Source organism: Salmo trutta, chromosome 5 (genome assembly GCF_901001165.1).
Source record: "Salmo trutta chromosome 5, fSalTru1.1, whole genome shotgun sequence".
In the NCBI taxonomy this organism is placed as follows: Eukaryota; Metazoa; Chordata; class Actinopteri; order Salmoniformes; family Salmonidae; genus Salmo; species Salmo trutta.
This window is the reverse complement of record NC_042961.1, coordinates 51,414,860-51,684,817: the sequence shown is the minus strand read 5'-3', so window position 1 is coordinate 51,684,817 and position 269,958 is coordinate 51,414,860. Positions and strand designations below refer to the sequence as shown.

At 42.7% G+C, this 269,958-nt stretch overlaps 8 protein-coding genes and 22 non-coding genes across 46 annotated transcripts; 23 read left to right on the top strand and 7 right to left on the bottom strand.

Annotated features, from left to right (window-relative positions):
- Positions 1 to 11,741: 11,741 nt before the first annotated feature.
- LOC115194435 (ventral anterior homeobox 2-like) lies at positions 11,742 to 42,970 on the bottom strand. Its single transcript, XM_029754130.1, has 3 exons — positions 42,287 to 42,970; positions 37,866 to 38,053; positions 11,742 to 13,510 (listed from the first exon to the last, which is right to left on the bottom strand). Exons 1-3 carry the CDS (start codon positions 42,540 to 42,542, stop codon positions 13,013 to 13,015), a joined length of 942 nt encoding a protein of 313 aa, XP_029609990.1. The 5' UTR covers positions 42,543 to 42,970; the 3' UTR covers positions 11,742 to 13,012.
- A 9,604-nt stretch (positions 42,971 to 52,574) lies between these two features.
- LOC115194434 (UPF0687 protein C20orf27 homolog) lies at positions 52,575 to 73,347 on the bottom strand. Of its 2 annotated transcripts, none has more exons than XM_029754129.1 (6): positions 73,063 to 73,347; positions 66,009 to 66,106; positions 61,466 to 61,614; positions 59,402 to 59,540; positions 57,616 to 57,741; positions 52,575 to 55,290 (listed from the first exon to the last, which is right to left on the bottom strand). In XM_029754129.1, exons 2-6 carry the CDS (start codon positions 66,025 to 66,027, stop codon positions 55,190 to 55,192), a joined length of 534 nt encoding a protein of 177 aa, XP_029609989.1. In that variant the 5' UTR covers positions 66,028 to 66,106; positions 73,063 to 73,347; the 3' UTR covers positions 52,575 to 55,189. The 2 variants fall into 2 exon arrangements, with proteins under 2 accessions (XP_029609989.1, XP_029609988.1); XM_029754128.1 differs by having other exon boundaries at positions 73,077 to 73,344.
- Positions 73,348 to 75,439: 2,092 nt separating this feature from the next.
- Positions 75,440 to 75,512, top strand: trnav-uac (transfer RNA valine (anticodon UAC)). Its single transcript has one exon. It is a non-coding gene; the product is annotated as a tRNA-Val (tRNA).
- Positions 75,513 to 83,630: 8,118 nt separating this feature from the next.
- trnav-uac (transfer RNA valine (anticodon UAC)) lies at positions 83,631 to 83,703 on the top strand. Its single transcript has one exon. It is a non-coding gene; the product is annotated as a tRNA-Val (tRNA).
- An 11,653-nt stretch (positions 83,704 to 95,356) lies between these two features.
- trnav-uac (transfer RNA valine (anticodon UAC)) lies at positions 95,357 to 95,429 on the top strand. The gene has a single exon. It is a non-coding gene; the product is annotated as a tRNA-Val (tRNA).
- Positions 95,430 to 97,431: 2,002 nt separating this feature from the next.
- Positions 97,432 to 97,504, top strand: trnak-cuu (transfer RNA lysine (anticodon CUU)). Its single transcript has one exon. It is a non-coding gene; the product is annotated as a tRNA-Lys (tRNA).
- A 334-nt stretch (positions 97,505 to 97,838) lies between these two features.
- Positions 97,839 to 97,911, bottom strand: trnak-cuu (transfer RNA lysine (anticodon CUU)). The gene has a single exon. It is a non-coding gene; the product is annotated as a tRNA-Lys (tRNA).
- Positions 97,912 to 98,625: 714 nt separating this feature from the next.
- Positions 98,626 to 98,699, top strand: trnan-guu (transfer RNA asparagine (anticodon GUU)). The gene has a single exon. It is a non-coding gene; the product is annotated as a tRNA-Asn (tRNA).
- Positions 98,700 to 100,968: 2,269 nt separating this feature from the next.
- On the top strand, positions 100,969 to 101,040 carry trnad-guc (transfer RNA aspartic acid (anticodon GUC)). The gene has a single exon. It is a non-coding gene; the product is annotated as a tRNA-Asp (tRNA).
- A 277-nt stretch (positions 101,041 to 101,317) lies between these two features.
- Positions 101,318 to 101,391, top strand: trnan-guu (transfer RNA asparagine (anticodon GUU)). The gene has a single exon. It is a non-coding gene; the product is annotated as a tRNA-Asn (tRNA).
- Positions 101,392 to 103,659: 2,268 nt separating this feature from the next.
- trnad-guc (transfer RNA aspartic acid (anticodon GUC)) lies at positions 103,660 to 103,731 on the top strand. Its single transcript has one exon. It is a non-coding gene; the product is annotated as a tRNA-Asp (tRNA).
- A 278-nt stretch (positions 103,732 to 104,009) lies between these two features.
- Positions 104,010 to 104,083, top strand: trnan-guu (transfer RNA asparagine (anticodon GUU)). The gene has a single exon. It is a non-coding gene; the product is annotated as a tRNA-Asn (tRNA).
- A 2,268-nt stretch (positions 104,084 to 106,351) lies between these two features.
- trnad-guc (transfer RNA aspartic acid (anticodon GUC)) lies at positions 106,352 to 106,423 on the top strand. The gene has a single exon. It is a non-coding gene; the product is annotated as a tRNA-Asp (tRNA).
- A 277-nt stretch (positions 106,424 to 106,700) lies between these two features.
- Positions 106,701 to 106,774, top strand: trnan-guu (transfer RNA asparagine (anticodon GUU)). The gene has a single exon. It is a non-coding gene; the product is annotated as a tRNA-Asn (tRNA).
- Positions 106,775 to 109,040: 2,266 nt separating this feature from the next.
- Positions 109,041 to 109,112, top strand: trnad-guc (transfer RNA aspartic acid (anticodon GUC)). The gene has a single exon. It is a non-coding gene; the product is annotated as a tRNA-Asp (tRNA).
- A 278-nt stretch (positions 109,113 to 109,390) lies between these two features.
- trnan-guu (transfer RNA asparagine (anticodon GUU)) lies at positions 109,391 to 109,464 on the top strand. The gene has a single exon. It is a non-coding gene; the product is annotated as a tRNA-Asn (tRNA).
- A 2,269-nt stretch (positions 109,465 to 111,733) lies between these two features.
- Positions 111,734 to 111,805, top strand: trnad-guc (transfer RNA aspartic acid (anticodon GUC)). The gene has a single exon. It is a non-coding gene; the product is annotated as a tRNA-Asp (tRNA).
- A 278-nt stretch (positions 111,806 to 112,083) lies between these two features.
- On the top strand, positions 112,084 to 112,157 carry trnan-guu (transfer RNA asparagine (anticodon GUU)). The gene has a single exon. It is a non-coding gene; the product is annotated as a tRNA-Asn (tRNA).
- A 2,269-nt stretch (positions 112,158 to 114,426) lies between these two features.
- Positions 114,427 to 114,498, top strand: trnad-guc (transfer RNA aspartic acid (anticodon GUC)). The gene has a single exon. It is a non-coding gene; the product is annotated as a tRNA-Asp (tRNA).
- Positions 114,499 to 114,776: 278 nt separating this feature from the next.
- Positions 114,777 to 114,850, top strand: trnan-guu (transfer RNA asparagine (anticodon GUU)). The gene has a single exon. It is a non-coding gene; the product is annotated as a tRNA-Asn (tRNA).
- Positions 114,851 to 117,119: 2,269 nt separating this feature from the next.
- trnad-guc (transfer RNA aspartic acid (anticodon GUC)) lies at positions 117,120 to 117,191 on the top strand. Its single transcript has one exon. It is a non-coding gene; the product is annotated as a tRNA-Asp (tRNA).
- Positions 117,192 to 117,469: 278 nt separating this feature from the next.
- trnan-guu (transfer RNA asparagine (anticodon GUU)) lies at positions 117,470 to 117,543 on the top strand. Its single transcript has one exon. It is a non-coding gene; the product is annotated as a tRNA-Asn (tRNA).
- Positions 117,544 to 119,812: 2,269 nt separating this feature from the next.
- Positions 119,813 to 119,884, top strand: trnad-guc (transfer RNA aspartic acid (anticodon GUC)). The gene has a single exon. It is a non-coding gene; the product is annotated as a tRNA-Asp (tRNA).
- A 278-nt stretch (positions 119,885 to 120,162) lies between these two features.
- On the top strand, positions 120,163 to 120,236 carry trnan-guu (transfer RNA asparagine (anticodon GUU)). The gene has a single exon. It is a non-coding gene; the product is annotated as a tRNA-Asn (tRNA).
- A 4,174-nt stretch (positions 120,237 to 124,410) lies between these two features.
- On the bottom strand, positions 124,411 to 173,547 carry gba2 (glucosidase, beta (bile acid) 2). 9 transcript variants are annotated; one of them, XM_029754114.1, is made up of 18 exons: positions 172,476 to 173,547; positions 172,031 to 172,342; positions 159,268 to 159,359; positions 159,024 to 159,139; positions 158,399 to 158,617; positions 157,287 to 157,526; positions 156,994 to 157,096; positions 156,411 to 156,564; positions 147,101 to 147,226; positions 143,961 to 144,145; positions 140,703 to 140,807; positions 140,470 to 140,577; positions 131,845 to 131,996; positions 131,289 to 131,395; positions 130,801 to 130,943; positions 130,158 to 130,273; positions 129,740 to 129,931; positions 124,411 to 125,649 (listed from the first exon to the last, which is right to left on the bottom strand). In XM_029754114.1, exons 2-18 carry the CDS (start codon positions 172,219 to 172,221, stop codon positions 125,341 to 125,343), a joined length of 2,658 nt encoding a protein of 885 aa, XP_029609974.1. In that variant the 5' UTR covers positions 172,222 to 172,342; positions 172,476 to 173,547; the 3' UTR covers positions 124,411 to 125,340. The 9 variants fall into 9 exon arrangements, with proteins under 9 accessions (XP_029609974.1, XP_029609975.1, XP_029609976.1 ...); XM_029754115.1 differs by having other exon boundaries at positions 172,031 to 172,330; XM_029754116.1 differs by having other exon boundaries at positions 172,031 to 172,320.
- A 40-nt stretch (positions 173,548 to 173,587) lies between these two features.
- Positions 173,588 to 190,786, top strand: LOC115194428 (GP1 homolog, RAB6A GEF complex partner 1). 3 transcript variants are annotated; one of them, XM_029754125.1, is made up of 10 exons: positions 173,607 to 173,701; positions 173,921 to 173,988; positions 174,443 to 174,558; positions 174,709 to 174,842; positions 179,276 to 179,359; positions 179,644 to 179,793; positions 188,724 to 188,867; positions 189,205 to 189,332; positions 189,422 to 189,599; positions 190,199 to 190,786. In XM_029754125.1, exons 3-10 carry the CDS (start codon positions 174,443 to 174,445, stop codon positions 190,420 to 190,422), a joined length of 1,158 nt encoding a protein of 385 aa, XP_029609985.1. In that variant the 5' UTR covers positions 173,607 to 173,701; positions 173,921 to 173,988; the 3' UTR covers positions 190,423 to 190,786. The 3 variants fall into 3 exon arrangements, with proteins under 3 accessions (XP_029609986.1, XP_029609985.1, XP_029609984.1); XM_029754126.1 differs by lacking the exon at positions 173,921 to 173,988 and having other exon boundaries at positions 173,588 to 173,701; XM_029754124.1 differs by lacking the exon at positions 173,607 to 173,701 and having other exon boundaries at positions 173,821 to 173,988.
- A 47-nt stretch (positions 190,787 to 190,833) lies between these two features.
- LOC115194432 (prostate-associated microseminoprotein-like) lies at positions 190,834 to 192,349 on the bottom strand. Its single transcript, XM_029754127.1, has 3 exons — positions 192,205 to 192,349; positions 191,801 to 191,909; positions 190,834 to 191,420 (listed from the first exon to the last, which is right to left on the bottom strand). The coding sequence occupies exons 1-3, from the start codon at positions 192,317 to 192,319 to the stop codon at positions 191,243 to 191,245; spliced, it is 402 nt and encodes a 133-aa protein (XP_029609987.1). The 5' UTR covers positions 192,320 to 192,349; the 3' UTR covers positions 190,834 to 191,242.
- Positions 192,350 to 196,557: 4,208 nt separating this feature from the next.
- On the top strand, positions 196,558 to 217,677 carry LOC115194425 (phosphatidylinositol 3-kinase catalytic subunit type 3). 4 transcript variants are annotated; one of them, XM_029754111.1, is made up of 26 exons: positions 196,562 to 196,934; positions 197,984 to 198,172; positions 198,400 to 198,543; positions 203,290 to 203,419; positions 203,553 to 203,579; positions 205,730 to 205,816; positions 206,019 to 206,117; positions 206,316 to 206,387; positions 206,494 to 206,598; positions 207,153 to 207,245; positions 207,854 to 208,039; positions 208,189 to 208,328; positions 208,565 to 208,643; positions 209,621 to 209,688; positions 211,381 to 211,486; positions 211,682 to 211,798; positions 212,085 to 212,216; positions 212,495 to 212,623; positions 212,834 to 212,903; positions 212,993 to 213,057; positions 213,652 to 213,736; positions 214,376 to 214,450; positions 214,651 to 214,819; positions 215,467 to 215,557; positions 215,715 to 215,840; positions 216,762 to 217,677. In XM_029754111.1, the coding sequence occupies exons 1-26, from the start codon at positions 196,870 to 196,872 to the stop codon at positions 216,774 to 216,776; spliced, it is 2,664 nt and encodes an 887-aa protein (XP_029609971.1). In that variant the 5' UTR covers positions 196,562 to 196,869; the 3' UTR covers positions 216,777 to 217,677. The 4 variants fall into 4 exon arrangements, 3 of the variants coding, with proteins under 3 accessions (XP_029609971.1, XP_029609972.1, XP_029609973.1); XM_029754112.1 differs by lacking the exon at positions 203,553 to 203,579 and having other exon boundaries at positions 196,563 to 196,934; XR_003878360.1 differs by lacking the exons at positions 214,651 to 214,819; positions 215,467 to 215,557; positions 215,715 to 215,840; positions 216,762 to 217,677 and having other exon boundaries at positions 196,558 to 196,934; positions 212,782 to 212,903; positions 214,376 to 214,419.
- Positions 217,678 to 221,731: 4,054 nt separating this feature from the next.
- On the bottom strand, positions 221,732 to 225,813 carry LOC115194424 (uncharacterized). Its single transcript, XM_029754110.1, has 6 exons — positions 225,306 to 225,813; positions 224,312 to 224,481; positions 223,924 to 224,105; positions 223,482 to 223,653; positions 223,089 to 223,210; positions 221,732 to 222,876 (listed from the first exon to the last, which is right to left on the bottom strand). The coding sequence occupies exons 2-6, from the start codon at positions 224,388 to 224,390 to the stop codon at positions 222,388 to 222,390; spliced, it is 1,044 nt and encodes a 347-aa protein (XP_029609970.1). The 5' UTR covers positions 224,391 to 224,481; positions 225,306 to 225,813; the 3' UTR covers positions 221,732 to 222,387.
- Positions 225,814 to 228,789: 2,976 nt separating this feature from the next.
- Positions 228,790 to 246,415, bottom strand: LOC115194423 (dual specificity testis-specific protein kinase 2). 3 transcript variants are annotated; one of them, XM_029754107.1, is made up of 10 exons: positions 246,221 to 246,415; positions 244,293 to 245,023; positions 235,302 to 235,423; positions 235,079 to 235,127; positions 234,600 to 234,746; positions 234,207 to 234,289; positions 232,425 to 232,599; positions 232,038 to 232,124; positions 231,744 to 231,879; positions 228,790 to 230,772 (listed from the first exon to the last, which is right to left on the bottom strand). In XM_029754107.1, exons 2-10 carry the CDS (start codon positions 244,476 to 244,478, stop codon positions 229,676 to 229,678), a joined length of 2,082 nt encoding a protein of 693 aa, XP_029609967.1. In that variant the 5' UTR covers positions 244,479 to 245,023; positions 246,221 to 246,415; the 3' UTR covers positions 228,790 to 229,675. The 3 variants fall into 3 exon arrangements, with proteins under 3 accessions (XP_029609967.1, XP_029609968.1, XP_029609969.1); XM_029754108.1 differs by having other exon boundaries at positions 231,783 to 231,879; XM_029754109.1 differs by lacking the exon at positions 244,293 to 245,023.
- Positions 246,416 to 269,958: the final 23,543 nt, after the last annotated feature.

Genomic DNA, 269,958 nt, shown 5'->3' with positions numbered 1-269,958 from the left:
GATGAGCTGTATGAACAGTGGTTTAGGAGAAAATAAACATTTCCTTGTCGTGATTAACCTTGTTTATCGGCGGGAGAGGGGACAATGTTCAGATGTGACATGCGCTGTGTAGATGTGACATTCTCTCGGTATACTACTGTACCACACTGTTCAAAAGGGAAGAGTCAAGGGGTCAAACCATTTGATTCTTGTGATGGACAAAAGCAAAAGGCACTAAACCTCCCAGAGTTAGGTGGAGAGCATGGAGTCGAGGCCAACTCACACAGAGAGAGAAGAGAGAGGCGAGAGGGGTCATTTTTTAAGGTAGAAAAGAGAGAGGTGAAAGAGAAGGTTTGTTTTACAGTGTTTTCAATGTTCTTGTCATGTCGCCTACCAATCCATTAGTGTGTGACATTGCAGTCTGTCCCAAAGAAAAATAACAAATTAATTGTCAAGCAATGAAGGAAAAGAAGAGCTGATACTGACATACAGTATATACAGGCCTTTACAAAACATACTGTACAAACCTAAAATGAGAGTTGTCAAATTGTCCTTGGTTTGGGGGAATTAGTCTGTGAGGTGAACATTTGCTTCACTGGGTCCAAGGAGAGTTAAATGTTTTTATTATTTTTATTGCAATGCTATTTATGGCAATGCTATTTTTCCATCAAAATGTTTTGCCTTGATCACATTGATGCCAGCACAGGAAGAAGAACAATATGTAATCTTAATTTTTAGTCCTTGCTTCACAATCCCTTTTATACTAGGAATCTATAATTTGGGTGGCAGAGTGTTGGACTAGTAACCAAAAGGTTGCTGGATCAAATCCCTGAGCTGACAAGGTAGAAGTCTGTTGTTCTGCCCCTGAATAAGGCAGTGTTCCCTGGTAGGCTTTCATTGTAATTAAGAAATTGTTCTTAAGTGACTTTTGCATAGTTAAATAAAGGTTAAGTTAAAATACTGACTGAGACTTGTTTTGAAAGGATTTTGAGATTGAAAATAGTGGGGGAGGAAGAGGGGAGTCACTGTGGACACTGGTACACTTCAATGATTTCTCTGTACACTTTTGATTGATAAGCAAAGACGAAGTCACAAAAAGCGTTGGAGTGACACAACATCTACGCTGTACTTATCGGAATAATTACAGAGAAATAACAACACCACAATGTAAAGCGTGGCCCAACACCATGAACATTTTGTAATGTATATATAAGGACTCTAGGAGAGACGGAGACCCGAAAACCGTCGATAAAGCGAACAAATCCACCACTGAGGCTTGAATTCAAAAACAGACTGGATTTATTGGGGCATCATGATGCACAAAAAGTGCATTGTGCAGAAAAGTGAATAAATCAAAAAGGTGAAAAAAACAAAAGACAATGTTTATACAGAAACGTGACACAGAGAAGACACAATTAGCTACCATATATACATTGTAAGTCTACATATCATTATGTATCATATGTTATATATCCCATGATGCCTCTGGATGGGTTGCCCCGACAGTTCTAAATAAGATATCTAACAGATTGTGCGTTGGGTCAGGGTTAGATGAAACACATCAAATGTACATCACCGAGCAAAGAGGCACGAGCCTGCACGACATGTGAGTCAGCTAAGTGGACTGGGTTAACCAACGAGCAGACCAAATGTGATAACTGATAAAACTATACATGTGAAAACATGATCTCATGTGAAATAAATGTGACATGGGGATGCAACATTTCAACATCTGATCCCATGAAGCTACACGTGACAACATTTGAACATTTTTAACATGTCAAAGGGAACATTTGATTTTCACATGCAAAAGTGTTTCAGATGTGAAAATGCAATTCCAACTGTGAGAGTTCGAATTAGATATTATTCTCCTCACATGAGTTTAGGTGGTGTTAACATGTAAACTCTATATTGAATACATGTGAAAAACGGACATCACGTCTCTTTTGTTTTCACATGTGAACATTTCAGCTCAACATGTGAAAACAACAGTTATTTCACATGATTTTTGTTGTTGTAATGGAAGTAATGAAATGATATGGGGTTTTAAGGTAAGTGGTACAATGTTCAGCTAAAATAGTGTCAAAATTCAACATCTACATTTTACATGATCACTGACTTTTCAATATATCTGGGAATTGAACTCACAACCTCGGGATTTGAGATACCCTGACTGATCTTTCTGCTGTGCCACAAATGCTATAGTGTGCTCATACACATTCAATACCTATAATACATCTCTGCATGTAGCAAAAATAATGCCATCTGCACTGCTGTTTTAGTCATCAGTTAATCTGACTATTCTCTCATTGATTTCATTTACTGGATTCAGTAATTTGAGGGTTCTCTGTATAATTGTCTAATGTTGGTGGGGCATATTATTCTGTTTTCATGTTACTCCTGAATATAATATTTTTTCTTGAGTGTATACAAAGTGTACTTTGAAGTCCAAAGTGTAGGAATACAGATGAGATCAGTTATTGACACAGACACGGTGGCATAGCAGGATGTTTGGTATGCTGTGAACCAAGAAGTTGTGAGTTCAAATCCCAGGAGAGGATGTGTTGAATAATGACTGTGCAAATCCTGTGTCAAATATCTAAGATGAAAACATTGCGGGTACTTTGTAATGTTCCGGGGACATCCTAACAACTCATTTTTGTTTGCAGGACATTAATGTGAAAATTTGAATCCACAATTAACTTCATGTGAAACATCATCTCATATGAAGTGTTCCAAAACCACATGCTTTGACATGATTTATATGAGAAAGGTTATGTGAAAATCCACGTGACGATACTTCACATGAAGTGTTCCAAAACCACATTGTTTCACATGAGAAATGAAATGTGCAAAATGTGACAATTTCACTTGAAATCATGTGTTTTTTATCATAAGGAAACCGTGAACACTCCGTTTTAGACTGGAGCGGTGAGTATGGAAGGTAGACAAAAAACTATTTTCCAAATCTATTGTGGGATTATTGCAACCTCTGTCAATAAGTACGATTTCAACAATCTGATTTATAGTGTGAAACACATTGACATAAATAAATGCTATGCAACCATGGAGGGCGGTCAGTGTTGTATATCAAAACATTTTGTTATTCTTCCTTCTAACTGTTTCCATAACAACTGAAATTGAATTCAACTGTTCTGAATGACATACTAATGCCCACTGACCACTTCGCCCCATCAAACCGTTATCAAGCACGATGATGTCGTCTTTTCTCGCCCTTTGACCATGTCCCTCTATTGCTTCCCTATGCACTTCCTTGTTTACGCATCATCAAAAAGCGCCGAAGAATGACAAGGGGCAAAGACTGTGCACTGCACACCAATGGGGACAAAAACTAAACCTACACGCCTTTCACACTGTTCCTTCCAACCCTTTTGTAGCAGTGTTAGCTTGTTTGAACAGGAAGAATAGAACACAGGGTGGGAGGTGTGTGTGTGTGCGAGAGAGAGAGAGAGAATCACTAATGGTCCCCCCATCCCCTCCCGCCCCGTCCTGCCTGCCTGTTGAGGACCCTGGTCGGTCGACTGGTCTCAGGAATGCAGCCGGGCTCTTTCTTTCCGAGGGCTAAGTCAGTCAGCCTCTTGTGTGAAGCATGTCAAAACAAGCAGCCATCATTCCACCCTGGGCTGAGAAAAGCAGGCAGGCTAAGGAAGAGGTGAGGAGGGGTGAGGAGAGGTGAGGGCCCTCCAGTCTACTAAGGTCACCCAGCAATTAACCCCAAGAGGTGCCCCACCCCACCCAATGTCTCTCTCTCTCTCTCTCCTTACACACACACACACACACACACACACACACACACTCATATCCCCAAGTCTCTCTCTCTAATCCAGAGGACCTCCACAGCTGATCGCCTCTCTCCCCCTCATCTGACCTCTGACCTTGCGCACCTCTTTGAATTTCACATGACTGTGCAGGTGTGGAGAAGTCCCTGGCACTGGATGGGCCCCAATTAGTGACCCTAATTAGTGCAGGGGCCCCCTGATGGGTTAAGGGAGGGGTGAGAGAAGGGGAGCAGGCAGGACAGTGATGCGTGGCTAAAGGCCTGGGAGGCCAGGGTTCTACACACACACTAATTCTACACACACTAATTCTACACACACTAATTCCACACACACTAATTCCACACACACTAATTCCACACACACTAATTCCACACACACTAATTCCACACACATTAATTCCACACACACTAATTCCACACACACTAATTCCACACACATTAATTCCACACACACTAATTCTACACACACTAATTCTAAACACACGTAGCACTAAGATGTGGCACAGGAGTAGGTGATGGCTCCGGAGGGGATGGCTACCATCTTATCAGATCTTAACCAACCATACTGTTTTTTTTTTTTCACGTTGTTCGTAACTTCTTTTGTACATAATGTTGCTGCTATCGTCCCTTATGACCAAAAAGAGCTTCTGGACATCAGAGCAGAGTTTTTCTTCAATGAGTCGGGTGGGAGGGATATACTACAGACACCCAACCAGGCCCAGATCCCCGTCATTCGCTGGAGAAGGAAACCAAAACTTTGTGGAAAAAGATCAGGGTGCCTTGTGAGGATCCGGCGACGAGTGTCTAATCTGCCTTTAGCTTGCTGGACGGAAGGCACAGTTAAATTGCAGGAAATTAAATGGGACGAACTGAAAGCACGTATATCGTACAAACAGGACATTAAAAACTGTAATATCTTATGTTTCACCGAGTCGTGGCTGAACGATGTCATTAAGAACATACAGCTGGCGGGTTATACACTATCGGCAGGACAGCACAGCAGCCTCTGGTAAGACACGGGGCGGGGGCCTATGCATATATGTAAACAACAGCTGGTGCATGCATGATATCTAAGGAAGTCTCGAGGTTTTGCTCGCCTGAGGTAGAGTATCTCATGATAAGCTGTAGACCACACTATCTACCTAGAGAGTTTTCATCTGTATATTTCGTAGCTGTCTACATACCACCACAGACCGATGCTGACACTAAAACCACACTCAATAAGCTGTATACCGCCACAAGCAAACAGGAAAATGTTCATCCAGAGGCATCGCTCCTAGTGGCCGGGGACTTTAATGCAGGGAAACTTAAATCAGTTTTACCTAATTTCTATCACCATGTTAAATGTGCAACCTGAGGGAAAGAAATTCAAGACCACCTTTACTCCACACACAGAGACGCTTACAAAGCTCTCCCTCGCCCGCCATTTGGCAAATCTGACCATAATTCTATCCTCCTGACTCCTGCTTACAAGCAAAAATTAAAGCAGGAAGCACCAGTGACTCGGTCTATAAGAAAGTGGTCAGATGAAGCAGATGCTAAACTACAAAACTGTTTTGCTAGCACAGACTGGAATATGTTCTGGGATTCTTCTGATGGCATTGAGGAGTATACCACATCAGTCACTAGCTTTATCAATAAGTGCATCGAGGACATCGTCACCACAGTGACTGTACGTACATACCCCAACCAGAAGCCAAGTATTACAGGCAACATATGCACTGAGCTAAAGGGTAGAGCTGCCGCTAACCCGGAAGCTTATAAGAAATCCCGCTATGCCCTCTGACGAACCATCAAACAGGCAAAGCGTCAAAACAGGACTAAGATTGAATCGTACTACACCGGATCCGACGCTCATCAGATGTGGCAGGGCTTGCAAACTATTAAAGACTACAAAGTGAAGCACAGCCGAGAGCTGCCCAGTGACACGAGCCTACCAGAAGAGCTAAATAACTTCTATGCTCGCTTCGAGGCAAGTAACACTGAAACATGCATGAGAGCATCAGCTGTTCCGGAAGACCGTGATCACGCTCTCTACAGCCGATGTGAGTAAGACCTTTAAACAGGTCAACATTCACAAGGACGCAGGGCCAGACGGATTACCAGGACGTGTACTCAAAGCATGCGTGGACCAACTGGCAAGTGTCTTCACTGACATTTTCAACCTTTCCCTGACCGAGTCTGTAATACCTACATGTTTCAAACAGATCACCATAGTCTCTGTGCCCAAGAAAGCAAAGGTAACCTGCCTAAATGATTACCACCCTGTAGCACTCACGTCAGTAGGTTTGAAGTGCTTTTAAAGGCTGGTCATGGCTAACATCAACACAGTCATCCCGGGAAACCCTAGACTCACTTCAATTTGCATACCGCCCCAACAGATCCACAGAAGACGTAATCTCAATCGCACCCCACCTGGACAAAAGGAACACCTATGTGAGAATGCTGTTCATTGACTACAGCTCAGCGTTCAACACCATAACGCCCATAAAGCTCATCACTAAGCTAAGGACCCTGGGACTAAACACCTCCCTCTGCAACTGGATCCTGGACTTTCAGACTGGTCCGGCAACAACACATCTGCCATGCTGATGCTCAACACTGGGGCTCCTCAGGGGTGAGTGCTTAGAGGAAGGCCCAAAAAATTGTCAAAGACTCCAGTCACCCAAGTCATAGACTGTTCTCTCTGCTACCAGAACGCCAAGTCTAGGACCAAAAGGCTCCTTAACAGCTTCTACCCCCAAGCTCCTGAACAATTAATCAAATGGCCACCCAGACTATTTCCGTTGATACACACACACAACACTAAACTGACACACACACATAACAATAAACTGACATGCACAGACAACACTAAACTGACACACACATAGCACTAAATTGACTATGCACACACAGCACTAAACTAACACACACACACACACACACACACACACACACACACACACACACAGAGCACTAAACATTCACACACACAGGTGCGCATACACACATACACACACAACACTACTGATTAAAACAAAGAAAAGGACATACAAGCAAATGTTTTATTTTCTGATCATTCTGATTACAAAAAAACTAAAACGAAATGCACACTTTCTGGGTTTGGCGTCACTGGAGCTCAGGTGAAACGACAACTTTAACCCCATGCACTCCTGTTGCACTGGCCCTACAAATCATCAGGGTTTACCTTCTCTGCTTCTGTCCACTGGCCCTACAAATCATCAGGGTTTACCTTCTCTGCTTCTGTCCACTGGCCCTACAACTCATCAGGGTTTACCTTCTCTGCTTCTGTCCACTGGCCCTACAACTCATCAGGGTTTACCTTCTCTACTTCTGTCCACTGGCCCTACAACTCATCAGGGTTTACCTTCTCTACTTCTGTCCACTGGCCCTACAACTCATCAGGGTTTACCTTCTCTACTTCTGTCCACTGGCCCTACAACTCATCAGGGTTTACCTTCTCTAATTCTGTCCACTGGCCCTACAACTCATCAGGGTTCCTCTCTACTTCTGTCCACTGGCCCTACAACTCATCAGGGTTTACCTTCTCTACTTCTGTCCACTGGCCCTACAACTCATCAGGGTTTACCTTCTCTACTTCTGTCCACTGGCCCTACAACTCATCAGGGTTTACCTTCTCTACTTCTGTCCACTGGCCCTACAACTCATCAGGGTTTACCTTCTCTACTTCTGTCCACTGGCCCTACAACTCATCAGGGTTTACCTTCTCTACTTCTGTCCACTGGCCCTACAACTCATCAGGGTTTACCTTCTCTGCTTCTGTCCACTGGCCCTACAACTCATCGGGGTTTACCTTCTCTGCTTCTGTCCACCGCTACAGGGAGTGCTACCCGGCTCCCCACCTCCATCCCTCCCCGCCTCCCTTTCTACCTTTCCTTCTTCCTTTCATCCCCTACTAAAGGGGGGGGCTCCCTTCCTTCCTACCTACCCACCTTCCCTGCCTCCCTTTCTATCTTCCGTCCTTCCTTCTTTCCATCCATCCTTCCTTCCGTCATTGTGAAACGGGCCACCCATCTGGTCTCCTTTCTCCTGGCCCTCTCGCCCTCTCAAATAAAGGCGCCAATCATTTTAATTGGCACCCTGGAGTCAATTGTCCCTGTGTTGCTGGAAAAGGAGGAGAGGAGAGGTATATAATTGTTTGTCATCCAGAGAGGGTATAGTTAGTAGCCAACTTGTGAATCAGCAAAAGATTAAATATATTTCCCCTAGATCAAATGCTACAGTTCACACGCAGCCATTGTTGGATAATAGTCTTGGTTTTGAACAGGATGTTGTCCATAAGAATGAATTAAAGTCAGTTGCGTGAAGTGTTGTGGTGAATAGAAGAGACAGACAGACCAAGTTACATAGACATATATTTATATGCATAAAAATACATATTATACAATATTTTGTCCTTTCAAGCCAGAGAGCCTGAAAACCACTTTTTCAAACCAGAACACAAAGAAAATCTCTTTAAATAAGTGCAATTTGTTAATGAGACAAAGAATTGTAAAGCATATATCACGTTTTTTATTTTTTGCGTCTTTTTTTGTTGTTGCTGTTTTTTGTTGTTGCTGTTTTTTGTTGTTGCTGTTTCTTGTTGTTGTAAACATCACATGGTACTGAGATGGAGATACTTGTGCTAATACCCATATATTTACATTGTAGTTTGTTCTTCACTGTGAGTAGTAGAACGGTGCCGATTAACTTGACATGGTCAAACACAACTTTTACTTAGCCTGATCACAGATCAGTTTGTACTTTTATCCAACAGCATGACAAATTATAGTTGGCTAAGCACATACAGATTAGGAATTAGGCTTTAACTTTACTGCCAAAAGGAAATAATGTACTGTATGGCATTATATACTGTACCCTCACATAACCCGACCTGTGCATAAGAACAAAACACTCCCTCTGTACTTTATTTTCTTATTTTTTTTAAATAAACAAACAAACATTGCCACACAATCGCATAAAACCATCAAAATCATGATACAGTAGCACCACGTACATGGAGAGAGAGAGAGAGAGACACGAACCGGGCCCATATTTACAAAGTGTTTCAGATACTTTGGGAATATGGGCCCTGGGGAGCCTGAAGCAGGAGAGTGTTCTCCAGGTTTGGGGTCAATTCAATTTCAATTCCATTCAATTCATAAAGTAAACCAGATTCCAATTCCAATACCAAATGTTCCTTATTAAAAAGCATTGAAGAGAATCAGAATTGAAATGGTATTGACCCCAACCCTGGTATGTTGTAACCCCGGTCACATCTCTCTGACATGGGTTTGTTCGTATATGAAGGTGAATTTTCAGTGTTGCACAGTGTCAGGAGATAACGCGTAACAAAAGTCAGCGAGAGCAGAGAGAGAAAGAGAGAAACTGTTTGATGCTGAGCTATTGGCTAGGAAAGCACTATCATCTTCTACCCAGGAAGGGCAAAGGTTAGATTTCCTTCTGTGGTGCCTTTTGAATGTTATTTTTGGAACATGAGAACGGCCTCTCCTTAAACGAAACACACGTAATAGATTTTTAGCGCTGCTTTTCCAACAACGTGCACAAGAACAGCATCGGCTGAACATACAACACAAACACAGGACTGTACAGCTGCAGGAAAAGGAGTTGTTATTGAAAGAGATGGTCAGACGAGCGAGCGAGGGATCATGCGACCGTTACTTCTCTACTCGTTTAGTTGTTTACTGGGGAAGTCTTGAAGGGATTGAAGCTGGGTGAATATCTGAGTTTGACACAGATACTGAGAACTGACAAAAAAAATACCACTGACTTTACAGGAGGAAATAATTGTTTCGTTAAAAATAAAAAAATAAATACAGTGTGAGGAGAGAATGCCTTTGACAAAGCGGTAGGGGAGAAGCAAAGAGTTCTGGACCCAAAAAAAGAAAGATGAAATAAGACAAAAAAGGAAGTGAAGTAGAAGTGGGAAGCTAGGTAAGTTGCTTCCTGCCTACCTGCTTTTCTGGCTGCCTGTCTATCTCCCTCCCTCAGTGCCTCTCTGCCTCCCTCCCTGTCTATCTCCCTACCTCCCTGCCTCTCTGCCTCTCAGGTCTGCCTCTCCCTTCAATATTTGATGGAGGATGGTGTGAATTATGGATGCTGCTTATTGAAAATAACATGATGTTCAACAACAGCCCAGGTAGAACCACAGCAACAGCACACAAAACAGAGAGGTTTCCATGACTACAAGACCCACAGCGGCGCTTCACTACGACAACGTGAAGGTGAGACTGGCAGAGAAAGGTCAGAAGGTCAGAGAGACACCATAGTAGAGCAAATCTGTTGTTTTACTCTCGGAATCTTTTTCCAAACACTTTTTTCACAGAAGGGGATTTTTTCAGGCTTTGGATCAATTTAGGTAGATGACCTTGGTGATTTTTTGTGAAGGTTGGCGATTTTTTATTGATGTCATCACGTAGCAAACGTACCTTCACGAGAACAAGAAATAGGGGGCTCAAAATGTGATCCATATACACTGAGTGTACAAATCATTAGGAACACCTGCTCTTTCCATGACATATACTGACCTGTTGAATCCAGGTGAAAGCTATAAACCCTTATTAATGTCACTTGTTAAATCCACTTCAATCAGTGTAGATGAAGGGGAGGTGACAAATTAAAGAAGGATTTTTAAGCCTTGAGACAATTGAGACATGGATTGTGTATGTGTGCCATTCAGAGGGTGAATGGCCAAGACAAAACATATGACTGCCCTTTGTGCGGGGTATAGTAGTAGGTGCCAGGTGCACCGGTTTGTGTCAAGAACTGCAGTGCTGCTGGGTTTTTCATGCTCAACAGTTTCCCATGTGTATCAAGAATGGTCTACAACCCAAAGGACATCCAGCCAACTTAACACAACTGTGGGAAGCATTGGAGTCAACATGGGCCAGAATTCCTGTGGAACGCTTTCGACACCTTGTAGAGTTAATGTCCCGATGAATAGGAAAACCACCAAGCTAGAGGTGAGAAATAGAAAGTTGTCAAAAGACCCAGGGGAGATAACTCTAGTTAACATTGACAAACTGAGGTCGAATTACAGTGACCAGGGCTTGGAGCTTCGAGTCTCTTTGAGAAAATAATTTGAAACGTGTCTGAACTGAATCCAGAATCTCTGACTGACCCTTAACCTGTCTTCTTAACAGATAGTCTGCATACACTGTGTTTAGAACTGTACCTACAGGCGATACAACCTGTGAATATCTGATACCTCAAGATCTCAAATAACTTTCACGGTCTACCACATGACAACAAACTATATTAAAAAAGAGGGAGATGGGAGATCATATAAAAATCTTCAAGGAACATAAAGTGCTTTAGATCAAAGTAAATGGGTGAGTCTTGAGCGCGGGAGAGGGTCTAGGAAGGAATAACCAAATATAATTGTTAAATAATAAAAAGGAAAGGTAAAATAGAAGCCATTGAAAGTACCAATCTGAGAAAACATATACATAAAAAAAAAAGCTTATTATGACTTGAGAGAAGAAACCAGTTGAAAAGAGATGCCTACTGCACCCTACAGTATCTGTTGACCCATCAGAACATCACACACAGACTTCCATGAGATAAGGAGAAGGATTGATATGAACCGGTTAGAAATTCTGTGTTTGTGTGTGTTTGTGTGTGTTTTGTGTATGTGTGTTTGTATGTGTGTGTGTGTGTGTGTGTTTTGTGTGTGTGTTTTGTGTGTGTGTGTGTGTTTTGTGTATGTGTGTTTGTGTATGTGTGTTTGTGTGTTTTGTGTGTTTTGTGTGTGTTTTGTGTATGTGTGTTTGTGTGTGTGTGTATGTGTGTGTGTGTGTGTGTGTGTGTGTGTGTGTGTGTGTGTGTGTGTGTGTGTGTGTGTTTTGTGTATGTGTGTGTGTGTGTGTGTATGTGTGTGTGTGTGTGTGTTTTGTGTGTGTGTGTGTGTTTTGTGTATGTGTTTTGTGTATGTGTTTTGTGTATGTGTGTGCACCAAACCTACGTGAACAACATTCAAACACAAGATTTGGGATAAGGAGTGTTTGGCCAGACCAAGCAAAGGGGGCTGTGGTGGGATATGTACGGGACAGATGGGTCGCTTTTTATGTACAGTTAAACAAATTCACCCCCCACCCCGCCCCCCAACGATGATGAGCCCTTTTTGTTTGCAAACATTCAAAGATTATCTAAACCGGGGGGTCGTTGTGGCAACCTGCGGGTGGGTGGCTTTTAACCAGAGAGTAGTCTCTGTAGCCAATGGTAAAGCATATGGAGTGATACTGTCACCCGTGAATTACACATCAAGAGTTAATCTCATGGGAGAGGATAAAAGGTCAGGGGGTTAGAGGTCAAAGGTCAAACTCCTCAGGTTGACCTAGATTTACTCCAGTTGATTGGACGACACGACAACGTGAGGATGTAGCGCAGAGCAGAGGCCAAGCTAACGGCGCTGTCGCTAACCCGTTACTTTGGCAAGGACATACTGTAACCCCCAGTACCTTTTCTCAGCCGCTTTTTCTTCTTCATAGCATGGATTTGACCTAGGACTAGCTTTAGTTCACACATTACTTGTCTACATTTTTTTAAATACACACACAACCAACCAAATACAGAATTTACAGGAATCAGTGTTGGACACTATACAGTGCAAATTAACATTAGAAACTGCTAACGCGTATGATTATTTTACTTGGAACGCTCTGGCAGAAAACTGCCACATGATGGGAAACCTGGTCATTTTGCTGGAATGTATGTAATATGTTAAAGGGGTAACTGGTTGCACTCCTTTGTATTGTAATGTAATCTATAGACGACATCACGCTTATTCACTTACACTGACTCAGTCAGGGCCTTTTCTACAATGTCAGGCTTTTAAAAAACATTATGGAACAGAAAGAAAGAAAGATAGAAAGAAAGAAAGAAGAGAACGATCACACAAACGCACTGACTGGACAAAGTGAACTGAGGAGGAGAAGCGTTAAGAAAAAAATATCTGTTCTCCGTATGAATCACACACACATTTCATTTCTCCCAAATAATTCACAAGCAAAGTTTTTGTGTGTGACGGGCATCATCATCACCCCTGTCTGTCACCCCACGTGGTCCTGTTCCGTAACACCACACCCCCCCCGTGGCAGGCAGTAGCTGAACAATGATGTTGATGAGCCAACCAATGATGGACAGCAATGTTGGTGGGTGGATAGGTGGGAGACCGGGGGGGAGTCATCCCAACCCCTTAATGGCCGCTTTTTAGGAAACTCTCTTCTTCCCACTTAGATCTCCATCCTTGGAGATCCTGTCCAGCCGCATGTATGGCTCGAACGCCGAGGACCCGCACCCGTACCCAGACGCCAGTTCATGATGAGCACCCCCTAGCAGCGGCATTGAGAAGCAGAGTGAGTGCGGCGGCGGCATGCCCAGACGTGGCGAAGGGGAAGTCCCTCCCAGGGAGGGCAGTGACAGCCCGAAAGTTCCACCCATGCCAAGAACGCCATTTCCTGGTGGCGTGCTTCTACTCACCCCTGGCGAGCAGGAGCCCCCTCCGGAGCTGACCAATAGGGAGCCATTTCCTGGGTGGTGGCCCAATGGGGGATTGGGGGGCGGGGCGGAGAGGAGGCGGCCCTGTTCGAGGAGACGCAAAATGTTACAGGTGGCCAGTGACTCAGAGGTGGAGGAGGAGCGCTTGTCAGAGTCCTTGGTCGTGTCCTTCTTCTGCTTGGTGCGACGGTTCTGGAACCACACTTTAACCTATAAAGACAGAAGAAGTGAGACAGACTAAAGAGTTAAAACATGGTTTTATTCATTGAACGGTTCACTAAATCAGCAGACAATAGGATAAATATTAACTCTTACTTATGTCTAGTTCAAACTACACAAACACAGATTCTGTCTCAACAATCATCTTAGCCATCATTGGATTCCGGTTAATACTGTTGCATGAAACTTTTATGAAAATGAAACCGTTATTTAATTCAGCAAGTCATTGTCAAGAAGGCACCTCCAAGTTGAGAGTTACGATACATAACTACAGTGAGGGAAAAAAGTATTTGATCCCCTGCTGATTTTGTACGTTTGCCCACTGACAAAGAAATGATCAGTCTATAATTTTAATGGTAGGTTTATTTGAACAGTGAGAGACAGAATAACAACAAAAAAATCCAGAAAAACGCATGTCAAAAATGTTATAAATTGATTTGCATTTTATTGAGGGAAATAAGTATTTGACCCCCTCTCAATCAGAAAGATTTCTGGCTCCCAGGTGTCTTTTATACAGGTAACGAGCTGAGATTAGGAGCACACTCTTAAAGGGAGTGCTCCTAATCTCAGTTTGTTACCTGTATAAAAGACACCTGTCCAGAGAAGCAATCAATCAATCAATCAGATTCCAAACTCTCCACCATGGCCAAGACCAAAGAGCTCTCCAAGGATGTCAGGGACAAGATTGTAGACCTACACAAGGCTGGAATGGGCTACAAGACCATCGCCAAGCAGCTTGGTGAGAAGGTGACAACAGTTGGTGCGATTATTCGCAAATGGAAGAAACACAAAAGAACTGTCAATCTCCCTCGGCCTGGGGCTCCATGCAAGATCTCACCTCGTGGAGTTGCAATGATCATGAGAACGGTGAGGAATCAGCCCAGAAAAAAACGGGAGGATCTTGTCAATGATCTCAAGGCAGCTGGGACCATAGTCACCAAGAAAACAATTGGGAACACACTACGCCGTGAAGGACTGAAATCCTGCAGCGCCCGCAAGGTCCCCCTGCTCAGGAAAGCACATATACATGCCCATCTGAAGTTTGCCAATGAACATCTGAATGATTCAGAGGACACCTGGGTGAAAGTGTTGTGGTCAGATGAGACCAAAATGGAGCTCTTTGGCATCAACTCAACTCGCCGTGTTTGGAGGAGGAGGAATGCTGCCTATGACCCCAAGAACACCATCCACACCGTCAAACATGGAGGTGGAAACATTATGCTTTGGGGGTGTTTTTCTGCTAAGGGGACAGGAGAACTTCACCGCATCAAAGGGATGATGGACAGGGCCACGTACCATCAAATCTTGGGTGAGAACCTCCTTCCCTCAGCCAGGGCATTGAAAATGGGTCGTGGATGGGTATTCCAGCATGACAATGACCCAAAACACACGGCCAAGGCAACAAAGGAGTGGCTCAAGAAGAAGCACATTAAGGTCCTGGAGTGGCCTAGCCAGTCTCCAGACCTTAATCCCATAGAAAATCTGTGGAGGGAGCTGAAGGTTCGAGTTGCCAAACGTCAGCCTCGAAACCTTAATGACTTGGAGAAGATCTGCAAAGAGGAGTGGGACAAAATCCCTCCTGAAATGTGTGCAAACCTGGTGGCCATCTACAAGAAACGTCTGACCTCTGTGATTGCCAACAAGGGTTTTGCCACCAAGTACTAAGTCATGTTTTGCAGAGGGGTCAAATACTTATTTCCCTCATTAAAATGGAAATCAATTTATAACATTTTTGACATGCATTTTTCTGGATTTTTTGTTGGTGTTATTCTGTCTCTCACTGTTCAAATAAATCTACCATTAAAATTACAGACTGATAATTTCTTTGTCAGTGGGCAAACGTACAAAATCAGCAGGGGATCAAATACTTTTTTCCCCTCACTGTATATTCTTTCAGTGGAGGCTACAGTAAAGTATATGATAGTATATGCTATTTCCACAAGTTGGTGACACGTGATACCTAGCTAAGTGTCTGGCCATCCATGCACGCACAGACACAAGCAGTATACATACAGAGACAACCCCCAGTACACGTCATTGGATCAACACTGTTGTATTTCCCGCTGGGTTCAACCATGATTGATCGGTTTTACTCTCATCTCTCTCCACTCTAATCAAATCAACGTTTAGCAGATGTTAAAGCAGGTGCAGCAAAATGCTTGTGTTTCCAGCTCTAGCAGTGCAGTAAATGTCTAACAGTACAATACTAATGCAGAAATATTCCCTGGAGATAAAATACTTCGGAAAAAAAAGAAATGAAAAAATATCAGAACGAGTAATGTCAGAGTACAGAATATAAATATGTGGTGCGCACAGACAGTATGGACAATATAAGTAGGAAAAAAGCATGTACGGCAGTAGTTATATAAGATGAGCTATGTGGAGAATACAGTATGTACAGCAGTAGTTTAATAGGATGAGCTATGTGGAGAATACAGTATGTACAGCAGTAATTATATAGGATGAGCTATGTGGAGAATACAGTATGTACAGCAGTAGTTATATAGGATGGGCTGTGGAGAATACAGTATGTACAGCAGTAGTTATATAGGATGAGCTATGTGGAGAATACAATATGTACAGCAGTAGTTATATAGGATGGGCTATGTGGAGAATACAGTATGCACAGCAGTAGTTATAAAGCATAAGCTTTGTGGAGAATACAGTATGTACAGCAGTAGTTATATAGGATGAGCTATGTGGAGAATACAGTATGTACAGCAGTAGTTATATAGGATGAGCTATGGGGAGAATATAGTATGTACAGCAGTAGTTATAAAGCATTAGCTATGTGGAGAAAACAGTATGTACAGCAGTAGTTATAAAGCATAAGCTATGTGGAGAAAACAGTATGTACAGCAGTAGTTATATAGGATGGGCTATGTGGAGAATACAGTATGTACAGCAGTAGTTATATAGGATGAGCTATGTGGAGAATACAGTATGTACAGCAGTAGTTAAATAGGATGAGCTATGTGGAGAATACAGTATGTACAGCAGTAGTTATATAGGATGAGCTATGTGGAGAATACAGTATGTACAACAATAGTTATATAGGATGAGCTATGTGGAGAATACAGTATGTACGGAAGTAGTTATATAGGATGGGCTATGTGGAGAATACAGTATGTACAGCAGTAGTTATATAGGATGGGCTATGGGGAGAATATAGTATGTACAGCAGTAGTTATAAAGCATAAGCTATGTGGAGAATACAGTATGTACAGCAGTAGTTATATAGGATGGGCTATGTGGAGAATACAGTATGTACATGTAAAGTGAATAATAAATTAGCTTAACTTCTCAGAGATTAAATTATATTTGATTGCACCGGTAGGTTGATGCAGACAAGGGGGAGGGATTAGAGTAAAATGGGAGTTTGAATGGGGACCTTGTCAGTCAGTGGGTGTGAGAGTGGAATCAATTCTGGTGCCACCAATGACAACAGAGACTAAAGTATCTAACACGCTGGCCCAAGTAAGTCAAAGCTATAACCACAGGGATAGGTTTCAATGGTATCTAGGATGCTGGTGTTGCCTAACCCGGTTTCAACTGAGAGACAAAGAAAGTGCAAAGCAAAGATCTCATCTCTCACTGCACTGTTCTGCACTGTACTGCACAGTACTGTACTGCAGTGTACTGCACTGCACGGCACTGCACTGTTCTGCTGTCACTGTACTTCACTGTACTTCACTGTACTGCACTGGACAGTACTTTACTGCACTGGACTGTACTTTACTGCACTGCATGGTATTCCACTGTACTGCACTTCACTGCTCTGTACTGTAGTGTACTGTACTGTTCTGCACTTTACTGCACTGTTCTGCACTGTACTGCACTGCACTGTAGTGTACTGCACTGTAGTGTACTGCACTGTACTTTACTGCACTGTACTGCAGTGTACTGTAGTGTACTGCACTGTACTGCACTGCTCTGCGCTGTACTGTAGTGTACTGTACTGTACTGCAGTGTACTGTACTGTACTGCACTGCACTGTACTGTACTGTAGTGTACTGTAGTGGAGTGTACTGCACTGTTCTGCACTGTAGTGTAGTGTATTGTAGTGTACTGAACTGTACTGAACTGTTCCGACTGTGCTTGTTTCTGGATGTTTAATTGATGCGCAGGTGCTTTAATGTATAGCGTGTGGGTTGGGGGGGGCTACGCACACACACAGGATGATGGGGGTCAGGGGAGATCAGATGTGTTTGCTCACACACACACACAGGGTAATGGGGGTCAGGGGAGATCAGATGTGTTTGATCACACACACACACACAGGGTAATGGGGGTCAGGGGAGATCAGATGTGTTTGATCACACACACACACACACACACACACACACACACACACACACACACACACACACACACACACACACACACACACACACACACACACACACACACACACACACACACACACACACACACACACACACACACAGGGTAATGGGGGTCAGGGGAGATCCGATGTGTTTGCTCACACACACAGGGTAATGGGGGTCAGGGGAGATCAGATGTGTTTGATCACACACACACACAGGGTAATGGGGGTCAGGGGAGATCAGATGTGTTTGATCACACACACACACAGGGTAATGGGGGTCAGGGGAGATCAGATGTGTTTGATCACACACACACACAGGGTAATGGGGGTCAGGAGAGATCAGATGTGTTTGCTCACACACACACACACACAGGGTAATGGGGGTCAGGGGAGATCAGATGTGTTTGATCACACACACACAGGGTAATGGGGTCAGGGGAGATCAGATTGTTTCCTCACACACACACACAGAGTAATGGGGGTCAGGGGAGATCAGATGCGTTTGCACACACAGAGAAATCATACTCATGAAAAATGTATACAATCTTCACTGACTTACTGCTCTTTTCCTCACCCCTCGGGTGTGAGTGTGCATGCGTGCGTTTTTGTGTGTGAAATGGCATTCGACCGGGGCAAGGCGATCACCACACATTGAAGTGAGCTGACTGGAAGAATGCGATCGCTGCGTTTTCATATCGAGAATAAACCCTCTGTCACATTCTCCTTCATATTCTCTCTCCGCCACTCTATACATTCACCATGAGATGAACACATCTCTTGGCACAGATCATGTAGTATAGTGTTCACTCTAACATGCAGCCTGTACACATACAGGACACGCTACCAGCGTCAACTCATCCCCTCTTTATCTGGAGAACACTGCCATCTAATTCAGCTAAAGAGGGGATTGGTACAGCGAAGCGGAGTGAGTTCCAGTTACAATGGCGGCCTACACCGGCCAAACCCAGACGACGCTGGGCCAACTGTCCACCAGCCAAACCCAGACGACGCTGGGCCAACTGTACACCAGCCAAACCCAGACGACGCTGGGCCAACTGTACACCGGCCAAACCCAGACGACGCTGGGCCAACTGTTCACCAGCCAAACCCAGACGACGCTGGGCCAACTGTCCACCGGACAAACCCAGACGACGCTGGGCCAACTGTCCACCGGCCAAACCCAGACGACGCTGGGCCAACTGTCCACCAGCCAAACCCAGACGACGCTGGGCCAACTGTCTACCAGCCAAACCCAGACAATGCTGGGCCAACTGTCCACCAGCCAAACCCAGACGACACTGGGCCAACTGTCCACCAGCGAAACCCAGACGACGCTGGGCTAACTGTCCACCAGCCAAACCCAGACGACACTGGGCCAACAGTCCACCGGCCAAACCCAGACGACACTGGGCCAATTGTCCACCACCCTATGGGACTCCCAATCACAGCAGGTGATACAGCCTGAATTTGAACCAGGGTGTCTGTAGTGACGCCTCTAGCACTGAGATGCAGTGCCTTAGACCACTGCGCCACTCGGGAGCCCAGGGTAGGGCTGGGCAGGGCAGAACATGGCTGGGCAGAGCATGGCTGGGCAGAGCATGGCTGGGCAGAGCATGGCTGGGCAGGGCAGGGTACTCTCGACCCAAGCCCATGCACTATAGAGTGAATATTGTGCCATTTGAAACGCATCCACGATGAGTAGGACCTAGCTAACCTATATGACTAGCAGCAGTATGGCAAGGACAGGGCACACAACGCGGCCGTGAGCTGTTGCATTGACATCACACACAGCAGTCATAGAGAGCTCATATGTCTGTAAAGCACGAGACCGCCGCTCAACCACAGAACAGAAACCAATGCTTTTCAATGTAGAACATTTGGAATTGGAATTTGGTTTACATTCTAAATTGACTGAAATTGAAAGGGAATTGTCCCCAACCCTGGATAGAACTGTCGGTTAGTTGAGTCCCTTTCAGGTCACCATGGTCTCAGCAGACCATTAGTATGTGTATAATGAGATTGGGGAGGGATCCTTCCCAGCTGAGAAGGATACTGACGCCACATCTTAGACTTAGAGTAGTAAAGACCTGGGCCCCTATCCACAGTCTCAGTCTTGTCTTAATCCTCTTTATGTATACAGTATACTATACGTGCCTAAGTTAAAAATACCACATACCAAATCAGGGTTTTCAAGCAAAGCCTCTGACTGATTCCTGTGTGTTCCTAATTCCTCCCAATTGGGTGATAACCCACAAACTTTCAGACAATCACCTCTCTGCGCCTCCTCGATGGGGCACGGCTTAGCCAGAGGCTGAGGTGAGAGGTAGCTGGAGAAGGTTGGGCCGTTCATTTCACGGTCGTCCGCTTGAGGAAAAACCCTAAGGTTTACAGGGGACTTTACTATTGGGGAAATTATGAAAAGAGAAAGAAAGCAAATCTCTTCCCTCTCCATACATCTACACTATTGGAAATAAATCCGTCCTAATGGGATCCAGGGTTCAGAGATGGGGCAGAGATTACTGAGAGAGAGGGGGGAGAGAAAGAGAGAGAGCTGGGCTGGCATGACCAGGATTTGCCCTCACAAGCCCTCACCCTCCCCACCGCTTCTACTAGGGCATGGCCGGGTCAGAGCTGGGCTGGGCAGGGCATGGCCGGGTCAGAGCTGGGCTGGGCAGGGCATGGCCGGGTCAGAGCTGGGCTGGGCAGGGCATGGCCGGGTCAGAGCTGGGCTGGGCATGGCCGGGTCAGAGCTGGGCTGGGCAGGGCATGGCCGGGTCAGAGCTGGGCTGGGCAGGGCATGGCCGGGTCAGAGCTGGGCTGGGCAGGGCATGGCCGGGTCAGAGCTGGGCTGGGCAGGGCATGGCCGGGTCAGAGCTGGGCTGGGCAGGGCATGGTCGGGTCAGAGCTGGGCTGGGCAGGGCATGGCGGGTCAGAGCTGGGTAGGGCAGGGCAGAGTAGTGGTATTTTGTTATTTTATTAGGATCCCCATTAGCTGTTGCAAAAGCAGCAGCTACTCTTCCTGGGGTCCACACAAAACATGAAACGTAATACAGAATGACATAATACAGAACATCATTAGACAAGAACAGCTCAAGGACAGAACTACATACATTTTTAAAAAGGCGCACGTAGCCTACATATCAATGCATACACACAGACTATCTAGGTCAAATAGGGGAGAGGCATGTGTCGCGAGGCATCCTGTCATGTGCCTTTCACTGAGGAGTGGCTTCCGTCTGGCCACTCTACCATAAAGGCCTGATTGGTGGAGTGCTGCAGAGATGGTATTCCTCCCATCTCGACAGAGGAACTCTAGAGCTCTGTCAGAGTGACCATCGGGTTCTCGGTCACCTCCCTGAGCAAGACCCCTCTCCCCCGATTGCTCAGTTTGGCGGGGCGACAAGCTCTAGGAAGAGTTTTGGTGGTTCCAAAATTCTTCCATTTAAGAATAATGGCCACAGTGTTCTTGGCGATCTTCAATGCTGCAGAATTCTTTTGGTACCCTTGCCCAGATCTGTGCCTGGACACAATCCTGTCTCGGAGCTCTGCGGACAATTCCTTTGATCTCATGGCTTGGTTTATGCTCTGACATGCACTGTCAATTGTGGGACCTTATATAGACAGGTGTGTGCCTTTCCAAATCATGTCCAATCAATTGAATTTACCACAGGTGGACACCAATCAAGTTGTAGAAACATCTCAAGGATGATCAATGGAAACAGGATGCACCTGACCTCAATTTTGAGTCTCATAGCAAAGGGTCTGAATACTTATGTAAATAAGGTATAAAAATAAAAAAAAACTGTTGCCACTTTGTCATTATGGTATATTTTGTGTAGATTGATGAGGAATCATTTTTATTGAATCCATTTTAGAATAAAGCTGTAACGTAAAACAAAATGTGGAAAAAGGTGAAGGGGTCTGAATACTTCCTGAAGGTACTGTATGTGTCTACTGTATGTGTCTACTGTATGTGTCTACTGTATGTGTCTACTGTAGGTGTCTACTGTATGTGTCTACTGTATGTGTCTACTGTATGTGTCTACTGAACTGAAGCAGCTCAGCTGATCGATGTTGCACTATTTCACAGCCAACACTTGCAATGTATGTCGACCGATGAGTCAATGACATGTCTGTTTCTTTGTCATGATAGATGACGGCATACGATTTATATGGAGGTTCAGAATGATTCCTAAGAAAATCTAATGCTATATAAAAAGGATTAGGTGAGCCAAAATGTGGTAGCATTTATATCAGCCTTTACATTGTTTAATTGTTATTAAGCCTCTATGTATAGTGCTTATGATGGCTTTTGAATGCGCTATAAAGCCTTATGAATGCCGTATAAAGCCTTATGAATGCCCTATAAAGCCTTATGAATGCCCTATAAGGCCTTGTGAATGACCTTTATAAGCTGTAGTTGTACTAGTGAGAGCTAGTTAATCTCTCTAAGAGAGGCTATGTGGGAGAAAAGCTCCATTACGCAGGGCACCTGCTGACAATCTTTCTAACACTTTCTGTGACCCTGTGAAAGGCTCAGTGGTCCCCTCCGCGACTTCCCCCGTGACTCCTCCCGTGACCCCACTGATCCTACACGTGATGAACATCAGATTGCCTCACTTCGGTCTAAGAGAACAATGAATTCCTTTTCTAAAGGGAAACTGTATGGTAACAATGAATTCCTTTTCTAAAGGGAAACTGTATGGTAACAATGAATTCCTTTTCTAAAGGGAAACTGTATGGTAACAATGAATTACTTTTCTATAGGGAAACTGTATGGTAACAATGAATTACTTTTCTAAAGGGAAACTGTATGGTAACAATGAATTACTTTTCTAAAGGGAAACTGTATGGTAACAATGACTTAGTTTTCTGTATGGAAACTGTATGGTAACAATGACTTAGTTTTCTGTATGGAAATTGTATGGTAACAATGACTTGGTTTTCTAAAGGGAAACTGTATGGTAACAATGACTTAGTTTTCTGTAAGGAAACTGTACGGTAACAATGACTTAGTTTTCTGTATGGAAACTGTATGGTAACATTGTACATGGATGAATATGACTACTTTTCTATATGGCGAGTGTATGTACAGAGCTCCACTCTGTCCTTTTCCTCCACAGCCTTTCTCTCTCTCTCCAATACCCACATGCTGTATTAACACCAGGCACCTCTGACAGTCCCCATCCGAATTCCTACCTCCTAGCTCCTACCACTTCCTGCCTCCTAGACCTCTTACATCCTGCCTTTCTCCTATATCTGTTAGGATACCTCTTGCCCTCGTGCCCAAGCTCATCCCTCCTTCCCTCTCTCCCACCATCCCTCCCTTGCATTACTGAAACATGTCCAAGCAGGTTCAGCCAAGGGTCAACCCAGTCTTAGCGAATCGCTGATAGATGTGGCTCCCTAATCCTTCTTAGTGCAAAAGCACTTGGGACTATTATTAGGCCCTCTGCTTCGCACTCCGTCACCCTCCCTGTCCCGCCCTCTGACCCGCCCCGAGGTGGACCAGGCCCTTCTTCCTATGGTTCTATGACGTCGAGGTTTAGATTTTCCTAAGAAAATGTAATGCTATATAAAACGGTCTGGTGAGCCAAAATGTGGTAGCATTTATATCAGCCTTTACGTTGGTTGACTTTGTTAGTAAATTACTTGTTATTAAGCCTATATGTATAGTGCTTATGATGGCTTTTGAATGCCCTATAAAGCCTTATGAATGCCCTATAAGGCCTTATGAATGCCCTATAAAGCCTTATGAATGCCCTATAAAGCCTTATGAATGCCCTATAAGGCCTTGTGAATGACCTTTATAAGCTGTAGTTGTACTAGTGAGAGCTAGTTAATCTCTCTAAGAGAGGCTATGTGGGAGAAAAGCTCCATTACGCAGGGCACCTGCTGACAATCTTTCTAACACTTTCTGTGACCCTGTGAAAGGCTCAGTGGTCCCCTCCGCGACTTCCCCCGTGACTCCTCCCGTGACCCCACTGATCCTACACGTGATGAACATCAGATTGCCTCACTTCGGTCTAAGAGAACAATGAATTACTTTTCTAAAGGGAAACTGTATGGTAACAATGACTTGGTTTTCTAAAGGGAAACTGTATGGTAACAATGACTTGGTTTTCTAAAGGGAAACTGTATGGTAACAATGACTTGGTTTTCTAAAGGGAAACTGTATGGTAACAATGACTTGGTTTTCTGTACGGAAACTGTACGGTAACAATGACTTAGTTTTCTGTATGGAAACTGTATGGTAACATTGTACATGGATGAATATGACTACTTTTCTATATGGCGAGTGTATGTACAGAGCTCCACTCTGTCCTTTTCCTCCACAGCCTTTCTCTCTCTCTCCAATACCCACATGCTGTATTAACACCAGGCACCTCTGACAGTCCCCATCCGAATTCCTACCTCCTAGCTCCTACCACTTCCTGCCTCCTAGACCTCTTACATCCTGCCTTTCTCCTATATCTGTTAGGATACCTCTTGCCCTCGTGCCCAAGCTCATCCCTCCTTCCCTCTCTCCCACCATCCCTCCCTTGCATTACTGAAACACATGTCCAAGCAGGTTCAGCCAAGGGTCAACCCAGTCTTTGCGAATCGCTGATAGATGTGGCTCCCTAATCCTTCTTAGTGCAAAAGCACTTGGGACTATTATTAGGCCCTCTGCTTCGCACTCCGTCACCCTCCCTGTCCCGCCCTCTGACCCGCCCCGAGGTAGACCAGGCCCTTCTTCCTATGGTTCTATGACGTCGAGGTTTAGATAAGGGAATTAGGCTCACAGTGTGTGTGTGTGTGTGTGTGTGTGTGTGTGTGTGTGTGTGTGTGTGTGTGTGTGTGTGTGTAATTAGTCTTTTGACCAATCAGATCAGCTCTGAAAAAGATCTGGTGTTATTGGTCAAAAGACCAATTAGTGGGGAAAAAAAGATCAGATTTGGGCTGCCTGTGTAAACACAGCCTAAGAGGATACCCCTAACTTCTTCACCACTCCCTTGTTCCTTCCTACCGCGCCACAGCACTCTGTGTGGTGAAGTCCAAGCACTGCAGCCTGACATAGTTCATCTACAGAGCCACTGTGGCTATAGATGGTGGAATATGCCACACATCTCAATGTGCTACAGACAACTACTCAATAAAAAGGACTCTTGAACAGGGCTTAACACTAGGGATATGCAGTTCATGAGACATCCCTCGGTAATTACCACTCGGCTACAAATGTGTGTGGGAGTGTCAGACGCATTTGCGTGTGTTATCTGGACACGAGGGCAGGGATTCCAGGCAGTGTTGTAAGGACTACTCTATCCATATGGATGTTGCAGGTTTCTGTTCTTGCTAATCCAATGAGATAATAGCATTACGGCATTGCCCGGCGAATAACAGGAAGGCCTTGCACGCATGCACACACACCCTTCAGCGTGTCATCGCTGGGTCCAATAATGTATCCTTATCAATCCTTAGCGTCCTTAGCAATGGACTGTCATGCACCTGTATGTATTGACAAGTGCCCTAATTTACTTCATTGCCTTATCAATTCCCCTACCAAATCCCTCTCAGATCAATAAAGAAATATTATTTTATTGATTCATATGGGCAGACAGATTAATAGAATTTGATTGATTAGCTAAGCTGATGAAGAGCAGTGAGCTCCTCCTGAGCCAGTGTCTTAACTCTACTGTTTACACTGGCGTACTACACTAGCGTACTACACTGGCGTACTACAGTAGCGTACTACACTGGCGTACTACAGTAGCGTACTACACTGGCGTACTACACACCCCCGCAGCCCCTGCAAGGACCTGGAGGTCGCCCCCATAGAATTAGGAAATATAATACTAGAATGGACATGAACCTTCTTATGATGGTCCAAAGGTCAGCCATTTTGGTCAGGGAGTTGGTCAACCATTGTTTGCCAGTGCCGTGACAAGATATTGTGTAAAATAATGAATTTGAAGAATGTATCTGTACTCAGTGTTTGTTAGCTAGCTAGCCCATATTAGAGTAATGATTCCATAATTTTTTCAAATTAACTGTCAATATGCCAACATTCCATTCAAACAACAAAGTCAATCCACACACTGGCTGAAATCAGTAGCTGACAGGTCAAGTTGTGAGAGGGCATTTTCTGTTAAACCTTACTAATGCTTGTGTACTCAAATATCCTTCTTTAAGCCTCGGCATTGGGCTAGATAAATCATATAAGATAGAAACGTGTGTGTGTGTGTGTGTGTGTGTGTGTGTGTGTGTGTGTGTGTGTGTGTGTGTGTGTGTGTGTTAGCATAGGCCTGTTCTAACTGTTCTGTGTGTAGAATGACCCCATGATGTCTGGGCGCTCAGCCAAGACCTGACAGAAACTAACTGGTTCTTCAGAGCAAAGTGTTATATCCTGAACACCAGGGATAAGGCTGTGGTTCTGATTGGAGCCTGTTTCTGGGTGAAAGGTTCCTGTATGTGTGTAGGGGTAGGACCATACATCATCTGGGCCGACAGTCAAAAGGCGCTTGCTTGCCCATCTTGGGGGAACCGTCGAGCTACTGTTAGAGGAAGTATGTCTGGAGTGACTTCCTGTCCCTTTGGCACATATTGTCCTCATTCAGTTGCGACAGACTGAGACAACCTTTTCATTATAGCCTGTACCCCGTAACCCAGTTTCGTCTCTCTCCACACACACATACATAAGATCACGTGTTTTGCAGATGCTTGCATAAGATAGCGTGACTATATAAAGGCTTCTGTACTCTTTGTGCGGGGGGCTCTCACTTCGTTCACTGTGTGTGTGTGTGGAGTGACCAGCTCCCTTACTGCAATAAGTGTATTAATAAAAGTAGTACCTTGATTGATTATTGACTTTGCCTCTCCTCATTATTAGTTATTAAAGGTAGAATTTCCACCACAGTAGTAAATGCGACAAGTACTGATGTTGTATCATATAATAGCACTCTCAGCTTTCCACGAAAACAACAATTAAGACATTTATGGTCTGTTCACATATATTTTGGAGGCTGTTTATACAGAAAAATTGGTTTAAAAAAACATATAAATTCTATTTATGATTATATTACAAAACTTTAGGTTGACAATAATTATAATACACAATTTCTGATACATCACATGCCTTAGTTTTATTTTCCTGCATAAGTAAAATCGGTATTATGCCTCTACTGCCATTCATTCCAATTAGACTGGTTTGGATTTCTTCCTGACCAATATGTAGCCATTCTGGATCTTTGAGGGTTTATGACATAGCCCATCTTGGAATTTAATAGGATCTCTATGGTCGCCCTCTCCACTGTTCCCCAGATAGGATATGAACATGTCATGAAATTTGCATTACAGGAAGTGAGCTGTAAAACTGCAACATTTCCTCTCTGACCCATGGCAATGTGTAGAATTGCAGGAAATTTGCTTTAAAAAGGCTAAATGCTAAATGTGAAGAATTGTATGAAGTTAGTTGCTTCCCTCCCTACACTTTCAGCTTTTACATGATCTCTGTCTCGGTTTCTCTCTCTCTCTCTGTCTGTCTGTCTGTCTCTGTTTCTCTCTCTCAGACATCTGTGGGACTATGTCATGCTCCAGACGACGGGCCAGACACTGTATGTCTACAAGTTACTGAGAACAATGCACAGCGAAGTACATTCACACACACAGAAACAGAGAGAGAAAGACACACACACACACACACACACACACACACTCTGACCCCTGCTATCTGCAACCTTGGTGAAAGACATTAACAAAGACCAAGACAACAAATGAAATTGTAGGTTGCAGTCAGTGCAAGACCCCACAGCAAAGCAATTACTGAGTGACAACAGATAAGTAGATGGGAGATTCTCAGGTGTTAAATCACCTGGGAGGAACACAAGAGAACAGCATCCAAACACATTCAGATACAGTATGAGGAAAACGTAGTATTAATTATGGCAGGCCGAGCAACGGTCTACACCAGCAATCTGCTAGGAAACCAGCTGGGAAGTTGTACAATAGCTCCTCTGACTGAAGTTTCTTGTGAGGAAACATAAAGCTATATTATTTTTATTTTATTATATTCTATTCTAGTGCTGTTTTGAACAGTGTGGTTTTTCCTGGTCCGGTCATTAAATGTGGCCAGGGCAAACTCCTGGCCCGTACATACAAATTCCGTGGAGCACTAAGACCGTTAATGTCAGTCTAGAGAGAGGAGTTCCCCAGAAGGAGAGGGATAGAGGGATGTCACACACACACAGAGGGATGTCACACACACACAGAGGGATAGAGGGATGTCACACACACACACAGAGGGATAGAGGGATGTCACACACACACAGAGGGATAGAGGGATGTCACACACACACACAGAGGGATAGAGGGATGTCACACACACACACAGAGGGATAGAGGGATGTCACACACACACAGAGGGACAGAGGGATGTCACACACACACAGAGGGACAGAGGGATGTCACACACACACAGAGGGACAGAGGGATGTCACACACACACAGAGGGATAGAGGGATGTCACACACACAGAGGGATAGAGGGATGTCACACACACAGAGGGATAGAGGGATGTCACACACACAGAGGGATAGAGGGATGTCACACACACAGAGGGATAGAGGGATGTCACACACACAGAGGGACAGAGGGATGTCACACACACAGAGGGACAGAGGGATGTCACACACACAGAGGGACAGAGGGATGTCACACACACAGAGGGACAGAGGGATGTCACACACACAGAGGGACAGAGGGATGTCACACACACACACACAGAGGGATAGAGGGATATCACACACAGAAGGTATTAGTAGAGCTGTGTGTGTAAAGGATTCTGACAAGTTGATGTTTGAAAACAGAGGAGTTATGCATCTCATTAATACATCCTCAGTGCTCCTCCCTCCTCCCAGGGTTTAACTAAGATAAGGATCAGATCCCCTCTCTAAGTCTCTGCTCTCTCTCTCTGTCATCTGTCTGTCTGCCGGTCGGTCTGTCTCTTTCTCTCTCATCTGTCTTTCTATCTGTCTGTCTGTCTCTTTCTCTGTTTCTCTCTCTCTCTCGTGCAAATCCATGGTCAGTACAGCACAGATTAGAATAGATTACCTCATGTTTCTGTTAGTATTTAACCAGGTATTTATCTTGCATTAAGTTCTGCAAAAACACTGTGTTGGAAGGTTAGACACAGGCATGGCAGACCTGCATGTCACTACAGCCATTATCAGCACAACACACATGCACACATTTACTGTCCTTCACTTACTGGCCTTCACTTATTGTATTTAACTTACTGTACTTCACTTACTGTCCTTCACTTACTGTACTTCACTTACTGTACTTCACTTACTGTCCTTCACTTACTGTGTTTTACTTACTGTCCTTCACTTACTGGCCTTCACTTACTGGCCTTCACTTACTGTTCTTCACTTATTGTATTTTACTTACTGTCCTTCACTTACTGTCCTTCACTTACTGTCCTTCACTTACTGGGATTTACTTACTGTCCTTCACTTACTGTCCTTCACTTACTGTCCTTCACTTACTGTCCTTCACTTACTGTCTTTCACTTATTGTCCTTCACTTATTGTCCTTCACTTACTGTCCTTCACTTACTGTCCTTCACTTACTGTCCTTCACTTACTGTCCTTCACTTACTGTCCTTCACTTATTGTATTTTACTTACTGGCCTTCACTTATTGTATTTTACTTACTGTCCTTCACTTACTGTCCTTCACTTATTGTATTTTACTTACTGTCCTTCACTTATTGTATTTTACTTACTGTCCTTCACTTATTGTATTTTACTTACTGTCCTTCACTTACTGTCCTTCACTTATTGTATTTTACTTACTGTCCTTCACTTACTGTCCTTCACTTACTGTCCTTCACTTATTGTCCTTCACTTATTGTATTTTACTTACTGTCCTTCACTTACTGTACTTCACTTACTGTCCTTCACTTACTGTGCCCTTCACTTATTGTATTTCACTTACTGTACTTCACTTACTGTCCTTCACTTACTGTCCTTCACTTACTGCCCTTCACTTACTGCCCTTCACTTACTGCCCTTCACTTACTGCCCTTCACTTACTGCCCTTCACTTACTGTCCTTCACTTACTGTCCTTCACTTACTGTCCTTCACTTACTGTCCTTCACTTACTGTCCTTCACTTACTGTCCTTCACTTACTGTCCTTCACTTATTGTATTTTACTTACTGTCCTTCACTTATTATATTTACCTTACTGTATTTCACACACAAGTCTCTAAAACAAACATGGTTGTGGATGTTTTCCAGCAGCTCATCAGCCCATCTAACTGTGCATGTTTAACAAGCGTTGCTGCCTTGAAAGATCAAAATATATCCAAATATTTGGTCCCTCACAGCTGCTAGCTCTGACCAGCTTGTGTCCAAATCTCCACATGAACTAGTGGGATCCCACTCATTCTGTAATTTAGGCCTCTACCATTTGTCCCAGGGCAGGATTAAACCAGTTTTAAGCAGCCCCTTCCGCCATTAAATCATGTCTTTCCCTGGATGGGCATTAGAGAACAATAGAGTGATACAATGCAATATGTCAATAAAATAAGGCCTGGTCATGGTGGACCCATGGTTGGTACCAGGTGGGATGGGAACAGTGTTGTGAAGGTATAGAGAGGTCTGGGATTCTATATGCAAACGTGTATCACTGGCCAAAATTCGACCCATTTTCATCGTTGCTATAACGTAAAAATACCAACGTTGCAGAAACATGGAAACTACGTTGACTCAACATCTTTATGCCAAGGCCTCAGAGTCAGGTGACAGATTAAGATACCTTGTCATTATTTACATAAGTGAAAAGATAAACCCTTATTAACTTAAGTATTTGGGGGAAAATTTTTGTATTTTTTGGTCTAAATTATCATTTCAGTCAGAGTCAAAGATAATTTCAGTCAACCATTTCAGTAAAAGGAATTTCTGTAAAAGTAATTTCCGTAAAAGTCCATTCCGTAAAAGTATTTTCAGTAAAGGTTGTTTCAGTAAAGGTCATTTCAGTAAAAGTATTTTCACTAAACGTGGTTTCAGTAAAGGTCATTTCAGTTCTGGTGATTAAAGCATTGTACTCCAGGGCAGCCCTCACCTAGAAGACATTCCTTTCTCACATTGTGGAATGTAGCTTATCTACAATCAAATTCAAATGATAAGGTAACAGAATGAAAGGCGCTAACATTTCTCCATGTGAAAGACAGTCATTAGAGCCCGCTTGAGGTGCATCTGAAATGGCACCCTATTCCCAATATAGTGCCATGTTTTAAACCAGAGCCCTGTGCATGAGTAGAGAATATACACAGTGTACAAAACATTAGGAACACCTGCTCTTTCCTGACTAGGTGAACCCAGGTGAAAGATATGATTCCTTATTGATGTGACCTGTTAAATCCACTCCAATCAGTGTAGACGAAGGTGAGGAGACAGGTTGGAGAAGGATTTGTAGACCTTGAGACAATTGGATAAGAGCGTCTGCTAAATGACTTAAATGTAAATGTAAATGAAACATGGATTGTGTGTGTGTGCCAATCAGAGTGTGAATGAGCAAGAGTGCCTTTGAACCGGGTATGGTAGTAGGTGCCAGGCGCACCGGTTTGAGTGTGTCAAGAACTGCAAAGCTTCTGGGTTTTTCATGCTCAACAGTTTCCTTTGTGTATCAACAATAACCCACCACCCAAAGGACATCCAGTCAACTTGACACAACTGTGGTAAACACTGGAGTCAACATGGGCCAGCATCCCTGTGAAATGCTTTTCGACACCTTGTAGAGTCCATGCCGCAACGAAATGAGGCTGTTGAGGGCAAAACGGATGTGCAACTCAATATTAGGAAGGTGTTCCTAATGTTTTGTACACTCAGCGTAGGGTGCCATTTCTGCGCATTCCCAGACTATTGCGTTTCTCAAGCAAGCTGAAAATGTAGCCTACACTGTGGACTGATAGACAGAATAACGGAATTGAAAATGTATTAATATTGTAAGAGATTACAACTGCACGGGATGAAAGTGCTCCAAATTGTATGGAGGTATTAACCGAGGGCCAATCCAAAATGTACTTTTAAGCTTTTATGTAAAACAAGGAGTCCGAGAAAACAATAGGAGAAAACACACGCAAGAACAATTGGGGTGCACAGTCAGAAAACCATCCCGAAATGCAATTTAAGTGTTTCATCTATAGCTGAGTAAATCATTTTAGCAGTGAACAGAAAGAGAAGTTAGCGACAGAGACAATAGTAATACAATGACGCTGCCTTTAGGAATGTATTTCCTGATATAATATGAACATTATCCCTCCTTGAAGCAGCAGCGTTAAGCCTGCTAGAACAGGCATCCCCACGAAAACTCCATAGCGTGCCAAGGGTGCGAGGCTCCCCACCGCGTTACATGGGATGGGGGAGCCACCTGCTGGGCTCTGGGGAGAGGCGAGATGTTGCCTAAATGACAGAGGAGTTTGACTTTACAGGATATTCACCCGACTCAAATAGTTTGTAGGTTCGCGTTTTTCGTCATGAATCGTGTTCTGAAGGCAGCTCTGCAGTGGTCACAAGCTGACACAGCCACAACGTAATATCATCTGATTTTAAACCTAACCCTAACCACACTGCTAAGCCTAATGCCTAACCCTAACCTTAAATTAAAACAAACCAAAAAACGTTTTTGTTTTTAAGAATTTTAACAATATAGACAATTTTGACTTTACAGCTGGCCTATCTAGCAGAAATCGCTCACTTCTGCCTCAAGGACAAGACTTCTCCCAATAAACGTCAACCTGCAAATAGTTTGCTTTCATGTAGCTCTTGGTGAACTCAAGGCTTTCACGCACAAGTGGCCTGGAAACTTTGTTTTAACTGGGAAACGGTTTAGGTAGCCCGAAGCATATTCAGACACCTCATTGAATAATTTCTCTTAGTACAAGTTGAACAGCAAAACACGCACACTATTTTATATATTTTCTGTCTTTTTTGAGTAAATTAAACTGTTAAAAAGGTATTTCCCGTATGTATTTTGTTGAGCAAATGTAGCCTATGCCTCATTTCCTGGGCAATTTTGATACGTGACCAAACTAATTCGAGTTACACCTGGGTCAACGACCATATCCCCAAACACACGGCGCGTAGGAATCCGCTCAAACGTCATAACGAACTTCGGAGAAATAAACTATTTACGTGACTGGCGTCATATTATATGAGTGCAATATCACAAGTTAGGCTATATCTGTTTATGTACATACGCTGCCCCCCCCATACCCCTTTAATAAACTTAATAAACTTATTGTAAAATATATATATTTTTAGGCCCAATATTGTCGCGACTTCGAGATTTCGTGTAAGTCAACTATAATAGGCTAGTGAATATAAATGAGCTTACAATGTCAAAATTGAGCTATATGTTACAGCATGGAAGCGTTGTGGCCTAAATGACGTGTTATTAGGTGTTATTATGACGTTATTTGATGCACTAAGGTTTAAGCTACGAGCCTATTCCATGGGTTGGATTTAATTCGTATTAGGCTTGATATCTTTTAATGAACAAATTAAGTATAGCATTCGATGAATTCAATCACTTATTTTTGAATCGAAAGAAATCAGCAAGAGATGTCATAGCATGGAATGGGCATTTCAGAATATCAGTAAGTGATGAACATGTGGATGTAAACATTCTTCAGTGGCCAAACCATCCGTGGCCTAGTCCCACCTCTTCTTTTGTTTTGGCCCAACTGCAAAAAATATGATTTGTGATGCCCTTGGTTTGAAGTTTACTGCTATATTGTGATCAAATTAGATATAAGATTGCCATAGTTGTCTTTTTAATTAACTTGATGTGTCTTTTCGTCGCATGATTGTCTGTGTGGCTATAGCAGATTGGACATGGTCGACAATGGTGGTAGGTGAACCTTCTTCCCTTCAATATGAGGCTGCATGGAGAGAGACTATAAATCAAAATGCTGTAGATAGAATGTAGGCCTCTGGATATTTCATATTGTAAAATAAACTTGACTTTGAATGGAAATATTTGAACGAGGGCATCACTGGATGAATACGAATGAGGTTGGCTAAACGCACTCAGAAATCAGAGTACATTTTTTCCCAAACGTGCATTTCGGTTATCACCGCCTCCTTGAAATTGAAAATGCTAATTAAACCGTGTTTCTGACCATCGAAGTAACATTTTGCCTTGAGTTAAGATGAGTTAGCATTGTATTCATAAAAGCTATTATTTCCACGATAAATTCTGCATTTCACGAACGCTCTTTCACAACGAAGAAGCAATGGGGATGCTTTCAAACCACACATATAGGCCACTGTACGTTGCGTAAGTGGACCTGGAAATCAAATAACCATATGGCTCCTTTGAAAGCCTTGATGCAGAAACTCAGAAAGATACTACTAATAATAATAATATGTTAAACTTCTATAGGGCTGTTCATAGAATCTCAAAAGCACTTCAAGAGCAGAGGTCAACCAATAGAGGCCAAGTCTTTGAATGATACAGCTAATAGCTGTGGCTGCATCTCAAAAGTATTAGCTTGCTTTCCTCGTTTCGTCTCCTATCCCTCATTGTCATTTATCTAACTGTTTAAGGGCAGTACAAATGCGCTGGAGAATTGTTCATCTATCAGCTATGTGTAATAGTACAACTACGTGTAGGCTAATTGTTCTGTTGTTGCTGTATCTATATAGTGTAGGCCTCCATACTGTATGTGGATCATGTATATTCTGTCTGTATGTTCTGCTTACTGTGGTCAGCACTATTTCACCAGGTCAAGTTCCTGGTAGCATACATGTAAATGTACATGGTGAATAAAGTTAATTCTGATTCTCATTGATCCTAAATCGAGGGAAATGCCGTTGAACTAGAAACTACTTGGTCTAGAACGGGCCTTTCGACCAAATAGGCTGTGGCCTTTAGCATCTATAACAAGTGTTTTCATTCACACCAACCATTTGACGATAATCAACCCCGTCACTCTCTCATTTTCAGGAGTTAACGTACAGGCTACACATAGGTCTAGCCTACTGAATGTGTTGCGGAATTTATAACTAGACATGTAACTAGTTTAGTTCTTTCTATAGGCATAACTCATATAATTACACCAGAGGCATAGTAATGCATTAGTTGACAGAAAACATATAAGGTTCTGGATCCTCCATGTTATCTATCATATTTGAGTTGCCAATCGTTGTTTTCTGTCACACCATGTTGTGGTTCTAAATGGAGGGAGACGCAGTCTTGGACAGCCCTTTGTCAAGTGGGGCCTATAGCATCTCTTGCAAGTGTTTTCATTCACACCAACCATTTGACGATAATGAACCCTGTCACTCTCATTATCAGGAATGAACGTATAGGCTACACATTACGTTAGGTCCACTAAATATATTGCGGAAATGATAACTTAACGTGTAAATAGTTCAGTTCCTATAGGCACAACGCGCTTCAGAGACACAGTAAGGCATCAGTTGACAAAGAACAATTGAGGCCATGGATCCTCCATGTTTTCTATCATATTTTAGTTGCCATTTCTTTCTATTCTTTCACACCGTGTTTTGTGTCATTCGCTATCATTGCTCTATCCTTCATGTGGAGAACACAGGCTATAGTATAACCTACATCCATCCATTATTACCTTGTTACTATTGTCTAAAGAACTTTGTTTTATACAACACACTGTATCGTTGCAAAAAAGTTGAAGTAATATAAATATATGATCATTATCGTTATTATTATTATAGAATACTTACTGTAAAGCGCCGAGGAAGTCATGGTGTTTGGTTTACTTACAAGAGATGCCTGGCTGATGGGGCTACTGGGAATTTCCGCAAAGAAACGTCAGCACTGATAATAGGTTATGAACTCGTAGATAAGCCCCAAGAATGGAGCCATTACGCAAATGCTAGACTATATGAGGATGATGATTGCATGGAGTTTCCGAATAAGACATTGGTTGTGTCTTAGATGTAAAAGGTGTGCATCCCGTGCTTCTCCACAGTAGATACATCTAGTCTACATGACAAAAGTTAGGAATAAAATCATTCAGAGACATTATACAATAGAATCCCACTGAGCACACCACGTCATTCCAACTTGGATAATAGCGCAATATTTGTTTGAGAAGTTGATCAATGAGATTACCACCTATATTCACCCACTCAAGGTAACAGCCAAACGTTAGGAAATTCTACTATGTGCTATCACTAAAAGCAAATTCTACCATCTAAATTCTAAAAGCCCAACCAAATTCCAGTGGAAAAAAAACAAATGTCTTAATTTGTCGTTGTCAAATGTCTATGCGCTTTCAACCATTTAAAGGCACAGCAAAGTTCAAATGGGAGTACCATGTCAGATATTTTATTTATACAACAGATGCATGTGTTATCACTCTGCTTCATCTAATAACAGCGCCAAAATGACCTGGATTGCAGTTGAGATTACATTAAAAGTACGTGGTGCAAGTGATCAATGCCGTTCGAGATTCGCCTCAGATTATTACAGCAATTTTGAAGATCTCCACAGACCTGCGATGACCTATGCATGCTATCTTGAACATGCACGCTTTATATGATTACATAATAAGACATTTATAGTTACAGTAACCTCAATGTGGCCATGGATGTGTTTCTCATGTTAAGGTTGAATGTTACATTAGTTTGTTAAATAACTTTCATTTTGGGCTATTTACTCTATTGCAAAAGTAATATTGAATAGTTTTTGGTTGACAACGCAACCAAATATCAACATTTGCCATTGATTTAGTTTGGCTTTAATTCCAGTTTAATTCCAGTTTAATTCCAGTCTACAAATTAATAATTGATATGCTACCAAAAAACAAAGTAGAACTAAATCAAATCAAACTTTAAATATCTCCTTCAAATGTTGATATTTTGTTGCGTTGAAAACCGAAAAATTCAATATTATTTTATTTAACTAGGCAAGTCAGTTAAGAACAAAATATTATTTACAATGATGGCCTAGGAACATTGAAGTTAACTGCCTTGTTCAGAACGACAGAGTTTTACCTTGTCATCTCAGGGATTCAATGCAGCAACCTTTCGGTTACTGGCCCAACACTCTAACCACTAGGCTACCTGCCGCACCAATATCACTAAAGATCATTACATTTTAAATCAACCAGGCCTATTGTATTGTCTATTCTTAGTTGAATTATGGGTTGATTTAAAGTATGATACAGTATGGTCACATTTCATTTGCTCTGTTAAACCTACCCTTTGGAATAACTTCAGTAGAAACCGTGAATCTATTTCGTTTTTAGGTGGAGATCTTTTAACAATCATTCTCATGACAGCACATTGGTAATAGTCAGTGACAAATATCATAGTGGGGCTTGGTTAAACACCCTGGATGGGACACCAAAGGGTAGCTGTAGATAGATCAATTCTCCAGTAGGAGGTGCTGCCCAGCCTATTGTTTTTCTTCCTTCGGATACGCCAAGATATGACATTGGTTTACAAGTACAAATTCAAACATATGTTATACAAGGTTGTATGTTACAATTTGGTTACCATGATGACAAAATCCTGTGGTTGAAATTGTACCCTAAAAAACTGTTTGTTGATTACTTATTTCAACTCCAATGCATTTTCCACGAAGATTCCACTTCACAAAATGTTGACAAGTTACATTAAAACAACGTTGATTCAACATGGTTGTGTTCAGTGGGATGTGACTGCACTGCACAGCGATTGATTATAAAGTATGATATAACCTCGGCCTAATAAGTTACCTTTATCAAAACAATAAGCACACCAGCACAGGGATAACAAAAAAACATGTTCTTTAAACTGGTAAAGAAACAATTTAAACATGAAACTCAAACTGTCTTTGGGTAAAATAAATGTAATCTATTATTTGAATATTTAGGCCTCTACAAATTGGGACTGCTGAAAGTACTTACTATTTGTCTTCATTGGCACAACAGGATATGAATCTATTATCCATAACTCACCACGACTGAGGAAATACTCTGTCAAATGATGTCTGTTTCTTACCTGTGTCTCAGACAGGTTCAGCTGCCTCGCCAGCTCAGTGCGCTCTCGGCCGACTACATACTGGCAGCGCTGGAACTCGAGCTCGAGCCGGTAGAGCTGCTCTGCAGTGAAGGAGGTCCGCGTGCGTTTTGGCCTGTCGAGGTCGAGACCCTTTGGCAACACGATCTCCCGGATGGTACCCTTAGCATCTGTGGATATCGCAGCCGGACAGTGTGAAATGTCACAATTACAAAGAATAGTCTTGGGCTACTTTGCTTAACATTACAATTGCATATACTGTAGTACCAATGTCATAATTTTTTGGACAGACCAGGAATATATAGTTAAACACTGTGCTCCTTTATGGCACAAATGTGCGCTTTCATATAGGTAGGGCCCACGCTATTTTAGAATAACCTTGAAGTGATCATTATTTTCAGTATGCATGCTTGGGAATTATAGTGTAGGCTAGTCAAGTTACTAGGGAAAGAAATACAGAAGTAAAATAGTATATATTGTAAGAATGGCAATATCCGTTAATACAACTCAATGCACCAGATAATAGGTCTACCCGTTATGTTAAGGTTCTGATGTCTTAGAATAGTTTTCCCATACTTCCAACTGAGCGTAGGCTATCTCATGGCACTGGAAAGACGAAACTTTATTCTCTCTCTGGAAGTAAGGTCAAATAATTAAAAAAATTAAAATCGGAATACCTTTGTTGCATTGTAATATGTTTGGGGAATATTCCCAATAAGTAATAGCCAGACGGCCGGAAAATGAGAGCTGAAAGAAACATCCCTATCACGTTACTAAATTATACCTAATTTTACTAAATATTACGTGCAATGTCTGCCTCGGCGAGAGCGAATGTTTGTAGACCATGTTTCCAGAGTTCTATTTCAATTGTACTTCTGCATGTGCCATGCGTCCTAGAACCCTGGAGAATGTAGCCTAGCGTAACATAGGCTAGTTGATGTATCAATACACGTTTAATATAGCAATTTACGGGACAATAATAAATTGTTTGGTTCAATACATACAACATCAGGAAATGCGTGTTTTTATATCAAATTAGGTAATATGCCAAGTCTTGCTATGGGGAATATGCTATTAATCCAATACCAAATAACTGTTGAGTGCAAAACTAAATTGTGCAACGTTATCTTGACAAGTTTAAAGTTGCTATAAGTCCAAACTGACTGTTAATGTAGAAGGAATAGAAAAATATATATTTTTAAACAAAAATGTAAACACGTCCTACGTAGCCACAATGGGCCCATGCATAGCCTACAACCCGCCCTAAACAAGAGATGTCTTTAATACTAATCAGTCAGCCAATACTAGACATGGTTAAAACAACGAAACGCTCCTCAAGTAGGCTAGAAAGAGGGACGTGTTTTGACTGAAAACAATGAAATAATGTAGGTCCACTGTCCCAAAAATTTGACTAATCAAACAAAATATATGAGAATAAAATATATCAACCAAATGTTTTCTAAATCCCTCACCGAAATCGGATGTTAAACAATTTCCAGTATTTTGAAATAATATAGTCTTTACAATAGATAGGTCCGCCAATAAGTGATATATACATCTGAAACATATACATATAGCCTAACCCAGCTGGTTCCCACAATAAAATACAACTGTCAAATGAGGTATAGCCCTATAGCATTTCTGTCGTATAATGTTGCGCCTAAATCCATATCACTTCCCCAGCAAAACGCCCATCAAATTCGAGAAGCTTCATAATTCTGAGTTCCTTGACAGAATGGAACATAGGCCTATAATCTAAATCCATGGCTCTGGACCTACTGCTTCGTGCGTAACCACCATTAGGCCTCTGTTTCCTTTGTCATTGCAGTCACGTGAGTGGTATATATATTTTGAGGCTACTTATATGGTTGCACCATTGACTACAGCCTATAGATTGCACATTTAATAGATATGTATATTTATGTATGACGTAGACTACCATCAGTGACTCCATATGTGCTGCCTAGACTGGAAATAGCATCTAGGCCTGTATGCAGCATAGTCTCGGGCATCATAGCCCATCTGCTATGGCATGCAAGCATGGTGTTAACCAGAGCGACATGCAGAGATTCATTCTAACATTTCGAATATTTATGATTTCCAACTAACACATCATCCATCCATTCATAACACGCTAGATTAAAATCATCTCAATGTTAAACGTTACAGCAGGGCCGCTCTAACAGTTTGCAAGCGCATCCGGACGTCGCAGGTCAGACATGCTGACCTTACGCTGACCCCGGGTTCTCACGAGGTATCCAGCGCATTCAATCGTCAGCTTTAAAAACATATAGTGACACCGGGGACTGCGGATTTAGCTTGGATTCAGCGCTCAGCTCGCCCTCACCACATCTAATCAAGCTCGGTCTGCCGCGGAGGTCTTTCCCTGCTACAATTACCGTCTTTCTTTTCAGATTCAGCACCCACCAAGACACCGTTTCAAGGCCTGGGCATGAGCATTTAACTAAATGATGTAGAACTTTCCAGTAGGCAATGTGTATGATCATCATTGTTCAAATGAAAGGGCCAGTTGCACATTTGGTGAAAATCAAATTGTGCACACAAAGGGGGGGAAAGTTTAACTTTATTTTGTAAAGAGTGATATTGCTATTGTCAGTGCCGACATGTCATGTTAGCCTGATATGCATCCCACATTGGTGTGAAAACTATCCGGGTAAGGGATATGGATATTATATTTTTGCAATTAGTGGTCAACCTGAAAATTATGAATAGCATAAGCTTAAATAAAATCTGTCTGCTGTTCACTATGACTATTATTTAAAAAAAATAAAAATAAAAAAAAACATTTTAAAACTGTTGATAAGAATAGTCTTCCCAAACATGTTTTTTTGCTACCTGTATTATTTGGGGTTTGTTGACATCATAGCATTTTACAGCCCTGCAAAGCAGTGCAAAGACATATAATCTATAAGCACTAAACAAAACGAGTGAGATGCATATTCAATTCTAAGTTAGTAAGTCACATAGCCTAATTACTATCGACTATAAGACATGTAAGTATAGCATTTTATATCATTTTGGTCACACTTTTAACAATGTGACATGTTTTAACAATGCCCACTCCTGAAACTATTTTATAACGTTTAAAACAAACATTAGGAAGGTAACTGGTATACACCAAATATGAAAAACCAATACTTTCCTTATAGATTAGCATTTAATATATATTTTTTAATTCTGAAAGATGCATGGCTGTGTGTTTGTTGTGCTTTGAGATGGGAATGTTGCTGAGGAGGATGATTATTGTCATAATTTACTACAAACTATTGAAACAGTATTGCCATCATGGCTGCATCCAATTATAAGACCTGTCGATGTGCCATTGAGCAAGGCACTTAACCCTAATTGCTCCTGTAAGTTGCTTTGGATAAGAGAGTCTATTTAATGACTAAAATGTAAAATATTTTGTTTCCCTGTCAACACGTTTTAAAATAGGTTGTAGGCCTTAAGATCCACAGAAATACATTTGATTCATTCTTAAAAATAACTATTTAATTTGTAGTATTTTATTAGGATCCCCATTAGCTATTGCTGAAGCAGCAGAAACACTTCCTGGGGTTCATTTTTTTCCTGGGGTCTATTTAGTGACTCTTCATATTTTGGAGAATTCCATGCAGAGGTGGCAGTAGACCTAGAAAGGTGGCTCCCTTTCTTTTATCCAAGAGGGCGTGGACAATTTAGATGATTTCTTATCCCGATTTTGATAACAATACCTTAACTCAAACAAAGGCACCAACATGACCACGAGTAAACACACACACTAAGACATACACATGATGGTCTGTGTTTTAAAAGTATTTTGTTCGCCAATGATTACTGAATCATTTGTTGGCTCATATAGTACAAAGCAAGTACTGCTATTACTATGTGATCATGTATATTATGATACTGATTATTATTATTTAAATTGGGATTGATAATAGTATTGATGTAAACACGTGAGGAAGTTTGAATAGTTGAACAGTTCAAAACAAATTCAAACCTGTTGTCAGAATATATGGCTATATTTTTATGTTGAATTATATTGGACATATATAGTATTATATCTTCATCTGAATATGAGAATACCTTTAGATTTTATTTACAATAAATCACTTCAAATATTGGTTTATTTGTAAGCGTAAAAGTAGTATAGTAGTAGTAGGTATCGAAGTAGGATAATATTAGTTAATTGCAATAGTGGGTATAGATGTAAATGTATCCTTATTAAAAATAATAGCCTAGTAATAAGTTAATTTAATGAAAATTCTCAAATCTTAAGAATTGTGAACCTCTGGTTTTGTGCAGTAACTTTTGCAGACAATCTGTGCTCTCTTTCTGCAATTCACCTTTCTAGATGTACATTTTCTCAACAACAACAAAAAAGAGAATATGTTACTAACCTCGAACTAAAATCCTCTGGCAGTAGTCTGGGTCCACTGGGTCTAATTTATCATGTCCGTCTTCACTGGAGGAGGTGGGGGTAGACGCCGATGTACCCGCGGTATCGGTTGTACTCTGCACCGGTGACCTGCTCCCAAGTTCGGTATGGCATTTGTCCATCCGGTCACGGTACAGAGAGTTGGATCCACGGTGGAGGTGGTGGAGGTTGCGGTCCTCGGCGATCCCATCGCCCATAGTCGTAGCTTGATCGAACATCGATTCCAATATTGGTGTATAGATCTCCTGTATTCTTCACCTCGTTATTGAGCAGTTATTGTTATTCTTTAACTTGTTTTCCTCCTTTGCAATAGTTCTATTCAGATATGGTGGGGGAGACCACACCACAAAGTAGATCCAGCTAGGCTACAAACCAGAACCAGCCTCGCGGACCTGCGACCGACACGAGCTGCCCTGCAAGTGTCTCGGCATGTTTCAGCACTCTCCTGCGGCCCGAAGTAAAGAAGAGAGATGGTGGATGTGGTGAGAAGGAGGGGGCCCTGTGGACAAGCCAGATAGGGAGCCTCCTCAGCTATAGGACCGCGCTAAACCCAAAATGCATGTCGTACGTATACAATGAGTGTAGCCTACAAGAGGAGACCAGATCTATGACCAAAGAAACTGGGAGGTGCTATACTTGTTCACCCACGTCAAAATGAACTGAAAGACAATCGTGTAACCAGCAGCATGGTCTATCTTAGTCTCTGCAAAGCCAGCCAGTTCACTCTGCCTCCAAGGAAACTTTTCCTCCAACCATGCACCCCAGAGCACGGGCTTGAAATCAGTTACTTTACCCCCGTTTGACTTGCTAGTTTCGGCGGCGCCGTGGTGGCATGGTCACGGCTGTTGGATTGTTGGTGGTCTGCTCGCGGTCTTCTGCATTTGGAGATCGCAATAATGTCTGTGTAGAAAACGTTGAGGAGGGGGTGTTCAAATGGGGGAAAGGGTCACATAAGGTAAAACGTATATAAGGCATGGCCATGCCATTCTGGTGTATAACTATTGTATGGTTTTTTAGATCATCTTGGTGTGTTTTTTTGTCTTGCCGGTTTGACAGTCGTATATGGACAATATTGTAATGACAGGGTGCACTATAGTGGCTGTCACTCGTAACGTAATATCCGGTTTGCTCAGGTTAGTCTTTGATTGGTGAACAGACTCAGATCGGATCACGTTCTAAGTATATGGTCCAAAAAAACCTTGTTTTTTATTCCAATTTCTAAGTTTAAGTCACTATAGATTTTTCCCCCCCAAGTAGTTTAAACTGAATAATAGGCATGTGCATATAGTATGCATATCTATAGGATATTATAAATTATTTAAACGCTATCGAAAAGAAACTGGCTACTCGAAGCCTGGAATAGTCAATGGATGCAATAAGCTCAGTAACCACAGTAGGCTATTTTGCCATGATTTTTTTTTAGAGGGAAGTCATGAAATTCCCTTGTACACAGCCGTAATACCATCTCACGAAACCATTAAAGAAAAGAGAGGATGTTTAGAGTTGAGAGAAGTTTAGAGAACGTTTAAAGACCACATTTGCGTAAAATGCACGTAGTCTAAATCAAATCAAATTGTATTTGTCACATGCGCCGAATACAACAGGTGTAGACCTTACCGTGAAACGCTTACTTACAAGCCCTTAACCAGCAATGCAGTTCAAGAAATAGAGTTAAGAAACTATTTGCTAAATAAACTATTGTAAAAAATAAAATAAAAAGTAACAATATAAGATTACATAACAATAAAGAGGCTATATACAGGGGTCTGTACCGAGTCAATGTGCGGGGGTACAGTTTAGTCGAGGTAATTTGTACATGTAGGTAAGGGTGAAGTGAATATGCATCGATAATAAACAGCGAGTAGCAGAAGTGTAAAAAAAAAATTGCCCCCCAAAAATTGCCTATAGCTAAAACTTCAATGATAAACCCGAAGTGCACTGCAACCACTCATTAGCCTAGGTTACATTTTGGAGTTCACTATAGATCTTGGCCTATTGACAATTTCTGCAACAACAAAAAATACGGTTATTATAGTTGATAGTACAATGCATTTTGCACAACTCATGCACAAGACCTTTGGTGGTAAATAGGCTTTTTTCAACTAGAGATGCAATAGTTTTTCCTCGAGCGTGTCTAGTTTTATATATTTGTAACATAGTCTTACTTGGAAAATTTGAAATTCAGTCAAAGTTTATATGCCTATTTTTTTCTCAAATGTACATATTCACAGTTCTTAAGAAACGCATGAACTTTGCTAAATGATTTACCCTTGTTCCATCGGTCCATTAGGCCTAATATTGACGAAAATATGAACAACACTTGGGATGCTTTGCCCAAATTCACATTTAATAACAATGGGTTCTATTGTTGTATGTTCTCAACTAAAGCTTTCACTTACTTTGAGTTCATTACATGCCTACTGTTGTTAATTGTGGCTGTTGCGAATTGGAACTGCGAACAACCGCAGGTGGTTGTCTGTTGTAGGCCTATACCCATTTACAAGGCACAACACATCCACATTGGGAATGAATGGGATTACATAATTACAGTTTCGCAATGTAGGAAGGTAATAATTATTAAATAGCTGATTATTCGTTTCAGATGTTGTAATCTGGGAACGCGTTGAATGTACCTGTCAATCAAATCCCACACTCAGCAGTAAGATAAGAGAGGACTGATTGCCACAACAGCTCTGTGTGTGTGTGAGGGTGCCCACACCCACCCACCCACCAACCCACACACACTTAAAATGTTTTGCAGTTTGAATAGGCCTACACTTCCCCACAACCGCAGTCCCTCATCCCATATAGGCCTAACGTCATTCATGGCATCATCACACTGGTTGAACTGTTCAACTATTCAGACTTCCTCACGTGTTTACATCAATACAATTATCGATCAACATTGAAATAGTAATCAGTATCATAATATACACTATGCCAATCATATAGCTTCTCTCACTTCAATGCAAATATCTTTTGACAACTAAACATCCAATATACAGTACATCACACTGACAGACACCATCGACTACTCATTGGGCCATAATTGTTTCAGTAACATAATGATTGATGTCCGTTGTATACTGTATTTTATGTGGAATATGGTGTTGATTTGATACTGTAAACTGACTCGCCTTTCTTAGTTGCCCCTGAGGTGATAAATACATTCGTATTGAATTCAAATAAAATGGAACTGAATGCTTCAGTCTCTTGCCAGTCATCTAAACATCCATGTCAATATGTCGTTTCCTCCATATGTCGTTTCCTCCATATGGTTACACATTTCACACATTTGTTGACGTTTCTACTTATAGCTCAGAGAAAATCCCTCTTCACACACCATCGGTATAACTATAGAAAGAAAAGCTGTAGGCCTAAAGCAATACGTTTCCCTCATCATGTTTTTCTGCCACATAGCATTTAAGGTCCCAATCTTATTTGTCAGACAACACCATCAAATTGTATTTTTCTTTCACCAATGACACATATTTGGATAGATATTGAATTCATATTGTATGACTACAGAATAGGCTACTGTTTACAAAGTTTAGGCCTACAGTGGATAGGCGTTTACCCCCAAAATGTCAGACTGCATACAAAAACGTTACAGGTAATGATACACAAGCGTCCATTTGAAATCTATATTTAACCGTTACATAAATGTAATCTTACAGCCAAATGTGTCTCCGAATTGCAACGTAGTCTGTGTGTCTGATTCAACTCCTAGTGGATATGGATTTTATAGATCACTCCAGATTACTGTAATCCAACGGGTCAACGTTGGGGTACCAGGCCACGCAGAAACCACAGTCAACAGGCTTTTTACGCAACCAAATCTAGTAAAGAAGTTGTGTGGTTGCGTAATGAGCTACCTGAGCCCTCCGCCTGGCCTGGGTCCTGTATGTAACGGGTTAGCCTGGAGCAGTTTAAACCAGAGGTAGACGCACATTAAATATAGCTGCTTCCGTTGCATTCTCAGATACTGGTCCCCTGCCCTGCCTTGGGTTAAGTGTTTTTCAAACAAAAACATTGTTAAATATTACTTGTTATCTTGGTATTTAAAGTAGTTTTATGATTATCATTATTGTTATCAGTATATCTGTCAATATATTTGTAAATTACTATCGAAATGAGTTCCTCTAGCATGCATTGTAGGTCATGACATTTGTTTTAGTCTACATTTTTGGGGGGTTAAACGATGGCAGCTAATTTTTAGTTTTCATACATCTTAATTGTCTTTAGTAAAATAAAACATTTCTTAGGAAAAAATTAAGTTAGTAATTATCATGTACAGTGCCTTCAGAAAGTATTCATACCCCTTGACTTATTCCACATTTTGTTGTGTTACCGCCTGAATTCAAAATGGATTAAATATATATATATATATATATATATATATATATATTTTCTCACCCATCTACACACAATACCCTATAATGACAAAGTGAAAACATGTTTAGACATTTTTTGAAAATGTATTGAAAATGAAATAGAGAAATATCTCATTTACATAAGTATTCGAACCCCTAAGTCAATACATGCTAGTCTTGGGTAAATCCAAAAGCTTTGCACACCTGGATTGTACAATATATATTTTTAAATTCTTTAAGCTGTCAAGTTGGTTGTTGATCATTGCTAGACAGTCATTTTCAAGTCTTGCCATTGATTTTCAAGCCGATTTAAGTTAAAACTAACTAGGCCACTAAGGAACATTCAATGTTGTCTTGGTAAGCACCTCCAGGGTATATTTGGCCTTGTATTTTGGGTTATTGTCCTGCTGAAAGGTGAATTGAACCAAACTGAACCAGGTTTTCCTCTAGGATTTTGCCTGTGCTTAGCTCTATTCTGTTTATTTTATCCTAAAAACCCTCCCTAGTCCTTGTCGATGACATCATGCAGCCACCACCATGCTTGAAAATATGAAGTTGAATATCCCTTTGAGCATGGTGAAGTTATGACACTTAGGATGGTTTCAATACACCCGGTCACTTCAAGGACTGTTTTTTTTATTTTACCTTTATTTAACTAGGCAAGTCAGTTAAGAACAAATTCTTATTTTCAATGACAGCCTAGTCTTGTTCAGGGGCAGAACAACAGATTTGCACCTTGTCAGCTCAGGGATTCAATCTTGCAACCTTTCAGTTAGTAGTCCAACGCTCTAACCACTAGGCTACGCTGCCTCCCCAATACAGGCGTCCTTCCTGTATCCTTGAAGTGTTGTGTTGGATTTGCCCCAAACATAACTCTTTGTATTCAGGACAAAGTTAATTTCTTTGCCAAATGTTTTGCAGTTTTACTTTAATGCCTTGTTGCAAACAGGATGCATGTTTTTGGAATATTTGTATTTTGTACAGGCATCCTTATTTTTCACTCTGTCAAGGTTAGTATTGTGGAGTAACTACAATGTTGTGGATCCATCCTCAGTTTTCTCCTATCACAGCCATCAAACTCTGTAACTGTTTTAATGTCACTATAGGCCTCATGGCGAAATAGTGAGCGGTTTCCTTCCTCTCCAGCAACTGAGTTAGGAAGGACGCCTGTATCCTTGAAGTGACTGGGTGTATTGAAAGCATCCTAAGTGTTATTAATAACTTCGCCATGCTCAAAGGGATATTCAATTTCTGTTTTTTCTCAACCGTCTACCAATAGGTTCCATTCTTTGCGAGGCATTGGAAAACCTCCCTGGTCTTTGTGGTTGAATCTCTGTTTGAAATTCAATGCTCACCTGAGGAACTTTACAGACAATTGTATGTGTGGGGTACAGAGATGAGGTAGTCATTCAAAAATAATGTTAAACACTGTCATTGCACACAGAGGGAGTCCATGCAACTTATGTGACTTGTTAAGCACATGTATACTCCTGGACGTATTTAGGCTTGCCATAACAAAGGAGTTGAATACTTATTGACTGAAAATATTTCATTTTTTCATAATTGATTCATTTGTAAAAAAACAAAAAAAAAGGAAAAAAAAGTAAAACAAAATTCCATTTTGACATTATGGGGTATTGTGTGTATGCCACACAATCTCAAGGTAATCAATGTTAAATTCAGACTAACACAATAAGAACGTGAAAAAAGTAACGGGGTGTAAATACTTCATAAGGCACTGTATGTGTATGCCTATTCTTCAACAAAACTTTGATGATCCTTGATTGGCGTACCATTGATTGTCTCTGCAATTCTTGTAACGTGTTTGAAACTAAAATGGGTATTTGAACAGAGGCGTTCTGAAGGGGGGGGGGGGGGGGGGGGGTGCACGGCAATTAGTAACAACAGGTGTTCATCGTATAGGCAGAGCCATATATACAGTACATGGCGCTGGGTATTGGCCTATGCACCAAGTCCCGCAACCAGTTCATTAACATATACATACATACATACATATATATATATACACACACACATATACATACACACACACACACACACACACACACACACACACACACATATATACATACACACACACACACACACACACACACACACACATATATATATATTCTTGAGAATAACTGTTATACTGCACATGGCAGATCAAACCTTTTTTTTGTAGCCAACCTCAGCGTGACCGTTTCACCATTTTTTTTTAACAGATTCAACGCACCAGATTAGAGACGAAAGATTCCGAGAGAGAGAGAGTGTGTGTAAAAACACCCTAGATACAACCATACCGAAATACTAGGCCTTTCTCTCCCGGTGCAGTGGGACAATGCTCACGGGGCATACTTCTATTCACTTCAGCAATATTAAAATTAATGAGAGAGAGACACAAAGGGTGACAGATGAACATAAAACATATCACCCCATGCTGTCAGGTGTCAAACTATTGGTTTGGGTGATTAGGCTTTAATACCGGCTGCAGTAGTCCTATTTCTGGGGGCAGTCTAGTCTGGTGTTCCAACTGCATGAACACCAACAGCGTCTGAATAGTGAAAATAATTGAGCCCAGCTATACCTTATTTAACCAACTGTTGAATTGTATACGCTATGAAAGTTTGCCCCATAGAACGGTAAGAACAATCATTTTGAAATGTTAATGAGAAGTGAACTGAATATAGATATTTTTGTATTAGATAACGGAATTCATTTTGTTTTTTCCTAAATTATGCTTGTAAAATGTCTGTGGTGGCATATGTAGAAAATGGCCCTATTTGTTTTTACCTAGGCAACTTTATTTTCATCTCAATTAGGCCTATAGGCCTACACCTGCATGTCAAAACTTTAATAAAGTAGAATTTTAAGTTTGGTCTCGACTAAAAAACGGTGAGATTTTGGAGCGGTTTCGTAATGAAAGGGGAAATATCTGGAAAATGTTGAATACATTTTGTAGCCTATTTGATTTCGGAAGATGTATAGGCTAGGCCTACATAAGACTAAGGTAAGCCTATATTTATTTTTTATATCTGGTTCTGGTCACACATCTCTTAATATTATATATAACTTTTAATTTGTAGCACAAGTCGCAACTTATAAGTGAAATAGGCCTACGAATAAATATTTTAATATGCGTAAAATAGCCACTATAGACGTACCCAACTGTTGAAGTCTTGAAACATTTAGCTAATTTGAGGCCGGATTTTGTGTCTAAATAATTTCACCAACAACTGTCCACAAAACGAATGCGATATTTTTTGTTGTTGAGAGATCAACACCCGTTGGCTTCTGCGGGTGAACGCGGTGGTTTCAAGGCTCAGAATTTCGTTCAGGGCTATCATGTATAGAACTGGCGGTAGTCTTGTCTTGTGCATTACAGGCGTATCCCAATAAAGATTACGGACAGAGTAACGGGAGCCAAAAACAATGCACAACAAAATGTAGTTATAAACTAGGCTGCATAGGTGCACATAGTAATGCTACCCCAAAAAAACTGAAATAATATTTAGATTCCAAAATGTAGATGGATTCTTAGTTCTATCTCAAATAGGCCCCTCTTTAAATGACTTTTAAAGACTTTGATATAGAAACATGTTTTAATAGATAAATGATTCACGTAGGGTCCACTCATCCAAAGCAGTAGCCTAATCGTGTTGTGAACGGGGGTTTATGTGGTGCTCAGGAGATGTTTAGGCTGTTTATGGCACCTCTCCTGAAAAGAATATTTCAACGTTGCTTCAAATGTTAAAATGTCAACGATGAATGAAAACATTGTATGTGCTCAATATTTAATCAAAGCAATTGGCTACATATGTGGGTTTGCAGTCCTCGCAGCCTTGAATATCAGTGGTTGCACTTATAGGTTAGACCAGCGGATGCGTTAGAGAGAGATTGATCGTAGCCTACATCTCTCTAAATCAAAAATCAAATCAAACTGTATTTGTCACGAGCCAAATACAACAGGTGTAGACTACTGTGAAATGCTTAGTTACTTAGAGCCCTTTCCCAACAATGCAGAGTTAAAAAGAAAGAACATGAGCTTATACAAATAGAAAGTCACACAAATAACAATAAGGCTATACAGGCCTATTGAATAGTAATGATAGCCTAATCAGATGTAAAGAATGCAAAGGAGGATTGGTTTACTGTTGAACAATCAGAAGTCTAATAAAAATGTCATATGCTTGTGATAATCCCGATAACATTTCTACATGGCAACCTTAATACTTTCATTTATTTTAAATGACAAATGCTTTGTTTCTAGGTCCTTCATTTGATTTTCATATGTTATCATGAGAGTCCAGAGGTGGGTCATTTTTACCTTTATTTAACCAGGTAGGCCAGTTGAGAACAAGTTCTCATTTACAACTGCGACCTGGCCAAGATAAAGCAAAGCGGTGCGACAAAAACTACAAGAGTTACACATAAACAAACGTACAGTCAATAATTCACCATGCAGCATATTGAGGGGTGGGGAAAACCTGAGGCCTATACCTTCGTTCAGCGATGTACTGCTGTTGAAGCAGTGACTCACATGGTTTTTGAAGCATCCTGTCTTTTATGATCAGTAACAATGTGATATATCCCTAGAGAGAAGGGGGAATGGTTTCTAACCTACTATTTCTAATACTATCATGTCTGTTGAGTGGCTCATTAGTACATTGTCAATAATTTTGGCCAATTTATCATTTTTCTAAAAGCACTCTTTAATGTTGAGAGCTAATGAATTGCTCAGTGCCCACTGACAACTAGTGCACACAACAGTGCTAGGGAGAGAAAGGCTACATCCCGATTCTCCACCCTCCTCCCAAAGTGTACACTTGCACACTAACCCTTGTGGATTTAAACACTTTTAATTGGTGTAGGAATTGTTGAGGTAGTTTCCACCATTGTTAACTTACATCCATGATGGGAGTGTGCAAGTGCGCACTTTGGGAGAAGGTTGGAGAATCAGGACAAAGCCTCTAGAGATCTTTTGCTTCCACCACCCACAATGCACAGCGAGTACCGTCCTGGTTTCCTATCACACTGGCCTCGTCTGTTCCACGGCGGCTGGGTGGGGAGACGGAACCGGAACCGTAATAAAAAAACAAACAGCCATGGGGACACAAACAATGGGCTCTCTGTGGCCATGTCAACTAAGGGGACTGACTGAACTGTGTGTGTGTGTGTGCACGCTAAGGGAACAGTAGCCCCATGTCACCTGAAGGTACATAGATCATGTTTACAATCCCTTGTCCCATATGCTGGATTGAGAAGTAATGCATTTAAAACATGTTCGAGTAGTTACCTACCTCTGTCATTGGTAGTCAAGTTGGTCATTCAACAATAACATGAAAGGAGACTCATCTCCAGGGGATGGAATCAGTCGTGTCTCAGTTCCAGCTGCTAGTTACGGTCGAGTCGGAACCAGAACACAAGCAGCCATGAACCACTGGCCAGGCTTTTATAGTAGAGGAACAAAGAGCGCTCTCTCTCTCTCACACACACACACACACACACACACACACACACACACACACACACACCCCCGTTTGCAGGCTTTTCATCTGTGGTTTACAGCAGCAGTGCAGGTTGTGATTAGGACTTAGCCAGGGACACAAGAACAAGCAGAGTAAGGGAGAAATGGAGGTGAAAAAGAGATGAAGGGTCTAAGAGAAAGGGTCAGTCGGAATCAACTTCACACCTAATATGTTTCTGTTACAATATTACACACTATAGCATACCCACTGCAGCCCATGTGAAACACCATACATCTCAGAGCATTGTGTCCTGTAGTTCCATTCCATCCAACAGAACAGCAATGTAACAGCAAGGACTGGCCTCTAGCAGAAAATCACTTGAGGTACGCAATGGTAAAACAAAAAGCACAATTAAATACAAACTTTATTAATCCAGGTGGGCGTTCACACTTCAGCAGACAAAGGAGAGGGTGCTCAACAACAATAACAAAAATCATGAGAAGCGCTTAAACTTCCAAAATGACTAATTTGAGGTACAATGAAGTTGGAGCACTCAACCAAAAAAATGTTTAAAAAATCTGACATTGATTTGTCAGCTTGACATCCACCTGTTCACATCCCATACAGTGGATTAAAGTGAGCTAAAATAAATACATCCCTGCTTTTTGTTGAGTGCGCCAACTTCTTTCTACCTCAAATCAGTCCTTCTGGAAGTTTTTCTTGATAAGCACTTAAACTTTGTTTTATGGCATACGAAAAGAACAAAGACCATAGTAGTAAACAGCTATGAGGGAACATGTATTGTACAGTGTATCGTCTGACAAAATGCCACACCCCCCTAGTACAGTAACCCCTCAGTACAATGACCTAACAACCAGAGCTGGGGTCAACTCCATTTTAATTTCAGTCAATTCAGAAAGTACACTGAAATTTCAATTCTCTTCAATGCTTTTCAATTAGGACAATTTGGATTTTGGTTTACTTTCTGAATTGACTGGAATTTAAATGGAATTGACCCCAAACCTGCTATGATGCCCATCACAATATGGGCTGAGGATATTATTTTGATAAGTCTGACTGCATGAACAATAGTGCACCCTCTTTTCTACTCAAAAGGACAAGATCGCCTTGTATCCAAACTGAATCCACACTCTGTCTCACTAACCTTTGAAGCATGGCAGGGTTCCGGACATTTCCATTCCAGTCAACTCAGAAAGTAAACGGAATTCCAATTCCACGTTTTCCTAATTGAAAAAAGAACTGGAATTTCAAATGTACTTCCTGAATTGAAATGGAATTGACCCCTACCCTGGAACATGGATTTAGTATGGACACAATAACAACAAGGGATAACTTTAAGACATTAGAGCCTATTATACAAACAAACACAAACGATATACAGGTTCTCCTCAATTAAGGCCGAACACAGTTAACACAAAAAAAACAGGGCTTTGTCCGTTTAGCTATGTGAAATACGGATATGTTTCATGCTAGATACTTGACATTCTTATTTGATCGGAATATACATTTAGATTTACAATGACTAGCTATTGACAGTAAACAGTGACTAGCTATACTACTAAAATATTAGGTTGCAATGAGAATATGAGTGATCAGAGAGGATGGTGAGGGCTTTGGGGGTAGATAAAGGGTAAGAGTTACTAGTTATTGGCAGATTCATGGTGGGCTAACAACCAAAATGTTAGTCTTTTTTTCCCTTGTTGCCTCAAATACGTTAAAGAGCATGAAATAACTGACAATCTCATTTGAGTGTGGATTTACTACCAATGGTACTGATGGCAGCTATCTTTAATATTTTCTAAATGCACTGAATATACACTTGAAATGTTTTGTAGATATAAAAACGATATTGGAAGGCTGATCTATCGTTGATCCACCAAAGTCCATACTCTTTTAACTCCTGAAGGGGAGATACTTGATAGATAGAAGGACAATACGGGACAGAAGGCAGTTGTTGATGGTAAAAGCTGTACAGCAACGTAGGCACTTGCGACTGATTAATAGCGTATAATTCTTTAATTTAAAAAACATTACTTAAAGTAAGTCATTTTGAATCCCTCCACACCTTTGGATTCAGATGAGAGGGATAATTTTAGTGGTCTTTGTCACCCCCTATTGGTACAGTTGAGGTCAGGCTGGGTGAAATGGGCTGGATTGATTACATGAACTTTGCTGCCCCCTACAGGTTTACTCAGAAAACACATTCTAAACAACATGGGGGCATGGCAGGCAGTGGAATGGCATGGGCAGTTGGATAACATGTCATCGCAGTACTAACAACAGTACTTCGTACAGATGCATTTCAGATATGTTAACTATACTGAACAAAAATATAAAACCCAACATATAAAATTGGTCGCATGGTTCATGAGCTGAAATAAAAGATCACAGAAATTTTCCAGACGCACAAAAAGCTTATTTCGCTTACATTTTGTGCACAAATGTGTTTACATCCCTAGTGAGCATTTTCTCCTTTGCCAAAATAATCCATCCACCTACAGGTGTGGCATATCAAGAAGCTGATTAAACAAGATATCTGTGACCAGACGCATATCTGTATTTCTAGTCATGTGAAATCCATAGATTAGGGCCTAATGAATTTATTTCAATTGACTGATTTCCTGATGAACTGTAACTGAAATTGTTAAATGTTACGTTTATATTTTGTTCAGTATAGTTGAGGGAAGCTCAATAGTGATCGGATCACATTTGACTTGCTTGTTTCTTTTACCTTTCAAGCAAGGTAAGATTTTTTTGGTTTACTTGTATGCGTTGTGTGCTGCAATTCAGGTTTGAGCGGCCAAGTATGACCTGAATGTAAAATTAAAAACCCAGACTACTACTTAAAATAACTTCTTTCCATTTCATAATTGAATCCTCCTTTAAGACCATAACATCTTGAAATGGTCAGGTACCGTTTGAAGTACAGTGGATGTTGTATTTGAATATGTGTGGCATGGTCTTTGTGTGTGTGTGTGTGTGTGTGTCACATTGTCTGGTCTAGTCAAATCCTTGCCAGTCACTCTGTTCAGAGTCGTACTCCAGCTCCACTCCAACACAACGCACTCCTTCCAACAACATGGGTGTACCATGGTGACGGTCTGGAAAACAGGGAGAGAGAAAGAAAGGAGGGAGAGATAGCAACAGAAAATGAAAGAGACGGAGCGAGAAAAAAAAAATACATTAGGCTGTCTCTCAGAAATGGTTTAGTCCACAACGTCCAACCAGTGCCAGTGCGCTCTATTACAGTGTGGTAAAGTAGAGAGTGAGTGAGAGACTGTAAAGCCTTAGAGATTAAGCTGTGGGTTGATCTGTTTCCCGGCCTCTCCACGAACCCTTTCATTCAACTATAGCCCCTCCCGTCCTCTGCCTGCCTACAGATGTTCAAGTTCGGATCACCACTGTGGTTTTTGTCCCTAGTTGACACAAATAGCCTGTCAATCAGTCCTTTTTTTTTTTTGCACTATTCTAATTTAAAATACATAAATGACTGAAATCAGATAGATAAATATATAAATATACAATCATTTCCTGTTGAAAGGAAATTAATTACAGGGTTTGTGTTAGGTTCCAAAGTGAATCATCATGACACAATTTATTCAGAGCTTCCAGACAGTGAAAGCAGTCGGAGTCCAAGTACAGCCACAGTGTGTTGCAGACAGAAAATGGCTCCAACTCAAGAGCCAGGAAGAAAGAACGAGACGCAGGGATTATAAATCAGTCAGTCATGTTCAATACAGTAAAATAATTTTACCAAATCATAAGCTCTCCACTTATGCGGGACTCATTTCGTTTTACTGAGGTGATCAAGTCGTCGCAGTGATCAGTGATGCTCTTCATGTAAACCATGCTGTTCACACTCACCAGCAGGTGGCAGCTGCACACTACGACATCTATTCTCACAACATGTCTCCTAGGCGCTAGACTGTTTGTTACTCAAGTGAACAACACTACAGCATTGCCTTGTTGTGCTTTGGGAAGACAATGACAAGATGGCTACAACAGAACTAAACTAATACTTCTAGAAATTCTATTAGAAGAGGCGGTTGGTTTTCAGTACTGTTGTGTATTAATAATGAAGGAACTACAGGTAACTGCCAAAATAATGTTAACACGAGTAAATGAGGGACACAAAGTGTATTGAAAGCAAGTGCTTCCACACAGGTGTGGTTCCTGAGTTAACTAAGCAATTAACATCCCATCATGCTTAGGACCATGTATAAAATGCTGGGCAGACGATTATTTTGTCCATAACGACAATACCCCCATCGGACGACAATGCCCCCATTCACAGGGCACTAGTGGTCACTGAATGGTTTGTTGAGCATGAAAACGATGTAAATCATATGTCATGGCCGTCTCAGTCGCCAACTGAAAACTTATGGGAGATTCTGGAGCGGTGCCTGAGACAGTGTTTTCTACCACCAACAAAACACCAAATTCTGGAATTTCTCGTGGAATAATGATGTCGCATCCCTCCAATAGAGTTCCAAACACTTATAGAATCTATGCCAAGGCGCATTGAAGCTGTTCTGGCTCGTGGGGGCCCAACACCCTATTAAGACACTATGTTTCTGTTTCCTTTATTTTGGCAGTTACCTGTACCTCTACAGAGCATATACTGCATGATACCACAACACAATCTGTTTTGATCAGAAAATATCAGTTTTAGGAACAGTACACTGCATCACACTGGAAAGGAAGTTAAGTGATGCAATGGTTTCATATTGATCAATCTAATTTATTACACTGTTTACTCCCAATTTTCTGGTATCCAATTGGTAGTTGCAGTCTTGTCTCGTCTCATCGCTGCAACTCCTGTACGGACTCGGGAGAGGCGAAGGTCAAGCCGTGCGTCCTCCGAAACACGACCCAACCAAGCCGCACTGCTTCTTGACACAATACCCACTTAAACCGGAAGCCAGCCGCACCAATGTGTCGGAGGAAACACTGTACACCTGGCGACTGGTGTCAGCGTGCACTGTGCCCGGCCAGCCACAGGAGTCGCTAGTGCGCAATGGGACAAGGACACCCCTGCCGGCCAAACCCACCCCTAACCCGGACGACGCTGGGCCAATTGTGCGCCGCCCCATGGGTCTCCCAGTTGCAGCGACAGAGCCTGGACTCGAACCCAGAATCTCCATATTGATCAACCTATACTTCTCCAAGCATTGGGAGATCTGGGGTGTATTCACTAGGAACCAAACGGGGGGGGGGGGGGGGCTACCCGAATTTGTCCAATAAAGACTTGTTTTTGTTGGACTAATGATTACAAGACGACCTGGAATGCCCCCACTGGTTTTGTTATGGGTGTAAGACTAGATCTACCCTAGGGCACCCAGAAAACAGTAGATCCCATTTAAAAATCAATAGGAGCGCATCATGCTCTTCCAGCGTTATGATGTAGCTGGCCTCTGTGGTCTTACCCATGACGCGGGCGTGCACCTTGACCCCCACGCAGACATCCTCCTGGCTCTCACTGACTAGCATCACCTCCTCACACAGCACCCCCTCCTGGTGGGCCATGTACTCACATGTCACTCTCAGACCACCTGAGGAGGTGGAGGGGGGGGTAAGAACGGCAAAAAGGCAGAAGGATAGGGAACACATATACAGAGAATACACACACACACACACACACACACACACACACACACACACACGGGAGCAAAATGTCAACCAGAGTGGAAAAACTCTGGGGTCAAACACATTAACACAACTGGCAAACACTACAAATAACACACACACAGTCCAAGTGGTCACAGAAAGGTCACAGGGATAAAAGTAAAAGGTCACGGTTTTCTAGCAGATGGTGTAATGGAATGGAGCAACTCACTCAGCTCAACGCTAGAACAAACTACTGAAGCGTTGAAGTGAGTGGTAATAACCCTCATTACGAAATCCAGAAACTCCCTGAGGGATGTTAGCAAAACGGTTAAACATTTCAACATTTCCTGATTCGGGTTCTGTCATGGACCGACACACTTTCAGTCTTTCCTGTACATTTGAGATGTACAGCTACTATAAAACATGACTGAAATGAAGGTCTGGTCAACCGGAGACTGGACAAAAATCAGTGGAACTTAAAAAGGGTTAGGATTAGACTACCGTTCAAATGTTTGGGGTCACTTAGAAATGTCCTTATTTTTGAAAAAAGCACATTTTTTGTCTAGTAAAATAACATAAAATGATCAGAAATACAGTGTAGATATTGTTAAATGTTGTAAATTACTATTGTAGTTGGAAACGGCTGATTTTTTAATGGAATATCTACATAGGCCCATTATCAGCAACCATCACTCCGTGTTCCAATGGCATGTTGTGTTAGCTAATCCAAGTTTATCATTTTAAAAGACTAATTGATCATTAGAAAAACCTTTTGCAATTATGTTAGCACAGCTGAAAACTGTTTCCCTGATTAAAGAAGCAATAAAACTGGCCTTCTGACTAGTTGAGTATCTGGAGCATCAGCATTTGTGGGTTCGATTACAGGCTCAAAATGGCTAGAAACAAATAAACTTTCTTGTGAAACTCATCAGTCTATTCTTGATCTGAGAAATTAAGGCTATTCCATGCGAGAGTTGCCAAGAAACTGAAGATCTCGTACAACGCTGTGTACTACTCCCTTCACAGAACAGCGCAAACTGGCTCTAACCAGAATAGCTCCTAGTGGGAGGCCCTGGTGCACAACTGAGCAAGAGGACAATTACATTAGAGTGTCTAGTTTGAGAAAACAGACGCCTCACAAGTCCTCAACTGGCAGCTTCATTAAATAGTACCCGCAAAACACCAGTCTCAACATCAACAGTGAAGAGGCGACTCCGGGATGCAGGCCTTCTAGGCAGAGTTGCAAAGAAAAAGCCATATCTTAGACTGGCCAATAAAAAGAAAAGATTAAGATGGGCAAAAGAACAGACACTGGACAGAGGAACTCTGCCTAGAAGGCCAGCATCCCACAGTCGTTATTTTAAAATGGACAAAACATTTGCTTTTCTTTCAAAAACAAGGACATTTCTAAGTGACCCCAAACATTTGAATGGTAGCGTAGGTCTCGGTATAGGGCAAAGGCTGTATCCGATGACCTGGAACTGGGGCTGATGGCTATGGCAAGGCTGAAGCATGGGCTGGGGTGAGGTAGCTGGGACTGGGGTTAGGTCGAAGGAGAGGACAGAGAATAGGGCTGAGGCGGAGTTGAGCAAGACTCAGACATACCCTCTGGTACAGGAGTGATATCGGTGATGCGGATATGGGGGTTGGGTACTGGAGCTGGAGACGCGTCCTTCCCCAGTGATCGAACCTCTGGGAGGGTAAAGACAATCTCATACTTGTGCTGGGTCTTCAGGAAACCAACCTGACAGATATATAAATAAAAGTGTGAAGATGGAAAAAGGGCATGATGGGGGGGAGATAGAGAGCAAGCAAAAAAGCTGCAAGAGAAGAGATAGAGGGAGAGAGAGAGAGCGAGTGCAAGAAAAATATTTAGAGAGAAAACGAGAGCAAAAGAAAGGGAGAGCGAGCGAGCGAAATGAAGGGGCTAAAGGATAACCCTCTGGCCGTGTCAAACTAGCCTCACATGACCCTCTGGCCGTGTCAAACAAGCCTCACATGACCCTCTGGCCGTGTCAAACAAGCCTCACATGACCCTCTGGCCGTGTCAAACAAGCCTCACATGACCCTCTGGCCGTGTCAAACAAGCCTCACATGACCCTCTGGCCGTGTCAAACAACAAACAAAAACAACGAGGGAGAAAACCGCGAAAGAAACACAAAAACCCAGTGCTTTGATTGAATAGCTCTGCAGCATACCGTCTGTCTCCAGCCATCCCACACACTGACTACATCCCACCACATCTGATTTAAACAAGCCCGTTGCCAGGAGCGGCTCTGGCTACGGTTAGGTTACCCCCACCCGGCACCTGTTTCCATGGCAACCCAGTGGTTCCAAGGAGGCAGCAGAGAACTTCAGACACACGACACATTCACCGCTGTCGTCTGTCTGGTGGACCTCACTTCCCCCACCGGGGCAGCAGAATCAAAGGGCCGTCAGAACCGCAGCACAGTCACACTACACGCCCACGACTACAGTGCTATGCTGCAAAGAGTACAGGGGGTTCTCTGATCCACAGTCATCCTCTGGTAAACAGGAGGGGAGAGGACTGGCATAGTTGTAACTGAATCTTCAGAACAGATACAGGAGATTAGCAGAGATGAGAGAGAAACTCGCCTCCTCCCCTTAGTTGTCATACAGGTTTAGGGATGCAAAATTCAGGAACTTATAATAAATTCCCTGGTTACCCCAAAATCCTGGTTGGAGGATTCAAGGAATAAGGAGAGAATAAGCAGGAAATCCAGAATCCTCCAACAAAGACTTCTAGTAAACCAGGGAATTTATTGAAAGTTGCTGGAATTTTGCAACCCTATAAAAAAGGTTCACCTCATAGTTCAAAATGGCAACACTGACTGTACTGACTTCTTCAAGAAAAGGACGGCTGGGAGACCACTGGAGATTAAGGGGAAAAGTTTAGGAGAATCCTAGCTCTCTGGGTGTGCCGTTTTGATAACTCTTACATGGAACCCAAACTGGCTGCGCGCGTGCGCCATCGCGCATAAATATATTTTGTCCCCCCCACACCAAACACGATCACGACACGCAGGTTAAAATATCAAAAACTCTGAACCAATTACATTAATTTAGGGACAGGTCGAAAAGCATTAAACATTTATTGCAATTTAGCTAGCTTGCTGTTGCTAGCTAATTTGTCCTGGGATATAAACATCGAGTGGTTATTTTACCTGAAATGCACAAGGTCCACTACTCCGACAATTAATCCACACATAAAACAGTAAACCGAATCGTTTCTAGTCATCTCTCTTCCTTCCAGGCTTTTTCTTCTCTTGACTTTATATTGCGATTGGCAACTTTCATAAATTAGGTGCATTACCGCCACTGACCTTGTTCGTCTTTCATTCACCCACATGGGTATAACCAATGAGGAGATGGCACGTGGGTACCTGCTTCTATAAACCAATGAGGAGATGGGAGAGGTGGGACTTGCACCGCATTCAGCGTCACAAATAGAACTGACTTTATTTTAGCCCTTGGCAACGCAGACACTCGTTGACGCGCGCGAGCAGTGTGGGTGCAATAATTGAATAATATAGATTTCAACATTTATTTTGCAATGCTCGCACACGCGACATGAGTGGTGTAGTCAGGGTATTATGATCATTTTTACGTCAGACATGTTAAATTATTTAATCCAAAACCCAAACCCACCTTGACCATAAAGTTCCCGTCAGGCTGAGGGATCACCATGACGACAGAGTCGTGGAGCTTCTCATCAAAGTGGACATGGGACGGAGTGCCAGTGGCAGCGGTGGCTGGCTCTTCTGAGAAACCAACACCTCCCGCCTTCGCTGCGGAGCCTGAAGAGGGAGAGAGCAACTAACTTAATTGTTACACACACACAAATGGTAAGGGACTCTGGTACAACAGTTTCCAATGGGAACAACATTCTTATGCCAGTGACACTCAGCAATGAGTGGTTAGTGGCTATAACAAAAAAAATCTAAGAAAATCACAAAAAATAAGCTGGAAAGAAATCAAATGGAGAAGAACATGGCATCTTGCACTTTGAGTGTAAATCGACTTAATTTCAGCCACTTGAATGCCTCATCAAAATGTCTGATCACTCTTAAAAGCAATAGTAACAAAATATATTTGTAATCATGGAAGGAAAACACATTTTTCAGAAGATTGAAAATTTGATATGAGGTAAAGAGTAATAAAGAAAAGGCCCTTATCTAATACTGTAGAATGCCCTACAGTCATAAGAAACAACTTTATTGTCCATTAAACGTTCATAAAATGGACATTTAAAAGGAAACCACCTGTCACAACATTTGAAGAAGGAACAGACAAAATGGTATTATAGAAGATACTGATATAATAGATCTCTACCACTGTCTCTCATGGCTTTGGTGAAAACTAGTGCACTATATAAGTTACAGGGTGCCATTTGGGACACAGTCCAGGTTTGTTTGAATGCCTTGTGGAACACATTAGATCACTGATCTTTTGAAATGCTGTACCTTGACTCTCCCTCTGGGATACATTGTCACAGTATCATCATATTCATCAACATTTTTATCTTAGTTGATTTCCCTTTAAAAAGAGTGATGTGCATCTACAGCATTTATTTCCATTGCCTTGCTTGGGTTAATCCTATCTGGGTCAAGAAGATAAGAGTTTAGGAGTCACAGGCACTGTGATTGTATTTATTTAATAACATTGTGAGTCAGAATTTCATTAGGCAGCGGATGGCTGTTTAGATTAAAATTATATAAAAAAGATAAAGATGAGGAGGAAATATAAACCTTGAACTTAATCAACTTTACAGGTGCATACCAGTGCCTTCAGAAAGTATTCACACCCCTTTTTCCTTACATTTTGTTGTGTTAAAGTGGGATTTAAATGGATTTAATTGCAATTCTGTGCAATTCTACACAAGATACTAATGTCAAAGTGGAAGAAAAATGTGAACTTTTTTAAAATGGAAATGAAAAGACTAATAGATCTTGATTAGATAAGTATTCAAACCCCTCAATACATGCTAGAATCACTATTCGCAGCGATTACAGCTGTGAGTCTTTCTGGGTAAGTCTAAGAGCTCTGCAAACCGGGAGTGTACAATATTTGCCCATTACTCTTAAAAAAAATTGAAGCTTTTTCAAGTTGGTTGTTTATCATAGCTAGACAGCCATTTTCAAGACTTGCCATAGATTTAGGCCAGAATTTCTAGAATGCGAAGACATCACCGGGGAGGGAGGAAAATCCAGACTCATCGTGGAGAAGAAAAGTCAGTCGGCCTGAGCGATGTGGATGGCTAGTCAGGCAATATTCTCAGTTTACTCCAACAACTAATGTACAGTATATAAAATAAATTAATTTTGCCGACCCCATCGACACCGACTTTGAATACCAAAAGATCTGACCCATATCGCGTCGGTAATATGGGTCAGATCCGTTTTCATTGCAATGGTGCAACCATGACGCTAACAAATCTGCACTCGCTTGTTTCTCTAGGGCACTCGGAAACAACAGTCTGGGAGATTTTTTTTTTTTTCATAGCCGCACAGCGCTGCCGCAATCTGATCACACTTTAGAGCCCTGATGTGAGCCGGAGTATATCTGTGTCCACTCCAGTCTGAAGACTACCTACTATGCTACACTAGTTGAGAGGATTTGTGGATTCAGACAATGCTGAGAGAGATCCACAGCCTTTCAAACAAGACCGTTCGTTAATCCACATTCTCTGGACACTAGCCCAGACAGTGAACTGGACACTGTGCTGGCTCGATACCAGGCTTGGGTTCAAATAGTATTGGTATTCTTTCAAATACTTGGAAGCATTAGATTGAGCCTATTTTTTAGAGTCAGGTGGGCAGCCCTTTGTACTTTTGAGACTATTCCATTGATTCCATAGTGCCAGGCAAACTCAGTCAAGTGCGGCTGAAATGTTTTGAAAAAAACAAAAACATATACAGACTATTTGAACCCAGGTCTCTTAGCTGCTGAACATCCAAGGCCTGTTACATATACTACAGTGCAGTCCATAGTACAGGAGCTGGCTTCTGTCTGGTAGTCATAATCTTGCTATCTTTTTCCACACTCTCTCACTCTACATCTGTCGGTCTGGATCATCGTTTCTCTCCTAGCCTCTGTTGTATATTAGATGACTGTCTACCTCGCTCTCTCCCTCTCTAACCTGTCCTTTCACTATCCCCTCCATCTTTGTCTCGTGTCTATTGTCTGCGTCTCTTTCTCTGCATGTCCTGTCCCCCCAGGCGGGTCAGTGCTCGGCACTGCACAACACTTTAAACAAAGATCTATCACTAACTTGTCTGATAACCATGGTAACAGACTCAATTAGGCTTGTATCTCCAAGTTCTGTTCCCTCTTCCACCCCTTGCTCTCTTTCTTTCTCCCCAAGGACCAAATTAAACACACACACACACACACACACACACCCCACGCTTTCGCTCTCTCGCTCCCTGTGAAAGCGGCTACATCCCAGACACATGAAAAATACATTGAAGTGAAAACAAGATGTAAATCTACACTCTCATTCAGCAGCCTAATTAAAGTGAGAACAAAGACCCAGGGAGAGGAGTGCTTTGTGTGCAGAAACAAAGCCTCCAATCTCCACTGGGGGGGAAAAAGAGACGTATTAATGACAGTGGGAAAAAAAAAGAGTTGAGTCACTTTTAGTCAGTCTCCCAGGTGCTGTTCTCTTGCTGTGTTTCTATGAGGCTCCCTGAACACTTCCTGCTTATCTGTCATGTGCAACATATTCGCTCACACTGAGTCACACACACTTCAGACTCAATTCAAACAAGTCCACATTGTGTTTTTGCCCATGTTTCCCCTAAAAATGCATTCTTCCAAAGACTGTAAATTGATGCTTCTAGTTCAGGAGAATAAGCTGTAGTATGTGTGCATTGTAAACAAAGACATTGTATACATAAACATTGCCATGTCGGTGTTGGATTGCCAGGTCTTATTCTCATCTTGCAATGGGGTTTCCTGTACCCTTCCCACCCATCTCTTCTTTAAATTACACACACTTACTAAGTAAGCATTTGTATACTGTAGTGATGTTATAACATAGTGAGGAGGGGGAGAGGGGCGAGGGAGAGAGAGAGAGAGAAAGGAAGAGAGGAAAGCCTGATTTTTGGAGGCTCCCTGTTTGACAGCAAACTTGAGAGAAGTGATACACGTGTGAATTGGAAATGAGATTTCTAGCATATGCCACTCTCCCTGAAACACCCTCAGAGAGTGGGGTCCCAGCCCAGGGTCTGCCATCATCAACAGCAACCCTGGAGGAATTAGGGTCAAGTGCCTTGGACTAGGGCAGACAAGATTTGACACCTTCCGGTTACTGGACCAACGCTCTAACCGCTAGGCTACCTGCCGCCACTGGCTTTGAGAGGTGTGAAAGTAGGAGGGAGAGGCTGGAGAGTTCTATGAAGACTGATGGAAACTGATGTCTGCCAACCCCTGGGAGGCTATAGGTTAGGGATCATCAACTAGATTCAGCTGTGGAACGATTTTTTCTTGAGCGGATGGTCAGGGGGCCGGAACATAATTACAAATAATTTGTAGAATGCAAATTGCCCGCAAGAAGCCCAAACAGATATAATATTTGACTAAAACAGAATCATTTCAAACCTTGCTTACATTTGTATACAATCACTTGTCTCTCTATGCGTGGGAATAAAATCATTTGGAGCTGATTTCCTGGTGTTAAAATACTGTTATGTCCAACAAGAAAATGTAAAAACCATCCACGGACCAAATTCGGGCAGCAGGCTGCCAGTTTGGGACCCTGCTATAGGAGTGGTTTCTGGACAGGGTTCATGTGGAGGAAGAAGAAGCTTAGGTAATAAAGCATGATATACTACAGTACCCATAATGCTCTGTAACCATATGCATTTTTTTTATCCAGCTAAAGACGTTGGCAAGAGTAGGCAACTAGATTCAGCAGCGGGCCAATTTTTGGTCGGCGCGGATGGTCAGGGGGCCAGAACATAATTATAAGAATCTGTCAACTGAAAAATTGCCCACAACTATGCCCAAAAAGATATTGCATTTGAAAATAACTAATTTCATACCTTGAACACATTGAGACATATGAGAGCTGCACTGTGTTTTGAATTGAAAGACATTTTAGAAATATCCATTATTGCATTTAAAACCACATAACAGGGGAGAAGGGACAAGAGTCTATACAACAATATAATAGAAAAAGGGTACTTACTCTTCCTAGCAGTAGCCATGCCAGGGTTGGTCCACAGACAGAGAGAGAACCCACCCGTCACAGCCTGGTCATCTCTATGGCCCAGCCACAAAACGACCCTGAGACATGAGAGGGAGAGAAACAAGAGAGAGAATAAAGAAGAGGTTTCAATGATAAAGGATTAACAAAACGAGGGGAGGGCAACTAGGAAAGAGCTTAAAGCTAAATAAAGGAGAAAGTCACAACCGTAATGAAATCAGGAAATAAATACTATTGAAAGACAAGCTGGTATTTGTCTTTAATAAATCCTAGCCCCAGGTTACTAAATCTGTTCAAACAACGGCACCCAGCTGTGTGTGCCAGACTATCGCCAAGGCAGAGCGCAGGCTCCCGACTGACTTAAATGAAAGAAAAACAAACATTCAAAAGAGGATTAAATTAAAACCAAGGTGTCAGATGTTTATTTTTTTTAAAAACAGGGAAACTCACAGGTTTCTGTAAAAGAAAGGATGAAATATAACCTTAACAAAAATCAAGGGAGGCATCTTAAAAAGGTTGTTGAAAGATGCAGCACTCCTAGTGATTCCAATAACGTCAGGTGAGGGTCATACTAAGAAAAATGACAAGTTCCTCTGACTGACTGAAACCACTGGCCTGAAAAGACTGGATAGGTGACCAATGACAAGTTGCAAGTTGGGTGTTTCATCATATTGCTTTTGCCTGTTCAGTCCAGTCAGTAGCTATTGTACCTTGGACGTGGCCACAATTGGAAGACTACCAAAAGATGTGCTTATTTACAATTCACCTTCAAAAAAAAAGAAACGAAATTGTGCCGGGGCCTCCCGAGTGGCGCATCGGTCTAAGGTACTGACTTGCAGTGCTAGAGGCGTCACTACAGACCCCGGTCCGGTCCCAGGCTGTATCACAACTGGCCGTGATCGGGAGTCCCATAGGGCGGCGCACAATTGGCCCTGCGTCGTCCGGGTTAAGGGAGGGTTTGACTGGGGGGGGGGTGGCTTTACTTGGCTCATCGCACTCCAGCGACCTTGTGGTGGGCTGGGGGCCTGCAGGCTGTCCTCGGTCGTTAGGTGAACGGTGTTTCCTCCGACACATTGTTGCGGCTGGCTTCCGGGTTAAGCGGGCGGGTGTTAAGAAGCGCGGTTTGGCGGGTCATGCATCGGAGGATGCATGACTCGACCTTCGCTTCCCGAGCTTATTGGGGAGTTGCAGCGATGAGACAAGATCCAAAGATCCAAAAAAATACATTGATCTTTTACAGTGAGGGAAACAAGTATTTGATCCCCTGCTGATTTCGTATGTTTGCCCACTGACAAAGAAATGATCGGTCTATAATTTTAATTGTAGATTTATTTGAACAGTGAGAGAGAATAACAAAAAATCCAGAAAAACGCATGTCAAAAATGTTATAAATTGATTAGCATTTTAATGAGGGAAATAGTATTTGACCCCTCTGCAAAACATGACTTAGTACTTGGTGGCAAAACCCTTCAGAGGTCAGACGTTTCTTGTAGATGGCCACCAGGTTTGCACACATCTCAGGAGGGATTTTGTCCCACTCCTCTTTGCAGATCTTCTCCAAGTCATTAAGGTTTCGAGGCTCACGTTTGGCAACTCGAACCTTCAGCTCCCTCCACAGATTTTCTATGGGATTAAGGTCTGGAGACTGGCTAGGCCACTCCAGGACCTTAATGTGCTTCTTCTTGAGCCACTCCTTTGTTGCCTTGGCCGTGTGTTTTGGGTCATTGTCATGCTGGAATACCCATCCACGACCCATTTTCAAAATGTCCTGCCTGAGGGAAGGAGGTTCTCACCCAAGATTTGACGGTACATGGCTCTGTCCATCGTCCCTTTGATGCGGTGAAGTTGTCCTGTCCCCTTAGCCGAAAAACACCTCCAAAGCATAATGTTTCCATCTCCATGTTTGACGGTGGGGATGGTGTTTTTGGGGTCATAGGCAGCATTCCTCCTTCTCCAAACATGGCGAGTTGATGCCAAATAGCTCCATTTCGGTCTCATCTGACCATAACACTTTCACCCAGTTGTCCTCTGAATCATTCAGATGTTCATTGGCAAACTTCAGTCCTTCACGGCGTAGTGTGTTAACAATTGTTTTCTTGGTGACTATGGTCCCAGCTGCCTTGAGATCATTAACAAGATCCTCCCATGTAGTCTGGGCTGATTCCTCACCGTTCTCATGATCATTGCAACTCCACGAGGTGAGATCTTACATGGAGCCCCAGGCCGAGGGAGATTGATAGTTCTTTTGTGTTTCTTCCATTTGCAGAATAATCGCACCAACTGTTGTCACCTTCTCACCAAGCTGCTTGGTGATGGTCTTGTAGCCCATTCCATCCTTGTGTAGGTCTACAATCTTGTCCCTGACATCCTTGGAGAGCTCTTTGGTCTTGGCCATGGTGGAGAGTTTGGAATCTGATTGATTGATTGCTTCTGTGGACAGGTGTCTTTTATACAGGTAACAAACAGATTAGGAGCACTCCCTTTAAGAGTGTGCTCATAATCTCAGCTCGTTACCTGTATAAAAGACACCTGGGAGCCAGAAATCTTTCTGATTGAGAGGGGGGTCAAATACTTATTTCCCTCATTAAAATGCAAATCAATTTATAACATTTTTGACATGCGTTTTTCTGGATTTTTTTGTTGTTATTCTGTCTCTCACTGTTCAAATAAACCTACCATTAAAATTATAGACTGATCATTTCTTTGTCAGTGGGCAAACGTACAAAAATCAGCAGGGCATCAAATACTTTTTCCCCTCACTGTATACCATGCCTTCGGAAAGTATTCAGACCCTTTGCCTTTTTCCACACTTTGTAAGGTTCTAAAATTGATTCAACTGCCCCCCCCCCCCTTTAAACCCAATACCCCATAATGACAAAGCAAAAACAGATTTAGAAATGTTTGCTAATTTAAACATAAACTGAAATATCACATTTACATAATTATTCAGACCCTTTACTCAGTACTTTGTTGAGCACCTTTGGCAACGATTACAGCCTCGAGTCTTCTTGGGTATGATGTTATAAGCTTGGCACACCTGTATTTGGGGAGTTTCTCCCATTCTTCTCGGCAGAACCTCTCAAGCTCTGTCAGGTTGGATGGGGAGCTTTGCTGCACAGCTATTTTCAGGTCTCTCCAGAAATGTTAGATCGGGTTCAAGTCCGGGCTGTGGCTGGGACACTCAAGAACATTCAGAAACTTGTCCCGAAGCCACTCCTGCCTTGTCTTGGCTGTGTGCTTCGTTGTCGTTGTCCTGTTGGAAGGTGAACCTTTGCCCCAGTCTGAGGTCCTGAGAGCTCTGGAGCAGGTTTTCATCAAGGATCTCTGTACTTTGCTCCGTTCATCTTTCCCTCGATCCTGACTAGTCTCCCAGTCCCTGCCGCTGAAAAACATCCCCACAGCGTGATGCTGGCACCACCATGCTTCACCGTAGGGATGGTGCTCTGACCAGTCGGGACTTTGGTCACCTCCCTGACCAAGGCCCTTCTCCTCTGATTGCTCAGTTTGGCCAGGCGGCCAGCTCTAGGAAAAGTCTTAGTGGTTCCAAACTTCTACCATTTAAAAATGGAGGCCACTGTGTTTTAGGGGACCTTCAACGCTGCCAAAATGTTTTGGTACCCTTCCCCAGATCTGTGCCTCAACACAATACTGTCTCGGATCTCTACGGACAATTCTTCAACCATATGGCTTGGTTTTTGCTCTGAAATGCACTGTCAACTGTGGGACCTCATATACCACAGGTTGACTCCAGATTGTAGAAACATCAAGGATAATCAATGGAAACAGGATGCACCTGAGCTTAATTGAGTCTCATAGCAAAGGGTATGAATACTTACGTAAATAAGTATTATCAACATTTTCTAAAAACCTGTTTTTGCTTTGTCATTATGGGGTATTGTGTTTAGATTGCTGAGGACATGTTTTTTTTAATCCATTTTAGAATGCCATATTGTAACAAAATGTGGAAAAAGTCAAAGGGTATGAATAATTTCTGAAGGCACTGTAAAGAAGAATTGAATAATGGATTATGTAAGTGATCTACTACAGCGAACATTTTGTTTGCTATAGACAGACAGGGTTTTACCATGTCTTGTAGCCAAGTTATTTTACCACAGCAACAGAGGCCTGATACATTCCAAGAGGACTTCTACTCCCTGACACATTTAAACATTTGGAACAGTGAGTAAGAACAACTCCCTCGCAGGAGATCAAGGACCCCTAGAACCGCTTTAGGTTTGAACCCAGTTGTCTATAGGTTCAAAAAGCCTGGGAAAGACACACTACCTCCTTTTCTACTGCAAAGAAGGAAGAAGCATCCTAGAGGGAGGTGATTAAAAATATGATGTCCATTGACAGAAACGCTTGCACAGATAGATTGCCTTGTTTCTTAACTCATGCCTGATTTGCACTATAGGGCTGAACCAAGCTATACTGGGCTGGCTACACCTCCAAAGCTGCTGTAAACGTGCAATGTGAAAGGAAAACAGAGCCATCATGGTGTGGTTCTGGTCAGCTAAATAACATTTTTTTTAAATTATAAAGCCAACATGCAACAAAGATTTTACAGTTCATAAAAGGAAATCAGTCAATTGAAATGTATTCATTAGACCCTAATCAATGGATTTCACAACTGGGTATACAGATATGTATCGGTTGGTCACAGATACCTTAAAACAAAACAAAAAGTAGGGGCGTGGATCAGAAAACCAGTCAGTATGTGGTGTGACCAGCATTTTCCTCATGCAGCGCGACACATCTTCGCATAGACTTGATCAGGCTGTTGACTAGGGCCTGTGGAATGTTGTACCACTCCTCTTCAATGGCTGTGTGAAGTTGCTGGATATTGGCGGGAACTGGATCACGCAGTCGTACATGTCAATCCAGAGCATCCCAAACAAGCTCAATGGGTGACATGTCTGGTGAGTATGCAGGCCATGGAAAAAAAAAAAAAAAAAATTTTAAAAAGGGGAAATTTTCAGTTTCCAGGAATTGTGTACAGATCCTTGTGACATGGGGCCATACATTATCATGCTGAAACATGAGGTGATGGCGACAGGTGAATGGCACGACAATGGTCCTCAGGATCTCATCTCGGTATCTCTGTGCATTCAAATTGCCATCGATAAAATACAATTGTTCTCGCTGTTCATAGCTTATGCCCGCCCATACCCTAACCCCACCATGGGGCACTATTCACAACGTTGACATCAGCAAACTGCTCGTCGACAGGCTGTCTGCCATCTGCCCGGTTCAGTTGAAACCGGGATTCATCAGTGAAGCATATACTTCTCCAACATGCCAGTGGCCATTGAAGGTGAGAATTTGCCCACTGAAGTCAGTTACGACGTCGAACCGCAGTGCTGTAGACGTCTCATCATCATCAGTGGTCAAGCCTACCACGTCATGTCGTCTGCAAACTTAAGTGTTGGAAACGTGCGAGGCCATGCAGTCGTGGGTGAACAGGGAGTACAGGAGGGAACTAAGCACGCACCCCTGAGGGGCCCCCGTGTTGAGGGTCAGCAAGGAGGATGTGTGGTTGCCTTCCGTCACCACCTGGGGACGGCCTGTCAGGAAGTCCAGGATCTAGTTGCCAAGGGAGGTGTTCAGTCCCAGGCTCCTTAGCTAAGTGATGAGCTTGGAGGGCACCACGGCGTTGAACGCTGAGCTGTAGTCAATGAACAACATTCTCACATAGGTGTTCCGTTTGTCCAGGTGGGCAGTGCATCATCTATGATGTGTTGGGGCTGTATGTGAATTGGAATGGGTCCAGATTGTCCAGGATAATGGTGTTGATGTGAGCCATGACCAGCCTTTCAAAGCATTTCATGGCTACAGATGTGCGTGCTACGGGGCGATGGTAACCGTTCTAAATGACTTTGGCATTCTTGGGCACAGGGACTATGGTGGTCTGCTTGAAACATGTAGGTATTAGAGACTGGGTCAGGCTACAGATAGAGTCATCACAGTCATCCGGAACAGTTGGTGATCTCATACATGGTTCAATGTTGCTTGACTCGAAGCGAGCATAGTAGGTATTTAGCTCGTTTGATCGGCTTGCGTCACTAGACAGCTCGTGACTGGGTTTCCCCTTTGTAATCCGTGAAAGTTTGCAAGCCCTACCATGTCTGATGATCCTCCGAGCCAGTGTAGTAGGATTCGATCTTGATCCTGTATTGACGCTTTGTCTGTTTGATGGTTCGTCTGAGGGCTTAGCAGGATTTCTTATAAGCGTCCGGATTAGTACCTGCAGTACTCCAGGAACAGGGATGCCTACCTACCCCTGGGCTTGGCTGATGTAAAGGTTTTGAGGAAAAAAACAACACTTACATATGGTAGCCTATTCATTTATGTAAAAATGTGAATGCGTTCATAGGATGAACTACTAATACTGTATTCTATTCAAACCAATATCAGAATGAGAGAGATACAGTGCAAGCTGCTCTCAATATCACATTCTGCAGTGGACATAACATGTCACTAAGCATGCCATATGCCAACTGAGACAGCTTACTGTAGACCCCCTAGGTTCAAGTAGATTTTTTGCTCTAGTACTACACAGCTGATTCAAATAACCAACTCATAATCACGTTGATTATTTGAATCAGCTGTGTAGTGCAAAGGCAAAACATGCACTTGGAGGGTCCCAGAACCGAGTTTGGGGAATCCTGCTCTGGGCTATAGTAAACTGTCTCAGTTGGGGGCAGGAACAAATCACTCATGCTACCAGTGACTCTACTGTGGATTCTATTAAAACTGTCTCTCACTTGAAATTAGCTCAGTCTAACGTTACTAGTTACCTGATCCATTTGGTAGATTTACGTTGCTAAATTACGTTAAATGTAAATTGAGTTAAGTGCAACAGTAAAAACCTCGCATTTCTGCAAAGTTTAGTCTATAGTCTAATATTTTGAGAATATACGGCTACGTCCTGTAACGAGTTTGAACCTGCTTGTCTCGACACTTACTGCCTCGTTGCCCTCGCAGTACAATAACACAAAGTTAAAACTGCAGCAAACAGCATGGAAATATTTCTCACCTTATTTCACTCACCTTTCTTGCAATTGAGGCTAAATGCACACGCTCCAACCAGGTTGTCGGTTGTATCCAAATCAAGGATAGGCAAAGGCATATGGGTCCTCAGAAAAGGAATAAACAGCAGAATGAACACCCACCGTAGGTACGCACCCACTCCCCCTTGGTCACCACTAGTTAGCACAGCCACAAAGTCCTTACTCGCCTATTTCTACAATTTATCTTCTTAAAATCGGATTTTGAATATAACCTTAACCCTAATTGTATGTATAACTTTAAAATAAGACCAGAAATCTAATTTTTGTAACCAATTTTGAGTTTGTGGCTGAGGAATTTCACTTTGCGGCTGGGTTATTTAGTGGAAACCACTCCCCCTTTCGTTGGATTAATTTCTACCGCCAACTTCCGCCTTGGTTACGTGATTTACTATCCAATTCTGGAGATATCCGGATCTAAATTACAGCGTTTGGCAATGTTGTTTATGTTCGTGTAAACAATCAAATGTTCAACTCACATAAGGCATATCTACAGTAAGAAATGTCACAGACGTTTGGGTCGATAACTGAGTACGTTTCAGGGGTTTTTCTCCTTTCACTCACCACTAGGATACATTCATGTTATGATGTCGCCACTTTGTGGCCACTTTACGTGTAGCTGAAGTGAGGATGAGAATCAGCTACTTTTGGAGGACAGCAGGAGTTAATAATAATAATAATAATTATTATTATATATTGTTTAACAACGCATCTCTGCTCTTGGCCTTTAACAGATGTCAGAGATAGAAAAAAGGTTGAGGCTTTTATATATTTCATAATGACATCCTATGGGCTCAGGGACCAATCACAATGAATAGCCTACAAAACAAAACACGATGTGAATGGTTAAATCAGTTGCAGAAATCTGACCAATTGTATTTGACATCGGCGGATCAGATTTAGGATTACGTGTGGTGTTAACTAATGGGATATGTAAACACAAGCTGTAGCTGCACTTACCTGACAGCCAGGTGTCATTTGGCTAAATAAATGTAACAGAACTTTCAATCATCATGAGAGAAAGCGCATTTATTTTCAAGTAATAATAGGCTACATTTAGTCGAAAAGGGACAATTGTAATTTTAGGTGAGATAGGTTAAATAATAGTTTTATTGCGGATATTTTCATGTAATGAATAGGACTTAATAGCCTAATCAAAATGCTACAATTTCCCACAAACTCATCTTGTAAAGGCTTTATTAGTGATAATTACAGTACTACAAGAGCTACCTTATATCATAGAAACTGTGTAAATTAACTATTAGTGGTGTAAAGTACTTAAGTAAATCTACTTTAAAGTTCCACCTAAGTGTTTTTTGGGGTATCTGTATTTAACTTTACTACTTATATTTTTCACAACTTTTAATATTACTTTACTACATTCCTAAAGAAAATGTTGTACTTTTTACTCCATACATTTTCCGTGACACGTAATTACTCCATACATTTTCCATGACACCCAGGACAGGAAAATTGTCCAATTAACGCACTTATCAAGATAACATCCCTGGTCATCCCTACTGCCTCTGATCTGGTGGACTCACTAAACACAATGCTTCGGTTGTCTGATTGTTGGAATGTGGCACTGATTAACGGTAAATAAAAAATATTTAAAACATTGTGATCTTGTTTGCTTAATATAAGGAATTTGAAATTATTTATATTTTGAATACTTAAGTATATTTTAGCAATTACATTTACTTTTGATACTTAAGTATATTTAAAACCAAATACTTTTAGACTTTTACTCAAGTAATATTTTACTGAGTGACTCTCACTTTTACTTGAGCCATGTTCTATTTAAGGTATCTTTACTTTTACTCAAGTATGACGACTGGGTACTTTTTCCACCACCGATTATGATAAAAGCGCTTTTCACCACACAACACTGATACCCTGCAGAGGGCACTCAAAGACTACCTCATAGGCTCTACCTGTACGACCTACTCCTTTACTAACGTGTAACATACAACTGAGTTAATAACAGCAGTAGTTCAGTGATGCCACTATATAATATAGATGGTGTCGTGTATCTTCTATTACTTAGTGTTAACACAAAGGTAAATATGTATAGCATATACAGTAACAATAGGTAATGTGTTGACTTATTCGACATGTCAACCTGCACGAATGAGGTTGACGGAATTTCCTCTTCGTAGTTTGTAGTGTTTCACTGTTTTGCTCTTATTCAGAATTTCCCCTGCGAACAAGACATCACCAAGTCAACATCAGCATCACACCAAACAACAACAAAATCCATATCACATATAGATAATTGGCGTACTGCTTTGAAGCATAAAGGATGTGTAAAATGATTCCATACTGTGCGTGGTGGTTTATCTACGTGGTTCCATAGTGTAGTGGTTATCACGTCTGCTTTACACGCAGAAGGTCCTGGGTTCGAGCCCCAGTAGAACCATGCTTTTGACGGCAGGTAGCCTAGCGGTTAGAGCGGTGAGCCAGCAACTAGACGGTTGCCAGGTCATATCTCTCGTGTCTGACAGGAAAAATCTGTCTAGAAGTGAGCTGGCAACGGGAGTGTTGCTGCACTGTGAACATTTTTGTCTTTCTGTAAATCTCATAATAATAATATTGTACAAAACATAACAGAACTGAATAGCATATTATAACGTTACTGTAAGATAAAAAACCGCAGTGCATTTTCTCTTATGTAGCCAAAAGCCAAATATACATAGGCTTTGCTGCAGTTTCATACCATCTGCTCTAAAAATCATTCACTGTTAGGGATGTAAAGATTCACCGATCATATCAGTCCCTGGTTCAAATGTTTAAGATGTGAGTGCATCTTGTGGCAGGAGACCAAACCAATCCAATAGCTTGCATCAGTCAGAAAATGTATTCAAATGTTCCGAATTGCCGGGTTCACAATTTTGTTGTTGCTCATATTACTTTCTTGTTACCTTATGAAAATACCTCATATTTTGTCGAACTAAACATGTAACTATGACAGTCATTGATCAACAAGCCATTTTTCATGCCAAACAACCCAGGCAATGTCAGTAGCCTAGTCAAACTGCACAATGGACTGCTTTGCACGCCTGTCCAATAGCAGGTAGGCTGCGCGTCACCTTCAGCATTGAAATGTTTGCAAAATAGCTTGTTCAATATCAGGCTTTATTAGTTAGGTTGTTAGGTTATTGTTATCAATCAATTGTTATCAAATGTTATCACTGTTGTAAATAGAGGTCGACCGATTAATCGGAATGGCCGATTAATTAGGGCCGATTTCAAGTTTTCATAACAATCGGTAATCGCCATTTTTGGACACCGATTATGGCCGATTACATTGCACTCCACGAGGAGACTGCATGGCAGTCTGACTACCTGTTACATGAGTGCAGCAAGGAACCAAGGTAAGTTGCTAGCTAGCATTAAACTTATCTTATAAAAAACAATCTTAACATAATCACTAGTTAACTACACATGGTTGATGATATTACTAGTTTATCTAGCTTGTCCTGCATTGCATATAATCGATGCGGTGCCTGTTAATTTATCATTGAATCACAGCCTACTTCACCAAACGGGTGATGATTTAACAAGGGCATTCGCGAAAAAAGCACTGTCGTTGCAACAATGTACCTAACCATAAACATCAATGCCTTTCTTAAAATCAATACACAAGTAAATATTTCAAAACCTGCATATTTAGTTAATATTGTCTGCTAACATGAATTTCTTTTAACTAGGGAAATTGTGTCACTTCTCTTGCGTTCTGTGCAAACAGAGTCAGGGTATACAGTATGCAGCAGTTTGGGTCACCTGGCTCGTTGCGAACTGTGTGAAGGCCATTTCTATCTAACAAAGACCGTAAATTAATTTGCCAGAATTGTACATAATTAAGACATAACATTGAATGTTGTGCAATGTAACAGCAATATTTAGACTTAAGGATGCCACCCGTTAGATAAAATACGGAACGGTTCCATATTTCACTGAAAGAATAAACGTTTTGTTTTCGAAATGATAAGTTTCCGGATTTGACCATATTAATGACATAAGGCTCGTATTTCTGTGTGTTATTATATTATAATTAAGTCTATGATTTGATAGAGCATTCTGACTGAGCGGTGGTAGGCAGCAGCAGGCTCGTAAGCATTCATTCAAACAGCACTTTACTGCATTTGCCAGCAGCTCTTCGCTGTGCTTCAAGCATTGCGCTGTTTATGACTTCAAGCCTATCAACTCCCGAGATTAAGCTGGCAATACTAAAGTACCTATTAGAACATCCAATAGTCAAAGGTATATGAAATGCAAATGGTATAGAGAGAAATAGTCCTATAATAACTACAACCTAAAACTTCTTACCTGGGAATATTGAAGACTCATGTTCAAAGGAACCACCAGCTTTCATATGTTCTGAGCAAGGAACTTAAATGTTAGTTTTTTTACATGGCACATATTGCACTTTTACTCTCCAACACTGTTTTTGCATTATTTAAACCAAATTAAACATGTTTCATTACATATTTGAGACTAAATTGATTTTATTGATGTATTATATTAAGTTAAAGTAAGTGTTCATTCAGTATTGTTGTAATTGTCATTATTACAAATATATATATATATATATAAAACGTCCGATTAATCAGTATCGGCTTTTTTGGTCCTCCAATAATCGGTATTGGCGTTGAAAAATCATAATCGGTTGACCTCTAGTTGTAAATCGTTTCACCAGTATAAAGTAGCCTAAGCAACCGCCTGAGACACAACTCTCACGCTTTTGCCTGCCACTCCTCTCTCTCCCTCTGCTGGCCTGCCTGCTCTGTCTCTTTGCTAATGATTCAAGAGTGTGTTCAGTCTTCGGTCTCTTCAATCAATCAAGTTGATTTATAAAGCCCTTTTTACATCAGCCCATGTCACAAAGTGCTGTACAGAAACCCAGCCTAAATCCCCAAACAGCAAGCAATGCAGATGTGGAAGCACGGTGGCTAGGAAAAACTCCCTAGAAAGGACTAACATCGATCACTAGGCGACCAGAATTGGCAATTAAATAATCTTGAGTTGCTGCTCTGCGTAGCCTGCCTGCCTGCCTGCCTGTTGCCTGCGCGCATACCAATCTCTTAAAGTACTTTAAAGTTTGTTAAAAACCATTACTTACCAAGACATTTAGTAGAAATAAAAAGCATCTAGCTACCATACCATAAAAAACAGCATACAAATTAACACAGCAGCACATCAATCAGTGACGTTTTTTGTTGTCAGGGAAAAAGCATGTCTATAAAGGCTTGCGTAAGATATAATTTAATTGCCCGGCCCTAGCAGTCATAATAGGACCATTATTCTGCATTGTGAATTGATGTGGAATGGTTCGATTTTTTTCTTATCGTATTAACGAAAAAACTATACAAAACATGTCTGTTTTTTATCCATTTTTCACATCCCCATTCCCTACTATATAGCCCACCTGCTGATCGTTTATATCGATTGTTCAGATTCCCCAGTAGCAATAATTTAGGTACTTCGCTTTAAACAATCGGTGTATATGCATATTTTTTTATATAGTCAAAGCGGGAAGAAAAGAAAAGTTCACTCTAAAAACTTCCAAACTGTCTAAAAAACCTTTCGATTTTGAAAAAGGGTTGAAATCCAAAGTTGTGCTATATATTCATTGGCTATGTCATAACACATGTTTAAAGATAAATATTACTCGCTCAAACACTTTGAATTGCCTAAATTACTTAGTGGGTGATGGTGATTTCCGATCAAAAGTGTGGAGACAAAAAGCAAACGTTGCCCCCCTTATCTGATAGTGGGGTGGTAGATGCCCAGTTTCCCTTATGGCTCAGCTCAGGTGCCTACATACACCATAGACATATACACTGAGTATACCAAACATTAGGAACACCTAATATTTAGTTGCAATATTGAGTTGCTAAATTTCTATGTTCCTAAGAATAACATTTAAAAAAATGTGCAGGTCAGTTAGGAACAAATTCTTATTTACAATGACTGCCAAGGAGCAGTGGGTTAACTGCCTTGTTCAGGGGCAGAATGACAGATTTTTACCTTGTCAGCTCAGGAATTCAATCAAGCAACCTTTCAGTTACTGGCCCAACGCTGTAACCACTAGGCTACCTGCCGCCCCAATGTTCAAGTAACTTCAGTCGTTATAGTTCCGAATATTTAATGCAATGTGGGGTCAAAAATGTCATAAAACACAAAACCGTTAAAGCTGCAATATGTACCTTTTTGGGCGACTTGACCAAATTCACTTAGGAATGGGATTTATAAATCTGTCATTCTCATTGAAAGCAAGTCTAAGAAGCTGTAGATCTGTTTGTGCGCTATTCTATGCTTCCGTTCTTAAGTTTCTGCGTCTTTTACTTTCGGTTTTGTACACCACCTTAAAACAGCTGAAAATACAATATTTTTTGTCATTGATAACATATTTCACATCGGTTTAGATGGTACAATGATTCTCTACACTCTGAGTGCTTGTTTTGTCACAAACTGAAATTAGGCAAATTATTAGACTTTTAGCAAACAGGAAATGGAGTAGCGATTTCTGCATATTGGACCTTTAAGTAACACCGAACAAAAATATAAACGGTACATGTTTCATGAGCTGAAATGAAATATCCCAGAAATGTTCCAGATGCACAAAAAGCTTATTTTGCTCAAATTTTGTGCACATCTGTTTAGTGAGCATTTCCCCTTTGCCAAGATAATCCTTCCACCTGACAGGTGTGGCTTATCAAGAAGCTGATGAAAACAGCATGGTCATTGCATAGGTGCACGTTGTGCTGGAGACAATAAAAGGCCACTCTAAAATGTGATGTCACAGATGTCTCAAGTTTTGAGGGAGTGTGCAATTGGCATGCTGACTGCAGGAATGCCCACCAGAGCTGTTGCCAGATAATTTAATGTTAATTTCTCTACCATAAGTGGCCTCCAATGTCGTTTTAGAGAATTTGGCAGTACGTCCAACCGGCCTCATGATCCTGGTTTCAACTGTACCAGGCACCTGGCAGACAGCATGTATGGCGTCGTGTAGGCGAGCGGTTTGCTGATGTCAACGTTGTGAACAGAGTGCCCCGTGGTGGTGGTGGGGTTATGGTATGGGCAGGCATAAACTGCGGACAATGAACACGATTGCATTTTATCGATGGCAATTTGAATGCACAGAGATACCGTGACGAGATCCTGAGGCCAATTGTCGTGCCATTCATCCACCTCCATCACCTCATGTTTCAGCATAATGCACAACCTCATGTTACAAGGATCTGTACACATGTCACCCATTGAGATTGTATGGAATGCTCTGGATCAACCTGTACGACAGCGTGTTCCAGCTCCTGCCAATATCCAGCAACTTCGCACAACCATTGAAAAGGAGTCTGACATCATTCCACAGGCCACAATCAACAGCCTGATCAACTCCATGCAAAGGAGATGTGTCACGCTGCATGAGGCAAATGGTGGTCACACCAGATACTGATTGGTTTTCTGATCCACGCCCCTACATTTTTTAAAAGGTATCTGTGAACAACAGATGCATATCTGTATTCCCAGGCGTGAAATCAATAGATTTGTCACGCCCTGACCTGAGAGAGACGTTTTTCTCTGTTTGGTTAGGTCAGGGTGTGACATGGGGTGGGCATTCTATGTTTTCTATTTCTTTGTGTTTAGCCGAGTATGGTTCCTAATCAGAGACAGCTGTCTATCGTTGTCTCTTATTGGGAATCATACTTAGGCAGCCCTTTTTCCCACCTTCTGTTGTGGGATCTTGTTTTTGTACAGCTCAGTAAAGCCTGCAGAACGTGAAGTTTGTTTTCCTTTGTTTGTTGTTTTGATTTAGTGTTCTGAGTTATAATAAACATTAATCATGAGCGCTTACCACGCTGCACCTTGGTCTCCTCCTTACGACGATCGTCACAAGATTAGGGCCTAATAAATCAATTTCAATTCATTCACTGATTTCCTTATATGAACTGTAACTAAGTAAAATTGTTGAAATTGTTGCATGTTGTGTTTTATTTTTGTTCAGTATATTTACAACATAAAACTTGCATAGGTAAATACCTTTTTTTTCTTTCTGATAACCATATGGGTGGTGATGTCACTTCATTACTGTAAGTATTGAACACAGCAATACTTTGTGTTAGGTTAATTTAATGGGTCTAGGCAACGGGTTTCCACAGAAAATGTGAGTTATGGTGTGGTATCAAATCCTAGATTCCATTGCCTGCTTTCTGCCCTTGAGCAATGCACTTTAACCCCCCCAACAACTGCTCCACTGGTACCCAGTGTGGCAGTCCCCTGCTTCAACCTCTCCAGCCTGTGTATTTATGTGTCTTTCAGAGGGGTTGGATTAATGCGGAAGTCAGATTTCAGTTGGCCCTTGTCTGTATTTGACGAATAAAGTAATCTTAATCTTAAAAGATAAATACCATTGTAAACAAGCTGCATTGTTAAGGGGTTCTTCCCTGCCTTTTGACATCCATTTTCCAGCAGAACTGCGATTTTCTCCAGAGGGAACACCTCTATATCCAGGGTCTTTCCTGCACATTTCACATAGACGTTGAACTTGTCCACAAGCTCAATGTTATCATTAACCTTATTGAAAAGGGCATACATAAATATTTAATACAATTATGTGGCATTATTTTATATTTTATAGTATGAATAATACAATAAAATATAAATATTTTCTCCAAACGATTTCAGGGCGCATATGTGGCTATTCTGTGTTGAGCAGTTAACAAGTAAATAGTTTCTCCTATATACTTAATTTAGAGTTATTAATGTAACTTTAGTTGTTTTACAAATGTTGGGCTAGATGTTTAGATTTTTAATACATTGTAAGGCTGCTTGATGCGACTAAAGACAATTTTTAAAAAGTAACTAGAAAGGCATGAGATCTTCTTTGTTATTTGCGCAGGCTGTACACACTCCAATAGTCTCTCATTCACAATTTGACAAGCACTTGATAATGCCTTGAATTCCATGGCGGCATCCCCTTTGTGGCTGTATTGCACCCTAAAAAGATCCTTGCCTTTTGCGGCCCCAGAATGCTGTGTTGTGCCCTTCTTCCTGATTGTGCTGCGCAATCCAAAGCGCCTCTCACTCACATGGCTCTCTGTAACATTATCGGGTCTTTCCACAAGCCACAAGTCAGACACATCAGGGACGCAACTACGCTTGTCCTTATCCAATTCCGAGGTGCATATTGAAGATATTGGAAGAACTCTCCAAAATTACTTTTCATCAGCCAACAAGATGAGTAGGCCTAACGAACAGCAAAAGCACTAGCCTATGTCAATCTACTATCCCCATAGTAGATTGTGAGGTAAGAAATATAATTTGCCCTAGGTCATAGATTTTAGCTGGTTAATTATGAAGTAAGTTTCACAGTTTCGCTGCACAGGTTTTAGTGGACATTGGAAGTCTGGTCTAGGCCTACAGCTAGGGAACCATTGTAGGCCCATAAGCCCAACATTTGACTTTAGCCTAGTTTGCAGTTATAATCTTAATGATTTTTTTGCATTTATTTACCTTCCAGCTTTATACGAGTTAGACTAATGATAATCTTGTAGAATAAGCACCCAACAATTTTCCCAAGTCAGCATATATACCCGTTTTATTTTTAAAAGCAAATTGACATGCATAGAATGGCACAACATATTACATGAAAAGTTATTTGTGTGTTTGTTACAACTCTGTGGTAATGGCGTGTAGTGTGTAATGTTTTTTTTCAGTACCGAGCAATTTTCAGGTCTGCTGAGCGCAAACTTGAATGCTGTGAAAGTTCTGTGCAACTTCCGGCGTGCATTTACTGTGAACACTAAGGCTGTACCTACTTTACGTTGGTTTTAACAGTGGCTATTTGACCTATAATGTAGGCCTACCGGAGTGACCTACCATCAAAAACAATGGAGAAAATACATCCCATAACATTTTAACATGGAAAATAGCTGTTCTATCTTTCAGCCTACCGTAGCAGCCAATGTGTGGTGTTCAATGTAGGCCTACGTTCCATGCAGGGCTTGACATTAACCTGTTTATCCATTTGTCCTTCAGACAAGGAGACGGCTGAAAATGTTGTTTAATGCAAAACCAGTTTACCCCTGGTTGGGACCCACTATTATACATCATTGGTTATGATCAAGTAGACGCTTATATACTGGTTGGTCAGTGATGCCGCAATAAAATAATGATGGGGTCGTGTATCTTATCTCATTTAGTGTTAACATAAGGATAAATATGAATGTTATATATTCTGCTTTCTTCAGCCATGATAGCATATACAGTAACAATAAATAACACGTTGACCTATTCTTCACAGGCACGACGAATGAGGTTGACGGAATTTCCTCTTCGTAGTTTGTAGTGTTTCACTGTTTTGCTCTTATTCAGAATTTCCCCTGCGAACAAGACATCACCAAGTCAACATCAGCATCACACCAAACAACAACAAAATCCATATCACATATAGATAATTGGCGTACTGCTTTGAAGCATAAAGGATGTGTAATATGATTCGATTCTGAGTGTGGTGTCAGTGTATCTATGTGGTTCCATAGTGTAGTGGTTATCACGTCTGCTTTACACGCAGAAGGTCCTGGGTTCGAGCCCCAGTAGAACCATACTTTTGGCGAAAGGCAGCTAGCGGTTATAGAGGTGAGCCAGCAACCGAAAGGGTTGCCAGTTTGTATCTTTGGTCTGACAGGAAATATCTGTCTAACACCATGCCCAATCCGGATGTGCGTGTGCACGAATAGATTTTGTTCTCCCACACTAAACGCGATCACGACACGCAGGTTGAAATATCAAAATGTGTTTAGTTAGGATTAGTGCGGGATTGTTCTATGTTACGTGTGATAGGGGTTGTAATTATTTAACGTAGTTGCTTTTGCTACGTATCGTTTAGGCATTAGGGTTGCCGGGCTGTGCCCCGTCTGTCTTTTAGAGTGGAGCTTCCCTCTCGTCATTTGACTTTTGTGCACCCTGCCTTATATGTGGATTTTGCCCCTTGGCAGTATCAAATTACGTTTGTTCAAACGGACCTCAGTCTCCTGCGCCTGACTCATCCTCCAAGTGTTCTATCTGCCTGTGACAGAATCCCGCACCAAAATATGGAGTCAGCAGGAGCCGAAGCACCTTCAATGGAAGAACAAGTCTCCCAACATGCCAGCCTCCTCCACCGACTGGGCACGGCCATGGACCAGGTGCTGGCCCGTTTGGAGAGCTGGGAGAGAGTCGCTCCCTCACCCCCACCAGTGCCAAGTCATCACCCTGCGCCCCTACCGGCACCCACCGAACCCAGTACAAGCGGGATCCGGATCATGGCTCCCAGGGAGTTTGATGGGACGGCCACCGGGTGCAAGGGGTTTTTGCTGCAGTTGGACCTGTACCTGGCGACCGTCCGGCCCTCTCCCTCCGTTGAAGAGAGGGTGAGCGTCCTCGTCTCGTGCCTCACGGGTAGAGCCCTGGAATGGGCCAACGCCGTCTGGGAGGGCCCAGACTCAGCTAAAGACGACTACCCAGAGTTCACCCGCCGCTTCCGGGCGGTATTCGATCATCCCCCGGAGGGCAAGGCGGCGGGGGAGCGATTATTTCACCTGAGGCAGGAGACGAGGAGCGCTCAGGACTTTGCCCTGGAGGTCCGGACTCTAGCCGCCGGATCAGGGTGGAATGAGTGGGCCCTGATTGACCACTACAGGTGTAGTCCACGTGAGGACGTCCGCCGCGAGCTGGCTTGCCGGGACCATACAACCACCCTGGACCAGTTGATTGATTTGTCCATCAGGCTGGACAACCTGCTGGCTGCCCGGGGACGTTCCAGTCAGGGCCTGTTCGTTCCACCTCCCAGCCCTCCTACTCTAACGCCCATGGAGATAGGAGGGGCTGCTGCTAGGAGGACCGGAGGGGGGCCTCTCCTGCACCCACAGGGGTCGTAGAGGACACACTGCGGACCGGTGCTGGAGAGGTCCTCCCGGGAATTCAGATGGCAGGCAGAGCACCACATCGACCCCCCAGGTGAGTCAGCACCAGCCACACCCAGAGCCCCCTGTCGACCACATGTACTCCTCTGTTTGTTTTCCTGAGTTTTCCCCTCACTCCCAGTATAAGGCACTAGTCAATTCAGGCACAGCTGGGAGCTTTATGGACCGTAGGGTCGCTGATAAGTTAGGGATTCTCCTGGTTAAACTGGACCAACCCTTCCCCGTGCAAGCTCTAGATAGTCGACCACTAGGGTCTGGCCAAGTGAGGGAGGTAACAGTGCCACTGGTCATGGTGACGCGGGGGGGTCATGAGGAACGTATCAGCCTGTTCCTTATTGATTCCCCGGCGTTTCCGGTGGTACTGGGAATTCCCTGGCTAGCCACTCACAACCCGAAAATTTTGTGGAGACAAAGGGCTCTTAAGGGGTGGTCGAGGGAGTGTTCAGGCAGGTGTATAGGAGTTTCCATCGGTGCGACCACGGTGGAAAGTCCAGATCCAGTCTCCACCGTGCACATTCCCTCTGAATATGCCGATTTGGCTATCGCCTTCAGTAAAACGAAGGTGACTCAATTACTCCCTCATCGACGAGGGGATTGTGTGATAAACCTCCAGGCTGACGCGGCCCTTCCTAAAAGCCACGTGTATCCTCTGTCTCAGGAGGAGACAGCGGCTATGGAGACATATGTCGCTGAATCCTTGAGACAGGGATACATTCGGCCGTCCAAGTCACCAGTCTCCTCGAGCTTCTTTTTTGTGAAGAAGAAGGAGGGAGGTTTGCGCCCTTGCATTGATTATAGAGGTCTAAATTCCATCACGGTGGGTTTCAGTTACCCGCTACCTCTCATCGCTACGGCAGTGGAGTCTTTTCACGGGGCGCGCTTCTTCACTAAACTAGATCTCAGGAGCGCGTATAACCTGGTGCGTATCCGAGATGGAGACGAGTGGAAAACAGCATTTAGTACCACATATGGCCATTATGAGTACCTCGTCATGCCGTACGGGTTAAAGAATGCTCCCGCCGTTTTCCAATCCTTTGTAGACGAGGTTCTCAGAGACCTGCTCGGTCAGGGTGTGGTGGTCTACATCGATGACATTCTGATCTACTCCGCCACACGCGCCAAGCATGTGTCTCTGGAGCGCAACGTGCTTGGGCGGCTGCTGGAGCATGACCTGTACGTCAAGGCTGAGAAATGTGAGTTTTCCAAACGATTCGTCTCTTTTCTGCGATATCGTATTTCCACCAACGGGGTGGTGATGGAATGTGATCGCGTTACAGCCGTGCGTAATTGGCCGACTCCAGGAACGGTGAAGGAGGTGCAGCGGTTCTTGGGGTTTGCTAATTACTACCGGAGGTTTATCCGGGGCTTTGGTCAGGTGGCAGCTCCCATTACCTCACTGATGAAGGGGGGCCCGGTGTGGCTGCGGTGGTTGGCCGAGGCGGACAGGGCCTTTAGTCGTCTGAAGGCTCTGTTTACCGACGCGCTGGTGCTGGCGCATCCGGACCCCTCTTTGACATTCATAGTGGAGGTGGACGCGTCCGAGGCTGGAGTAGGAGCGGTGCTGTCACAGCGCTCGGGCGCACCGCCGAAGCTTCGCCCATGTGCTTTTTTTTCTAAGAAGCTGAGTCTGGTGGAGCGCAACTATGATGTGGGGGACCGGGAGCTGTTGGCCGTGGTCAAGGCTCTGAAAGTGTGGAGACATTGGCTTGAGGGGGCACGACACCCTTTCCTCATCTGGACCGATCATCGTAACCTGGAGTACATTCGGGCAGCGAGGAGACTTAATCAACGGCAGGCCAGGTGGGCCATATTCTTTACAAGGTTTTGTTTCACCTTGTCGTACATTCCAGGTTCCCGGAACCTGAAGGCCGACGCACTGTCGCGTCTCCACGACACCGAGGAGCGGACCATCGATCCTACTCCCATTCTCCCTGCGTCCTGTCTGGTTGCACCAGTGGTTTGGGAGGTGGATGCGGACATCGAGCGGGCGGGGCAGTCAGAACCCACTCCACCTCAGTGTCCTGCGAGCCGGAAGTACGTTCCGCTCGAGGTTCGTGATCGTCTGATCCGGTGGTCGCACACTCTACCCTCCTCGGGCCATCCTGAGGTGGAACGGACAGTGCAGGCCTTGAGAGGGAAGTACTGGTGGCCCACTTTGGTTAAGGATGTCAGGCGCTATGTCTCTTCCTGTTCGGTGTGCGCCCAGTGTAAGGGGAGGGGTACTGTCACAACGTCCACAGAAGGTGGCGCCTCTCCTCGGTCGGGCGGTGCTCGGCGGTCGTCGTCACCGGCCTACTAGCTGCCACCGATCTATGTTTCAGTGTCTGTTAGTTATGTCTGTTTTTGGTTGCACCTGTTTCGTGTTTGTCATTAGTGGGGGGGTATTTAGTTTGTCTGTGTTTAGTTAGGATTCGTGCGGGATTGTTCTATGTTACGTGTGGTAGGGGTTGTAATTATTTAACGTAGTTGCTTTTGCTACGTATCGTTTAGGCATTAGGGTTGCCGGGCTGTGCCCCGTCTCTCTTTTAGAGTGGAGCTTCCCTCTCGTCATTTGACTTTTGTGCACCCTGCCTTATATGTGGATTTTTCCCCTTGGCAGTATCAAATTACGTTTGTTCAAACGGACCTCAGTCTCCTGCGCCTGACTCATCCTCCAAGTGCTCTATCTGCCCGTGACATCAAATGGTTGGTATGCAGATGCTGGATGGGTGTTTCACCGGTAAAACTTGAATTATCATTCACGATTGAATGCAATGCTCTTTTTGTCGTAGAGTAAGGTTATACTATGCTATTATACTGAACAAAAATATAAACATGCAACAATTTCCAAGATTTTACTGAGTTACAGGAAATGTAAATAAATACATTAGGCCATAGTCAAATCAAATGTTATTGTTCACATGCGCCAAATACAGCAGGTGTAGACGTTACAGTGAAATGCTTACTTACAAGCCCTTAACCAACAATGCAGTTTTAAGGAAAATAAGTGTTAAGGTATTTACTAAAATAAAAAAATGAAAAATGGATACCTATTAAAAAAAAGGGCCTCAAAATGGGCCTCAGGATCTCGTCACAGTATTTCTGTGCATTCAAATTGCCATCGATAAAATACAATTGCGTCCATACTATAACCCCACCACCACTATGGGGCAATCTGTTCACATTGACATCAGCAAACCCATCGTCCACACGACGCCATACACGTGGTCTGCGGTTGCGAGGCCTGTTGGACGTACTGCCAAATTCTCTAAATCGACGTTGGAGGCCATTTAAGTTAGAGAAATGAAGTCAATTATCTGGCAACAGCTCTGGTGGGCATTCCTGGAGTCAGTCAGCATGCCAATTGTGTGCTCCCTCAAAACTTGAGACATCTGTGACATTGTGTTGTGTGACAAAACTGCACATTTTAGAGTGGCCTTTTATTGTCTCCAGCACAAAGTGCACCTATGTAATGATCATCCTGTTTTCATCAGCTTCTTGATAAGCCACACCTGTCAGGTGGAAGGATTATCTTGGCAAAGGAGAAATGCTCACTTAAAGGGATGTGCACAAAATTTGAGAGAAATAAGCTTTTTGTGCATATGGAACATTTCTGGGATCTTTTATTTCAACTCATGAAACATGGGACCAACACTACATGTTGCGTTTATATTTTTGTTCAGTGTATATTCTGTTATTTAATGTAGAATACTATCATGATGTGATTTTGCAGACATTGATTTAGCTTTGATGAACGTCATTAAACGAGCACCATTGGCCTGACTAGTGTGGTGGATGAATCAGAATTAGTTGGGTAACATAGATAATTAAGATGTTTTATTTGCATAATATGCTTATGTGAGATACTTGTCATATGTGAATGTATTGTTAAACCATGTGAAGGGATGGCGTGATTAATGGGGAACCAATTATTTGTCTCCACAATGTATGTGCGCAAGTCACTCCCCTCAGTGAGCTTGTCCAGGAGTGGAGTCAAGAGGGGGTTTACTCGAGATGGGAGTATCTAGAGTTGTCAATTGATTTATGCTATTGGATGAGCTAATGGTTCTGTTCTATACCGTACCAGTGAAAGACGGTTCCAGTTTGGGGTAGGAGGACCAGATACTGGTCTACACAATGAACACTGTTGATACAGCAGTTGCTGTCTGCTATGTTTTATAAATATCTTTCATGCAAAACTTAACCTTAGTGAACTGTTCCTAAGATCTGTTGTTCGTCATGTACGTTGAGAGGGGTGGGTCTTGGGTATAAAAGATCTTTGTACTTTTGTGTAATCACTTTTCAATGGTTCATTGAAGGTCAAGTGCTTTTGCAAAAGCATCTTAATTATTAAAGATGTAGTTTAAGTATAACTCTGACTTGTGTGTGAAGTTGGTAACTCTCCTCATTTGGTAATGCAGAAATTAGCCACCACATTAGTCTGTTCTCTACGCGTAAAGTGGAGAATATACACATGCACAGAACGTGATCCGTACATGCGCAGAAGCTTCGGGATCTTTATTCCAGCAAAATAAAGATACCGGAAAAGTAAAACAATGTTAATTCATGTTCAAGTAATTTCAATCGTTATAGTTCAGAATACATAATGCGATTTAGTTTCAAGTTCATAAAACACAAAACAGTTAAGTATTTACAACTTAAAAAGATAACCATATGGGTGGTGATGTCACCTCATTACTGTAAGTATTGGACACAGCAATTATTTTGTGTTAGGTTAATTTAATGGGTCTAGGCAACGGGTTTCCACAAAAGAAAATTGAGTTAGTGTGGTATCAAGTCCTAGATACCATTGCCTGCGTTCCACCCTTGAGCATTGCACTTTACCCCCCACAACAACTGCTCCACTGGTACCCAGTGTGGCAGCCCCCTGCTTCAACCTCTCCAGCCTGTGTATTTATGTGTCTTTCAGAGGGGTTGGATTAATGCGGAAGTCAGATTTCAGTTGGCCCTTGTGTGAAATTGACGAATGAAGTCTACCAACTGGTCCCGTGTGGCTCAGTTGGTAGAGCATGTTGTTTGCAACGCCAGGGTTGTGGGTTTGATTCCCACGGGGGACCAGTACAGAGAAAAAATGTATGAAATGTATTCACTCACTACTGTAAGTCGCTGTGGATAAGAGCGCCTGGTAAAAGATAAATACCATTGTAAACAAGCTGCATTGTTGAGGGGTTCTTCCCTGCCTTTTGACATCCATTTTCCAGCAGAACTGCGATTTTCTCCAGAGGGAACACCTCTATATCCAGGGTCTTTCCTGCACATTTCACATAGACGTTGAACTTGTCCACATCCTCAATGTTATCATCAGCCTAAATGAAAAGGGCATACGTAAATATTTAATAACCAGAAAAAAATTGTCGGACTGAATCATTTTTAAAAGGTAAAAGGTTAATATTATTTGGGGATAGCCACCCACTATTTAGTAATATAAAAATATTTTTTGTACAAATATTTATCCAACCAGCTGCTTTGATCAGGGGGGAAAACCCCACTCCCATCAATACCATTTCCATGAGTTGGTCTTTGTTTCAGTCAAGTAAAAGTTAGAGGTACTTACACCAAAGGCACTTGGGGATCCCGCCAGGATATTCCCTGTGTTAGTCTTATCACCTCGTTGCCCTGGTGACCTGGGTGGACAGAAACCAATGTTCACTTGTCAAAGTGAAAGTGAAAGAGAGTCTATAAGGCTTAAACTAGAGTATTTCAGTCACATGCAGGTCAAATCTAATTTTATTGGTCACATACACATGGTTAGCAGATGTTAATGCAAGTGTAGCGTAATGCTTGTGCTTCTTGTTCCGACTATGCAGTAATATCTGACAAGTAATCTAACAAATTCAAAACAACTACTTAATACACACAAATGTAAAGGGATGAATAAGAATATATATATATATATATATATCCATATATATATATATATATATATATGGATGAGCGATGGTGTGCGGCATAGGCAAGATGCAGTAGATGGTATAGAATACAGTATATACATATGAGATGAGTAATGTAGGATATGTAAACATTATTAAAGTGGCGTTATTTAAAGTGACAACCGTAAATTCCGGACTTATAAGCCGCAACTTTTTTCCCACGCTTTGAACCTCGCGGCTTAAACAATAATGCGGCTAATATGGATTTTTCACTCTTTCAATTTTTATTTTTTTTTAAAAACACTTTCTGTGACGTGCTCAGTTTTTTGGCAGCATGAAGCTTTCATTAGACCAATGAAATTGCCGAACGTGTTAAGGTCAAACAAGTTTTTTGTTTACTGTTTAGAATAAATCGAGCGCTCTCAAACTTCCCATCATTCTGATTACGGTAGTCATTTTGTCACCCTCATCATGGCAAAGACACGGAGAAATGCATATGATGCAGCTTTCAAGTTGAAGGCGATTGATCTGGCTGTTGGAAAAGGAAATAGAGCTGCTGCACGGGAGCTTGGTCTTAATGAGTCGATGATAAGACGTTGGAAACAGCAGCGTGAGGAATTGACTCAGTGCAAAAAGACAACTAAAGCTTACTGCTAATTTTTTATTTTTTGTTACAAGCCGTGTTTCGTTAAAGCCTGTGTAAAGTTAATTTGTTTCCATGTACCGGTAGGCACCTGCGGCTTATAGACATGTGCGGCTTATTTATGTTCAAAATAAAAAAAAATCAGTGGGTGCGGCTTATATTCAGGTGCGCTTAATAGTCCGGAAATTACGGTTGTGATACCTTTATTAAATCCATTTATTTTAGTGGCCAGACATTGAGTGTATGTTGGCAGCAGCCTGTCCATGTTAGTGATTGCTGTTTAACAGTCTGATGGCCTTGAGATAGAAGCTGTTTTTCAGTCTCGGATATTAATGATTACCCTCACCTGTTTGTAACCTGTGTTGTAGACTTTGTGTTTTCATTGGATTGTCCCGCCTCTCTGTCTGAACTCTCGGATTGAGGTTCAACATCGAAATCACCTGTCTTTGCCTTATCACATTGTTGCCCTGGTGACCTGGGTGGAGATAAGGGAAGTTTAATTTTTGTGACAATCAAAGCTAGACAGACAGAGAAGGACGCTTATACTTTGGGGTTTAGGCTGGGTAACAGTATGTACTGTAGAGTCATTTGATTGACTAGAAAGAGAGTGAGGGAGAGTAGGCTCACCTGTCCGTAACCAATGTGTCCTGAGTGGTCTCACTTTGAGGGACAACTGTGGTTTCCTCTGAATACTGTGACAAAACAGACAATAGTTACTTCACTAATTGGTGACAAGTTAGTCATATTTCCTCATGTATCTCTTTATGAAAAGCAACAAATCATTAATTTCAATGTAAATCTTTATGCATTTCCAGATTCAATTCTACAGCCTAGTTGCCTCCAGAAATGATCTAAGAGCAGAATAAACAAGGTAAGAATAGTGAAATGTAAGTTACTTACCTCTGGGTAGAAATAACTGTAGATTGCTCCCATCTTGTAAATGTAAGTTTGTCTGTCTATAGCTTCTTCTGAGTTGAGTGTCGTGTGCTGCCTCTACCTATTAAATAGTTGAGCCCTTCCCCCTTTTCAGTTGACAGTATAGTTTACTTTCACTTTGTATCTGGAGATTAAACAAGTGAACTCAGTCGGGGTCTCAACTAGGGCTGTGGCGGTCACAAATTCATCATCCGGTGATTGTCAAGCAAATGACTTTCAGTTTCACAGTAATTGACCGTTAATTAACAAACACATTTAGCATCTCCTGGCTCCCACACATAGCCAACAAGCCATTTTAAAAAGTCGAATAAATAAATCCATGTAATATATCCTACACCTTAACAATAAATCCATTATTTATTTTAGACGGGTCTAAAGAAGCATGAAGTAAAGAAAATGTACCCTTTCAGAAGAAAAGGATAGCATGCTTTTAGGATAGCATACTTTTAATTGTCCTGATGTGACTATACCAGTGGCTTTGGGCCACACTAGTTCATTTAGCTGACAACATTTTCTTATAATTCTGTGGCATTATTTTATATTTTATAGTATGAAGAATACATTAGAACAAAGCTGAATAAAATGTAAATATTTTCTCCAAACGATTTGAGTGCGCACATGTGGCTTTTCTGTGTTGAGCAGTTAACAAATAAATAGTTACTCCTATATACTTAATTTAGAGTTATTAATGTAACTAGTTGTTTTGCAAATGTTCGGCTAGATGTTAGAGTTTTAATACATTGTAAGGCAGCTTAATGTGACGAATGATAATTTGAAAAAAGTAACTAGAAAGGCATGAGATCTTCTTTGTTATTTGCGCAGGCTGTACACACTCCAATAGTCTCTCATTCACAATTTGACAAGCATTTGATAATGCCTTGAATTCCATGGCGGCATCCCCTTTGTGGCTGTATTGCACCCTAAAAAGATCCTTGCCTTTTGCGGCCCCAGAATGCTGTGTTGTGCCCTTCTTCCTGATTGTGCTGCGCAATCCAAAGCGCCTCTCACTCACATGGCTCTCTGTAACATGATCGGGTCTTTCCACGGGCTACAAATCAGACACATCAGGGACGCATCTACGCTTGTCCTTATCCAATTCCGAGGTGCATATTGAAGATATTGGAAGAACTGTCCACAATTACTTTTCGTCAGCCAACAAGATGAGTAGGCCTAACGAACAGCAAAAGCACTACAATATGTCAATCTACTATCCCCCATAGTACAAATGTCGATCTATTCTGTGCGAGAAATAAATATTCCAAACATAGTCTGGGACAGTTGTGGGATGTGATTAATACAACCACTAGCATCAGAACGTTTAGCTTAAAATGTTGATAAACTATTAGGCTATTTCTTCACATAAATGCAGCACTGCGCACATGGTAGTAGGCTATAAGCTTGAATGTTCCCTTAGTGGAAAACACCATTATCAAAAGTGACCGCAAATGCAATTATGCATGTAATGCGCTTATTATAAAGGGGCATTTTATGGTGAAAAGTATCTTCCCCAAACTTGAAACTCACGCTCTGCGTATGTATGCCAGTTAGGCTCTACACCCCTTGTAAAGCGGATTCATGTGCTTAATTTTAAGAATTATTTGGCCACTGTAGTTGTGATACAAACCTTATAAAACATATAGGCATATGGGCTGGGCTACATAAGGTGTGAGACTATGACAACGAAAAAGTTTTTGGGGAAAATAAGCATTGTTTCTTATGCTGGGTATCATTAACAAGTGATAATATATAATTCACAAGTAATAGGCTAATATTGTTACCCATCAAACTATTCTTGATTTAATCTTGTCTTTACATTTACTAAATATATGTATGACATTCTATTTTATTTAGAATGGACCCTGATCATGCACCTGTATTGAAACGGTCAGCGGAAAAAAATACATGTAATCTATGCACATAAATAGGGAATTGTATAAAATAACTAAATAGCAGACTCATTTTGAAATTGAAACAATAAAACAATTGTATAGCCTAATTGCATTCATGTTTTAATGTGCTTCTGGTCATAGAGAATCACGTTTTTAAGTTTATGACTCACTAGAAATTGCCTAGGCAGCACGCCTTTTTTTCGCTCACCATTTCGGGTCTCGGTAAGCGTGCCATATTCACCATGTGGATGTTCATACAACGTTTGGAATTTATGAGGTAAGAAATATAATTTGCCCTAGATCATAGATTTTAGCTGGTTAATTATGAAGTAAGTTTCACAGTTTCGCTGCACAGGTTTTAGTGGACATTGGAAGTCTGGTCTAGGCTGTTAGATTCGGGGTAAACTTTGAACGTTGAGATATTAAAGACATGATAGATCAGACACACACAAGTTGGTGGTTGAAGATATCCCTCTAGAGGTGTGGGGGCTGTGCTTTGGCAAAGTGGGTGGGGTTATATCCTGCCTGTTTGGCCCTGTCCGGGGGTATCTCGGATGGGGCCACAGTGTCTCCTGACCCCTCCTGTCTCAGCCTCCAGTATTTATGCTGCAGTAGTTTGTGTCGGGGGGGCTAGGGTCAGTCTGTTATATCTGGAGTATTTCTCCTGTCTTATCCAGTGTCCTGTGTGAATTTAAGTATGCTCTCTCTAATTCTCTCTCTCTTTCTTTCTTTCTTTCTTTCTTTCTTTCTTTCTTTCTTTCTTTCTTTCTTTCTTTCTTTCTTTCTTTCTTTCTTTCTTTCTTTCTTTCTTTCTTTCTCGGAGGACCTGAGCCCTAGGACCATGCCTCAGGACTACCTGACATGATGACTCCTTGCTGTCCCCAGTCCCAGTGCTTTGAAGCATAAAGGATGTGTATTATGATTCCGTTCTGAGTGTGGTGTCAGCATATCTATGTGGTTCCATAGTGTAGTGGTTATCACGTCTGCTTTACACGCAGAAGGTCCTGGGTTCGAGCCCCAGTAGAACCATGCTTTTGGCGGCAGGCAGCTAGCGGTTAGAGAGGTGAGCCAGCAACCGGAGCGTTGCCAGTTTGTATCTTTGGTCTGACAGGAAATATCTGTCCAACACCATGCCCAAACCGGACAAACGTGTACGCGAATAGATTTTGTCCCCCCACACCAAACACGATCCTTACACACAGTTTGAAATATCAAAACAAACTGAACCAATTATATTAATTTGGGGACCGGTTGAAAAGCATTAAACATGTATGGCAATTTAGCTAGCTAGTTTGCAGTTGCTAGCTTATTTTCCCTATTTAGCTAGGCTGCTTGTTGTTGCTAGCTAATTTGTCCTGGGATATAAACTTTTAGTTGTTATTTTTACCTGAAATGCACAAGGTCCTCTACTCCGACAATTAATCCACACAAAACGGTCAACCGAATCTATTCTAGTCATCTCTCCTCCTTCCAGGCTTTTTCTTCTTTAGACTTTATATGGTGATTGGCATCTAACTTTCATAATAAGGTGTATTACCACAACAAACCGACCTCAATTCATCTTTCAATCACCCACGTGTGTATAACCAATGAGGAGCTGGCACGTGGGTATATGCTTCTAAAAGCCAATGAGAAGATGGGAGAGGCAGGACTTGCAGCGCATTCTGCACCACACATAGAAGCAACTTCTATTTTAGCGCTTGGCAACGCAGACGCTCATTGGCGTGCGCAGTGTGGGTGCAATGATTGAATAACATGTATGTGTACATGTATTTTGCGACGCGAGCGTTGTGGTCAGCATGTAGGTGAGCTGGCAACACTTTTTTTGTAAAAAATCTGTCTGCAAGATCAGATAATGATAGTATTCTATGTAACATAAGTGAATATAATGGCATAGTATAACGTTACTGTAAGACAAAAAACACCGCATTTTTCTCTTGTGTGGTCATAACTCAACAGTGTGCACTGCTGGGAAAATACACAAGAGGCCATGCTGCAGTTTAACACCATTTGCTAAAAAAAATGTAAACAACACTGTAGACAACTTCTAAACAACACTGTAGACAACTTCTAAACAACACTGTAGTCTACTTCTCAACAACACTGTAGGCTAATTCTCAACAACACTGTAGTCTACTTCTCAACAACACAGTAGGCTACTTCTCAACAACACTGTAGTCTACTTCTCAACAACACTGTAGTCTACTTCTCAACAACACTGTAGGCTACTTCTAAACAACACTGTAGGCTACTTCTCAACAACACTGTAGGCTACTTCTCAACAACACTGTAGTCTACTTCTCAACAACACTGTAGTCTACTTCTCAACTACACTGTAGGCGACTTCTAAACAACAAGCAATGCTCACAGAAAAACAAAACAAGGTAAGTCAAACCAAATTTTGCTAGGTTTAGTCTCACAGGCCATCCTGTCAAACTCATCATGTTTTACGCTGAGTGGTTATGGAAATGAAGAAAGCTGGAAAGATTTTTCAAATAGATTGAGGAACTATTGTAATTATCAATGGATGGACTTTGTTGACTTGCGGTTTAAGGTGGAGAAAACAATACTTTGAGATGCTCCACAGATTAGTGGTGGTTTGTAGGCACATTGATATGCCTACATTTGCACGCAGGCCAGGTAGCCTATAGGCCTACGTCTATACTTGCGCGTCCTTATTCAACATTGACAGGAGCGCTCCAAACAAATGACAATGGCAAAAATTACAAAACTCGTAAATGGAATGAAATAAACCAAAACTTGTTTCTCACAAGTGTAGCATAGGTTGTGCACTCTGCAAGCAATGTTTCCACTCCGACAATGACAACGGAAATACTGGAATAATAATATTGAATGCATTAAAATAATTTTGCCGTGGGCCTGAGAGAAAATTGTACACATTTTGCCATTGTTTATGCCTTGTTCTTATGCTATGCTGAGTGACTGAAGCATTATTATAACAATAACATTTTGGAAATTTTAGATGTTCTTCTTGGCATCTTATAAGGCTCTTTCTTTCTCTTTAGGAGTTGCCCGGCTAGCTCAGTCGGTAGAGCATGAGACTCTTAATCTCAGGGTCGTGGGTTCGAGCCCCACGTTGGGCGCACTTTCTTTTCGGCGCTTCTAACCTCGCTGTGCTCACAGACGTAAAAACAAATTGTAGCACAGGGTTCAGTATTTTTTTTAAAATGTTTATAATTGAATTATTTATTTCAAAATTATCTTGGAACTTTTGAAGTCGGAGTAAGGCTAAATATGATTAAAGAAATACTATTCAAATATAATTATTATTGATTTTGTAATAGTATTATATGTATAATTGTATTTTTTTACCTTGATTATTTAGTGAACAAATTAATAGGTATTCAATTCCATGGCTGCAAAATGTTGAGATTATTGCTTGGGAGGTTGCGAAACCGCTTTCTAATCAAAATGATGCGCCCAACGTGGGGCTCGAACCCACGACCCTGAGATTAAGAGTCTCATGCTCTACCGACTGAGCTAGCAGGGCACTGTAAACTCATTTTAAGCCCCTCCCTTTGTAAGCCTGCTACATCCCCAACACCCTCACTTCCTCGTGAAGCGTGAGCGCTTTCTCAGAGACAAAATACTTTATTTTAGCTACTGCAATCAACTCTGTCTCTGGCGCAATCGGCTAGCCAATTTAACTGTTAGGTTGGTGTTTCGAGGCCACCCAGGGACGCGACCTCTCCATTTTTGCAGTAAGTATTTATAAAACAGTTGTTTTGAAGTCAGGAAATGATCCTCAGAAATACTCATTAAAATAACAATGAATCTGTGCTGAGATTGTGGCAATATTCCTCTCTGTTGTAGGATTAATTGTGAATTCATTGCAAAAAATCACACATTTTTAACGGTATTCGATGTTTGAAGGTCTATATAGCGTTTTCAAAACGGGTTAGATTGTTCAATTCCCCGACGGGGAGGTGAACGTTTTATTGTCATTTTACTTCAACGGGAGACGGGTTGGGAGGGACATGAACAATATTTAGAAAACGTCTGTCTATGAGATAAACCACGTAGTATATACGTCTGTTCAGATCTGGATGTTATCCCTCTGTTTTGCCACACAATTCTGACTGAAAGCTGAATATGTCTCTGTCTGGATAAGATAATAGCATTTTTGCAACCACGTAATGGCGGAGTGATTTCCATGAAATGAACGTGGTCCTTGTTCCACGTGGGTCCAACTCCTAACAGTTTAGTCTCTGTGGCGCAATTGGTTAGCGCGTTAGACTGTTAATCTAAAGGTTGGTGGTTCAAGCCCACCCAGGGACGAGGGTTTTCTAATTGTTGAGCTCTGTGATGTAAGAACACTTTCCTGGAGTGTAAATTTGATGACGTGTATTCTGTTTTTAGACGTGATTGGTGAGTTGTTGAATGTAAAAGAGGAGGAGTATGATATTTTACATCCTAGTAAAATGGGTGTCAGTGGCCTGTGATCATCAGTTGCTGAATAGCTTCACCATGTATCTAAACTCCATATAGAATGAGATCGCAGACAGCCAGGGGTCAAAGGTCAGCTTTCTACCAACTCCATGTCTGTGGCTCAATTGCTTTGAGCCTTAGACTGTTAATCTAAAGATTTGATTTATGTGTTTGAACATACAACATGAGAACAGTCGCATTGAAACCACTGGTAAAATGGGAGGCGGTGGCCTGATTGCATATATAGCTACAGAGGGTAGTGCGTACGGCCCAGTACATCACTGGGGCACAGCTGCCTGCCATCCAGGACCTCTACACCAGGTGGTGTCAGAGGAAGGCCCTAAAAATTGTCAAAGAGTCCAGCCACCCCAGTCATAGACTGTTCTCTCTACTACCGCATGGCAAGCGGTACCGGAGTGCCAAGTCTAGGACAAAAAGGCTTCTACACAGTTTGTACCCGCAAGCCATAAGACTCCTGAACAGGTAATCAAATGGCTACCCAAACTATTTGCATTGTGTCCCGCCAACCCCTCTTTTACGCTTCTGCTACTCTCTGTTCATCATATAAACATAGTCACTTTAACCATATCTACATGTACATACTACTTCAACCAGCCTGACTAACCGGTGTCTGTATGTAGCCTCGCTACTGTATATAGCCTGTCTTTTTACTGTTGTTTTATTTCTTTACTTACCTATTGTTCACCTAATACCTTTTTTGCACTATTGGTTAAGAGCCTGTAAGTAAGCAGTTCACTGTAAGGTCTACAACTGTTGTATTCGGCGCACGTGACAAATAAACTTGGATTTGATTTGAAAGCAAAGGCCTGTGGTTTTATTACTGTATATCTCCACCGTTTTGTTTGGAAAATATAAATCTGGCTCAAAGGACCATATTATTGTATATAGATAAGCATCCTTCTCGAAGGACCATATATATCATCAATATATTTTCACAGTGGTGGAAAAAGTACCCAATTGTCATACTTGAGTAAAAGTATAGATACCAGTGGTGGAAAAAGTACCCAATTTTCATACTTGAGTAAAAGTAAAGATGCTTTAAAAGAAAATGACTCAAGTAAAAGTGAAGTAACCCAGTAAAATACTACTGGAGTAAAAGTCTAAACGTTTTTGGTTTTAAATGTACTTGAGTATCAAAAGTAAAAGTGTAAATCATTTAAAATGTCTTATATTAAGCAAACCAGACAACACGATTATCTTATTTTTTAATTTACAGATAGCCATGGGCACGGTTCAACACTCAGCCACAATTTACAAACAAATCATTTGTGTTTAGTGAGTCTGCCAGATAAGAGGCAGTAGGGATGACCCGGGATGTTCTCTTGATAAGTGCGTGAATTGCACGATTTTCCTGTCCTGCTAAGCATTCAAAATGTAACGACTTCTTATGGGTGTCAGGGAAAATGTATGGAGTAAAAAGTACATTATTCTCTTTAGAAATGTAGTGAAGTAAAAGTAGTCCAAAATATGATTAGTTAAATCAAATCAAATCAAATTTATTTATATAGCCCTTCGTATATCAGCTGAAATCTCAAAGTGCTGTACAGAAACCCAGCCTAAAACCCCAAACAGCAAGCAATGCATGTGAAAGAAGCACGGTGGCTAGGAAAAACTCCCTAGGAAAAACTCCCTAGAAAGGCCAAAAACCTAGGAAGAACCCTAGAGAGGAACCAGGCTATGAGGGGGGGCCAGTCCTCTTCTGGCTGTGCCGGGTGGATATTATAACAGAACATGGTCAAGATGTTAAAATGTTCATAAATGACCAGCATGGTCAAATAATAACAATCATTGTAGTTGTCGAGGGTGCAACAAGCACGTCCGGTGAACAGGTCAGGGTTCCGTAGCCGCAGGCAGAACAGTTGAAACTGGAGCAGCAGCATGGCCAGGTGGACTGGGGACAAAAAAAGTAAACAATAATGAACAGGCACACAAGTAATGAAATACTGATGTCCGTTTGGATATTTGAATATTCAAACAACCGTGGTCGTCTGCTGTGTGTGTATGCGTTTCTAAATGTGGACTTATATTGACAAAGAAGGGGATGCTGTTGCTTTAACTGAAAGTGACCTGCATAGGTAGAATTCCAGCACACACTCAGTCCTCGTTAGTATAGTGGTCAGTATCCCCGCCTGTCACGCGGGAGACCGGGGTTCAATTCCCCGACGGGGAGGTGAACGTTTTATTGTCATTTTACCTCAACGGGAGACGGATTGGGAGGGACATGAACAACATTTAGAAAACGTCTACTTTGAGATAAACCACGTAGTATATACGTCTGTTCAGATCTGGATGTTACCCCTCTGTTTTGCCACACAATTATGACTGAAAGCTGAATATGTCTCTATCTGGATAAGATCATAGCATTTTTGCAACCACGTAACGGGCGGAGTGATTTCCATTAAATTAACTGGTCCTTGTTCCACGTGGATACAACTCTTAACAGTTTAGTCTCTGTGGCGCAATTGGTTAGCGCGTTAGACTGTTAATCTAAAGGTTGGTGGTTCAAGCCCACCCAGGGACGAGTGTTTTCTAATTGTTGAGCTCTGTGATGTAAGAACACTTTCCTGGAGTGTAAATTTGATGACGTGTATTCTGTTTTTAGACGTGATTGGTGAGTTGTTGAATGTAAAAGAGGAGGAGTATGATATTTTACATCCTAGTAAAATGGGTGTCAGTGGCCTGTGATCATCAGTTGCTGAATAGCTTCACCATGTATCTAAACTCCATATAGAATGAGATCGCAGACAGCCAGGGGTCAAAGGTCAGCTTTCTACCAACTCCATGTCTGTGGCTCAATTGCTTTGAGCCTTAGACTGTTAATCTAAAGATTTGATTTATGTGTTTGAACATACAACATGAGAACAGTCGCATTGAAACCACTGGTAAAATGGGAGGCGGTGGCCTGATTGCATATATAGCTACAGAGGGTAGTGCGTACGGCCCAGTACATCACTGGGGCACAGCTGCCTGCCATCCAGGACCTCTACACCAGGTGGTGTCAGAGGAAGGCCCTAAAAATTGTCAAAGAGTCCAGCCACCCCAGTCATAGACTGTTCTCTCTACTACCGCATGGCAAGCGGTACCGGAGTGCCAAGTCTAGGACAAAAAGGCTTCTACACAGTTTGTACCCGCAAGCCATAAGACTCCTGAACAGGTAATCAAATGGCTACCCAAACTATTTGCATTGTGTCCCGCCAACCCCTCTTTTACGCTTCTGCTACTCTCTGTTCATCATATAAACATAGTCACTTTAACCATATCTACATGTACATACTACTTCAACCAGCCTGACTAACCGGTGTCTGTATGTAGCCTCGCTACTGTATATAGCCTGTCTTTTTACTGTTGTTTTATTTCTTTACTTACCTATTGTTCACCTAATACCTTTTTTGCACTATTGGTTAAGAGCCTGTAAGTAAGCAGTTCACTGTAAGGTCTACAACTGTTGTATTCGGCGCACGTGACAAATAAACTTGGATTTGATTTGAAAGCAAAGGCCTGTGGTTTTATTACTGTATATCTCCACCGTTTTGTTTGGAAAATATAAATCTGGCTCAAAGGACCATATTATTGTATATAGATAAGCATCCTTCTCGAAGGACCATATATATCATCAATATATTTTCACAGTGGTGGAAAAAGTACCCAATTGTCATACTTGAGTAAAAGTATAGATACCAGTGGTGGAAAAAGTACCCAATTTTCATACTTGAGTAAAAGTAAAGATGCTTTAAAAGAAAATGACTCAAGTAAAAGTGAAGTAACCCAGTAAAATACTACTGGAGTAAAAGTCTAAACGTTTTTGGTTTTAAATGTACTTGAGTATCAAAAGTAAAAGTGTAAATCATTTAAAATGTCTTATATTAAGCAAACCAGACAACACGATTATCTTATTTTTTAATTTACAGATAGCCATGGGCACGGTTCAACACTCAGCCACAATTTACAAACAAATCATTTGTGTTTAGTGAGTCTGCCAGATAAGAGGCAGTAGGGATGACCCGGGATGTTCTCTTGATAAGTGCATGAATTGCACGATTTTCCTGTCCTGCTAAGCATTCAAAATGTAACGACTTCTTATGGGTGTCAGGGAAAATGTATGGAGTAAAAAGTACATTATTCTCTTTAGAAATGTAGTGAAGTAAAAGTAGTCCAAAATATGATTAGTTAAATCAAATCAAATCAAATTTATTTATATAGCCCTTCGTATATCAGCTGAAATCTCAAAGTGCTGTACAGAAACCCAGCCTAAAACCCCAAACAGCAAGCAATGCATGTGAAAGAAGCACGGTGGCTAGGAAAAACTCCATAGGAAAAACTCCCTAGAAAGGCCAAAAACCTAGGAAGAACCCTAGAGAGGAACCAGGCTATGAGGGGGGGCCAGTCCTCTTCTGGCTGTGCCGGGTGGATATTATAACAGAACATGGTCAAGATGTTAAAATGTTCATAAATGACCAGCATGGTCAAATAATAACAATCATTGTAGTTGTCGAGGGTGCAACAAGCACGTCCGGTGAACAGGTCAGGGTTCCGTAGCCGCAGGCAGAACAGTTGAAACTGAGCAGCAGCATGGCCAGGTGGACTGGGGACAAAAAAAGTAAACAATAATGAACAGGCACACAAGTAATGAAATACTGATGTCCGTTTGGATATTTGAATATTCAAACAACCGTGGTCGTCTGCTGTGTGTGTATGCGTTTCTAAATGTGGACTTATATTGACAAAGAAGGGGATGCTGTTGCTTTAACTGAAAGTGACCTGCATAGGTAGAATTCCAGCACACACTCAGTCCTCGTTAGTATAGTGGTCAGTATCCCCGCCTGTCACGCGGGAGACCGGGGTTCAATTCCCCGACGGGGAGGTGAACGTTTTATTGTCATTTTACCTCAACGGGAGACGGATTGGGAGGGACATGAACAACATTTAGAAAACGTCTACTTTGAGATAAACCACGTAGTATATACGTCTGTTCAGATCTGGATGTTACCCCTCTGTTTTGCCACACAATTATGACTGAAAGCTGAATATGTCTCTATCTGGATAAGATCATAGCATTTTTGCAACCACGTAACGGGCGGAGTGATTTCCATTAAATGAACGTGGTCCTTGTTCCACGTGGGTCCAAATCTTAACAGTTTAGTCTCTGTGGCGCAATTGGTTAGCGCGTTAGACTGTTAATCTAAAGGTTGGTGGTTCAAGCCCACCCAGGGACGAGTGTTTTCTAATTGTTGAGCTCTGTGATGTAAGAACACTTTCCTGGAGTGTAAATTTGATGACGTGTATTCTGTTTTTAGACGTGATTGGTGAGTTGTTGAATGTAAAAGAGGAGGAGTATGATATTTTACATCCTAGTAAAATGGGTGTCAGTGGCCTGTGATCATCAGTTGCTGAATAGCTTCACCATGTATCTAAACTCCATATAGAATGAGATCGCAGACAGCCAGGGGTCAAAGGTCAGCTTTCTACCAACTCCATGTCTGTGGCTCAATTGCTTTGAGCCTTAGACTGTTAATCTAAAGATTTGATTTATGTGTTTGAACATACAACATGAGAACAGTCGCATTGAAACCACTGGTAAAATGGGAGGCGGTGGCCTGATTGCATATATAGCTACAGAGGGTAGTGCGTACGGCCCAGTACATCACTGGGGCACAGCTGCCTGCCATCCAGGACCTCTACACCAGGTGGTGTCAGAGGAAGGCCCTAAAAATTGTCAAAGAGTCCAGCCACCCCAGTCATAGACTGTTCTCTCTACTACCGCATGGCAAGCGGTACCGGAGTGCCAAGTCTAGGACAAAAGGCTTCTACACAGTTTGTACCCGCAAGCCATAAGACTCCTGAACAGGTAATCAAATGGCTACCCAAACTATTTGCATTGTGTCCCGCCAACCCCTCTTTTACGCTTCTGCTACTCTCTGTTCATCATATAAACATAGTCACTTTAACCATATCTACATGTACATACTACTTCAACCAGCCTGACTAACCGGTGTCTGTATGTAGCCTCGCTACTGTATATAGCCTGTCTTTTTACTGTTGTTTTATTTCTTTACTTACCTATTGTTCACCTAATACCTTTTTTGCACTATTGGTTAAGAGCCTGTAAGTAAGCAGTTCACTGTAAGGTCTACAACTGTTGTATTCGGCGCACGTGACAAATAAACTTGGATTTGATTTGAAAGCAAAGGCCTGTGGTTTTATTACTGTATATCTCCACCGTTTTGTTTGGAAAATATAAATCTGGCTCAAAGGACCATATTATTGTATATAGATAAGCATCCTTCTCGAAGGACCATATATATCATCAATATATTTTCACAGTGGTGGAAAAAGTACCCAATTGTCATACTTGAGTAAAAGTATAGATACCAGTGGTGGAAAAAGTACCCAATTTTCATACTTGAGTAAAAGTAAAGATGCTTTAAAAGAAAATGACTCAAGTAAAAGTGAAGTAACCCAGTAAAATACTACTGGAGTAAAAGTCTAAACGTTTTTGGTTTTAAATGTACTTGAGTATCAAAAGTAAAAGTGTAAATCATTTAAAATGTCTTATATTAAGCAAACCAGACAACACGATTATCTTATTTTTTAATTTACAGATAGCCATGGGCACGGTTCAACACTCAGCCACAATTTACAAACAAATCATTTGTGTTTAGTGAGTCTGCCAGATAAGAGGCAGTAGGGATGACCCGGGATGTTCTCTTGATAAGTGCATGAATTGCACGATTTTCCTGTCCTGCTAAGCATTCAAAATGTAACGACTTCTTATGGGTGTCAGGGAAAATGTATGGAGTAAAAAGTACATTATTCTCTTTAGAAATGTAGTGAAGTAAAAGTAGTCCAAAATATGATTAGTTAAATCAAATCAAATCAAATTTATTTATATAGCCCTTCGTATATCAGCTGAAATCTCAAAGTGCTGTACAGAAACCCAGCCTAAAACCCCAAACAGCAAGCAATGCATGTGAAAGAAGCACGGTGGCTAGGAAAAACTCCATAGGAAAAACTCCCTAGAAAGGCCAAAAACCTAGGAAGAACCCTAGAGAGGAACCAGGCTATGAGGGGGGGCCAGTCCTCTTCTGGCTGTGCCGGGTGGATATTATAACAGAACATGGTCAAGATGTTAAAATGTTCATAAATGACCAGCATGGTCAAATAATAACAATCATTGTAGTTGTCGAGGGTGCAACAAGCACGTCCGGTGAACAGGTCAGGGTTCCGTAGCCGCAGGCAGAACAGTTGAAACTGGAGCAGCAGCATGGCCAGGTGGACTGGGGACAAAAAAAGTAAACAATAATGAACAGGCACACAAGTAATGAAATACTGATGTCCGTTTGGATATTTGAATATTCAAACAACCGTGGTCGTCTGCTGTGTGTGTATGCGTTTCTAAATGTGGACTTATATTGACAAAGAAGGGGATGCTGTTGCTTTAACTGAAAGTGACCTGCATAGGTAGAATTCCAGCACACACTCAGTCCTCGTTAGTATAGTGGTCAGTATCCCCGCCTGTCACGCGGGAGACCGGGGTTCAATTCCCCGACGGGGAGGTGAACGTTTTATTGTCATTTTACCTCAACGGGAGACGGATTGGGAGGGACATGAACAACATTTAGAAAACGTCTACTTTGAGATAAACCACGTAGTATATACGTCTGTTCAGATCTGGATGTTACCCCTCTGTTTTGCCACACAATTATGACTGAAAGCTGAATATGTCTCTATCTGGATAAGATCATAGCATTTTTGCAACCACGTAACGGGCGGAGTGATTTCCATTAAATTAACTGGTCCTTGTTCCACGTGGATACAACTCTTAACAGTTTAGTCTCTGTGGCGCAATTGGTTAGCGCGTTAGACTGTTAATCTAAAGGTTGGTGGTTCAAGCCCACCCAGGGACGAGTGTTTTCTAATTGTTGAGCTCTGTGATGTAAGAACACTTTCCTGGAGTGTAAATTTGATGACGTGTATTCTGTTTTTAGACGTGATTGGTGAGTTGTTGAATGTAAAAGAGGAGGAGTATGATATTTTACATCCTAGTAAAATGGGTGTCAGTGGCCTGTGATCATCAGTTGCTGAATAGCTTCACCATGTATCTAAACTCCATATAGAATGAGATCGCAGACAGCCAGGGGTCAAAGGTCAGCTTTCTACCAACTCCATGTCTGTGGCTCAATTGCTTTGAGCCTTAGACTGTTAATCTAAAGATTTGATTTATGTGTTTGAACATACAACATGAGAACAGTCGCATTGAAACCACTGGTAAAATGGGAGGCGGTGGCCTGATTGCATATATAGCTACAGAGGGTAGTGCGTACGGCCCAGTACATCACTGGGGCACAGCTGCCTGCCATCCAGGACCTCTACACCAGGTGGTGTCAGAGGAAGGCCCTAAAAATTGTCAAAGAGTCCAGCCACCCCAGTCATAGACTGTTCTCTCTACTACCGCATGGCAAGCGGTACCGGAGTGCCAAGTCTAGGACAAAAAGGCTTCTACACAGTTTGTACCCGCAAGCCATAAGACTCCTGAACAGGTAATCAAATGGCTACCCAAACTATTTGCATTGTGTCCCGCCAACCCCTCTTTTACGCTTCTGCTACTCTCTGTTCATCATATAAACATAGTCACTTTAACCATATCTACATGTACATACTACTTCAACCAGCCTGACTAACCGGTGTCTGTATGTAGCCTCGCTACTGTATATAGCCTGTCTTTTTACTGTTGTTTTATTTCTTTACTTACCTATTGTTCACCTAATACCTTTTTTGCACTATTGGTTAAGAGCCTGTAAGTAAGCAGTTCACTGTAAGGTCTACAACTGTTGTATTCGGCGCACGTGACAAATAAACTTGGATTTGATTTGAAAGCAAAGGCCTGTGGTTTTATTACTGTATATCTCCACCGTTTTGTTTGGAAAATATAAATCTGGCTCAAAGGACCATATTATTGTATATAGATAAGCATCCTTCTCGAAGGACCATATATATCATCAATATATTTTCACAGTGGTGGAAAAAGTACCCAATTGTCATACTTGAGTAAAAGTATAGATACCAGTGGTGGAAAAAGTACCCAATTTTCATACTTGAGTAAAAGTAAAGATGCTTTAAAAGAAAATGACTCAAGTAAAAGTGAAGTAACCCAGTAAAATACTACTGGAGTAAAAGTCTAAACGTTTTTGGTTTTAAATGTACTTGAGTATCAAAAGTAAAAGTGTAAATCATTTAAAATGTCTTATATTAAGCAAACCAGACAACACGATTATCTTATTTTTTAATTTACAGATAGCCATGGGCACGGTTCAACACTCAGCCACAATTTACAAACAAATCATTTGTGTTTAGTGAGTCTGCCAGATAAGAGGCAGTAGGGATGACCCGGGATGTTCTCTTGATAAGTGCATGAATTGCACGATTTTCCTGTCCTGCTAAGCATTCAAAATGTAACGACTTCTTATGGGTGTCAGGGAAAATGTATGGAGTAAAAAGTACATTATTCTCTTTAGAAATGTAGTGAAGTAAAAGTAGTCCAAAATATGATTAGTTAAATCAAATCAAATCAAATTTATTTATATAGCCCTTCGTATATCAGCTGAAATCTCAAAGTGCTGTACAGAAACCCAGCCTAAAACCCCAAACAGCAAGCAATGCATGTGAAAGAAGCACGGTGGCTAGGAAAAACTCCCTAGGAAAAACTCCCTAGAAAGGCCAAAAACCTAGGAAGAACCCTAGAGAGGAACCAGGCTATGAGGGGGGGCCAGTCCTCTTCTGGCTGTGCCGGGTGGATATTATAACAGAACATGGTCAAGATGTTAAAATGTTCATAAATGACCAGCATGGTCAAATAATAACAATCATTGTAGTTGTCGAGGGTGCAACAAGCACGTCCGGTGAACAGGTCAGGGTTCCGTAGCCGCAGGCAGAACAGTTGAAACAGCAGCAGCATGGCCAGGTGGACTGGGGACAAAAAAAGTAAACAATAATGAACAGGCACACAAGTAATGAAATACTGATGTCCGTTTGGATATTTGAATATTCAAACAACCGTGGTCGTCTGCTGTGTGTGTATGCGTTTCTAAATGTGGACTTATATTGACAAAGAAGGGGATGCTGTTGCTTTAACTGAAAGTGACCTGCATAGGTAGAATTCCAGCACACACTCAGTCCTCGTTAGTATAGTGGTCAGTATCCCCGCCTGTCACGCGGGAGACCGGGGTTCAATTCCCCGACGGGGAGGTGAACGTTTTATTGTCATTTTACCTCAACGGGAGACGGATTGGGAGGGACATGAACAACATTTAGAAAACGTCTACTTTGAGATAAACCACGTAGTATATACGTCTGTTCAGATCTGGATGTTACCCCTCTGTTTTGCCACACAATTATGACTGAAAGCTGAATATGTCTCTATCTGGATAAGATCATAGCATTTTTGCAACCACGTAACGGGCGGAGTGATTTCCATTAAATGAACGTGATCCTTGTTCCACGTGGGTCCAAATCTTAACAGTTTAGTCTCTGTGGCGCAATTGGTTAGCGCGTTAGACTGTTAATCTAAAGGTTGGTGGTTCAAGCCCACCCAGGGACGAGTGTTATCTAATTGTTGAGCTCTGTGATGTAAGAACACTTTCCTGGAGTGTAAATTTGATGACGTGTATTCTGTTTTTAGACGTGATTGGTGAGTTGTTGAATGTAAAAGAGGAGGAGTATGATATTTTACATCCTAGTAAAATGGGTGTCAGTGGCCTGTGATCATCAGTTGCTGAATAGCTTCACCATGTATCTAAACTCCATATAGAATGAGATCGCAGACAGCCAGGGGTCAAAGGTCAGCTTTCTACCAACTCCATGTCTGTGGCTCAATTGCTTTGAGCCTTAGACTGTTAATCTAAAGATTTGATTTATGTGTTTGAACATACAACATGAGAACAGTCGCATTGAAACCACTGGTAAAATGGGAGGCGGTGGCCTGATTGCATATATAGCTACAGAGGGTAGTGCGTACGGCCCAGTACATCACTGGGGCACAGCTGCCTGCCATCCAGGACCTCTACACCAGGTGGTGTCAGAGGAAGGCCCTAAAAATTGTCAAAGAGTCCAGCCACCCCAGTCATAGACTGTTCTCTCTACTACCGCATGGCAAGCGGTACCGGAGTGCCAAGTCTAGGACAAAAAGGCTTCTACACAGTTTGTACCCGCAAGCCATAAGACTCCTGAACAGGTAATCAAATGGCTACCCAAACTATTTGCATTGTGTCCCGCCAACCCCTCTTTTACGCTTCTGCTACTCTCTGTTCATCATATAAACATAGTCACTTTAACCATATCTACATGTACATACTACTTCAACCAGCCTGACTAACCGGTGTCTGTATGTAGCCTCGCTACTGTATATAGCCTGTCTTTTTACTGTTGTTTTATTTCTTTACTTACCTATTGTTCACCTAATACCTTTTTTGCACTATTGGTTAAGAGCCTGTAAGTAAGCAGTTCACTGTAAGGTCTACAACTGTTGTATTCGGCGCACGTGACAAATAAACTTGGATTTGATTTGAAAACAAAGGCCTGTGGTTTTATTACTGTATATCTCCACCGTTTTGTTTGGAAAATATAAATCTGGCTCAAAGGACCATATTATTGTATATAGATAAGCATCCTTCTCGAAGGACCATATATATCATCAATATATTTTCACAGTGGTGGAAAAAGTACCCAATTGTCATACTTGAGTAAAAGTATAGATACCAGTGGTGGAAAAAGTACCCAATTTTCATACTTGAGTAAAAGTAAAGATGCTTTAAAAGAAAATGACTCAAGTAAAAGTGAAGTAACCCAGTAAAATACTACTGGAGTAAAAGTCTAAACGTTTTTGGTTTTAAATGTACTTGAGTATCAAAAGTAAAAGTGTAAATCATTTAAAATGTCTTATATTAAGCAAACCAGACAACACGATTATCTTATTTTTTAATTTACAGATAGCCATGGGCACGGTTCAACACTCAGCCACAATTTACAAACAAATCATTTGTGTTTAGTGAGTCTGCCAGATAAGAGGCAGTAGGGATGACCCGGGATGTTCTCTTGATAAGTGCGTGAATTGCACGATTTTCCTGTCCTGCTAAGCATTCAAAATGTAACGACTTCTTATGGGTGTCAGGGAAAATGTATGGAGTAAAAAGTACATTATTCTCTTTAGAAATGTAGTGAAGTAAAAGTAGTCCAAAATATGATTAGTTAAATCAAATCAAATCAAATTTATTTATATAGCCCTTCGTATATCAGCTGAAATCTCAAAGTGCTGTACAGAAACCCAGCCTAAAACCCCAAACAGCAAGCAATGCATGTGAAAGAAGCACGGTGGCTAGGAAAAACTCCCTAGGAAAAACTCCCTAGAAAGGCCAAAAACCTAGGAAGAACCCTAGAGAGGAACCAGGCTATGAGGGGGGGCCAGTCCTCTTCTGGCTGTGCCGGGTGGATATTATAACAGAACATGGTCAAGATGTTAAAATGTTCATAAATGACCAGCATGGTCAAATAATAACAATCATTGTAGTTGTCGAGGGTGCAACAAGCACGTCCGGTGAACAGGTCAGGGTTCCGTAGCCGCAGGCAGAACAGTTGAAACTGGAGCAGCAGCATGGCCAGGTGGACTGGGGACAAAAAAAGTAAACAATAATGAACAGGCACACAAGTAATGAAATACTGATGTCCGTTTGGATATTTGAATATTCAAACAACCGTGGTCGTCTGCTGTGTGTGTATGCGTTTCTAAATGTGGACTTATATTAACAAAGAAGGGGATGCTGTTGCTTTAACTGAAAGTGACCTGCATAGGTAGAATTCCAGCACACACTCAGTCCTCGTTAGTATAGTGGTCAGTATCCCCGCCTGTCACGCGGGAGACCGGGGTTCAATTCCCCGACGGGGAGGTGAACGTTTTATTGTCATTTTACCTCAACGGGAGACGGATTGGGAGGGACATGAACAACATTTAGAAAACGTCTACTTTGAGATAAACCACGTAGTATATACGTCTGTTCAGATCTGGATGTTACCCCTCTGTTTTGCCACACAATTATGACTGAAAGCTGAATATGTCTCTATCTGGATAAGATCATAGCATTTTTGCAACCACGTAACGGGCGGAGTGATTTCCATTAAATGAACGTGGTCCTTGTTCCACGTGGGTCCAACTCTTAACAGTTTAGTCTCTGTGGCGCAATTGGTTAGCGCGTTAGACTGTTAATCTAAAGGTTGGTGGTTCAAGCCCACCCAGGGACGAGTGTTTTCTAATTGTTGAGCTCTGTGATGTAAGAACACTTTCCTGGAGTGTAAATTTGATGACGTGTATTCTGTTTTTAGACGTGATTGGTGAGTTGTTGAATGTAAAAGAGGAGGAGTATGATATTTTACATCCTAGTAAAATGGGTGTCAGTGGCCTGTGATCATCAGTTGCTGAATAGCTTCACCATGTATCTAAACTCCATATAGAATGAGATCGCAGACAGCCAGGGGTCAAAGGTCAGCTTTCTACCAACTCCATGTCTGTGGCTCAATTGCTTTGAGCCTTAGACTGTTAATCTAAAGATTTGATTTATGTGTTTGAACATACAACATGAGAACAGTCGCAATGAAACCACTGGTAAAATGGGAGGCGGTGGCCTGATTGCATATATAGCTACAGAGGGTAGTGCGTACGGCCCAGTACATCACTGGGGCACAGCTGCCTGCCATCCAGGACCTCTACACCAGGTGGTGTCAGAGGAAGGCCCTAAAAATTGTCAAAGAGTCCAGCCACCCCAGTCATAGACTGTTCTCTCTACTACCGCATGGCAAGCGGTACCGGAGTGCCAAGTCTAGGACAAAAAGGCTTCTACACAGTTTGTACCCGCAAGCCATAAGACTCCTGAACAGGTAATCAAATGGCTACCCAAACTATTTGCATTGTGTCCCGCCAACCCCTCTTTTACGCTTCTGCTACTCTCTGTTCATCATATAAACATAGTCACTTTAACCATATCTACATGTACATACTACTTCAACCAGCCTGACTAACCGGTGTCTGTATGTAGCCTCGCTACTGTATATAGCCTGTCTTTTTACTGTTGTTTTATTTCTTTACTTACCTATTGTTCACCTAATACCTTTTTTGCACTATTGGTTAAGAGCCTGTAAGTAAGCAGTTCACTGTAAGGTCTACAACTGTTGTATTCGGCGCACGTGACAAATAAACTTGGATTTGATTTGAAAACAAAGGCCTGTGGTTTTATTACTGTATATCTCCACCGTTTTGTTTGGAAAATATAAATCTGGCTCAAAGGACCATATTATTGTATATAGATAAGCATCCTTCTCGAAGGACCATATATATCATCAATATATTTTCACAGTGGTGGAAAAAGTACCCAATTGTCATACTTGAGTAAAAGTATAGATACCAGTGGTGGAAAAAGTACCCAATTTTCATACTTGAGTAAAAGTAAAGATGCTTTAAAAGAAAATGACTCAAGTAAAAGTGAAGTAACCCAGTAAAATACTACTGGAGTAAAAGTCTAAACGTTTTTGGTTTTAAATGTACTTGAGTATCAAAAGTAAAAGTGTAAATCATTTAAAATGTCTTATATTAAGCAAACCAGACAACACGATTATCTTATTTTTTAATTTACAGATAGCCATGGGCACGGTTCAACACTCAGCCACAATTTACAAACAAATCATTTGTGTTTAGTGAGTCTGCCAGATAAGAGGCAGTAGGGATGACCCGGGATGTTCTCTTGATAAGTGCGTGAATTGCACGATTTTCCTGTCCTGCTAAGCATTCAAAATGTAACGACTTCTTATGGGTGTCAGGGAAAATGTATGGAGTAAAAAGTACATTATTCTCTTTAGAAATGTAGTGAAGTAAAAGTAGTCCAAAATATGATTAGTTAAATCAAATCAAATCAAATTTATTTATATAGCCCTTCGTATATCAGCTGAAATCTCAAAGTGCTGTACAGAAACCCAGCCTAAAACCCCAAACAGCAAGCAATGCATGTGAAAGAAGCACGGTGGCTAGGAAAAACTCCCTAGGAAAAACTCCCTAGAAAGGCCAAAAACCTAGGAAGAACCCTAGAGAGGAACCAGGCTATGAGGGGGGGCCAGTCCTCTTCTGGCTGTGCCGGGTGGATATTATAACAGAACATGGTCAAGATGTTAAAATGTTCATAAATGACCAGCATGGTCAAATAATAACAATCATTGTAGTTGTCGAGGGTGCAACAAGCACGTCCGGTGAACAGGTCAGGGTTCCGTAGCCGCAGGCAGAACAGTTGAAACTGGAGCAGCAGCATGGCCAGGTGGACTGGGGACAAAAAAAGTAAACAATAATGAACAGGCACACAAGTAATGAAATACTGATGTCCGTTTGGATATTTGAATATTCAAACAACCGTGGTCGTCTGCTGTGTGTGTATGCGTTTCTAAATGTGGACTTATATTGACAAAGAAGGGGATGCTGTTGCTTTAACTGAAAGTGACCTGCATAGGTAGAATTCCAGCACACACTCAGTCCTCGTTAGTATAGTGGTCAGTATCCCCGCCTGTCACGCGGGAGACCGGGGTTCAATTCCCCGACGGGGAGGTGAACGTTTTATTGTCATTTTACCTCAACGGGAGACGGATTGGGAGGGACATGAACAACATTTAGAAAACGTCTACTTTGAGATAAACCACGTAGTATATACGTCTGTTCAGATCTGGATGTTACCCCTCTGTTTTGCCACACAATTATGACTGAAAGCTGAATATGTCTCTATCTGGATAAGATCATAGCATTTTTGCAACCACGTAACGGGCGGAGTGATTTCCATTAAATGAACGTGGTCCTTGTTCCACGTGGGTCCAACTCTTAACACTTTAGTCTCTGTGGCGCAATTGGTTAGCGCGTTAGACTGTTAATCTAAAGGTTGGTGGTTCAAGCCCACCCAGGGACGAGTGTTTTCTAATTGTTGAGCTCTGTGATGTAAGAACACTTTCCTGGAGTGTAAATTTGATGACGTGTATTCTGTTTTTAGACGTGATTGGTGAGTTGTTGAATGTAAAAGAGGAGGAGTATGATATTTTACATCCTAGTAAAATGGGTGTCAGTGGCCTGTGATCATCAGTTGCTGAATAGCTTCACCATGTATCTAAACTCCATATAGAATGAGATCGCAGACAGCCAGGGGTCAAAGGTCAGCTTTCTACCAACTCCATGTCTGTGGCTCAATTGCTTTGAGCCTTAGACTGTTAATCTAAAGATTTGATTTACGTGTTTGAACATACAACATGAGAACAGTCGCATTGAAACCACTGGTAAAATGGGAGGCGGTGGCCTGATTGCATATATAGCTACAGAGGGTAGTGCGTACGGCCCAGTACATCACTGGGGCACAGCTGCCTGCCATCCAGGACCTCTACACCAGGTGGTGTCAGAGGAAGGCCCTAAAAATTGTCAAAGAGTCCAGCCACCCCAGTCATAGACTGTTCTCTCTACTACCGCATGGCAAGCGGTACCGGAGTGCCAAGTCTAGGACAAAAAGGCTTCTACACAGTTTGTACCCGCAAGCCATAAGACTCCTGAACAGGTAATCAAATGGCTACCCAAACTATTTGCATTGTGTCCCGCCAACCCCTCTTTTACGCTTCTGCTACTCTCTGTTCATCATATAAACATAGTCACTTTAACCATATCTACATGTACATACTACTTCAACCAGCCTGACTAACCGGTGTCTGTATGTAGCCTCGCTACTGTATATAGCCTGTCTTTTTACTGTTGTTTTATTTCTTTACTTACCTATTGTTCACCTAATACCTTTTTTGCACTATTGGTTAAGAGCCTGTAAGTAAGCAGTTCACTGTAAGGTCTACAACTGTTGTATTCGGCGCACGTGACAAATAAACTTGGATTTGATTTGAAAACAAAGGCCTGTGGTTTTATTACTGTATATCTCCACCGTTTTGTTTGGAAAATATAAATCTGGCTCAAAGGACCATATTATTGTATATAGATAAGCATCCTTCTCGAAGGACCATATATATCATCAATATATTTTCACAGTGGTGGAAAAAGTACCCAATTGTCATACTTGAGTAAAAGTATAGATACCAGTGGTGGAAAAAGTACCCAATTTTCATACTTGAGTAAAAGTAAAGATGCTTTAAAAGAAAATGACTCAAGTAAAAGTGAAGTAACCCAGTAAAATACTACTGGAGTAAAAGTCTAAACGTTTTTGGTTTTAAATGTACTTGAGTATCAAAAGTAAAAGTGTAAATCATTTAAAATGTCTTATATTAAGCAAACCAGACAACACGATTATCTTATTTTTTAATTTACAGATAGCCATGGGCACGGTTCAACACTCAGCCACAATTTACAAACAAATCATTTGTGTTTAGTGAGTCTGCCAGATAAGAGGCAGTAGGGATGACCCGGGATGTTCTCTTGATAAGTGCGTGAATTGCACGATTTTCCTGTCCTGCTAAGCATTCAAAATGTAACGACTTCTTATGGGTGTCAGGGAAAATGTATGGAGTAAAAAGTACATTATTCTCTTTAGAAATGTAGTGAAGTAAAAGTAGTCCAAAATATGATTAGTTAAATCAAATCAAATCAAATTTATTTATATAGCCCTTCGTATATCAGCTGAAATCTCAAAGTGCTGTACAGAAACCCAGCCTAAAACCCCAAACAGCAAGCAATGCATGTGAAAGAAGCACGGTGGCTAGGAAAAACTCCCTAGGAAAAACTCCCTAGAAAGGCCAAAAACCTAGGAAGAACCCTAGAGAGGAACCAGGCTATGAGGGGGGGCCAGTCCTCTTCTGGCTGTGCCGGGTGGATATTATAACAGAACATGGTCAAGATGTTAAAATGTTCATAAATGACCAGCATGGTCAAATAATAACAATCATTGTAGTTGTCGAGGGTGCAACAAGCACGTCCGGTGAACAGGTCAGGGTTCCGTAGCCGCAGGCAGAACAGTTGAAACTGGAGCAGCAGCATGGCCAGGTGGACTGGGGACAAAAAAAGTAAACAATAATGAACAGGCACACAAGTAATGAAATACTGATGTCCGTTTGGATATTTGAATATTCAAACAACCGTGGTCGTCTGCTGTGTGTGTATGCGTTTCTAAATGTGGACTTATATTGACAAAGAAGGGGATGCTGTTGCTTTAACTGAAAGTGACCTGCATAGGTAGAATTCCAGCACAAACTCAGTCCTCGTTAGTATAGTGGTCAGTATCCCCGCCTGTCACGCGGGAGACCGGGGTTCAATTCCCCGACGGGGAGGTGAACGTTTTATTGTCATTTTACCTCAACGGGAGACGGATTGGGAGGGACATGAACAACATTTAGAAAACGTCTACTTTGAGATAAACCACGTAGTATATACGTCTGTTCAGATCTGGATGTTACCCCTCTGTTTTGCCACACAATTATGACTGAAAGCTGAATATGTCTCTATCTGGATAAGATCATAGCATTTTTGCAACCACGTAACGGGCGGAGTGATTTCCATTAAATGAACGTGGTCCTTGTTCCACGTGGGTCCAACTCTTAACAGTTTAGTCTCTGTGGCGCAATTGGTTAGCGCGTTAGACTGTTAATCTAAAGGTTGGTGGTTCAAGCCCACCCAGGGACGAGTGTTTTCTAATTGTTGAGCTCTGTGATGTAAGAACACTTTCCTGGAGTGTAAATTAGATGACGTGTATTCTGTTTTTAGACGTGATTGGTGAGTTGTTGAATGTAAAAGAGGAGGAGTATGATATTTTACATCCTAGTAAAATGGGTGTCAGTGGCCTGTGATCATCAGTTGCTGAATAGCTTCACCATGTATCTAAACTCCATATAGAATGAGATCGCAGACAGCCAGGGGTCAAAGGTCAGCTTTCTACCAACTCCATGTCTGTGGCTCAATTGCTTTGAGCCTTAGACTGTTAATCTAAAGATTTGATTTATGTGTTTGAACATACAACATGAGAACAGTCGCAATGAAACCACTGGTAAAATGGGAGGCGGTGGCCTGATTGCATATATAGCTACAGAGGGTAGTGCGTACGGCCCAGTACATCACTGGGGCACAGCTGCCTGCCATCCAGGACCTCTACACCAGGTGGTGTCAGAGGAAGGCCCTAAAAATTGTCAAAGAGTCCAGCCACCCCAGTCATAGACTGTTCTCTCTACTACCGCATGGCAAGCGGTACCGGAGTGCCAAGTCTAGGACAAAAAGGCTTCTACACAGTTTGTACCCGCAAGCCATAAGACTCCTGAACAGGTAATCAAATGGCTACCCAAACTATTTGCATTGTGTCCCGCCAACCCCTCTTTTACGCTTCTGCTACTCTCTGTTCATCATATAAACATAGTCACTTTAACCATATCTACATGTACATACTACTTCAACCAGCCTGACTAACCGGTGTCTGTATGTAGCCTCGCTACTGTATATAGCCTGTCTTTTTACTGTTGTTTTATTTCTTTACTTACCTATTGTTCACCTAATACCTTTTTTGCACTATTGGTTAAGAGCCTGTAAGTAAGCAGTTCACTGTAAGGTCTACAACTGTTGTATTCGGCGCACGTGACAAATAAACTTGGATTTGATTTGAAAGCAAAGGCCTGTGGTTTTATTACTGTATATCTCCACCGTTTTGTTTGGAAAATATAAATCTGGCTCAAAGGACCATATTATTGTATATAGATAAGCATCCTTCTCGAAGGACCATATATATCATCAATATATTTTCACAGTGGTGGAAAAAGTACCCAATTGTCATACTTGAGTAAAAGTATAGATACCAGTGGTGGAAAAAGTACCCAATTTTCATACTTGAGTAAAAGTAAAGATGCTTTAAAAGAAAATGACTCAAGTAAAAGTGAAGTAACCCAGTAAAATACTACTGGAGTAAAAGTCTAAACGTTTTTGGTTTTAAATGTACTTGAGTATCAAAAGTAAAAGTGTAAATCATTTAAAATGTCTTATATTAAGCAAACCAGACAACACGATTATCTTCTTTTTTAATTTACAGATAGCCATGGGCACGGTTCAACACTCAGCCACAATTTACAAACAAATCATTTGTGTTTAGTGAGTCCGCCAGATAAGAGGCAGTAGGGATGACCCGGGATGTTCTCTTGATAAGTGCGTGAATTGCACGATTTTCCTGTCCTGCTAAGCATTCAAAATGTAACGACTTCTTATGGGTGTCAGGGAAAATGTATGGAGTAAAAAGTACATTATTCTCTTTAGAAATGTAGTGAAGTAAAAGTAGTCCAAAATATGATTAGTTAAATCAAATCAAATCAAATTTATTTATATAGCCCTTCGTATATCAGCTGAAATCTCAAAGTGCTGTACAGAAACCCAGCCTAAAACCCCAAACAGCAAGCAATGCATGTGAAAGAAGCACGGTGGCTAGGAAAAACTCCCTAGGAAAAACTCCCTAGAAAGGCCAAAAACCTAGGAAGAACCCTAGAGAGGAACCAGGCTATGAGGGGGGGCCAGTCCTCTTCTGGCTGTGCCGGGTGGATATTATAACAGAACATGGTCAAGATGTTAAAATGTTCATAAATGACCAGCATGGTCAAATAATAACAATCATTGTAGTTGTCGAGGGTGCAACAAGCACGTCCGGTGAACAGGTCAGGGTTCCGTAGCCGCAGGCAGAACAGTTGAAACTGGAGCAGCAGCATGGCCAGGTGGACTGGGGGCAAAAAAAGTAAACAATAATGAACAGGCACACAAGTAATGAAATACTGATGTCCGTTTGGATATTTGAATATTCAAACAACCGTGGTCGTCTGCTGTGTGTGTATGCGTTTCTAAATGTGGACTTATATTGACAAAGAAGGGGATGCTGTTGCTTTAACTGAAAGTGACCTGCATAGGTAGAATTCCAGCACACACTCAGTCCTCGTTAGTATAGTGGTCAGTATCCCCGCCTGTCACGCGGGAGACCGGGGTTCAATTCCCCGACGGGGAGGTGAACGTTTTATTGTCATTTTACCTCAACGGGAGACGGATTGGGAGGGACATGAACAACATTTAGAAAACGTCTACTTTGAGATAAACCACGTAGTATATACGTCTGTTCAGATCTGGATGTTACCCCTCTGTTTTGCCACACAATTATGACTGAAAGCTGAATATGTCTCTATCTGGATAAGATCATAGCATTTTTGCAACCACGTAACGGGCGGAGTGATTTCCATTAAATGAACGTGGTCCTTGTTCCACGTGGGTCCAACTCTTAACAGTTTAGTCTCTGTGGCGCAATTGGTTAGCGCGTTAGACTGTTAATCTAAAGGTTGGTGGTTCAAGCCCACCCAGGGACGAGTGTTTTCTAATTGTTGAGCTCTGTGATGTAAGAACACTTTCCTGGAGTGTAAATTAGATGACGTGTATTCTGTTTTTAGACGTGATTGGTGAGTTGTTGAATGTAAAAGAGGAGGAGTATGATATTTTACATCCTAGTAAAATGGGTGTCAGTGGCCTGTGATCATCAGTTGCTGAATAGCTTCACCATGTATCTAAACTCCATATAGAATGAGATCGCAGACAGCCAGGGGTCAAAGGTCAGCTTTCTACCAACTCCATGTCTGTGGCTCAATTGCTTTGAGCCTTAGACTGTTAATCTAAAGATTTGATTTATGTGTTTGAACATACAACATGAGAACAGTCGCATTGAAACCACTGGTAAAATGGGAGGCGGTGGCCTGATTGCATATATAGCTACAGAGGGTAGTGCGTACGGCCCAGTACATCACTGGGGCACAGCTGCCTGCCATCCAGGACCTCTACACCAGGTGGTGTCAGAGGAAGGCCCTAAAAATTGTCAAAGAGTCCAGCCACCCCAGTCATAGACTGTTCTCTCTACTACCGCATGGCAAGCGGTACCGGAGTGCCAAGTCTAGGACAAAAAGGCTTCTACACAGTTTGTACCCGCAAGCCATAAGACTCCTGAACAGGTAATCAAATGGCTACCCAAACTATTTGCATTGTGTCCCGCCAACCCCTCTTTTACGCTTCTGCTACTCTCTGTTCATCATATAAACATAGTCACTTTAACCATATCTACATGTACATACTACTTCAACCAGCCTGACTAACCGGTGTCTGTATGTAGCCTCGCTACTGTATATAGCCTGTCTTTTTACTGTTGTTTTATTTCTTTACTTACCTATTGTTCACCTAATACCTTTTTTGCACTATTGGTTAAGAGCCTGTAAGTAAGCAGTTCACTGTAAGGTCTACAACTGTTGTATTCGGCGCACGTGACAAATAAACTTGGATTTGATTTGAAAATACCAGTGGTGGAAAAAGTACCCAATTTTCATACTTGAGTAAAAGTAAAGATGCTGGTAAAATGGGTGGCATTGACCTGATTTGTAAAGGTCTGTGGTGTTATTACTGTATATCTTGACCATTCTGTTTGGGAAAATATAAATCTGTCTCAAAGGACCTTATCATTGTATCTAGATAAGCATCCTGCTCGAAGGACCATGTATAATCTATGAGTCCGGCTCGAAGGACCATGTCAGTATGTATCAAATCAAATTGTATTGGTCACATACACGTGTTTAGCAGATGTTATTGCGGGTGTACCGAAATGCTTGTGCTTCTAGTTCCTACAGTGTATTAATATCTAACAAGTAATATCTAACACTTTCACAACATATACCCTATACACACCAATCTAAGTAAAGGAATGGAATTAAGAATATATAAATATAGGAAGAGCAATGTCAGAGCGACATAGACTAAGATACAGTAGAATAGTATAGAATACAGTATATACATATGAGATGAGTAATGCAAGATATTTAAACATTATTAAAGTGACTAGTGTTCCATTTATTAAAGTGGATATGATTTCTAGTCTATGCCTGTAGGCAGCAGCCTCTAATGTGCTAGTGATGGCTGTTTTAACAGTGATGGCCTTGAGATAGAATCTGTTTTTCAGTCTCTCTAGTGTCCTGGAGGGCAGGGAGTTTGCCCCCGGTGATGCGTTGTGCAGACCTCACTACCCTCTGGAGAGCCCTGAGGTTGTGGTTGGTGCAGTTGCCGTACCATGCGGTGATACAGCCCGACAGGATGCTCTCAATTGTGCATCTGTAAACGTTTGTGAGGGTTTTTAGTGACAAGCCAAATTTCTTCAGCGCTGTTGCGCCTTATTCACCACACTGTGCAGACCTCACTACCCTCTGGAGAGCCCTGAGGTTGTGGTTGGTGCAGTTGCCGTACCATGCGGTGATACAGCCCGACAGGATGCTCTCAATTGTGCATCTGTAAACGTTTGTGAGGGTTTTTAGTGACAAGCCAAATTTCTTCAGCGCTGTTGCGCCTTATTCACCACACAATGTGGGTGTACCATTTCAGTTTGTCAGTGATGTGTTACGCCAAGGAACTTAAAGCTTTCACCTTCTCCACTGTGGTACCGTCGATGTGGATAGGGGGATGCTCCCTCTGCTGTTTCCTGAAGTCTACGATCATCTCCTTTGTTTTGGGCCTCGAGCTTAGTGATGAGCTTGGAGGGTACTATGGTGTTGAATGCTGAGCTGCAGTCAATGAACAGCATTCTTACATAGGTATTCCTCTTGTCCAGATGGGATAGGACAGTGTGCAGTGCGATGGCGATTGCATCATCTGTGGATCTATTGGGGAGGTAAGCAAATCGAAGTGGGTCCAGGGTGACTGGTAAGGTGATATGATCCTTGACTTGTCTCTCAAAGCACTTCATGATGACAGAAGTGAGTGCTACAGGGCGATAGGCATTTAGTTCAGTTACCTTTGCTTTTTTGGATACAGGAACAATGGTGGCTTTGAAGCATGTGGGACCGCGGACTGGGATAGGGAGAGATTGAATATGTACGTAAACACTCCAGCCAGCTGGTCTGCGCATGGTCTGAGGACGCGGCTAGGTATGCCGTCTGGGCCGTCAGCCTTGTGAGGGTTAACACGCTTAAATGTCTTACGTCGGCCACGGAGAAGGAGAGCCCACAGTCCTTGGTAGCGGGCCACGTCAGTGGCACTCTGTTATCCTCAAAGTGGGTGAAGAAGCTGTTTAGTTTGACCGGAAGCAAGACACCAGTGTCCGCCACGTGACTGGCTTTCTTTCTGTAGTCCGTGATTGTCTGTATACCCTGCCACATACGTCTCGTGTCTGAGCCGTTGAATTGCGACTCCACTCTGTCTCTATACTGACATTTTGCTTGTTTGATTGCCTTGCGGAGGGAATAACTACACTGTTTGCATTCGGCCATATTCCCAGTCACCTTTCCATGGTTAAATGCTGTGGTTCGCGCTTTGTTTGCGCAAATGCCGTCATCTATCCACGGTTTCTGGTTAGGGTTGGTTTTAATAGTCACAGTGGGTACAACATCTCCTCTGCATTTCCTTATAATCTCACTCACCGAATCAGCATATACGTCGATATTATTCTCTGAGGCTACCCGGATCATGTCCTAGTCCGCGTGATCAAAACAATCTTGAAGTGTGGATTCCGATTGGTCAGACCAGCGTTGAATAGTTCTTAACACGGGTGCATCCTGTTTAAGTTTCTGCCTATAGGAAGGGAGGAGCAAAATGGAGTGGTGGTCAGATTTGTCAAAAGGAGGATGGGGGAGGGCCTTGTATGCATCACGGAAGTTAGAGTAGCGGTGATCCAGAGTTTTGCCAGCATGAGTACTACAGTCAATATGCTGATAGCAAATTTTAGAACAAGGCTACCTAAATTCTATGTAAAAATCCCCAGCTGCAATAAATGCAGCCTCAGGATATGTGGTTTCCAGTTTGCTTAAAGTCCAGTGAAGCTCTTTGAGGGTGGTCGTATATGAATCCATCTCGAAGGACCATATCATCAATATGTAATAATCTGGCTTGACGGACTATATCATATATATATATATATACAGTATATATAAATTTGCTTTGTGGAACAATACATTCATAATCTATTATCTACTCTTTTGTTAGACTGCTAGATCGTTTACAGCAACCACATTACGATAAATCACTGTATGTCACCAACTTTGAGAAAATTCACATGAATGTATTTGTCTCATTGGATGTGTTTAAAGTGCGCTGGACTTGTTTATGGGAAAATGTTGGTATTGTGTGTGTTCGGGATGGGCATTTTTAATGATTTAACGATTCGGATTATGACTTTTTCCTGGTATCCAGATAGTCGACGTTCAAAAAACGTAAATAATAAAAATCATAACTAAATTCAAACGTTTGTTTTATTAAATAAGTTAAATTGTCATGGTATATCCCTGTATGTAATGTCTCAATGATAATGTAATTTAGAAAAAAACTTGAATAAACTCAAATAACCATGACAGTCCCTAGTGTGTACTTATATGGACAACCAGTGGAACAGGAAGCTGTTGTGTGATTAATTCCAGCACACACTCAGTCCTCATTAGTAGTGGGCAGTAACCCCTCCTTGAACTGTAAGGATTTTTCCCCCATCACTACAAAACTCAGTAAAAAAAGATTCAGACAACATGTTTTGTTTTTTCAACACTTTATACAGCATTCAAACATACAGAGAAATAAAGAATAATCTTCAAATACCGATTTTTATCAAGTCTTTATTAGACTTCTGGACTCAGTCTACCATTGGTTAAACCTGCCAGTAGAAGTCTGAAATAATAAACATATTCTCATTCAAATTAAGACTAATTTGATTATAGCTGCTACAGTGATATACAGAGTCATTGTCACACTTTGCATATGAGCTTGTTTTGTTCTGTATATGCAAGCTTGAATATTTATGGTTGTGTCTTCAGGATGTGTGTGTGTGTGTGTCTACAGAGACAACCAGCGGAACAGGATGTAGCGTTGTAAACTCCATGTAGAATGAGATGACAGACAGCCAGAGGGCAAGGTTCAGTCATTAGATTCTGGAACTTGAAATCTTTAGAGAATCAAATGTTGTAGTTCTTCAGTTCGACTGCCTCAGTTCTGGGACAACCCCTTTTTTTCGGTCTCTCCTCATCCACACCAGTCTGGTCCAGGGACGTGTTCAGCAGGGCACAACGTTGTGGCATTTTCTGATATAAATATGTTACGTAGAACTAACACCCCTCTCCAACATAGAATAATTACTCTCCGGTCAATTCATAGCAGTTCTATATGCATCTTTCAACAACATTTAGGCTTCTGAACATGGCCCTGGTCCTGACTCTCCTCTCATTGGGAAGATCTCAATTGTATACTCATGTCCTCTCTCATCCCCTCCTTCTCAAAACCCATTGGGAGAAGGTCAGAGGGAAGGGACCTCTGGCTTTCCGATCCAATGGGTTTTGAGAAAGAGACAATTGTATACTCCTCATGTCCTCTCTCGCCTTGAGATCTTCCTCTGGTATCCCCTCTGTCCCTGTCCCAGCAACTCAGTCTCTGTGGTGCAATCAGCTACTTTCGATAACGTTTAGACTACTGAATGTGACCCTGGTCCCGACTCTCCTTCTGTCCTGGTTCTCCCTCAGTCTCAGTTGGTTTCGTGGTGGTGGTCTGGGGGGCCTGGTCAGTAGGTGTGGTGGTGGTCTGGGGGGACTGGTCTCGTGGTGGTGAGGTATCCAGGGCCAGCTGCATGGCCCAGATGCTGAGAGGCCTCATGTAGGCCAGGGAGCGGTAGATGCCCTTCTCACAGTAGGCCTCCGGGGTCTGAAAGGCCATGCCCAGACGCTCCCACACCGTCCGGTAGCAGCCCTCTGCTGTGCGTAGACCCTCCTCCAACATACCCTGACACAGAGAAAGAGAGAGGGGTTAAGAGGTGAGATATTGGTTTTCCATGATTGGTAAATCGATTGGATTGACATAGTACATAGAGGTAGGTTTAGAGGTAAGATATTTTGGGTTGAAATGTGTTAGATGGGAGAGGATTGGATGTCATATCTGAAAATGTTACATTTTGTATTATTTGTTGAATTTACTGAAATGAACTAACTCACTTTTGTACATCGCGCTGGTCCGTAGAATTGACCTTATTTTAGCGCCCAAAAAAACCTAATACTTCCAGATCAACTGTAATATCAATACCATTGTAAAAGCACAATTTCTCCCATTTCCAACAAAATCAATGATAGAGGTCGACAGATTAATCGGAATGGCCGATTTCAAGTTTACATAACAATCGGTAATTGGGATTTTTTCATCACCGATTATGGCTGATTACATCACACTCCACGAGGAGACTGCGTGGCAGGCTGACCACCTGTTATGCGAGTGCAGCAAGGAGCCAAGGTAAGGTGCTAGCTAGCATTAAACTTATCTTATAAAAAAAGCTATCAAACATAATCACTAGTTAAACTAGTAATATCGTCAACCATGTGTAGTTATCTAGCTTGTTCTGTGTTGCATATAATCGATGCGGTGCCTGTTAATTTATCATTGAATCACAGCCTACTTCGCCAAACGGGTGATGATTTAACAAGCGCATTCGCGGAAAAAAGCACTGTCGTTGCACCAATGTACCTAACCATAAACATCAACGCCTTTCTTAAAATCAATATACAATAATATATTTCAAAACCTGTATATTTAGTTAATATTGCCTGCTAACTTGAATTTCTTTTAACTAGGGAAATTGTGTCACTTCTCCTGCGTTCTGTGCAAGCAGAGTCAGGGTATATGCAGCAGTTCGGGCCGCCTGGCTCGTTGCGAACTGTGTGAAGACCATTTCTTCCTAACAAAGACCGTAATTCATTTGCCAGAATTGTACATAATTATGACATAACATTGAAGGCTGTGCAATATAACAGCAATATTTAGACCTAGGGATGCCACCCGTTAGATAAAATACGGAACGGTTCCGTATTTCACTGAAAGAATAAACGTTTTGTTTTCGAAATTATAGTTTCTGGATTTGACCATATTAATGACCTATGGCTCGTATTTCTAGGTGTTATTATATTATAATTAAGTCTATGATTTGATAGAGCAGTCTGACTGAGTGGTGGTAGGCAGCAGCACGCTCGTAAGCATTCATTCAAACAGCACTTTACTGCATTTGCCAGCAGCTCTTCGCTGTACTTCAAGCATTGCGCTGTTTATGACTTCAAGCCTATCAACTCCCAAGATTAGGCTGGCAATACTGAAGTACCTATTAGAACATCCAATAGGCAAAGGTATATGAAATACAAATGGTATAGAGAGAAATAGTCCTATAATAACTACAACCTAAAACATCTTACATGGGAATATTGAAGACTCATGTTAAAAGGAACCACCAGCTTTCATATGTTCTGAGCAAGGAACTTAAATGTTAGTTTTTTTACATGGCACATATTGCACTTTTACTCTCCAACACTGTTTTTGCATTATTTAAACCAAATTAAACATGTTTCATTATTTATTTGAGACCAAATTGATTTTATTGATTATATTAAGTTAAAAGTGTTAATTCAATATTGTTGTAATTGTCATTATTACACACACACACACACACACACACACACACACACACACACACACACACACACACACACACACACACACACACACACAGTGGGGGGAAAAAAGTATTTGATCCCCTGCTGATTTTGTACGTTTGCCCACTGACAAAGAAAGGATCAGTCTATAATTTTAATGGTAGGTTTATTTGAACAGTGAGAGACAGAATAACAACAAAAATACCCAGAAAAACATATCAAAAATGTTAAATTGATTTGCATTTTATTGAGGGAAATAAGTATTTGACCCCCTCTTAAAGGGAGTGCTCCTAACCGCAGCTTGTTACCTGTAAAAAAGACACCTGTCCACAGAAGCAATCAATCAGATTCCAAACTCTCCACCATGGCCAAGACCAAAGAGCTCTCCAAGGATGTCAGGGACAAGATTGTAGACCTACACAAGGCTGGAATGGGCTACAAGACCATCGCCAAACAGCTTGGTGAGAAGGTGACAACATTTGGTGCGATTATAAGCAAATGGAAGAAACACAAAAGAACTGTCAATATCCCTCGGCCTGGGGCTCCATGCAAGATCTCACCTCGTGGGGTTGCAATGATCATGAGAATGGTGAGGAATCAGCCCAGAACTACACGGGAGGATCTTGTCAATGATCTCAAGGCAGCTGGGACCATAGTCACCAAGAAAACAATTGGTAATACACTACGCCGTGAAGGACTGAAATTCTGCAGCGCCCGCAAGGTCCCCCTGCTCAAGAATACATATACATGCCCGTCTGAAGTTTGCCAATGAACATCTGAATGATTCAGAGGACAACCGGTGAAAATGTTGTGGTCAGATGAGACCAAAATGGAGCTCTTTGGCATCAACTCAACTCGCCGTGTTTGGAGGAGGAGGAATGCTGCCTATGACCCCAAGAACACCATCTCCACCGTCAAACATGGAGGTGGAAACATTATGCTTTGGGGGTGTTTTTCTGCTAAGGGGACAGGACAACTTCACTGCATCAAAGGGACGATAGACGGGGCCATGCACCGTCAAATCTTGGGTGAGAACCTCCTTCCCTCAGCCAGGGCGTTGAAAATGGGTCGTGGATGGGTATTCCAGCATGACAATGACCCAAAACACACAGCCAAGGCAACAAAGGAGTGGTTCAAGAAGAAGCACATTAAGGTCCTGGAGTGGCCTAGCCTGTCTCCAGACCTTAATCTCATAGAAAATCTGTGGAGGGAGTTGAAGGTTCGAGTTGTCAAACGTCAGCCTCGAAACCTTAATGACTTGGAGAAGATCTGCAAAGAGGAGTGGGACAAAATCCCTCCTGAGATGTGTGCAAACCTGGTGGCCAACTACAAGAAACGTCTGACCTCTGATTGCCAACAAGGGTTTGGCCACCAAGTACTAAGTCATGTTTTGCAGAGGGGGTCAAATACTTATTTCCCTCATTAAAATGCAAATCATTTTATAACATTTTTGACATGCGTTTTTCTGGATTTTTTGTTGTTGTTAGTCTGTCTCTCACTGTTCAAATAAACCTACCATTAAAAATATACACTGATCATTTCTTTGTCAGTGGGTAAACGTACAAAATCAGTAGGGGATCAAATACTTTTCCCCCCACTGTATATATAAAATTCGGCATCAGCTTTTTTTGGTCCTCCAATAAATCGGTATTGGCGGTGAAAAATCATAATCGGTCAACCTCTACTCCATGATGCCCATCTCTGCATGATTCAAGAAGGCAATGAGCTCCGTCAGGTCTTTTTAAAAATGGCGGGTGGGGAAGCGAAACCTACTGCGTGATAGTGAGAAGGAGATGTTGTGTGGGGAAACGGCTTTTTTCACTCGATCTGTCCAACTTATCGCCTCAAATGTAAATACAACATTATAAAGAGTTTATAGAATGTGTCATTACATACCTATTTGAAGGTTTGTCTCGAATTTGAATTGGGTTTTTCGGGCGGTGCTAAAGTGATCTTCAAAAGTAAACAGCGGCTTTTGAGAGTCATGATAGCGTGCAATGATGATGCAAAAAATGACTAGGTATCCCCCCTTTACCCTGTCCCCTTCTTGTTTTTAAACGGTGAGAGAAGTGCTACACCTGGTGGAGAGAGGCTGTAAGACAGAATTTGTTGCTTTATGCGTGCTGTACGTTACGCCATGACTCGTGGTCCATTTTTTCAACTTTTCTCCAATACTATAGAGCTATTTCCATGTCAATCAACGCTTGAATAGTTCACACACCAGATTTTGATGTCTACAAAGTCGCTACATTCCCATTAGTTTTCATTGCAGCCTCGTTTGAATGTCGCGGTTGCCACATTTGTACGGAATGGGGTTAGTCACCGTTACTTGAAAAAGGTTTGTTCAAAAGGTCAGGAGGCTTCCCTCCCCTCTCCCCCTGCTGACTTTCTCACTCACTCACCTCATGGATCATAATAGCAGCCAGTCCGTACACCACCCCGATCCACACCTCGTCTGACTGGACACTGGAGTGGTCAGGTACCCCCTCCGGCCTCATACCGTTGACCGCACCCATCTGACCCCCAGCGAAACTCATCACGTTCAGGTCAAACACAGACTTCAGTGCACTGCAAATCTTCTCCTTAGGAAAGGCCTGGGGAGGGGTAGTGCTTTGTTTTGTTTGTGTAGTTAGATTCAAATCAGTGTGGTCAGAATGCTATGTTGAGTCAGGATGTCATCAACAGTAATCATTTTACAAGTTATTTTAAGCACTTTAAGGCACTGTCACTTTACATAGTCAGCAAGATAAAAAAGGGTTTTATTAGGGTTTTAGTAGTCAACAATAGTATTACTATTTATGTCTTGGCTTTGTGTCTGACCTGAAACTGGCCATCTCCCAATCCAGATGCCCGTAGGAACCACTGGCCGGCACACTGGTCTGACATCACACTGTTGGAGAGATCCTGCCCACTACTGTCGTAGTTGTAGTACTGGCCTGAAGAGACAGCGATATAGTCAGCTTTTAGTCTTAATTATACAGCTAAATTAGAGCCAGGCTGTGAATGGTGTTTTTACTATGAGGCTCATCTCTGATCTCAAATTCCCAACCCGTCAGAGAATTGGAGCCCGGTCTCCCTGGCTCCCGCATGACAGGCGGGGATACTGACCACTATACTAAACCAGGACTGAAGTTATTTATTAAGAATACCAACTATAACATATCTGACACAGACCCCACACCATCACTAGTATATGACACTCTGGTATAATGACCATAAATAAATGTATGCTTGTCTATGATTCATGTACAATAGAATTAGTATTCCAGAAGTTTAGTTGCTAGTTGTTTACTACAGAATTGTGGCTTAAATTCAAACTCTATAAAACACATATCACAATAACACATTTCTTAGCAAACGTGTGACATTGCTGAAGAATGTGTAACACAAAACAATCATTTCAGCATTACTCCCTATTCATTATTGAACGTGCGCCCACTACAGGCAGAAATAAGGTACTGACCATTCCACAGCAGCTTGTCGAAGGCGGCGCTCCCCCGGTCTAGTATGTCTCGGAAGCGCTGGAAGGCAGCCTCATTGTTCACCAGTCTGGCCATTTTACACATCACACACACAGAGGCCAGCCAAAGACCCCCACAGTACGCACTGGGAGAGGGAGAAAGCAGAATATAATTCCTATAAACTAACACTACAAAAGTAACACGTGGAAATCTTTAAATTACAACTGGAACTCAGGTGTGACCTCGCCTCATACATTAAAACATGAATGCAGTATAATTCCTGGTCGACAGGAAGTTGAATTCTTTGATGTGACCTTAGAACACAGTCTCACCTCCCTGGGGTGGGTCAGGGAAGCAGCTAAAAATACAACTCCGTCAACGGACTTCGTCTTTTCCTGTTGGCCATCAGCGGGAACCTCTACTACAATGAGTATTGTTACAAGTTATGTCAGGACATTTACCAGCTCCCTCCCTTTTCCTCAGCTCTCACCTAGGTCCTGTTGCGGTCCATCCGTCGTAGGTCTGGTCGGCGTAGCCCGAGTTCTCTATCAGACCGTCTCCGTCCGTATCAAACTTCATCTCTGACTCCATCACGGCCTGAAGGGGATATAATAACATTTATTAAATAATACAATCCTTATTATTGTAAGTGTTAATTATAATTATTAAATACATTCGCCAAAAAGTTACGTTTTGTCTTGTGGGTACATAAATAAAACCATTTAAATTACTACACCAGAGAGCACAATTTAGCCACAGAGGATCAATAGCTATTGTTTTAATGTTGTGGATAGAGTGTTCCATTTCATAAATACCAACTGCTCTACTGCATAACTTGAGTGCTTTAGATTCTGTTTATGAAAACAGTTAATGGCATGTGTTGCTCAGAGGGAAAAAAACTGTTTTCTGCCCGTCTCGAACCGGGGACCTATCGCGTGTTAGGCAAACGTGATAACCACTACACTACGGAAACTGACTGCAGATCTAAATGACCTTATTATTAAAACTGATCCTATCAGCACTCATCCTCTGAGACTCCTTCCTACCTGGCAGATGGGCCACATGTCCTGGAGGTACTGTGTGTCCTGGGTCAGGTGGAAGTCTCTGTAGACCTGCAGGACAAACTTCAGGTTCAGGTCCTTCCAGTCGGCCGTGTCGTGGATCAGGTAGGCGTTGACACGCTGCCACGGCTCGTCATCTAGATCAAATCAAACTTTATTTAAATGGCACATTTCTGACAAAATAATTGTTTGAATAACCTTATTTACTATTCCGTATTGATTTTTATACTCTATGCGATGCGCACTACAGAGAACACCGGAAGAAAAATGATCAGTGAATGATTGTAATGTTTGTTTATTGTGTCAATTAATCCCATAAGGGATGGGTTGCCAACTGGAGATTACACACAAATTCATTCATGGGGTTCAAAGTTCTTCACATGCATATAAAATAAGTGAGAAAGAAAAACAAGGTTAGATAAATAGACAAGATACATAAATCTCCCTAGAGAACACAACTGATGCGCTCATTCTTATCTGATGGCTACCTCTGTACAGAAGGCAGACATGTTATTTAACGTAAGACAATGCAGATTCACTAAGACACAAATCACAAAAGCCGAAAGGGTCCAATTCTTATAGAACATGAAATCTGAACTCATTACTCACTGTGGTCGTAACTGAATGTATGTCTCAAAATCCAAGTTACATGCACATATCTGAATTCAGTGCCAGTATTAAACCCAATGTCTAATTGAACAAACAAATTCAACATGTAAAGTGTTGGTCCCATGTTTCATGAGCTGAAATAAAAGATCCCAGAAACGTCCATACGCTCAAAAAGCTTATTTCTCTCAAGTTTTGCAAACAAATTTCGTTACATCCCTGTTAGTGAGCTCCTTTGCCAAGATAATCCATCTACTTGACAGGTGTGGCATATCAATAAGCTGATTAAACAGCATGATCATTACACAGGTGCACCTTGTGATGGTGAAAATAAAAGGCCACTCTAAAATGTGTAGTTTTGTCACACAACACAAAGCCACAGATGTCTCATGTTTTGAGGGGGCGTGCAATTGGCTTGCTGACTGCAGGAATGTCCAAGAGCTGTTGCCAGAGAATTTATTGTTAATTTCTCTACCATAAGCTGCCTCCAACGTTGTTTTAAAAAATTTGGTACTATGTCCAACCGGCCTCACAACCGCAGACCACGTGTATTGCGTTGAGTGGGCGAGCGCTTTGATGATGTCAACATTGTGAACAGAGTGCCCCATGGTGGTGGTGGGGTTATGGTATGGGCAGGCAGGCATAAGCTATGGACAGCAAACACAATTGCATTTTATCGATGGCAATTGAATGCACAGATATACCGTGACGAGATCCTGAGGCCCATTGTCGTGCCATTCATCCTCCGCCATCATGTTTCAGCATGATGATGCATGGCCCCATGTCGCAAGGATCTCTACCCAATTCCTGAAAGCTGAAAATGTCCCAGTGCTTCCATGGCCTGCAAACTCAGACATATCACCCATTGAGCATGTGTGGGATGCCCTGGATCGACGTGTACGACAGCGTGTTCCAGTTCCCGCCAATATCCAGCAACTTCGCAGTCATTGAAGAGGGACAACATTCCATAATCATCAGCCTGATCAACTCTGAAGGAGACGTGAAGCACTGCATGAGGCAAATGGTGGTCACACCAGATACTTTAAGGTTCTGATCTACGCAACTACATTTTTTAAAAGGTATCTGTGACCAACAGATGCATATCTGTATTCCCAGTCATGTGAAATCCATAGAGTAGGGCCTGAAGAATTTAGTTAAAATTGACTTATTTCCTTATATGAACTGTAACTCCGTAAAAACATTGAAATTGTTGCATTTATGTTTTGGATCAGCACACACACGCCCTTTAAAAAGTTGCAACGTACTGCAGCACAGTTTGTGTGATGCCTCAGAATTCTATGGCATGTTATTTAAGTGCCAACTGCTGGTACTAATAATGCTAGTTTGACCACCAGAGGGCATCTTTGAGAAGCATTTTATAGCCTTCAATAGTGGCTGTACCAGAGAATTTAAAACCTTTTTTTGTAAGAACATAATGGGACTGATTAACTTCACTAGGGTAGGGGGCACTATTTTCACCTCCGGATGAAAAGCGTGCCCAAAGTAAACTGCCTGCTACTCAGGCCCAGAAGCTAGGATATGCATATAATTGGTCGATTTGGATAGAAAACACACGTTTTTTAAAAATAATGTCTGAGTATAACAGAACTGATATGGCAGGCGAAAACCTGAGAAGAATCCATCCAGGAAGTTGGATTTTTTTATGTTTGTAGTTTTCTATTGAATGCCATTACAGTATGCATTGACTTAGGACTCAAATTGCACTTCCTATGGCTTCCACTAGATGTCAACAGTCTTTAGAAATTGTTTCAGGCTAGTATTGTGAAAAATGAGGGAGCAAGACCACTTTGAATGAGTGGACCATTCAGTTTCCCAGAGGTTTTTCATGCGCACGACCGAGAGCACGCCTTTCTTGTTTTCCTTTTATATTGACAAAGCTTTTGTCCGGTTGAAATGTTATTGATTATTATGACTAAAAACAACCTGAGGATTGATTATAAACATTGTTTGACATGTTTCTACGAACTTTACTGATACTTTTCGGATTTTTCGTCTGTCTGTTGTGATTACGGATTACTGAACAAAATGCTCGAACAAAACTGAGGTTTTTGGATATAAAGAGGGACTTTATTGAACAAAACAAACATTTGAGTAAATGGGAGTCTTGTGAGTGCAACTATATGAAGATCATCTAAGGTAAGTAATTAATTTTATCACTATTTCTGACTTGTGTAACTCCTCTACTTGGCTGGTAACTGTTTGTAATGATTTGTCTGCTGGGCGCTGTTCTCAGATAATCGCATGGTATGCTTTTGCCGTAAAGCCTTATTGAAATCTGACACCATGGTTGGATTAACATGAAGTTCATCTTTAAACCGATGTATAACACTTGTATGTTTTATGAATTTTTATAATGAGTATTTCTGTTTTTGAATTTAGTGCTCTGCAATTTCACTGGATGTTGGCCAGGTGGGACGGTTGCATCCCACACCCCCTACAGAGGTTAAGACATTTTACTTAGTTAATTTGATTAATATTATGGTGTTTCTATTCCAAGAAAAACAAAAAAAAAAAACTCTGGGTTTCCATTAGGATGGAACGGAAAATATGTCGCTGTACAACGTGACGGTCGGGAGTAAGCTACAGTGCTGGGCTATTTAGCAAAAGAATCCCCGTGTCATGCGGGCACGTGGGAGACCGGGGTTAAATTCCCCGACTAGGAGGAAGGAGTAGGCTGTCCTTGTAAATAAGAATTTGTTCTTAACTGATTCCATATGTGTTATTCCATAGTTGTGATGTAGTCACTATTATTCTACAATGTAGAAAATACTAAAAAATAAAGAAAAACCCTGGAATGAGTAGGTGTGTCCAAACTTTTGAGGACATCAAGAAATTTTGGCTAAAGAAATTGACAATACTACAATGCAACAAATACATTGATCACCTCAGCAAGGTTCTACCCGTGGTTGTGGAGCAGGGTGGAAGTGCAACTAAAATGTAGTTTAAATAACCATCTGCATTTTGAATGTCTTTTGTTGTTATTTTATTAACAAAATCATAAAGAAATACTATACCACTGTTTTGAGTTAGAAATGTAACACTTCAGAGTGCTTAAGCATCGAATACATTGTAGGTAGGGGGATGTTCACACCTACAGTAGCTGGGCTATAAAGAGTTGATTGTTCTGAAAAATCAGGCTACAAGTGTTTGAAAACTTGTTTTCAAAATGCCTCCAGCTGTCTGTCATTACTGTAAATAACACAGCATCTTGTTTACATTCTTTATTGTAACAACAATGTCACAAATGTGTATCTACCTTTCCAATTACTTTTAGAGAGTTTGGGATAAATTTGATTAATATTATGGTGTTTATATTCCAAGAAAAACGAAAAACCCTCTGGGTTTCTGTTAGGATGGAACGGAAAATATGGCGCTGTACAACGTGACGGTCGGGAGTAGGTAACACAGTACTGGGCTATTTACAGTGGGGGAAAAAAAGTATTTGATCCCCTGCTGATTTTGTACGTTTGCCCACTTACAAAGAAATGATCAGGCTATAATTTTAATAGTAGGTTAATTTGAACAGTGAGAGACAGAATAACAAAAAAATCCAGAAAACGCATGTCAAAAATGTTAATTATTTGCATTTTAATGAGGGAAATAAGTATTTGACCCCTCTGCAAAACATTACTTAGTACTTGGTGGCAAAACCCGTGTTGGCAATCACAGAGGTCAGACGTTTCTTGTAGTTGGCCACCAGGTTTGCACACATCTCAGGAGGGATTTTGTCCCACTCCTCTTTGCAGATCTTCTCCAAGTCATTAAGGTATCAAGGCTGACGTTTGGCAACTCGAACCTTCAGCTCCCTCCACAGATTTTCTATGGGATTAAGGTCTGGAGACTGGCTAGGCCACTCCAGGACCTTAATGTGCTTCTTCTTGAGCCACTCCTTTGTTGCCTTGGCTGTGTGTTTTGGGTCATTGTCATGCTGGAATACCCATCCACGACCCATTTCCAATGCCCTGGCTGAGGGAAGGCAGTTCTCACCCAAGATTTGACGGTACATGGCCCCGTCCATCGTCCCTTTGATGCGGTGAAGTTGTCCTGTCCCCTTAGCAGAAAAACACCCCCAAAGCATAATGTTTCCACCTCCATGTTTGACGGTGGAGATGGTGTTCTTGGGGTCATAGGCAGCATTCCTCCTCCTCCAAAAACGGCGAGTTGAATTGATGTAAAAGAGCTCCATTTTGGTCTCATCTGACCACAACACTTTCACCAGTTGTCCTCGGAGTCATTCAGATGTTCATTGGCAAACTTCAGACAGGCATGTACATGTATTCTTGAGCATGGGGACCTTGCGGGCACTGAAGGATTTCAGTCCTTCACGGCGTAGTGTGTTACCAATTGTTTTCTTGGTGACTATGGTCCCAGCTGCCTTGAGATCATTGACAAGATCCTCCCGTGTAGTTCTGGGCTGATTCCTCACCGTTCTCATGATCATTGCAACTCCACGAGGTGAGATCTTGCATGGAGCCCCAGGCCGAGGGATATTGACAGTTCTTTTGTGTTTCTTCCATTTGCTTATAATCACACCAAATGTTGTCACCTTCTCACCAAGCTCCTTGGCGATGGTCTTGTAGCCCATTCCAGCCTTGTGTAGGTCTACAATCTTGTCCCTGACATCCTTGGAGAGCTCTTTGGTCTTGGCCATGGTGGAGAGTTTGGAATCTGATTGATTGCTTCTGTGGACAGGTGTCTTTTATACAGGTAACAAACTGATTAGGAGCACTCCCTTTAAGAGTGTGCTCCTAATCTAAGCTCGTTACCTGTATAAAAGACACCTGGGAGCCAGAAATCTTTCTGATTGAGAGGGGGTCAAATACTTATTTCCCTCATTAAAATGCAAATCAATTTATAACATTTCTGACATGCGTTTTTCTGGATATTTTTGTTGTTATTCTGTCTCTCACTGTTCAAATAAACCTACCATTAAAATTATAGACTGATCCTTTCTTTGTCAGTGGGCAAACGTACAAAATCAGCAGGGGATCAAATACTTTTTCACCCCACTGTAGCTAAAGAATCCCTGTGTCTTGCGCAGACACGCAGGAGACCCGAGGTTCAATTCCTCTACTGGGAGGAAGGAGTTGGCTATGCTTGTAAATAAGAATTAGTTCTTAACTGACTTGCCTAGTTAAATAAAAGGTTACACTAGGAGGATAACATTTCTACACCATTTTACACAAACAGAGACTGAGTCAAAATAAAAATCTCATTGATTTATCAAGACCAGTCCCCATGCTTGTCTCAGAGCAGTGTGAAACGGTGCTCAAATAGTTGTAGGCTAATGCTTCAAATCCTATTGCTTCTAACTTCAATATGCTCTTTAAATAAGACCTAGACCACATTACTCAACACCTAGTGAGACTCATACTGTAGGCGACATATCTAAAAATATGACGTGACTCTCCGCCAATAATTACATATAGAGGATTCTAAATTAAAACCAAAAGCTGCCTCATGGGTCTCCCGGTGGAGGCCGGCACGGGTATCTGTAGAAACGCATTTTGCATTGGGATGCAGTGACTTAGACAGCTGCGCCACTGGGGAGGCCCCATCCACAAAGTATCAAAATACAGAGAGGTGTTGGTAAAGGTATATTGTCCTGCTAACAGCCCATAATGGGCTATTATATACTGTACATGGATAACCAAAACATTTCTTTATTAACCTGTTGAGGATCTTATCCCGATCTTATCCCGGTATTGGGATTCATTGTCATGTGACCATGGCGGGGAATTCAAAACTGCAAGAGTAATCATTTCAAAAAATCAAATAATCAACTATTTTCCTCCATTTGAAAGATATATCTCCTAAATCTAACCACGCTGTCCGATTTTCAGAGGCATTACGGAGAATGCATAAAGTTAGGTTATGTGAGGAGAGTACATTGACAATAGCTGCGTGTAATGTTTAGCCAATTCAAAGAAGGGCATCAACAGACAGAAAACTAGCTAGAATTATGCACTTACCTTTGACAATCTGCATCAGATGACACTCATAGGACATTATGTTATACAATACATGCATTTTTAGTTCCATCAAGTTCATATTTATATCCAAAAACAGCATTTACAGTCGCGGTGAAATTCAGAATTTTTTTCGGCTCGAATGCACCCAGTGAATCCAGCATTTCAAATCACGGAATTACTATTCGAAAACATTGGTAAATTATAATATTGTCATTCAAAGAATAATATATTATCATCTCGTAATTGCTACCGAATGGCCAGATCTCAAAATAACTTTACTGGGAAATCACATTTTGCATAAACTGGGTACTATGCTAACAACAATAAGCTATATGCTAAGCTAAGCTAAGCTATACCGTTAGCATTAGCATCATCTAATATCGATAATAACATTCTAAATATCCCCTTACCTTTGATTATCTCCATCAGAAGGCGCTGCCAGAGATCCCAGGTCCAGAACAAATGTGGTTTCTTTTGACAAAGTTCATAATTTATGTCCAAATAGTTAGCGTTCAGTAGGCTCCCACAAAATGAGGTGGGCAGTGTAAAGTCACGTCAAAAAGCTAAAGAAAACCTAGTAAATAATCTATTTACGTTTGTTTAAACATGTCAAACGTTGTTCATCATTAATCTTTTGGTCCATTTTTAACGTGAAACATCAGTAAACATCAGTAATATTTTCACACAACCTATCAAGTGTCTAGAATAAACGATAATGACAAAGGCACTCTTCTCAGATTCATGCGCAGGCGCAAAAAATGAAGTGATGACGTGTCAACTTGTAAGCTTTCTTATTCGGTCTGTATTCATCACAGATGCTTCCAACAACTTTCTAAAGATCGTTGACATCTAGTGGAAGCAGTAGGAGTTGCGAACTGAATCCTTTCTCACTGTGGTATCTTTAAAACAATGACACTAAATAGTACAGTCACAAAATTCTCATTTTTTTTAATCTATTTTTCACAGGTTTTTGCCTGCAATATGAGTTTTGTTATACTTACAGACACCATTCAAACTGTTTTAGAAAATTCAGAGTGTTTTCTATCCGAATGTGTTAATAATATGCATATCCTAGCTTCTGAGTTGGTGTAGGAGGCAGTTAAAAATTGCCACATATTTTTTTCAAAATTCTCAATACTGCCCCCGTGGCCCGTAGAGGTTAAAGACTATCAGAAAGAATGTTGGTACTTATTTATTTTGATGAATGAATGAGTGAGTCACTCAGCTTTTTGTAGGTGCCAGCTATATGACTGTGCCATCAACTTGATAATACATATAACAATATTTTGGAGGTTAAACTAAAAGCGATTGTAATCTGATTAAAGGCCAAAATAATATTTGTAAAGGCCAAAACTTTTATTTCTGTTTTTAGAGGGAGAGAGGTACCTGCTAGAACAGCAGGAAGGTTTCCCTAGTCAGCGCCATTATTAGTGCAATGCCCCTTAAAGCGTTGCTCTGTGCTACCCAGTGTGACTGGGTGGGGGTCCACCCTGTCACACTGAACCAGCATCTGTAGCAACACAGCTTGCACTGCAATGCAGTGTCTTAGACCGGTGCGCCACTCAGGCGCTGTACAACATGACCGGGAGTGGGCTACAGTACTACAGTAAGAGCAAAATAAAATAACAAAAACCTTAGTGTAACAACAGTTTTAGTAAGTAATACTGAAGTTGTGCACAATTATCAGTTTCTATTTAAGTTTATGTCCCCCATTCATTGTCAGTTAGAGATACAGTAGGACCCAAAAGCATAATCAGTGCTTTAACTCCCCCTTGCGCTGGTCTGGAGCAATGAAGTGGTGACACGGTACCGTACTACACCACAAATGACCTCTAAGTACCGCAGCATAATCGCAAAACATTTAGTGGAGCAATCACTGTATGGGATAATATAATTTATATGAATCTGTCTCAAAGGATCACAATTTATAAATATGAAGCCGGCTCGAAGGACCATATCTTTACGAATTGTTGGGAGATATTGGTACAGTATGTGTGTGTTTCCCCTATACCTGGGTCTCCTATGTCGTGAGGGACTACATTCTTAACCTTCACAGGAGAATTTCTGCCACTCATCAGATGGAGTCTTTCAGTCGGGTCACACGAAACAACACTGCCAGCTGAAAAAGAATACATAAATAGTGAACACGCACACAAACACATATGCTCCAGGGCAGGAGAGAGCTACCACACACACACACACACACACACACACACAATAACATTCAGACCCTGCTTTACTCACCAATGTCATATTGCAGGCTGAGGGCTAGTTTGGGCCATAGCATGATAAGTGCAAAGGAAGCGTAGAAGTGCACGTCGTATGTGTTATACATTCTGTACTCCTGACCTATGAGGAGAAGAAAAGAGAACATTCAAAATGATTGAACTCACACACTTCAGAGACGAGTAAAGACAAGTGTACTTTACAATGAGCCTTCTAACAGACAAGTGTTTCCTCCCAGTCGGGGAATTGAACCCCGGTCTCCTAGCCCCCGTGTCATAGGCGGGGGATACTGACCACTATACTAAACGAGGACAGTGTCATTTTGGAGTCTACCTATTTTTAAAAGACCCCCCTCCAGACTACCTCGTTGATTACATGATTTGCCTAACAAAAAAAAGGTACAATTCAATAGGCGGTGCAGTTGTCTACATTACATGGCACAAGTGTGTGTGTTTGTTGGGCTGTTCTCTATAGTCTACCACAGTATGAGTCATAATACCCATAAAACCTAGTGGTCAAACACAGAAATGATTCCAGTAGGTTTTTCACCATTCATTTGATCCATTGTGGATTTTAAAAACACTTCAAATAAGAGCTGTGTTGCGTGTGGGCTTACCCTGATGTGACCTTTTGATAACCGTATAAAAATGTCTCTCGGACAAGGTGACAATTCAATATGTTCGGCTGTATTTATCCCCCAAAAATGAAATGCTAATTAGCAATAATACAGAACTACAAATGCCTGTCTCTTAAGCTTTACGTCACTCACCAGGGCCATGATTATCTGGATGAGACTGCTTAAAAATTGAGGCAATGGTAAGAATATCTGGATGAACTATATTGACTAATTAATAAATTGGCTAAAGTTATTTAAATGAACAATTCAGTGAACTGTCTTGGGAATGTTTAATTGAAAATGCCTGTTATCTAGCAACATTAGCCTGAATAGATGGTTACATTAGCCATTTAAATACTTGAGAAAATCCTAAAAACTAGTTTAGCTTTCTTTGGCTTTAATAAACCAACAGTCTAGCTTGCTAGGTAACTAGCTAGCTAACTTATATGATGAAGCCAGGGCTAGGCGTTCTTGATAGTTTGTTTACGTCTGTGGGTTAGGTGTGGGTAGCCTACTTCAAGTACTACCTAACCTGTAGCTACCCTAGCGAACTGGATTATTTTAGTCTGGCTTTTTGAGAGGTCTCAGATGGACTGATTAGCATCCTCGAGTCAACGCTGTACTTACTTTATATACTGATACTATACTGTATAAACGCATGCTCCACTCAAGTTGGAGTTGTTGACTGATGCCATGGCGGTGGCTGCTAAGGAGGGAGTAGCTGCGAACTAAGACTGCAGCCAAGGCAGCACTGGTCCACACCTGCCCGTCGGGTGAGTATTATTGGTTGGTACTGTATGTGCCTTTAGGTTCCTCTCCGTGTGTAGTGTTATTCTGGGGTTCAAACTGAATGCAGTAGTAAATGTGCTGCTCACAATTGACAGCAGCAACATGGACCAGAAGGGTGTTGATATAGCTGTGTTTAGACATGGCTTCATTGTTTAGGGTCTGTTTATCATTCTGCTCACCTAGTATTTTTAGATAAAACCTACCTTACACAACCAGTTTTTCCCATTTGTAACTCACCCACCAAAATTACAATATGCTGTTTTATTTCTGCTGGTCTAATTCCTAAAGTGGAAAAGCAGAAAATCTGTGCGCTCTCTGATAATAATAGTGAATGTGGTGCTCAATGTCCCAGATTTGTGGCATTGATTAATAAATCATTTAAATATTTACTTCATGTTATGTATAAAAGGTATATGTATGCATCGTTACCTATTTTGACTCTATAACAATGAAATTATTGGAGTTCAGGTGTTTGACATGATTGATGGGTGACTAGGTGCATTCTTGTCAAATAAATATGCTTAGTCATTCATGATAGATACATTCTGCAATGAATTAATCTGGTCTTTGAATCTGCAACAGAACATGTCAACAAGTTAGTTCTGAATTTATTTAATACAGCAGTGCATTCGGACATTATGTATTGAAATAGATTTCACCTTGTTCATATATACACTGAACAAAAATATAAAACGCAACATGTAGTGTTGGTCCCATGTTTCATGAGTTGAAATAAAAGATCCCAGAAAATGTTCCATATGCAAAAAGCCTATTTCTCAAAAATGTGCAAAAAACTTTTTTTTTTTAGGTATCTGTGACCAACAAATGCACATATGTATGCCCAGTCATGTGAAATCCATAGTTTAGTGTCGAATGAATTTATTTCAATTGACCGATTTCCTTATATGAACTATAACCCAGTAAAATCTTTGAAATTGTTGCATGTATATTTTTGTTCAGTGTAGTTGGCAGAAATAAGGGATTAAATTGACTTCTACCAGTTGATGGAGAACATGAGCTGCTAAAATAAGTATATGTTGCTAATATCATCTAGGTAGCTACCTAGCTATATGACTTCTTTGCAAAATACTAGCCTAGTATTCATGGCACATTATAAATATCTGACTGCTAATAAGATAGTATTCTGTACATGACAAGACCAAACACATAAATAATAACAAATATTAGTTTAATAAAATATGGAACAGTAAATATTATTTTTCTTCAATATATCTTTCGTTTTGGATCAAGGTAGCTAGTAGCTGACGGCAAAAGTGTCAGCTAGAGATGTGCAGGAACTTGCAGGGATTTGTAGTCTTTCAATCGGTCTACTTTTATGTTAATTAGGATTTTTAGAATTAGAGTAAATAGAACTGAATATTTTGATAAGTCTCCTTGTCCAAGAGAGATTTACACGGTTATCAAAATGTCACGCCAGGGTAAGCCTACAGGAAACACAGCCCCTATTTGAAGTGTTGCGAAAAATCCACAATTGATCAAATGAATGATGAAAAAAAACTATTTGAACCATTTCCATGTTTGACCTCTAGGTTTTATGGGTATTATGACACGTCCACTGTGGGGCTCAATTATTCTCACAAACATGCAGGGGGATGCAGAGTGCCAACTGCTTGAACTTCACAGTTGTCTAAAAAAACACTTTCGCTCAAACGCCTTAAGAGTGTGTGTGTGTGTGTGTGTACACTATACTGTATTTATTCCTTTGTATATAATTTCTCAACAGGAAAAGTTAACAAAATAGCTGGAAGGGGACTTTAAATTGGCCCAAAACCCACAACTTCACCAGCAGTAACACACACACACACACACACACACACACTATTACTGTCAGTTAAAGTATGACCCCTTACCCTCTAAGTAGGCAAAGCGACCGTACTCCTTGATGATGGCAGGCTGGGCGGGTAGCCCCCCGTCCTCACTCCGCAGCCCCCCACTGACATCGCTGTCCTCGGGCAGCTCCGTCCACACAGTCCCCCCGTCCACCACGAAGTATAGCTCGTTGAACAGAGCTGATTTGTACCAGGACGGGAGAGAGCTACCACACAGACAGAAAGTTGACTACCATTGTGGATGTTGCGACTTTTCAAATGTAAAAACACACATTCATTGTTCAAGTTGAACATGTGAAGAAAGCCATATGTTTGTTATTGAACATGTATTACAAGGTCTTCAGAAAATGTACAGTTCCTTCAGAAAGTATTCATACACCCTTGACTTATTCCACATTTTGTTGAGTTACAGCCTGAATTCAAATTGGATTAAAAAATAAATAAATAAATTGTAAAAAAAAAAAATATATATATATATTTAATAAATAAATAAATAAATTAAAAAAATCACCATATATACAATGACAGTGAAAACATGAAATATTTGCTAATTTACTGCAAATGAAATACAAAAATCTCTCATTTACATATGTTTTCACACCCCTAGTCAAAACATGTTAGAATCACATTTGGCAGCGATTAAAGCAGTGAGTCTTTCTGGGTAAGTCTCTAAGTGCTTTGCACACCTGGATTATACAATATTGCACATTTTTATTTTTAAATTCTTCAAGCTCTATCAAGTTGGTTCTTAATCATTGCTAGACAGCCATTTTCAAGACGATTTAAGTCCAAACTGTAACTAGGCCACTTGAACAGTCAATGTCGTCTTGGTAAGCAACTCCAATTTATAGTTGGCTTTGTGTTTTAGGTTATTGTCCTGCTGAAAAAGGTGAATTTGTCTCCCAGTGAAAGCAGACAACCAGGTTTTCCTCTAGGATTTTGCCTGTGCTTAGCTCCATGTGTCCCCCAAAAACTCCATTGTCCTTGCCGATGACAAGCATAACATGATGCAGCCACCACAATGCTTGAAAATATGAAGAGTGGTACTCAGGGATGTGTTGGATTTGCCACAAACATTATGCATTGTGTTCAGGACAAAGTTAATTTCTTTGCCAAATGTTTTGCTGTTTTAATTTAGTGCCTTAGTGCAAACTGAATGCATGTTTTGGAATATTTGTATTCTGTACAGGCTTCCTTCTTTTCACTTGTCATTTAGGTTAGTATTGTGGAGTAACTACAATGTTTCTGATCCATCCTCAGTTTTCTCCTATCACAGCCATTAACCTGTTTGGTATAGGGGGCAGTATTGAGAATTTTGGAAAAAATATGTTCCCATTTTTAACGGCCTCCTACACCAACTCAGAAGCTAGAATATGCATATTATTGTTCAGGTTTGGATAGAAAACACTCTGAATTTTCTAAAACTGTTTGAATGGTGTCTGTGAGTATAACAGAACTCCTATGGCAGGCAAAAACCTGACAAGGCTTCAAGCAGGAAGTACCCTGTCTGACAAGGAGTCGTGCGTCTTACCTCTTTTTATTGAAAAGTAAGGATCTTAGCTGTAACGTGACAATTCCCAGGGCTCCAATAGGCTCTCAGAGCCCGCGAAATAACTGAAGGTTTACGAGGGAACCTCAGGTTGAAATATATTATCGCCTTTTGTAAGTGGATGCTCGGAGGACCTTTCAATGATGCGCGTGCATGAGTCGCTTCTGAGGAGAAATTTTATTCGGCTGTTTAGGCTCAATGCATACTCCCGGTCGGAATATTAACACTTCTCTATGACATAAATGGCATAAAAATTGGTTTTAAACAGCGGTTGACATGCTTCGAAGTACGGTAATGGAATATTTAGACATTTTTGACACGCCAATGCGCCATGCGCGACACCGCGAAAAAGCATTCTAGAACTCACGAACAAAACGTCGCTGTTGGAACATAACGATGGATTATTTGGGACCAAACCAACATTTGTTATTGAAGTAGAAGTCCTGGCAGTGTATTCTGATGAAGAACAAGCAAGGTAAGAACATCTTTCTTATAGGAAATGTGATTTTGGTGGATGCTGACCTGGGTGGGTATCTAAATAGCTAGCCCTGTAATGCCGGGCTATGTACTTAGATTATTGCAAAATGTGCTTCATCCGAAAAGCTATTTTAAAATCGGACATATCGAGTGCATAGAGGGGTAATGTATCTATAATTCTTAAAATAATTGTTATGCTTTTTGTGAACGTTTATCGTGAGTAATTTAGCAAACTGTTAGTAAATTCACCGGAAGTTTGCGGTGGTTATGCTTTTTCTGAACGTCACATGCTAATGTAAAAAGCTGGTTTTTGATATAAATATGAACTTGATTGAACAGACATGCATGTATTGTATAACACAATGTCCTAGGTGTGTCATCTGATGAAGATTATAAAAGGTTAGTGCTGCATTTAGCTGTGGTTTGGGTTTATGTGACATGATATGCTAGCTTGAAAAATGGCTGTGTGATTATTTCTGGCTGGGTACTCTGCTGACATAATCTAATGTTTTGCTTTTGTTGTAAAGCCTTTTTGAAATCGGACAGTGGGGTTAGATTAACGAGATTCTTGTCTTTAAATAGCTGTGAAATAGTCATATGTTTGAGAAATTGAAGTTATAGCATTTCTAACGATTCAAAAATCGCGCCACTGGATTTCAGTGGCTGTTACGTAGGTGGGACGAGTTCGTCCCACATGTACTAGAGAGGTTAAACTCTAACTGTTTTAAAGTCACCATTGGCCGGCCTCATGTTCAAATCCCTGAGCGGGTTCCTTCCTCTCCAGCAACTGAGTTTGGAAGGACGCCTGTAACTTTGAAGTCACTGGGTGTATTAATACACCATCCAAAGTGTAATTAATAACTTCATCATGCTCAGAGATATTCAATGTCTGCTTTTTTTTTTAACCCATCTACCAATAGGTGCCCTTCTTTGCAAGGCACTGGAAATCCTCTCTGGTCTTTCTGTTTGAATCTGTTTGAAATTCACTACTCAAAAACATAATTACACTTTGACATTATGGGGTATTGTATGTAGGCAGGTGACACAACCTCAATTTAATACATTTTAAATTCAGGCTGTAACAACAAAATGTGGAAACAGTCAAGAGGTGTGAATATGTTCTGAAGGTAGGTACCTGTCCTGCAGTATGGGTCTCTGCCACTCCTCGATACTCCTCTCCCACAGTCTGTAGTGTGTCAGCGCGTAGTGGCTGAGAGAGGGAGCAGCGTCCGCCTTGGTACCAAAGAAACGCGTGTACCTCCTAGAAAACATACACAAAAGGCATTGGCTGCGTGCAAAATGGTACCCTATTCTCTCTATGATACTGCACTACTTTTGACCAGGACCCATGGGCAGCCATCAAATATATTACATTACATTTCTTATCCAGAGCAGACTTAAAATAACTGCATTCAAATAAGGAATGTGAGACAACATTCCATGATCACTCATTCAAAAATAGCTGTTACCAAGTAGCAGGCAAATACAGTAGTCTACAAGGCCCATGGTAACACAGTGATGACGCATTGTCAACAAACTGGTTCATGATTAAGTGCACACAGAAGTAGTCTTCGTAGGGAGTAAAAGTAAGAGGTAGTGAACATAAGATATGCATGTATCCTCATGATGTTCTCTTATTGCTTAAAGACCCCAGGTTCAAGTGTACCTAGACTGACGTACACAAGACAAAATATATACAGTTGAAGTCGGAAGATTACATACACTTAGGTTGGAGTCATAAAAACTCGTTTTTCAACCACTCCACAAATTTCTTGTTAACAAACTATAGTTTTGGCAAGGTGGTTGGGATATCTACTTTGTGCATGACAATTAACTTTTCCAACAATTGTTTACAGAGATTATTTCACTGTATCAATTCCAGTGGGTCAGAAGTTTACATACACTAAGTTGACTGTGCCTTCAAACAGCATGGAACATTCCAGAAAATGATGTCATGGCTTTAGAAGCTTCTGATAAATTATGTCAATTATAGTGAGTCAATTGGAGGTGTACCTGTGGATGTATTTCAAGGCCTACCTTCAAACTCAGTGCCTCTTTGCTTGACATCATGGGAAAATCAAAAGAAAATCAGCCAAGACCTCCACGAGTCTGGTTCATCCTTGGGAGCAATTGCCAAACACCTGAAGGTACCACATTCAGCTGTACAAACAATAATACGCAAGTATAAACACCATGGGACCACGCAGCCATCATACCGCTCAGGAAGGAGATGCTTTCTGTATCCTAGAGATGAACGTACTTTGGTGCGAAAAGTGCTAGTCAATCCCAGAACAGCAAAGGACCTTGTTTCGTCCAGCATCTTCACAGGTACGAAAGTATCTTTATCCACAGTAAAACGAGTCCTATATCGACATAACCTAAAAGGCCGCTCAGCAACGAAGAAGCCACTGCTCCAAAACTGCCCAAAAAAAGCCAGACTACGGTTTGCAACTGCACATGGGGACAAAGATGGTAATTTTTGGAGAAATATCCTCTGCTCCGATGAAACAAAAATAGAACTGTTTGGCCATAATGACCATCGTTATGTTTGGAGGAAAAAGGGGGGAGGCTTGCAAGCCGAAGAATACCATCCCAACCGTGAAGCACGGGGGTGGCAGCATCATGTTGTGGGGGTGCTGCAGGAGGGACTGGTGCACTTCACAAAATAGATGGCATCATGAGGGAGGAAAATTATGTGGATATATTAAAACAACATCTCAAGACATCAGTCAGGAAGTTAAAGCTTTGTAGTAAATGGGTCTTCCAAATGGACAATGACCCCAAGCAAACTTCCAAAGTTGTGGCAAAATGGCTTAAGGACAACAAAGTCGAGGTATTGGAGTGGCCATCACAAAGCCCTGACCCCAATCCTACAGAAAAGTTGTGGGCAGAACTGAAAAGGTGTGTGCGAGCAAGGAGGCCTACAAACCTGACTCAGTTACACCAGCTCTGTCAGGAGGAATGGGCCAAAATTCACCCAATTTATTGTGGGAAACTTGTGAAAGGCTATCCGAAACATTTGAACATTGAAGTTAAACAATTTAAAGGCAATGATACCAAATACTAATTGAGTGTATATAAACTTCTGACCCACTGGAAATATGATAAAAAATAAAAGCTGAAATAAATTCCCTCTACTATTATTCTGACATTTCACGTTCTTAAAATAAAGTGGTGATCCTAACTGACCTAAAACAGGGAATATTTACTAGGATTAAATGTCAGGAATTGTGAAAAACTGAGTTTAAATTCATTTGGCAAAGGTGTATGTAAACTTCTGACTTAACTGTAATTCTACCCCACAGCAAGAGCTGAAGAGCAGGTAGAACAACTTCCAGTGGACCTGTTCATCCATTAAATATCTTGGTGTAAATCTACTGAAAGACACACCCAAACTTTATAACATGAATTACGTTCCCATCAAAATATGATGACCTGGACAGGTGGAATTAATTTCCTTTGGCTCTTAGTAGTAGAATTGAAACAATCAAAATGTATATGTTGCAGAGGTGGGGGGGGGGGGGGGGGGGGGGGGTGTATGGCCTTACCAAGCCTAAAATATTATTTTGTGTCAGCCCAATTGAGACCTTTGGTGTGTTGGTGCAATTCAGACTACGAAATCAAGTGGAAAGCCAACGAGACTTTGACAGAGATGCCTATACAGTCAGTTTTGGGTAATAGAAATATACAATATACAAAGTCAGTGGATACATTTATCTTTTAAGAAATGGTTTAGGATAGTAAAGCAACTTCATTTGGACAGAGGTCAAACTGCTGAGTTGGTTTGCATACAACCCCAGCTTCATCCCTGCAACTGAGGATAACAGATTTAAACAGTAGACGCAGAGAGGGATCACATCATTTAGGACAATTATAAGGAATGGGGATCTAGAGCTTCCATGACCTAAGTAAAAACAATTATATATAATCAGTGGGCAAACGTACAAAATTTGTACATTTGCCCACTGACAAAGAAATGATCAGTCTATAATTTTAATGGTAGGTTTATTTGAACAGTGAGAGACAGAATAACAACAAAAAAATCCTGAAAAACGCATATCAAAAATGTTATAAATTGATTTGCATTTTAATGAGGGAAATAAGTATTTGACCCCCTCTCAATCAGAAAGATTTCTGGCTCCCAGGTGTCTTTTATACAGGTAACGAGCTTAGATTAGGAGCACACTCTTAAAGGGAGTGCTACTAATCTCAGCTTGTTACCTATATAAAAGACACCTGTCCACAGAAGCAATCAATCAGATTCCAAACTCTCCACCATGGCCAAGACCAAAGAGCTCTCCAAGGATGTCAGGGACAAGATTGTAGACCTACACAAGGCTGGAATGGGCTACAAGACCATCACCAAGCAGCTTGGTGAGAAGGTGACAAGAGTTGGTGCGATTATTCGCAAATGGAAGAAACACAAAAGAACTGTCAATCTCCCTCGGCCTGGGGCTCCATGTAAGATCTCACCTCGTGGAGTTGCAATGATCATGAGAACGGTGAGGAATCAGCCCAGAACTACACGGGAGGATCTTGTCAATGATCTCAAGGCAGCTGGGACCATAGTCACCAAGAAAACAATTGGTAACACACTATGCCGTGAAGGACTGAAATCCTGCAGCGCCCACAAGGTCCCCCTGCTCAAGAAAGCACATATACATGCCCGTCTGAAGTTTGCCAATGAACATCTGAATGATTCAGAGGACAACTGGGTGAAAATATTGTGGTCAGATGAGACCAAAATGGAGCTCTTTGGCATCAACTCAACTCGCCGTGTTTGGAGGAGGAGGAATGACCCCAAGAACGCCATCCCCACCATCAAACATGGAGGTGGAAACATTATGCTTTGGGGGTGTTTTTCTGCTAAGGGGACAGGAGAACTTCACCGCATCAAAGGGACGATGGACAGGGCCACGTACCATCAAGTCTTGGGTGAGAACCTCCTTCCCTCAGCCAGGGAATTGAAAATGGGTCGTGGATGGGTATTCCAGCATGACAATGACCCAAAACACACGGCCAAGGCAACAAAGGACTGGCTCAAGAAGAAGCACCTTAAGGTCCTGGAGTGGCCTAGCCAGTCTCCAGACCTTAATCCCATAGACAATCGTTGGAGGGACCTGAAGGTTTGAGTTGCCAAATGTCAGCCTCGAAACATTAATGACTTGGAGAAGCTCTGCAAAGAGGAGTGGGACAAAATCCCTCCTGAGATTTGTGCAAACCTGGTTGCCAACTACAAGAAACGTCTGACCTCTGATTGCCAACAAGGGTTTTGCCACCAAGTACTAAGTCATGTTTTGCAGAGGGGTCAAGTACTTATTTCCCTCATTAAAATGCAAATAATTTTTGACATGCGTTTTTCTGGATTTTTTTGTTGTTATTCTGTCTCTCACTGTTCATATAAACCTACCATTACAATTATAGACTGATAATTTCTTTGTCAGTGGGCAAACATACAAAATGAGCAGGGGATCAAATACTTTTTTCCCTCACTGTATGGCTTGGATAAACTAGATTTTTTTTTTACAGGTACCGGCAAGTTCAAGACTTTAGCTTTTTTTTCCTCCCCAATTTCATGATATCCAATTATAATCTTGTCTCATCGCTGCAACTCCGACGGGCTCGGGAGAGGTGACGGTCGAGTCATGCGTCCTCTTAACACCCGCTCGTTTAACCTGGAAGCCATCCGCACCAATGTGTTAGAGGAAACACCGTTCACCTGACGACGGAAGTCAGCTTGCAGGCGCTAGAGAGCGATGAGCCACTCGGGAGGCACCTTCAACTACTTTTTTAAATTAATAAAAGTGATTGACACTTGGGCACCTCAGAAATGTATCCAAGTATTCACTAACAACTTGGGGAGTATAAATTATATACTCCCCGCAATTGAAACTTACTATAATAATGGGTTTTGACATTCATTTCTTTGTATTGTATTTGTATTTCTTTGTATTAAGTTAAGGTCCTACTGGCAGCCAGTAAAAAGGTCCTACTGGCAGCCAGTAAAAAGGTCCTACTGGCAGCCAGTAAAAAGGTCCTACTGGCAGCCAGTAAAAAGGTCCTACTGGCAGCCCCCCCATGACACAATGGGTAGACATTGATAAAGAAATACACTATCTGGAGCATATGCCCTTTACTTTAAGAACACATGAGGAGAGAGGCCAGGAATACTTGGGAAAATGGGTTTCGTACTCAAAGATAATCTAATTCAAAGATGTTACTGTAACTAATCTGAAGTACGCTGTACCTGCCAGACCGTTTTTTGGTTTGTGTGATATATATATATATATATATAGTCTACCATCTCCCGACTTAAACTCTAAAGATATACAGTTCTCTTACATCAATAAGTCCCTTATTAATCATTAGTCTGGCTTTCTGGCACCTTTTGATCCTCACCAATGACATGTGCAACACACAATCACAGGCTCCAGTTACACTGCCCCAGGTGTACACACACTCCTGTCTGTTACTGTAAACCTTGTAACTGCTACTCACTGGAGCACAGTATCTTCAGTGACATGTAACCACAGGGCAGCCTGGGTAAATCAAGACTTCTTTTTATTGTATGTATGTATGTATGTATGTATGTATGTATGTATGTATGTATGTATGTATGTATGTATGTATGTATGTATGTATGTGGTTACATGTCACTGAAGATGCTGTGCTCCATCCTCTTTTGAAAACCACTGGAAACCAGGACAACATGAGAGGACATGTTTAAAGTACTGGACAGCTTTGTGACATCAAAGGACTTGTGGTCAAGATGTGTTGGCACAAAAGCCATGACAGGGAGACATAGTGGAGTGGTAATGCGCTTGCAAGCAGTTGCTCCCGACGCCACTTGGGTACACTGCAGCATCCACCGAGAGGCTCTTGCTGTCAAGGGAATGCCTGACAGCTTGAAAAGACATTGGAGACTAACAAAGTTAACCATTTTCACTGTAAAGCAAGTCCCCTGAACTCTCGTGTATTTTCTGCACTGTGCAATGATATGGGCAGCGACCATGTAACGCTTTTACAACATACAGAAGTGCGCTGGTTATCAAGGGGCAAAGAAAGTATTGACACTTTTTTTATTATTGAGAGACGGGCTTAAAGTTCTCTTTACTGACCATAATATTTCACTTGTCTAACTGCTTGCATGATGACGAGTTTCTTACACAACTGGCCTATCTGGGTGATGTTTTTTCCTCACCTGAATGATCTGAATCTAGGATTACAGTGACTCTCCGCAACTATATTCAACGTGCGGAACAAAAATTGAGGCGATGATTAAGAAGTTGGAGCTCTTCTCTGTCGGCATTAACAAGGACAACACAGGTCTTTCATCATTGTATGATTTTTTTGTGTGCAAATGAACTCAAGCTTACGGACAATGTCAAATGTGATATAGTGAAGCACCTGAGTGAGTTGGCTGAAATGGATGACCAACAACTGGATTCGATATCCCTTTCATGCCCTGCCTCCAATCCACTTACTGATATCTAAACAAGAGAGCCTCATCGAAATTGCAACAAGCAGTTCTGTGAAAATTGAATTTCAAATCAGAAGCAACTGCCAGATATCTGGATTGGGCTGCGCTCAGAGTATCCTGCCTTGGAAAATCGTGCCGTTAAGACACTGATGCCCTTTGCAACCACGTACCTATGTGAGAGTGGATTATCGGCCCTCACTAGCAAGAAAATGATTTAAGACAGACTCTCTCCAATACAACCCAACATTGCAGTTATGTGCATCCTTTCAAGCACATCCTTCTCCTTAACCTGTGGTGAGTTATTCACAATTTTCAATGAACAAATAAAGTTTTATATGTAAGATAGCTAAATAAAGAGCAAAATGATTGGTTAATATTAGTGCCCTGGTCCTATAAGAGCTCTTTGGCACTTCCCGCGAGCCGGGTTGTGACAAAAACTCACTCATTCTTATGTTTAATAAATGTATCATATAGTGCGTGTGGCAGGCTTACAATGATGGCAAAAAACATTTGAGAGTCCGCTGACCCTTGTGCTAGAGGGGGTACGCAGCTGGAGGTTTGAAGGGGTACGGGACTATAAAAAGTTTGGGCACCACTGGTCAAGGATAAAGCATATTTTAGCGTCAAGTATGCAGAGTGTACAGCAACCTTTCCTCACGTCAGACCTAACTGACAAGAGCCTTTCCCGTGTGGCACAGTGGTCTAAGGCACTGCATCGCAGTGCTAGCTGTGCCACTAGAGATTCTGGGTTTGAGTCCAGGCTGTAACAGCCGGCCACGACCGGGAGAGTCATGGGGCGGCGCACAATTGGCCCAGCGTCGTCCAGGTTAGGGGAGGGTTTGGCCGGCAGGTATGTCCTTGTCCCATCGCACACTAGCGACTCCGTGGCGGGCCGGGTGCAGTGCACGCTGACACTGACGCCAGGTGTACTGTGTTTCCTCCGACACATTGGTGCGGCTGGCTTCTGGGTTAAGTGGGCATTGTGCTAACTAACGTAATTAAAAAAAGACCTGACTAACTTGAGGTGTAGCATGCAGTGTACGTTGTTGAAAACTGAGCTGAGACACTGGGGCGGCAGGGTAGCCTAGTGGTTAGAGCGTTGGACTAGAAACCGAAAGGTTACAAGTTCAAATCCCCGAGCTGACAAGGTACAGATCTGTCGTTCTGCCCCTGAACAGGCAGTTTAGGCCGTCATTGAAAATAAGAATTTGTTCTTAACCTCTACTCAACAGCCAGTGTAATCCCATGGCGCGATATTCAAATACCTTAGAAATGCTATTACTTCAATTTCTCAAACATATGACTATTTTACAACATTTTAAAGACAAGACTCTCGTTAATCTAACCACACTGTCCGATTTCAAAAAGGCTTTACAACGAAAGCAAAACATTAGATTATGTCAGAGTACCCAGCCAGAAATAATCAGACACCTATTTTTCAAGCTAGTATATGTCACAAAAACCAAAACCACAGCTAAATGCAGCACTAACCTTTGATGATCTTCATCAGATGACACTCCTAGGACATTATGTTTACAATACATGCATGTTTTGTTCAATCAAGTTCATATTTATATCAAAAAACAGCTTTTTACATTAGCATGTGACTAGCATGTGACTAGCATTCCCACCGAACACTTCCGGTGAATTTACTAAATTACTCACGATAAACGTTCACAAAAAACATAACAATTATTTTAAGAATTATAGATACAGAACTCCTTTATGCAATCGCAATGTCCGATTTTAAAATAGCTTTTCGGTGAAAGCACATTTTGCAATATTCTGAGTAGATAGCCCGGCCATCACAGGCTAGCTATTTTGACACCCACCAAGTGTGGTACTCACCAAACTCAGAATTACTATTAGAAAAATTGGATTACCTTTGCTGTTCTTCGTCAGAATGCACTCCCAGGACTTCTACTTCAATAACAAATGTTGGTTTGGTTCCAAATAATCCAGTTATATCCAAATAGCGGCGTTTTGTTCGTGCGTTCAAGACACTATCCGAAGGGTAAAGAAGGGTGACGCGTTTCGTGACAAAAAAATTCAAAATATTCCATTACCGTACTTCGAAGCATGTCAAACGCTGTTTAAAATCAATTTTTATGCGATTTTTCTCGTAAAAAAGCGATAATATTCCGACCGGGAAACCCTGTTTTTGTTCAAAGGTGTCGGCTCGTGCACGCGCCCCAGTCTCATTGTTCTCAGATCGACCAATATCCAAATGCGCTACTGTTTTTCAGCCATGGCCTGCAAAGTCACCATTCATCGTTCTGGCGCCTTCTGAGAGCCTATGGGAGCGTTAGAAAATGTCACGTTATGCCAGAGATCCCCTGTTTTGGTTAGAGATTATCAAGAAGGCCAAGAAATAGTCAGAGAGAGCGCTTCCTGTTTGGAATCTTCTCAGGTTTTGGCCTGCCAAATGAGTTATGTTATACTCACAGACACCATTCAAACAGTTTTAGAAACTTTAGGGTGTTTTCTATCCAAATCAAACAATTATATGCATATTCTAGTTACTGGGCAGGAGTAGTAACCAGATTAAATCGGGTACGTTTTTTTATCCGGCCGTGCAAATACTGCCCCCTATCCCCAACAGGTTAACTGACTTGCCTAGTTAAATAAAGGTAAAATAAAAGAACAGATTGAGAGGAATGGGGGAAAGCAACAGATGAGGAAATAAATTCAGTCCATTAGTCCAATTTACAATAAGGCTTATCTCAGACACGTAATAATAAAAAAAGTTGTTCCTCCCCGTCGGTGAATTGAAACCTGGTCTCTGTCGTGACAGCTTTTAGTCATATTGCATAGAATAAGAGCAGTAAATTCAAGGCCATTTAATATGAAGCTTATTGAGAAAATTCAAAAAATGAAGTTGTTCCTCCCAGTCTGGAGATACTGACTACTATCCTAAACGAGGATGGATTGTCAATTGGACTTCTACCCATTTTTTAAATGTTACCTGACGTGTTCCCTCTCCCTGGAGCCAAATGTGATGTTAGGCATGTCCCACGCCAAGCTAAACTCCAGATCGTTGTGGCCCTGAGCCGGCACTGAACAGCCCACTGCCAGGGCTGCTGCCACCTTCTCTCCCTTCTGGGTGGGAGGATTGGAACCTGTGGGGACGAGGCGGAGGGGTGGGGAAGAAGGAGGAGAGTGAATGTCAAGGAAAATCCTTTACTCTTTCGCCAAGTACTAATTATATGGCGTTCATAAAAGACTTGACTATGACCTGGAAAAGGAATCATGTGGGTGCTGTCATTCAAACCCCACGACCCTTACAGAGGGTTGTCCAACAATTACTAATATATCCCTTCCTTTCCTGTACCCAAGGATGTTACATTATATGACAATCTATAACAATATTTGAACTGCATACATTTAGTAAAAAGTGCCTAATTTCTAGATTTCGCTGACTACAGATCGTTGGTTCAACGCTCAGTCGGCTCCAGCTAGCCGTTTTAACAACAGAGCTGGGGGGGAATAATATTAAAAAAAAAATTAAATAGTGATGTAATCAGTGATCGCCGGTTGATACCACTGACCAGTGGGGGAGTCCAGCCGTCCATCAGTGATGAGGTCACTCCACAGCGCCCCACAGGTTCCCTTTGGACTGAACGCTGTCTGGTGACTGATCTCCCTGTCAGACTACACACACACACACACACACACACACACACACACACAGACAGATAATGGTTATGCCATCTTCAAATGGCCAGTGTTTTTTTTAATTGAAAGGAAAGTGTCAAGAGCAATGAAAACAAATGATAAATCGTAAACAGAAACATTACCAGTGCACAACTGTAAAACCATATTGTGAATTTATGACGTCTACCTGTTCTCGCGCTGCCATGCACAGAGTGTAGGGGTTCACTGTGGTGCAGTGATGAAGCAAAACTCCAGACACTGACTCCCCCTCCTTCTCCAGGTGGAATGGTTCATTCCAGTGGCCCCCGCTCTTGTCGTCCTTGTGGCCTGACCCATTGACCATGGTGAGCATGATTGAGACTTCCAGCGGGTAGTCATTCTTGTTCTCTATGTCCCACACAAACACCGCCACTGGGAGACTGGAATCCTGGGGGATGGAGGGATGGCAGAGAGAGAGGGAGGAGAGTCAGAGACCAAGACACATAAAACTCTTAGGTTATCAAATCAAATTGTATTAGTCACATGCGCCGAATACAACAGACCTTACGGTGAAATGCTTACTTACGAGCCCCTAACCAACAACGCAGTTCCAAAAAATACAGATAAGAGTAAGAGATAGGTTAGGGTTAAAAAGGTAGGTTTATGACAAGGCTGGATGACTGTCTGGCATAGGCAACATTCTCCCTATATAGTGCACTACTTTTGGCCAGAGCCCTAGTCAAAAGTAGTGCACTACATTGGGAATAGGGTGCCATTTGGGGGGGACACCACCCTCTGCTTCAGCCACATTGGCTGAAGTGGAAACAATATGACTGAAACCCAATGCTAAGTCATGGCCTTAAGGGGACATTTAGTGGAAACAATATGACTGAAACCCAATGCCAAGTCATGGCCTTAAGGGGACATTTAGTGGAAACAATATGACTGAAACCCAATGCTAAGTCATGGCCTTAGGGGACATTTGGTGGAAACAATATGACTGAAACCCAATGCTAAGTCATGGCCTTAGGGGACATTTAGTGAAAACAATATGACTGAAACCCAATGCCAAGTCATGGCCTTAGGGGACATTTAGTGGAAACAATATGACTGAAACCCAATGCTAAGTCATGGCCTTAGGGGACATTTAGTGAAAACAATATGACTGAAACCCAATGCCAAGTCATGGCCTTAGGGGACATTTAGTGAAAACAATATGACTGAAACCCAATGCTAAGTCATGGCCTTAGGGGACATTTGGTGGAAACAATGACTGAAACCCAATGCTAAGTCATGTCATTGGGGGACATTCCCAGTTACCTGGTAGTCGTGGGGGATGACGGGTGACACCTGTCTACAGGTGAGGGTGACGTTCTGCCCAGGGAGGGGGTAGACTGTCCAGGCCCGGGGGTACAAGGCGTGGTAGAAGGCGTACTCTCCGCAGTAGCCCCAGTTCCAGCCCTGCAGCGTGGGGGGGCGCTCCACTGACAACACCTGCTGGTACACCGTCTGACCGCCCCGACGCAGGCACACCGTGAACTAGGAGACAGAGAGGAGGGATATGGGAAGACAAAAGGACTGGAAGAGATCTGAATATATAGTATAATACATGTGCCACAAAGTGAACTTCATATACACCATACTCCGACTAGACTAAATAGAGTGGACTTTAAATATGAACTAGGAGCAGTAGAGGTGGAGACCTCAACAGGTCCTGTCGATGCAGTGGATTGTGAAGGAGTTCTGTTATTGACCAACAGTTAAGAACTGGAGCTAAGAGGCTTTAAGCCTATTTGAAAATATTATTTGTTAAAGGCATAACCCCCATTTAGAAAACGAAGATAATTAGTAGTGCATGTGTACAGGACTTAAATTGGACTTTTCTCACAGTTAACTTATACCATAACGTGTTACTAGATGCTAGGCAGTCTTTTCCCAAGCCTACCTGGTTAGCGATTACAGTTTTGTAGTGGTACATCCCAGGGTTGAGTTGCCACCTGCAGAACTCCCCCCGCCAGCCTCGCGTGATGGTACCTCCTCCTATACCGCCTAGAGGGGCACCTGCAAAGGAGGGTGTTTCAATACAGCAAATGTGTTTTCAAATCTTTCAATACTCATGAGTATTAGTGATATTCATTAATATAGGTATTGATACTAGTTCATTGGAACATTTTGGTGTGTCCATCTACCATAGATCTGTCTCAGGGGAATGGCTCGGAACATATCAATGAAAGGAGCCTTCTTCTCTATTTGAGTCTTCTTATACCACCACTTGAGATACCTGCACGCACACGCACACACACGTTAATAATTAACTAACATTGTTCGAGAATCCACATGAAAATGGGGACATTAACATGCACAAGCAGGTAGAGTAGTCCTAATCAGTGAACACAAACATTTAAAAAAAATAACTAATTCCAAAGAATCTTTCACAATCACTAAATTACATCCTGAGTGGGAGAGGGAGGGGGGGTGCATAACAGAAAGAGGACATTCCCTGAATGGCATGTTCAAACACAAGTTCAACCCCTACATCAATGAACAGTGAGCAGCTGGCTGTATTGTGTTGTTTTATGGGACTGTTCAGGAAAAGTCCTACAGTATGTAGCCACGTAGATGGTATGATTAAGAATGGCTCTGATTCTTATTGGTTAGGCCGAGATGAAGCGGGTCACTGTGCAGAGCGAGTGTCACTTCATTAACAAATACACAGCAACAGCAAACTGAGGAAAAATACAATTTATCCTCGTCTCGATTTCGCTCCCTCTCTTACTCCCTCACTGTACTTCTCTCCCTCTCTTACTCACTGTACTTCTCTCCCTCACTCACTCCCTCACTGTACTTCTCTCCCTCTCTTACTCACTCCCTCACTGTACTTCTCTCCCTTTCTTACTCGCTCTCTCTGTCCATTTCCCTATTGATTTTTGTCCATATTCCTCCCTCTGTCTATTTCTCTCGTTCATGACCTGTTTTGAATACAGGCCCAGCTGTTTACAAGCAGTCAGCACTCTGAACAAAGGCTGGGTCAAAACAGAACACACCCCACACACGGAATTGTGGGGGATTGGCCGGATAAATGGAGGAATTGTCTGTCGTGGGCTCAGAGACTGGCAGGCCTGAGAGTGGTGGGGTGTCAGATAATGTTGATGTTGGGGGGAGGCAGGAAGGAAGTGCTCATTTCGGAAGTGGGATGCTCTTTTGACTCATACATGGAGCAGGCCTTTGCTCACAAGTTGCTGAAATACCAGCCCTGTGTGTCACACCTGAACAGCCTTGGTTATCAGTGAAAACTTGTAAAGCTGGAGTCTCTACTATGTATATAGGCTGACAGTAGGTGGCCTTCAGATTGCAGGCCTGCATAGGACAAAGGCAAAGGTGTGTGTGTGTGTGTGTGTGTGTGTGTGTGTGGGGGGGGGGGGTGTCACACAGAAACAGTGTTGGTAATTGATTAGACTATCGACCTAAGGCCGTTAAAAACCATAAGGCCCTAGGCCTAAACAAGCAATTAACGCTAAAGACGACAGGGTACGCATGCTAGATTAGAACACACAGACTGCCACATAAATCAAATACAGAATAGCCTATTAGCTCAACATAGTCTTAAAAATCAGGGGTCAAAGAAAATAAGTTGCCACCATAACGGCCGGTTCAGAAATACTGACAACTTTACTGTAGACATTAGACAATGGCATTGGGCCTGCTGAATTTAGTCACAAAATGGATACAAATGGGCAGAGTTACAGATCTGCTCGACTTCAAATAGGATCTGAATAGGACTTGTTGTAGTTGTGGAAAAATGTTGGCCACAGACACAGGTAAACAAAGAGGAAACCCTCTTCAATGGATCCTTGTGAAAAATGTCAGTCAGTCTCACTCTATTGAGCGACAGACAACCAGACCTCAATCAGGGCTGGGGTCAAATCGAATTGAAGGCAGTCAACTCAGGAAGTGATTTTAATTTTAAATTCTAAAATGTAAAAACTTGTGAAATAACTTCTAGTTTATTGAGAAGTCATTGAAAATAGATGGTGTTTTTTCAAATTTGGAATAGTTACTTCAGTTTACATCCTGAATACCTATCCTCAACTCGAATTGACCCCAGCTCTGCTCTGAATATAGGGCAGGTTTTTAGACTACCTGATAGTAGCCTTCTTCTTACCTGTGAACTGTTCAAAACAAATTGGGAAAAACTGTCAATGATTAACTGACGTTGCCATGGTGACTGACTGTGGGTGGGGGGGACAACGTAAAATAGACTGCTGGCCCACACCGTTAAGGATAACGCCCTCATTTTACTGTTGTTAGGCCTATAGGCTAAGCCATCTTGTTTTGTTAAGACAGCTCAAGGAAGAGGCAAAGTCCATGAATGTGAGGTTGAGTAGAGTTCGTTTATCATTTCTTCACCGTTTGCCTAGCTCATTCTCTTTAGGCACCAGAAGACTGTTTAATGTGAAAGAGAGCTCAACGGCATTCAAAACACACACACACCAGTCAATGGCCAGCCTCCACCCAGTACCCTGACCTGAACCTTAGAGACTGCTGCCCTATGTACATTGTCATTAAACACTTGTCACTTTAATAATGTTTACATTCGGTTTTACCCACTTCATATGTACATACTGTATTCTAGTCAAGGTTCATCCTATATAACTACTGCTGTACAGACCTTTTCTATTCACACGCTGTCCACACACACACACACACACATCTGATATTTCTTTCTTTACATTTTTGGGATTTGTGTGTATTGCTAGGTACTGTAAACACAAGCATTTCACTGCACCTGCAGCAACATCTGCAAATACACTACCGTTCAAAAGTTTGGGGTCACATAGAAATGTTCTTGTTTTTGAAAGAAAAGCGCATTTTGGTCCATTAAAATAACATCAAATTGATCAGAAATACAGTGTAGACATTGTTAATGTTGTAAATGTCTATTGTAGCTGGAAACCGCTGATTTTGAATGGAATAGCTATATAGGCGTACAGAGGCCCATTATCAGCAACCATCACTCCCGTGTTTCAACAGCACATTGTGTTAGCTAATCCAAGTTGATCATTTTAAAAGGCTAATTGATCATTATAAAACCCTTTTGCAATTATGTTAGGAGAGCTGACAACTGTTGTTCTGGGGGTTCGATTACAGGCTCAAAATGGCCAGAAACAAAGACCTTTCTTCAAAAACTCGTCAGTCTATTCTTGTTCTGAGAAATGAAGGCTATTCCATGCGAGAAATTGCCAAGAAACTGAAGTTCTCGTTAGAGGTCGACCGATTATGATTTTTCAACGCCGATACCGATACCGATTACTGGCAGCCCCAAAAAAGCTGCTGCCGATTAATCGTCCGATTGTTTTTTATTTATTTGTAATAATGACAATTACAACAATATTGAATGAACAATGAACACTTATTTTAACTTAATATAATACATCAATAAAATCAATTTAGCCTCAAATAAATAATGAAACATGTTCAATTTGGTTTAAATAATGCAAAAACAAAGTGTTGGAGAAGAAAGTAAAAGTGCAATATGTGCCATGTAAAAAAGCTAACGTTTAAGTTTCTTGCTCAGAACATGACAACATATGAAAGCTGGTGGTTCCTTTTAACATGAGTCTTCAATATTCCCAGGTAAGAAGTTTTAGGTTGTAGATTATTATAGGAATTATAGGACTATTTCTCTCTATACGATTTGTATTTCATATACCTTTGACGATTGGATGTTTTTATAGGCACTTTAGTATTGCCAGTATAACAGTATAGCTTCCATCCCTCTCCTCGCTCCTACCTGGGCTCGAACCAGGAACACGTCGACAACAGCCACCCTCGAAGCAGCGTTACCCATGCAGAGCAATGGGAACAACTACTCCAAGTCTCAGAGCGAGTGACGTTTGAAACGCTAATAGCACGCACCGCTAACTAGCTAGCCATTTCACATGGGTTACACCAGCCTAATCTCGGGAGTTGATAGGCTTGAAGTCATAAACAGTGCAATGCTTGAAGCGCAGCGAAGAGCTGCTGGTAAAACGCACGAAAGTGCTGTTTGAATGAATGCTTACGAGCCTGCTGGTGCCTACCACTGCTCAGTCAGACTGCTCTATCAAATCATAGACTTAATTATAACATAATAACACACAGAAATATGAGCCTTAGGTCATTAATATGGTCGAATCCAGAAACTATCATCTCGAAAACAAAACGTTTTTCCTTTCAGTGAAATACGGAACTGTTCTGTATTTTATCTAACGGGTGGCATCCCTAAGTCTAAATATTCCTGTTACATTGCACAACCTTCAATGTTGTCATAATTATGTACAATTCTGTCAAATTAGTTCGCAACGAGCGAGGCGCCCAAACTGTTGCATATACCCTGACTCTGCGTGCAATGAATGCAAGAGAAGTGACACAATTTCACCTGGTTACTATTGCCTGCTAACCTGGATTTCTTTTAGCTAAATATGCAGGTTTAAAAATATATACTTCTGTGTATTGATTTTAAGAAAAAGCATTGATGTTTATGGTTAGGTACAGTCGTGCAACGATTGTGCTTTTTTTGCAAATGCGCTTTTGTTAAATCATCCCCCGTTTGGCGAAGACGGCTGTCTTTGTTAGGAAGAAATAGTCTTCACAGTTCGCAACGAGCCAGGCGGCCCAAACTGCTGCATATACCCTGACTCTGTTGCAAGAGAAGTGACACATTTTCCCTAGTTAAAAGAAATTCATGTTAGCAGGCAATATTAACTAAATATGCAGGTTTAAAAATATATACTTGTGTATTGATTTTAAGAAAGGCCTTGATGTTTATGGTTAGGTACATGTTGGAGCAACGTGTACTTAAGCGATTATATGCAATGCAGGACAGGCTAGATAAACTAGTAATATCATCAACCATGTGTAGTTAACTAGTGATTATGGTTGATTGATTGTTTTTTTATAAGATAAGTTTAATGCTAGCTAGCAACTTACCTTGGTTTCTTACTGCATTCGCGTAACAGGCAGGCTCCTCGTGGAGTGCAATGTAAAGCAGGTGGTTAGAGCGTTGGACTTGTTAACCATAAGGTTGCAAGATTGAATCCCCGAGCTGACAAGGTAAAAATCTGTAATTCTGCCCCTGAACAAGGCAGTTAACCCACCGTTCCTAGGCCGTCATTGAAAATAAGAATGTCTTATTAACTGATTTGCCTAGTTAAATAAAAGGTGTAAAAAAATTAATTAAATTTAAAAAATGCCAAATCGGCGTCCAAATATACCGATTTCCGATTGTTATGAAAACTTGAAATCGGCCCTAATTAAAATCGGCCATTCCGATTAATCGGTCGACCTCTAGTTCTCGTGCAGCACTGTGTACTACTCCCTTCACAAAATAGCGCAAACTAGCTTTAACCATAATAGAAAGAGGAGTGGGAGGCCCCGGTGCACAGCTGAGCAAGAGGACAAGTACATTAGAGTGTCTAGTTTGAGAAAGACGCCTCACAAGTCCTCAACTGGCAGCGTCATTCGATGAAACTGGTGTTTTGCAGGTACTATCTAATAGAGGTCGACCGATTAAATCGGAATGGCCGATTAATTAGGGCCGATTTCAAGTTTTCATAACAATCGGAAATCGGTATTTTTGGCCACCGATTTGCAGATTTTTTTGTTTTACACCTTTATTTAACTATGCAAATCAGATTAAGAACACATTCTTATTTTCAATGACGGCCTAGGAACGGGGGTTAACTGCCTTGTTCAGGGGGGATTAGTTTTTGCAACCTTCCGGTTACTAGTCCAACGCTCTAACCACCTGCCTTACATTGCACTCCACGAGGAGCCTGCATGGCAGGCTGACTACCTGTTACGCGAGGGCAGCAAGAAGCCAAGGTAAGTTGCTAGCTAGCATTAAACTTATCTCCTTTGCATTAGCGTAGCCTCTCCTGTAGCTTGTCAACCATGTGTCTGCCTATCCCTGTTCTCTTCTCTCTGCACAGACCACACAAACGCTTCACACCGCATGGCCGCTGCCACTCTAACCTGGTGGTCCCAGCACGCACGACCCACGTGGAGTTCCAGGTCTCCGGCAGCCTCTGGAACTGCCGGTCTGCGGCCAACAAGGCAGAGTTCATCTCAGCCTATGCTACCCTCCAGTCCCTCGACTTCTTGGCGCTGACGGAAACATGGATTACCACAGAAAACACTGCTACTCCTACTGCTCTCTCCTCGTCTGACCACGTGTTCTCGCATACCCCGAGAGCATCTGGTCAGCGGGGTGGTGGCACTGGAATCCTCATCTCTCCCAAGTGGACATTCTCTCTTTCTCCCCTGACCCATCTGTCCATCTCTTCATTTGAATTCCATGCTGTCACAATCACTAGCCCATTCAAGCTTAACATCCTTATCATTTATCGCCCTCCAGGTTCCCTTGGAGAGTTCATCAATGAGCTTGACGCCTTGGTAAGTTCCTTTCCTGAGGATGGCTCACCCCTCACAGTTCTGGGTGACTTTAACCTCCCTACGTCTACCTTTGACTCATTTCTCTCTGCCTCCTTTCCACTCCTCTCCTCTTTTGACCTCACCCTCTCACCGTCATCCCCCACTCACAAGGCAGGCAATACGCTTGACCTCATCTTTACTAGATGCTGTTCTTCTACTAATCTCACTGCAACTCCCCTCCAAGTTTCCGACCACTACCTTGTATCCTTTTCACTCTCCTCCAACACTACTCACTCTGCCCCTCTGCTCAATCCTTCTCCAACCAATCTCCTGATTCTGCCTCCTCAACCCTCCTCTCCTCCCTTTCTGCATCCTTTGACTCTCTATGTCCCCTATCCTCCCGGCCGGCTCGGTCCTCCCCTCCTGCTCCGTGGCTTGACGACTCATTGCGAGCTCACAGAACAGGGTTCCGGGCAGCCGAGCGGAAATGGAGGAAAACTAGCCTCCCTGCGGACCTGGCATCTTTTCACTCCCTCCTCTCTACAATTTCTTCCTCTGTTTCTGCTGCTAAAGCCACTTTCTACCACTCTAAATTCCAAGCATCTGCCTCTAACCCTAGGAAGCTCTTTGCAACCTTCTCCTCCCTCCTGAATCCTCCTCCCCCTCCCCCCCTCCCTCTCTCTCTGCGGATGACTTCGTCAACCATTTTGAAAAGAAGGTTGACGACATTCGATCCTCGTTTGTTAAGTCAAACAACACCGCTGGTCCTGCTCACGTTGCCCTACCCTATGCTTTGACCTATTTCTCCCCTCTCTCTCAAGATGAAGTCTTGCGACTTGTGACGGCCGGCCGCCCAACAACCTGCCCGCTTGACCCTATCCCCTCCTCTCTTCTCCAGACCATTTCCGGAGACCTTCTCCCCTACCTCACCCCGCTCATCAACTCATCCTTGACCGCTGGCTACGTCCCTTCCGTCTTCAAGACAGCGAAAGTTGCACCCCTTCTCAAAAAACCTACACTCAATCCCTCCGATGTCAACAACTACAGACCAGTATCCCTTCTTTCTTTTCTCTCCAAAACTCTTGAGCGTGCCGTCCTTGGCCAGCTCTCTTGCCATCTCTCTCAGAATGACCTTCTTGATCCAAATCAGTCAGGTTTCAAGACTGGCCATTCAACTGAGACCACTCTTCTCTGTGTCACGGAGGCTCTCCGCACTGCTAAAGCTAACTCTCTCCTCTGCTCTCATCCTTCTAGACCTATCTGCTGCCTTTGATACTGTGAACCTTCAGATCATCCTCTCCACCCTCTCCGAGTTGGACATCTCCGGCGCGGCTCACTCTTGGATTGCGTCCTACCTGACAGGTTGCTCCTACCAGGTGGCGTGGCGAGAATCCGTCTCCGCACCACATGCTCTCACCACTGGTGTCCCCCAGGGCTCAGTTCTAGGCCCTCTCCTATTCTCGCTATACACCAAGTCACTTGGCTCTGTCATATCCTCACATGGTCTCTCCTATCATTGCTACGCAGACGACACACAATTAATCTTCTCCTTTCCCCCTTCTGATAACCAGGTGGCGAATCGCATCTCTGCATGCCTGGCAGACATATCAGTGTGGATGATAATTCATCCCCTCAAGCTGAACCTTGGCAAGACGGAGCTGCTCTTCCTCCCGGGGAAGGACTGCCCGTTCCATGATCTCGCCATCACTGTTGACAACTCCATTATGTCCTCCTCCCAGAGTGCTAAGAGCCTTGGCGTGACCCTGGACAACACCCTGTCGTTCTCAGCTAACATCAAGGCGGTGACCCAATCCTGTAGGTTCATGCTCTACAACATTCGCAGAGTACAACCCTGTCTTACACAGGAAGCGGCGCAGGTCCTAATCCAGGCACTTGTCATCTCCCGTCTGGATTACTGCAACTCGCTGCTGGCGGGGCTCCCTGCCTATGCCATTAACCTCTTACATCTAGACGTTCTGCTAGCGGAACACCTGCTCCAATAGCCAATGATGGGCGTGGCGCGAATTACAAATTCCTCAAAAATACAAAAACGTCAATTTTTCAAACATATGACTATTTTACACCATTTTAAAGACTCTCCTTTATCTAACCACACTGTCCGATTTCAAAAAGGCTTTACAACGAAAGCAAAACATTAGATTATGTCAGGAGAGTACCCAGCCAGAAATAATCAGACACCCATTTTCAAGCTAGCATATAATGTCACATAAATCCAAACCACAGCTAAATGCAGCACTAACCTTTGATGATCTTCATCAGATGACACCCCTAGGACATTATGTTATACAATACATGCATGTTTTGTTCAATCAAGTTCATATTTATATCAAAAACCAGCTTTTTACATTAGCATGTGACTAGCATGTGACTAGCATACCCCCCGCAAACTTCCGGTGAATTTACTAAATTACTCACGATAAACGTTCACAAAAAACATCATTATTTTAAGAATTATAGACACAGAACTCCTCTATGCACTCGATATGTCCGATTTTAAAATAGCTTTTTAGTGAAAGCACATTTTGCAATATTCTCAGTAGATAGCCCAGCCATCACGGCTAGCTATTTAGACACCCAGCAAGTTTAGCACTCACCAAAGTCAGATTTACTATAAGAAAAATGTTATTACCTTTGCTGTTCTTCGTCAGAATGCACTCCCAGGACTTCTACTTCAATAACAAATGTTGGTTTGGTCCCAAATAATCCATAGTTATATCCAAACAGCGGCGTTTTGTTCGTGCGTTCAAGACACTATCCGAATGGTAAAGAAGGTTTACGAGCACGACGCATTTCGTGACAAAAAAATTCTAAATATTCCATTACCGTACTTCGAAGCATGTCAACCGCTGTTTAAAATCAATTTTTATGCCAATTTTCTCGTAAAAAAGCGATAATATTCCGACCGGGAGTGGTGGTTTTCGTTCAAAGAGAGAAAGAAGGTAAACATGGAGTCGACTCGTGCACGAGCCTTAGTCTCATAGTACTCTGACCGGCCACTATCCAAACGCGCGAATATTTTTCAACCAGGGCCTGCAAAGCCACGATTCAGCTTTTTGCCGCCTTCTGAGAGCCCATGGGAGCCGTAGGAAGTGTCACGTAACAGCAGAGATCCCCTGTATTGGATAGAGATAATCAAGAAGGCCAAGAAATGGTCAGACAAGGTACTTCCTGTTTCGAATCTTCTCAGGTTTTGGCCTGCCAAATGAGTTCTGTTATACTCACAGACACCATTCAAACAGTTTTAGAAACTTTGGAGTGTTTTCTATCCAAAGCTAATAATTATATGCATATTCTAGTTTCTGGGCAGGAGTAATAGATTAAATCGGGTACGTTTTTTATCCGGCCGTGAAAATACTGCCCCCTAGTCATAACAGGTTAAACCCCTACAACTCATCCAGAACGCCGCAGCCCGTCTGGTGTTCAACCTTCCCAAGTTCTCGCACGTCACCCCGCTCCTCCGCACACTCCACTGGCTTCCATTTGACGCTCGCATCTGCTACAAGACCATGGTGCTTGCCTACGGAGCTGTGAGGGGAACGGCACCTCCGTACCTTCAGGCTCTGATCAGTCCCTACACCCAAAGAAGGGAACTGCGTTCATCCACCTCTGGCCTGCTCGCCTCCCTACCTCTGCGGAAGCACAGTTCCCGCTCAGCCCAGTCAAAATTGTTCGCTGCTCTGGCACCCAAATGGTGGAACAAGCTCCCTCACGACGCCAGGACAGCGGAGTCAATCACCACCTCCCGGAGACACCTGAAACCCCACCTCTTTAAGGAATACCTGGGATAGGATAAAGTAATCCTTCTACCCCCCCCAAAAAGATATAGATGTACTATTGTAAAGTGGTTGTTCCACTGGATATCATAAGGTGAATGCACCAATTTGTAAGTCGCTCTGGATAAGAGCGTCTGCTAAATGACGTAAATGTAATGTAAATGTTAACATAATCACTAGTTAAACTAGTAATATCATTAACCATGTGTAGTTTATCTAACGTGTCCTGCGTTGCATATAATCGATGCGGTGCCTGTTAGTTTCTCATCGAATCATATCCTACTTCGCAAACGGGTGATGATTTAACAAGCGCGTTTGCGAAAAAAGCACTATCGTTGCACCAATGTACCTAACCATAAACATCAATGCATCAACTCATCAACTCCCAAGATTGGGATGTGAAATGGCTAGCTAGTTAGCGGGTGCGCGCTAATAGCGTTTCAAACGTCACTCGCTCTGAGACTTGGAGTAGTTGTTCCCCTTGCTCTGCATGGGTAACGCTGCTTCGAGGGTGGCTGTTGTCGATGTGTTCCTGGTTCGAGCCCAGGTAGGAGCGAGGAGAGGGACGGAAGCTATACTGTTACACTGGCAATACTAAAGTGCCTATAAGAACATCCAATAGTCAAAGGTATATGAAATACAAATGGTATAGAGAGAAATAGTCCTATAATAACTACAACCTAAAACTTCTTACCTGGGAATATTGAAGACTCATGTTAAAAGGAACCACCAGCTTTCATATGTTCTCATGTTCTGAGCAATAAACTTAAACGTTAGCTTTTTTTACATGGCACATATTGCACTTTTACTTTCTTCTCCAACACTTTGTTTTTGCATTATTTAAACCAAATTGAAAATGTTTCATTATTTATTTGAGGCTAAAATGATTTTATTGATGTATTATATTAAGTTAAAATAAGTGTTCATTCATTATTGTTGTAATTGTCATTATTACAAATAAATAAAAAAAAGTAGTACACAGCGTTGTATGAGATCTTCAGTTTCTTGGCAATTTCTCGCATGGAATAGCCTTCATTTCTCAGAACAAGAATAGGCTGACGAGTTTCAGAAGAAAGGTCTTTGTTTCTGGCCATTTTGAGCCTGTAATCGAACCCACAAACACTGATGCTCCAGATACTCAACAGGTACAAAAATATCTATATCCACAGTAAAACGAGTCCTCTATCGACATAACCTGAAAGGCCGCTCAGCAAGGAAGAAGCCACTGCTCCAAAACCACCATAAAAAAGCCAGATCACGGTTTGCAACTGCACATGGGAACAAAGAGCATACGTTTTGGAGAAATGTCCTCTGGTCTGATGAAACAAAAACAGAACTGTTTGGCCATAATGACCATCGTTATGTTTGGAGGAAAAAGGGGGATGCTTGCAAGCCTGACTGAGTTACACCAGCTCTGTCAGAAGGAATGGGCCAAAATTCTCCCAACTTATTGTGGGAAGCTTGTGGAAGGCTACTCGGAACATTTGACCCAAGTTAAACAATTTAAAAGGCAATGCTACCAAATACTAATTGAGTATATGTAAACTTCTGACCCACTGGGAATGTGATGGAAAAAATAAAAGCTGAAATAAATAATTTTCTCTATTATTATGACATTTCACATTCTTAAAATAAAGTGGTGATCCTAACTGACCTAAGACAGGGATTTTTTACTATGATTAAATGTCAGGAATTGTGAAAAACTGAGTTTAAATGTATTTGGCTAAGGTGTACATAAACTTCCGACTTCAACTGTAGTGCCGTTGGCATATTATTTAAAGCATTATTGTATTACTTTGTTATTTAAAGCAAAGAGATGTTCATTTTCCTGTTGATCTAGTTGCAGTCAGTCTGCAATAGTTGTCATGTTAATACACCCACCAGCCAGATCAAACCAAACAGTGACATCACCTCTCTGTACCACCCTGAGGAGATCTTTTCACACGTGATCTATCTAAAATACTGTGTGTGTTGATGTGTGTGTGTGTTTGTGTGTTCTCCGCATGATTCCCAACTCCAATTGCACAGCTGAAAACAACCCAGGTCCAACAGGCTGTTATCTTCAGCTGGTAATCCTTACTTTCACTGTTTTATTACCAGAAGCACTGCAGGCCTACAGTAGATCACTATCAGCTTTGTATCAAGCAAGCCACCCACACCTGATTAGCCTACTCTCAGGAATGCAGGATTCTGGGCTGGCAGCAGTACAAGGTCTAAGCTGGCATGTCCTGAATGTAATATTATGAGTCTCAAATGGTTTCAGAGAGGGAGCAACAACAACCACCAATCAGTCCACAGATGTTAGAGAACGATGCTGGATAGAATTAGGCCTAGGTGTCAAACAGGATTGAAGGATTGAGGTGTGAGAGACCAGTGTGGAGAAGAAGCTGGGTTGTGCGTTTCTTTACCCACTACCAGTCACAGCACCTGCATATGTACATGTCTCACACACCTGCCCTTTTGGACAAGCAAAGAAACATGAGACTACACCTGGCACCCTGGCAGGTAGGCTGCACCATAGGGACCCATGCCAGAGAAAAGTGATAGGCTACATACCCTTTCACTGAAAAATACCCTTACACTGAAAAATACATCTCCTTGCCACTATGTAGAATAAAGATAGGTTGTGCTCTCAACCATAGAACACAAATCTCTCTCCTTTAAGTATAAATACTATGAATAACACAGTTTGGCTATAGTAACTGGCTGGCTTGACACAATGAGAGGTGGTGTTCAGGGGGCTCACCTGACTCCAAGGCCAATGTGTTCAACGATGTTGGAGAGGGACACATCTTTGGCTTGAAACGGCTTCCTTTTCTCCTTGAACTCATGCGCCAAGCAGATCCGCCAGCCGTCCTTCGGTACCCCATAGCCGAGTTCCGAAGACAAATACCGACTCATGAGCTCGGCTGTTGAGCTGTTGTCACCTGACTCCATGTTCAGCCGGTAGTCGGATAGAAACGAAAGGGAGCTCTTCTTGTGAACGGGAACCTGCCCGGTGTCTATTCCGTTGAGTTGGAACAACCCCTGTTAAACCTGTTGGAAACTAGATAATTGTCTGCGTTGTGAAAGAAGAATCAATTTGTCAAGTGCCCTAGAGCCATTTGGGTGACAGTAAAACAAATACATTTCTCAACTGAACTTATTTTCATTCACAAGTGTGAGGATTCCTAAATGACAACTTTAGATACCTGGGCAACAGGTCCATCAGGTGAGGACAGGTATGTAGTTCTCAGATAATTATTCCTCCATCTTCATCAAGTGGGAAGACAACTTGCCATAATAATAATAATAATAATAATAATAATAATAATAAAGAGATTACATTTACCACAAACTATGATCTGTTGAATACTGTATATGCCTTCAAGAGCGATAATTCAGCAAATTATCAGAGATGGCATAAGGTCTCAAGCCAGCTCTCTAACTAAAAGTGATGTTTGGAAATGTCAAAGATAGGAGAGGCAATCTTACAGTAAGGAAGGTAAACTTCACCTTGCTCTCACCGTTGTTGACCACACGTATCTATCCGAGACCCTGATAGTCCAGTGTGGTAGAACGGACACTACCGAGGCGTGTGCGCAGGTGGTTTAGCCAGTGGTGTCTGCTGTCGCCAGTTAATGTGTCCAAGTAAACAACAACGAGCTATTGAAATACCTGCATTATGCAGAGCATGCACAGGTAGCTAGCTACGCATGCAATGAATGAGAATGTATACCGGTCGTCTGGTTAGCTAGCTAGATGTTTTCAACGAATATTGAAGCTAGCTAACGTTAGCATCTCAACAGACGTGGGTTTGTCGTCAGACAGATAGCTTCTGCAGATCCGTAGACACCCGGTTTTGATTTCGGAGTCACATTCTTGGTCACGTAGGCTGTATCATTCTGTTCAAAATACAGCAGCAATGTCTGATTAACGCTTTCGCAAGGCTACTCTAAATGAAATTCTAAACGGACAGCCGACCTGAGTGACAAGTTGAAGTAGTGCTAGGAGAGCGCCCAATATGCAAAGTCTTACAGTAGGCTACACTATTGAAGTTCATTTTGTGAGACTGGGTCAATTCACCAGGAAAGGGAGGGGGGGTTATTTATGCCTGTTCCTCCAATTTGTACAAAACGAACTATATTTTTACTCTATATGCAGTAAGGTTGATCACATAAGATTGCATAAAGTATGTAAGTGTCATATTATGGCTGTTATTAAATATATTAGCGCTATGTTATGTCCATAAATGTTCCCGAACACACTACAAACCCACACTAGTTACTTACAATATAAATAGCTCCTCCCATATGCCACGGAGCTCCGTTAGATGGCCAACAAAATGTTATTCCTGAAAAATGCACATTTGAGACAACGCTTGTAAAATTGGAATTGAACTGATAATTTGTACAATTGGAATTGAACTGATCATTTTGTAAGTACAACACACACTTATTTATTAATTGGGTTCAATAATTGTGTCCAATACCGAGAAAATAGTACGTTGAATGCCTTTTCAATTTTACCCCGCGATACGGTATGTTCGTGCAGCTGCGAGATGGAACGCTTTATTAATGCTATGTTCTTGTGTTGCTGAATTTGTCTCAAAGAATTTACAAATACTTACAGTAGGTATTTCATATCGATTTGACAGTTTGATTTGGCTGAACTGGGGCTTGAGTCGTAACTCATTGGCTAGCTGGTGCCACATCTGAGGCCAAGGTATGGTTTTCGAGACATTATTCTACTTCAGTGGTTAGCCTAGCTTGGTAGCTAGCTAATTGACTGATTTGGAGACAGCAGTCAGTAGATAACCCTAGCTAGTTTTAACATATTCTTATCTCGCTGCAATTTAATTTAGCAAGGTCTCGCTCAAAATAACCAAACTACCGAGCTAACACAACACGTTTTTTTTAAAACATCGCTAGCAGGCGTTCCAAATAACGTGTGTTATAACGTCACTGTTTACATTTTTCTACTGTATTATGTGTATGTATACTGTATGGTTGTTTATTCCATGTGTAACTGTGTTGTATGTGTCGAACTGCTTTGCTTTATCTTGGCCAGGTGGAGAGCTGGAAATGAGAACTTGTTCTCAACTAGCCTACCTGGTTAAATAAAGGTGAAATTATATATAATTATTATTTAAAAAAATGTATGTGTTCCTTGAGTACAGATGATCGAGGTGGTGGCCTCAATGGCCCGAGGCCCGGTGTTCCTAGCCGGGGAGGTGATGGAGTGTCTCATCACCTTCACCAACCCCATATCCCATCTCTCCACCTCCGCCAGCAGGTCTGTTATCTTTCTTTCACTCACACATCACCCATTCTTCAGTAGTGCTCAATTGTGATTATATGCATGTACATTTTAGTTAGCTATACTGTATGTAAGGTTAAATCGGGTAAAAAGTCTCAAAACATGACTAAAAAGTGTGTGTGTCAGTGAGATGCTGGCGTGGGCCAGTGCCCAGATCCACTGCCAGTTCCATGCCAGTGAGAGCAGAGTGGCGCTGCCAGTCCAGGGCACCAAGCAGGATGTCCAGGCAGAGAGCGACACTGTCCTCATCCCCAGCAGAGGTGAGTGGCTAGACATAATAAAGAATGCACACACACATGTTGATCGAGGTGGAAAGTGTCAAAATGCAACTATAATGTTTTTTTATTTTAGATACAGTACCAGTCAAAGGTTTGGACACACATACTCATTCCAGGGTCTTACTTTTATTTTTACTATTTTCTATATTGTATAATAGTGAAGACATCGAAACTATAAAATAACACATGGAATCATGTAGTAACCAAAAAAGTGTTAAACAAAATATATTTTATATTTGATATTCTTCAAAGTAGCCAACCTTTGCCTTGACAGCTTTGCACACGCTTGGCATTCAGCTTTACATTTACATTTAAGTCATTTAGCAGACGCTCTTATCCAGAGCGATTTACAAATTGGTGCATTCACCTTATGATATCCAGTGGAACAACCACTTTACAATAGTGCATCTAAATCTTTTGGGGGGGGGGGGGTAGAAGGATTACTTTATCCTATCCCAGGTATTCCTTAACCTCTCTGGCGCATGTGGGACGAACTCGTCCCACCTACGTAACAGCCACTGAAATCCAGTGGCGCGATTTTTGAATCGTTTGAAATACTATTACTTCAATTTCTCAAACATATGACTATTTTACAGCTATTTAAAGACAAGAATCTCGTTAATCTAACCACACTGTCCGATTTCAAAAAGGCTTTACAACGAAAGCAAAACATTAGATTATGTCAGCAGAGTGCCCAGCCAGAAATAATCAGACACCCATTTTTCAAGCTAGCATATCATGTCACATAAACCCAAACCACAGCTAAATGCAGCACTAACCTTTTATGATCTTCATCAGATGACACACCTAGGACATTGTGTTATACAATACATGCATGTCTGTTCAATCAAGTTCATATTTATATAAAAAAAACAGCTTTTTACATTAGCATGTGACGTTCAGAAAAAGCATAACCCCCGCAAACTTCCGGGGAATTTACTAACAGTTTGCTAAATTACTCACGATAAACGTTCACAAAAAGCATAACAATTATTTTAAGAATTATAGATACATTACTCCTCTATGCACTCGATATGTCCGATTTTAAAATAGCTTTTCGGATGAAGCACATTTTGCAATACTCTAAGTACATAGCCCGGCATCACGGGCTAGCTATTTAGACACCCGGCAAGATTAGCCTTCATCAAAATCATATTTCCTATAAGAAAAATGTTCTTACCTTTCCTGTTCTTCGTCAGAATGCAGTCCCACGACTTCTACTTCAATAACAAATGTAGGTTTGGTCCCAAATAATCCATCGTTATATCCAAACAGCGACGTTTTCTTCGTGAGTTCTAGACACTATCAGAATACTAAATCACGGTCTTGCGCATGGCTCATTGGCGTGACAAAAAATGTCTAAATATTCCATTACCGTACTTCGAAGCATGTCAACCGCTGTTTAAAACCAATTTTTATGCCATTTATCTCGTAGAAAAGCGATAATATTCCGACCGGGAATATGCAATGAGCCTAAACAGCCAAATTAAATTTCTCCACAGGGGCGAATCGTGCACGCGCCTCATTCAAAGGTCCTCTGATCCGCCACTTACCAAAGGCGATAATGTGTTTCAGCCTGAGGCTGCCTCGTCAACCTTCAGGTATTTCCCGGGTTCTGAGAGCCTATCGGAGCCCTGGGAATTGTCACGTTACAGCTAAGATCCTTACTTTTCAATAAACAGATGCAAGACGCACAACTCCTTGTCAGACAGGGTACTTCCTGCATGAAACCTTGTCAGGTTTTTGCCTGCCATAGGAGTTCTGTTATACTCAGACACCATTCAAACAGTTTTAGAAACTTTAGGGTGTTTTCTATCCAAACCTGAACAATAATATGCATATTCTAGCTTCTGAGTTGGTGTAGGAGGCAGTTAAAAATGGGCACATTTTTTTTCCAAAATTCTCAATACTGCCCCCTAGCCCAAACAGGTTAAAGAGGTGGGGTTTCAGGTGTCTCCGGAAGGTGGTGATAGACTCCGCTGTCCTGGCGTCGTGAGGGAGCTTGTTCCACCATTGGGGTGCCAGAGCAGCGAACAGTTTTGACTGGGCTGAGCGGGAGCTGTGCTTCCTCAGAGGTAGGGAGGCGAGCAGGCCAGAGGTGGATGAACGCAGTGCCCTTGTTTGGGTGTAGGGCCTGATCAGAGCCTGAAGGTACGGAGGTGCCGTTCCCCTCACAGCTCCGTAGGCAAGCACCATGGACTTGTAGCGGATGCGAGCTTCAACTGGAAGCCAGTGGAGAGAGCGGGGTGACGTGAGAGAACTTGGGAAGGTTGAACACCAGACGGGCTGCGGCGTTCTGGATGAGTTGTAGGGGTTTAATGGCACAGGCAGGGAGCCCAGCCAACAGCGAGTTGCAGTAATCCAGACGGGAGATGACAAGTGCCTGGACTAGGACCTGCGCCGCTTCCTGTGTGAGGCAGGGTCGTACTCTGCGAATGTTGTAGAGCATGAACCTTTACCTGGAATGCTTTTCCAACATTCTTGAAGGAGTTCCCACATATGCTGAGCACTTATTGGCTGCTTTTCCTTCACTCTGTGGTCCGACTCATCCCAAACCATCTCAATTTGGTTGAGGTCGGGGGATTGTGGAGGCCAGGTCATCTGACGCAGCACTCCATCACTCTTCTTCTTGGTCAAATATCCCTTACACAGCCTGGAGCTGTGTTGGGTCATTGTCCTGTTGAAAAACAAATGATACTCCCACTAAGTGCAAACCAGATGGGATGGCGTATCGCTGCAGAATGCTGTGGAAGCCATGCTGGTTAAGTGTGCCTTTTGAATTCTGAATAAATCACTGACAGTGTCACCAGCAAAGCGCCATCACACCACCTCCTCCATGCTTCACGGTGAGAACCACACATGCGGAGATCATCCGTTCACCTACTTTGCGTCACAAAGACACAGCGGTTGGAACCAAAAACCTCAAATTTGTACCCATCAGACCAAAGGACAGATTTCCACCAGTCTAATGTCCATTGCTTGTGTTTCTTGGCCCAAGCAAGTCTCTTCTTCTTATTGGTGTCCTTTAGTAGTGGTTCCTTTGAAGCAATTTGACCATGAAGGCCTGCTTCAGTCTCCGCTCAACATCAACTGTTCAGATGTCAGTTCAAGTAACAATTTGAAGCATTTATTTGGGCTGCAATGTGAGGTGCATTTAACTGTAATAAACTTATCCTCTGCAGCATAGGTAACTCTGGGTCTTCCTGTGGCGGTCCTCATGTGAGCCAGTTTCATCATAGCGCTTGATTGTTTTTGCTACTGCACTTGAAGAAACTTTCAAAGTTCTTAATTTTTCATAATGACTTACCTTCATGTCTTAAAGTAATGATGGACTGTAGTTTCTCTTTGCTTATTTGAGCTGTTCTTGCCATAATATGGTCTTATACTAAATAGGGCTATATTCTGTATACCACCCCTACCTTGTCACAACAACTGATTGGCTCAAACAAATTAAGGAAAGAAATTCCACAAATTAACTTTTAACAAGACACACCTGTCAATTGAAATGCATTCCAGGTGACTACTTCATGAAGCTGGTTGAGAGAATGCCAGGAGTGTGCGACGCTGTCATCAAGGCAAAGGGTGGCTACTTTGAAGAATCTCAAATATACATTTATTTTGATTTGTTAACAATTTGTTTTGGTTACTAAATGATTCCATATGTGTTATTTCATAGTTTTGATGTCTTCACTAAATAGTAAAAATAAAGAAAGCCTTGAATGAGTAGGTAGGTCCAAACTTTTGTTTGGTATTGTATGCACTTACTGAACCCCCCAAATCTTACCCATCTGCTCAGTGTGAAGGGCCTCCCCTATGCCCTTTAGACCTGTCTCTATAGAAATCCAGTCTATCCCAAATGGCACCCTATTCCCTACATACTTTTGACCTGAGCCCTATGGGCCCTGATGAACTACATAGGGAACAGGGTGCTATTTGTATCCCCAGTCTGTCTGAGCCACCATGACTATAAATTCCACCTTGTGATGGAGATTAGAGGACTAACCCTGGGACTGCTAGTATACTGTGAGTCTGTCAATTTAGGAAGGGATTTTAATTTAAAATTCCCCCTAAAGTTGAATGACTTGATGAATAGCTCCTCATTTTCAGCTTACTGGGAAGTCATTGAAAATAGTTGCCCTCTTTCAGTTATTGAATTGGAATTTCTGTTTACTGACTGAATTGACTGCCTTCGATTGACCCAAATTAACCATGCTGTATGTGTATGCTGGCTATACACCCATAAACCACTGCTGCCTGCTCAGTCAAATTCTCTTGGCTAGACTGAATTAGTACATAATACATTTGGCTTACTTTTCACTTTAAGTGCATGGAGTAGATTAGTTGTTTATTTTGGGGGCAAAGAGTCTGATACAAAATGACGTCTATTCTTCCACTCTACCTGCTGTCTTCACCAGGAGAAGGAGGGCAGTGCATGTTGGACACGCCTCCCAAGATACTATTCTGTGACCTTCGCCTGGACCCCGGAGAGAGCAGAACTTGTAAGAGCACCACAACCGGACTCGGCGCATAGAAATAATCAGTTCAGAAGGGATTCACTCAACCCTCTCCTTTCTCCATCGCCCCCTCAATCTTTTTTTTAATATATGTGCTATTTAGCAGATGCATTTATCCACAGCGACTTAGTCAAGCATGCATGCATTTAGACAAAAAAAATGGGTGGTCCCAGGAATATAACCCACTTTCTTGGCTTTGCAAGAGCCATGCTTTACTGTTTGAGCTACAGTCTCTCTTGCTCTCTCACTTCTTCTTTTTCCTCCCTCAGACTCGTACAGTGAGGTGGTTCCCAACGACGGGCCTCCTAGTTTTCGAGGCCAGTCAGTGAAGTACGTTTATAAGCTGACCATCGGCTGCCAGAGGGTCAGCTCTCCAATCAAACTACTGAGGGTCCCCTTTAGAGTCCTCGTCCTGCATGGTGAGCTGTCCTCCTGACCCTCTTACTCAGTCTAATCTAACAGAAGTACATCTCACATCAGAGTTGTGTTCAGAAAGTATATACACACCTTAGCCAAATACATTTAAACTCAGTTTTTCACAATTCCTGACGTTTAATCCTAGTATATTCCCTGTCTTAGGTCAGTTAGGATCACCACTTTATTTTAAGAATATGAGATTGATTTATATCAGCTTTTATTTCTTTCATCACATTCCCAGTGGGTCAGATGTTTACATATACTCAATTAGTATTTGGTAGCATTGACTTTAAATTGTTTAACTTGGGTCAAACGTTTCGGGTAGCCTTCCAGAAGCTTCCCACAATAAGTTGAGTGAATTTTGGCCCATTCCTCCTGACAGAGCTGGTGTAACATGCTTTTTCAGTTCTGCCCACAAATTTTCTATAGGATTGAGGTCAGGGCTTTGTGATGGCCACTCCAATACCTTGACTTTGTTGTCCTTAGAAGTATGCTTTGGGTCATTGTCCATTTGGAAAACCCATTTACGACCAAGCTTTTTAACTTCCTGACTGATGTCTTGAGATGTTGCTTCAATATATCCACATCATTTTCCTCCCTCATGATGCCATCTATTTTGTGAAGTGCACCAGTCCCTCCTGCAGCAAAGCACCCCCACAACAGGATGCTGCCACCCCCGTGCTTCACGGTTGGGATGGTGTTCCTCGGCTTGCAATCCTCCCCCTTTTTCCTCCAAACATAACGATGGTCATTATGCCCAAACAGTTCTATTTTTGTTTCATCAGACCAGAGGACATTTTTTCCAGTTAGTACGATCTTTGTCCCCATGTGCAGTTGCAAACCGTAGTCTGGCTTTTTTATGGTGGTTTTGGAGCAGTTGCTGAGCGGTCTTTCAGGTTGTGTCGATATAGGGTTCGTTTTACTGTGGATATAGTTACTTTTGTACCTGTTTCCTCCAGCATCTTCACAAGGTCCTTTGCTGTTGTTCTGGGATTGATTTTCACTTATCGCACCAAAGTACGTTCTGTCTCCGAGAGATGAATGTGTCTCCTTCCTGAGCGGTATGACGGCTGCGTGGTCCCATGGTGTTTATACTTGCGTACTATTGTTTGTACAGCTGAACGTGGTACCTTCAGGTGTTTGGAAATTGATCCCAAGGATGAACCAGACTTGTGGAGGTCTACAATTGTTTTTTTTTCTGAGGTCTTGGCTGATTTTCTTTTGATTTTCCCATGATGTCAAGCAAAGAGGCACTGTGTTTGAAGGTAGGCCTTGAAATTAGAGGTTGACCGAGTTTTCAACCCCGATACCGACTATTGGAGGACCAAAAAAAGCCAATGCCGATTTTTATATATATATATTTCTAATAATGACAATTACAACAATACTGAATGAACGATGAACATTTATTTTAACTTAATATAATACAAAAATAAAATCAATTTAGTCTCAAATAAATAATGAAACATGTTCAATTTGGTTTAAATAATGCAAAAACAAAGTGTTGGAGAAGAAAGTAAAAGTGCCATATGTGCCATGTAAAAAAGCTAACGTTTAAGTTCCTTGCTCAGAACATATGAAAGCTGGTGGCTCCTTTTAACATGTGTCTTCAATATTCCCAGGTAAGAAGTTTTAGGTTGTAGTTATTATAGGACTATTTCTCTCTATACCATTTGTATTTCATATACCTTTGACTATTGGATGTTTTTATAGGCACTGTAGTATTGCCAGCCTAATCTCGGGAGTTGATATTCTTTCACTGATCTAACGGGTGGCATCCATAAGTCTAAATATTGCTGTTACATTGCACAACCTTCAATGTTATGTCATAATTACATACAATTCTGGCAAATTAGTTCGCAACGAGCCAGGCGGCCCAAACTGTTGCATATACCCTGACTCTGCGTGCAATGAATGCAAGAGAAGTGACACATTTTCCCTAGTTTAATATTGCCTGCTAACATGAATTTATTTTAACTAAATATACAGGTTTAAAAATATATACTTCTGTGTATTGATTTTAAGAAAGGCATTGATGTTTATGGTTAGGTACATTCGTGCAACGATTGTGCTTTTTTTTTCTTGCCAATGCGCTTTTGTTAAATCATCCCCCGTTTGGCAAAGTTGGCTGTCTTTGTTAGGAAGAAATGGTCTTCACACAGTTCGCAACGAGCCAGGCGGCCCAAACTGCTGCATATACCCTGACTCTGTTGCACAGAACGCAGGAGAAGACACAATTTCACTAGTTAAAATAAATTCATGTTAGCAGGCAATATTAACTAAATATGCAGGTTTAAAAATATATACTGGTGTATTGATTTTAAGAAGGGCATTGATGTTTATGGTTAGGTACACATTGGTGCAACGAGAGTGCTTTTTTTCGTGAATGCGCTTGTTAAATCACCCGTTTGGCGAAGTAGGCTGCGATTCAATGATAAATTAAGTCACGGCATCGATTATATGCAACGCAGGACAAGCTAGATAACTACACATGGTTGATGATATTACTAGTTTAACTAGTGATTATGTTAAGATTGATTGTTTTTTATAAGATACATTTAATGCCAGCTAGCACCTTGGTCACCTTGCTGCACTCGCATAACAGGTAGTCAGCCTGCCACGCAGTCTCCTCGTGGAGTGCAATGTAATCGGCCATGATCCCTGACCAAAACTGCCGATTACCGATTGTTATGAAAACTTGAAGTCGGCCATTACGATTAATCGGTCGACCTCTACTTGAAATACATCCACTGTTACACCTCCAATTGCATCAAATGATGTCAATTAGCCTTTCAGAAGCTTCTAAAGCCATGACATCATTTTCTGACCCACTGGAATTGTGATACAGTGAAATAATCTGTCTGTAAACAACTGTTGGAAAAATTACGTGTCATGCACAAAGTAGATGTCCTAACCAACTTGCCAAAACTATAGTTTGTTAACAAGAAATTTGTGGAGTGGTTGAAAAACGAGTTTTAATGATGCCAACCTAATTGTATGTAAACTTCCGACTTCAACTGTATGTATATATTTACGGACAGATACTACCTGAATTTGTGAAATAAGAACACTGCCGTTGCAAAAAATGTTTTGGGCATATAGAGCATACTGAACATAAATGACAGTGCTTGGCTTATTCCACATGTTACAGCCTGAATTCAAAATGGATTTAAAAAAATTAGCACCATCTATGCACAATACCCCATAATTACAAAGTGAAGACATTTTTTATTATTATTTGTATTTTTTGCTAATTTATTGAATATGAAGTACACAAACGCCTAATTTACATACAGTACCAGTCAAACGTTTGGACACACATGCTCATTTCAGGGATTTACATTATTTTTATTATTTTCTACATTGTAGAATAATATTGAAGACATCAACACTATGAAATAACACACATGGAATCATGTAGTAACCAAAAAAGTGTTTAACAAATCAAAATGTTATATTTAAGATTCTTCAAATGGCCACCCTTTGCTTTGATGACAGCTTTGCACACTCTTGGCATTCTCTCAACCAGCTTCATGAGGCAGTCACCTGGAATGCATTTCAGTTAACAGGTGTGCCTTGTTAATTTGTGGAATTTGTGGAATTTACTTCCTCAATGTGTTTGAGCCAATCAGTTGTGTTGTGACAAGGTAGGGTTGTGTACATAAGATGGCCCTATTTGGTAAAAAACAAATTCCATATTATGGCAAGAACAGCTCAAATAAGCAAAGAGAAACGACAGTCCATTACTTTGACCGACCTTCATGCCTTAATCAAGAAAATGTTAAGAACTTTGAAAGTTTCTTCAAGTGGAGTCGCAAAAACCATCAAGCGCTATGATGAGACTGGCTCTCATGAAAGGAAGACCCAGCGTTACCTCTGCTGCAGAGGATAAGCTCATTAGCTACCAGCCTCAGAAATTGCAGCCCAAATAAATGCTTCACATAGTTCAAGTAAGAGGCACATCTCAACATCAACTGTTCAGAAGAGACTGCGTCAATCAGGCCTTCATGGTGAAATTGCTGCAAAGAAACCAATAGTAAAGGACATCAATAAGAAGAAGAGACTTGCTTGTGGCAACCACAAGCAATTGACATTAGACCGGTGGAAATCTGTCGTTTAGTCTGATGGGTCCAAATTTGATGTTTTTGGTTCTAACCGCCATGTCTTTGTGAGACGCCGATTAGGTGAACGGATTATCTCTTGTGTGGTTCCCACCGTGAAGCAAGGAGGAGGTGTGATGGTGTGGGGATGCTTTGCTGGTGACACTGTAGGTGATTTATTTAGTATTCAAGGCACACTTAACCAGCATGGCTACCACCGCATTCTGCAGCGATACGCCATCCCATCTGGTTTGCGCTTAGTGGGAGTATCATTTGTTTTTCAACAGGACAATGACCCAACACACCTCCAGGCTGTGTAAGGGCTATTTGATCAAGGAGAGTGCATGAGTACTGCATCAGATGACCTGGCTTCCACAATCACCCGACCTCAACCCAATTTAGATGTTTTGGGATGAGTTGGACCGCAGAGTGACGTAAAAGCAGCCAATAAGTGCTCAACATATGTGGAAACTCCTTCAAGCCTAATGGAAAAGCATTTCAAGTGAAGCTGGTTGAGAGAATGCCAAGAGTGAGCAAAGCTGTCATCAAGGCAAAGGGTGGCTACTTTTGAAGAATCTCAAATATAAAATATATTTTGATTTGTTTAACACTTTTGGTTACTACATGTTTTGATGTCTTAACGATTATTGTACAATGTAGAAAATAGTAATAAAAAAAAAGTGAAGCACTTGAACAAGTAGGTGTCTAAACTTTTTTGACTGGTACTGTAAGGATTCACACCCCCGAGTATCAATATTTATTCTAAGCGCAGTCAAGTTGGTTGATCATTGCTAGATGGCCATTTTCAAGTCTTGTCGTATATTTTCAAGCTGATTTTTAAGTCCAAACTGTAACTAGGTCACTCAGGAACATTCCGTGTCTTCTTGGTGAGCAACTCCAGTGCATTCGGAAAGCATTCAGACCCCTTGACTTTTTCCACATTTTGTTACCTTACAGCCTTATTCTAAAATGTATTCAATAAATGTTTCCCTCATAACTCTACACACAATACCCCATAATGACAAAGTGGAGACAGTTTTTCGAAATTTTTCCAAAACAGAAATACCTTATGTATGTATTCAGACCCTTTGCTATGAACCTCGAAATTGCGCTCAGGTGCATCCTGTTTCCATCCTTGATGTTTCTACAACTTGATTGGAGTCCACCTCTGGTAAATTCAGTTGATTGGACATGATTTGGAAAGGCACACACCTGTCTATATAAGGTTCCACAGTTGACAGTGCATGTCTGAGCAAAAACCATGCCATGAGGTCAAATGTCTGTAGAGCTCTGAGACAGGATTGCGACAATTCACCGATCTGGGGAAGGGTACCAAAACATTTCTGCAGCATTGAAGGTCCCCAAGAACACAGTGGCCTCCATCATTCTTAAATGGAAGAAGTTTGGAACCACCAAGACACTTCCTAGAGTTGGCCAAACTGAATAATCAGGGGAGAAGGGCCTTGGTCAGGGAGTTTGCCAAAAGGCACCTAAAGGACTCTGACCATGAGAAACAATATTCTCTGGTCTGATGAAACCAAGATTGAACTCTTTGGCCTGAATGCTAAGCGTTATGTCTGAAGGAAACCTAGCACCATCCCTACGGTGAAGTGTGGTGGTGGCAGCATCATGCTGTGGGGATGTTTTTCAGCGGCAGGGACTGTGAGACTAGTCAGGATTAAGGGAAAGATGAACGGTGCAAAGTACAGGGATCCTTGATGAACACATGCTCCAGAGCACTCAAGACCTCAGACTGGGGTGACGGTTCACCTTCCAACGGGATGACAACAACCCTAAGCACACAGCCAAGACAACGCAGCAGTGGCTTCGGGACAAGTCTCTCAATGTCCTCGAGTGGCCCAGCCAGAGCCCGGACTTAAACCTGATCGAACATCTCTGGAGAGACCTGAAAATGGCTTTGCAGCAACGCTCCCCATCCAACCTGACAGAGCTTGAGAGGATCTGCAGAGAAGAATGGGAGAAACTCCCCAAATACAGGTGTGCCAAGCTTGTAGCGTCATACCCAAGAAGACTCGAGGCTGTTATTGCTGCCAAAGGTGCTTCAACAAAGTACTGAGTAAAGGGTCTGAATACTTATGTAAATGTGATATTTCAGTTTTTTTTTTTTACATTTGCAAACATTTCTAACCTGTTTTTGCTTTGTCATTGTGTGGATTGAGGGGATGGGGGGGGGGGGGGACGATTTAATCCATTTTAGAATAAGACTAACGTAACAAAATGTGGAAAAAGTCAAGGGGTCTGAATGCTTTCGAATGCACTGCAGATAAAGGCCTGTCCTGCTGAAAGGTGAATTAGTCTCCCAGTGTCTGTTGGAAAGCTGACTGAACCAGGATTTCCTCTAGGATTTTTGCCTGTGTTAATAGCTGTATTCCGTTTTTATATTTTTGAGTAACTCCCTAGTCCTTGCAGATGACATTTTAGATCCATATTATGATGCAGCCACCACCATGCATGAAAATATGGTGTCGTACTCAGTGACGTATTGTTTGGTTTTCCCTAAAAATAACGCTTTGTATTCAGGTCAAAAAGTAAATTTCTTTGCCACAATGCATGTTTTGTGACATTTTTATTGTGTCTTCCTCCTTTTCACTGCCATGTAGGTTAGTATTGTGGAGTACGGTGTTGAGCATTGCTCAGTTTTCTCATATCGCAACCATTAAACTCAACCGTTTTAAAATCACCATTGGCCGGGCCTCCCAAGTGGCACAGCGGTCTAAGGCATTGCTAGAGGCATCACTATAGACCCAGTTGTGACCGGCAACACAGCCTGGAATCAAACTGGGAGACCCATAAGGCGGCACACAATTGGCCCAGCGTTGTCCAGGTTAGGGGAGGGTTTGGCTGGCCGGGATGTCCTTGTCCCATCGCGCTCTAGCGACTCCTTGTGGTGGGCCGGGCGCATGCACGCTGCCATCTTGCCTGTTGTACGGTGTTTCACAGTGGTGCAGCTGGCTTCCGGTTTAAGTGAGCAGTGTGTCAAGAAGCAGTGCGGCTTAGCAGGGTCGTATTTTGGAGGACACATGGCTCTCGACCTTTGCCTCTCCCGAGTCCGTACGGGACAAGACTAAGTACCACTTGGATGTCATGAAAAAGGGGGAAAAAACAAACAAGTCTATATTGGCCTCATGGTGAAATCCCTGAGCATGTTCCTTCCTCTCCAGCAAATATGTTAGGAAGGGCACCTTTATCTTTGTATTGACTGGGTGTATTGTTACACCATCCAAAGTGTAATTAATAACTTCATGTTCAAAGGTAATGTTCCCTCTGCTGAGTGCAAACTTGAATGTTGTGAAAATTCTGTGCCACTTCCAGCATGTGCACCAATGTACCCGCTTTAAGTTTCAGAAAGTGGAAAAGTAGGTTACTGTGGATGATCATATTGTAGGCCTACCAGAGTGGCCTACCATCAAAAACAAGGGTGCAAATGCATCTCAGAACATGGAAATGTCTGCATTAGCAGCCAATGTGTGGTGTTCAATGTAGAACTACATTCCATGAGACTTTTGTTTAAAAACATGCAGGGCTTGACATTAACCTGTTTATCCACAGTGTTGTTTGTTTGAAGACACCACTTTACGAGATAAAATGCATCATTCCCCATACCATTATGCTACCCTCTGCCTATTGGCTACTTAGCTTACTCAAGCCTGTCTCAAAATACAACACTTCCCCTGCATGTGGCTACATGCAGCTCTGGCTTTGATCTCAAAACAAGCACGTCTACCCATGACCACTCATGCTGTAAACACAGTCCAGTTCAAAGTGAATGGCACAGTTGCATTTATGGCATCTATTTACATATAGGCCTACTGCAGCTCTGATTGGTTATGGCGCACCATTCTGTGTAGAGTACGGGCTGTCAATGCAATAGAATCCTACTCCGATGCATTCTGCCTATAACAAAATGTCTTGCATAGTTAGTTTTGCATACTAAGTCTTCAAATCAAAGTTAATTTGCCACATGCACCAAATACAACAAGTGTAGACTTTACCGTGAAATGCTTACTTACAAGCCCTTAACTAACAGTGCAGTTCAAAAATAAAATATTTACCAAGTAGGCTAAAATGAAAAGAAATAACAAAAGTAACATAACAATAATGAGGCTATATTAAGGGGGTACCGAGTCAGTGTGAAGGGGTACAGGCTAATTGAAGTCTTGCATAGTTAATTTTAGTTTCGGTATGTTGCATTGAAGTGGCTAATATTGTATTTATTCGATCAGAATTCCCACAGTAAAGGGAAATGTTGATGGTGATAACTAAGGGGGAAATTCAATCTCGTGCATCTCTCCGCAGCTTAGAGGGATATTCTCTGTTTTTTTTACGCATCTACCAATAGGTGCCCTTCTTTGTGAGGCATTGAAAAACCTCCCTGGTCTTTTGGTTGAATCTATGCTTGAAATTCACTACTCGATTGAGGGCCCTTACAATTATCTGTATTTGTGGGGTACAGAGATGAGGTAGTCATTTAAAAATCATGTTAACCACTATTACTAAACATAGTATGGAACTGATTATGTGACTTGTTTATCACATTTTTAGTTCTGAACTGATTTAGGCATGCAATAACAAAGGTGTTGAAATACTTATTGACTCAAAACATTTCAGCTTTACTTTATTTTATTTTTTACAAACTCCACTGACATTATGGAGTATTGTGTATAGATCAGTGACACACAATCTCAGGCTGCAACACATTAAAATGTGGAAAATGTAAAAGAGTGCACTGTATGTATGAAATGCCTGTTGTGACGTTTTTCTCCTATAAAATGACATTGTTCAAAATGAGTGACATTATGTCCCTGTTGTAGGCATGCCGGAGCCCCCGTTCCCCCAGGATGAGGAGGTGGCCCCCTCTAACCCCTTCCTGGAGGAGGAGGAGGGTGGCCGGAGAGACGATCGCCCCCTGGAGAGAGCCCTGGACATGCTGACGATCACCTCACGCCGCTGTCCCCGTGAGTCTCTTGTTCTCCTAGGCTAATTCTCCAATGACAACCTATTCCCTTTATAGTGCAGTACTTTTGACCAGTGCTATGTGGCAGCTCTTCTTATGAGCCTCCTTCTGTAATGTTATTTGTGTTCCACATCAGCTAGATGATGTACTGAGGGTTTTTTGCAGACTCCGATCCATTGATCTCTAATCTCACTGTTTGTTTCTGATTAGATTTATTAGGGTCTCCATGGCGACAGCTAGTCTTACTGGGGTCCGACACATAACAAAAGACATTGCAGACATTGTGTGTTTAGCAGCAATGTGTAATGCATGTGACCTTTGACTCCTGTCTCCCACAGATCTGTTCAACATCACCAACATGCGGGGGAAGGTGGCCAAGTTCTGCATCTTCAAGACCGTCTACAGACTAGGGGAGGACATCATCGGCACCTTCGACTTCTCAGAGGGAGATATTCCCTGTATACAGGTGTGTGTGTGTGTGTGTGCGCATGTCTGTGTCAGGGCCTGTCATATTTTTAATTGAATGAGGATATTAAGTGTGTGTTTGTGTGTCAGTACTCGGTCAGCCTGCAGAGTGAGGAGGAGATCCAGCAGGGGTACCAGCGGCGTCCCGGTCAGTCGATCAGTGTGACGGGTCACGGTCGTCACTTAGAGTCCTGCCTCCACACGGCTTCCACCCACTTCTCCCTCCCCGTCCCCCTCAACGTCACCCCCGGCTTCAGCACAGACATCGGTACGTAGCGAAGTCAAATTTCCATCAAATGTATCTCATTAAGCCATTTTTACGTCACAAGTGGCACGAAGTGCTATACAGATACCCAGCCTAAAATCCCAAAGAGCTAGCAGGAGCACAGTGACCAGGAAACATAGGAAGATACCTAGAGAGGAACCAGGCTGAGGTGGCCAAGGGGCATGAAAATCAGGAATTCATCACTCATCTCTCTGCCCTATGTTTATTAATAGCAAGTAGCCTGCCCTGCTTGAGTTTGTCAGTTTTGTTTATCTGGCTTAGCAGAGCAGGCACTTGACAAGAGAAACCATTGTTCTCATAGATGACTGAGGATGTTGGTCATGATCCGGGCTAGTCATTGTACCGTCACAATAAAGTGGATTCCATGACACAGATTATACCAAGTCTTGGAAGCACTTTTGATGGTAAATCTCCATTTGAAAATGCTTTAAAAAAAAAAGTGTAGTCGAAGACTTGTTCTTAATCTATGCGATAAGACGCGCTTCTCAACCCTTTGTCTTTGTTTCTAAAGCTTCCCTGTGTATCTAATCCTCTGTCTACTCCTAGACAGCTTCATGACATTCTCAACTCATTCTTCACAGTGACCCTGCGATGGCGTCTGCACTTTGAGTTCGTCACGTCCCGAGAGCCTATGGAATCGCACAACGTGCTGCAAAACCAACCAGAGGTCACCGTGTGGACAGGGGCGGAGCATGTTGATGTGGATACCTTCAGTTGGGACCTGCCAATCAAAGTGCTCCCCACCAATCCAGCCCTGACGTCTTACGTGTCCCAGTTTACAGGGACCAACAGCATCAACATTTAACTGTGTGTGAGGAAGGAAGAATGTATTCCAGATATTATAAAGCAGGCAACTTCTTTTGCCGTTTTTTAATATTTTAACATTTTGCAGTGCATCTTATATTTTTCTTTGAATGCTCACCTTCCTGTTTTTCTAGCTGAAACATGATGATGATGACCAGTGTTTAATGCTACTATCTGTGGGGTCTTTCATAGTATTTCATTTTTTACCCCTTTATTCAAAAGAGTCCATTGCTTTGTCACATGAATAGTGTATTTTATTTTCAAGAGCTATATGCTCTACAACTGTATTCTATAGTATTTTTGAAATTGTTAATGAAAGACTGTTCAATGTGAATCAGGAATTAAAATGTGGGATTTGAATTTGGCGTGAGCCTGAAAGGAGTCTTTTATCCACACATAATCAACAAATGACTTTCACGCAACAAGACTTTTATTTAGAGGATAACTGCAAGACAGGACAGAAGAAATACAACAATTGTTATATATTACTATAAAAGCTTTACAGTAGTGCATTACAGGGTGGTAAATGAGGGATTCCGTTATGTGGGCTCACCTCTGCTTTTCAATTGAGTATCATTTACTGCTTATGGTATTGTAATATTCATGCGGTTTAAATGTCAACTGATCACTGATCTGCAACTGAAGTGAGAATGGACCGTTAGGATTACACTGACATGGACAGGGATGGTCGGTGGTGGAGGGAGTTAATCTTCCGACTTCAGTGGAAGCTGGTGCCGCTTTAAATCGGAGGACAGGCTCATTGTAATGGCGACATTCATTCCAATGAAGCCGTCCCTCCACTGTCCGACTGGGGTCCCTGTCTACTCCACCATCTGCAGGTAGTTGTTGTCCCGTGAGCCGTGGCTGGGGCCCAGGTTGTGTCCATTCCCAGGGAGGCAGGGCAGGCGAGGGTCAGCGCTCTGCACCAGGGTCACTTTACAGGTTAGAGCGTCCACCCGAACCTCACACCAAGCTGGGAAGTCTACCGGGCGATGCACCCTGTGCGGAGAGAGGGGTGTAGGTTTTCAAAGTCTGTATGTACGTATGCGCTTTGAAAGAGCATGATGCTCCCTGTACTGAGGGGGAACGTAATTGACAGCCGAGCATGAGCACTGTCATACGTGTTCTGAAAGGACATAATGACAATATCCTGATAGAACAATGCTATGTTGAAGTTGCATGTCCCAATTCTACACATCACAATCAGATCCAGACCCAACCCTGGTTCCCTTACATTACTCGACTCTGGGCACAATGTACATGGCTGTGTTGAATGGCAAGCTCATCCCAACCATGGAAATTACATTCCTATTACCACCACTGCTAATGCTAACACAACTACCCAGAAAGGCACATTGATTACAGGTGTGTGGACTCACGTCTCACAGCAGCCGACGCCCATGGGGTGCAGACAGGTACACTGCAGACAGCCGTCCTCCATCCAGGACTCCCCCAGGGAGTAGTGTCTCCCCTCGTTCACACACAGGGCTGGGACAGACCACCAGGGGTGTTAACCCAAGTCCCACACATATTATACAAATCAACCTATATTCATCCGCAGGACGTCCACATGAACTTTGTACTCAACTTCAAGTGGATTCATACATCCAAGATATTTAGAAATTTTAAAAAACAGTCTACTCTGGCCTAAATGTACAATGGATGAGTTTCGACAGGTCCCCAAAACGTTTCTGCTTTACCAAATACTCTCTGAACAGAATTGGAATCTTCAACCTAAAGAAATTTGTTGAATGAAAAACATCCTTCAGTATGATATTCTCACCTTTAGAGTTGAAGTGACACTGCATGGAAGCAGCTAGGCAGCAGGTGGTCCAGAGCAGAGTCCCAGCCAGGAAGGTCAGTGTCCAGTTTCTCCCAACAATGGAGTCCATCTTCATGTTCTTTAGTTCTAGTTCTGTAGTTCTAGATCTGGTTCTTAGTTTTCTGATTCCTCTCCTCCACCTCGCACCTCCATTTATACCCCACAATCTTTACGACAGCAACGGACGGGGGGAGGTGGGGTTAGTTAGCCTCATCAGGAGGACCGGCCGGGGCAGGGGTGTGAGGCGCAGGGGGGGCCTGTGGGGTGTCACAGGGTTGGGGTTGGGGGGGGGGGGGGGCAAGGGGAAAAAGGCTGTGTCTTGGCACCAACTTGGCACTCCGGAGATCAGCTCCTCTTCGCTCCAGTGGGCATGACCTCTAAAATGATAGAAACATTGACACATCCTAAGATGACTAAGACAGGGAGGGAAAGAGAGAGGTGAGAGGGAGAAGGGGAGAGAGGTGAGAGGGAGGAAAGAGAGTGAGAGGTGAGAGGGAGGATAGAGAGGGAGAGCAGACGAAAGAGTGAGAAGGGGAGAGAGGTGAAAGGGAGGAGAGAGAGGGAGAGGAGATAAGAGAGAGGGAGAAGGAGAGTGAGGGAGAGGAGATGGGAGGGAGGGAGGGAGGGAGAAGGGGTGAGAGGGAGGAGAGAGAGAGGAGATGAGAGAGGAGAGAGGTGAAAGGGGGAGAGGGAGGAGAGAAAGAGGTAAGAGGGAGCAGAGGAGAAGGGGTGAGAGGGAGGAGTGAGAGGTGAGAGGGAGAGGAGATGAGAGAGGGAGAAGGGGAGAGAGGAGAGAAAGAGAGGTAAGAGGGAGCAGAGAGAGCTGTGGGGTAGAAGAAAGAGAGAGAACGAAAGGAGAAATGAATGGCTAACATGATTTAAATGCTGGTCGATCTATTGATTGAAATTTGAACTCTCTCTGTATTCATTCACATATAGTTTCCGTATTGGGGATGAAGTAGATATCTTCAATCTTCATTACGGTCTCGCTTAGGATTCCACCTGAGAAACAAAGTGACAGTGGCTGTGTCTCCTTTGATTTTTTCCTACCAGATGTGTTACTATGTGGTTACTAAGACGTTCTGACATGCAAACACAGATGCATATTGTATATAAAGTCAGCGGCCTACTGCCTCCACTGACCCCTGTCTGCCTTGTTGGGATGAGCTCATACTGATGTCATGGCGTGCCTGCCGTGTCTCCAGTCTGTGACCTCATGCGGGCCCTGTCCAGCAGCAGCAGTCAGTTGCCCCCCAGAGGAGACAGAGACAGAGAGGGAGATGGAGAGTGACCTGCTGGAATTTTGGGAAGAGGAAGCTCATAAAGGACAAGATTAGTTTTATGACTTTTATAGTGTCCACTGCTATGGCTGCTGCAGGCAGGTGGCAGGCGTGTGTGTTTTGTGTGTGTGTGGACCATAGAGATGAAAAAAGGTCTCAACTTTGTATCTGTGCAATTATAGTGTATTTGATAGCATGGGTGGCACCACTGAAGCTATCTACTAAAAAATATATATTATTTTTTTTATTTTTTAAAGTGTAAAGCTAATAGTGGTATTTTACCGCCACCTGCAGTGCTGGAGATATAGCTCAAAGCCATTTACAAACTAGGCAAAACAATTTCAAGAAAAGACAATGATCCCAACCCGTAGGAATCCCCACCCAGTTGACTACTTTAAAATGGTGGAAGCCCTCAATGGCAATGTCCATGCAAAACCGTTTATTACCAAGTAGAGATTGCTATACATCTCTATGGTGTGAACCAACAACCTGTTGTGAGAGGTAGGGACACAGCGTCCCCAGCCTTCAATGACCCACTAACAGAATAGACGTCTCAGATTTACATAATGTCAACAACGAACGAGAGATTGAAACGTCATTCAAATGTACTTGCTCAGAGGGCCTCAAAAGAACAGTTGCCTACTGTATGAAAATGTATCTTAGCAAGTATCGCTTTCAGAGTTTGGTGTTTCGTGATATTCTGAATTTCAGAGTGGTAGAATGATCAACATTTCTCACGTATGCATTTGTAGGCTTTTGTACACCCAAAATTCCATTTAGGAAGAAATGTGCAATGAAATGTCAAATGGAAAAGGAGAGAGACAGTCTCACTGCTCGTCCATGAAGGTAACAATGGGTGTGACACTAATTCATTTTTTTTAAGAGGGCTATCCTACACAACACCTTGTCAATCAAAGTGTGAATCCGTCATAGTCCATCGTCATCTTATTGTATAGGATCTATAGGTTCTAGGAGGGGAGAATATTAGTGCCAATGACATGGATGTTGATTAAGGCAGCCCCCCGCACCTCTCTGATCCAGAGGGGTTGGGTTAAATGTGGAAGACACATTTTGGTTGAATGCATTTAGTTGTGCAACTGACTAGGTAAACCCTTTCCCCTTCCTTACTTTTGAGCAGGTCCCATATTGCTCTGGTACAAAAGTAGTGCACTATATAGGGAATGCGGTGCGTTAGTGGTGACAAGGCCCCAGAGTCAGGACATGTTCCTCCTCAGACTGTGACAAGTTGAGCTGTGGATCTGTAGAGACAGGGGCAACTCTGAGTCACACACACATACACACCCACACGCACACACACCAATACAGGACCAAGGCATGTCAAGGCCCTGTGGTCAGTGGCACCCCTGGCTGGCGAGGGAGAACCTATCAACACCCTCCAGACTTCTGTGGGGGTATGAGGGAACACGGGCGTAAAACACAAATTGTGAGACCCCCGGGGTGCATTGTGAAAAACTTGTTCCTCATCACAGGTTTTTCCTATGATCTCTGTCTGTCTGCAGACTTGATAGAGAAAGTGGAAGGAGATGAGCTAATGTTTTGTTCTGGCTCAGGGAGCGTTACCGCGCTACCTCGGATAGGACTACTCTACCCGACCAATCACATGTCCCGAACAAACCCTCCTTTTTTAGGATTGACACTGTGCGGACACAGAAGGAGCGGTTGACACACACACACACACACACACACACACACACACACTGCACCGGGGAGGCAATGGGCCTTGCCTTCTTAAACACCTCTTTAATTATGAGTGGAGCGTGTCGCTGCAGAGCAGAGGACACAGCTACCTCTACACTGTGTCTCAAAAGGCACCATATTCCCTATAAAGTGCAGTACTTTTGACCAGACCCCTATGGAACCTGGTCAAAAGTAGTGCACCATCAAGGGAATAGGGTTCCATTTGGGACGCAGTACTGCTGTTGTGGAGACTGACTCATCAGCTTGGGTTATGTAACCAGGGGTGTGTTCATTAGGCCGTGCTGGGCAAGATACTCTGAAAATATGGTTTTCCAAGCTACCAATTACTTCACACTGGAAGAAGTTAAGCTACACTGAAGCTACCCTTAACTCCCGGAAAACACTACCAAGATTTGAATTTAGTTCAACTACCACCAAGCTACAACCAAATGTAATTACATGATTAGTTAAACTACATTTTATTTTTAATTTAACTAGGCAAGTCAGTTAAGAACAAATTCTTATTTACAATGACGGCTTACCCCGGCCAAACCATAACGATGCTAGGCCAATTGTGCACCGCCCTATGGGACTCCCAATCGGTTGTAATACAGCCTGGAATTGAACCAGGGTCTGTAGTTACACCTCTAGAACTGAGATGCAGTGCCTTAGACCACTCTGCGCCACTCAGGAGCGCCACTTGGGAGCCCCACTCGGGAGACCCACTACTCTCCATCACTGTCATTAGGAACCAAACGGAAGCAAACGGGACTAAACAAGGAGGGACCTACCTTAATGTGTTCAATAGAAACTCTCCTTTTCATTGCAAAAGGTTTTCTGTTGTGAAACATTTTTGCTATGGTGTACATAATGAATACACCTCTGGTAAGGCGGTTGGAGTTCCTGGACTTCAGTAAAGCAGAGAACATTACACTGAGGAAACCTGGCCAGTACATTATAATCAGCTTTCTTGATGCCCATTGCCACCAAAACAACAACCATAGCCAAGACTACCCTACAAAGATGTGCTAGTTCATAACATATGAACTCTGGCCAATGAACTGTGGCCACCATGAATTGAAAACATAGTTGAAAGTAAAACATTTCATTTGCACATAGCTATATAAAAAAAAGACACTTGTTGCAAATGTTTTTATTGAAATCAAATGCCATATATTTACTTATGTTGGCTATGCCTTTAAGATTATATCCAGTAAACCGGCCCCCAAATTCCCTTTCTTCAGGAAGTAAGTGAACCATCAGACTAGCTAAATCAACCTTAAAAACAACGATTGACAACACACGCCATCATTGGCAGAGGAATAGAGATCGATTACTTTTTCCTGACGTCAGCTTTATATGCCTTTGCGGTGCTCACAAAAAACATAATCATGTCCGAAAAGTGATCTGTCGCTATAATGTCATTCCCGTGAATCGAGACGATTAAAGTTCACATTTCGATAGGACTGCTCGTGTATAAACTGACTGTATTTCAGTATATATTTGTTTTGCTAAGTGGAGAGACTGTATTGCTATGTGTTTTTTCACATAGGCCTTACAAGCGAGCCCACCGTCTGTGAGAAGGCTAAAGTTAGTTGCTACAATCCAATTTTCCGATGTGATTTATGAGTAACGAAGTCGACGAAAGATGGACACAGACACATTTAACTATGTCTACAGTTGTGACTTGGATATTAATGTTCAACTGAAAATGTTAGTGTGTTATTACTTGGTTTACTATCTGGCCACATTAAAGTAGCAAGTTAACGTATAGCGCAAAGAAAATGTTTTACATAATGCTGTCAAGCAAACAATAGCAGTCAGTTTAGCTACTACTAGCTTTCTAACTGCGTACGATTTGATTGATAACAAGTTGACAGCAATGACATCGTTGACCAGCTAATGCCACTTTGCATGGATGAAAAATGATTGCAGCGCTTGCCCAAAAGTCACATCATTTCTACCTAGTTGTTTGTCTTCTATTTACCTAAGCGAGCATGGCAACATCATGACTCAACCGATATCACGGCACCATAACGTGCCCGGTGAGGGTTCTTATTTGGGAGCACAATTCGCTTGTTGTGACATCATGCACATTCCGACGGCTCATCGGTTTAGTGCACCTCTCGTGACTTCTATTAACGAGCTGGGCTCCGCTGTGGTGGCCCGTAAATAACGTCCATAATTCTCAACAAACCATGTAGTGTAGCGCTTCCAGTTAGGCCGTTATGTACTGGAATAATATTGTGATGCATTTTGTCACAATTTGTCAGGGGATTGTTAACCGTTGTCTTAACACAGCAGCATGCACACATCTAATCACGAGTGGCAATGAAAGTAAATAAGACAAATGTGAATATTCTTGCAGGTGATCATTCATAGATATATCGTAAATCGTCACACACAGTGTTAGATCTAACATTGATTTACTACTTTTGTTTAGATTCTAGAACCTCAGCTAAGCAGAGGGCAATAATTGTGTTTCTGAAAGGGAAAGAAGACCAGGGACAACTGTGGTGGTGGTGTCAAACTACTCCCCTCCCTCATCTGTCTCTAATCTCACATGATCCCCCTGCCTTTTTCCCTCTCTCCCTCTTGTCCCTCTCCACTCCCTCTTTTCCCTCGCTCCCTCTCCCTCTTGTCCCTCTCTCCGCCTTCCTCCTGTCCCCTTCGCTCCCTTTCTCTCCCTCCCTCTCTCTCCGCCTCCCTCCTGTCCCCTTCGCTCCCTCCCTCCCTCTTTTTCCCCTCCCTCCCCTCCACAGAGGCAGCTTGGAGGGCAAGAGGGAGCAGAAGAGCTACAAGGCGCTGCTGCAGGATCCCATGCTCCGGTTCTCTGGCCTCTACCAGGAGAGCTGCTCAGACCTCTATGTTACCTGTCAGGTGTTTGCAGAGGGCAAACCTCTGGCGCTTCCCGTACTCACCTCCTACAAGGCGTTCAGCACCCGCTGGAAGTGAGTGACACCTTTATTAGGATATAGTGTCCCAAATTGACATAATCTCTTAAAAGACTGAATGAGATAGTTGAATGATGCTCTGAGCCACTCTTTGACCTGGCCGGGCTTTGTATTTCACATTGTAGTCCAATCTCACTATAATAGATCCAAAATAATATAGTCCTTGTGAACTGTTCTGTAAACTTTCTTTCTCACTCTCGCTCTTCCCTTCTCCCCTCCCACAGCTGGAATGAGTGGTTGAGGCTGCCAGTGAAGTACCCAGACCTGCCCCAGAGTGCCCAGGTGGCCCTAACGGTGTGGGATGTGTACGGGCCGGGCCGAGCCACCCCTGTGGGGGGAACCACCGTCACCCTCTTTGGCAAATATGGGTGAGTCCCAAGTCCATCTCAACTAACAGGGCAAATGCTTTATATTACTGTACTGTGTCGGCAAAATCAAAATGAAGGATTTGTGTTGTCTGTGTATAATTAATCTATTCTATTTTACATTAGATCCTTTGCGTATGAATAGGAAGTTACAGAAAAGCCAGACTGAATACCGCTGACTGTACACTACCGGTCAAACATTTAAGCACACCTACTCATTCAAGGGTTTTTCTTTATTTTTACAATTTTCTACATTGTAGAATAATAGTGAAGACATCAACACTATGAAATAACACATATGGAATCATGTAGTAACCAAAAAAGTGTTAAACAAATCAAAATATATTTTATATTTGAGATTCTTCAAATTGCCACCCCTTGCCTTGATGACAGCTTTGCACGCTCTTGTCATTCTCTCAACCAGCTTCATGAGATAGTCACCTAGAATGCATTTTAATTAACAGGCATGCCTTCTTAAAAGTACATTTGTGGAATTTCTTTCCTTCTTAATGCATTTGAGCCAATCAGTTGTGTTGTGACAAGGTAGGGGTGGTATACAGAAGATAGCCCTATTTGGTAAAAGACCAAGTCCATATTATGGCAAGAACAGCTCAAATAAGCAAAGAGAAACAACAGTCCATCATTACTTTAAGACATGAAGGTCAGTCAATATGAAACATTTCAAGAACTTGAAAAGTTTCTTCAGCGCTATGAAGAAACTGGCTCTCATGAGGACCTCCACAGGAAAGGAAGACCCAGAGTTACCTCTGCTGCAAAGGATACGTTCATTAGAGTTACCAGCCTCAGAAATTGCAGCCCAAATAAATGCTTCACAGAGTTCAAGTAACAGACACATCTCAACATCAGCTGTTCAGAGGAGACTGTGTGAATCAGGCCTTCATGGTCGAATTGCTGCAGAGAAACCACTACTAAAGGACACCAATAAGAAGAAGAGACTTGCTTGGGCCAAGAAACACAAGCAATTGACATAAGACCGGTGGAAATGTGTCCTTTGGTTTGGAGTCCAAATTGGAGATTTTTGGATCCAACCGCCATGTCTTTGTGAGACACGGTGTGGGAGAATGGATGATCTCTGCATGTGTATTTCCCACCATGGAGGAGGAGGTGTTATGATGTGGAAGTGCTTTGCTGGTGACACTGTCTGTGATTTATTTAGAATTCAAGGCGCACTTAACCAGAATGGCTACCACAGCATTCTGCAGCGATACGCCATCCCATCTGGTTTGGGCTTAGTGGGGATATCATTTGCTTTTCAACAGGACAATGACCCAACACACCTCCAGGCTGTGTAAGGGCTGTTTTACCAAGAAGGAGCGTGATGGAGTGCCGCATCAGATGACCCGGCCTGCATAATCCCCCGACCTCAACCAAATTGAGATGTTTTGGGATGAGTCAGACCACAGAGGGAAGGAAAAGCAGCCAACAAGTGCTCAGCATATGTGGGAACTTCTTTAAGACTGTTGGAAAAGCATTCCAGGTGAAGCTGGTTGAGAAAATGCCAATGAATGTTTTCATTTGTTCCACACTTTTTTGGTTACTACATGATTCCATATGTGTTATTTCATAGTTTTGATTAGAGGTCAACCGATTATGATTTTTCAACGCCGATACCGATTATTGGAGGATCAAAAAAGCCCATACCAATTAATCGGGCAATTTTTATATGTATATACACTGCTCAAAAAAATAAAGGGAACACTTAAACAACACAATGTAACTCCAAGTCAATCACACTTCTGTGAAATCAAACTGTCCACTTAGGAAGCAACACTGATTGACAATAAATGTCACATGCTGTTGTGCAAATGGAATAGACAACAGGTGGAAATTATAGGCAATTAGCAAGACACCCCCAATAAAGGAGTGGTTCTGCAGGTGGGGACCACAGACCACTTCTCAGTTCCTATGCTTCCTGGCTGATGTTTTGGTCACTTTTGAATGCTGGCGGTGCTTTCACTCTAGTGGTAGCATGAGACGGAGTCTACAACCCACACAAGTGGCTCAGGTAGTGCAGCTCATCCAGGATGGCACATCAATGCGAGCTGTGGCAAGAAGGTTTGCTGTGTCTGTCACCATAGTGTCCAGAGCATGGAGGCGCTACCAGGAGATAGGCCAGTACATCAGGAGATGTGGAGGAGGCCGTAGGAGGGCAACAACCCAGCAGCAGGACCGCTACCTCCGCCTTTGTGCAAGGAGGAGCAGGAGGAGCACTGCCAGAGCCCTGCAAAATGACCTCCAGCAGGCCACAAATGTGCATGTGTCTGCTCAAACGGTCAGAAACAGACTCCATGAGGGTGGTATGAGGGCCCGACGTCCACAGGTGGGAGTTGTGCTTACAGCCCAACACCGTGCAGGACGTTTGGCATTTGCCAGAGAACACCAAGATTGGCAAATTCGCCACTGGCGCCCTGTGCTCTTCACAGATGAAAGCAGGTTCACACTGAGCACGTGACAGACGTGACAGAGTCTGGAGACGCCGTGGAGAACGTTCTGCTGCCTTTAACATCCTCCAGCATGACCGGTTTGGCGGTGGGTCAGTCATGGTGTGGGGTGGCATTTCTTTGGGGGGCCGCACAGCCCTCCATGTGCTCGCCAGCGGTAGCCTGACTGCCATTAGGTACCGAGATGAGATCCTCAGACCCCTTGTGAGATCATATGCTGGTGCGGTTGGCCCTGGGTTCCTCCTAATGCAAGACAATGCTAGACCTCATGTGGCTGGAGTGTGTCAGCAGTTCCTGCAAGAGGAAGGCATTGATGCTATGGACTGGCCCGCCCGTTCCCCAGACCTGAATCCAATTGAGCACATCTGGGACATCATGTCTCGCTCCATCCACCAACGCCACATTGCACCACAGACTGTCCAGGAGTTGGCGGATGCTTTAGTCCAGGTCTGGGAGGAGATCCCTCAGGAGACCATCCGCCACCTCATCAGGAGCATGCCCAGGCGTTGTAGTGAGGTCATACAGACACGTGGAGGCCACACACACTACTGAGCCTCATTTTGACTTGTTTTAAGGACATTACATCAAAGTTGGATCAGCCTGTAGTGTGGTTTTCCACTTTAATTTTGAGTGTGACTCCAAATCCAGACCTCCATGGGTTGATAAATTGGATTTTCATAGATTATTTTTGTGTGATTTTGTTGTCAGCACATTCAACTATGTAAAGAAAAAAGTATTTAATAAGATTATTTCTTTCATTCAGATCTAGGAAGTGTTGTTTAAGCGTTCCCTTTATTTTTTTTAGCAGTATATTTGTAATAATGACTATTACAACAATACTGAATTAACACTTTTATTTTAACTTAATATAATACATAAATAAAATCTATTTAATATAAATTAAATAGTACTTGTTCAATTTGGTTTAAATAATGCAAAAACAAAGTGTTGGAGAAGAAAGTAAAAGTGGAATATGTGCCTTGTAAGAAAGCTAACGTTTATGTTCCTTGCTCAGAACATATGAAAGCTGGTGGTTTCTTTTAACATGAGTCTTCAGTTTTCCCATGTAAGACATTTTAGGTTGTAGTTATTATAGGACTATTGCTCTCTATACCATTTGTATTTCATATACCTTTGCCTATTGGATGTTCTAATAGGTACTTTAATATTGCCAGCCTAATCTCGGGAGTTGATAGGCTTGAAGTCATAAACAGCGCTGTGCTTCAAGCATTGCGAAGAGCTGCTGGCAAACGCGGGAAAGTGCTGTTTGAATGAATGCTTGCGAGCCTGCTGCTGCCTACCACCGCTCAGTCAGACTGCTCTATCAAATATCAAATCATAGACTTAATTATAATAACACACAGAAATACGAGCCTTAGGTCATTAATATGGTCAAATCCGGAAACTATCATTTCGAAAACAAAACGTTTAGTCTTTCAGTGAAATACGGAACCGTTCTGTATTTTATCGAATGGGTGGCAACCCTAAGTCTAAATATTGCTGTTACATTGCACAACCTTCAATGTTATGTCATAATTATGTAAAATTCTGGCAAATTAATTATGGTCTTTGTTAGGAAGAAATGGTCTTCACACAGTTCGCAACGAGCCAGGTGACCCAAACTGCTGCACATACCCTGACTCTGCATGCACAGAACGCAAGAGAAGTGACACAATTTCCCTAGTTAATATTGCCTGCTAACATTAATTTATTTTAACTAAATATGCAGGTTTAAAAAAATATACTTGTGTATTGATTTTAAGAAAGTCATTGATGTTTATGGTTAGGTACATTGGTGCAACGATTGTGTTTTTTTGCAAATGCGCTTTTGTTAAATCATCACCCGTTTGGCGAAGTAGGCTGTGATTCAATGATAAATTAACAGGCACCACATCGCTTATATGCAACGCAGGACAAGCTTGTTAAACTAGTAATATCATCAACCATGTGTAGTTAACTAGTGATTATGTTAAGATAGGTTTAATGCTAGCTAGCAACTTACCTTGGCTCCTTGCTGCACTCGTGTAACAGGTGGTTAGCCTGCCACGTAGTCTCCTCGTGGAGTGCAATGTAATCGGCCATAATCGGCGTCCAAAAATGCCGATTACCGATTGTTATGAAAACTTGAAATCGGCTCTCATTAATCGGTCGACCTCTAGTTTTGATGTCTTCACTGAGTGGGTTTTCTAAAACTTTTGACCAGTAGTATGTGGCTATTATTGAAACTGATACCATCTGACCGATACTATCTCACATCCCCTCTCAATCTCCCCTTCCTTTTTCCCAGAATGTTCCGGCAGGGGATGCATGACCTGAAGGTGTGGCCTGGGGTAGAGGGGGACGGAGGGGAGCCCACCAGCACCCCAGGTAGGACCAGCAGCAGTCTAGCAGAGGACCAGATGGGAAGACTGGCCAAGGTAGTCACAGGGTCAGGGGTCCCCTGGAGGTTTATGTGTGTGTGTGTGTGCGTGCGTGCGTGCGTGCGTGTGTGTGTGTGTGTGTGAGATATACTCCTGTGAAAGGACCTGTCTAAATCACTGTCTATTCCAGCCCTCTGACCTGGAGTTTCTCAGTGATGTGAGTACTAGGGATTGGAAGGAGAGGAGTGAGGGTCGGAATGCTGGATGTGTGTGTATTTGCCTGTGTGTGTTTGCCTGTGTGTGTGTAGGCCTGTGTATTTCTCTTGGTCTTTGTTGGTACACATATTAGGCCCTATAGCTACTTCTTGCTGACTTTTTGTTGTGTGTGTGTGTGTGTGTGTGTGTGTGTGTGCATGGCTTGCGTGTGTGAGGAAGATGGTACATCAACCCCCCTGCCATTTTTCATGAGAAACAACTAAGAAGCACCACCTTTGCATATAATATAATAACCCCAGTCGTTACAGTAATCATTACAAAATGTGTCTTTAGCCTTTGGTGTGCTTGTTTTCATTTTGTAGTTTGTACAGTGCCTTCAGAATGTATTCATACCCCTTGACTTATTCCACATTTTGTTGTGTTACAGCCTGAAATCAGAATTGAATACATTTCTATTTTTTTCTCACCCATCTACACACAATACCCAACAATGACACTGAAAACATGTTTATATATTTTTTCAAAATTTGTGTCAATTAAATATCTCATTTACATAAGTATTCACAGTCACATGTTAGAATCACCTTTGGCAGCCATTACAGTTGTGAGTCTTTCTGGGTAAGTCTCTAAGAGCTTTGCACACCTGGATTGTACAATATTTGGTATTGTTATTAAAAAGGTATTCAAGCTCTATCAAGTTGGTTCTTAATCATTTCCAGACAGCCATTTTCAAGCCGATTTAAGTCAAAACTGTAACTAGGCCACTCAGGAATATTCAATGTCATCTTGATATGTAACTACAGAGTATATTTGGCCTTGTGTTTTAGGTTATTGTCCTGCTGAAAGGTGAATTTGTCTCCCAGTGTCTGTTGGAAGCAGACTAAACCAGCTTTTCCTCTAGGATTTTGCCTGTGTTTAGCTCTATTCCGTTTCTATTTATCCTATAAATCTCCCTAGATCTTGACGATGACAAGCATACCCATAACATGGTTCAGCCACCACCATGCTTGAAAATATGGGTTGTCTTGGATTTTCCCTAAACATAACGCTTTGTATTCAGGACGTAAGGTACATTTCTTTGCCTTTTTTTCAGTTTTACATTAGTGCCTTATTGCAAACAGGAATATTTTTATTCTGTACATGCTTCCTTCTTTTCACTCTGTCGTTTAGATTAGTATTGTGGAGTAACTACAATGTTGTTGATCCATCCTCAGTTTTCTCCTATAACAGCCATTAAACTCTGTCACCATTGGCCTCATGGTGAAAATCCGTGAGCGGTTTCCTTCCTCTCCAGCAACTGAGGAAGGATGCCTGTATTTCTGTAGGGATACACCATCCAAAGAGTAATTCAGAACTTCACCATGCTCATTCATTGTCTGCTTTTTTATTTTTATTTTACCCATCTACGAATAGGTGCCCTACTTTCCGAGGCATAGGAACATTTCCCTGGTCTTTGTGGTTGTATTTGTGTTGAAATTTGCTGCTAGACTGAGGGACCTTACAGATTTGTGTGTGGGGTACAGAAATCATGTTAAATACTATTATTGAACAGAGTGAGTCCATACAACTTATGTGACTTGTTAAGCACATTTTTACTCCTGAACTTATGTAGGCTTGCCATAACAAAGGGGTTGAAAACTTATTGACTGCATACTTTACATTTTTTATTAATTTGTAAAAATCTTCCACTTTGACATTATAGGGTATTGTGTGTAGACCGGTGACATTCTCAATTGAATCCATTTTACATTTAGGCTGTAACACAACAACAAAAAGTCAAGGGGTGTTAATACTTTTGGAAGGCACTGTAGACCCACGAGTGTGTAGACTGATTGTAAATAGTGAAAATGAACTGTACCAAGTTCCGGATGAGTTATAACAGCCCTGGTGAATGGTGTTCTTGTGTGCCCCGGACACACACACTGACGCTGAGCGGATTGGCTGCTGAGTTTCTGTTCCGTACTTCCGTTGCGCTGGATTGGCCGCTGGCACCCAAAACTGCGCTCTGATTGGCCGAGCGAGCTCTCTGCACATCTCTGCTACACCTCTGTTGCATCCTCTATTCCTAACCTCACTACATCTTTCCTCCACTGCTCCGTCTTTCTTTTCCGCCGTTCCTCTCCCTCTACTCTCTTCATTCTCTCCTTCTAGCTGACCAAGGCCCACCGGCAGGGTCACATGGTGAAGGTAGACTGGTTGGACCGTCTCACCTTCAGAGAAATAGAGATGATCAATGAGGTGAGTTAGAGGATCTGGGGTCAGTTCTTTCAATCACTATAAATCATATATTGCATCATACACTTACAATCAGTTGGGTCAGAGCCCATCCATCACAAATGCTTTTGTGTGTGAATATGTAAAGATATTCATCTCTCCTTTCTCTACACTGCTGTGTTATCTTCCTCTAGCAAAAGTCAGTCGTATGTTTGTGTTCCCACAGAGGGAGAAACGCAGTTCCAACTTCATGTACCTAATGGTGGAGTTTCCTCGTGTCAAAACTGGTGAAAAGCCAGAGTACAGTATTGTCTATTATGAGAAGGTAGGTACTGACTGTTGACACACACACACACACACACACACACACACACACACACACACACACACACACACACACACACACGGTTGGTATTACGTTTTTGTGGCATTAAAATACTGTGGTAGTTCTGAAAGGGATTATTGATTGGTTGATGGCCATGGTGATGTGGTTGCTGATTGACTTGAATTCCTCCCCTTCCAGGATGGAGATGACGCCTCACCTGTGCTCACCAGCGCTGACATCGTCAAAGTCCCCGACCCTCAGATGTGCATGGTGAGAAACACACACACACACACACACACAAGGGAGATGTTCAGTTATCGACATATTGATCATGTATTGAGTTGAATGCTTTGTATTGATTCCTTCCCTGCTATAGGAGAACCTTGTGGAGAGCAAGCACCATAAGCTGGCCCGTAGCCTACGGTGCGGACCGTCAGACCACGACCTAAAGCCTAACGCTGCCACACGAGACCAGCTCAACGTCAGTACCGTTACTCGACAGCAACCGCGCGCGTGTGCGTGTGCGTGTGCGTGTGCGTCTGTCTGTCTGTCTGTCTGTCTGTCTGTCTGTCTGTCTGTCTGTCTGTCTGTCTGTCTGTCTGTCTGTCTGTCTGTCTGTCTGTGTGTGTGTGTGTGTGTGTGTGTGTGTGTGTGTCTCTGTGTGTGTGTCTCTGTGTGTGTGTCTCTGTGTGTGTGTGTGCTCGCGATGTGAATGTGTCGGATGTTAGCAGTAGACTCAACCGTGTGTCTGTCTCTGTCTGTCTGTCTGTCTGTCTGTCTGTCTGTCTGTCTGTCTGTCTGTCTGTCTCTGTCTGTCTGTCTGTCTGTCTGTCTGTCTGTCTGTCTGTCTGTCTGTCTGTCTGTCTGTCTGTCTGTCTGTGTGTGTGTGTGTGTGTGTGCTCGCGATGTGAATGTGTCGGATGTTAGCAGTAGACTCAACCGTGTCTGTCTGTCTGTCTGTCTGTCTGTCTGTCTGTCTGTCTGTCTGTCTGTCTGTCTGTCTGTCTGTCTGTCTGTCTGTCTGTCTGTCTACAGGTCATAGTGAATTACCCCCCAACGAAGCAGCTGAGCTCTGAGGAACAGGACCTGGTGTGGAAGTTCCGTTACTACCTCACCACTCAGGAGAAGGTGTGTATCCTGCTATGCTTCAACATCTTTTATTGTCCCATGGGCCATTTCTTTGTGTGTAGTGTGCGGACACATGGACAGTGTTTGTGTGTTTACAGCAGAATATATTTTATATTTATATGTATTTTCCTACAAAAACAGAAACAAAGTTGGGCAGCATCTAGGGCCCTGAGTTTTCCTGACCAGGAAACAATCCTAGTTTAAGCATGGTCTCAGTATAACTAGGGCCCAGAGTTGTTCCTGGTCAGGAAAAACCCAGAGCCCTATTTTCACCACAACACTCAAGGACGTTCCATCTCTGTTAACGCACTGGTCTAAGAAGCTAATTAACGAAGCACTCCTCCCCTCTCCTCTCTCCCCTCTCCTCTCTCCTCTCCCCTGTCCCCCTCCTCTCTCCTCTCTCCTCTCTCCCCTCTCCTCTACCCTGTCCCCCTCCTCTCTCCTCTCTCCCCTCTCCCCTCTCCTCTCCCCTGTCCCCCTCCTCTCTCCTCTCTCCCCTCTCCTCTCTCCTCTCCCCTGTCCCCCTCCTCTCTCCTCTCTCCCCTCTCCCCTCTCCTCTCCCCTGTCCCCTGTCCCCCTCCTCTCTCCTCTCCCCTGTCCCCGTCCAGGCGCTGACTAAGTTCCTGAAGTGTGTGAACTGGGCCCTGCCCGGGGAGGCTAAGCAGGCCCTTGAGCTGTTGGGGAAGTGGAGGCCCATGGACGTAGAGGACTCCCTGGAGCTGCTCTCCTCCCAGTTCACCAACCCCACCGTACGACGCTACGCTGTGACCAGGCTGCAGCAGGCCGACGACGAGGTAGGTGGAGTGGGGGGAGTGTATTGAGGTGTTTGGAGGTGGGGTGGGGTGTGTGTGTGTGTTTGTAGAGTGACACAGCAGAGCCATAAATATGCAGTATGTACACACACACACACACTAACACCAACGTCTCTCCCGCTGTGCTCCAGGATCTGCTGATGTACCTTCTCCAGCTGGTCCAGGCTCTGAAATACGAGATCTTCACTGACATCCAGGGAGGGCTGGAGCCAGGCAGCAAGAGGGACAGCCAAGGCCTGGGAGAGAGCTCCACCCTGGGGGACCTGGACAGGTGAGAGGGGGGTCTGTAAGGGTGGACGACTGGCTTTGTAGAGTAGACCATTAGGCACGAAAACAGGAAATATTTTAAAACATGAAACAGAAATGTGTGTTCTTTTAAAAAAGGTCAGGTAAACGTTCCAGTTCAGAATTTGTTGACCTTCTGCATTTAGATTGTTTTTAATATGTAGAATTGTTTATCATGACTGTGTTCTAACAGTGTAATATGAACTGGTTGTGTGTCTCCAGTCCCCAGATCTTGACTGCTCCAGCGGTGCCCTCACCTGTCCAGAAAGGAAAAGAAGGGGCGGCCAGCGAGAACCTGGAGGTAAGAGATGAAAATAATTGAAGTTGGGCTGAAAAGTATTGTCTGTTATGTTTAGTAGGGTATATAACTAATATGTTTAGTAGGGTATATAACTAATATGTTTAGTACGGTATATAACTAATATGTTTAGTAGGGTATATAACTAATATGTTTAGTAGGGTATATAACTAATATGTTTAGTAGGGTATATAACTAATATGTTTAGTAGGGTATATAACTAATATGTTTAGTAGGGTATATAACTAATATGTTTAGTACGGTATATAACTAATATGTTTAGTAGGGTATATAACTAATATGTTTAGTAGGGTATATAACTAATATGTTTAGTAGGGTATATAACTAATATGTTTAGTAGGGTATATAACTAATATGTTTAGTACGGTATATAACTAATATGTTTAGTACGGTATATAACTAATATGTTTAGTAGGGTATATAACTAATATGTTTAGTACGGTATATAACTAATATGTTTAGTACTGTAACGGTTGTCGTCGGGAATAGAGGACCAAAACGCAGCAGGAATGTGGATGCTCATCTTGATATTTATTTTAAACCAAGAAAACACCAAAATAACAAAAGAAGAACTCACGAACAACAAAACAGTCTTGTCAGGCACACTCAGCAAAACAAGAAACAATCTCCCACAAACACTAAACCAAACACATACCCATATATAGGACTCCCAATCAGAGGCAACGAGAAAACACCTACCTCCAATTGAGAGTCCAACCCCAATAAACCAGACATAGAAATACAAAAAACCAGAGACCACATAGAAATACAAACATAGAACATTACCCAAAAACCCGGAATTAATCAATCAAACGCCCTACTAAATAAACCACCACCCCGAACCACATAAAACAAATACCCTCTGCACGTCCTCACCAAACTACAATAACAAATAACCCTTATACTGGTCAGGACGTGACAAGTACGGTATATAACTCAATGTTATTTGTCTTCTACAGCAGGACCTGTGTACCTTCCTCATCTCCCGTGCTTGTAAGAACTCAACACTGGCCAACTATCTGTACTGGTGAGGATCACATACTTTGTGTGTGTGTATATACAGTTGAAGTCGGAAGTTTACATACACCTTAGCCAAATACATTTATACTCAGTTTTTCACAATTCCTGACATTTAATCCTAGTAAAAAGTTAGGATCACCACTTTATTTTAAGAATGTGAACTGTCAGAATAATAGTAGAGAGAAAGATTTATTTCAGCTTTTATTTCTTTCATCATATTCCCAGTGTGTCAAACGTTTACATACACTCAATTAGTATTTGGTAGCATTGCCTTTAAATTGTTTAACGTGGGTCAAACGTTTTGGGTAGCCTTCCACGAGCTTCCCACAATAAGTTGGGTGAATTTTGGCCCATTCCTCCTGACAGAACTGGTGTAACTGAGTCAGGTTTGTAGGCCTCCTTGCTCGCACACGATTTTTCAGTTCTGCCCACATATTTTCTATGGGATTGAGGTCAGGGCTTTGTGATGGCCACTCCAATACCTTGACTTTGTTGTCCTTAAGCCATTTTGCCACAACTTTGGAAGTATGCTTGGGGTCATTGTCGATTTGGAAGACCCATTTGCGACCAAGCTTTAACTTCCTGACTGATGTCTTGAGATGTTGCTTCAATATATCCACATAATTTTCCTCCCTCATGATGCCATCTATTTTGTGAAGTGCACCAGTCCCTCCTGCAGCAAAGCACCCCCACAACATGATGCTGCCACCCCTGTGCTTCACGGTTGGGATGGTGTTCTTCGGCTTGCAAGCCTCCCCCTTTTTCCTCCAAACATAACGATGGTCATTATGGCCAAACAGTTCCCTTTTTTGTTTCATCAGACCAGAGGACATTTCTCCAAAAAGTACGATCTTTGTCCCCAAGTGCAGTTGCACACCGTAGTCTGGCTTTTTTATGGTGGTTTTGGAGCAGTGGCTTCTTCCTTGCTGAGCGGCCTTTCAGGTTATGTTGATATAGGACTCGCTTTACTGTGGATATAGATACTTTTGTACCTGTTTCCTCCAGCATCTTCACAAGGTACTTTGCTGTTATTCTGGGATTGATTTGCACTTTTCGCACCAAAGTACGTTCATCTCTAGGAGACAGAACACGTCTCCTTCCTGAGCGGTATAATGGCTGTGTGGTCCGATGGTGTTTATACTTGCGTACTATTGTTTGTACAGATGAACGTGGTACCTTCAGGCATTTGGAAATTGCTCCCAAGGATGAACCAGACTCGTGGAGGTCTACAATTCTTTTTCTGAGGTCTTGGCTGATTTCTTTTGATTTTCCCATGATGTCAAGCAAAGAGGCACTGAGTTTGAAGGTAGGCCTTGAAATACATCCATAGGTACACCTCCAATTGACTCAAATGATGTCAATTAGCCTATCAGAAGCTTCTAAAGCCATGATATCATTATCTGGAATTTTCCAAGCTGTTTAAAGGCACAGTCAACTTAGTGTATGTAAACTTCTGACCCACTGGAATTGTGATACAGTGAAATAATCTGTCTGTAAACAATTGTTGGAAAAATGTCTTGTGTCATGCACAAAGTAGATGTCCTAACCGACTTGCCAAAACTATAGTTTGTTAACAAGAAATTTGTGGAGTGGTTGAAAAACGAGTTTTAATGACGCCAACCTAAGTGTATGTAAACTTCCAACTTCAACTGTATGTAGCCTACGTGTGTGTGTGCTAAATCTGTGTGAACCCTTTCAGGTATGTAATAGTGGAGTGTGAAGACCAGGACACCCAGCAGAGAGACCTGAAGACCCACAATATGTACCTCAACGTCATCGGGAGGTTCAGCCAAGCACTGCTCAAGGTCTGTCTTTCACAACTCCTATCTTACTTCATCTTGCCGTTTGTAATTTGAAAGTTCAGCACTATGAATTTGCATGTGCAGTGAGTGATACGGCACAGTATGTTGAAGAAACACTGGTGTATTTATGATTGGTTACCATGAGTAGAACTCATTTCCTCCTCTCTTTCATTTGACCCCTTCCCTCTCTCTCTCCAGGGTGATAAGAGTGTGAGGGTGATGCGGTCTCTCCTGGCGTCCCAGCAGACGTTTGTGGACAGACTAGTACAGCTGATGAAGGCTGTGCAGAGAGAGAGCGGCAACCGCAAGAAGAAGGTATGGGAGATTTATCTCGCACAGACACAGATACAGACACAGACACACAGACACAGACACACAGACACACAGACACACAGACACACAGACACAGACACACAGACACACACACAGACACACACACACACACACACACACACACACACACACACACACACACACACACACACACACACACACACACACACACACACACACACACACACACACACACACAGTCTTCCTTCCTTGTGACTATATGGTGTTATGATTGGGATGGTTGACAGTGGCGCCCCCTGTGTTTCAGACGGAGCGACTGCAGGCTCTGCTGGCGGACAATGAGAAGGTGAACCTGTGTGAGATTGACCCCATCCCTCTGCCTCTGGAACCCTCGGTGAGAATCAGCGGCATCGTACCAGACACCGCCACGCTGTTCAAGGTACATCACCTTCCATCCCTCCATCCTCTCAACCTCCTATCTCTTTCTTCCTCTTCCTCTCTTGCTCTTCTCCTTTTCTCCTCCCTCTCAACCTCTTCTTTCTCCTCCCTCTCATCGTTTATTCCTGCTCCACCTCTACCTCTCCCCCGGATTAGTGTGTAGTAGTCGTTTTTGGGCCATACATAGACAATGCTTGCTGTGTGATAGTGTAATGGGTACGTGATAATGTACCTTTATGTGTTTCTGTAATCTCGTCACTGTATCTCTGTGTATTATAGAGTGCTCTGATGCCAGCCAAGCTGATCTTCAAGGCTGAGGAAGGGAAGATGTATCCTATCATCTTTAAACATGGAGACGACCTGAGACAAGACCAGCTCATCCTACAGATCATCTCTCTCATGGACAAGGTCAGAAAGTAACGTATTATTACCATATAAACCTATTATTACCATATTATCAACATATTATTATCATATCATATAAGCATAATACTGTATTATTATGGACATAGTCAGAGACAAACGTTACTGCCAAACAGACTGCTGTTTATTTTATCCTGACTCAGAAGGTTAAGTGGCTGTGTGTTGTTAATGGAAATCTGATGGAAATTCTCTCAGCTGCTGAGGAAAGAGAATCTAGACCTGAAGTTGACGCCTTACAAAGTGCTGGCCACAAGCACCAAGCATGGTGAGCACCAATGATGTAGAGATCGAATACTGTCTCAGGAAGTGACTTCTGACCTTTAACCTCTGATCTGGGTGCTGTTGTTCCTTTAGGGTTCATGCAGTTTGTCCAGTCGGTGCCTGTGGCTGAGGTTCTGGCCACTGAAGGAAACATCCAGGTAGGAGATCAAGATATTTCTGTCTAAGAGCCTATTTGCCATTGTATCGTAAACTAGATGTTTGTCTACCATCTTCACTCTGTGCACGTCTGTGTCTGTAGACCTGTTTTAATATGTCATGTCTATCGGTAGGCCTGTCCTGTGATATCATGTCTGTGTCTGTAGGGCTGTCTTGTGATATCATGTCTGTGTCGGTAGGCCTGTCCTGTTAAATCATGTCTGTGTCGATAGGCCTGTCCTGTGATATCATGTCTGTGTCGGTAGGCCTGTCTTGTGATATCATGTCTGTGTCGGTAGGCCTGTCTTGTGATATCATGTCTGTGTCGGTAGGCTTGTCTTGTGATATCATGTCTGTGTCGGTAGGCCTGTCTTGTGATATCATGTCTGTGTCGGTAGGCCTGTCTTGTGATATCATGTCTGTGTCGGTAGGCCTGTCTTGTGATATCATGTCTGTGTCGGTAGGCTTGTCTTGTGATATCATGTCTGTGTCGGTAGGCCTGTCTTGTGATATCATGTCTGCCGTAGCTTCTTATAAGTGATAGTCTTACACATTACACACTATCTTTTCTCTCCTTTTGTACTGTGTCTCTATAGAGTTTCTTCAGAAAACACGCCCCCAGTGATAAGGGGCCCTATGGCATCAGCTCTGAGGTGATGGACACCTACGTCAAGAGCTGTGGTGAGTCTACTGCTACTAACACCCTCCCACCTCACTGTCTCGGACCAATCCCAGGGCTTGGTGTGGGTGACATTAAAGACGCACTCCAGCATTTTTTTTTAACTTTTCCTGTTGAAAAACAATATCCCACATTTAAATGCAGTAATGTACACACACTCAAAGATACAGTATGCAGAAATCGCTCCGCCATTTCCTGGTTGCAAAAATGTGATTGTTTAGCTTAATTTCAGTTGGTGACAAAACAAGCATAGTGCAGAGAATCATTGTACCATCTAAATCTCTGTGAAATATATTTTCAATAACATAACATTTTTGCAGCTTTTTGAAGCTGGTGAACAAAACCGACAGAAAAACGAAAATTAAGAGAAGCATAGAAATAGTGCACATAGAACGGATATACCGCTTCTGACTTGCTGTCAATGAGAATGACAGATTAAGAACTCACATTTCTATGTGAATTTGGTGGGTCGCACAAAAAGCTGCCTACTGCGCCTTTAAGGGTAAAACAACATTTCTTCCCAAAATAGAACTTCAAGAAGTAGGCCATTCAACGGGTTGGCATGGTGCCCTCTGTTTTCATCATCCTAATGTGTGTTTCTGGATGACTACTGAGATGTCGTTTTGTCATTCTTTTTCCAGCCGGTTACTGTGTCATCACATACATCCTGGGTGTGGGAGACAGACACTTGGACAACCTGCTCCTCACAAAGACTGGTGAGTCTATAGGAATTATGTGTCATGTACCTCCAGCACACTGTGGTTGGATTTGTACATTGTCTGATCACTAGTTCTTTCCTTCAAAAGCTACTCTACTCTGTTCTGCATGACTAAATACACGGTGACAACGGCTGTTGTTAAAAGGGCTTTATGAATACATTTCATTGATTGAATACCTTTCCATCTTCCTATTTCAGGAAAGTTATTCCACATAGACTTTGGCTACATCCTGGGTCGTGACCCCAAGCCCCTGCCTCCCCCCATGAAGCTGAGTAAGGAGATGGTGGAGGGGATGGGCGGCATGCAGAGTGAACAGTACCAGGAGTTCAGGAAACAGTGTTACACAGCCTTCCTTCACCTCAGGAGGTAGGACACACACACAGTATACACACACACACAGTATACACACAAACACACAGTATACACACACACAGTATACACACACACACACAGTATACACACAAACACACAGTATACACACACACAGTATACACACACACACACAGTATACACACACACACAGTATACACACACACAGACAGTATACACACACACACACACAGTATACACACACACACAGTATACACACACACACACAGAGTATACACACACACAGAGTATACACACACACAGTATACACACACACACACAGTATACACACACACAGTATACACACACACAGTATACACACACACAGTATACACACACACACACAGTATACACACACACAGTATACACACACACACACACACAGTATACACACACACAGTATACACACACACAGTATACACACACACAGTATACACACACACACACACAGTATACACACACACAGTATACACACACACAGTATACACACACACACAGTATACACACAGTATATACACACACACACACAGTATACACACACACAGTATACACACACACAGTATACACACACACAGTATACACACACACAATTGTATCAGCTGTGATGAACCTTTTTCATTTCTCTCTTTCTTGTCTCTCTCCAGGTACTCTAACCTCATCCTGAATTTGTTCTCTCTCATGGTGGACGCCAACATTCCTGACATCGCCCTGGAGCCTGACAAGACTGTTAAGAAGGTGGGTGGGAAATACTGTGTGTGTTTTTCACTCTGCAGACATACTGTAATGTACACTTGTGTGTGGATTTTACGTGTCTCCACATGAAAGAACAAACCCAATGAATGTATTTAACCAGGATTTATCTCTCCCCTGAACATTCTGTCTCCTCCTCCAGGTGCAGGACAAGTTCCGATTGGACCTGTCGGACGAGGAGGCCGTTCACTACATGCAGAGTCTGATTGATGAGAGCGTGGGGGCTCTGTTTGCTGCCGTGGTAGAGCAGATACACAAGTTTGCCCAGGTGTGTGTGTGTTTGTGTATGTGTCACAGCCGAAGTGTATTGTGTATTAAAACTGAGACAAATATACTGACCTTTCCTGTAGCAGTGTTAATGTATGTGTCCTTAATAGCCTTTAAGAACAAATTCTATTTTTACAACAATGACTACCTGGTTTGAGGTACTTTTACAAGTTTATTTAAATTTTTTATTTATTTCACCATTATTTAACCAGGTAGGCCAGTTGAGAACAAGTTCTCATTTACAACTGCGACCTGGCCAAGATAAAGCAAAGCAATGCGACACAAACAACACAGAGTTACACATGGAATAAACAAACATACAGTCAATAACACAATAGAGAAAAAGTCTATATACAGTGTGAGCAAATGAGGTATAGTTTGAGGTATGATGTTTAGGTGTTATGGGTTGGTAAATATTTGTGTTTACATGTGTTAAGCATCTACATGACTAGTGTGTTGGTGTGAGTGTCAGCTAACGGTGTTGTCTGTCTCCTATCGTGTCGGCTAACGGTGTTGTCTGTCTCCTATCGTGTCGGCTAACGGTGTTGTCTGTCTCCTATCGTGTCGGCTAACGGTGTTGTCTGTCTCCTGTCTCTCGTGTCGGCTAACGGTGTTGTCTGTCTCCTATCTCTCGTGTCGGCTAACGGTGTTGTCTGTCTCCTATCTCTCGTGTCGGCTAACGGTGTTGTCTGTCTCCTATCGTGTCGGCTAACGGTGTTGTCTGTCTCCTGTCTCTCGTGTCGGCTAATGGTGTTGTCTGTCTCCTGTCTCTCGTGTCGGCTAACGGTTGTGTCTGTCTCCTATCTCTCGTGTCGGCTAACGGTGTTGTCTGTCTCCTATCTCTCGTGTCGGCTAACGGTGTTGTCTGTCTCCTATCTCTCGTGTCGGCTAACGGTGTTGTCTGTCTCCTGTCTCTCCTCAGTACTGGCGCAGATGAGAAGAACAGAAAGATCATCTGACTTGGACAGTGGATGGATGGACAGAGAGGGGGAGCTGTTGCCATAGTAACACCAGGTCCCCCGACCCTCCCCTGCAGGTGGTGTGTGTGTGGGAGATTGACAGGATCCATCCATGACACAGATGAACGGAGGCAAATGATGCACTGCCAACCTCTGCTCGCTACAAGAATGAAGAAACCTCAACCCAGACTGTGCGTTCGCATTCTGTATATATTGTGTATATTATTGATTCAACATATGAGATGTATGGCCAAATAAAACCCTGTTGCTACAGTATAGCACTGGTGTTGCCTTGTCTCTGTGTATAATACCAGGCTGTGTGTGAGGCTTGCGTGTTTCGGGGCGTTTACACCTGGCATTCATAAGTATCCTGTGATTGTCCATATATTGATTCTGGTTAATGGTTAAAAGACGCAGCGCTGCGATCTAGTGATGATCAGATCCAACGACACAGTTGATGGTAAGCAACTCATTTTAATACCAGGTAGATGCAATAAGCCATGAAGTTTGTTCTGTAAGCGTTTTGGTGCGTACAGATTCCCATAAGAATCCATTGTGAAACAACCGTTGGGACAGCTCTGTGATACAAATGTAGAAGCGTCAGTGTAAACGGAGCCTTGTGAGTCTCACTGTGGAGTATCAAGCAACAGAGGACTGTACCAGTACCTCCTGTATATAGCCTCGTTATTATTTTATTGTTGCTTTTATATTTCGTTTATTTAGTAAATATTTTCTTAACTCTTATTTTTCTTAACTGCATTGTTGGTTAAGGGCTTATAAGTAAGCATTTCACTGTAAAGTCTACTACACGTGTTTGTATTCGACTGGAGTGTCTTAGTCAGTGATGCCATACAATAAATAAAATCTTTATTACCTTTATGTCTGGCATGATGAATATTTATATGACTGGCAATGGCCATTGAGCATCAACACACGTCAGAGAACGGTTATTATGATATCTATGCTGGGGGTTAAGCCTGTGAGTCAGTGAGCGAGTGACTCAGGGTTTCCTGCACGAGAGAGTGAGTGATGGACCACAACTTCCTCTCCTTCATATAGGCACATGTAGTTCTGAATATGGCCTTTATCTTGGTCAAATGCATTTTCTGAAATGATTTAAGGCATTTTAAAGTATCTATTATTCCTAGTGAGGACCATAAAAGCGTTACTTTTAAAACTCCACCGTTAAAAGCTATGTTTTATCTTTAGAAATGTAAGGTAAATGTATTTTTTGAAAGTTTTTCTATCATATATAAAAAAAATAATTGTATGTATCATATAGACATCTATTGTGGACTTAAGATCACATTTTGTAAGTAAGTAGAGCATGCAACTTACTTTATGAATTAAAGGGTACGCGTGTTGGATTTCATTCTCACACTACAGCATCCTAACTTTAACCACTTGTCATCCGAATTGGTCGGTGTGGTCATGCCTGTGTGGTTCTATGTCTCAAATGGTACCTTGTTCCCTTTATAGGTTATACTTTCTGGTCAACGGTAGAGCACTATAAAAGGAAAACGCTGCCATGTGGGATGTAAACTGGGTCTGTGTGTCAGCTCAAACACGAGCAACACAACATCACCTGGTTTGAAGGAAATAGGCTTTTACTATCACAGGTGCAATTGTAACATTTGTAAATTGCTTTTTAGTTTAGAATATGTTGTATATTTTTTGTATGAAGTATAAGAAAGGACACTACTACACATTGCATTTACACTTCTGTATTTTTGAAAGTACCAGGACTTTGACTTGACCATCACAGTTGCAATTGTAACCTTTAAGGTGCTTTTTATTTATGCACAATGAACGCACTTCTTTCGTTATTCAACCAGTTAGGAAAACAAAAACAGAAAGCAAGATACAGTATTTTAACAAACTTGTTACATATTTATCACACACAAAAGCACTTCAAATTACTCTGAAATATTTCCTATCTAATTTTACACTGATTCATGGTGTTAGAAAGTGAAGTACACTGAAAAAGAATCCATCAATTACACTTATCTAGCATTGTGCAAACAGTTGTATAAGCTGAACTGAAATACTTGCCTTCATCTGCACTAAATTATACCTCATTTCAAGCTGTTTTTATTAGGCTTGTGAGTTGTGTTTTTCAAGCTCCGCTGTACTCTCGCATATGCATTTGCCTGTTTTTCCCCTCTCTTTGGTTAATTTACATTTACATATGAGCAAACTTGACATTCAAAGAACGGTATGCACTGAATGGAAAGTAAAAATGCTAAATATATCTAATTTCAGATACTCTAGCAGAGACAGTTTCAGCTGACACATAAATTTGACTTTTTCGAGAAACGTCACCCTGTTGAACACCACATAAATCCCTAATCCAACTTCACCACCTCAGTTGCAGAGCAAGCCAGCACACACCAGTGGGGAGCCGAGCTACAAGGCGTCCATCTTGGATCAACTTTCCACTAAATTGACTGCAAATATAGCAGGGCCCATAAAAAGCTCATCCAAAAACCTCAGTTCAAGGTTAGATGGGAATTCTCTGTTGGACGCCTGTGGAATAACGTTACAGCTATGTGATTGGCAGGCAGACACACACTGCTTAGTTTGGATTCACTGACGGTCCAACATTAGCCTGACATCAATCAAAATCCCCCTGACACAGTTCTATTATTATGAATATGAGTGTTCCAGAACTGAGGAGGATTTGAATGGGGCCACTGTTTTCACTCCACCATCTTCCATGCTTCTCCTCCGTCTCTCTCCTCTCACTCTTTCTCTCACCCCCCTGGGTTTCCTAATGTTCCAGAAAAAGTGCACCACCAGCAGAAGAGATGTGTAACCCCCCAGGAATGAGGTGTCAGACACGGGTAAAAGACAGCGGGTCAGGCCAGAGGTAGGATGGGGCAACAGTGAGTCAGAAGCAAGGCAGAGAGAGAGCCAGAGGGGGGGAAACAACCTCCTGTTATCACACAGAGAAAACAAGAGAAACATTGAGGTAGAGACTTCACACAGTACAGTAGGTAGAGGAAATAAAAGGGGGGGGGGTCAGAATAATAAACCCCCCATGGTATATGTTTATGATAGTCCAGTTTTGTCCATACGTAGTGGAGACCCCACCTGTTTTGAGCCCCACATTTTTTGCCCCAAAAAAATTATATTTTGCATGTTATTTTGGCATTAATACATGTCACATATCAGTTTGAAAACAATGTAAAAAATATATCATTGAGTTAATAAAGCCGCATACAAACATGGCCTCTTTTTGTTTTCTTGAGTAAGGCAGGGCCAAAATGCAGGTGTTTCAGCCTAGCTCAGTGCTTTTTGTGGTGGTGGGGCAGCCAGCAGAAAATATTCAAGCCCCTTGGGTGCTTACATTAGAAGTGACCATCCAAGAAGGCTCAAGGTCATTGGCCACAGAAATGACGTCAAATCACATATCTACAGTAGCTTTGATTGGACTGATCATGTCAACATCGTACTTTCAAAATCTTAGCTAGCAATCATCATCATTAATCAAGTCGACAAACTACTGGCAAATCCTTTTTAATCCTTGTCATATGAAGAGAAATAATGAAGATAAATTATAGATAAAATGTATTGGTGCTCATCGGCCATTGGACAAAAACATTACACAACAAGTTGGAAATTGCAAATTCAACAATGAGTGGTTTGGAAGGAATCAGTGGCTAACTGCAAGCATCGCAAAGCAATCATTAGCCTGCTATTCAGTGGAGTGGCTGTGTGGTCCTAAGTCTAAGATTAGGGGTCTATTTTCCTAGTTTAAAATTATAAACAATCAACATTGTCCATGCTGTCAATGAAGCATGATTTGTGCCTTGATCAAAGCAACTGTTAACTCGGAACTGCCTTTAGTGAGTTCAAGACAACTTGGGAACTCGGGGGAGGAAAAAGAGCTACGACTGGGAAAATACGTTTTGAACTTTCATTCAATTCGGAATTGTACATTTTGAACTCGGGCTTCTATCTAGAGCTACAACCTGAAGATTACTGACGTCATCATGATTCAACCTTTTTTTTTTCCTGAGTTTCCAGAATGTCAGACTTTGATGACAACATTTGCCCACATAGGACTGCCACGCCACCTTCCTGTTCAAGTGAGCACAGCACAACAAGGTGAGTCCAAAAATGTATTGTATGCTGCTGCATAAATGATGTAATGTGCCAGGGAGATATGTATACTGTAGCTAAGTGTATGTTGTGTAGTAAGCTGTTAGTAGCCCATGTGCCTCACCCTAATTATTTGGTCTATTTTCATCTTTTCATTTTTTGGTGGTGCACATGTAGCCTATAACCTGTTTTTGAGAAATGTAATCATTGAATATTGTAAGAGCTTTCATTGTATGCTTATATGCCCCCTTTATTTATCATATAGTTCTGACTTGGTGTACAGGAAGAACGGCCCATGTTCTGAATTCTGTTGCTGTACATTTCAAAAGTGCTGAACAAATAGTTGCATTGACTATGTCCATCCTAGCTCGCTCATTAATGTCTTAATCGAAATTACTGATTGCCTCTTATCCTCTTGTCTTTCCCTTATGCCATAGTTCATACATCTCAATTCAGCCATATCAGCTATGTTTTTTTTTAAAGGCAGTAAATGAGGCTGAATGAACTGTTTCGCTGCCAGACAAGGCTCCGCTGATAGCCAGGTGTAGCAGTGGTAAGGTGTTGGGACTCTGCTGTTGGGACTCTGCTGTTGGGACTCTGCTGTTGGGACTCTGCTGTTGGGACTCTGCTGTTGGGACTCTGCTGTTGGGACAGCTTTATGTAGGCCCTAACAGATTGTGGGCACCGTTTGTCACCATTATAGTGCAATGAATGTATTGTTTAGTGTTGTGTAGTGTTGGGGCTTTGCTGGCATGCATCCCACATCTTTCTTTTGCCCCACCAAGATTTACATGCTAAAATCGCCATTATCCATACCACAGTCCAGTTAAGGGTGGGGGGGTCTCCTGAAACAAATATATTCCCATTTTAAACAAACATGGACAATAAAGTTTTGGAACTTGAAACACTACCCTCAGCACCCCTCAAACAAACCCTCCCAAAGACCCAGCTGGACCTGTGAATCAGAGGCTCTGCTCGCACCAACAGGGGCCCTATTGATTTGTCCATCAATCTGTCATCCCCCCGGCTCTGCGGATGACAGAAGTCATCCATACTGTGAACCCTACTAAACAAACGGTGTAAAACAAAGCTGTGGTTGTCAGTGTTGTTGTTCAAACTGAGCTTGGCGCTTCAGTTCCCAGCCATGTCTTCTTCGACTGCTATATACGGCAGAACCAGGTTACCAATGCCACTCAGCAGACGTTCAACTTGTATCCATAGCGACCTACACTACAGTGAGTGCATACATTTTTAGTATGTGATTCTGGCGAGAATCTAATCCACAACCCTGCCGTTTGATAGTGTCATTGCTTTTTAACAACTGAGCTACATAGGACCACTATTACTCTTCATTGGGTCCAGTTCTGTCCCATCTCATCTCCTCCAAAATCGATGCCCTGTCTGCCAACACCTTGGACTCAACTGCACTGTGGAGTTCATCAGAATATGTTGTACAGAGCATTATGGGTACTGCAGTTCAACATGCTACCGGTTACACCACTGTAGTCCCTCCAGGTTCTCACCCCCTTCACTCGCACCCCCAAACCTCACTGAGCACAGCGGGACCCCCTGGCCCTCCACAGCCTCTGACAGAGAAAGAGAATCAAGGTAGGGTAGTGTTGGCACCGTGGGCTCTGGATGTGGTCGTAGTGGTGAATCGAAGTTGCACTGGGTCATATGTAGCCCTATAGGCACAGTGGAGCATGGCAGGGATAGGGTGCTGCCAGAGTTCAGGCCCAGCTCAGTGTCTCCCCCAGTGTGCCAGTCCATGTTGCCCGACCTGTAGTCACCGGGGAAGGGTTTGCTGCTGTATCCGTCCCCCAAGCTTGGGGCCTGGGCGTTGGTGAAGACACAGCCAGACAAGGAAGACATGATGGAGAGGTGATCGTCCACAACCTCCACATGGATGTCACTGGGGTCAACCGGGTCTGAAGAGGACTCTGGGGGGTCCTGGAGGGATGCCTGGAGAGATGCCTGCGTGAAAACACAGAAATACTGCATTGCATTCCCAATTACATACCCAAGGACTATGGACTATATGTACTGTAATATATATAACTATACACTTGGTTTAAATCAAATATATACACTGCATACTGTAAGTGAGTGAGTGAGTGAGTGAGTGAGTGAGTGAGTGAGTGAGTGAGTGAGTCTGTGTGTTTGACAAGAGAACAAGGACAGTTTACTAGAGTCTTGGGGAGTCTGTTAATGCGAGGTGCATCTCGTTTCTGTTTCAGCCGGTACAGAGCAAGGAGAGCAGAGAAGAGCACAGCACACACTCCTATCCCCAACAACACTGGCTGCAACCCTGGTGATCACAGACACACATTTCATTGTGAAATCACGGTTGTATATATTACCTCAAACACTAGCTTAATATCCACACCTTGGATCAACCCTAACCCTAGCTTAATATCCACACCCTGGATCAACCCTAACCCTAGCTTAATGTCCACACCTTGGATCAACCCTAACCCTAGCTTAATGTCCACACCTTGGATCAACCCTAACCCTAGCTTAATGTCCACACTTTGGATCAACCCTAACCCTAGCCATAACCTTAACCTCTGACCTCTCACCTGGTCCTGGGGCAGCCTGGTGGACACAGTGTGGGTGGGAGGGGGGAGAGGAGGCCAGGGGGAAGGTGGGGGGTCCAAAGGAGAAGTTAGCCAAGGCACAGTAGTCCTGTCCTGAGACCAGGTCTGAGAACTCAGCCCTGTACACCACCTCCTGGGCCCAACCAGTACGCCTCTGAAACAGGATCAGGGAATTGGGAAGGAACATGTGAACATGAGAGAGAGAGAGAGCTTGTACTAACCGAATGCACACAAACAACACACAGCAGACCATAGACTGGACACCGTTTATGGTTGGAGCACTTTAAGAAGTGCACTCCACAGATTCACTTACATAGCAGTAAGGGAAAGGGAGGGACCATGAGTGTGAGAGAGAGACAGAGAGAAAGAGAGAAGATGGAGGGTGAACAAAACGTGGTATTGCAGATGGCACAAGCGGGGGTACCTTGTAGTCAGAGTGGTTCTGTTGGTTATATACGGTCACTGTGACCCAGGGGTCAATCAGTTCTGACAGTGGACAGCAGCTCTGCAGAGGAACGCACCCTCTGTTGGTAGAACAAGGGAAGTGCACCTCCACTACCAGCCTCTCACTAGACAGAGACACAGAGACGGAGGGGCGGTTGAAGGCTGAGGAGAGGAGAAACAAAGAAGCCACTTTGTCATCTCAATCACACCAACCTATTCATGTCAGCAGTTTTAGCCATATCCATTTGTATTCTGCAGTGTAATGAGATGTTTAAATGCTCTCTACGTGACATTTGATTTGATTGGAACAACAAACCAGCATTTTAGATATGTGATTGGTCTTGAGAGCAGAGAGGTAGGTTACTGACTGAAATCACTTGGGTCAAACTTGCGTGGTTTTGTCCAGACTGGGCTCCCAGGGCCCTGGTGGAGGCCCAGGCGGATCATGTTGTAGAGTTCAAAATCAGAGAAGGCCTGGGACACGTCACAGTGCTGGGCGGAGATCCGCACACACCCCTCCACGTCCTGCCATGGATCTCTGTAACACACACACACACACACCCACACTCATAATCAACAATACAAATCCATTAATGGGTTTCACCTTAGTCACTCACTCGAAATGTACGTGGAAATGTCATTTCGGAAAATACCCATAGAAGATAACACACATCCCCCTGGTTGTTGGACTAGTTGGGTGGTGGTGGTTATGACTGAAACCAGTTGAGAGGAGCAGGCAGAGAGCGCGACGGGCTTGGTTTCACAGCTGTGGTAGAAAACAGTAGTGCCTCTCTATCAGTTCCTATCTACTTATAAGGCCAACAAACCATAGACTGGAGTGACTGATTCATCTCTCTGATTAAAACCCTTCTGAGGTTTCTCTGCCAAAACCACACGTTATCAATTCTCTCACGCTACCTCCCCCTCTCTCACTCACTCTACCTCTTTCCTGCTCTTCTCCCCTTCACCAGAGCCCGTCGTTCTATCACCAATCATGTACTTTCCCTTTCCATTCTAGGCTAGCTTTCCCTTACACTCCAAACCGTTTCGCAATTCATATTAACTTTCATTGTTCAGTAAATGAGTATCAGGATCCCGTTGCTTGATAGAACCCTCAACCAAGCAATGACTTGATTTCAAATATTATATTTAAATGACTAGATACTAAATTACACACAGAACAAATATTACACTGAAAAAGAAAACGTCATACATTAATGTATGGATTTTTCTTTCAGTAAAACAATGAGTTACTAATTCTAGAAAATAGGGCCACAGTAATATCGCATTCCACAGAGCTAGATACTGGTCGATTAGATCAGTCAATATAGTGAGCACAGACAGAGAGACAGACAGACCCACCCCTGAGTCTTAGTTTGGACAGTGTAGGTGGTGGTGTTAGCGTTGGCCTGAGGACAATCCCACCGCAGGAGGCATCCTAAATCCAGGGAAGCCACACTGGTGGTACAGAAGGTCCCAGATGATCCTGAGAGTTCACACGAAACAATTCACAGTCAACACACACACACACAGGAATAGATCACACACACTACCGACAGGCTACACTTTCATATTCACGATCTTACAGTAACAACGATGACTATGCCTAAAGACGCAACTCATACATACTTAACATAATTGACTTAACAGTTCCTGAATGGATTACTACAGTACAACACACTTTATACTATTTGAACCTTTAGTTGGCCATTTAAGCCATTGAGATCAAACCCTATATATAGAGGATCCCTGTGGTGAGCCCCCCATAGACAGCGCGAGAGGACAGTGAATTGGATCAGTTACTGCACCCAAAATGGATGGACAGAGAGCAAGTCACTCACCTGTGATGAGAAGAGCGACACACAATCCTGTTAACACAAGGGTCGTCGGTACACCTGGCACCGTCACCATGGTGACACAGAGAAGCTGGTAAACTGGACCACCGGGCGAGGAGGACAAAGGACATAGACTGAGGAGGACTCAGACAAAATATTTTTCCAAAACAAAATCCCCTTTAGGGAGGGATACCACATTCATGTAAGTCCACTGATGCACACAATGTAGCTGTCTATAAAATGCTTGACAAATCATTTGTAAAAGTTGAAAAGGAGAGAGGTAGAGTAAGCTGTCACTTACCTACATCCACAGACAGTAGTGAGAGAGAGAGAGAGAGAAAGAAAGAGAAAGAGAGAGAGATGATAGAAAGAGAGAGAGAGCAAGGGTGGAGGAATCAGGACGTGATACAGTACTTGTGCGTTCAAGAGGAAATTACATAATCTGAAGCTTAAAGGTCCAATGCAGCAGCTTTTATCTCAATATTAAATAATTTCTGGGTAACATAAGTAAGTACCTTACTGTGATTGTTTTCAGTTAAAATGGAAAAAAAGAAGCAAAAATAGCTTCTTAGCAAAGAGCAATTTCTCAAGCAAGAATTTTGCTAGGACTGTCTGAAAGTGGTCTTGAGCGGGGACGGGAAAACTGAAAACTAGCTGTTATTGGCAGAGGGGTTTGGAACTCTCTTATTGGTCTATTAAAGACATGCTGCGAAACTTTGGCAACTACTAAGTATTTTTTAAACCTCCCGCTTTGGGCTGGATGTGTCAATGTGTAGTTCATATATGCATAATCTATGAGCAGAATTATTATTTTACCTCAATTAGCCACGAAGTCCCTAGCTTGAAAGCAACTGTATTTCTGGAAGCTGTGCTACGACATTTTTCCTTCGTTTTCCCCCATGTGTGCCAGCCCCGCAGCAATTCCAGTTCAACCAATGAGCTTCAGCCCTTCGCCATATGAGTGACAGTTAACAAGAGGCACATCATGCATCCACAGCAGAGTGAGAGAGAAATGACAATGACGTGGTGCACATACGACGCAATTTTCGGGGACCACTTTTAGCTCGTGAATGCAACTTTCAGAACTACTGGCTAAAAAGTATACAAAAGTACCGGAGAATCCCTTGAACTAATTTACTGCCTGGTGACATCACCAGGCAAACCAAAACTCCATCCCACCAAACAGGCTGAAATTTCAGGCAGTCTTTTCAAACAGCTCTTACACTAAAAAGGCATCATTTGCACAATTTTCACAGTACTATTCTAACCTCAATATACTGTATACAGTGCCTTCAGAAAGTTCAAAATTTGAACTTTATTTTTATTGATGTAAAATAAAACGTAACTATATTTTGATTGGACAAGTACTCAACCTTGTGAGTCAATACATTAGAATCAACTTTGGCAGCAATTACAGTTGAGTCTTTCTGGGTAAGTCTTTAAGAGCTTTGCAAACCTGAATTGTACAATATTTCCCATTATTCTTAAAATAAAAAAATCTTCAAGCTCTTTCAAGTTGGTTGTTGATCATTGCTAGACAGCCATTTTCAAGTTCTGCCGTAGATTTTCAAGCCCATTTAAGTCAAAACTGTAACTAGGCCACTCAGGAACATTCAATGTCTTGGTATGCAAGTCATGTACAATTGCACTTGCGTTTTAGGTTATTGTCCTGCTGAAAGCTGGATTTCTTAGCCACATTTTTTACAGTATTGCTTTAGTGCCTTTTTGCAAACAGGATGCATGTTGGAAATTGTTTTAAGTCTGTACTGATTCCCTTTTCACTGTCAATTAGGTTAGTATTGTGAAGTAACTCAAATCTGGTAGTTCTCTCATATCACAGCAATTTAACTAAAACTGGTTTAAAGTCACCTTTGACCTCATGCTGAGAACTATGAGCGTTTTCCTTCCTCTTGGTTGACTGAGTTAGGACGTCTGTATCTTTGTAGTGACTGGGTGTATTGATGCACCATCCAAAGTAACTTCACCATGTTCAAATGGATATTCAATGTCTGCTTTATTTTTACCCATCTACCAATAGGTGCCCTTCTTTGTGAGGCATTGGAAAACCTCCCTGGTGTTTGTCGTTGAATCTGTGCTTGAACTTCATTGCTTGTCTGAGGGACCTTACAGATAATTGTATGGGGTAAAGAGATGAGGTAGTCATTCCAAAATCATGTTAACACCATTATTGCACAGTGAGTTAGTCCATGCAACATAGCATGACTTGTTAAGCAAATGTTTACTCCTCAAGTTCAGGCTTGCCATAAAGGGGTTGAATATTTATTTACAAGACATTTCAGCTTTAACATTTTAGTAATTTGTACAAATGTCTAAAACATTTTGGGGGCATTGTGTGACAAAACCTAATTTTAATCAATTTTAAATTCAGGGAGTACCAAAACATGGAAAAAGTCAAGGGTTGCAAATACTTTGAAGGAAAACCATGGTGCGCGAGACAGGAGAGAAAACCGAATGTATAGAGAGAGACGAGCAGCAAGACAGAAAAAGACAACCACTACACTTACAATAACATCTGCTAACCCTGTGTATGTGACCGATAAAACTTGATTTAAAATCACCTTGCAAGCTGTGTGTAAGTATAAATGTTGTGTACAAGTGCCTAGTTGAGTCACTGTTTTCTTAGTAAAGTTGGTACAGTACAATGTTGGATCTTAATTTGAGCCCCTTCGCTACAGCAGGAAAATAATCATGCAGCAACAGCAAATTAGAAGTAAGACGTGTAGGGTTTGATATATTTTTTCATGACAGAAAATCAAGTCAAATTTCAAAAAGGGGAAATTAAACTACAGAAGCCTTTTTAAAACCTCCAATACACCACTTTTAGATGTCCTGCATTGCAGGAAAGTTCCCCTGCAACAGGGTGATCAAATAAAGATCCTACTACTACAAAATACATACATAAAGCTTCTTAGATATGACCATATGGGCCAGCAGAGTTGGCTAGAAATCCTGCAATCCAGCTAAAGAAAATGACTCACACGGACAGTCCGTCCATTCTATAGTTTTATTCAATGCCATTTAAATAATATTAATCAACACATCGCTTTGTTGAAGTGTGTCTTTGACCATTCTCAAAAATAATAATAAGTCACAATATAATACAAGTGCCGTTAGAGGACGAGGGCCATAAAAGACATCATACAGCGTCAGTCACATACTGTATCAGTCAACAGAACAGTGTATGACTCACTGGCACACACACTGCCCTGCTCATGGCCTCTCCAGGGTGAACCATACAGCTGTCTGAACACAAAGGCAAACTGCTGAGCCTAAACCCATTGAGACAGACAGTATCAAAACATACAAATCATATCATTCATTACACTTCTCATCGTAAGTCAAAAAGATGGTTTACAACTGACTGTCAGGGAAGGAGCCATAGACCCGCACGATAGGAGGATATCAGAACATACATAACCCAGGGGATTGGTCCAATACCAAAGCCATGTATACATTTAAATATGGCTCTGACCAATACGTGTTGCCATGCTGAGGGAAAGTATTGTCGTTGCTTCTTTATGAATCAGTCAGTCTACAAGCCTGCATCTGCTGTAGGAAACAGTGTGATCGCCGCTCACTCCTTTACAGCCAGCACAGCATTATTAGGTTATACGTGTTGGCTATATTAGTACAGCGTTATTACAATCATTACTGCCTCAGTCCAGCAGAGGGCACCATATCCTCACTCATAGGCCACCAGCACAGCAATGCATCCACACCAGCAGCTTTACCTCCCATATCACCATCTGAGTAAGAATGGAATGAAGTAGCCCCCTAAGCACTGATCTAAGGTCAGTTTAGAGTCTCCCTCCTAAGAAATATGGTTGGGATTTGGTGTAATCTGATCCTAGATCTGTGGTTAGGGGCATTCTGTATCTATGTTTGCGCCCCAGGCAGGGCAAGGCCAGGCTCTGGGTTGGTAGGCGAGGACGGTCGCCCCTTAGGACCTTTATAGAGCAGCCCTCGGTTGGCTCCCGTACTGTCCCCGTTCAGGTTCTTATAGGGGTTCCTGTGAGGGGGTGCACGGAAACACAGCGAGGGGAACCGGAGCCCCGCCAAGCAACAACCAGAACATGAGATAACCTCCTCCTGCTCCAGAGAGGGAGCAGAACCGTTACCGGTGCCGTTACCGGAGCCGAACGGCGAGCCCCCTATGGGCCCCCCAGGAGTGGAGTGGTACCCGTTGGTGCCCCCCCATCCCAGGTGGGGCAAACAGGGAGGGTCATTGGATATGGGGGGAACATTACCCCAGCCATTGGTGAATGTAGGGGGGGTGGGTGAAGAGGGTTTGGAATAAGGCAGGAGTGTAGGCCGAGTGCCATCTAGAGTGTCGGGGGAGCTGGTGCAGTCCATGGGTTCTTCCTCCTGGCTGCTTGTGTCCACTTCCTCCTCTTCACATAGCTGGTCTAATGACAGCAGCTCTGGGTCGAGAGGAAGCCCGGAATCATCGGCAGTGAGGCCCTCAATGCTCTTCCTCCTCTCCACATCCTCCTCAACTACGAACTCAGACTCAAAGGTAAACCTTTCTTCCACGATTTCCCTCTCCTCCTCGTTCTCTCCATTCCTCTCATTAATACCAGTGTCTAGGTCTGTTTTCTCTGCGCTATTGTCTTTGGTGGTGGGGGGCAGGAGATCTGGAGGAGGGGTGCAGGGTAGGGACAGGCAGCGTCTATGGAGCCTTCCTCGGGGCATACCCCCACCCCCCGCTCTGTCAGAGGGGGTGGTACAGGGGTCCAGAGGTTGGGGTAAGGTGAACGTTAAAGAGATGACTGACTTGCTGGGCGTGTCAAACAGTTTGATCTTGCCTCCGTTCAGGTCCTCTCGCAGGGAGAAGGGGTTGACACGGGTGGGAGGGGCCAGAGTGGGGGGCGTGACCGGAGGGAGCATGTCTGATTTGCTGCGGCAGAGGCGGGGGTCACCAGGGAGACAGAGGGACCGTCTTCGCAGCAGGCTGAGATCTGGAGAAAGAGATGCTGAAAGAGAGATTCAATTAAAATAAAAGGCATGTATAAAATTTTATAAAATGTGTCCTACACCTATACCCATCTATTGCACTAAATGTAAAAGTCTACCTATACTGAACAAAAATATACATGACACAATTTCAATATTTTACTGAGTCACAGTGCAGTCAATTGAAATACATTAATTAGGCCCTAATTTATGGATTTAACACGACAAGGCAGGGGTGCAGCCAAGGGTAGCCTCGGAGGGCATAGGCCCACCCACTGGGGAGCCAGGCCCAGCCAATCAGAATGTTTTTCCCTCCCAAAAATGGCTTTATTACAGACCGAAATACTTCTGTTTTATCAGCTGCCTGGGTGGCTGGTCTCATAAAATCCCTCTGGTAAAGAAGCCGGATGTGGAGGTCCTGGGTTGGCATGGTTAAATGTGGTCTGTGGATTTTGGTGGACATTCCTGCAGTCAGGATGATATTTGTACACTCCCTCAAAACTTTGAGTCATCTGTGGCATTCTGTTGTGTGACAAAACTGCACATTTTAGAGTGGCCTTTTGTCCCCAGCACAAGGTGCACCTGTGTAATGATCATGCTGTTTATTAATCAGCTTTTTGATATGCCACACCTGTCAGGTGGATGGATTATCTTGGCAAAATGAGAAATGCTCACTAACAGGGATGTAAAGAAATTTGTGGGGCAAAATTGAAGAGAAATAAGATTTGTGCGTATGGAAGACGTATATTTTTGTCCAGTATATAACATTACTAGACATGTCCCTATGCTAGGCCCCATCCCACTGAGCTGAATTGAAAAAAGTACAACTTTCTTATTCATTTTCATCATGACCGATGATAAATATTGAGAGCAGCATTTCTTCTTAGACCCCAGAAAAACAGACCCCCCCCCCCAGCTCATAACCAACAGCTGGGTCTTAATGACTCCTGTCTGAACACAGTTGTGTTTTGGAGAACCCCTTCAGACTGACCTCCCTGTGCTCCATACCCTCCAGGACAGACACACACACCCTTTAGTGCCGCTTCATCTTTCTGCGTCCTCTCCGTCTCTCTTCTCTCCAGCTCATTTACGATCGCTGAGAACGATGGACGACGCTTTGGATCCATCTGAGAGCGAGAGATGGACAGACGGAGAGAGATGAGCAAAATATATATATTTTAAGTCAGTCAGTTACTCAAGAGTCACAGTACGAAGGAGAAGGAAAAAGGGGTAACAAAACGAGAGAAAAGGTAGATTTGTACGCGTGTGTTAGAGTGCGTCTTACGTGGCAGCAGGTGACCGCCAGGTTCAGGAAGTCAGGGGGACAGTCTCCCACCATGTGCTGAAACGTCTCTATGTCCAGACCAAAGTCCTACAGAGGGAAAGAGCGTCGCTGATCAGTGTGTGACGTCGCTCAGTGAAAGAGCCCTAGAGAGACTCCCAACAGGAGCTCCGATTTGCTGTACTCACTTCAGTCCCTAATTTACACAATAGAACAGAAGATGACGGCGTCGGCGACTTCAATGAAAGTACTTGCGACTTACTGCCTGATGGGAGCCATTAAACTGCAGTTTCATACGACGGCCAGGGCGAGACGTTCAGTCTACGTCATCCCATATTGTGAACCCTGACTGTGCTAGCGTGTTGGGGTGAGTGTGCGTTGTGTTTAAACCTCTGTGCGGGGGAGGACGTCAGGGTCGGCCTGTATCCTAGCGATGACCTCACACAGGATGATCCCATACGCAAAGACGTCCACTTTCTCGTTGTAGACCTCTCCTCGCAGGACTTCCGGTGCCATCCAGTAGGGGGAGCCCACCACAGCCAGAGGCTCCTGGTCGGACTCTTCACTGTGGACAGAGACGGAGGAAGACGGGCCTGGACATTACTACAGGCGGTGAAGTTGCCTTTAGATGCTGGTCTAGGGTCAGCTTTGCATTTTCCCTACTAATAGGACTGGTGAGGGGAATCTGATCCTAGACCTGAACATAAGGGGGGGGGGAACCCCAGAGCCATTATTTTACAGCTCTAGTTCAGACTTCAGCTCGCTTCAGCGCGCTCTAGTTCAGTTACAACCATCCCAAAAGGAAGGTTTACATGGGGTAAATATATTGTGTGTAGGCATAAAGGGGCAGACAAACACAAGTCACTGCAAGGCGCATGCTCTGAAAACCCCCCCGGCAGTCACTTCCTCTGTGCTATTTCCATCTCACTAAACCATGATATTGCATAAATAGTGAGGGAAGTGATGGGAGCTGAGAAAGAGAAAAGGAGAGCTCCCAGTGTAAACACTGTTTGGGGAAATGGAGGGAGAAAGGGAGGGAGAGCATGAGAGTTGCCGTTCAGCCGGGGAGAGAAAGAGACCAAGTGTGCTTGAATAGTTTGACCATATTTGGAAAGCTTTCCTAAACTCCATCTCTGTCTCTCTCCCCCCCTCTAACAGAGTTAGTGTACACACACACACGTTGACAAATGCAGAATTAGAGTAAGGTCATCAACACACAGCAGACATTGCATTCACTGGTTCGTAATTCTAATGTTTTGTCAAATCAGTTTCCTTCGACCTAAAAGCACCGTAAATAAACAAAAACAACATGTTGTGGCGCATCAACACAACTTGGCCGTACAAAAACAAAACACACAAGGTAAACACCGGGGTGGCCGTAGACAAACGGCAGGAAACGGTGCGCACACACACACACACACAAACGGGTTAACGCGACAGCTGCTTCCTCTCAGACAGTGTTTACAAAAAGGATACAGATCCATTTATCAGGGCGGGGGGGGGGGGGGGGGTCCAGCTGATATTGGATCTGTGCCCACTATGGGCAACTTGTAAATAATTAGCAGGACACCAACTTGTCAACAGGAAGAAGCCGAGAGGATTAAAACAGGCTGGAGCGATGAATCCAACATGGTGTCAATGTTAGCATTATAAACTCATTTTATCTGGAGTCTGTGTGTCTCTCGCAATCCGGCCAGATTAAATATTGACACCGTCGCAGTAAGTCAACGAACGATGTACCCCTTCCCCCCTGAAACAGGGGCTTAAATCACACATAGTTCCACATAGCTGGCAAACCACAACTTCTTCAGGGGGAATTGCGTCTCGCATTCTTTGGAAAATGGGACTCTGCTTTAGTGTGATTAATGATTCCTTTTTTAGACCCAAGACAGAGATTAGGTCAGTTTGTGTTTTTTTTATGTACACATTATAGTGAGGATTGGGGAACGGGAAGCTGAGTCTCGAGCTGTGTCTACAGGCAACCTCTACCTGGGGTTTCAGTGACGGAGTGAAAGATCGATGGAGAGAACAAAACACAGAGGGAGGGAGCGAGCGAGCGTGAGCTATCAAGATAGAGAGCGTGAGAAAGAAAGAGGAAGGTAGAGCAACCATTCAGGTGTGTTATCTAATCACTTTGTGTTGATAGACGGATGATGAATAAACTCCACTGACCTGTACTCTGGTATTTTCTCTGCCAGGCCAAAGTCCCCCACCACGGCCGTACACTGGCCACTGGCCCAACGCACCAGGCAGTTCTACGGGACACAACCAGAAAGACGGCGGTCAGGACCCGTATTCACAAAGAGTCTCAGAGTAGGAGTGCTGATCTAGGATCAGGTCACTCCTGCCAAATGATCCTAGATAAGCACTCCTACTCCGACAAGCTTTATGAATACGGGCCCTGAAATCCATTTATAGTTAACTGTGTACTTGAGTACGCACTATTTAGTGTTAAGGAGTGTGTATGTATGTGTAGCGTGCCACCTGTGTGCATGCCCTAGTATGTACAATTACCGACAGGAGGTGTGTATCCATACAAGTGAGTGTACCTTCGTGTGTGTGTACCTTGGATGTGAGGTCTCTATGGAAGATGCCTCTGCTGTGGAGGTACTGCAGGCCCCTGGCGATGTCTAGAGACAGGCCCATCCTGACTGTCCACGACAGGTACTGGTCACTGTCCAGCAGCTGCTCAAGGTTACCCCCGTTGATGTACTGGAAGTAACCATGACAACCACAGACAAGCGTCAATCAAAAACAGGCGACTGTGCTGTAACCGTGACAAACGACAGCTTTCCCTAACCTTCACCAAAGGTGACTCTACACTGAGATAAAAATATATATCTTTTTTGCAAGACGGGTACAGGTCACTGTGCGGCAACCAAGACGACATCGAATAAAATTACTGGCTGGAGTTCAGATTCCCCCCCCACGTAACCATGACGACCGTTAAGGAAGGAAGTATCAAGTATAAAAAGTAGCTATACCCGGACCAATAGTTTCTATATCCTAGTCAGTCTAACCTAGTTTTAAAGAGGGGATCTTACCTCTGTTAATGCATGGAGCTGTCCCTCATTAACACATACCCCTACAAACCTGAGACAGGACACAGGAAGATGATTAGGAAACATAAGGGAGGGGTCATCATACAAGCCTTATGACAAGTCTTACAATCCTTTATAAGTGCATGGTTTAAAAATGTGTATACCGAGGGATTTCCCCTGCAGACCAAAGCATTGATGGATATGTTCTCATAAAAGCAGAACAGACCTGAGTATGTTGGGGTGAGAGAGGCGGTTCATCAGCTGGACCTCCCTCAGCATGTTCGCCCTGTTACTGGCCATGGTGTTCATCTTCAGAGCCATCACCCGCCCACTGATACGGTGCTGCACCTGCACAGAGGAAACCATCACCAGGGTCAGACGCCGGCCGTATGCTATGGACATGACAACCGCCGTTGGAGAAAGGACACCATCGGACAAGCAGTGAACATCAACTGTACTGTGAGAAAGCGTTGCAAGTGAGGTGAGATCTTATTGGTCCAAAATGTTACGCTCCGGTGTGTCTAGCCCCCGAGGGTTCGAGACCAGTACCCCCTGAGGGTTCGAGACTGGTGTGTCTAGCCCCCGAGGGTCCTACAGTCAGGCCTACACGTCTCTACTCTGGCTAAGCTGGGTGCTTTGGTGGAGAGTGTCTGGTGGTCACCATGGTGACGTGGCGTCTCACCCCCTATATCCTTGAGTGTGTTCTGAGGGGCTTGGACTCCTGCCCATCTCCCTCTAACTAAGACCATATAGACAGATACCCACTAAGTAGTCCAACAGTCCACTTAGTACTGGGAGGGTGTACATGTCATGTTTGTAGGTATGTGAGAGTGTGTGAGAGAGAGAGACACACATCTAGTGGTGGTGTGTGAAGAGAACAGAGAGCGTGGTTACATCAGTGTGACAGTGTAGATAGGAGTTGGCCAGCAGATCAGTGGAGTGATGGGAAATCTAGTTAGTGGATCTATTAAAACAGACAGTCTGGCCTCTAGATCTTAAATCAAGGCTACAGCACACAGTCAACCAGTGACCATTAGGTCCATCCTACTCTGAACTGCAGTCCGAGATGGGGCGCGGACACACACACACACACACACACACACGTGGCCGCTGCTGTATTGAGGCAATCTGTGCCTTTACACATTTATGACCACACTTCCAGTAAGAGCTAGTGCCGTCTGAGGATTAGCTCGTTGGTTCATTCCCCCATCTAATTTATTACATCTGGCTACAGGATTTAACATTATTATTGCTGTACCACAGGCCAGCAGGATCATACAGAAGAGCCTCTCTCCCCCTCGCTCACCCCCTCCCCTAATGCAGAGATGAGCCAACTGCTGAACTACCAGGTCGAGCCTGTGCCGTCCCTCTCCGTCTAACCAAGGGGTTGCCAACTCCAGTCCTCGAGGGCCTGATTGGTGTCACAGTTTTGCCCCAGCTAACACACCTGACTCCAATAATCACCTAATCATGATCTTCAGTTTAGAATGACATTTGATTCATCAGCTGTGTTCACTAGGGATGGAGAAAAGGTGTGACACCAATCAGGCCCTGGAGGACTGGAGTTCCCACCCCTGGTCCAACCACTAGGCTACCTGTCACCCCTGGTCTAGACCATCTGCTTTGTCCCGTCCATATGCAGAATTTCAGCTCAAATAAACAGGTGCTCAGTAATCATGTATACAGGCCGTTGCCCAGTGGCCACAAGCAAATATAGTCCTGCCATGGCAGTGTGGTGAGAGAGTCGACCTCAGGTAAGTAGGTGTGGTGTCAGTGCTCCAGTCACAGCTAAACAGTGAGTAGCTGTGATATCAGCATTCTAGTGACAGGAACATGGAGATGCCCAATAAATCTTACTCTGGTCTATTTGGCTAAAATTGTCATTTTCTTGGTGACCTGGAGATGAGACCAGGGGATTCATGTAGGGCTGGTATCTGAACAAAGTCCATAATAAACAAGCAGGGAGGACCTGACTGGGGAGCCTTTAAATAGAACATGACCCACTATCTAAACCAGGACCTGACTGTCTTCCTGGGTAGTCTTTAAATAAAACATGATCCACTGTCTAAACCAGGACCTGACTGTCTTCCTGGGTAGTCTTTAAATAAAACATGATCCACTGTCTAAACCAGGACCTGACTGTCTTCCTGGGTAGTCTTTAAATAAAACATGATCCACTGTCTAAACTCTTGACCAGGACCTGATACACTCCACACCATTTAGTGTTTTGCACATCATCGGTACTGAGCTCACACACACACACACACACCCCCACCACAACTCCAGTATCTAATGCTATGACAGCCCTTCCCCACTCTTGCTGTGTGTGTGTGTGTGTGTGTGTGTGTGTGTGTAAGCCTAGCAGCTTCAGGACACTGACTCACTGTCCCTTCAGTCACACCGCCACAACCACCTGGATCATGTTCATTAGGGAACATCATAGCAAAATGTTTTGCAACAGAACATTTGTCCAGGTAGTCACTCACTCCCTGTTGAAGTCAGTTTTGTCCCAGTTTGGTGCGAAATGAACACATCCCTGGTCTGTTTACCTACTGTAATGCTGTGGGTGGGGCCAGGGTGCTGGGGCGTAGCAGGGACAAGATTCTTACACACTACAGAACGTGGAGACACAGAGCACAGGGAAATGGAAAGAACAGTCAAGTAGGTGCGCGTGCATTTAAAAACACCAAGTAGGTGCGTGTGCATTTAAAAACACCAAGTAGGTGCGCGTGCATTTAAAAACACCAAGTAGGTGCGCGTGCATTTAAAAACACCAAGTAGGTGCGCGTGCATTTAAAAACACCAAGGTGCGCGTGCATTTAAAAACACCAAGTAGGTGCATGTGAGCTCATGTGGAACATAAACAAAGGGAACACACACCTCTTGATTGATAGCAGCACAAGCTCTGACTGGAGGGGAGAAATAATAGAAGCAGGGAAAAGTGCTAGCTAAGTCCTTCTCCTCCTAACCCCAGCCAATGAACAGCCTGACTGACTCATAATGTCACTCATTGTAACAGATCACAAACACATGGGTGACAGTCGATGATGGATAGGTGTGTGTGTGATGCTAGGTCTGTCTGGGTAAAATAAATGACTGCCGAGTTCACACAGAGGAGATTACTGACTCAGATAGAGGATGGTGTGCATGTCACAGAGAGTGTGTGTGTGTGTGTGTGTGTATAAAGGTCTGTTTAAGGAGTAGTTTCTCAGGACGGCTGATTTGGGAAAGGGCAGACTTTCCACAACCGGACTCTCCTCTGATAGAACTCTGTTCAGTTTTGACAACAGGACCCTGGAGGAGAGCACTTAATCCAGCCTGTCAATCAAACACACACAGACTTCCTCACATGCGCACACAGACACACGTTCACTCAAACGCTGTCCGAGTCAGTCATCTCTGTGCAAATGCAGTAGTGATTTTACCCCGACAGATCTAGCAGTGTCCTCAGGGGTAGAAAGAAAGTGAGTGAGAGAAATTTAGCAAGAATGAAGATTATATAACACAGAATGTACCACAGAAGGCTTGCAAAGAGAATGTGAAGCAAGAAAATAAATAGGCCAATAAATTCAACAGATAAGAATGAACTATAATGTTGCAGATCAATCTGTGGCAGTAAATGGAAAGCAGAGCGAGAGAGAGAGATATACATTTTACCAATATGATCATGTTGACATTTGAAGCATTTAGCGTAGAAACCATCTGCATGTTCTGGCAGTGAAAAGCAGGTGAGTGTGAATGGGGCGGCAGGTAGCCTAGCGGTTAAGAGGGTTGGGCCAGTGACTGAAAGGTCGCTGGTTCCAATCATATGCCCCACCTGTCAGGTGGATGGATTATCTTGGCAAAGGAGAAATGCTCACTAACAGAGATGTAAACAAATTTGTGCAAAGAAAATTGAGAGAAATAAGTTTGTGCGTGCGTATTGAACATTTCTGGGAGCTTTTTTTTTTCTTCAGCTCATGAAACACGTGACCAACACTTTACATGTTGTGTTCATATTTTCCTTCAGTATAGAATAACTAGAATGGAACATTCTAATTCTAAGTGTGTTCACCTCACTTCAATAGAACAGTAATATAATTACTATTAATTGTATTATATTTCTGTGGCCAAAACAATGATCATTTGTGATTCAGTCAGATGATCTGAATAAGGAAGTACCAGGACTCCTGCCTGCCTGTACAGGAAGTAACAGTTACAGTACGGCAGACAGGTCAGTCTAGGGAGCTCTCTCGCTAAAAGATAAAAAGCAGAATCTGAAGGATTAGTCTTGACACGCGCACCCCTCCTCATATTGCACAATGGCAGCGTTGAGGTATGAATACCTGCCTGACTGCTGTGAGGAAAGCGTCCATTGATCCAGAGTGTGTGTGTGTGTGACAAAGAAGGTGCTGAATAACACTAGAGATGGCAGGATGCCAAGTGTTTAGTGCAGCTCTGTTTATAATCCGGCATCAGGACTCAACGCTTCAGAGGGTGTGTGAACACAGAGGGGAGAGGATCATTTATGGCTCTATTACCACAGTCTGTCATGTCATCTGAACATTATAACAGTTAGATTGGAACGCCATGTAATTGCTGCGGTAGAAAGAATTTGCATTCATATGCCGTTATCAAAGGGCAGGTTGCTCAATCAAGAGGCATCTTTACAGCTGACACTTTTAAACACCAAGTCATTTGCATGCTCACTGCCCAGTCAAAGGGCAACACGGCTGGGAGGAGGAGTGATCAGAGTGTGTGATACAGTAGGAGCATAACTCAACCTCCTAGTCTAATGACAGCTCTAGGATAACATTGTCCTGAACCATTTAGTTATCTGTGCTAACAAGGTCCCAGAACAGTTGTTTTAAAAAGGGGCCTGAGTGTGAGATTCTTAACAGACCTCGTTACCCTAACCATCACCCTAACCATCGTGGTTAACTGGACTCCGGTCAGTTGTTGACGGTATACCTAGGGCCCGGAGTTTTTCCTGACCAGGAAATACTACAGGAACCAATTTATATGCTATAACTTGCACCTGGAGTTTTTCCAGGTCAGGACACATGTTTAAGAAAAACTCCTGGTCCAATGTTATGAACATTACAATGCTGTGTGAAACAGGAGCAGGACTAGATGAAGTTGACACTATTGCTTATGTAGCCCATAGAGCTCTGAGCTATGTAGGGAATAGGGCAGTGGTTCCCAAACTTGGGGTTGGGACCCCTCAAATTTAAATGGGGTTACCTAAGAAAGTCTGTAATCTTATCATACAAAATGTTTCTCTTCAAATGGGTATAGAATACAACCTTTAAGTATCAACTAATGACCCCTTACACTACTAGAATGGGGTCTAACCCCATGAAGTTCTGGAAACTGGTTAAAGACCTGGAGAATAAACCCTCCTCCTTACAGCTGCCCATGTCCCTTAATGTGGATGTGGTTGTTACTGACAAGAAGCACATGGCTGAGCTCTTTAAATCACCACATCATTAAGTCAGGATTCCCATTTGACTCAGCCATGCCTCCTTGCCCGTCAAACATTTCCTCATCTCCCACCCCTTCTAATGCAACTATCCCCGATGCTTCTCCCTCTTTTTCTCCTGCCCCGCTACAAAGTTTCTCCCTGCAGGGAGTCACTGAGTCCGAGGTGCTAAAGGAGCTCCTAAAACTTGACCCCCAAAAAACATCTGGGTCAGATGGTTTAGACCCTTTCTTCTTTAAGGTTGCTGCCCCCATCATCGCAAAGCCTGTCTCTCCTTTCTGGAGAGGTTCCCATTGCTTGGAAGGCAGCCACAGTTTGTCCATTATTGAAAGGGGGAGATCAATCAGATCCAAACTGTTACAGGCCTATTTCTAATTTTGCCCTGTTTATCAACTGTTGGAAAACCTTGTCAATAATCAACTGGCTGGCTTCCTTGAGGTCTACAGTCTCTCAGGTATGAAATCTGGTTTCCGCTCAGGTTATGGATGCGTCACTGCAACCTTAAAGGTCCTCAATGTCACCATTGCCCTTGAATCTAAGCAATGTTGTGCTGCTATTTTTATTGACATGGCCAAAGCTTTTGCTACGGTAGACCATTCCATTCTCGTGGGCCGGCTAAGGAGTATTGGTGTCTGAGGGGTCTTCGGCCTGGTTTGCTAACTACCTCTCTCAAAGAGTGCCGTGTATAAAGTCAGAAAATCTGCTGTCTCAGCCACTGCCTGTCACCAAGGGAGTACACCAAGGCTCAAGCCTAGGCCCCACGCTAGTCTCAATTTACATCAACATAGGTCAGGCAGTAGGAAGCTCTCATCCATTTATATGCAGATACATACTCAGCTGGACCCTCCCCGGATTGTGTTAAATACTCTACAACAAAACTTTCTTAGTGTCCAACAAGCTTTCTCTACCCGTAACTTTGTTATGAACACCTCCAAAACAAAGGACATGTGGTTTGGTAAGAAGAATGCCCCTCTTCCCACAGGTGTTATTACTACCTCTGAGGGTTTAGAGCTTGAGGTAGTCACCTCATACAGGTACTTGGGAGTCTGGCTAGAAGGCGCACTGTCCATCTCTCAGCACATATCAAAGCTGCAGGCTAAAGTTAAATCTAGACTTGGTTTCCTCTATCGTAATCGCTGCTCTTTCACCCCAGCTCCCAAACTAACCCTGATTCAGATGACCATCCTACCTAAGCTAGATTATGGAGAAATCATTTATAGACCGGCAGGTAAGGGTGCTTCTCAAGCGGCTAGGTGTTCTTTCCCCATTCAGCCATCAGATTTGCCACCAATGTCACTTATAGGACAAATCACTGCACTCTATACTCCTCTGTAAACTGGTCATCTCTGTATACCTGTCGCAAGACCCACTGGTTGATGCTTATTTATAAAACCCTCTTAGGCCTCACTCCCTCCTAAGATATCTACTGCAGCCCTCATTCTCCACATACAACACCCGTTCTGCCAGTCACATTCTGTTAAAGGTCCCCAAAGCACACATATCCCTGGGTAACTCCTCTTTTCAGTTCGCTGCAGCTAGTGAAAGGAACGAGCTGCAACAAACACTCACTCTTCATTTAAAGACTCAATCATGGACACTTACTGACACTTGTGGCTGCTTTGTATGATGTATTGTTGTCTCTACCCTCTTGCCCTTTGTGCTGTTGTCTGTGCCCAATAATGTTTGCACCATGTTTGTGTGTTGCTGCCTTGCTATGTTGTCGTCTTAGGTCTCTATTTAGTGTTCCCTTGTTGTGATGTGTGTCTTCTCCTATATTTATATTGTATTTATTTTAATCCCAGGCCCCCTGTCCCCACAGGAGGCCTTTTGCCTTCTGGTAGGCCATTACTGTAAATCAGAATGTTCTTAACTGACTTGCCTAGTTAAATAAAGGTTAAATGAAATAGAATGCGCGTTCATGTCATTATGTGTCTGGACAGCCAGCGGGACCTAAAATTGAGTGAATATGAGCACAGCAACCAGGGGATATCATTTTTCCAAGTTGGGTCCCCTGCATGTTCTACTGTCAATTTAGGGTTGTGTAAAGTAAAAGATTGGGAACCCCTGGAACAGGGTGTCATTTGGGACACAGACCAGGCTGAACCCCCTGGACTTCCTCCTCATGCAGTTTAGGGGCAATTTCACATTAACGGAATGATGCAGAGACTGAGATTTTGCACTTAGAAAATACATCAAAGAAATTGCAAAGTTAAAAACCATACAACTACGCAAAAGGACGACTTATTTCACATTTACTTGAACAGTGCAGAGCCTAAGTTTAGCAACTGAATGATTGCACAAACAGCAAAGCAGTCAATCTGTTACCAAACTTTGCATATGTTCAAGTAATGGAGAATTGCTCAGTGGAAATTGTTAAATTAGCAGTCCCTCCTGAATTTTTCAGGGATTTCTGAAATTTATAAGCATAGATGCTTGATTTTGCTGCAGCAATTCTGTACTTTATGGCAATATACAATAACTGTCACATTTTTTACATGTGGGTTGATTTAACCATATTATGCAGCTAATGTGCAGTGATAGGTTGAAAATGTGAGCCCTCTTTGTACTGCAGTGATGGAGCAGTTAAGTGATAATATTGCGTTGATTTGACCGTTTTATGCAGAAATAGTGTGGTGGTTAGTCAAATTTGTAAACCAGCCCATAACATGCAGGGAATGAAGTAGTCCTTGTGCATAGAGTTGTAAAGTTTGTTTTAAAAAATTGTCAAACAAAAGCCAATTTTTTAAGTGCAAAATCAGCGTCAGCATCCTTCTGTTCTAGTGAAATTGCCCTTTGAGTAGGGTTAACATCTATCTCTGCGTACAGACCAATAGGCCAGGAACAGGTATCACTTTCACACCAAAACACTGTCCCTTCCCTGTAATGTGGGCTATAGGGTTGGGGTCAATTAAATTTACAAAGTAAACCAAATTCCATTTCCAAATTGTCCTCATTGAAAAGCATTGGAATTTCAGTGTAATTCCTGAATTGACTGGAATGGAAAATGACCCCAAACCTGGTGAGCCACAGACAGTTCTGGTGGGGGTCAATGTGGTGTTGTGGTCACCAGCAGCAAAATCATCATCAAGCCCATCACCATGTAAGCCTACCTTATCTAACTTCCTTGAGTGTTAGGTATTTAGAAGCTTCTTGTTTTCTACATAACACTATTTTATACAAAAAATAAAATAAGTGTTTCTGGAAAATGTCCTTCCAAAGAAGGTCCCTAACTTGACACACACACACACACACACACACACAAAGGCCAACTAGCCTACAAGACCTAGATTATGTCCCAAATGGCACCCCATTCCTTATTTAGTACACTACTTCTGACCAAAGACTTATGGGGGCCCTGGTCAAAAGGTAGTACACTAAATAGGATGCCATTTGGTACCAAGATATTGTTACCTGATGCATCAGGTAAGAATGCATGGTCATCATGTTTCATGCTTGGTGCCAATGATGACCTTAACATGGATGCTCAGATGCCCAAACGGAGTTAGGTTGGCCATCTTATCCCCCACGGTTTTGCATAAAACCTAGACTTGCTAAAACAAGTCAGTTAGTCTGGACCCGTATTTAAAGCGTCTCAGAGTAGGAGTGCTGTTCTAGGATCAGGACCTTTTCTCCATATTCATTATGATCAAGCAGTAAAAACTGATCCTAAATCAGCACTCTTACTCTAAGACGCTTTATGAATAGGCTACAGGACAGGCCCTGAGCTCCAAACTCTGACATGTATAGGTAACTTACCTTGAACACTTCTGAGAAGAAACCCGAGCCAATCTTCTCGCAGATGAAGTCATCTATCCGGGCCAAGCTGGACACAGCGCTGCGCAGTGCCCGGTAGGACGAGGGCCTGATCCGGTTCGGCCCGTGGACCGGGTGGATGGGTGGCTCCGCCGCCTCCTGATACCGGTCCGGCTCGACTCGCTCCATCTCGGTTATCCCGGGACTGCGACCTGCACGCAGTTTTAAAATCCAACGTTTCTGTTTACATTTCTCATGTCCTCCGCAGCAGCGCGATGGTCCCGTGAAACGGATGAGCTTCACACTGGATGCTGAATTTCAGAACGAGGGTGAAAGACCGATTAATATCGCTGCCGAAATCCCATCGAACTCTAACGCAAAAGACCGCCGTCTGTGTCCTCAAGTTCGGGTATTTCTTCCTTAGGCTTTAGTTTCTACACAGCGTCCTTCCATCATGCCGCATCCGGCAGCGGTTGTGCTTGACTCCGTGTTTGATTCCGTGACTGTAAAGATTTAGGCAGGCTATCCCCTCGCTCTCTCCCTCTACCCAATGCTGTAACTGCGCACTCAGGCTGCAGCAGTCAAAATCAGCTTCCTCTGGTCTGCATACGTATGCAGAGAAAAGGCTCCTATTCTGCACCAATTGAAACCGGGTTTCCAGTGCGTATTTGTTGACAGAACTCGAAGCAGACAGACTCGCCGTTCGTTCGATGAGGAAATGAGAACAGAATTCCCTGTAAAATAGAAAATGGGGGTGTTTACTGTGGCTAACCGGTTATTTGTGTAGCCTAGGCCTACTTATCTATGACTGGTCTGTCCTGATACAGGTCATGGAAGCAGTTAGCCCTTGACCAGGACTCGGTTTCACTACACATAAGGGTCGTTGGACAAAGGAGTATTCTGTACGGGGAGTTCTGTTATGAGCCCCGACCCTTGCTCTGAACATTAACACGCATCATTTGCGGTAAGGTTTTGGAAACATAAGGACCATATGTCATATTGGTGAGAAATCATTTGGAAAAACAAAAGTGTAGATTGATATACACCTTTATAGGGTTAGGGTAAGGGTTCCCACACGGCCACATTTCCATGTTACAGCGCTTGTTCACGGAAAACTGACACAAGACAGAGTGGACCTGTGCTTATTTGCTATCTGCGTCGCTGAACACCGGTGTGTCAAGGGAAGACAGATGCCAAACTGTTGACAGGGGAAAATACTGTCAGCTGCAACTGTTAAAACCGGTTAAAATAGTGTAGAGTAAAAGTGTATATTTTGCATTTATAGACTTATTTGTGTTATGTGAAAGAGGGCTGTGTGTTTCTAAAACCATACCGCAAGTGAGACTCAATTCACGTTTATATGGAGTATTTGGCTGTTTTGGCTTCCAGAGCCAATTCGCCTTTAAACAAAACATTTAAGGTCCTTGGACTATATGAAGTAACGTTAGGCTACTTTAGTCCATTATTGGGTTAGAAAGTAGTGCGATATCGCATCATCATTGTTTTAGACACTTTACATAGGCTACAGAGCTGCTCTAGGCCTAACCTGAGCCAATCGCACAGGCGATTAAAGGCTAGGAGCCTATTCAAATGTACAGTATTTTGATTAATCACGCAATAGAAACGAGACTGACAGGCTGTACAAACACAAGCAAATGTTCAGGTTGAAAACAAACAACCGATGGACGGGCGGCGAGAGCTGGATGCTGTCGGTAAACAGTGAGCGAGCATATTCGTGAGAGACCTTCGGCCACCGTCAGTTTGACTGCGAGTCGTAAATTATAAATGCTGGGCTGAGTTTGCCAGTCTCCCACACAATTCGTTATGCACCAAATATAAGCCGACACTATTTCAAAATCGAAAATAATGACAAAAACAATATATTAGGGAGGAATCATGCGTAACTTCGCGAAATCATGGACGCGACTTACCTGCAATTGATCAAATCTACAGGTATCCTAACCTACTGTATCCTTAGCCTCAAGTGCCCTGAACCGACCGAGGTATTGGGTTACCGGGCTTTTTATTTGACTAATTAATCAGCCTTGTCTACGGTCCCGCTGCAGCACGGTTCTCGTTTTACGTCCCCTTGCCTCCATTGGTCTTGGCTCTGCAGTGCGCTGAGAAAGAAAGTGCGACTTTTAGTGTGGATTCTTATTGGAGGAGAAGATACTGGGCGGGGCCAAACGTCATCACCTTCAGAAACTTCACTTGCGGAGGCTTTCAAATAAAAATAAAAAATCTGCAAACACACTTTGCCTGCCATAGTGCGCAGCATATCCTACAGTAGTCTATGCAATCAAATTAAATCAATCAAATGCATTTCATTAAGACCATGTTACATCTGCAGCTGTCACAAAGTGGTTTACAGATAGCCTACTCAGCCAAAAATCCCGAAGATCAAGCAATGCAGAGGCAGAAGCACAGTGGCCAGGAAAAAAACTCCACAGAAGACAGGAACTTAGGAAAGATACCTAGAGAGGAACCAGGCTCAGAGGGGTGGCCTTTCCTCTGTTGGCCTGTCGGGTTCAATGACACTCCACACGGCCTAACCAGACACCGATTTATCATTTTTCTTGCAATTGACTGTGAACATCGAGGAACAGAGCTCAGCATTTGACTAAGTGCCACCCTGTGATAAATTGCTTCTTACTGTAGACCCATCTCACACCACATACCGACATAGTTCACATTATAACATGCTGTGGCCACATTTGGCCCTTGGCAACACTTTGTGCCATTCAGTACCCACTGCAACATTTGAATAGGCTGTAGGCTCTACAATGCATAATTTATCAATTTGTTTATTGGTTATTTTAATCCACACATACTCTACAGTGACTATGCCTGAAACGTAATACTCAAGTCAAACCATTGTTGTAGATAATGACATATTCCATGTATTATTCAGCGCTGCTGTTCACTTATTTATTGAGCCTAAAATTGTATTCATTTTGACAACAGGACAGTCTCAGAATAGAATTGACTGCGCTTTCCTCCTAAATGGCACCCCATTCCCTACATCAGGATTTCTCAAACTCTGTCCTGGGCCAACCTTGGTGCACATGTATTGATGTTGTCCGAGCACTACACAAGCTCTTCTCTGTCCTGGGGGCCCCCTGGTGCTCATGTATTGATGTTGTCCGAGCACTACACAAGCTCTTCTCTGTCCTGGGCCCCCCTTGGTGCTCATGTATTGATGTTGTCCTGGCACTACACAAGCTCTTCTCTGTCCTGGGGCCCCCTGGTGCTCATGTATTGATGTTGTCCTAGCACTACACAAGCTCTTCTCTATCCTGGGGCCCCCCTGGTGCTCATGTATTGATGTTGTCCCAGCACTACAAAAGCTCTTCTCTGTCCTGGGGCCCACCTGGTGCTCATGTATTGATGTTGTCCTAGCACTACACAAGCTCTTCTCTGTCCTGGGGCCCCCCTGGTGCTCATGTATTGATGTTGTCCTAGCACTTCACAAGCTCTTCTCTGTCCTGGGGCTCCCCTGGTGCTCATGTATTGATGTTGTCTTAGCACTACACAAGCTCTTCTCTGTCCTGGGGCCCCCCTTGTGCTCATGTATTGATGTTGTCCTAGCACTACACAAGCTCTTCTCTGTCCTGGGCCCCCCCTGGTGCTCATGTATTGATATTGTCCTAGCACTACACAAGCTCTTCTCTGTCCTGACATCCTAATGGTGGAGCCAGCTTCCCCTAGAAGATACGACAGCAGAGTCCCTGCCCATTACATTTACATTTACGTCATTTAGCAGACACTCTTATCCAGAGCGACTTACAAATTGGTGCATTCACCTTATGATATCCAGTGGAACAACCACTTTACAGTAGTACATCTATGTATTTTTGGGGGGGGGGGGGGGGGGGCTTAGAAGGATTACTTAATCCTATCCCAGGTATTCCTTAAAGAGGTGGGGTTCCAGGTGTCTCCGGAAGGTGGTGATTGACTCCGCTGTCCTGGCGTCGTGAGGGAGCTTGTTCCACCATTGGGGTGCCAGAGCAGCGAACAGTTTTGACTGGGCTGAGTGGGAACTGTGCTTCCGCAGAGGTAGGGAGGTGAGCAGGCCAGAGGTGGATGAACACAGTGCCCTTCTTTGGGTGTAGGGACTGATCAGAGCCTGAAGGTACGGAGGTGCCATTCCCCTCACAGCTCCGTAGGCAAGCACCATGGTCTTGTAGAAGATGCGAGGTTCAACTGGAAGCCAGTGGGAAGGTTGAACACCAGACGGGCTGCGGCGTTCTGGATGAGTTGTAGGGGTTTGATGGCACAGGCAGGGAGCCCCGCCAACAGGGAGTTGCAGTAATCCAGACGGGAGATGACAAGTGCCTGGATTAGGACCTGCGCCGCTTCCTGTGTGAGGCAGGGTCGTACTCTGCGAATGTTGTAGAGCATGAACCTACAGGATCGGGTCACTGCCTTGATGTTAGCGGAGAACGACAGGGTGTTGTCCAGGGTCACGCCAAGGGTCTTAGCACTCTGGGAGGAGGACACAATGGAGTTGTCCACCGTGATCAAATCAAAATCAAATCAAATTTATTTATATAGCCCTTCGTACATCAGCTGAAATCTCAAAGTGCTGTACAGAAACCCAGCCTAAAACCCCAAACAGCAAGCAATGCATGTGAAAGAAGCACGGTGGCTGGGAAAAACTCCCTAGGAAAAACTCCTGAGAAAGGCCAAAAACCTAGGAAGAAACTTAGAGAGGAACCAGGCTATGAGGGGTGGCCAGTCCTCTTCTGGCTGTGCCGGGTGGATATTATAACAGAACATGGTCAAGATGTTAAAATGTTCGTAAATGACCAGCATGGTCAAATAATAATAATCATAGTAATTGTCGAGGGTGCAACAAGCACGTCCGGTGAACAGGTCAGGGTTCCGTAGCCGCAGGCAGAACAGTTGAAACTGGAGCAGCAGCATGGCCAGGTGGACTGGGGACAGCAAGGAGTCATCATGCCAGGTAGTCCTGAGGCATGGTCCTAGGGCTCAGGTCCTCCGAGAGAAAGAAAGAAAGAGAGAATTAGAGAGAGCATATTTACATTCACACAGGACACCGGATAAGACAAGAGAATACTCCAGATGTAACAGACTGACCCTAGCCCCCCGACACATAAACTGCAGCATAAATACTGGAGGCTGAGACAGGAGGGATCAGAAGACACTGTGGCCCCATCTGATGATACCCCCGGACAGGGCCAAACAGGCAGGATATAACCCCACCCACTTTGCCAAAGCACAGCCCCCACACCACTAGAGGGATATCTACAACCACCAACTTACCGTCCGAAGACAAGGCCGAGTATAGCCCACAAAGATGATGGCGAGATCATGGAACGGGCAGTCCTTCCCCGGAAGGAGGAGCAGCTCTGTCTTGCCGAGGTTCAGCTTGAGACATGCAGAGATGCGATTCGCCACCTGGTTATCAGAAGGGGGAAAGGAGAAGATTAATTGTGTGTTGTCTGCGTAGCAATGATAGGAGAGACCATGTGAGGATTTGACAGAGCCAAGTGACTTGGTGTATAGCGAGAATAGGAGAGGGCCTAGAACTGAGCCCTGGGGGACACCAGTGGTGAGAGCACGTGGTGCGGAGACGGATTCTCGCCATGCCACCTGGTAGGAGCGACCTGTCAGGTAGGACGCAATCCAAGAGTGAGCCGCGCCGGAGATGCCCAACTCGGAGAGGGTGGAGAGGAGGATCTGATGGTTCACAGTATCAAAGGCAGCAGATAGGTCTAGAAGAATGAGAGCAGAGGAGAGAGAGTTAACTTTAGCAGTGCGGACAGCCTCCGTGACATAGAGAAGAGCAGTCTTAGTTGAATGACCAGTCTTGAAACCTGACTGATTTGGATCAAGAAGGTCGTTCTGAGAGAGATAGCAAGAGAGCTGGTCAAGGACGGCACGCTCAAGAGTTTTGGAGAGGAAAGAAAGAAGGGATACTGGTCTGTAGTTGTTGACATTGGAGGGATCGAGTGTAGGTTTTTTGAGAAAGGGTGCAACTCTCGCTCTCTTGAAGACGGAAGGCACGTAGCCAGCGGTCAAGGATGAGTTGATGAGCGAGGTGAGGTAAGGGAGAAGGTCTCCGGAAATGGTCTGGAGAAGAGAGGAGGGGATAGGGTCAAGCGGGCAGGTTGTTGGGCGGCCGGCCGTCACAAGTCGCAAGATTTCATCTGGAGAGAGAGGGGAGAAAGAGGTCAAGCATAGGGTAGGGCAATGTGAGCGGGACCAGCGGTGTCGTTTGACTTAACAAACGAGGATCGGATGTCGTCAACCTTCTTTTCAAAATGGTTGGCAAAGTCGTCCGCAGAGAGGGAGGGGGGGGAGGAGGATTCAGGAGGGAGGAGAAGGTGGCAAAGAGCTTCCTAGGGTTAGAGGCAGATGCTTGGAATTTAGAGTGGTAGAAAGTGGCTTTGGCAGCAGAAACAGAGGAAGAAAATGTGGAGAGGAGGGAGTGAAAAGATGCCAGGTCCGCAGGGAGGCTAGTTTTCCTCCATTTCCGCTCGGCTGCCCGGAGCCCTGTTCTGTGAGCTCGCAATGAGTCGTCAAGCCACGGAGCAGGAGGGGAGGACTGAGCCGGCCGGGAGGATAGGGGACATAGAGAGTCAAAGGATGCAGAAAGGGAGGAGAGGAGTGTTGAGGAGGTAGAATCAGGAGATTGGTTGGAGAAGAATTGAGCAGAGGGAAGAGATGATAGGATGGAAGAGGAGAGAGTAGCAGGAGAGAGAGAGCGAAGGTTGCGACGGCGCAATACCATCTGAGTAGGGGCAGAGTGAGTAGTGTTGGAGGAGAGCGAGAGGGAAAACGATACAAGGTAGTGGTCGGAGACTTGGAGGGGAGTTGCAGTGAGATTGGTAGAAGAACAGCATCTAGTAAAGATGAGGTCAAGCGTATTGCCTGCCTTGTGAGTAGGGGGGGACGGTGAGAGGGTGAGGCCAAAAGAGGAGAGGAGTGGAAAGAAGGAGGCAGAGAGAAATGAGTCAAAGGTAGACGTAGGGAGGTTAAAGTCACCCAGAATTGTGAGGGGTGAGCCATCCTCAGGAAAGGAACTTATCAAGGCGTCAAGCTCATTGATGAACTCTCCAAGGGAACCTGGAGGGCGATAAATGATAAGGATGTTAAGCTTGAATGGGCTAGTGATTGTGACAGCATGGAATTCAAAGGAGGAGATAGACAGATGGGTCAGGGGAGAAAGAGAGAATGTCCACTTGGGAGAGATGAGGATTCCAGTCCCGCCACCCCGCTGACCAGATGCTCTCGGGGTGTGTGAGAACACGTTGTCAGACGAGGAGAGAGCAGTAGGAGTAGCAGTGTTTTCTGTGGTAATCCATGTTTCCGTCAGCGCCAAGAAGTCGAGGGACTGAAGGGTAGCATAGGCTGAGATGAACTCTGCCTTGTTGGCCGCAGACCGGCAGTTCCAGAGGCTGCCGGAGACCTGGAACTCCACGTGGGTTGTGCGCACTGGGACCACCAGGTGTGAAGCGTTTGTGTTGCCTGTGCAGAGAGGAGAGAACAGGGATAGACAGACACATAGTTGACAGGTTACAGGAGAGGCTACGCTAATGCAAAGGAAATTGGAAAGAAAATTAACTAAACAACTGGGGAAGTGAGAGTGCAGGGCCTCCCTCACTAACCATTCGCTGAAACACTCAAATATAACTATTCCAACTTCCACTTAGAAATTATAATTGATGTAAACTACAGTGGTTCAATGTTTCCAGGAATAGGCTCAAACTTAGTTTATTCCGCTAGATAACTTGGTACAGTTTTCTTCCGTGAAACCCACCCAGTGCACCGTGTCTTATGACGCCGTAGCTAACTAGCATCCAATAACACACGGTTAGCACCAATACTTGGTTACAACAAACTACCAATGGATCATTCGTGTCCGTGTCTAGTTCCTTTTACATCGCAGAAGTAATTAAACGTTGGCAAGCTAACACAAAGTCAGTCCTACTAGCTACACGAGGTTGGGTTTTCTGAAAACATCTGAAACCCATCCTCTTCAAACTGTATCTTAAATAATCCAGCTCCTCACCTTTACCCCCCCCAATTATTAAAAAAAATATAAATAATAATTAACCAGCATTTGTACTTGACCCGCTCCCCTTCTGCTCTGACTCTAATGATAGCTACATTATTAAGGAAAAATGTACTTTCTATGCCTGTAATATGTGGTTGTCCCACCTAGTTATCTTAAGATGAATGCACTAACTGAATCAGCTGTGTAGTGCTAGGGCAAGAAACTAAACATGTACCCAGGGGAGGGTCCCAGGACCTAGTTTGGGAAACTCTGCCCTACATAATGCACTAGTTTACTTTAGACCAGAGCCCTATAGGGATTGGCTACTACATAGGGAAAAGGGTGTCATTTGGGACAGTCTGTTTGATATGGAGGGGTGGTGATTGTGTTGACCTCACACAGTAGTGAGCCATGGTTCTTTATCCAAACAAATACGCATGGGAGATCATTTGGCTACTACAGTATGTCTAGGTCATTGATTCTGCTGTCTATATCAGGGCTCTCCAACCCTGTTCCTGGAGAGCTACCATCCTGTAGGTTTTCACTCCAACCCTGTTCCTGGAGAGCTACCCTCCTGTAGGTTTTCACTCCAACCCTGTTCCTGGAGAGCTAACGTCCTGTAGGTTTTCACTCCAACCCTGTTCCTTGAGAGCTACCCTCCTGTAGGTTTTCACTCCAACCCTGTTCCTGGAGAGCTACCCCCCTGTAGGTTTTCACTCCAACCCTAATCTAGCACACCTAATTCTAATAATTAGCTAGTTGATAAGATTAATAATTTCAGTTACAACTGGGTTTGGAGTGAAAACCTACAGGAGGACAGCTCTCCAGGAACAGGATCTGAGAGCCCTGGTCTATATGCTTCGGACACACAGACTATTCTTGTTCTCATAAACCAGGGGTATTCAACTCTTACCCTACGAGGTCCGGAGCCTGCTGGTTTTCTGTTCTACCTGATAATTAATTGCACCCACCTGGTGTTCTGCCTGCGGCTAAGGAACCCTGACCTGTTCACCAGACATGCTACCTGTCCCAGACCTGCTGTTTTCAACTCTCTAGAGACTGCAGGAGCGGTAGAGATACTCTCAATGATCGGCTATGAAAAGCCAACTGACATTTACTCTTGAGGTGCTGACTTGTTGTACCCTCGACAACTGTGAATATTATTATTTGACCATACTGGTCACTTATGAACATTTGAACATCTTGGCCATGTTCTGTTATAATCTCCACCCGGCACAGCCAGAAGAGGACTGGCCACTCCTCATAGCCTGGTTCCTCTCTAGGTTTCTTCCTAGGTTTTGGCCTTTCTAGGGAGTTTTTCCTAGCCACCGTGCTTCTACACCTGCATTGCTTGCTAGTTGGGGTTTTAGGCTGGGTTTCTGTACAGCACTTTGAGATATCAGCTGATGTAAGAAGGGCTATATAAATAAATTTGATTTGATTTGGTGTCTCAGGTCTAAATCAGTTCCTGATTAGAGGGAACAATGAAAAAACGCAGTGACACTGGCTTCGAGGTCCAGAGTTGAGTTTGAGGGTCATAGACTATGGCTTGTTGATCTTTTAGACTACGTATGCATAACTAAATGTGAATATGCATGTAGGTCTATAGGCCTATATGTAGGTGAATGGGCCTGCATATGTATAGGCCTATACTGGTAGGGCTACATATAGGTGGATAGGCCTACTACATACACTGCACATTATAGTATAGCCTGCATCTCACGTCTCATTTCCTCGACCAGTGCAGCAGCATACTGTGGACACACACACCTCATTACGCGCCTCCTGTAGGTACTAATGATCACACTCACTTTCCCCTCGTTTGTCTTTGGCTGTCCGGGTCCGTGAGGTAGGGGGCTCCAGCTGGTTTTTGGAACTTACCAGCTGTTTCACGACCCCCACACCCCCACACCCCCCCTCTCCTCCAGTACACTCTGGAGGAGAGACAGGGCACTAGGGTCAGTCACTAGAGGGGACATGGTGGTTAGTGGTACATCCTGGAGGAGAGACAGGGCACTAGGACCAGTCACTAGAGGGGACAAGGTGGTTAGTGGTACATCCTGGAGGAGAGACAGGGCACTAGGGTCAGTCACTAGAGGGGACACGGTGGTTAGTGGTACATCCTGGAGGAGAGACAGGGCACTAGGGTCAGTCACTAGAGGGGACACGGTGGTTAGTGGTACATCCTGGAGGAGAGACAGGGCACTAGGACCAGTCACTAGAGGGGACATGGTGGTTAGTGGTACATCCTGGAGGAGAGACAGGGCACTAGGACCAGTCACTAGAGGGGACACTGTGGTTAGTGGTACACCCTGGAGGAGAGACAGATATTGATTTGGCCTAGTTTCACGGGAATTAAAACATCGTTTTTCATACCTTAAAAGATTTGTGGCCTATGCAATTTAGCCAAATGTAGCCCATAAGAAAATGGCCAGCAATACAGGCAGCAAAATGAACAGATTTTAGACAGAGGCATAAAAATGTATCCTACATGGGCATACTACATGGTTTATCCTGCTGGGAAACCCTTTCGCAACCCACTGACTTGCACTGCGGATGGTGTTTCCCCTACACCTCTGAATACCCCTCTGTCTGTTTGACTGACGGGTTGGTTGCGCTGTGTTTTTATGCATAGCAATACTGCCACCCTGTGGCGCAAGCTAGTGATGACATCATGGATTTCATTCAGGAGAGGATCATAGTAAATATAGTGATTTGTGTGGATTTGTGAGCGTGCAATGTGTCACCATAATGATTAGTTGTCTACTACGCTGTACATGTATTTGCTTTTGTGCTTTACTTGATAGACGTATATACATTACATTTACATTACAAGGTCCTCCAGCACCCCCTGTTGGTGAGATGGTAAAACTGAAAGAATTTGTGTTGCAACAAAAAACTATGAAAAACTATTTTTGGTTGCAATATTGATGAACATTGACATGTTTTTCTCACGATCTTATCTATTCAGTTGTGGGGGTTTGGAGTTGGGCATGCTCTGCTGTATAGAGTTTAGTTTAGCTAAATCGGGTCTCTCTGTCTCCCTCTGTCCCTCTCCCCTCTCTTCTCGCCCCCTTGTGGTGGATATCAAGTAATTTGGAGCAGTGCTCGCAATAGTTTTCCACAATTTTCTATTTGTTTACAATTCTAAACTTGTCGAAAAGGGAATAAGAACTATATCAAATAAGGAACATGGCATACTGAACAGCTAAGCGGTCCCTCAACCTCCATTTGGCAAATCTGACCATAACTCTATCCTCCTGATTCCTGCTTACAAGCAAAAATGAAAGCAGGAAGCACCAGTGACTCGATCTATAAAAAAGTGGTCAGATGAAGCAGATGCTAAACTACAAGACTGTTTTGCTAGCACAGACTGGAATATGTTCCGGGATTCTTATGATGGCATTTAGGAGTCAGTCACTGTGCATCGAGGACGTCGTCCCCACAGTGACTGTACGTACATACCCCAACCAGAAGCCATGGATTACAGGCAACATTCGCACTGAGCTAAAGGGTAGATCTGCTGCTTTCAAGGAGCGGGACTCTAACCTGGAAGCTTATAAGAAATCCTGCTATGCCCTGCGACGAACCATCAAACAGGCAAAGCTTCAATACAGGACTTAGATCGAATCGTACTACACTGGCTCCGACGCTCGTCGGATATGGCAGGGCTTGAAAACTATTACAGACTACAAGGGGAAGCACAGCCGAGAGCTGCCCAGTGACTCGAGCCTACCAGACAAGCTAAATAACTTCTATGCACGCTTTGAGGCAAGTAACACTGAAACATGCATGAGAGCATCAGCTCTTCCGGAAGACTGTGTGACCCCGCTCTCCGCAGTCGATGTGAGTAAGACCTTTAAACAGGTCAACATTCACAAGGCCACTGGGCCAGACAGATTACCAGGATGTGTACTCTGAGCATGCACTGACCAACTGGCAAGTGTCCTCACTGACATTTTCAACCTCTCCCTGTCTGAGTCTGTAATACCAACATGTTTCAAGCAGACCCCCATAGTCCCTGTGCCCAAGAACAGTAAGGTAACCTGCCTAAATGACTACCGACCCACAGCACTCACATCCGTAGCCATGAAATGCTTTGAAAGGCTGGCCATGGCTCACATCAACACCATTATCCCAGAAACTCTAGACCCACTCCAATTTGCATACCTCCCCAACAGATCCACAGATGATGCAACCTCTATTTCACTCCACACTGCCCTTTCCCACCTGGACAAAAGGAACACCTATGTGAGAATGCTATTCATTGACTACAGCTCAGCGTTCAACACCATAGTGCCCTCAAAGCTCATCAATAAGCTAAGGACCCTTGGACTAAACACCTCCCTCTGCAACTAGACCCTGGACTTCTTGACGGGCCGCCCCCAGGTGGTAAGGGTAGGTAACAACACATCCGCCACGCTGATCCTCAACACGGGGGCCCCTCAGGGGTGCGTGCTCAGTCCCCTTCTGTACTCCCTGTTCACTCATGACTGCACGGCCAGGCACGACTCCAACACCATCATTAAGTTTGCTGATGACTCAACAGTGGTAGGCCTGATCATCGACAATGATGAGACAGCCTATAGGGAGGAGGTCAGAGACAAAACCGTGTTGTGCAAGGACAACAACCTCTCCCTCAACATGATCAAGAGAAAGGAGATGATTGTGGACCACAGGAAAAGGAGGACCGAGCACGCCCCCATTCTCATCGACTGGGCTGTAGTGGAGCAGGTTGAGAACTTCAAGTTCCTTGGCGTCCACATCACCAACAAACTAACATGGTCCAAGCACACCAAGACAGTCGTGAAGAGGGCACGACAAAACCTATTCCCCCCCAGGAGACTGAAAAGATTTGGCATGGGTCCTCAGATCCTCAAAAGGTTTTACAGCTGCACCATCGAGAACATTCTGATGGGTTGCATCACTGCCTGGTATGGCAACTGCTCGGCCTCTGACCTCAAGACACTACAGAGTGTAGTGCGAACGGCCCAGTACATCACTGGGGCAAAGCTTCCTGCCATCCAGGACCTCTATACCAGACGGTGTCAGAAATTGTGTACCAGACGGTGTGAAAATTGTCAAAGACTGCAGCCACCCTAGTAATAGACTGTTCTCTCTGCTACCGCACGGCAAGCAGTACTAGTCTAGGTCCAAAAGGCTTCTTTCTCAACAGCTTCAACAAAGCCACAAGACTCCTGAACAGCTAATCAAATGGCTACTCAGACTATTTGCATTGCCCCCTCAGGTGTTTTATGAAATTTCCACTGGATATATGGGATCCTCAGAGCATGACATTTAGGCCTGGTAACTATCAAGGGTGGAGTGTTGGAAAGATTTGTCAAATACTGTGAGGAACTATAATCACTTACAATGGATCAAAAAAACTGACTTAGTTGACTTACTGTGTAAGGTGGAGAAAATAATTACTGAGAAGCTCAGTTTATTAGTGGTGGTGAATTAAGACAATCAGAAATCAGACATCCATCACCAAATGGGCACTTTCCTACATTTGCCGCAGCAGACCAGTAAGCCTACTTCTATACGTGTTCAGTCTACTTCTATACGTGCTAAGCCTACTTCTATACGTGCTCAGTCTACTTCTATATGTGTTCAGTCTACTTCTATACGTGCTCAGCCTACTTCTATACGTGCTCAGCCTACTTCTATACGTGCTCAGTCTACTTCTATACGTGCTCAGCCTACTTATATACGTGCTCAGTCTACTTCTATACGTGCTCAGTCTACTTCTATACGTGCTCAGTCTACTTCCATACGTGCTCAGTCTACTTCCATACGTGCTCAGTCTACTTCTATACGTGCTCAGTCTACTTCTATACGTGCTCAGCCTACTTCTATATGTGCTCAGTCTACTTCTATACGTGCTCAGCCTACTTCTATACATGCTCAGTCTACTTCTATACGTGTTCAGTCTACTTCTATACGTGTTCAGTCTACTTCTATACGTGCTCAGTCTACTTCCATACGTGCTCAGTCTACTTCCATACGTGCTCAGTCTACTTCTATACGTGTTCAGCCTACTTCTATACGTGCTCAGCCTACTTCTATACGTGTTGAGTCTACTTCTATATGTGCTCAGTCTACTTCTATACGTGCTCAGTCTACTTCTATACGTGCTCAGTCTACTTCTATACGTGCTCAGCCTACTTCTATACGTGTTCAGCCTACTTCTATACGTGCTCAGTCTACTTCTATCGTGCTCAGTCTACTTCTATACGTGCTCGTGCTTCTTCAACATCAAGAGGACAGAGCAACCAGACATATGCTCATTGCTCACATGGAGCGCTCCAAACAAAATACTATGTAACAATTGACAAAACTCGGAAATGATTATATGAAATAAACCAAAACTTGTTTCTCACAAGTGTTGCAGGTTGTGAACTCTGCAAACAATGTTTCCACTCCTAGAATGAGAGGTAAATGACTGTAGGCCTAACACGTGCATTAACATAAATTCATGTAACCAAATGATGGGGATTAATGGTAAATATACTACATTTGCAATGGGAAATTTATTGCAAAAAATGATCAAAGGCAAACAATTATCACAATAAAACAATGAATGCACAATAATTAGTGGGAGACAGCTCAGCGCATTCTAGAGAGCTGAGTGCATTCTGGAGAGAGGCAGCCAATAGCCTATCTTCGCCACACACCCCTCCCCTTCTTGTCTCAACATTTCAAAATACTCAAGACACATTATCTTCACACATATTTAAGATGTATTTATTTTCACTGACAGCAGCTTCTCAGTAATCAGCTGGGCCTATTGCCAAGTGCTCTGCACAAATTGCGGGCTTCCCAACTAGGCATATAGACCTACATGCTTGTGATTTGAAACAATCCACCGTTTTAATGATCCTCTGTGGCAAAGTCTTACTCTCTGGTGATGTTTTTTTAATGATTTTATATATTTCTGTGTAGACATGAGTAGGCTAATGTATTTATATTTACTTTAGGCTGCAGTGACTAGGCTACTGTTACCAAATCTTATCCTATGCTTACTCATATTAAATACTGTAGCGAGCCTGGTGTATAAGTGAAGATATCGACTCTGCCACTTGAGCTTGCTTTTCTGGCACAGTCTATTTCCACGGGGCTACGGGCCAGAAGGTTGGGGGTTCACGCCTGTCATTACAATCCAGTGCTTTCATTCTCATAGGCTATGGGGGCAAATGTATGGTTCATATAGAATAACATCTAGGCTTATTTATTTTTATGAGAACCAATGCTTGTGGACAGCAAAGGATAACCAATAACCTTTTACAATGATTATTCACACACTTAGCCGTTCCATATATGGGTTAGCTGAAAACGTCACTATACCGATGCTTGGCCAGATAGCTAACAACAATGACAAGAAACTGCCATGTGGGGAATAGTAAGTGACTGGGTTCAGCTAGTTTATGCCTCCTTCAAATGTTCACTTACTAATCGGAACTAGGAAACGCTGACATTTCAACTTGCTAATTCATTGAACGCGGGGCCTTTACAGTACAGCCTGTTTTAGTAGCAACCCCACACCCAAACAGCTACCGGCGGCTGAACCAATATGGCTCAAATTCGCTAGCTAACCAACAACTGTAATGATGTATTTGAGACAAGTGCTGACTGTGCAAATGTATTTATGTAAACATAGTTTACATGTTATCAACAATCTAAGCCAACAATGTCTGTTTTGCCTCATAGTTGTTCACGCGTTGGTTTTGTTGCTAAACTATTATATTGGTTTAAAGTTTAGCCACGGCTGACCTGATAGCGAGGTCGAGGATGGTTTTGAATTGTACTGCGACCCATATGTAGATCACAGAACCATAACAAGTTCACGTTGCAAACCTGGAGTTCAAACAGAGATGGAAGAGGAAGTGAGACATCTCACTGGCTCCTTGTTTCTGGTTCATATCAGAGAGGAAGAGGAAGAGAGGCCAAACTCGGCAGAAAATCTGTCTCCCTCCAGCAGGTGGCGTTTTTTCATTGTTTCATCAGAATTTGCAGAATTTGGTCAACCCAAAAATCAATGGCTTTTTTTAATGTGAGGTTTATTTGATTGAATAGAAGTTTCGTAGTACTTAAGTTGTTACGAGTGTACTGATATTAGTAGGACACGTGACATCCCGTCAGCTTTGAGAAAAAAAGTGGGATCAGAATTACTACTATTATTATGACTGAATGGGATCAGAGTTACTACTATTATTATGACTGAGTGGGATCAGAGTTACTACCATTATTATGACTGAGGGGGATCAGAGTTACTACCATTATTATGACTGAGTGGGATCAGAGTTACTACTATTATTATGACTGAGTGGGATCAGAGTTACTACTATTATTATGACTGAGTAGGATCAGAGTTACTACCATTATTATGACTGAGTAGGATCAGATTTACTACTATTATTATGACTGAGTGGGATCAGAGTTACTACTATTATTATGACTGAGTGGGATCAGAGTTCAGAGTTACTACTATTATTATGACTGAGTGGGATCAGAGTTACTACTATTATTATGGGTTGGCGCCCCCCCCCCTTGGGTTGTGCCGTGGCGGAGTTCTTTGTGGGCTATACTCGGCCTTGTCTTCGGACGGTAAGTTGGTGGTTGTAGATATCCCTCTAGTGGTGTGGGGGCTGTGCTTTGGCATAGTGGGTGGGGTTATATCCTGCCTGTTTGGCCCTGTCCGGGGGTATCATCGGATGGGGCCACAGTGTCTTCTGATCCCTCCTGTCTCAGCCTCCAGTATTTATGCTGCAGTAGTTTATGTGTCGGGGGGCTAGGGTCAGTCTGTTACATCTGGAGTATTCTCTTGTCTTATCCGGTGTCCTGTGTGAATGTAAATATGCTCTCTCTAATTCTCTCTTTCTCTCTTTCTTTCTTTCTCTCGGAGGACCTGAGCCCTAGGACCATGCCTCAGGACTACCTGGCATGATGACTCATTGCTGTCCCCAGTCCACCTGGCCATGCTGCTGCTCCAGTTTCAACTGTTCTGCCTGCGGCTACGGAACCCTGACCTGTTCACCGGACGTGCTTGTTGCACCCTCGACAACTACTATGATTATTATTATTTGACCATGCTGGTCATTTACGAACATTTTAACATCTTGACCATGTTCTGTTATAATATCCACCCGGCACAGCCAGAAGAGGACTGGCCACCCCTCATAGCCTGGTTCCTCTCTAGGTTTCTTCCTAGGTTTTTGGCCTTTCTCAGGAGTTTTTCCTAGGGAGTTTTTCCCAGCCACCGTGCTTCTTTCACATGCATTGCTTGCTGTTTGGGGTTTTAGGCTGGGTTTCTGTACAGCACTTTGAGATTTCAGCTGATGTACGAAGGGCTATATAAATAAATTTGATTTGATTTGATTTGATGACTGAGTGGGATCAGAGTTACTACTTTTATTATAACTGATGGAGGAACCAGGGAGGAGTCAGATGTGGCCAATATGGGAGCAGGCAACACACACGCACACGCACAGTCAGTCAGTCCTGTGCCAGAGTCATCTACAGTATCTGTGGTTCCAGACAGGCTGTATTCTAGTAATTACAGCTCTATAATGGTGCTTTGATCAGTTGATTCAGAGTCACCTGTTACTATCTGGTGTGTTTAGCCATCACTAACACAGAGAGTCTGTTGCCTACATACAGACTTGAAATCATTGGCCACTTTAAAAATAATGGATCTCTCGTCACTTTCATAATGTTTACATATCTTGAATTACTCATCTCATATGTATATACTGTATTTTATATAATCTATTGCATCTTGCCTATGCCGCTCTGTCATTGCTTATCCATATATTTGTATATAAATATTCTTATTCCATTCCTTTACTTAGATTTGTGTGAATTAGGTAGTTGTTGGGGAATTGTTAGATTACATGTTAGATATTGCTGAACTGTCGGAACTAAAAGCACAAGCACTTCGCTACACTCCCATTAACATCTGCTAACCATGTGTGTGTGACCGATTTGATTAGAAATTATACAAAGATACATTATGTTCTTATGCAACAGACATCAAGATTTACATGTTTATACAGAAATACTAATGCAACATAGGATGGGGCTTAGCATTCCCTCAGAATGATGGAGTCCAGTATTAATCTGCCATATGGGATGAATAAATTGGAGATCGGTTCTCCCTGGCAAACACAGTCAGGCACATAGGCACTGACCATAGAATAGAATGCAGTCCTTTAGGTTATCACCAAGCCATCGTAAATCTACTGTCAGCTTTAAACCTCAGGAGAACAAGCTATGTGGAAGTACTCATATAGGGACACATTCTAATATTAAAGTAATGTGATTAACATAATGTTGTAATTCTACGACATGGTTCAAACACCTTTTACTGAATGGAAATGTATGGTTCAAACACCTTTTACTGAATGGAAATGTATGGTTCAAACACCTTTCACTGAATGGAAATGTATGGTTCAAACACCTTTCACTGAATGGAAATGTATGGTTCAAACACCTTTTACTGAATGGAAATGTATGGTTCAAACACCTTTTACTGAATGGAAATGTATGGTTCAAAAACCTTTCACTGAATGGAAATGTATGGTTCAAACACCTTTCACTGAATGCAAATGTGTGGTTCAAACAACTTTCACTGAATGGAAATGTATGGTTCAAACACCTTTCACTGAATGGAAATGTATGGTTCAAACACCTTTCACTGAATGGAAATGTATGGTTCAAACACCTTTCACTGAATGGAAATGTGTTGATTAGGTAGAAGGGTTCTCTGGAAGAGGGAGGAGGAGATACAACAGTTAGAGGTGTTGTGTGTCTGTTAATGTGTTTTCATGTCTAAACTCATAGGAAAACAAGTTTTACCTAGAGCAAAAAGGCATGTCCCTTCAAGCCGGGTAACGATACAACAGCCAAGACAAGACACAGTGATTTTTGACGGTTTTAGAAAGTAATTTTATTGATCTGAACTACCCAGTTTTTGAATGTCTCCTGTCGGCTGCTGGCGACTCAAATTCAATGTGTAAAATCTTAGCTTTTAGTCTTAAGCAATTCTGTTCAGTGTTGAAACTACAATCCCACTCTGGTTCAAACACCTTTCACTGAATGGAAATGTACGGTTCAAACACCTTTTACTGAAAGGAAATGTATAGTTCAAACACCTCTCACTGAATGGAAATGTATGGTTCAAACATCTCTCACTGAAGAATGAATGTCTGTTGTTTCTCTGCCATGCTCTTCTGTAGGTTACTGCACTGAAAGCTAGTGTTGTTTTTAACCACGTGGCCTAAATGTTGTTGGGACAAAGAATGTCTAGTCAGCCATGATAGACTTTTGCACTATGAAAGAATTACTTACTCTTTGTGTATTTCTCTGCTTCCATAAATAAATACCTTTTTCTAAACAGATCATCTGATGATTCATGTTTTGCTTGGATACTTGAACAAATAATAATAACTGATAATATATTAGAGTTACATATACGTGATGTTTTACGTAAAAAGTATTGGAAATAATATCCTAAATTGAAATGGAATTTACCCCAACCCTGGTCTTAACCATAAAATAACACCTTTACCCTAGTCATCATTGTGTTGTGTGGTGAAAAGATAAGGCAGGACTACCCACTAGTTCAGTCAATTTTTCAGCCACTTAATCGGTCTTCCTCTCTGTCACGTATTTTCTCTCTTCATCATTGATTGAGTTACACAGAAAAAGTATATTATTTCATGGTGATACCATCTGGTGTAGTAAAGTGTTGATAGCTAAGGAAAAAGGAGGGAGAAGGAAATACAACAGAGAGATTGTGTGATGATAAGGTAGATCGTTGGGAGAGTAACCGAAAGGTCGCTGGTTTGAATCCCCGAGCCGGCAAGGTGGAAAAATCTGCTCTTCTGCTGTAGAGCAAGGCAGATAACCCCCAACAACATCTGCACTGTGGATGTCGATTTAGATAGCAGCCCACACCTCTTTGATTCAGAGGGTCTGGGTTAAATGCATTCAGTTGTGCAACTTATGCTCTTTGCCTTTTAGAAGGGTTCTCTGTAAGAGGGAGGAGGAGGAGGGGGGAGAAAGAAATGAAACAGAGATGTTGTGTGTTGATTAGGTAGAATGGTTCTCTGGAAGATGGAGGAGGAGATACAACAGTTAGAGGTGTTGTGTGTCTGTTAATGTGTATTCATGTCTAAACTCATAGGAAAACAAGTTTTACCTAGAGCAAAAAGGCATGTCCCTTCAAGCCGGGTAACGATACAACAGCCAAGACAAGACACAATGATTTTTGACGGTTTTAGAAAGTAATTTTATTGATCTGAACTACCCAGTTTTTGAAATTCTCCTGTCGGCTGTCGGCGACTCAAATTCAATGTGTAAAAACTTAGCTTTTAGTCTTAAGCAATTCTGTTCAGTGTTGAAACTACAATCCCACTCTGCCCTTACACTAATACTCAGTTGAATTTGCCTTTCCCAAGAAGAGTTGATCATTACTTGTATCAGTTCAAGGGGGCCTGAAAAAGGCAGATCAACCTTATCAAATAGGCTAGACACAGCTAGGTGAGTTTAACTAAGCCCAAGCAATAAGGATTGACAGTTTCCTGAGAGTCAAGGCCACAACTTTCACTGGGGGCAGGGGCGACATGTCCCCCCCCACATTCTGAAATGGCATTTTTGTCCACCCAGTATAATCATTGGAATGTGATACAGAAAGAGTCAACGGTGTGTTTTAGGACCATGCGGACGCCTCTGATTGTTCGGGTAGGCTGTTTGGAGTGTTTATCCGACTGGATAAGAAAATAAATAATGATAAAAATAATTATGTCCCCCCCACTTCTAAAACCAAAGTTGCACCCCTGCTCAGAGTCTAGGTATGGTGCCTCACTCTATCTCAACCTAACAAGCTTCCCACTGTCCGGGTCAGCGCTTCCACCATAGACATCTTAATGATTATCGCTCCTGGATTAAATCCTTTCCCCACTCCTACTGATGCAATAGTACAATAGGCTGGGTCTAGGTTACTTTATTGCAGAAACACCTATTTTTATTCAGTTAAGAAGCAGTTTAATGTGGTAAAATTCCCAAATGGGTGGAATGTTATTAATATTGTTCATAATTTCATAATTAATAAACATTCTTTCAAAAAACCGGCTGAAGATCTGGTGTTTCTATGTCAAACAGTTATATTTCAGTCTTCTGTGATGTATACAGTGTAATATTGGGATGCAAACTCAATATTGAATACATTTCAACTCTATATCTGACATGATACAGGTGTCTTCTTTTTTTAAAGCCCGTTACCATGTGTGTGAGGTGTATACTTTTGTTTCAAAGTAGATACCAAGAAACACTCTGTGTGACCCTGATTCAGCCCAATGCGGTAAAAGGCTAACTAGATGCTAAAAATCCTCAATCAATTAACCTAATTAAGGACCTTAAGTGAAACAACACTGATGAAAAGCGTCCGTAAAAACAAAACCGAGTTTAATAGAAATTCCCAAACGACCATAAAAGTCAGGGTTTTATCGCAAGTATCACACAAGCATGATACATGTAGATACAGTGCCTTTGGAAAGTATTCAGACCCCTTGGCCATTTTACAACGTTATAGCCTTATTCTAAAATGGATTAAATAAATAAAAATCCTCAGCAATCTACACACAATACCCAAAAATGACAAAGCCAAAACAGGTTTTTAGAAATGTTTGCAAATGTATTAAACATAAAACAGAAATACTGTAATTACATAAGTATTCAGACCCTTTGCTCTGAGACTCGAAATTGAGCTCAGGTGCATCCTGTTTCTATTGATTATCCTTGAGATGTTTCTACAACTTTGAGTCCACCTGTGGTCAATTCAATTGATTGGACATGATTTGGAAAGGCACACACCTGTCTATATGAGGTCCCATAGTTGACATTGCATGTCAGAGCAAAAACCAAGACAAGAGGTCGAAGGAATTGTCCATAGCGCTCCAAGAAAGTATTGTGTCGAGGCACAGTTCCAGGGAAGGGTACCAAAACATCATTGCAGCATTGAAGGTCCCCAAGAACACAGTGGCCTCCATCATTCTTAAATGGAAGACGTTTAGAAGACTCTTCCTAGAGCTTTCCGCCCGGCCAAACTGAGCAATCAGGTGAGAAGTGCCTTGGGCAGGGAGGTGACCAAGAACCCGATGGTCACTCTGACAGAGCTCTAGATTTACTCTGTGGAGATGGGAGAACCTTCCAGAAGGACAATCAGGCCTTTATGGTAGAGTGGCCAGATGGAAGCCACTCCTCAGTAAAAGGCACATGACAACCCGCTTAGAGTATGCCAAAAAGTCACCTAAAGACTCTCGGACCAGGAGAAACAAGATTCTTTGATCTGATGAAACTAAGATTGAACTCTTGGGCCTGAATGCCAAGCATCACGTCTGGATGAAACCTGGCACCATCCCTATGGTGAAGCACGGTGGTGGCAGAATCATGCCGTGGGGATGTTTTTCAGTGGCAGGGACTGGGAAAATAGTCAGGATCAAGGCAAAGATGAAAAGAGAAAAGTACAGAGAGATCCTTGATGAAAACCTGCTCCAGAGCTCTCAGGACCTCAGACATGGGTGAAGGTTCTCCTTCCAACAGTACAACGACCCTAAGCACACAGACAAGACAACGCAGGAGTGGCTTTGGGACAAGTCTATGAGTGGCCCAGCCAAAGCCCGGACTTAAACCTGATCGAACATCTCTGGAGAGACTTGAAAAAAGCTGTGCAGCGACGCTCCCCATCCAACCTGACAGAGTTTGAGAGGATCTGCAGAGAAGAATGGGAGAAACTTCCCAAATACAGGTGTGCCAAGCTTGTAACGTCATACCCAAGAAGACACGAGGCTGTAATCACTGCCTAAAGTGCTTCAACAAAGTACTGAGTAAAGGATCTGAATACTTATGTAAATGTAATATTTCTGTTTTTTATTTTTTATAAATTAGGAAATATTTATAAAAAACGCTTTTTGCTTTGTCATTTTGGTTATTGTGTGTTGATTGATGAGGGGAAAATAAAATCGATGTCCTACACAGAAGATTAAACTACCAACGGGACATTCAAAACTGTAATATCTTATGCTTCACAGAGTCGTGGCTGAACGACGACATTACGACATTAGCAAAATACTGGTTATACACTGTACCGGCAGGATAGAACAGCAGTGTCTGGTAAGACAATGGGCGGTGGACTATGTATTTTTGTTAATAACAGCTGGTGCAGGATATTTAAGGAATTTTGGAGCTATTGCTCACCTGAGGTAGAGTATCTCATGATAAGCTGTGGACCACACTATCTACCTAGAGAGTTTTCATCTGTATTTTTCGTAGCTGTCTACATACCACCACAGACTGATGCTGGCACTAAGACCATATTGAATGAGCTGTATTCGCCATAAGCAAACTTTAATGCAGGGAAACTTAAATCCGTTTGGCCAAATTCCTATCAGCATGTTAAATGTGCAACCAGAGGGGAAAAAAACCTCTGGACCACCTTTACTCCACACGCAGAGACACATACAAAGCTCTCCCTCACCCTCCATTTGGCAAATCTGACCATAATTCTATCCTCCTGATTCCTGCTTACAAGTAAAAATGAAAGCAGGAAGCACCAGTGACTCGATCAATAAAATAGTGGTCAGATGAAGCAGATGATAAGCTACGATACTGTTTTGCTAGCACAGACTGGAATATGTTCCGGGATACAACCGATGGCATTGAGGAGTATATATACCACAACAGTCATTGGCTTCATCAATAATTGCATCGATGACGTCATCCCCACAGTGACCGTACGTGCCCCAACCAGAAGCCATGACATCACTGACATTTTCAACCTTTCCCTGTCCGAGTCTGTAATACCAACATGTTTTAAGCTGACCACCATAGTCCCTGTGCCCAAGAACACTAAGGTAACCTGCCTAAATTACTACTGACACGTAGCACTCATGTCTGTAGCCTTGAAGTGCTTTGAAATGCTGGTCATGGCTCACGTCAACACCATTATCCCAGAAACTCTAGACAAACTCCTATTTGCATACCTCCCCAACAGATCCACAGATGATGCAATCTCTATTTCATTCCACACTGTCCTTTCCTACCTGGACAAAAGGAACACCTATGTGAGAATGCTATTCATTGACTACAGCTCAGCGTTCAACACCAAAGTTCCCTCATAGCTCATAAATAAGCTAAGGACCCTAGGACTAAACACCTCCCTCTGCAACTGGATCCTGGACTTTTTGACGGGCCGCTCGCAGGTGGTAAGGGTAGGTGACAACACATCCGCCACGCTGATCCTCAACACAGGGCCCCCTCCTGTACTCCCTGTTCACTCATGACTGCACGGACAGGCACAACTCCAACACTATTGTTAAGTTTGCTGATGACACAAAAGTGGTAGGCCTGATCACCGACAATGAAGAGACAACATATAAGGAGGAGGTCAGAGACCTGGCCATGTGGTGCCAGGATAACAACCTCTCCATCAACTTGATCAAGACAAAGGAGATGATTGTGGACTACAGGAATAGGAGGACCGAGCACGCCCCCATTCTCATCGACGGGGCTGCAGTGGAGCAGGTTGAGAGCTTCAAGTTCCTTGGTGTCCACATCACCAACAAACTAACATGATCAAAGCACACCAAGACAGTCATGAAGAGGTCACAACAAAACCTATTCACCCTCATGAGGCTGAAAAGATTTGGCATGAGTACTCAGATCCTCAAAAGGATCTACAGCTGCACCATTGAGAGCATCCTGACTGGTTCCATCACTGCCTGGTATGGCAACTGCTCGGCTTCCGACCGCAAGGCGCAATAGAGGGTAGTGCGTACGGCCCAGTACATCATCCTGCAATCCAGGACCTCAATACCAGGCAGTGTCAGAGGAAGGCCCTAAACATTGTCAAAGACTCCAGCCACCCCAGTCATAGACTGTTCTCTCAGCTATCGCATGGCAAGTGGTACCTCCCTTATCTCACCTCATTTGCTCACATTGTATATAGACTTATTTTTCTACTGTATTATTGACCATAGGTTTGTTTTACACCATGTGTAACTCTGTGTTGTTGTATGTGTCGAACTGCTTTGCTTTATCTTGGCCAGGTCGCAATTGTAAATGAGAACTTGTTCTCAACTTGCCTACCTGGTTAAATAAAGGTGAAATAAATAAAGTTGAAATAAAAAATAAATAAAAAAGTGGTACCGGAACGCCAAGTCTAGGTCCAAGAGGCTTCTAAACAGCTTCTACCCCCAAGCCATAAGACTCCTGAACATCTAATCAAATGGCTACCAAGACTATTTGCATTGCCCCCCCTCCTTATTTACACAGCTGCTACACTCTGTTTTTATCATCTATGCATAGTAACTTTAATAACTCTACCTACATATACATATTACCTCAACAAACCTGTGCCCCCACACATTGACTCTGTACCGGTAGCCCCCTGTATATAGTCTTTCTATTGTTATTTTACTGCTGCTCTTTAATTACTTACTGTTATTTCTTATTCTATTCCATATATTTTTTAGAAACTGCATTGTTGGTTCAGGGCTTGTAAGTAAGCATTTCACTGTAAGGACTACGCCTGTTGTATTTGGGGCATGTGACTAACAGAATTTGATTTGATAACAAAGAAATACT

Coding starts and splice junctions, on each gene's coding strand:
- gba2 (XM_029754114.1), bottom strand. CDS start 172,221: ATGGAGTCAGGTGACAACAGCTCAACAGCCGAGCTCATGAGTCGGTAT. Junction 147,227..156,410: donor AGGGAGAGGGAACACGTCAG/GTAACATTTAAA, acceptor TATGTTTTCTAG/GAGGTACACGCGTTTCTTTG. Junction 144,146..147,100: donor AGACCCATACTGCAGGACAG/GTACCTACCTTC, acceptor TCTGTGTGGTAG/CTCTCTCCCGTCCTGGTACA.
- LOC115194425 (XM_029754111.1), top strand. CDS start 196,870: ATGGACACAGACACATTTAACTATGTCTACAGTTGTGACTTGGATATT. Junction 203,420..203,552: donor AGATGGGAAGACTGGCCAAG/GTAGTCACAGGG, acceptor TGTCTATTCCAG/CCCTCTGACCTGGAGTTTCT. Junction 213,737..214,375: donor CACCTACGTCAAGAGCTGTG/GTGAGTCTACTG, acceptor TTCTTTTTCCAG/CCGGTTACTGTGTCATCACA.
- LOC115194435 (XM_029754130.1), bottom strand. CDS start 42,542: ATGTTCGATCAAGCTACGACTATGGGCGATGGGATCGCCGAGGACCGC. Junction 38,054..42,286: donor CCAGAGGATTTTAGTTCGAG/GTTAGTAACATA, acceptor CGATATCCACAG/ATGCTAAGGGTACCATCCGG. Junction 13,511..37,865: donor TGAACCTGTCTGAGACACAG/GTAAGAAACAGA, acceptor CTGTCTTTATAG/GTTAAAGTGTGGTTCCAGAA.
- LOC115194424 (XM_029754110.1), bottom strand. CDS start 224,390: ATGATCCGCCTGGGCCTCCACCAGGGCCCTGGGAGCCCAGTCTGGACA. Junction 224,106..224,311: donor GTTTGACCCAAGTGATTTCA/GTCAGTAACCTA, acceptor TCCTCTCCTCAG/CCTTCAACCGCCCCTCCGTC. Junction 223,211..223,481: donor CCAGGCTGCCCCAGGACCAG/GTGAGAGGTCAG, acceptor TGTGATCACCAG/GGTTGCAGCCAGTGTTGTTG.
- LOC115194423 (XM_029754107.1), bottom strand. CDS start 244,478: ATGGAGCGAGTCGAGCCGGACCGGTATCAGGAGGCGGCGGAGCCACCC. Junction 234,290..234,599: donor ATAGAGACCTCACATCCAAG/GTACACACACAC, acceptor TGTGTCCCGTAG/AACTGCCTGGTGCGTTGGGC. Junction 232,125..232,424: donor ACGTCCTCCCCCGCACAGAG/GTTTAAACACAA, acceptor TTCCCTCTGTAG/GACTTTGGTCTGGACATAGA.
- LOC115194432 (XM_029754127.1), bottom strand. CDS start 192,319: ATGAAGATGGACTCCATTGTTGGGAGAAACTGGACACTGACCTTCCTG. Junction 191,910..192,204: donor GTGTCACTTCAACTCTAAAG/GTGAGAATATCA, acceptor GGTCTGTCCCAG/CCCTGTGTGTGAACGAGGGG. Junction 191,421..191,800: donor GGCGTCGGCTGCTGTGAGAC/GTGAGTCCACAC, acceptor CTCTCCGCACAG/GGTGCATCGCCCGGTAGACT.
- LOC115194428 (XM_029754126.1), top strand. CDS start 174,443: ATGATCGAGGTGGTGGCCTCAATGGCCCGAGGCCCGGTGTTCCTAGCC. Junction 188,868..189,204: donor CACCTCACGCCGCTGTCCCC/GTGAGTCTCTTG, acceptor TGTCTCCCACAG/ATCTGTTCAACATCACCAAC. Junction 189,333..189,421: donor GAGATATTCCCTGTATACAG/GTGTGTGTGTGT, acceptor TTTGTGTGTCAG/TACTCGGTCAGCCTGCAGAG.
- LOC115194434 (XM_029754129.1), bottom strand. Junction 59,541..61,465: donor ACGGGAACTTTATGGTCAAG/GTGGGTTTGGGT, acceptor TATATCTGTCAG/GTTGGTTTCCTGAAGACCCA. Junction 57,742..59,401: donor TATCACTCCTGTACCAGAGG/GTATGTCTGAGT, acceptor CCACCTCCTCAG/GTGGTCTGAGAGTGACATGT.